This window comes from Aythya ferina, assembly GCF_964211825.1.
Source record: "Aythya ferina genome assembly, chromosome: 13".
NCBI lineage: Eukaryota > Metazoa > Chordata > Aves > Anseriformes > Anatidae > Aythya > Aythya ferina.
In genome coordinates, this window is record NC_140311.1 from 1,970,491 (window position 1) to 2,213,580 (window position 243,090).

The 243,090-nt window shown below is 42.8% G+C and overlaps 4 protein-coding genes and 2 long non-coding RNA genes across 22 annotated transcripts; 4 read left to right on the forward strand and 2 right to left on the reverse strand.

The window, feature by feature from the left end:
- Positions 1–8,845: 8,845 nt before the first annotated feature.
- SH3BGRL (SH3 domain binding glutamate rich protein like) lies at positions 8,846–32,967 on the forward strand. Its single transcript, XM_084534649.1, has 4 exons — positions 8,846–9,194; positions 23,893–24,078; positions 26,575–26,655; positions 30,130–32,967. The coding sequence occupies exons 1-4, from the start codon at positions 9,150–9,152 to the stop codon at positions 30,160–30,162; spliced, it is 345 nt and encodes a 114-aa protein (XP_084390775.1). The 5' UTR covers positions 8,846–9,149; the 3' UTR covers positions 30,163–32,967.
- Positions 22,413–23,875, reverse strand: LOC311443960. The gene is made up of 2 exons (XR_014697581.1): positions 23,034–23,875; positions 22,413–23,002 (listed from the first exon to the last, which is right to left on the reverse strand). It is a non-coding gene; the product is annotated as an uncharacterized lncRNA (long non-coding RNA).
- A 1,580-nt stretch (positions 32,968–34,547) lies between the features above and the next one.
- On the forward strand, positions 34,548–39,824 carry LOC311443962 (TLR adapter interacting with SLC15A4 on the lysosome-like). Of its 7 annotated transcripts, none has more exons than XM_084534656.1 (5): positions 35,206–35,420; positions 35,924–36,214; positions 37,145–37,363; positions 37,461–37,519; positions 37,788–39,824. In XM_084534656.1, the coding sequence occupies exon 5, from the start codon at positions 37,835–37,837 to the stop codon at positions 38,753–38,755; it is 921 nt and encodes a 306-aa protein (XP_084390782.1). In that variant the 5' UTR covers positions 35,206–35,420; positions 35,924–36,214; positions 37,145–37,363; positions 37,461–37,519; positions 37,788–37,834; the 3' UTR covers positions 38,756–39,824. The 7 variants fall into 7 exon arrangements, with proteins under 7 accessions (XP_084390779.1, XP_084390782.1, XP_084390783.1 ...); XM_084534657.1 differs by having other exon boundaries at positions 37,150–37,363; XM_084534653.1 differs by lacking the exons at positions 35,206–35,420; positions 37,145–37,363 and adding an exon at positions 34,548–34,723.
- An 11,599-nt stretch (positions 39,825–51,423) lies between these two features.
- Positions 51,424–76,429, forward strand: LOC311443963 (sodium/hydrogen exchanger 2-like). The gene is made up of 12 exons (XM_084534658.1): positions 51,424–51,789; positions 53,148–53,611; positions 53,846–54,096; positions 57,677–57,894; positions 60,999–61,195; positions 64,806–64,895; positions 66,636–66,706; positions 67,756–67,920; positions 68,194–68,308; positions 68,900–69,034; positions 72,748–72,814; positions 74,798–76,429. Exons 1-12 carry the CDS (start codon positions 51,456–51,458, stop codon positions 74,932–74,934), a joined length of 2,244 nt encoding a protein of 747 aa, XP_084390784.1. The 5' UTR covers positions 51,424–51,455; the 3' UTR covers positions 74,935–76,429.
- Positions 76,430–79,412: 2,983 nt separating this feature from the next.
- Positions 79,413–95,578, forward strand: LOC311443964 (transmembrane protein 182-like). Its single transcript, XM_084534659.1, has 6 exons — positions 79,413–79,666; positions 82,329–82,533; positions 84,128–84,245; positions 85,680–85,778; positions 87,889–88,026; positions 94,763–95,578. Exons 1-6 carry the CDS (start codon positions 79,428–79,430, stop codon positions 94,990–94,992), a joined length of 1,029 nt encoding a protein of 342 aa, XP_084390785.1. The 5' UTR covers positions 79,413–79,427; the 3' UTR covers positions 94,993–95,578.
- A 29,163-nt stretch (positions 95,579–124,741) lies between these two features.
- On the reverse strand, positions 124,742–239,405 carry LOC311443965. 11 transcript variants are annotated; one of them, XR_014697591.1, is made up of 6 exons: positions 239,138–239,405; positions 178,570–178,683; positions 167,041–167,146; positions 156,960–157,020; positions 156,625–156,737; positions 154,615–156,522 (listed from the first exon to the last, which is right to left on the reverse strand). It is a non-coding gene; the product is annotated as an uncharacterized lncRNA (long non-coding RNA). The 11 variants fall into 11 exon arrangements; XR_014697582.1 differs by lacking the exons at positions 154,615–156,522; positions 156,625–156,737; positions 156,960–157,020 and adding exons at positions 124,742–125,318; positions 148,436–148,511 and having other exon boundaries at positions 239,138–239,395; XR_014697586.1 differs by lacking the exons at positions 154,615–156,522; positions 156,625–156,737; positions 156,960–157,020 and adding exons at positions 124,742–125,318; positions 126,729–126,969 and having other exon boundaries at positions 239,138–239,384.
- Between the last annotated feature and the right edge of the window lie 3,685 nt (positions 239,406–243,090).

Genomic DNA, 243,090 nt, shown 5'->3' on the forward strand with positions numbered 1-243,090 from the left:
CCTTTATGTAACTGGAAAGAATAGGAAGTCACCTGTCAAATAAATGGGCCATGGCTGGCTGAATTCTCTTCCAAGTGGCAGCAGTAGCTGTGTGTTTAGCTGTGATCATCACCAAGCAGCAGGTAAGAGAAGCGCTGGCGTGCTCGGGCACGCACAGAGGACCTTGAGTCTGTGCTGGTCACCTTCCTCACAGCAGGCCGTGGTTCCACGGGCGTGAATGCAGCAGCAGAGATCTGAACCAGACAGGGAACAGGCTCCCTGGCATTAATCCCAGCACACAGCACGGAGCTTACGTTGGCTTTAAGACTGTGTAGTAGCTTTATGTTGGCTCTGGAAAGACAAAAAGGATTTGATAAGACACGTCAGAAAGCCATGCAGTGATGCAGCTAACCTGGCATACAGGTCGCCAGTACAGAGTCAGCCAGTTAAAGCCTTCTGACAAATTAGATCCAGGAGGGTAATTTCCTCTGGATCATTGACTTGTACCGTGTGACCCCTTTCTGGCATTTTTGCTACAACTGGTAGTTTTGATTCGGTGCAAAAAGACCTGAGCCTGAATTTATGTTACATCGCTGGCCTATGTCAAGAGTAAATCAAAGCAACAAACCAGAAATTAATCTGCTACTGCTTCCATGAGAAATCTTCATGCTACAGTTTGAATCCTGCAGAGCTATTTGAACCAGGCTGTTGACTCACAGAGGTAAAAACATTCCATCTGCAAACAGAAACATACCATGCCTGTGTCAAAACAAAACTACCCAGCACTGCCAGCGCCCTGAACAAGCAGGCAGCTGCCCACACTGAACTTCTAGAGCAGTACTCGAATGCTGACTAATTTTTAGAGTTTGTAATTTTGGGAAATTACAGACAACCGAAGTGCAAGAAAATAGTTTCGGACTGAAACTATCACAGCTCGGCCCAGTTTTTGCCCCTTGATCTTTGCAAAATCAGGCAACCCAACTTGATGCCAGCGTGGTGTGACTGCTGTTTGTTGCGTTTATTATTCAGTCGTCTTGGGGACCTACATCTCTCCAACATCCTCCAAGGTGCTGTTGACCAACTCGTGAAAGTTTTCAGGCTGTTTGCTGGCTCACAGGATCTCATGTACATTTCCCAGCTGTTGCCCAAGGCAGGAATTTCCTGCAGAGAGGAGCAGAGCCTCTTCCTGATACCAGAGGAGACCTCTAATACTTGACGAATGTTTTCCTAGGTCGTGTTTTTGCACTGATGCAGATTAAGATATTTCTGAACAGAGGCAAAATCCACCAGCATTGCTCCTGGTTGATTGATTTCCAGCCTTCCCCCAACAGGCAGTTAGATAGTTTGTCACTCCTTTGAGCTCACGCCATGTGAGTTTTGAATGCCAGGAGATTCATTCCCACCACGGGATCCCTGTATTCTTGCAGCTCTCATGGTCGTGCTGCTCAGACCTGAGGCATTTTATTCTGACTCCTTTGTGCAAAGACTTGCTTTTACCGAAGGTGCAGTGATTATGCCGTTGTGCAGCACCAGGAGCTCTGGAAGCAGAAAGGTGCAGGAGATGCGTTTGTGTGCTGATGGCACAGCAAGGCTGCCTTCATGGCCTGGCTGAAATCTGCCCTGACAGATTTTGTTACCCCAGAAGAGAGCGTGACACAGGCTCTGGACACAAACCTCTCAGCCTCCTCCATCTAATTATGAACAACCCCATCAGCAGGAATTCAGAGGCAGGGGAAATTAGGATTCTCTCTGTGCTCGCAGTTATGGCACATATGGCAAGGAGTTGACATTAATCCGTGCTCTTCTGTGGCAAAATACCACGGGACACATTTTCATGTTGCGTACCTGGCATCTCAAGTGTCTGCTGGCCTCACCGTATGTAACTTTTGGGATGAGTGGCTTATTGATCTACAGGAGATGTTTGTGCTTGGTTAATTTTATTGTTTGTCCTGGGTAATTTTATGGTTTGTCCTGGGTAAAAATTGACTTGTGTGTCAAATTCGATATTGATTGCAATGAAACATTTAGTGCTTGTTAATCTGGGAGTGCGAGGGTGTTAACTCTGTTGGTTGGTTAGAATTCCCATTGGTCTATTTGTTCACCTTTACTTCAGGGGAAACCCTTTGGCTTAGCTACAGCTTCCCGCCTAGTTCTCCACCGCAAGCACCAAAGCAAACACAGACTTTTATTAAACATAAACTACAGAGAGGAAGGAATCGCCATGCACTGCAGTCAGGTAAGCTGACTGTCAGCAGCAAGTTTGTCTCGTAGTTCTTTCATTCTTCCCATTTTGCTTCTTTAAAGGAAGGTGTAATTTGCAAAAAGCAGTCCAAACTGAGACTACTACTAAAAGGAAGCCAGAAAAAGCACAAAGCAAAAATGAGCAGCGTCACCAGCTGATCGGTTGCCAAAGTTGTCTTTTATTTGCCTTTTCCTCCGCAGTTCCCACTGGTGTACGCTGCTGGACAGGTCTGAGGCACGTGACACTTGCCATTGCAGTAACGATTCTCTCCAAAAATACGAAGGTGCACGTGAGAAGATGAAGGCAGCTTTGAAGAGTGGCAAGAATCACGTGGAATTATAAACCTCAAAACCTATTTCCTCAGCTAATACAAGAAAAAATGATTGTCAAGCTTGGTGATTTCTCAACAGATAAATAAGTGGAAATGTCTGCTACCCTTATAGCATGGGATCAACTCCACCACCAACCTTACCAGCTGTGATAAAGACCAGGGAGGCAGCAAGGGTGGGAAACACAGCTGTAGTGGGAAATTTCCCACGGCTGTATGTAGGCCACGTAGCTGTTATGTCTAAGTGTGAATGGTCAGACACCATTAATGACTTCTTCTAGAGCATCTGCTCAGAACAACCACAAAAGGAGAAGCAATGCTGGGTTTGGACAAGGACAGAGTACATACAGGACCTAAGTCATCATTCTCTGAAACAGTGACCGTTGCATACTCCAGGCGCCACTCTGACCGGAGTAACAAAAGCCGAAGAAGCCACCGTTGTTCTTTGTTTCAGAAAGGAGGGCATGGTAGAAGTGAGAAGGCTTCCTGGAAAAAAGCTAGAAGAGGTAGCTAAAAGAGTAAAAGGTTTTCACGCAACGTGGAGACCACTGAGAGACTTTGCATTGGAAGCTCTGACCAAATGCGTGTCGTTTGCCAACAAAGCACATAGAAGGATCAAACATGACTGAAAAAATGGGTAAAAAATGAAGCATGGCTAAAAGGCAGGACCTGAGAGGTTACTGGGAGCAAGAAGGGATCCCTCAGAAAGTTTTATTCCTGTTTTAATGAGGAAAATAGAAAAGATCATGAGTGAAATATAAAAATAGCTATGTAAAAACCTGGGTTTAACACACAACCTGCAAAAAGACTTGAAAAGCTTTACAGTTTCATCAGGTCTGTAGTCTGAGAAACATTGTCTAGAACCAATCTGCTATCAAGGTACACAAGGAATATATAGAAAAGACAAAACTGGAGCAGAAACCCCAAACGAGCTTTTTGCATCTGTGTTTATTGTGGAGGAGGCTGGGGAAGTTCCCAGACAGGAACTCACAAGCTTGTCTGAGGATCTGTCTCGCGCTGAAAGCATTGGTAAGGGTTAGAATAAATCGACAAAGTGAATAATAACAAACTAACCATTGCCAGATGGTTCCTGCAGCACACGCAGAAGTGTGCAAGCCCTCCTTTAAAACCACTTCCACAGACAGCCTTAGGAGGCGGCGAATGCTGCACAAGTGTTTATAAACAGGTCCTGGGGAGACTCAGCAACTGGGAGGGCTGTGGCCAAGTGAGCAGGGCGAAGGTTTTTAGAGCCACACCACCTTCAGCGCTTGTTTTTTACCACAAGCCTTTCCAGCAGCCATTTTTACACGCCCTGAACACACGGAGGGCGTTCAGGAGGGAAGGGGGAGGGTGTGAATGGACCCTTTGGCCAAAACAGACTCGATCCTAGGAAACTGCAAGCGCTCTGCAGCTGGGAATGTAAGGGCTGTCTCCAAGTCTGTAACAACGTAAGCCACTAGCATGGCAGGCATCGTGCAGTGATTTGAAGCTCCACTTCCTCTTCTTTCAGCTTGCTCTGAACTCACAGCAAGCAGGAACTGCAGGTTCCTCACTGGACAGGCGCAGTGAAGGGAGGATTTAGTGTTCAGAGTACAAAAACATGTTCTGGGCAGTCCATCCCTGAGTCAGGGACGGCCACCAGGCGAGGCTGTTGACAGACTTCTGGATTGTTTTTTTTGCCCTTCAGGGCAAGCTACGTCCTGTGAATGTCCATTTGGATAAACCAGCCTAAAACACCATCCAAAGAGTGCATATTCCTGTTACTCTGGCTGAAGTCTGGGTGGCTGTGGTATGTCCTTCCATGTGTTTCCCCGAAATACTTCAGAGTAACTAAGTGCACTTGAAGAAAACAGCCGGGGCTGGCCAGAGCTAGGGCTGCTGTGGCCATTTGGAGCTGGTGGGATGGTTTGGAGTCATGAGTACACGGAAAATGAGAGACAAAACTCTAAACAAAGCGTTTTGACTGGCCAGCCCCTCCCTGGACGAAGGTCAGCTGCGGGACAGGAGGTTTCAGGGGCACAAGCAGTGGGAATCCCCACCAGGCTGCTGCTGCTGGGCCCTGGCCCTGCTGCTGCACACAGTCGTGTCACAGCCTGTGCACGCAGCAGCACAGGCTGCTTTTTTTTTTTTTTTTTTTTCCATATATGAGATATAGCGTGCCAAAAATATCTGCCAGGGCTGTCAGCATTTGTCTTGGCTAAGGCTTGGCACACCTGAGCACAGCAGTTCTGGTTATGCCCACCCTGGCAGGCAGTGTGGTGTGAGGGGCACACACCTGTAGGGCGGTGGAAGAGCTGCTGCCGAGGGCCCCATGACATTTTAGGGCTCTGGAGGGCGATGTGTGATACCTGGGGCCAGCTTGGGGTCATCCAGACATCACCAAACATGATGCCAGCTCACCAAGCATGGTTGGGAGTCGCTCCAAAAGCGTGCTGCAGATCCCAATCTTGGCCCCAGCTCACAGGTCCCCAAAATGGAGGGCTCCCGGAGAGTGGCTCCGTGGGTGCTGAACCGTCAGAGCAATATAACGTTAATTAAAACATGGACTTTGCCTCTACAAACGCTGAACGATCAGGACCATGTAACGCGACTCAAAAAATGGCCCCTTCCCCTCCCTCAGCCCGGGGCAGCAGGGGGCGCGCTGCGGCAGCGAGCCGCCTCACGGGGCCCGGCCCCGGCCCGCTGCAGGGAGGGCCCGAGGGACCCGAAAAACAAGGAATCTTCCCCAAAAGAGAAGCAGGAGCAGCAGTAGCCCCCCCGGCACTACCCCAGTCCCTTCCAGCAGCGTGCTGGAGCGGGGGGTTTCCAGCCCCAGTAAATGAGGCACACGCTGGTTGTGCCAGAGGGGGACATTGCTCCTGCGGAGCTGAGGTGAAGTCAGGGGATGTCCTGTGAGTGAGTCACGGCTTGCCTTTGGCTCCATTTTTTGGCTGGCCTGGTTGTCTGCGATGGGAAATGAAGAGCAGATTGCTTAGTGCCTAGCCAGAGCGCTGAGCTGACGTTTCGGCCTGACTGACCCCACGTTCCTCCATTTCAGGAGTTCAGACAAACCGAGAGCATCTTCCCCAGCACTATTACAAGCAAAAGAAGAGCAGGAAAGCTGGCACGTTCTCAGGTTACTTGCCAAAGATTTGCAACTGAATTCTGGATTTATTTCCCTCCGTTGTTGCAAAGAAGCTGTGGAGCATTTGGAGCACACGTGCTTCCTGACCTTTTGCACCAGCGGGATTTTGCAGCTGATTACTGTAATATCTTTCATTGCCAGATTCTACTACATTTGTCTCTCTAAAGGCAGCTTACTTTGCCAACACTCAAAAGCTCCCATCCTTGTCTGCAGTTTAAGAAAAGAGTGAGGTCTTTGCCGTTACCTGCAACATTTTTATCCTAAATGCCCACATGTCTCCTGGATGGCCCATCCATTTGGGCATCCTGCCTTACAGCTGAGGCACTGGGGAGCAATTCCTCACGCTCCTGCTTCCCCCCATACAGCCAGAGGGCTGCCGCTCACTCAGTACAGCTGCTTCGTAATATATCAAGTAACCACAGCAAAACTCAACTGTTAAATCTCCCTTTAAGCAAAAGAGATGGGAATAAAAGATGTAACCTGACAAAATGGCCTTGTACAAACACATGCTACAGCAAATGAACAAAAGAATCGGGGAGACAACAATTACTGCTATTATATACATACTGTTTTGTTGGCTGCACAAGAACTGTAGGTTTTCCTCTTAGAGGCATAATATCAAATTTATCCATTTTGTTTGAGGTTTTAGTCTACCTTGAGAAGGATAATTAAACACTTCATAGCTGTTAGTGAAAACAAAAATAATACCATGGATTTTACGTGAGCAGCCTGGGAATAGAAAACATGGCACTTTTCTGCCAATAGAGTGGGAAATTTACTATTATGAGTCAAGAAAACGTAGTCGTTTCAATAATACCCAATTCATGTATTGCTCTTAATGTAATAAATCTTCTTTCATGAAGATAAAATGCCTTTTAAAGTGCACTGTTGAGAGCAATGGTTATGGCACGCTTTTCATAGGGAGAACAGACAGGGAACAGCTCACTCCTGAAGAATTTCAGCTCTGAGATGCTGAAGGGGTGTTGCGAGGAGGAGAGCTGGCCAGCAAGCAGGCGGTCAGCCTGCACAGTGACAGGTAAACACCGTGTTCAAATGAACGCGTCTATCCAGTTCTCCACCTGTGTTTATTTCATTCTGTCTGATAAGCTTCGGTTTCTGCCTCTGCTGCTCCTTGCTATTTATCAGATTACATCCTGACAGCGAGAATCGTGCTTCAGAGGAGATGGGAATTACCAGTGTACTTCTCAAACGGTCGTGAAGGGAGCTGTACAAACACATCTGAAGAAACATTCCTGGAAGAATTTTAATCTCCTGGACTTAGATCTATTTGTTTTTAGAAGCACACCAGTTATTTCTATTAAATTTTGAAATTTCCTGAACTGGGGAACTTTTATGGTGTACCATCATCCTAAATAAATATTTTGGCTCATTATGTTTTCAGAACATGCATAAATCTCATGAGACTCTCAAAGACTCAGATAAGCATCATAAGCAATACCAGAATTAGGGATGTCATTTTCAAAATAGCTCTCTTACTATTGAGAAATTAATAAAAGAAATATGGGCGATTTAATTCAATAGTCTTTTTAATTCAACGGTCTTTTTTTAGAAAATCATGTTGTATTACTTTGTTTGGAAAAAACACTTCAGAAATACCTTCCTCCTTTTTGCCAAGAGCACAAAACCACACGTTTATCTTAGCTGGTAGATGGTAACATTTCAGCTTGCTGTGTCTATTTTAAGTATTTTCCATTTTCTGTGATTTTGATATCAGAACATATAATAAAGCGTGTAAGGGAGTAGCTGGAGTACGTTTCTGCAGAGGTAAGTGGGAGACAGGTGCTGCATATAAATTTCCCTAAATAAAGTGTCACTATGGCTGTAATAATTAACAACTCTTTGAGGTCTCATCAAGCAGTCGTGATTAATAAAAATGATAAAATAGCATGCAGTGAAATTGCAGTACGTTATGGCTCCCAGCTTCCCAATGGGCCTTTTGCACAGCCCCGGTACCTTGCATTACCCAAGCAGTAATTCCTTTTCCACGGCACAGACAACTTAAAAAGAGCAGGCGAGAGATGGGAAGCAGAGGGGCCAGTACAGAAGCGCACAGACCCAAACGGGACTGGCGATAGCAGTCCTGATATGTGTTTCTTTGAGGATTTATTGAAGACGCACTACAGTAATTCTGGTAGAAAATTTGAATAGCACCAAATGCCCAAGCGGTCTGTATTTTGGCATGGGCCAATGTGTCACTTGGAGAGTGGCTCTCACAATGAAACATATTTAAAAGTTATTGTTGTTATTGTGCAGTAACACCTGCTCATCCCACATGTCTCTTCTCACCTCTCCAAGTGACAATCCCAGCGAGGCCGCATTTATCGGGCCCATCAGCAGGAAGCAATGTGGCTGCTCCAGCCCCGCCTGGGCACCAAGGTGCTGCCTAATTCATGTACACCAAGTGAGAGAAACACAAAGGCAGAATGAAAAGCATCTCCTGTAAGAACGATGGCAAAGGAGTGTTTCTAACATCGAGGTGGAGGCTCCTTAGGGGCCACCACCTAAAGCTGGAACTTAACCCGCTCCTTGATGTCTGAGCTGCCCCTGTCCTGCCCTCGCTTCTCTCCCCTCTCACTCCCCAAGATAAAGTCTCCACACCAGCAGCTTCCTGCCTCCTCTTCTTTTCCACAGCCTTATCTTTAGCTCCTGATTCCTTCCAGAGTTAGACCACATCAGATCTAAGCGTCTGCCTTTCCTTTTACAGCATACGGGTGCACAACCTGCTGCTGAAGGCCTTCCCTGCCCCTTGTGCTGTAGGGTGCTCTGGGAGCCCAATCTTTGTAGAATTGGCATATTTTTGCTTCTGACTCAACCGAAAATGGCCCTCAGGGGGCAGAGGCAGGAGCTTTGTCTGAGACCCCTCACGGTCTGTGAGGGTTTTGCTCGCCCTTTTGTGGGAGCTCTGAGGAGCCGCGCAGCACCCGGCGCACCGGGGTGCCCGCATCGCGCACACTTGGATTTCACCCCCCCTGAGGGAAGGGATCCCTGACGCAGATTTTCCTCGGAAACCGCCCATTTCAGCAGGGCTCGCTGCTTTTCGAGGCTGTGAGCCCCGGGGCCACCGCCCCTACGGCCGAGCCCAGCGCCTCAGCGCAGCCCCTTCCCTACCCGCCCTCCATCCCCTGCACGTCTCGCGTGGTTCGTCGGGAACTCGCCTCGCCCCTTTCTTTCTCTCTCTCTCCCCCCCCTTCCTTTTGCCTTTATTTATTTATTTTCTCATTTTTGAAACCATTCTCTCCCCCTCTCTTCCGGGCCGGCTGGCTGTGACTGCCGCGGCGTGTGGTGGGGCGAGGCGGGGCGAGGCGCAGCCTCCTCCCTCCCTTTCCCTGCCTCCCTCCCTCCCTCCCTGCCTCCCTCCCTCCCTCCCTGCCTGCTCTGCCCGGCTCGGCTCAGCTCAGCTCGGCTCGGTTCCACTCCTCACACACCCACCCGCCCTATCCCGGCTCCCCCCCAGCATGGTTATCAAGGTCTACATCGCCTCCTCCTCCGGCTCCACGGCGGTAAGGGGCTCGCCGGGAAACTTGCGGGGGCTGGGAGTGCGGGAGCCCCGGGGGGGAGCCGTGCTCGTGGCCCCCCGGGGGCTCCAGCTCCTCGTAGCGGCTGTAGGGCGGCAGCACGGATCCCCTATTGCCGTGCCCATGAAGTTGAGGGCCGGGTTGTGCCTCCCGGCTGGGTGCTGGGGGGCTGCTCCGCCGCCTGGCGGGGGATGAAGCGCAGCCGGGAGCCGGGCTGGGCACCGTGGGGCGGCAGCGGGCTCGGCCAGCGGGCTGTGTGTGGCCGTGTGTCCGTCCCCGTGTCTCTGTGTGTCCGTCCCCGTGTCCGTTTGTGTCCCCGTGTGTCCCCTCTCACAGCAAAGCCAACAAAAAAAAGTGCGGCTCTGCCCCCGGGGCCAGCCCCGGCTCAGCGGCAGCGCCCTGAAGATTGCCGGGTTTCTCAAGGAAAGATGCTTGGAGCCTAAAATCCAGGGGGTTGTCGCATTCAGCGCCAGTGTGGAAGACTTGCAGGATGCCCACGAATGCAATCAGAGATCGGAGACTTCTGCTGAGCCGCCGGCTTCATGGTGCTCGGCCGTGTCAGCGTGCTGGGGTGCGGGGACCCAGCTTCCAGAGGCCGGTGACATCCAGGAGGAGGAAAAAAAAAACATCTTTTACACTGAATTCTCCTTCCTCGGTTAGCACAGCTGCTGGTCTCCAGCCCTCAGCAGCAGAACCAGGCAGTGGTGAGCGGTGTGGCTGGGGGCTGGCGGGGGCAAACCCGCCTTGGGCTCTGCTGGGGGAGAGGAGCAGAAGCTCATCCCTTGGGCATCCCCACGCTGCTTCTCTCCCCCTGTCCTTTTTTGTGGCCTCGGTGCTGCTGCTGACATCGACACACTGATGCCGGAGTCAGAAAGCCGATGATTATCTGATGCCAGTCTTGAAAGTGTCCTGAAATCCTGAGTGACTCGCTCATGAGGGGGGGTCGAAAGGATTTCCGCTGGCTTGTTGCAAAATTATCAGCGAGAAGGAAAGAAGCAGTCATTAGCAAAGTGGAGATGTAATTCTGCCTTCCTAATACAGCTGTTAATAGGTTTCCAGTTGACAGGCTCTCTTGCTGTAGATTCTTATCGGTGACCCCTTAATGGCAGTTATTGATTTTGGGTTTGCGTAGCGACGCCAAGCTCCAGGGATACAGCCACTGATCTTGACTGCATTTACCTGGTTTTAAACAAGGCCTTTAATTATTTGCTAAGTGGTATCTGCGATGGCGTTTTGTCTGTGTGGATTGTGCGTGTCACGAGACGCGGTGCGAACATCCCCTTCCCTGCCTCTTAGGGTCCCTCGTGCATCCTTGCCGGTGGAATTTGGCTATTAGCATTGGCGTGGTCTGTTTGTATGAAATGTAAGCATAACAAACACGTAATCACCAGTTTTGTTACATATGTATGCCCAAGCCCAGGTCCAAAGCGAGTACAGTTGAAGTGGTGTCGTGGTAATGAGCAGGATTTGCACGTTCCCGGTTTACTCAGCACACCAAGGGTGTTTCTGTTGGCACGGCTCGAGCCTACCTCACCGGGTGGCTGTTTTCTTTCTGCTATAAGAATTTTAATTGATGCTTCAACTTAAAGCAGAACGGAGAGGCACCTCGCTGAAGGGAAAGGTTGAGCGTTCGCCTGCAAGGCGCTCTATGGGCATCAGTCATTTTCCTGTCCTTTAAAGAGGTGTCTCTCACTCCTGCTACGATGGCTTGGTACCACCAGCAGCACCTGAGGTGGGGTTACTTTGTTTTTTTGAAAGCTAAATTTGCTTGAGTAAAAGCAAACCAGCAATAAATATAAAGGCGCCTCCTTCCTAGAAAACGACTGCCTGGTTTCTGCAAGCTGCTGGAGCTTTGGTGGGGCTCTGGAAAGCGTTAGCTCCCACTGGAGGGGAAGGGCGCTGCGGCTGCTTCGCACCTTGCAGCCTCGGGCTGTGAGTCTTGGAGGGTGCCCAAATTTTGTGGTCTTCTATTGGCAAAGGAATACTTTGCTCTGCAGGATAATTTTCCATATCATATTTTATAAAGTGTTTCCCCGAGGCGCCGTTCTCCACAATGTTTATATTCGATAGCGTGTATCTGCGAGGAGGAATTGCTGTGGGATGTTGGTGTCTACGCAGAGGCACCTCAGAGTGCGTTTCAAGGGATTTCTGGTGAAGTACGCCTTGCTGTTAATTCCTCGGTGCCTGTGTTGTGCGGTGTCTCATCATGGGTGGTACTGTGCAAAGTGTGTCGGAGCTGCCCAGCTTCCAACACCAGGAGTTGGGAAGTACCCGGCCTTATCTCTGTTGTGCTGCGCTGGTTGCAAAGCCCAGTGTTTGCTTTTTGCTCGTGGCTTTTGCTTTATGCACCAGGTGGTGAAGGTAAAGGTGACTGTGTGTGATGTGGTTTGTTGCTCAGAGCCAGAGATAACCGAACGTACCGAGAGTTTATCGTTAAGGACTCGGGCAGGCTGTTATAACTGCAGTCCTGGTCCGGCCTGCTATTTGGATTTCACCCAGGAAATCAGAGCATCGTGGCTACAGCTCAGTTTGAAGGCTGAATTTGGAAGTCCTGAACCAGCAGATGCCCTTTTCCTTCGCTCTTGCTCAGGATGGACTTTGTGCCGGCGAGTCCCAGGCGGGAGTGAAGCAGCATGGGTGGCTGTAAGCACGGCGAGGAGCTGCAGGCACCAGCCACAGGAGCCCAGGGCCCTCCAGGAGGCTCTCCGAGGGACACACAGCCCAAGCGAGCAGCGTTCCTCAGTGCGAGGCGGTGCTGGAGGCCACGAACGTGAAATGGCAGCCGCAAATGCCACATTCAGGAGCGCCCAAGCGTTGACTCAAGCAGGCTGCGAGGCTGAATTTGGCTACGGGCTTCTGTTCAAATCCTTTAAGAGGCAAAAGGAGGAGAGGCCAGGGAGTAATCGCCTCTTCTGCTGCGGGAAGAAGAATGTGGGGACTGAAGAGGCTGAATTGCTCTAGTCTGTGATTTACCCCGTTGGCATTTAGGTACTGTGCTCTGTTTGGGGAGGACGTTGCTGCAGCTTCCCTGCGGCACCAGGAGAACTCGTGCGCGCCTTCCCGAAGGCAGCCAGACTGCTGCTTCTGTCCACCTCCTGCGGAAAGGAACCAGCTGCTTAAATTCTTCTCGGGCTCATTTGTTGCCAGCAACTGCACCATTTGAGAGCACGGGTGCCCTGGTGTGAGCTGCGGCAGCGTGCGGGAAGCCCCCTCCTGTTTGGATGCTGTGCAGCTCCGGATCCGGCCCCTGGCACATCTCAGGCTCCTGCTGGGTAGGGGTGGCTTAAAGAGAAGAGGAAGTCTGAGTTTATTTTTTCATTTGCAGAGTCAGGGATGGGAAGGTTTGGGGCTTGGTGTTTCTTTTGTGCTGTTTTATTGTTTGGGAAAGGGTCTGGGTCTCCTCCCCGCCCGCCAGGAAGCACAGAGGAAAGCAGCCTGTGCTCTGCCGTGCCAACGCGTGCTAGCCATGCCGCCTACTCTTCTTCTCTCCTCCCCAGAAGCACCTTCTGGTGGTGCCACGGATGTACAGCTGGTGCTTTGGGCTGGAACTGAGGCAGAACAGCTCAGAGGCAGAACAGCAGGGCTGTCTGTACCCACCTGCTCTCTCCCTGCTCGTCTTCAGCAGCTCGGGGCTTCACGAGGACTGGCGAGGCTGCTCCCTGCTTCTGCAGCAATCCCCCAAAAGTGACAAACGGAGCTGGCTCTGTGCAAGCAGCCTTGGGGATATCCTGTGATAAGCAGACTTCATCTCCCCCTCTCTCTGCTCAGAACAAGGCTTGTTCTGGATTTGAGCTCTCAGGGTAGGAGACACGATGCATGACACGAATCCAGCGAGACAGCCGGGGTGCCTTCCATCTGTCTGGTGGCCGTCCCTTTTTTTTTTTAATGTCATTGTTCCAAACTCTAGATAAGTCGAATGTTTTTCTTCAAATGCGGCATTCAAATCCCTAACTCAGCCAAAGATTAAATTGGTTGCAGTTGCTGCCAAAGTTGTAATGGATCGAAACACAAAACATCCTACCGTGCTTAACTGCAAGCGGTGCCTGGGATGACGCTCCGCAGCTGCGGCTGGAAGGGGTTTTGTGAAGACTGCCTGCCGGCGGTGTCTGCAGCCAGCACGGTGCTTGTCCCCAGGCAGGGTGGCAGGATTTGTCCCCCTGTGCTGCTGGAGAAGGAAGAGCTGGCCCGGGATGGAGGCTGAGCACCCTCAGCTTGCCCCGTTTGCCCCAGCCCCGGTGCCCGGCTCCCCCCAGGCGCGTCCGTGCTCAGCACTTCTGCAGCGTTTGCAGAGCTGAGCAAGGAAGTCCCCTTGTCTCGAGGCATTAAAGTTATGCTCAGAAGATTCCTACAGAACTGGCATGCGTGTAACGAGTAGAGGATGCCAAAACCAAGAGCCTCTGCAAGGCTATTATTACCGCTCGTTCCTCCCAGAAAAAGAGGGAGCAGGGAAAGAGACAAACGGAACCAGGCGCACATCGATAGGTATCAGCTGTTCAGGCTCAAGACAGCCCTAAAATAGTCCCTCTGTGATAGAGAGAAGGGCTGAGGATGACGGGCTTCCCGTCTTAGCAAGAGGGACGGGGGCTCTGCAGTTCGGAGCAGCCCCAGCTCCTGCCCTGATCACTGATCTGAAGGGGCTTTGTGTGCCCCACGGTGCTCCCACCCGCACAGCAAAGCTACATGTCTGTAAGCCCGGCTGTATTCGGTCTGGGATTCAATGTAAAGCACCTTTCTCATCAGATCCTTCATCAGACCCAAGAGAGTTTTAATTGTAACGCTGCTCTTGTTCGTTCCAGAGAAAGCCTCCGTCCAGGAGCGCGTCCTCTTCAGGGCAGCACGGCAGGAGGCTGCCAAGCCTGGATTTCAGAAGGTGGGCAGGGGACGTTCAGGCTGCCAGAAGAGAACATAAAGAAAGGGTCAACATCAAGCTGCAGCCCGAGGCAGAGCTGATGCTGTCTGAGTGCAGCCGAGGCAGCCTTTGGGTTCTGGCTTACAGCTTGGTGTTGGGCTTGGTTTTCCTTGTGAGAAGTGGGTGTGATTTCTTTCATTAGCTCTCGGAAGGCTGATTTTATTTGGGCTCCTTTTGCACATGTGAGTGCCGCCATGCCTTAAATTCTGAAGGCGCTCGAGCGTAACATTTGAAGTGTTACCTGCCAGGGGATTTGCTGTTTGAGGTGCTCTGGCGCCAGGGCAAAGAGAGGAGCCAACGGCAAACGAATTTCCAGAGAGAAACTCAGCCGCTGGGGGATAAGAGGGAAGGAGTTTTTTTTGGCTTACATGGTCGATCACACTCCTGTTAGATAAAGCAGATAACGATCAAGAATTTAGTCACAGGCAACCCGCAGAGAGATGAGAAAGGTGATGGAGGCACGGCGTGAGCAGCCTGCCGAAGGTGGCTCCGGTGGGAAGAACCAACCTGTGCAGGGCTTGAAGCTGGTTACAAAATCCCCTATCGGTGGTATAAACAGCAGGTGAAATGTTGGGAGTCCTTAGGACCAGGGAGAGCAAAGTTAAAACAGTAGCACTGCATGGATCTGTGGTGGGTCTGTGTCTTTGTTAGGCCAGGACAAGCAGTGAACAACACCAGAAAAGATGCTGGGGAGCATGAGGTGAGCACTGCATGAGAACAGCCAAATAAAGTGGAGTTCGGTAGTAGAGAGAGGGCTGAAAAGCACAAAAAAAAGATAAAAACCACGTCCGGTGGGGGAGAACGAAGAGGAAGTGGTTGCTGGTGACTCCTCGCAGCACAACAACGGGGGGAGAGCGGGGAGAAGCTGGGTGCCTCCTTTGGCAACGTGCAGCTCGGCAGAGAAACGCCGTGCCAGAGGGTGTTGTGTGTGGCAAAGATCGCCCAGGTTCAGGAAGCAGCGAGACAAATGAAGGGGGAAAATCTGCAAAGGGCTATTAGGGCTATTAAAGGGAATGACTACACCTCTGACTCAAAGCTGCGTGTTACTGAGGCTGGGAGAGGGTAACGTGGGGTAGTCGGCGTGCTCAGTCCCTTGCTGTGCTCTCCCCTGGAGCCTGTGGCTGGCGGAGGCAGGATGTTGGGGTGGACAAGAGCTGGATCTGACCCAGCAAAGCTGTTCAGCGCTCAGATGAAACTGGCTCTGCTCCCAAAATTATGTTAGCAGTGTGCGTTTAAAATATGTGAGGCTGTGTTGTCCGGGGAAAAAAATGTTTGACGGAGAAGAAACGTGTGTTTGTGTTTGGGATTTTTTGGTTTGCTTCCAGTTTGGTGTTTATTACAAATACCTGCAGTTCTAGCACTGTTAGCAGGCTTTGTAGCTGGAAGTTTCCTTCGAAATGTAAGCGGGCTGTGACTCTGCGTTGCATGCAGGCAGAGCGATGCGATTAGGATCTTACCTCTGCTTCGCAGACTCCGAGACGCTTTGAGAGGCTGCAGACATGGGAGGAACTTTTAACCGTATTTGTGCCCTGTATCTTAGAAACCAGGAAGAAAATAGCAGCGGTTTAATAATAATTCTCCCTTTGCTTTCCTTCTGAGCAGCTGCAGTTCAGCACAGGGCTGTCAGACGTGCCATAGGAAGCTGCTGGCTATGCAGTAGCAGGGGGTAGACACCGAAACCTCAACATTTGGGTGCTGAAAGACTTTGCACAGGGAAGCTTTGTTGTCAGGTCTTCTTTTTAACATCGGAATGAAATCCTCCATGGGCTCCGGGTCGGGGCTGAGGTGTTTGGTGGTTCCTAAATGTCATGGCTTTGCAGCACCAGCAGCAGATGCTGATACACCTCACGTTTAGGGCTAGACAGTAGGGCAGATTTATCAGAACCCCTCCAGCCGTAGGTCAAAAGGAATTGGCAAAGCCCAGGGTAAACAGCAACCGGGCAGCCCCCGGGGAAAACAAGAATGGTTTGCACTTAAAGCCACGTTTTTATGAGAGTTGTGGTTTCCAGGCAGGTTTAAACAGCGCGTCGGTGTGCACCTCGCAGGATGAACCTTTGGCAGTGGGAATGTCGCTGGGAGCTTTGCCACGGACTCCAGCAGGGCAAGGTTTTACCGGGGAAATCCTTAATGCTGCTTATGTGAGATCGCTGCTGTCTGCGTGGTGCGAGGCAGCTGGCAGAGAGGGCCAGGAACAGGTAACTCAGGAACTCAAAATACATCCCAAAGCTTTCTCAGGGGACACGGATGGAAGTGAAGTTGCCGTGAAGCTGATTTATGGGTAATAGATGCAGGATTTTTTTTCCCTTGGCAGGAAATACAGTATTTATAAGTAAAAAGGACGCACAAAATAAAAAGGGGCAGGTTTACAGTCTTGCTTGCTAGCGACCTGATAATCCTGGTTAGGAACTGCAATGCTTTGCCACCCCGCAGCGCAGATAAGCACGTCTCGTGGTTCTGCTGGCTCACTCCGCGAGACCTTTGGACCCGAGCAGTCTTTCTCTAAATTTGTTTCCTTTCACCGCATTAAAATGTGTCGGGAGGTGGCTGAAGGACTCTGCTTCTCCTGCAGGGGACCCAGGTTTGAGGTGCACACGCTGTGAGATGCTCGAAGGAGGTCCTGAAGGCTCTGCGGGGGATGCTCGCTGTAGGAATTGACACCTGCACCAACCGAGGAGCAGCTGGGTCTTTTGTGGGAGCAGGATTAGCAGCATGGAAGGTGCTAGGACAGCCATGGTGCTGCCAGCAGCCGAGCATGAGGCTGAGCCCGAGGAACACGAGGGGAATGCAGCTCGCCTGGCTGCTCGCCCAGGCCCGGAGAGATCCGTCCTCCAGCACGCAGCAGCTGGGGGCTCGGCCTTTCCGAAAATGAAACGCAGTTTGTGTTTGTCTCAGGGCTCGGTCGTGGTATGCGAACGCTAGATTGCAGGGAGGCAAGAGGAAGCCTGTGGTTTTTGAAAAACAAGAGAAGCAGGGTGATAAGAGAGACCCCAAAATGTTCCGGACATCGTGGGTGGCTGTGGGGTGGCCCCGGTTGTGGTGTGAGCAGCGCCGTGCCCTCCCCCTGGGGTGGGATGGATGGTGGCAGCTCCCTGTGGCTGTGGGTGGGAAGAGCTGAGGGAAGGACCTTAGTGTGGTGGAAAAATGTGCTGTTCCTGGAATTCCTCACTCCAGGATGTCTCCTGATGGGTGCCCCGCAGAGCAAAGCCCCAGTGCCAGCTTTCCAGGCCGAGGCAGCAGAGGTTGGGCAGCTGCTGCTCCTGGCAGGCAGCTCCTGGAAGCTTTCTGTTATAGGTGGCTATTTTTGATTAGACAAAAATGATCTTTATTGTCTTCAAAGAATTGATTTGGTTTAGTATTTGCATAGCAGTCATCCAAAAGACTTCTGCTGTGGGATGCCTCTGGTGTGTGAGTTCTCTGAGGGCAGAAAGTGATGCAGAAGCACCTTGGGTGTGGAGCAGGATCCCTGTTTTGTGCCGCATTTCTTCTTAAAGCCAGTTTTATTTAAAGGCAATGAACGCCTGGCAGTACAGAGTCAGTGAAACAGCAATTCGTGCTGTAAACCCTCAGTCTGGGCAGTTAATGTTTGTCATCTTCTGGGGAGTTTTTGGCTGCTCACGTGGTGCTCAGTGTGATGGCCTGGCTGGAGATCAGCCTTGTGCGTCCATGTTTAAAGCCTGCCTGCGAGGCTGGGCTGGGCTTTGTTTGGTCCTGATTGCAGGAACGGCCAGAAACGATCCCTCACCCAAATACCAAAGCAAACAAGTGATTTGGAGAAATAAAATTACTGCTGACAGCTCAGGGGTGGCAAAAGGCACACCCAAAGTCACCCCAGGAGTCTGTGGCAGAGGTGGCCTGCCCTGAAGGCCTTTATTGCTCCTCCGCCCTGCCAGACCTCCTCCTGCCTGAGGACGTGCCATGAGTGGGCTTCTGCCTCCTTCCTCCCCCTCTGCTTCTGCTTCTTTACCCCCCTGGAGCTGGGATGCTGTTTCCAGGGGCTCTTTGGGCCTTTGGGGCCTGCCAAATCCCACTTCTGCAGCAGGAAACGACGGCGCGTCATAACCACGGGGCTCCTAATGTGCTCCTGCCTCATTAATGGCCAGCCAGGTAATGGGGCCTGTGTTCCCGCAGCTTGAAGCTCGCTCGCTGTTGGGTTTGGAGCAGGCTCCCATCCGAAGCAGAACTCAGGCCTGTAGGGTAGGGGCAGGGTGATCCTCCCTCCACTCCAAACCCCACAGCTCCCATCCCCAGGGTGATCCCTGCACGGGCTACCTGGGGCTCCACAGCCTTGAACTAGGGAAAACTTCTTCAAAAAAGCAAAAGGCGTGAGAGAAATGTGTGCAAATCGTGGCACCATAAGCTATATTTGTGCGAATATTTGAATATTTTCAGATTTGTGGTGAAACCTCGCAGTAATATTTTGCATTACTTCTGCTCTTGGAGTGCTTCAGCAGGCTGCGGCTTCCCCAGAGAGGGATATTTGGCATCCTGGCTTCCACACTGCTTCCATTTGGCACTTTGCAGAACTCACAGAGGCCTCTAAAGCAAATGCTGGAGGGATGCTGCTTCTTTTTTTGGTGAGGAAACACAACCTGACTAAAGAGAGGGTTGGAGCCAGCACGTTGCACCCAGACTGCCCGCTGTTCTGTGAATTGAGACGGTGGGCTTGTGGTGAGCTGGACCCTCGGGCAAGACCACCCAGGAGCTGCTGCTGTGGTACGTGGGCTTTGGTGGTCCCAGGAATGTGAGAAAAGCAGCCACAACCACCTGGGGGGCAGTGAGTATGAGGCAGAGCTGAAGGAGCGCGCACGATGTCGCCCTGGTTTTCATTGGGGCCAAGAAATGAAGAAAAGCTTTGCTTCTGATTTTGGTGGCTCCAGCAGGAACAGAGCTGGGTTTTCATCTGATGGAGATCATTTCCATGCCCTGGAGCAAACCTGATGTTGATTAAAAGGGACTTTTGTAGATCATCTTCAGGTCTTGTTGGTGGTGAGGTGTTCGGTGTGTCGGCGATGCAGGAGCACCCCAAGAGCCCCTGGAGAAGCAGGTGTAAAGGGATGAATGGATTCTCACTCTACTCTCCCAGGTGCCTGGATATTATTTGTTCAGAGCAGAATTTGGCTCGAGATGTAATGCAGAATTAATCCTTCAGGTGCCTTCACAGAAAGTAAGCTTAAAACACATTAAAAAGTCATCAGGCCTTCATTAGGCCGCGCGGCTGCAGCTGCTTGCCAGGAGCTGCGAGGATATAAATAAGGAAACGCTCCTTGTCCTCGCGCTTGACTGATAGCAGAGGGATCTGCTTCTGGCCTCTGCAGGAGGAAAGCAGCCAAGCAGATCTCTGATGTGGGGCAGCCACTCGGTTCTGACACATTTAGGGAGTTTTGGTGCCTTTGCTTTTCCAGCCTGACCGCAGCAGAGCTCGGTGGCATCGGTCGTTGTGTGGCAGAGGACCGCGGCCTCTCCACTCGGAGCTTCTTGCTGGGGGATTTAGCAAAATTTCAGGCCTCGGGTTATTGAATGAGTGCACTTAAAGTGGCGTTATAATCTGTAAAAGAAGCTTGTAGTTTTGCTCTCGTGATTCGGCTTTTCCCTTTCTGTAATTTCCTACAGCTTCTGGAGCACGCTGCAGGCCGGTTTTGGGCAGAGCAAGTGCAGACAGAGCCCATCCGGACACGGCCTCATTTCTGGAGGAAAAAAAAAAAAAGAAGAAGCACGAGTACAGTATGAGCTTTTCCAGCCCCTTGTGTTTGGTTTGGGTCACATAAGTTCGTGGTGGTTTCAGTGTTTGTCCTCGTCGCTCCTTGCAGAGCAGCAGGCCAGCGCTGGAAGAGCCGCCGCCGGCCTTGCTGCGTGTCGCGCGTGGCTTAAAATAGGCAGACAAAGAAGTGGCGTGGGCTCTGCGATGATAATTGCCCAGACCTAAAAATAGGAGGATGTTCTACCCGGCAGGGGGAAGTGAGAGAGACACCCGCAGACGTCCTGCAGAGCTCTCATCAGGCCTTCGGTGCTGCGGGTGCCCTCCAGTTTTCCACCCCTTGGCCGCGGCTTGCAGCGATGGTGGCCACCAGAGCTGGCACCTCTGAAGTTTAAGGTGATCCAGGGCAAAAATCTGCTTTGTTTGTGTGAATGGAAGCAAGGAAGCTTGTGTATAAACACCTGCATCCTGAAATATTACAACAGAAACACAGAAAGCCCTAATGGAGCCCAAGAAGGAGCCTGCTCGGGGGTTTGCTGTGGTGTCCTGGCTGTGGGGTGTGAGCTTCCAGGGAAGCACAGCGGGATTCCCCAGCCTCAAAATGCTGCCGGGAGCTGCCCACAAGGTACCGGGAGCTGAAATCCCCGCTCTGCCTGCAGCTGATTTCCAAGCATCAGCTTCTGCCCCAGCAGCCTGCATGAGGAGAGCTGTTACCATCAGAAATGTTAAAAAAACAGCGCACAAAAAACAAAGAATGAACTTTTTTTTTTTTTTTTTAAATTCCAAGAAGCAACCATGAATAGCAGTCGTGTTACCGCAGGCACGTGAGGAGGGAGAAGCCGCTGCTGCTGCTGGACATATTTAGCCTGCTGTCTGCGCTGGGAATGGGCAGGGCGAAATAAAACTATGGGGAAGCTCTGGGAGGGGGCACCCGTTTGGTGTAAGGGATGAGTTGTACCTTTGCAAAAAAAAAAACCAAAAATGTGTTTTTTTCCTTGCATGGAAGTGAGGACCCGGGAATGCCCCGTGCCGTGTGCCAGAGCCGCTCACCGGCTGGAGGCAGCCGCAGAGCTGGGGCCACAGGCTCCGAGGGCTCCGGGGGCCAGAAATAGACTTCCAAAACACGACTCTGGGCCAACGGGGAATTTATTTATAAACTGAAGAAATAACAAGGCTTAAAAACAAAGCCCTGCTTGGCCAGCAGCGCAGACTAGGCTATTCTTTTCCCCGTCTGTGCCTACGTACACCAAACAAGAACTGTCTTCGAAGCCCTTTTCACCAACGCATTTAAACGCGGCTTTCCTGGCAGCGGGGCACCAGCAGCTCGCAGGACCCCGAGCATCACCCCCAGCCCTGCACAGCCGAGCTCCCTATGGGACCTGCTCCTATGGGACCTGCTCCGGGGAAAGTTTTGGCAATCCTGGCAGCTTTACATCATTTTCTTTTACTGCTGCAGGTGCTGGGATTGCTTTGGTCGAAGGATTTGTCCTGGCAGCACGTCGGTGTCTCACCCAGCGCTGTCAGAAGCCTGCTGGTCTGGGCAAGCTGCTGCGAGTGGAATCGCTTCCTTGGAAGTGACCCCAAAGAACAGGGCCAGGCTTTTACTATAGTTGGAAGTGTTTGCTAAAACAAACAAAGCCTTGGATGGCAAATCGATGCACGTGTAGGTGAGCCTTGGTGAGCGAATGCCAGATATTGGCACTCTTTTTTTTTAATTAGTAAAGATTTGAAGGAGAAAAACCATTTTGAGGCAGGAGTGCCACAGCGTTTTGTGGGAAGTGCTCTGCCCATTTTGGGGCTGAATTTCCATTTTTGATGGATACAATTTGTTGCCCAACATCACCCAGCTCTGCTCCTGACAGCTTTGATGTGGCTTTTATTGCGTTCGTGCTGTCATCCAGGGCTGCAGCTACCTCCTGGAACAGAGAATTAACTTCTGGTGTGGGTTGCAAGGAGGGACAATAGTTGTGCCCGATCCTAGCTACTTCTTTCATGGGGCTATTTTCTGCATGTTATCTGTTCAAAGGTTGATCTTTCATGGCTGTCTTGTAACTGGAAAGGAAGAGAATCTTGAAACGTGAGAATTTCTCTTAAAAACAACTCCTGGAACCATGAGCTTCCAGTCTGCTTGTGAAGGTTTTGAATGCAAAAGGTTCCAGGTTTGTGGCAGGAGTAATGCTCTGTGTGAGGAGCCAGGAGGATGGTGGCGCCCGTGAAACCTCCAGCTCATTTATTTCTTTGGCCAAAAGCCTGGGGTTTCAGACTAACGCTCCATGCGTACCGGCACCTTTCCTTTTCCTTCCAGGGCATTGCCACCACCACAGAGGGAGAATTACCTCCCTTGACCATAGGCAGATGGTGGAGCAGGAACCAAAATGCCACGTTTGCCTTCCAGACGGTGCCTTTTCTAGCAGAATAAGCACAAGTCCCTCTCCAGGAGCTGCTCACAGGCAAGCCAAGAGGGTTTCGCTGCCCCCGCTGCAGTCACGAAGCGGGGACCCCGTCGTGCTACCTGTCGCTGAGCAAACAGCTCTGGCAAGCCGGGAGGTTTTTTGCAAGTTAAAGAACTGAGACTAATGGGAGCTGGCTTCATCCGTAATTCACAGCTGGTGGGAAACGGTTAATTAAAGGGTAATTAGGTAGGGAGGAAGAAGCCTCCGTTTATTCCCGGGTGGGTCCGTGGCCTTGAGCGCTGGCTGCCGGAGTTTACAACTGCAGGGACCTTTCCCATACTCCAGTCCTACGGAATAGCTGCTGAAGGAAGTGCTGCCTCCTTTCTCTTTGACCTTTATAACACGACGGAGAAAAACTTTCCCCTCCTGCTCTGCCCCTTGTTGTTAAAGGCAAACGAGGAAGTCTCGTACCGCCGGGTGCGAGCGTGCTGAGAAACGCTCTGGTGCACAGCCTGTGACACGAGCGACCTCCTCGGGGCGAGATTAACCTGGCCCATTTATTTATTTTCAGCCCTGATAAAAAAAAAATTGCTAATGCACGGCAACGTTACCCCGTGGGATCCTTCTGCTGAGAGAAGCACACCGGGAGGAATCCATTGCCGTGGCTCCTGCACCAAGGGAGCTGGAGGGAGGCCCCGTTGTGCTGTGCTGTGATAGACACACAGGGATCTGTCTGTCCTGGTTGCTAACAGACCTCTCTGAAGGGAACAAATTTCCCATGAAGTCTCATTTTTCCCTTGTTTCTGGAAACAAGGGAAAAATGGGACTTCATGGATCTGGATGCGCACAGTTAGAATTTCCCTTACGGCACTAAAGTCGTGCAGAGGAAGAGCAGAGCGTAAGCAGAACGTCTCTGCCCCAGGAAGTTAATAACTCACGTTATGACAGTAATAAAAACCACCTTTCCTGTCCATGGCCAGCACAGTTTTTGTTTCACAGATCCCACTTCTGGCTGGGGTGCCGTGGGAGCATGCAGGGGATGAGCTGTGTGGGTCTGGGGTCTCACCCCAAAGCTCTCCTGCAGGCAGAGCTCGCCGGCTTCTTGTCCAGAGAACCAGGACCCAGAATTGCTTTGGGACCTGACTGCTGGTGAGACTCAGGGTGGTCTGTGTGGGTTTGGCTGTGCAGACCCTTAAAGCTCACAGCACTGCCCTCTGTACGGGGGCAGTGCCCCTACCCCAGTCCCTTCGATCCTATTGAAGACAAGTTAGGGGATTTCTTGTGAAGAAACCCACTCTGTGAGTCCTGCCGAAGATCAACCCTTCATTAGGGAAGGGGTTGTTCAATCACTCTGCATTCAGCACCCACACTGCTTGGCAAACTTCTTCAGATATACACAGAAAAGGGGCTTCTGCCTTCCCCGAGCCCCCAGCCCACCAGGCGGGATGGGCTGTGCCTTCACCACCTCCTTCAGGCCTATGCTGTCTATGTACGTCACCCACAGCCCCTCGGGTGGGGCTCTTTAGAAGATGTTTATATTTTTTGTGAGAATTTTCTTCCAGTTTTCATTTTTCAGCCTGTTTTGTACCCCCCCTGTTTCTGCACTGACCCCCAGAATTGCAAAACCACCGGCGCGGCGCGACTGATGTTGTTTCTCTCCCTCCCTCCCTCCCATCTTCCCGACAGATCAAAAAGCAGCAACAAGATGTTTTAGGGTTCTTGGAAGCCAACAAAATTGAATTTGAGGAAAAGGACATCGCCGCCAACGAGGAGAACCGCAAATGGATGCGGGAGAACGTCCCAGAAGACAGCCGGCCCGCCAGCGGCAACCCGCTGCCACCGCGGCTCTTCAACGACAGCCGCTACCTCGGGGTAAGGCTCGGATAAGTGTCACCTCCCCTCGGCCCCATCCTCGTGCTGCACTTTATTACCCTTTTTGCAGCACTTTATAGGAATCTGGCGGCGTTGCAGCAACCTGTAGCCAGCTCCGAGAGCCGCTCTGCCTGCACGGGGCTTTGCGTGGGGATTTCGGATCGCTCCGGTCCGCTGCTCATCTCGCAAAAGCTGTGCTGCTGCGAAGCGGTGCCTCCCATGGCAGAGATCAGTTTTCTGATCCTCGGGACGAGCCTTTGGGTTCTGCTGGCAGAACGAAGCCCGTTGCGGTCCGCTTGCTGCAGTGCTTTGAAAAGATTAAAAATCACGTCGCGAATCCCATTCCTGCCCGTAATTATTTTAATGCTTGATCAAAAGTATGCTGCCCTGCAGCACTTGTGTTCAGCAGGCCATGCTTGAATGATTATTAGATTAACTGTTAATTTTATTTTTAAAACTTGATATCTTCTGGAGGGAGCTCACAGCGGGCGTTGTTCTGGTGCTGTGGCTTTGTTTCTAAGTCGTTTCGAAGTCTGGTGCTGAGCTCCAGGTCTGTCATTCGGAATCTGCCAGCTCGGGACCTTTGCGAGGTGATGCTGAGGCCAGTGGCAGAAGTGATTTGTAATGCACTGCCATTTTCTGTGTGCTTGTAAGAAAAGGAGAACTTGAAATAGTTCCCACGGTGAGTTCATGTGCCTCTCGGCTTGCAAAATTGTACTGATGGCTTGGACGTGGACAGAGCTCAGCTTGGAGGGACAAACGTGGCGATTAATGGCCGTCTGCAACCGAAAACAGAGAAGGGGAGAGTCCCTGCCTTGTGTTTATTTCACCCCCCCAATTTTGGCAGGTGCCACTTCCAACTTTTGCAGTTTGGTGAACTGATGTAGCTGGGTTCAAGTTACCAGGTTTAGCTTTCCGAAAGGCGAAAGTTATTCTGAACCTGCTTACATCTTTATTTGCTTCTCCTCAAGCATGAACTTCCTTGTCTGTCCCATCGGATGCGGTGTCAGTGGCAGAGGTGGGAGCCAGCTGAGTGTTACTGGGCTGCGAGCTGGCACAAACCCTGCCCCTTCGGCACGGGCATTCCTTTCCTGCTGGGTGCTACAAAGCCGCCTGCTGAACTATGCACCGGCCAGATAAACACCCCCTTTGTCATCCAGCAGCCCCAGCATATAGCAAGCACTGCCCCCAGAGGGGCTTCGGGAGGATTTAGCACAGTCCCACGAGTTTCTATCAAACCACCACCCGAATGCTTGGTGTGCAAACGGAGCAGGACGTTGACATCCCTGATCTTTAGGCTCCAGCGCTCAGTTCTCTCGACTTCCCTCTGTTCTGGCTGCACCAGCCCCTTCTGAGAGGTGCCCCTGCCCCGAGCACGCCGCAGCTCCTGCAGCCCTTGCTGTTTCAGGCATGCGGAGCGCCCTGCCCTCAATGGCAGCTCCCTCCCAGACTTCAGCCCCTGACTGAGCCTGCTCCGAGCTGCAGCCTCCCCGGGGATCTCTCTGCCAGGACTCCTGCAGCAAAACATTCCCCAGCAGAGCTGCAGAAAGCCCGAGCTGCTGCTCCAGCTGTAAGGCAGCAAAGGGAAGACATAGGTCAGGTATGTGCTGAGTTTGGAAACTGGAGCTCGGGAAGTATGTGGTAACTCGGGCAGTAAGTCGACTTGCACAAACGTTTTGGGCTGATTTGGTCAGTATTTGGCAACTGCTGTTGCTGAGCCACGCTGGGGTTTTTGGCTCGCAATTTCCTCAGTTAGCAGGCAGCTAAGCCGTGCTGTTTGTAAACCACACACAACTGCATTCTCCCTCAAACACTAAGAAGTCAGAGAAGGGTACTCTTTATTCTTTCATTGTTTGCACCTTAATTTTCTTGGGAAGTGGCCGTGTGCATACGTAGAGCAGCCACATGCCTGTGTCAATCCAGTGCCAGACAGCGAGAGGCAGAGCCCTGCACCTTTTCATGGGGCTGACGCTGTACATCTTCAGCACGTGAGTAGGATGGTTTGACAACAAGCAGCCTGCCCTGATTTCGTTTGTTTGTGTAGGCTAATCATTCAGGGCAAAGTGTGACGAGGACAGGTATATTCTTAGTTTGCAGGTTTGAATTTAACTTTCAGGAGTCACTGTCCACGGCTGCACAGTCGCTGTTGGCAATGGGTGACAGCACCACGGTGCCTGGCATCGGTTTCTGATGGCAAGGAGCGGGCTCAGCCTGGTCCTGGAGGAGGGCAGACCACGGGTTGTTCTGGAGGCTGTCACCCTGGGAGAGGCTGAAGCACCTCACAGCAGCATCTTGTTGCTCCAGATCCCCAAATTCCCAGCTCGTTGCTTTTCAGACAGTCCAAACCCTACGGCACCAGTGATTTTGCATCAGGCCACGGGAAGCAGTTTGCTCAGTGCAGGTTGGGTACCACAACAAATTGTGCTCTGATTATTTCTCAAAATTAACACTCCTATCTTTTGTTTCCTCCCCCTGGCCCTCACCCCCATCACGCAGGATTACGAAGCCTTCTTCGAAGCTCGAGAGAATAACGCAGTATATGCGTTTTTAGGCTTGACTGCGCCACCTGGTTCAAAGGTAGGTCTGCTTCTGGCAGGATATTTCACATTTCTGTGGTTGTCCCAGTGGATCTCCCTGCTGGCCTGATACTCAGTCTCCAGAGACCAGCTTTTAGGCTTCCACATCACAGCAACAACACGCTGTTGTTGTGTGCTGGTTTGTTTGGAGGATGCTCTGTTCCCTGGAGGTATCTTCCTCCCCCTCCTTCTACCAGAAAAACTCCGTGTTCAGTACTGATGTTCTTTTGGTGTCCTCACTGTGGAGCCACCCTGCAATTTTCCAAGTTAATGGGAAAGCTTTCATCGCTTTAGAAAAAAAAAAGAGCTGGTTCGAGTTCTTCACCAGTATTAATTATCTGTTTTACCATTGGATTTTATTCTTTTTTAATTGCACAGTCCTGGAACAAGAGAAGAGTAGTTAATATTTCTACTGATGAATGCACAAGAAATTTGGATGAAAAGATATTGCCACGAAAAAACAAATTACTTCAATTCAGTGAAAAAAAAATATTCATGTGAAGCTTTGCTGAGACTTTTGTACTCGAAAATACCTTGAAACCAGAGTCACTGTTTTTGAAATAATCTGCTCTTACTTCAGAGTAATTTTTTCCTCCAGCTTGCTATCTGAAGCCTTGTTTTCCTTGCCAATTACAAAGTGGGCTGCTGCTCTGCGGAGGCAGTGGGCTGGAATTCTGCTTTTGATTTTGATTGGATAGGACAAGCCTGCTTTATATGTTTCACTTGAGGGCAGCAGGATCCTCCAGGTCACTTCGGTTTTCTTGTTCCGATGGATAAACACGCCGTTTCCTTTCAACTTTAGTCATGTAAGAGTTGAAGGTCACAGTGTGCACATCACTCAGAGACCTAATTTTAAAGGTGGATGATGATCAGTTAGTATTAAGCGTTAGAAGCTGCAGGTCAGACTGAAGCAGACAGTTTGGGGAGCCAAGCTAATTCTGGTGGTAACTCCACTAACGAGAGGTGCAGTGAGGAAATACTCTGCCTCGTATGGGGTTGCAGAGAGCAAACCCTGGGATATGCACCCCAGCTGCACACAGTGTGATAGTTGTTTAAATCCTGTTTAAATTTCTCAGAATATCTGCACAGTGTTGCACGAAAGAGAGAGCAGGATGGAGCCAAGGAGAGAGAAGGCAGCCCTGAGAGCACAGGGGGCAGGAAAGCCCTCATCTTTCCCCTCACATGCAAGGTCTGGGAAGGGCAGTGGTCCTGGAGAGCAGTTGGTGCCGTACCATAATGGGGTCATCTGTCTCTGTAACATTTATAAACATCAATTCTTTCCTGACCCGCTATGTGGGTGCTCTGGCAGGAACAGTCCGCTCGGTTTTTAGCTGCTCTGATTTGTCCTAAAGGAAAAAGAGGAGTTCTGAGGAGGAGGAGGAGCATGACCACAGATATTCTCTGCTGTGTTTTCACACTCCCTGCTGCAGCTCGGAGCCGGTGAGGGCAACCTTTACAGGAGCACCTTCGTGCCCAGCACATTCTGCAGTTGTGCTGGCTTTCGGTATCCATCCCACAGTTACATGATGCAAAAGGCAAATCAAGCGGATTGCCCGCTGCCAAGGAGGAGGAACTGATTTGTAGACGCTGCAGTTGGCATTTAGAGCAGAGCTGCGTGCCGCCGGGCTGTGCTGGTGCAGTTAACACCATCCTGCGTGTTGCTAGGGGAAGGGAGAGGAGCAGAGGACCAAGCTGTGTGCTCCTGCACGAGAGGATTGCCTTGGCAGCAAACTTCCACTAAAGGTCCTTTTCCATCAGTTCCCACTGATTTAGGAAGGTGATTGCGAATACAAAGTTCCAGCATTAAAGCTAAAGAAAATGAAGAGAAGGGCTCAAAAACGAGCATGGAAATGCCAATCACTATTTCTTGAGCCTGGGTGGTTTGTTCCTGGGAATGAGAGAAATGCCAGGAATCCTCCTCAGCTCAGCAGTGCCTGTTTTGAGGAGATTTATTTGGTCCTGCATTTTCTAAGCAAAAAAGGAAAAAAAGAGAAAGAGGCTAGGTGTCACTTCTCCACTGCTTATGACTGCTAATGGAGTTGTTAGGAAGCCAGCAGAACCATCCCCTCTTTGTTACCATTTCAAGAAGCACTTGTTTATTTTTTTTTTTCCCGGGCTTTGTTGTCCTCTCTTATCTCTCCTCCCCTATCACCTGCCTTTTCTGCCAGGAGCCGACAGGGTGCCCAGGCACGAGCAGCGAACAGATAACAGAGATAGGCCTGGGGCTTCCTGCCCTGCAGGCTGGGCTCACTGCCTGCCTCCCCTCTCCCAGCAGTCTTTCAGTCTCTCAGAAGTTCCCTTCTTAGTCCTCTCCCCCTTTTTTAAATGTTTTTGTTTTTCATACTGTCTCACGTTAATAATGCTGTTGTTAATCTGTTATCTTCTGTATTTCTGTGCAGTCACCAAAGCAAACAACTTCATTACGTAAAAGCTAAGTTTAGCAGATTTCCTTTAAAATAAACCACACTCTCCACCCTGAAGGGCCACAGCGAGAGCTCAGTGACTCCGTTCATCCTTCTGTAGGCCACGTTGCTGCTAACAGGTCATTAAATTAATCTCCAGTCAGAGGGATGCTTGTGGAAACCATATTCAGGAGAAGAAATTCCTTGTGCCTTTCTTCTGTGATGTTATTTTCCCATTTGTGTGACCACCTCATGAAAACCAAAGACTGAAAAATGCAGGCTGTTGTTTTTGAAGGATTGCTCTGAAATGTACTGAGAAGTGTTAGGGGCTTCTGGTGTCTGCTAAGCTGCTTCAGCTGCTCCTGGATCTCAGTGGCTTCAGAGGAGTGTTCTCATAGAGCTGAAGGGCACCAGCTCCGTACCAGGTCCCGAAAGAGCTGCGGGCTGGGAGCCTTGGGCACGAGGAGCAGGTGGCAAGCAGCAGCCCTTCCCAAGGAAGGCATCCCTGCTTATCAGCCCCCTGGAAGGCAAAAAGCTCAGTGGTTGCTTCTGATAGTTTGGTTGGGTTTAGTTAAAAATAAATAAATAATAAATTCTCTCTCTCCCTGTACCTCTTCTTCTTATTTTTTCCCAATGTGGAGACTCTTTTCTTATATATGTAATATTCTTGTCTATCCCTGGTTCTTCCAAAGGTCTTTGATCTCTAAATAGTTCTCGTGTCGTAACACGAAATGAGGCATACTCATTTTATCTGCTCTCCTGTTATAAACTCTCATGGTCAGAACTGGCCCTGGGCGTGTGTGCCAGGAGGCAGAGGGAATGTGAACAACCAGCACATTCTTGCAAGTCCTGCTGGAGCTAGGTCAGAATTGGAGGTAAAGCCAGTATGGTGTGGGACATGGTTTCTAATGTAATTGTAGCCAGTGGGGACTCTTTGAGTTGGGTTCCCTGCTGTTCTCTTCTTAATAATGTACTACTGCAACTTTCTTGTCATGTGCTGGTGCCTAACTCAGGTATGTGTAAGTTGCCATCCTTTACAAAGTACTAATTTATATATTTCTGTTCTGTTTCAGGAAGCTGAAGCGCTGGCAAAGCAGCAAGCATGAATTTCGACTGCCTTAAATGTTCTGTAAAGGGAATTTCCACAGCTTTTTATAAAATAGTAAAATTGTCTCTGCTTCAAGAAATATAGATGTGATTTCTAACATTTGATTGGTGCTTGCAGCATTCACCGTATATACTGCAAATCTGAACACGATATGAAAATGTGAACATAAAGGTAGAAAGCACGGGGTGTTATTACCGAGTTGTACACATAGGAAACTGAAGCAATTGGACACGAATGACTTTCACGTAGTTTAAATTGTCTTGGCAATTCGTCTATTTTGTGTAAACTCCAAAAAACTATTGTACTAACAACGCAGATGTGGTTATAGCTAGGGATCCAGCTATTTAAAATATGGAAAAAAAAAAAAAGCACCAGTATCACACCTGGTCAGATACCAACTTAGTGCCTGAGTTGCCTCAAAAACGTTACGGAAATACACCGTGATTTTCAGCCTCTTTAGATTCTGGTTTCGGATGAAATTGTAGGTGGTGTTGTGTAGTGTAACCATTGCAGTCACTTCTGCAAGTTATGTTTGTTCTTTTGTAGGATGGGTATTTAAGATTTGTATTGTAACACGCTGTACAGATGATAACAAAAAAAAAAAATGCCATGTATTTCTCATTTAAGTGATCCATGTGGGCTCTTTTGACAAAGAAAAAGGGATTTGGGCACTGGACAGCCTTTCCACTGGCAAGCTGATCAGGACAGGTAGCTGCCTGAGCACGCCTTCAGTGCGTGTCTGCGTGCAGGAGTCAGTGCACATCGAAGAAGTATGTCCTAATTCCCAGGCAATGTTGCAAATAAGCCAAAATGGCCAGAAATGGCATTTCCTTACCTGTGTAAGGGTGAACGCCTTTAATGTATTTCTCTACAAAAATACCAATTCACACTGCTTATAGTATTAGGCATCTTAATGCATGCTCAAGTAGTCAGTAGATGAAAATAGTATTTTTTCAAATCAGCAAAGTTAAATGGTTGAACAGCGAGAGCTATTGTAATTATCCAAGATTTTTTTTTTTAAGGTTTAACAACTTATTTCCATTGCTATTGCCATATCATGAGGCTATTACAGGAGCTGCGAACCTATTCAAGTGTCTTGTATTGGTGAATTTACCACGTGCAATATTAACCTGTCTGCCCTCCCAGTGCTCGCGAGGTAGCCTGGATTTCTTGGCCGCGTTCTGCGAAAACACAAATAATTACAAGTGCCCTAAAGGATAAGAAACAGGTTTTAAAAATGTGTGGGTAATTTAAAATGCATTATGCACCACATAATGTACTTATCCCCCAAACGCATCAAAATACAGTTAGAAAGGTAATTAGGCCTTGCTGTAATTAGAGGATCCTTCTAATTGCTCTGCGCACACACATTTTGGTTTTCTTTGCTTTACGAAGGAAGAGAAGCAGGTGGCACAGTTCAGCAGAAGGCTGCAGCGTATCGTGACAGCGCGGTTAATTGATGTTTATGCTGTGCGATGCACGCAGCGCTTCTTCAAGATGTTATGAAATGGTTCAAGGTTCATGGTTTTGAAGTCTGACATTAGGAGCAGGGTAAAAGTAAAAACCCGGGTTTACAAAGATGCTCTAAAGTGCAGTAATTAAATACTTCCTTCGCATTTCTTTGGGGCTTTTGTTCATTCAGGGAAAGTGCTCGTTTTGTCAACATCTGTTAAAACAGAGCTGCAGCTTTTTGCTCTGGTTGGAGCACAGCTCTGCTTCGAGAGGGTTCGTGAGGAAACTCCCACGGATGTCAGAGTGATCGGGATCGAGCGCAGAGCCAAGCTACTTAAAATCATATTTATTTCACATTTTATCTCTTCTGATTTGGGAGCCAGGGAGTTGGTTTGGAGCTTGTGCTGAAAAAAGCAAGCACGCCATCAAAATACACATGGATAGATTAATGTTGCCTTACCTTCAAGATTTACACACACAGTTGTGCTTTTTCTTTAACAGGCTTTATCGGTGATTACTGAACTTTTGTGAAAGTTATGTTTAAGATCTTGTGGAAGTTGGGTTGCTTTTAAGCCCCGTGTCTGATTTTTGTTGTTCACTGTGATTTCACCCTTTTAAACTGAGGTGATTTTTCTTTCTTAACACTGGTGTAATCTTTTTCTGTCTAAACCAGTGGTCAAGTTTTTGAGAAAGTAATTGAGATACTCTGTGAAATCTCGTGAAGAAAGTGGAATTTGACACACGAGTCACTTATCCACCCATGCTGATTTGCTGTGTTTCCTGTGAAAAGAAAGTTTTGTGAACTACAGGCATTATTTTGAAGGAGCTGTAACTGAAAGTCGCTGCCAAATCCTGTCAGCTCAGCGACCCAAAACATGCTGAACAAGGTCAGCCTCTGTTTCTGATGGTCAAGAAAACTGCCGAGTTAAGAAAGCAAAGTCACTTCCCTCGTCGGGTCCCCCATCCTCGCCATATGGTAGCGTTCAAACTGTATCAGCATTCCTAAGAGAGCTCTGTTGAGCAAGACTGAATTATTTCTTTGTCTGGGGAACAAGGCACCAACACAAACTGAAAAATACCTAAAATATTTCTCTGTTGTGGGGCTGTGTGTAAAACGTGCGTAAACTTTGATGCGGATACCTTGCTTGGATTTAGGAGTGCTAGGAATGTGTTGCCTACCTGCTATTTTTCTAGTTCATTTACCTGTCTTAGGTTAATGATGGGCGCAAGAACTGAATTTGTTCGTTTCTATTTTTTTTTCCTATGTAGATGGCCGGCAATGAGGATTTAACTTGTAATATTAACCATTCCTGTATCATTCCAATAAAATTGTTTTAAATGCTTTCTCACACTATTGACGTTTTGTCTTTTTTTTTGTTTGTTTGTTTGTTTCTTGTTTCGTTTGTGGTTTGAAGCAGTCCTGTGAGTTTAGAGAAGTGTAGTCCTCAAATGAAAATATTTGACTTCAAAGTAGGGGATCTACACAACAAACTGAAAGTTAAGCATCCACTGCTGCACGTTCAATCTGTTGGATCTCTCACCTCTTGCAGCTAATGGGTTTTAATTACTTGGGACACACCTACACAAAAGGAAGTCTTTGGAGGTTTGGAGGGTTTTAGGAGAGCACTGAATACACTTTAATTAAGCTGCTTTCCTCTTCTTTCCCTAAGGCAGTTACAAACTGAAAGCGGACAGGGCAAATCAGCTGCACCCCATGCCTGTAAAGCTTGCCAAACAGCTTCTTTTTTTTTTTTTTTTTTTTCTTTCCCCCAATGTGTAATTGATTAGCTTTATGCTGGTCAGAACAGAGGAACTGTTATTTTACATTTGTGTTGCCAGAGAGGGCAGTATAGGATGTATTTTTTAAACTAAAATTACTCATTTTTACCTTTTCTGTGGTCCCCACAGATCTAGCAATTGCATTATTTTAAGTGTTGCATGTTGAAGTGTTGTACCACCTGGAAGATAAAGACCTTCTGTCGAGCTGTAGAAGATGCCCTCTCAACCCCTAACCTGCATTAGGATTTGCCCAAATCCCAGCTTTCAATTCACGTGGAAAGGTGAATTGCTCTGAAGGAAACCAGTGACTTAATTCTTCCAGGAGTGGATTGTGAGCAAGCTGCTTGCTTGCCATTTATAGGATCATTTTTCTTCTAAAAGTACACCCAAGAGCTAAGTTATATTGATGGCTTTGATAGTGTCCACTGCTTGTCTGTACCACTTGCCCTTATTTTAAAAAATGCTTCGTAATGTAAGGTAGAGAAAAGGGCTTCTGCTGGCATTTCTCAATATAATGATTTCCATTTGTATATACACTTGTATATGCACTTGTATAACCGAGATAAATCTAATTTGCAAAGCTCAATAGAAGTCAGTTCCAACATTCTGTTTAGAAAACTAACTGCAAGGGTGCATTGTTTCCTTCACTTGCTGTTCCTGATTACAGCCATGCGCACTGTAATAAACTTTTCTACCAACTCGTGTGGGATTCTCTTTAATTCTCATTAAATATTTAGGCCACCTTAGGGGGAGGAATTAGCTGTGGGGGGCTGAGCACCGTGTAGCACTGAGTACCGAGCACCCTCGGTATTCCCTGTATACAAAATACATTTATTTAATACATGTAAGCTGCATTCGCGGAATATTAAGTGTGAATCCCAGTCCTTTATGCCCTAATTCCTTCCCTCGCCGGTCCGTCTGTCGAGGAGCTTGGGGACATCGCTCCGCCCGCCTCTGCCTCACGGCCAGGCCGGTACCTGCCTCAGGGCGGTGACGCGGCTGTGACAGACCCGGATGAAGCCCCGCCCAACCGCCACCACCCAACCAACCGCCAATCAGCGGGCGAGGCGAGCCCGCCCCGCCCTTCCCATTGGACGCGCCTCTTGGCGATCAGCTCTGAGGCCCGCCCCCTCTCCATGGCGGCGCGGGGGCCAGGGGCTGGGGAAAATGGCGGCCGATCCCCTTCCCTTCCCTTCCCTTCTTCCCTCTTGAAAAAAGGCGCGGTTGTTAAAACAAAGTACTGCTGGTTTCAATGGAAAACAAAAGACTTGAATCACCTGCACTTGGGAAAAATTAGCTTCTATTTCATATTTATGTGCACATAAAAGGCATGGTTGGAACTGAAATAAAGGACTTTGTTTACAGGCTGTGATCCTTATTGTTCATACAATATGATAATGTAATATAATTGCGTGTGATAATGCACAATGCTGTAATATATATTTTTTTCTTCCCATAAGTGAATGATACAGTTAAATTTCATTGTCCTTTATACATTTTAATTTAAGTGTAACCTTAGGATTCAGACACTTGTCTTGTTGCTGTTTCTTCCAACTGCAACCTGTATTCAGCTTCTGAAATAAATTTTATTCTGTCTCGTGCTGATTTCATGTCTGTAAATACAAGTTTTTTTTTTCTATTTTTCTTTATTTTCCTTTTTTTTTTTCTTAAGAAGACCTTAGCAATAAAGATACTCTTTTTTTTTTTTTTTTATATCAATGCATCTGCATCAATAGAACTGAGACAAAAGGTGACTTGTTTTTAACAACGTACACCTAACTTGCCTAACTTGATTTCTTTCTCTCCATCTTTCTGTTACTTTGCTGTTTTGTTGAAGCTGCTTCACAAAAAAAAAAAAACGTGACTGCAGCTGGCACTAATTACAAGCTCGGTGAAGGAGGCGAGGTTTAAACCACGCGGAATTGGAAGCAGCCAGTTTCCTGTGAGGCCTGATCCCCTCCAAGGCTGGGGGCAGGAATGCCCTGTGGAAGTCACAGCCAGGTCTATCATGCGAAAACTAGTTGTGTAAGATGATTAAAAAAAAAAAAGTCATTTAAAACAGCCTTTCAATATGAAACCACTTTTATATAAATTCACTGGGAATAAAAATAGTTTGCATTCTGCGCCCCTAAAAACAAAAGACTGCTGAAATGGAGGTGAAAATGAGGGAAGAGGAATAATTTGAAAGAGACTTCATTTGACATAGAGGTTTATAGTTACTACAAACCTTTCATTAATTCATTTCTAAGGCACATCCTTATTTTACTGACAAAACTTGTTGAATGATGGGTTACAATTAATATGTTGCTATAATGTTATCTTTACACTCTAGTTTTATTTTACATTTGGGTCTCACTCCTATCCCTACACTAGCAGTACCTATTTAAGAGCTTTTGTCTAAATAACTAAACTTGCATAGATGGAATTGTTTCTTGGAATCCAGTTTCAATTTCTGAACAGCCTGAGAAAGCACAGCCACCCTGATCATTTAATAATCTTGGTTGTTTTTAAACGATGTGTGTTGGCAGTTACCAGCTCATCAGCATTGCACCACGGTCACAAACATCGCAATTCATTTTTTAACATCCTCCGTTAGATTTGATGTCACTCCATTCTCAAGAACTGCACACTTTTTCCAGTGGGATCACTTCTGTTTTAAAAGGACAACAAAATGGGGAACTGAATCATGTGTGCTTCAGTTATTGCCCACACAGTCAGCAGTGAAGGAAGAGTATGTGAGAGTCTGTTCTCTTACAGCAGCTGAAGTAGGAGGCTTTGGGGCTATGTGATTATCTACCTTTCTTACCCTACTAGAATTGGTAAGTCTGGCTTTTTGTCCTTTTATTTTTTTATTCCTCACCCCCTTTTTGTGCCAGAACGGTGGCACCATTTACTTTATTTAAAAGAGAATGCGATTCTGCTGCAATTACCATATTTTAGCTTTTATATTAGCACTGTGAGCATTTTCAAAGCAATACAGCAAAATTTTCAGGCATGTAAGGATCTGGGTACCTGCATCCTGTTTTTCAGAAGTAAACGAGGCATGCAGTATTCCAAATACCATTGACATTCAGCGAGATTTAGACTGCAAAGTACCCTTATTTTTTTTGGAAAACAGCACTTAGTTTCCTAAGTCCCAGAAGTGCTGAAGAAAATGTTGCCCTGCTTTTTGCATATGTAAATGATTCGGTAGATAAAGTAAACAGTTATGCTAATGTAACCAGGAGAAGGCAGGGTGTGCTGCCGTTCTTGCCTACTTTGGTCTGACTTGCAGGCATTTCAAAATTCCAGCGTTATATTCAACTTCTGGGAAGGAGCAGTGCAATTGAAGCTAAAAAAGAGCCCTGAAAAAGGAAAAAGCAAATGCTTGTACTGTGGCAATGCATACATTTACAGAGGGAGTAGAAAACTTCCATCTATCAAGGAAATGGAGTTTTAGAATAGCTCTCTGGAAGGAGTACTGGGATTAAAAACAAACAAACAAAAAAAGACTTTACCTATCAAGTTCCACTGCAGAACAAATAAGTTAGAGTATGGTTTGGCTGCTGATAGCAAAGGAGTGGAGTTGCAGGGGATCTTTCTGGTTATGTATCAAATATCATGTTAAATTTGCAGAGGTTTAATTTGTGTGGAGAGCTATCTGGTGACTTGTGTGGCACCACTACTGGTGTAAATTGACAGCACTGTGAGAAGTAGTGAGCTTTAATTGCCTGTGATATAAATAGAGGTTTTGGTGTATTTCTTGAAAGTATAGGAAAGGGTGTGCCAGAAAGTCTTGTTCTTCAGGAGTTTTAGTATGTGCTCTTCAGTAAAACTGCCTCATCCCTTGCCTGCCTTCACTATTTCAAAACATGAGAGTGCCAGAGACGTGTGAAGGTGCTTGAAATATGAAGAAATTAAAAAGATATATGAAGCACAGAGGGATTTTCTTGTGTTCATCTTTCTTCATTCTTCCACAACAGGAGTGGGTATGATCTTTCCCTCAGTGAATTTAGGTCAGTCCGAGCTCTAAATGGAAATCAAGTGAAATCACTTTTTTTTTTTTTTTTTTTTAAATCCTTACAGAGTAGCAGCTCACGAGTATGAACCACCTCAACTAGCCACAAAGCAGAAGAGACACCTAGGTATGGAAATGTGATATTAGAGATGAAGAATCCTGTCAATGCCGCCTTGGTATCTTCAGAATGATTTTGTTGACCTGGGTATAGAGATTAAATTCGTATAAAAGCACACAGTTTGCTTTTTGCTAAAAACAAATATTCTGGAGAAAAAGCAAAATCACAGACTGTCTCTATGAAATATGCACTGTTCATTTTTTTTTTTTTTTTAATTGTTATACTTCTTTTTCCAAACACGCTTGAGGTCTTCTGCTCATCTTTCTTTCCCTCACAGGACTCCATGGAACTCTGGTGAGTAGCCTGCTGCTCACACTTGTCATCATGCTGGCAGAAGGCATCTTAACTAGTCTCGTGTATAAAGAAAGCTGTCATCAAGATAAGCCTCACAAGTCTCATGCAGCAAAACAGGATGAAGAGGGAAACTGGAGAGAGAAACTTGTAGACAACCCAAAAATTACAGGACTTGCTGATGGATGTGAGATGCAGGATAGGATCTCTGCTAAAAGCGACACGGAACACAAGAGAGATCCTCAGCAGAGACCCATACTAGGGTTTCCTGCAAGAGATCAGAAAACGCTTGTTAAAGGAACTGTATCACCAGCTTTACACATCCCCAGAAGAGAGCAATATAACGAACAGATGGATTTGTATAGATCCTGGTCATGCAACAGCATTTATCAAAACTATCCTGACTTACAGATTGGGGGAAACCGCGTGGGGGACCATACATGTGATTCAGGTTGTGTTTTGGACCACGTGTGTGACGAACTTCCTGATGGCCCTGTTATACTGTCCATAGACATTCCTCTTGGCGAGTCTCCTCTGTGTGAGCATCCTGACAAGTCAGGTAGTCAGTCCCTGCCTGGAGATGATGCTGGAGAAAGGAGCATAATGCTCTGCGAGGAGCCTCTTTCAAACTCCATGCTCAACAACTACATGGAAACCAAAGTGGCAGAGTTCTACAAACTGTTTTTTGAAGAAAACTTGACCAGGTGTGGCTCTGTAAGAAACCTCCTCACCTGCAGTTTGATAAGGAACAACCTGAATCAGATCAGCTTTCAGATATCCCAGGAGCAGAATATAGAAGCATCGAAAGCCAGAGAAGTGCTCTTACAGTCTATAGCTTTGTTTAGTTTGCACAATACTACCAACAGAAGTAGCTCGGAGTTCAGTACTCCAAACTTACAAATTTCAAACCCAGGATTTGTGAAAAAGAGCTGCAGGATGCAGTTTACATCATGACTGAACTGCTCAGCTGAAGAGGTGAATACAGTTCAGATATGAATATTTCACGCTAAGGATTAAATTGGGAAAGGAAGACATTTAGACACCACAGACTTTTTCAAATAAACATTTTAATGATTAAATCATACTTTGTCTATGGTACTCGTTAACATAGGAAGTAAAGGTCAGTTTTCTTTTTTCCAATGCAGAATTTGAAATGAATTCATCTCTAAAATGCTGCGACCCTATTTTTAAAAGGTCTATGTCCTTCTTCTAAGACTCTGGCTGTATGAGCAATTGTACTCGTGTTTCATTGGATTTACTCCTGCAAGAATAATCAATCAAGGCAGATTTGCTGGTAAAACTTTGATCTGAGACGGATGCACCCACCCAGTAAATCAAATGGTCTTTGTTGAACTTTGAATTAGGCTGTATAGTTGAAACCTAAATTTTGGACATTCAAGCTCAAATTTTGCTTCTGCAAAGCTTGATCACAGTGGCTAAGAAAATATTTCTTTGGTTTGAAAAACCTCGGTGGTAGACGGAGACATTGAGGACTCTGGATTCTTTTGGTTGTAGTATCAAGCACAGGAAGTGTATCAATCTGAAACAGCAATCAAGACACATTTTTATTGCATGTATATGTTTATACTGTATAGGTAGAGTATGTTACAATGAAAATCTAAGTGAAATAGTTGATCACAAATGTAAAAATATTTTCTATTAAAATGTTTTCCTTTTAAATATAGCCTTACCTCTATGATGAAATCCACTTAGCTTTCCACCACTGTATTATATGTTCAATTTGCATTTTCAGTGGGCAGACTCTGGCTTTATTTCCTTGAAAATGAAGCTCCTGCAGCCTCAGCAACCTAAGACTCTTGCAGCATTCCTGAAATGATAGTGCAAGCTTTCTTCATCTTCATTTGGAAATTTAAATGCAGATTTTGATACAGAAATTTCACTGCTTAACTTTCAAGCCTATTTTCTTCCTTTTTTATTACTTCTTGTCACTAAGTATTTCAACTGGAAATTAATCACTGTGTCGCCATTATAAAATGATAAATGAATTAGGCTATTAACTTGTCTGCGGAAATTTTCTTTTAATAAGGGAACCTCTTTACGTGCACAATGACTAAGTATGATTTTGCACATCTGCGTTTGCAATCCTGAAATCCAATTCCAAAATACACCAACAAACTACATTTATACAATTGTAAGCTTCGAAAAGGCACGCTGACGTGCTAGTTAAGTCACTTTACCCAGATCCTGATGCCACTCAGTGGACAGCTATGGGATGAGTTATAAAGCAGAGCTTCTCAGTGAAGCTTGCTATCAAACCGTGGATGTAAACCAAAACCTCCTCTGTCTTTGAGGCACACCTCTTAAACTCTGATGCATAGTATGCATTTTTTAAATCTTTGTCAGCCCTCCGAGAGAATGCAAAGGATCTATGATCTCTAGGTAATAATACATCAAATGCAAACATATTTATGCTTGTAAATCAAGGCCCTTGACATCTGATCAGTCCTTTGAAGACATCAAAGTTGTTTTTAATCCAGCATCTGCAGTTGTTGGGCTTCTTTAAAATCATCATAGAGTGCTGGAATTTATAACAAAAGTATCAGTAGGCTTGAAAGAACATCTCAGGACATTGAGAAGATTTGAATTCACAAGGGATTCACCTTGAAGCTCTTAATTCAACTAATTTAGCTCAAGTGCTTGCATTTACTGTAATAGAAACTGCGTGACGGGGCTTAGAGTTAAAATTGTACCTGTTTTGGCCTATACAAAGAAGGACATTTGCAGGGAAAAAAAATGTATTGGATTCTTAGTAAGCACTACCTAAATAAAGACTGCACTTTCGTGGCATGGGGCTTCTTTTGTAGGAGGAAGATGCAAATGCCACTCTGTGCAGTCATTGTATATGATGTCAAACAGTCTGCTAAATATAGCATGCTGTGTTATGGAAAGGGAACTGCAAAACTTTCATGTGTCTCGAGATTTTAACCCTTTCTGATGCCTTTCAGTCTGTTTTAGGATTGGTGGAACTTAATTGAAGTGTATGCCTTGGTGAATTTATGGGTGTAATATCTAATACACATTCAGATGGGAACACGTGGATTTAATAAGGTTTGTGCATTCAAATTTAAGACCAGACCTCAAAGCTGCAAAACGAAACACATGACTGTCAGCAGTCATGGCTGCTCAATCAGTGTCTGAATAAGACTAAGCATCAAGCCCGCCCGGGATCTGAGTGGCATGAATCCCCGTGGTTTTAAGGTGTTTCAACTCTGGAATTACAGGAAAATTGATGTTTTGCTTCTCTTGAACTGCCTTCAAAGCTGGACATTTGTTTCATTTGAAAATCCCATTCCTGCTCCTTGTTTCTCATCTTGAATGCCTATTTTTTTTAATTTTATTTTTAGTCTTTTATGTCACTTTTTCAGGCAGTTTTCAATGTGAGGTAGACTCTTCCACAGCAGTGTTGTGGCGGGGTGAATATTTTCACAGGTGTAAAGGAACAGAGAGACTGCTGTAGTTGGCTAACTGGCAAGATTGAGAACGGTTTGCTCCTGTGGGAAAAGTGATCTGGGTGACCAAAGTAAGATCCCTGCTCTCCTAATGAAAGTGACAGGTAAAGACAATTCCTACAGAGTATGCGGCAAATAATTAAATACAATCAGATTTATATGTGAAAAGATGTATGTTACCTTTCCTTGCCCGACTGAAAATTCTCATTGACCTTAGTTAATGCAAGAAGTATAAGTAATACTGAAACTAGTTCGTGTTTTCTTGCACGATGATAGGAAAGGATGCTCTGCTTTTATTGTGCACCACACTAATTCTGTGTGTCTCATTAATCACCTTCTCAGCACTCAGGATCAAGTCAAGTCCTTTGGAAGAGGCCAAATGTCTTCATTAAATTCTGAAGGAGTCCAGAACGGGCAGCACCCTAACTTGTTCCTCAGGAGAGGTGCAGGGAATAAGTTATCTGAAGGTGAGAGGAAAAATATTCAGAAGGGCATCAGTAACCAAAGGGTTTGCAATTAACCGTAGAAAAAATAGTGCTCTGTGGCATTTGTGCTGCCTTGGCCTAGCCTTTTATTTCCCCTGGGACGTATTTATAGTTCAAACCAACGTCTTGAAAGAAGTTAATTGCGCAAGGTTTTTACTCAGGAAATTTGGAAGTCAAGAGTTTAAAGCCAAGGTCCAGATTCTTTTTTTTTTTTTTTTTTTTTTTTTTTTTTTTTCTGTCCTTCTTCCCAGCCTTAGAGAGACAAGTTAGAGGAAATGTGTACTTCTCTCCTGCCAGCCCCAGAATCATAACCCCAGATCTTAAAGTTGGCTGCAGATCGATCGCCAAGGTTAATGCACACAGCAGGAGCTGCCGAGTGCTGGGACTGCTTCAGTGGGAGACACTGCGATGGACCCGCTTCTCCCATCATCACAAAGAGATGGAAGAGAAATGGAAATGAATATTCTGTATTTGGCAGAATCCAAGGTTGCCATGAAGCTGTGTCAGTCCCGTACCTTTTCAGGACTGTTTTCAGAACCTTTTCTTGAGTTGTTTTTCAATCTTACCTTTAATGTAAATGTTCGAATGAAAAGAAAACACAACAAGCAATGTTGTGAGAAAAACTTGTTATCTGTAGCCTTTACTATAGTTATAGGCTTAATTATAACCTGATGGGGGCAAGGAGCCTGTTATAATTCATGGCAGCAGCTACGCTGAAACTGGCCCCACTGTGGATGCAGAGGAATCGAGGTTATGTGTAGCATACATGACTTTATAACATATATGCTTTGGAGTTTTGTTTTCCTAATAGAAAAATATAAGATGGCTTGTTTTTTAAGACTCAAACACACAGTTTAGAGGAGGGAAAGGGAAAATGCATTTTCAGCTAATTTTTGTTAGCACAATAACACATTTTAGCATTACAAGTAAAGTTGTAGATAAATGCACATTGTTAATGTGCAGTACCAGGGACTATATTTTGTTATTGATGTTATGCAATTGTGGGCATGGAAAAGTATTCTCTATGTAGTTTTTGCTACTTGGATTTAGAAATTTAAATAACTTCTTAAAATTTACCTCTCACTGTAGGAAGAAAGATATCTGTGGTGTTCCTGCAGAATACATTTAGGAGCAAAATCTGGTAATTTCTAGAAGAATGAGACAAATACAGATTTATTCACTTAGGTACCATATTTAGTTCCATTTTATTTTCATTGATATGTTTCAATTCATGACATGCTTTGATATTTTTTTTTTTTTCGATTTTTTTATGTTTGAAAGATATCAAATCGCATTCTGGATTTAATTGAGGAAAACTCCATCAGCTGCACTGGAGCTGTGCCTGTTTTCACTAGCAGGAAAAATGAGTCAGTGAACTCAAATTACATAGGAAAATCACTTAAAAGGTGTGCTTTTCCAGATTGGTGAAGGACAGCAGATGTATTTTATTACAAATGAAAGCAGTGCCATGTTTTAGAGGTCACACATATGGGGCCAAATTCTGGCTGGCAGTTTTGTTTACACACATGCCAGAAAACCTGAAATTGAAGGCGAAATACTGGCAGGGAATTTTCTGCTCTTATTTCCAGTTCTCATTCTGCGTTCCCCCAGGGAAATGGTCATCAAGTCCTGGGACCAGGACCCCAAAGAAAGCTGTGTTCCTTGAGTTAAACCTACCCAATTACCTGAGACATACAGCTAGCGTGTCATTCCCCAGCCTGTTCTCTGCTGCCCGTGGTGGGAAATGAGCCCCTGCAGAAGGAGGATTATTTCCCAGAAGAGAGGATGCCCAGGTGAGCAGAGTAACGGTTTGGGTCAGTTCTCATATTCTGCAGATTAACACCTAGAAAGGTGGTAATCAAGTTTTCTCACCACTCGTTTCTACACAAATTTGCAATTCTGATCTATTTTTCACGGTGTTCTCATTTTACATATGGTTTTCCAAAATTTAGATAGTTGTTTATAATTATCTCATTTACTTTTTCTTTACCAGAAGAACCTCATCAGCTAATTCCTGCCTGTCTCCTTTGAGTTAATTTATTTGTGATAACCCCATCAATCTACCGGGTATATAAATCAACTGTGTAGCTCAGCAGCTGCTTGATAAATGAGTGCCCAGCTGCTGACACGCTGCCTCTGCTACATACAGGGTCCTGGCTTCCAGTGAGCTTTGAAGTGGCAAACAAAAGTGTTTAGTATTGACCTATGAATCCTAAAGGGTTGAAGACCATTCTCCTTGACACTCTCCCAGCTTCACAGTGTCCGGAAAGGATGGCAGATATTACCCCTGTGACACAAAAGCGAGGGTCTCTGCCCTTCACAACATAAGCCTGGTGCGAAAACCCCAGCAACAAGACTGGGGGAATACCTGATGCTGTTGGGGCAAGGCAAAGGTGCATTTTTGGATGTGCCGCTCCGAGCTGTGCAGAGCTCCGTGTGCTCCAGCAGTCAGCGGTGCTGGCGAGGTACCAAAGCTGCCTGGTGTGTTTGGTTTGGTCGTGTCGCTGCAGTTCAACTAACCACGGAGAAAGCTGCTGGCTTTAATTTCCCTCTGGTGTTTGCGTGGGCCTGGAAACACTAGCTCTGCTGTCAATGTGAGGTTTTATTAGCTGAAGCTGAAGTTTTCTACTTTATTTTTCTAATAGAAAACTGGTTGTATTGGTTATATTGATGATATTACGTATGCAAACATATTTGATGTCAGAGGATAAATGTCTCCATGCTTTGGAAATACACCCATGCAGCCTTGCTGCTGTGTAAGCTCTGACTTATTTTAGGGACCCTTGACGGTCCTCAAAAAATTTCTTGTTTTGTGCAATAATGTAATTTCTTAATATGCTGTGCTGCTAGTTTTTCCTCATTCCCCATCCGTATTGGCAACACACTTCTGCTTTTCATCACCAAATTTCTAATGCATGCTGTGATGCTGACCAGTTTATTTAATGGCTCTGCCTGTTGCTCAAACCTGTAAAATTGATGTTTCAATTGTTACTTAATACAAAAATTAACAGAGCTCTGGGCAGGCAGGCTGAGAGTATCAGAGGAAAGGTTTTATGTAATTATGTACTTATGTAATTATGTATTGTTAAATTTTGTCGGATTAAGGGTGTCCCTGTGGGTAAGCACATGATGCTATGTTCCCAAATGGGCGATTGATGAAGATACTGAGATACTACTACATAGATTATATATATATATATATATATATATATATATATATAATGTTTCTTTATTTGGCTTGCATGCATAGTTATAGAAGAGTAACCAATTCCTGCTTGTCTGGTGAGCAGTAAGGGAGACACAGGGCTGACAAATGGTTGCCTGACAATCTGCTGAGTCTTGGTAGGAGGAGTGTGTTCGTGGGCTTCTCGGGCAGATGCTCTCTGTTTTATTGTGTGCTTTGCTCACTGTCGTTCTTTGTTGGAATTGTTCGTTTATCCTGAAGTAACTTTTCTTTATGCAGAGACCCTGGATTCTGTCTCGTGTGGGAAGGGAAGAGTGAGAGAAAGCCTAGACTTGCCCACTCGCACCCTTTTTGTACGTGCGAGCTGCATATTACTGCTTTGTTTCAAATGAATAAAATTTGTAAACTTAATGGAACCGTGAACAGAACTGCAAACTAACTTCCAAAAAAATCTTGGCCTCAAGTTTTAAATGAACAGATTTTGTTCATTCTTATTCCTCTTTTGTGTTACTTGAATTAAAGAAAAATAACTCTTCTTGGAACGCAAAGTGAAAGCTGTAATGTTACATACGTAAAAGCTGTGCAAGTTGGGCAGGAAAATAACATCCCCGAGTATTTGCAGTGGTCGTGCTTGCTCAGAAAGGAAGCTGACACAACACCGTTTCCCTTTTCTAACCGTTCTCCACTCAAACTCAGCTATTAAACATAGTGCAGGTCATCGATCACAGGCATCACATTGAAAGCATTGAAACAGCCTTCAAACAGGTTTACTGAATGGTTTTGTGTAACAGATAGATCCTAGGAAGTAGCCATCTGCTGATGTTTATTCCCCCAAAGAAGCTACAGTGACATTTACTGTCCTAAGCTTTACTGCACCTCACACCACGGCTCTCTGCTGTAACCTCTTGTGCTAACTTCCACAGTTCATTTTCCTCTTTGGCTCTTCATTGTGTGGTTACCAAAATGTCATGGCTATGAACCACGACAACAGTGATTTTCAGTGTTGGGTTTGTCCAGACTTGTGTATTTTCCTACCCAATGACAACGATTACAGTATTAAAGCAGCAGTGATCTTCTGCTCTTCATTTTTTTTTTTTTTTTGCAAACATATCAAAGAAAACAAATGACCAGGTGAAATCACAGCTAGCTTTTGACTGGTTCAGGTGGACGTTTACCAGTCTCCAGTCTTATTAGACGTCAACTGGAGATTTTTTTGCACAAGTTTAAGAATTTCTCTCCAACTTGATCGTGTAAAAGATTACGAGCAATGAAAGTATTATTTAATGGGAGAAACGTCATACTGTCTCTTGGAAATGAATCTCATCTGCAATTGTGTGAATTCTGGATATGTCTCAGGGAATTAAAACTTTGTAATTTAAAGTAGAAAAATTGTTTTTAAGTAACTGGAAAGAATAAGTATTATTTATTTTATTGAGGCCCCAGGCTCAACAGTTACAAACTTCTCCAGTTATAATGATGAATAAAGATATTAAAGGCTCTTTGGTTTGCAAGTAATTTAAGCAATTTCTCAAAATACTTGACCTGTTATTGACAGAAGTGGAATCCAAACAGAAGTCGGTACCAAAACGATTAACGTGTACTCAGCATGCAATTACCCTGCAGGAATTGTTTCAGGCCACGTTAATTAGTCAGTAGCTAAACATGAGGCCACCTTGCAGTCAGCCTGCTGTGGGGAAAAGCAGCAGGGGCTGGGCAAGGATATTACATCCAAGTAGGTAAGTCCTTCTCATTTGGACCTTCCTAATATTGATGTGGGAGCAATTATTTGTTGGACTCTCTCCTTTTAGGCAAGGTAAAACTGTCAGTGATAAATCTGTGTTCATCAAGTCAGTTAAATGTTTAGGAATAAGCAACAAGTTTTACCTCTGGCATTGTGTACACTACAGCTTCCTAATCACGAGAGGGAGATCAGGTAAAGATCTGCATTCTTTCAATTTATTCTTCTTTACATTGAGCAAATTAAATATGTATTACAAATGAGTATTTTTGTTCAAATTCTCCTTAAAACCAGTTCTTTGAATGAAACCACTTGTTAAGTGCGTGCTCTTCCTTGAGTGCCGTGAGATTCAGCAGCACAACTCATCTGGATCCCTGCAACACAGTTAGTTTCCCAATAGCTTCGTGGCCTGTGGTACATCAAGGGGAAAAACAAAACAAAACAAAAAAAACAAACCACATGTTATGACTTTACATTTTGAGGGGGTTTATGCTTCTGCTTCTCAGAAAAGCTGCAAGTGTGATCCTTCCCAGCAAGGGAAGTGTGATGAGGGGTTTGGTCTTAATTTCAGTTTTGATTAAATCCTGTTAAACTGCTTGTCTGCTGTATGTATTTTCTGTGTTTGCTTGCAGGCTTGCATATGTATGAAAATATGTACTCTTCCCATCCCTGCTTCTTCAGGAAGAAGATCGGTATTTTATGCATAGTCTTCATTGCACATATTAAAATGCAATGGAAAATGCAGGCAATGAGGAGGAGAAGCTTTTTCTTTCCTTCTTTCATTCTTTCCTTCTTTAAAAATAAAATAAAATAAAATAAAAGACCTCGTGAAAATACGAGCAGTTTCTGTTCTGATGGTGGAAAAGATTTTGCACATTCATGAATTGGAATGACTTTCTTCAAACTTTAGACAGTGCACGTAAGCAAATGGCCATTTTTCTGACGTCTGACATAGTGTTTGCATATCAGGGTCAGTATCAGTAAGATTTCTGTAACATATTTGTATTATCTGTGAGCTGATCAGATGGAGCGTACAGGTAACTTTTTAGCAGCTTTACTGCGTGTGTGCCACAGCTTTGGTATTAGAGCTCCTCCGTTGGCCAGGCACCGTTCCTGCAGGAGCTGGGCTACCTGAGGTCAGTAACCACCACCAGTACTTATTAGTAAAATCTTTCTTCTTGCCACGGATCACAGGACTGCAGGTAGAACTACTGGGTAGAACTGCTGTGGCCACGGGTAGCCTTGTCCTGCAGTTTGTGCTCCTGTGGGATGCTGCAGGCTCAGATTTTCACCAGCATCCTACATGGAGAGGAAAGCACACGAAGGGAAAGAGTGTGTGTAAGCTCTCTTTCCAAGCAGACCTCACTCACTCAATTAAGAAAATTGCTTTGGAAGGAGAAAAAGCCCGGTTGTGTGTAGGGTAGCGTGCTGTACGCTATCAAAATAATTATTTAATGGAAGAAAAAAAAAGTCAGTCTTTGGTTTTGGGAAATGGGACTTCATTGTGGAAAAGTGAGAACGGTTCTCACTACAGAGACTACAAAAGAGTAATAACCGAGAGCTTTTAAAAGCAGGAATAATTCTACCAGGATTACCTGAACTACACCGAAGACTGGAAATTAGTGGAACTCCCGACGGTGGGAAATGCTGCAATACCCTTCGCACAGCGGTGAGGGGAAGGCGTCCAGTGAGGTCTGAGCCTGGCAAATTACTTAAGAAGATTATATTATGTGATCTGCTGTGCTGGGTGTTTCTGGGAGGCCCCAGTCCAACATAGGATTTTCCCTTGTTATTAACTATAAGCTATGGAACTTTAAGTACTTATAGTTAAGTAAATGCTTAAACGATTTCCTCATTTGAGACCCAAATAATATGGAAAGTCTTTGCAGTGCTATAGCTGAAAGGTATGTTACAAATTACTTTCCTTCCCCCCATCCCTGTAGGGCATGAGCATACTCAAAGTTCTCTTTTATAAATTTCAGTGGTAGATAATAAGAATTTCAGGAAGTGATGGAAATTGAGATTTAATTTACTTCATTTATTTCATTAAATGATTCATTCATATATATATATATATAAAAAAAAGGAGGCATAAGTTAGAGTATACTTAGAAGTAATTACAAGTCAGGAAGGTAAAAAAAAATCACATCTTTAATTTCACTCTCAAAGTAAATAAAAGAAAAATAAATTTGTTGCCACTGATTAAGGAGTATAATAGCAACAGCTACAAGAATTAATCTAACATGGTATTTTCATTACAGGATCCTGAATTCTGATCGCTGTTACCGTACTACACAGCATTATGTGTTCTTCTCATCATCCCATTCAGTTCATCAGGGAAGAGGTGCCGGTCGATAAATTTATGGGGATCCAAATCTAGCCCTGAAACCTAAAAATGTGGGAAAGCACAGTACATTAGAAAAAAATGAAAGCATGTCAATAAGCATATGATTAAATTGTATTCACATTAAAAAGTGGTTCAATAATATCAATAGCCATTACGAGAGGAACAACAAGGATGGTGTTCTCAGCGCTTTGGAAAAACATTTTGTTGTTTGTGTTTGGTTTATTCATAACATACATAATGAAAAGTGTAAGAATGCAAGGGAAGTAATGAGTTTATTTATACAGAACTTGAGGGTGAAATGATACAAAACATAAATATGAGGAGTTTTAAAGTGCCAGGAGCAAACTTGAAAGTTCTCTCTGTGATTAAATATGGTGTCCAAAATATTTGCTAAGAGCTGTTGGTTATTCCTGCATGGATCTGGGTATGGAAAGCAGTAGTTAGACTGAGAAGGACAACAGCTCTTTGAGGCAGATGTGTGAGTCTTCGAGGGAGGAAGGCCAGTTGCAGAGGGAGGCTCCATGGCTGCAGGAATGCAAATCCATTGCATGGAGCTGGTTGCAGGGATGCGACAGCAGCACAGAAAGGAACAGAGAGGAATACAAGTGAAACAGGCTCAATGAAACTCTGCAGAGAGCACTGGCACAGGCTCCTTTCCTATCTGTTGGATTTTATATCTTTTTCATAGAACCAGGGTGTGCTCTGCTCTGTTCAGACAGAGCTTTGGTGAGCAGTTAAGGTAAATACGTGTATGCACATGTGGTTTGTCACTTCACCCGTCATTTTCACTTCCTTCTTAACCTCCTAATCTATGAAGTTTTCCTTATCAGAAAAACAGAACATATTTTAATTTTATCCTTGCTGCGCTCTTCCTTAGATATGGTCCTAAGTTTGTAAATTTTTCTGGTTCCATTATCAAGCAGATAACGATTCCGCAAACAAAAACATTTTCCAGTAGCACAGCTCAATCCTGCAGGTCTTTTTCCTTCTAAGGTGCAAACACTTCATTTCTGGCTTAGAAAAAATGCAAGTGAATGTTAAGTTTCTTGCTTTTTACCTCAAAACAGAAAAAAAAATCAAACTGGATTGTCTGGGATGGGGCAGAAGAGGAGGCTGGCAAAATTCTTGAACAAATCTTCAGACTCCCAAGTTCAGCACCAAGCATTTCAGCAGAGAGAGGGAATACGATGGTGGGGCATGCGAGCCCAGGCTCAGAGCTGCTTCCATCACTCGGCTCTGACACCAGTGCCCTGTGCACTTTTCATTTTCCCTGCCTCAGTTTGTCAGTGTAAGAAAGTTTGTGTCTAGCACCACTTGGTTCTTGGGTTCTGGCTTTATTGCAGAAAAGTGGGTCACCAGCATGGTATTGGCAGCTCGATTTTGGTGTCATTCAGGCAGCTGCAGAGAAACAAAGAGGCCATCGATTAGTCTAGCAACAGCCTGGGGCCTCTGTGTTTTAATTACATCTGTTCTTTGGTCTGAATTCATGCCTGTTGGAACATCATTAACTTAAATGAAACTCCACAATAGAGGAATTTGACCCAATATATTTTTTTTTTTCTCTCTCTCTTTTTTTTTCCCCCCTCTGTGGTATTTGTACATCTAATTCTGTTCAAAATACATCTTTCCCACAGCAGGCATTCGGGTTTCTGTACAAGTTGGAGGTTGGGGTTGCAAAGAAGCGCTCAGACCAGGCCATCGTATGCCCCGTGGCACGGTCCCCAGCCGCTCCAGCTGAGAGGAGCCCGGCAGATTCTGCTGTTGGCTCTGTCTGTCCGTCTGTCCACCTTTTGCAAGCAACCTCACTCAGTTTTCAGTGCCATTTCCAAGCAGTGAAATAAAATATTTTTTCCTGTCTTCTTTTACCATAAGATGAAGCTTTAAGCAACTGTTAAAATTTATTCCTCTGTTCAGGGGGTCTTCTCCAGCCCAGCTTGCAGCTCTGTGTTCAGCACAGGAAAGCCAGTTGTGTTGCTTGATTTACCAAATGGGAACTGATTATCAGTTGCATCGCTACTTTGGGCACTGTGGGTAGCAGGCTAGGGATGAGAAGTCCCCAGTGAAATCCACTGTCCAGTGGGTCCCTTTCTGGACGGTGTTGTTTTATGTGGGACATTTTCTGCCAATGCTTGGCTGTTCTGCTGGTAGTTTTGGTTTTACTTTATTTTTTTCCTCCTCCAGGGTGGTTATCTGAGACACGGGGAGCCAAACCACGTCAGGGGTTAGCGCTACGACGCGACGCCCCTCAAACACACGCAGGAATGCATCTGGTACGCGAGGCATCCGGAGGGGGAGCCTTTGCCCGTGTGGGCACGTGGTATCGGGGGGTGCAATCCTCAGGGGGGCTCCCAGCGGGGCAGAAGGGTGGTGAGAGGCTGAGCCGTCACTCTTTTCCACAGCCACCCGCGCTGGCTGGCTCCGGCAGGACGCATGCAGCATCGAGAGCGGGAGCCAGCGGCCGGGAGCAGCAGTCTGTGGCCAAACCCACGCAGCGGGCGGCTTCAAGGGCAAATGGAGAGGCAGAGGCCAGGGTGCAGAGCTGCAGCTGCTGTCCTGGCCGGGCCCTTGCTCTCCTCCTTCCTGCAGGCCGCCCGGGTCAGAGCCCAGCAGGGCTCTCTAGCAGCGGAGAACGGGAGCTGGGCTGCCGAGGAAGCCCAGGGCAATGAATCCTCGGAGCACGCCTTCTTCTCTCTGGATTACCAACATGTCCAAGTCCCCTTTGAAATCACGCTCTGGATCATGCTTGCATCCTTGGCCAAAATAGGTAAGGCGTCTCGGGAGGGTGAGGAGCGGTGCCTCACCTGCTCTGCGGGGTGGCCTGGGGACAGCAGTGGGGCAGGGACGTGTCGGTCCTTCCTCAAATCCCCTCTGTGAGTAGGACCAGGAGGAAAAGGGACCAGCTGTGCTTCATCTCCAGAACTCAAAGCTGTCTGGGATGGGAGAGAAACAGGTGATCTTGGAGCCGGAGGTAACACGCCAAGTCCTAAGGAGGCACACCTTGTACATAAGACTTTTGCTGAGACCTAAGTTGTACAAATGTATCTATGTGCGTGGTGATAATCTGACTTGGAAGCAGCCACTGTGCCCTTCAGGGAACACTTTTAGCTGCTGTAATATTTCCATGAGCCAGATAAAGTCAAATGAAATGCATAAGGCAAGCAGACCTGCATTCATCTGCAGAACTTGCCATACGAAAGGGGAATTTATATACCCTTTATTCCCCCCCTCACACAGAAATTGTGATTGCTTCTGTGAAATTACCAGTATATAGGTTATTTTACCACCTTTTCCTTTTATTTTTTCCTCAGAAAGAAAATATCTCTGAGATTTGTTTAGATCAGAATTACTTTCAGATGGAAACGGTCTCTTCCTTTTGCTATTCTGCACATTATGTGATGAGGTTTCAATTCTGTCAATACATGTGAAGAAATAGCAATAATCACAGATATTTACTTATTTATTTATTTCTATTCTAGTTTGGTTTGTTTGATTTCTTTCTTTTAATATAAACCCACCTTGAGTATTTCTGGTGTTTGTCAGGATTTCTCTCTAACACTGGGTGTTGCACAAGGCTGGCCTGATTGGAAAAAAAAAATAATAATAATAATAAACCAATGTTACCATTAGATCTGTGCTAATTATTATGCGATGTGAAAACTGGTACTATTTATAATTTATGAGATTCCTTTTTTTGATCTTTTTGGATGTATGGGATCTGTATTGTGTTTAAAATTAGCAGTTACTATTTCTGTTCTTCGTGCTTAGTTGGCATGCTAGCTAGATTACATCATAAATTATCTCAGACTTTTTTTATGCAGATTTTTTTTTTAATGTTTATGTGTTACCAAAAATACATCTCTAATGTTATGCTATGTTGAACTGCAGTCTGAACCAATAATAAATTCAGAAAGTTTGGTATTTCCAGCGATCTTTCAGATTTCTGAGCCAGTTTCTGATTGGGCAATTTTACCGTAATTATGCACATTTATTGTTATGATTCCAAAGTGCAGCCTGCAGAAGGAGGGAAGTTAGGAAGCTTCCTCACCCCACTGAGGAGCTGGTGCTCTTTGGCCAGTTTGGCTGCTGAGATAATATGGAATTTTTCTCTTCATCCCCTTGCAGGCTTTCATCTCTACAGCAAGCTGCCTTCTGTCGTCCCAGAGAGCTGTTTACTGATATTTGTAGGACTCATCATGGGAGGCATCATCTACGGTTTAAATGACAAGTCGCCACCCGTTATGGACAGTGACATCTTCTTCCTCTACCTGCTGCCACCCATCGTCCTGGATGCAGGGTACTTCATGCCCAGCCGTCCCTTTTTTGAGAACATCGGCACCATCCTCCTGTACGCGGTGGTGGGGACGATATGGAACGTGTTTGGGATTGGCTTCTCGCTCTATGGCATCTGCCAAGTGAGGGCCTTCCACCTGCAGGACGTCTCCTTGCTCCATAACCTCCTGTTCGGCAGCCTGATCGCTGCGGTGGACCCGGTGGCAGTGCTGGCTGTGTTTGAGGAGATACACGTCAACGAAAAGCTGCATATTTTGGTCTTCGGCGAGTCGCTCCTGAATGATGCGGTGACCGTGGTAAGCCTTCCTCCACGAGGGGAAAAGGCTTCAACAACCTCTTCTAACAGAGCACACCTGGTCCTATTCTATGGCCTCAGGTTGTTGGGTGGTTGTTGGCACCCTTCAGTGCAGCAGAGCTGAGCACCTGGCTCGTGTCTGCAGGCAGAAATGCATGCGAGTGCTACAGCACCATCCTGTCGGGCTGCTGAATACTTTGCTAATGGATGTTTTTGTCTTTCCTTTCTCACCCAGGTGCTCTACAAGTTATTTCGCTCATTCTGTGAAATGCCAGCCATCAAGACTGTGGATGTTTTTGCTGGAGTTGGAAAATTCTTTGTGGTTGGGATTGGAGGAGTTTTAGTAGGTCTTACCTTCGGGATGACAGCCGCTTTTACCACGCGATTTACCAAGGACATCCGTGTAATTGAGCCGCTCTTTGTCTTCCTGTACAGTTATCTCTCCTATCTCACTGCGGAAATGTTTCACCTCTCTGGAATCGTGGCGTAAGTATGTCCTAGCACCTCGTTTTTCCGGGGAAGTTTTTTGGTTATACTTGCTGAAAAGCATCAGAAATTTTTAAAGTAAGTTTGCTTAGCTGGAAATCTGTCTGTGACAGCGAACAGAAAGTTCAGTTGGGCCTGTCCATCACCTCTCTGTCTCTAGTAATGTTTGAAATCCTCTGACCAATTTCAGCCAAATTTGGCAGAGATCAGGGTTTCCAAGGTGCTAAACCAAAACTGCTTGCAATTTATTATAGCACAGTCAGTTCCATACACTGATAATTGAACGCTGTGCTTACTGTCTCACTGTGAATTTCACCTGCAGAGCTGGTGCTGAGAAAAAATGGATCTACTAGTCCTAATGGTTGAAGAAATCTCACCTTGGAAAGCAGAGACAGATGAAAAATACAGCACAAGTGATTCAGTCCTGATACCTGTGGGCTGATATTTGTTGCATTTGGTTCTACTGCCTAAACTAAGTTAGCTGCTGCTGAGGATCACAACCAACCATTTAATATTTCCCTAAAGAGTATAAAGTGCACTTAGACTCCATTGATAGCTACGTTGTAAACAACTGTAAATCTGATGATAAGATTAAAAAAAAAAAAAAAAAGGCTAAAAAATAGAGACAGGAGTATCTGGGAGATCTATTTTAAAACCAATGATGCTCCTTTGGATTTAAACTATTCCTATACCTTGCAGATTTTGTTTCCTTGAATAGTTGATGTGAGCAATATTCTGGCATTACTGACAACAAGTCTAGCTCTGGGAATAGGTAAGAGAAAGCCTATTTATAGGAGCAAAAGACAGAACAGTGAAATAAATATAATGCTGCATAATCATCGTGGAGCAGAAAACATTCAATCCTAATGGTGTCTCCTCCTATCAATCACAATCTTCTGTACCCATTATGGAACCCATTTTCTATTCTTTTGAATAATGTATTGTTTCTAAAGCAAAGCAATTGCAAAGGCAGCCGATACCTGCACTACTGCTCTTATAATTGGCAAATTATAAATGCCTCTTTTATATATCTTGATTTTTAAACAATACATTCATTTCTGACCAGGGAATTCTGTATTATAAGAAACAGACTTTTCAAAGAAACCAAATGTTTCTTTGACAATAATTTGATTGCCAAAAATAATAAATTCTACATAGTCTAAAAAAAAAAAAAAAAAAAGAAAAGAAAAAGAAAAGTGAATGTAACCCAATCTGCTAAGCAGTTCTGCAAATGTTTTTTAGTTTGAAATATATATATTTTTTCTCCTCATCCTAGTGGCAGTGTCCACCTTTGAAGCTGTGAGAGAATAGGTCAAATTTCTTCTTTCTTTGTGAATCTAATCTGGACCCATATCTTTTTTTTTTTTCTTCCTTTTTTTTTTTTTTTTCCTCCATAAAACACTTTCAAAACACGGCTCTGGAAGTTGGTGGCCATAAATACTTGTTGGACTTCTTAGTTCCTAGTTGGAACTATTTTATTCGCTATTTATTGAGGCAGTTACTGGAACTGAAGAATTCTTTTATTTAACTTGTGCTTGAGGCAAAGTGGGTCAGTCTGAAATCAAAAAGACCGATTTCAGAATATTTTTAAGTATTGGTACATTTTCTTAATAGATGAAGGAACTTAAACACTAGTTGAAACAGGGATTTGAACGTTTTGTCAGGCTGCTGAGTAAAATGGGATCTTTTCCCCAGTAAAAACATCATGGCTTTTCTGAAGCTGACCTTTTGTATCCTGTGTCTTTACTGCAAGTCCTTTCCATCAACACCAGTGTTGTTCGTGGAAAAAAACAAATATTTCTTTCTCCTTTGAAAAATGTATCTTTTTTTTAATGGCAATGAGGAAAAACAAATAATTATTTTAAGATGAGTAAACAGAAATGTTTATGTGTTTGTTGTTTTCATTTGTTTGAATGCCAAGCCAAGGAATCAGTAACTCACAGTGGGTGGAAGTCCATCTTCATTTGAAAAAGTCTTTTTTTTTAATTGTAATGTCTTGTTTGTTTTTCCAACCAAATATCAGATAAGTGTTTTTCCATAATATTATCACTGATTTTCTTAGTGGTTTAAGTAGAGCAGAAATGAATGTAGCTGTTGTTCATTCCCTTTGTCTTGCTCCAATAATATATGCGGTTATGGCAGTGGTGCTGCATTAGTGATTCACCGATGAGCCAGAAGAAAGTGGCCCTTATTCTGCTCTTGTTAGCAGCCGTGCAAATTGGGAACAGCAACACGGTGGCCGGCTCTGTCTTCCTGAAATAAAGAGCTGTGGAGAAGGCAATCAGGGTCTGTGATTTCATGCAGGTTACAAAACCACAACCAGATGAAAACTTTCCTCATCAGCAAAGACGTGGAGACTTTGATTAGTTCATTTTGATACCTGAGCTGAAGCAGGACAGCAGTTACCATGAAATCCCCTGTGAAAGGAGGTTTCAGTCAGTAAAACTCTGTGGATGGCCTTCCAAACACCAGTAGAAATCAGATCTCAGAGATGTAAATCCATCTTGCCATTGTCGGTCCAACATTTGAAACAAAATGTTTCTGTCGGGGCTAAAATATAAAAAATGGAGCTTTGACTCTCTCAGCACTCAATTGTTCTGACCTTCCAAGACTGCTGGCCTGAATACGTATTGATTTGAAAAGCTGATGAATTAGGCTAACCACATGTACCCTGTAACTTGAAGAACCAATTAACCATGAAAAATTGCAAGGCAGAAGTTTTAATTGGTGGAGCACACTTCTGAAGTGACCTTGGCTATGAGATACACGAGGAAGTTGAATGTTCCCACTATAGCGACACTCTCTAATTTGCTCAGAAACACAGCAGTGCTCTTGGAAGCCGTTTCTTGGCTCATTGTGCAGCCTGATGAGTGTTCATTAAGATTTTTATTTTTACTGCTTGAGCATTTTGTTGGGTTTTGTTTGGATGGAGGGGATGGCTTCCTCGCTGTGCCTATAGAATGTGCATTGCAACTCTGGATGGGCTTGGAATTAGGCAGCGTGAGGTATGTCTTGTGCTTGAGTTTCTCCAGCTTTAGGCTATTTTTTTTCCCATGGGTGCAGGAGTGCAGCATTCGAGCTGCTCTGTGATTCTGAATCCTAGAAGAGTCTGCTGTAGTGACCAGACAGCAAACAAACTCAGAGGAGTCCTATTTACGCATTTCTCATACCAAGAAAAAACAGTTTCCCTTCCCCTCAGATGTCTTTTTCCCATCCAGGAGAAATAGCTCCTATGAATGAAACTCTTCGGCCCAGGTGGTGAGAGACTGGCACAGTCAGAGCGCTAAAGCTGTGTGGTGGTGGGAAGTGTTGGGTGTACTGAACTGGAAGTATTGCAGTGTGGCTATGATAAATGCAGATTGAGTTGTTTATCTGTTAAAAACCAGATTCAGGCAGTCTGGTCAACCCATCTAGTATCCTGCTGTCCTGGTGGTCTTGCTGACATCAGTGGGCTGATGTAGGAAGTGGATCACTACTGATGCAAACATCTGATGCTGGATAAGCCATTTTTATTTTTTTCTTAAATGTCAACGTGTCAGTTTTCTGCACTGATGAAGAAAAATTTGTTTCATTTTCTCAGCATCATTGCTTGCGCCATGGGCATGAAACGTTACGTGGAGGCCAACATCTCTCTGAAGTCCCACACCACAGTCAAGTACTTCATGAAGATGTGGAGCAGCGTTAGTGACACCCTCATCTTCATCTTTCTTGGAGTTTCCACCATTGGAGAAAATCATGAGTGGAACTGGCCATATATTTGCTTCACTGTCATTTTCTGTCTCATTTGGAGAGCACTAGGTATGGTGAAATCATGCTTTTTTTTGGTGGTTGTTTGAGTGAAACATATAATTCTGTGAAATGGGAGAGTGCTTCTGCTCCCAACATCATCCTCTGCTGTTTCCCTGTGTGTGTGGTTATTACAGATGTGAATCCAAGGACTGGAAAGGGCTGCCCCAGCTGATGTTTCTCCTCCTCTAGAAATGCTGTCTGGCTCAAAACCAAGCCATGCCCCTTACAGCAATTTCCTACCCTGTGCAACCACCACAGACAGCGCTGGTGCTAAATAGAAATTCTCATATCTAGTTTATTCATACATCTGTCCTAGACCCTTCTTTGATTACCACGATCTCCTCTTCCATTTCAGTGTGGCTTAGCCCCTTGGTATCTTCACAATAGGAGAAAGGGTGTAAGTGCAGAGCCTGGGATCAAAGAGCTGTGTAAAACCCTGGGGCCTCTGACTGCATATTCTGAATTGCAGGGATTTAAGGGATTTAATTCATAACAACTTCTGTGTACAGCAGTGTCCTTAAATGGAAAACTGTTGGAGCCATCAGACAGCTGTCCCTGGAGATGCTGTTCTGCTTTACATAGCTTATTTCTGCTTAGATAAGAGCTGGGACCTAAAATGGAGGTAATAGGAGAAAACGTGAGGATACTTGTGTAAATACAATTTTAGATGCCATGTTTAGGAATATAAGTAGCTATAGTGAGTTGTCATAACACCCATCCAGATTTTTTTTTTTTTTTTGGGTGGTGCTGGTGGTGATTACTTACAAGAACAAATCTGCATGTTGTGACATGGGAAGAAGATGCCAAGACCCAACACCTCAGTGCCTGCTTGTTCCTCTGTGGGAAAAACTGTTAGCAGGAAAATGATACTGTGAAACAGTTTTGGAGCTGGGCTTCAAAGCATTTAAACTGAGCTTTCCAAGGTGTGCTACAGACTCAGCAATTACCATTGTCCCTCTTTGGTTCTCTCCCCCTGCTCAACCAGGGTCAGCTAGAGCAGGATGCCCAGGACCGTGTCTCATCAGGTTTTTAATAGTAGATAGATAGCCAACAGATAATAGAAGGAAGAGTGTGGACATATCCACAGAAGGCAATACCACTTCACTGATAATTGTGGCTAAAGATATCTTCTTGAGATCAGTTACAGTGAAAACATGAGTCCTGGTGCCAGAGTACTCTGGGATCTCATTTTATAATGTAATGTAATGAAATATAATACCGTTTAATATTGTACAAATGTTTTTTTGAAAGGAAAAGATGATAGAGATGAACTCCATGACACCAATATGTTGCCATCTTCTTCCTTTTCTATCCTCATTTATGAATGTTTTTATATATTAACAATATCTGCAGATACAACAGAGCAAAAGAATTTTGGCAAAGAATTCGATATCTACAAAGCATTCAATGGGATTTATGTTTACAAACCACTGACTCAAGCAGAATGGCAATTTACTTGAACTCAAATTTGATAGACACTTCAAGAAATTGCTTAAATAGGATAAACCATGATTAGCAAGACACAGCAGAATGTGTTTTACTAGCTGTTAATACATGCCAAGGTTTGTTTTAATAACTGTGCACTGTAAATGCACTTGGAAATGTGCATACATTCAAATCTTTTATGATTTCTTTTTTTTTTAACTAGATGGCTTAGATGAAAAGAAGTTCTGAATTATTTTGATTTTTTTTTTTCTCATTGCACAATCATCCTGCATATCTGACCCTGAATGTGGGTCCCCACAGCAATGTTGTGCTCTGCGTGAGGGGCATCAGTGCATGGGGTGGGTGAGAGCTGGGCAGAAGTGGTTGGGGCTGGGCTTGAAGCACCTGCCTTGGAGGTGGTGGCCGAGGTGGGACCTGCTCAGCCCATCTGAGCTGCAGCAGATCTGGACGTGCTCATGGCGCAGGCCCAGACCCTACAGATTCCTCCCGCAGGAATCGGGTACTTTGGGGTTGACAGTACTGGGCTGAGGGTGTAAGTTGTGCTGTAGTCCCTCTGGATTTAGTTCAGAGCCTTTTGGTGCAGAGTAGAGCATTTGCTTGAGCTAGAAGCTGCAAAGCCCCTTGTAACCAAATCTCTCCCCAGGAGCTCTTTGGGCACCCATGCCATGGTGCTCTGGGTGCAGGAAGGTGCTGTGAGGCTCACTTCATTGAGCTCACTATTTCTGAACATCCACAGGTTTTTGTTTTCTTCTGCAATCATGTTGGTTATTTTTAGTTGAACATGTGTGGGAAGATGTTTGATTAGTACATTGTGCGTACGCTACTTTTGAAGTTTATTTCTTCAAGGATGCTTTACAAACACCCTCTAGAGGAGCAATAGTGATGTGGGTCCTGCTAATTCCTAGCAACAGGCAATGACAGTCTGTGTCACCAGTTCTCAAAATGGCTATTAATCTTCAGGAAATAAAATGTTTGTCATACCAGTTTGTATTAAGATCACGGCTTATAGATTTAAGGCCAGACTTTTTGTACCTTTATGAATCTGTTTGTGTATTTGCAAGCGACTTTGAATTACATCAATCGCTGTGTCACCTTACACAGTTTAAAATTGAACTGCATAAGTCTTTGAGAGAAAAATTTGTGAAGAAAGAACATTAATGCAGGCTTAATTTTTTTTTTGTATATGTATTTTTTATTTTCGTCAGTAAATGGTATGCTCTGGGCATCCGCAGTCATTGGGATAATACTAAAAATCCTTTGCAGAGTTCAGAGTCCTCCTGAAGGAAACTCCAGTTTTCCAGGTGGACTGTGATAAGCATGAGGCTGAGGGGGAAAAAGAAAATTTACTACAAGATGACCTGATTAAATTTTATAGTCCCCCAACCTGTCACCAGTCACTGGTATCTGTTGTATTCCCCCAAATCAAAAATGTCTGGGGCTGGAAGAAAAGCCCTTCTCCAGGGGCTTTGTGGAATTCTTGGGAATACACCCCCTTGGCCCTGGCCAAGTCCCAGCCATCAGTGTTTACCAGTTCAGTGATGTTCCACTGCAGAATATATCTTACAATTGTGAGTTTGAGATAATCAATATATTAGATATATTTATGAGATAGATATCTGTTTGCTCTTTTCGTTTGATGTGTTGCCGTCTTCTTTCCTGTTTTTCAGGGGTTCTTGTACTAACCTTCTTCGTGAACAAGTTTCATGTGAACACCGTCACCAGCAAAGACCAATTCATTATAGCGTATGGGGGTCTCCGCGGAGCCATTTGTTTCTCTTTGGTTTTCTTGCTTCCTGACTTTCACAGAAAGAAGCTCTTCATTGCAGCAACTACTGTTGTCATCCTCTTCACCGTGTTTGTACAGGTAAAAATGTTCAGTCCAAAGGAATGAGAGATTTCTTTGCAGATGTAGAGAATGAGCATGATATATATATATATATATTTTTTTTTTTTTTCAGATGAATAACCAGTACTAAGCTATTAGATCTGATGCACAAGCTAATGGATAATCTGTAGTTATTTTATGATGATTCAGCAGGAAGGGGATTGTGCTATCTCTTCCGCTGGAAAAAAAATTTGGGTGTGTTTCTTGTTATAAAAGCCAGGAAAATCGAAAGTAAATGAAGTCATAACACATATGATTTATTTGCCTCTCTCTCTCTCTCTTTTTTTTTTTTTTTTTTTAACTGAGCATTAAGCCTTGTTGCTTTCTGCTTTCTCTTTTGGCTATAGCAATTCTTCAGTCATATTGCAGAATCACAGCAGTGATTCTCGCACAGAAACCTTCCTCTTGCACCAACGTTTTTGCACAGCAGTTGCTGCTTTGGGTCCGCTGGATCTCGAAGAGGGAACAAGTTTTGCTAACGAGGGAACCTCATCTTGCTAACGGGGTCCCAACGGAGGTGTGCAGAAGTTCCTATCAAAACTCCTCTGTGCTGGGATTACCCTGTGAATGCATTTCTGCGGCTCTGCCAGCAGTGCTGTGGTGGCTTTGTTTGGCGGATCCCGTTGGGTCCCGGTGGAAGGCGGCGGGTGTTGTGCTCTCCTTGGGGCTGCGCTCGGCATCACCCTGACACCTGGCGGTGGCACAGCTCCGCAGGGCCTCCCGCTGGCCTGAGCCCAGGAGCAAGCCTCCAACTCCCAGGCTGCTGCAAGGGTTTCCCTGAAATAACTCCTTTCACTTCACCACTTAAATGCCGTCGTGTCCAAATGAGGATGCAGCGGAAAAAATTGGGGTCGTCTGGTCCCGAAGCGAGCGGGGTCAGGCATGTGATGCTGAGCAGGGTGCTGAGCGGGGCTGCCCTCCTGCCGCCCCCCTCACACCCCGAGCCCCTTCGCCTGCCCTGGAGCAGCTGCTGGGCCTGCAGGAGGTGTCGGGTCAGGGCGACAGCTGCCGAGCATTGCCCCGCCGCACCGAGCCCCTTCTGCTCGGCCCCCTGAGCATGGGTGTTGGGCTCCTGAGCGACGCAGAGGGGGTCGTGTTTGTGCTGGGGTTGTCTCAGGGCTTCCCCACGTCCTCCTAATCCACATCACGAGCCAAAAAAATCCTCACAAGTGTGACGTGCCCATGGGCTGGGAGCGGGGTGCCGCAGGGCAGCTGCACAGGGCCCGGCTCGCAGGGCTCCGCTGCGGGCTGAAAGGGGAGAGCAGGGGCCAGAGGGTAGGGGGAGCATGGTTAGGTGGAGGGTGACAAGTTTTAAGATGCAAATGTGGGTCAGAAATTGAAAAGATACGGTCACTAGGCACGTCCGCTCATGCAGAGACGCTCTTGAGCCTCAGACAAAGGTTGTTCTAAGGCAGCAGCTCCATTCTGCAGAGCCCTCGGAAAATCCTTCCCAGGACCGGGAAAGGGCCTTTGTGTAACCTCAAAGCTCGACTGGTGATGTCATCTCCGTGCTAAAGGGTGAGAGTTAAACAGGGTCCCCCGCAGGTTCGTGGCAGCGGGGCGACCCCTTGACCCGCAGCCATTCAGCAGGGGCACAGCCCCTGCTAAGGCAGGCTCAGCGCGGGCTCCAGGTACCCACAGTGTTGGGCCGCTGAGGCCACCACAAGAATAACAGGACGGGGGAGTAAACCTGCTCAAAAGCCGAGCCAGAAAGATATTGCTGCAGCCCAGCGTAGAAAACATAAGCAAAAAATACAGATGCAGGTATAATGGTGAACCACCAGAAAGGCGGATTTATAAATGAGTCCTGCAGCTTCAGAAGCCACTTCATTTTCTTGGACGTGCTGACCATGCTGTCTGAAAAGCCTTGTGCCGTGCAGACCAACAGCCAGCAGTAGGGCTTGTCCATACACGGGTCTGTCGGTGCTTTATATAGCCCAGGAAACATGGCTATTTTGGTCTTTCTAGCTCAGTTGCATGAGGTTCTTCCCACCACAGGCCTGGTTAATGATTTTGGGAAGGCTGACTGAGCAGTTGTCAGTTCCTCAGTGCTTCCAGGCAGGCCTGGATGTTCACCGCTTGGACCCGAAAGTCCTCCTAGGAGCTGTGGGCTCATCTGGAATGTCACAGGAGGCCTTCGTTGTTCTGCCTTTCAGCGTGGTTTAAAGATTAAATACTGTGTTCTCCATTTAAAGCTCACTCTCTCAGCCTATTGGCCTCTGACCTCTTTGGTGAAATTGTTAGCAAATATGATAACTGGGAAGTCTGTTTTTTTTTTTTTTTTTTTTCCCTTTTTTTTTTTTTTTTTTGCTGACCGTGCTTACTCATTAGCTACTGGATCACTGCTGATAGAAAAACTTTGTGTGAGCTGTGATAGAGCTGTCAGCATCGTGGGATGCACTCTAGGCGAATTACCCCCAGTGGGTGGAGGAGGTCACAGGGGACCTATGGGCATGTCATGGTCTGGTGGCTTGCAGTGACATGCGAGATTCCTGTAATTCTGCCAAGGCGAGGAAGGGCCAAAGGAATGCAGGTGTGTAGGTGTTTCTGAATCTGGGAGTCCTGGGCATAAATCTCTGAAATGCTACTTTAAGATGAATGCAAATGCAGCTAATTATCCACTGAAGGCAAGAGACCAAACTGCATAGCCTCTACTTAATTTTTTTAATATCTTTTGTTTCTGAATTTGTGAGTTTTATGTTATTTACTCTGAATAATTATGCATTTTTTATTGCTATTAGCTATTAAAATGACACATTAATTGTTTTTGCAATTAAAAATGTGTTCAACTCTCCTCTGTGCCAACATTTGTGACATTCAGAAGTCATAAACATCAACCACTCCATCATTTTTGCTGTAAACATGTCCTAGAAAAGTAATTTCGTATGGAAGCCAGACTAAGAAATGCATCACAGCAGCATTTTAGAAATTCTCTCACGAGGCTGAAAGGACATTAAGACTCTTCCATTGACCCTTCCCACCAGGTGGATACTTTGATTAGTAGACTTAGCCACTGGCTGACAGTCAAAGATCATTGGAGTAACGATCTGTGACATGTAATGCTCAGAAAGTTAGCAGACATCACCCCCTCCGGGCTGGGCAAACGCTGGTGGAGGCTGTGCGCTGTGAGGTACCCAGGGCTATCACCGTTTCTGGCTTTCCATCTGGAAGTCTGCAGGCTTGACCTTGAAATTACTGGTTGAGTCTTTGTGTCTTTGAGATGCCAGAGGCCAGATGAGGAGTGGGGAGCGTTTCCCCTCTCTGCCTACACATCCCAAAGCCTGCACACAAATTCCTGTTGATGAGCTACCTCTAGAGCTCCCTGCAAGCAAGCCAGCTGTGTGGCTTGCAGTTGGGGTAAGAGTTTCCAGTGTTGTCAAAGTATCACAGGTAGTATCCTGCCCGTAAAGCAGAGCAGAGGAGAGGTGCTAGCTCAAGCAGTGGGCCTTGGTCTGACAACCAAGTTATTCCTGCTGCAGTGGCTGGGGTAGCTGTGGTTCACGTCCATGCCTGTGAATTTGCTCCAAAAGAAGCAGAGCAAGCACTGTGTGAAGACAGCCTGATTTTTGGTTTTGTGGTTTTGCTGCAGGGGATGACCATCCGCCCTCTCGTTGACCTGTTGCATGTCAAGAGGAAAAGAGAGAGTGCTCCCACGGTGGGAGAGCAGATCCATATCCGGGTAAGTGAGGCGTCTGTCAGCACATGTCTAGGGCTTTCCTGCATGCTTTGCTGACAGCACGTGGTCCTTCTGAAATGCAGCTGCTGGGACTCTACAGCTCTGCACACTCCTGTTGATTTTACCTGAATCCTCTGCAGGTCAGTCCCTTTCCAGGTTTGAAGTCCTATGCAGCTTTCTAGCCATGGGTTGCTATTATTTGCATTGGAATAGCAAGCACTGACGGACTCGGTCAGGCATTGTACTAGGTGATGCACAAACTTGACAGGAAAAGATGATCACTTGCCAAAAACTTGTGCTCTAACCTTGTTCAGAAAAGGGGAAAGGAAAAATGAGATTTGGGTGCTTTCAGGGCTGAAATCTGAAGTCACCAAAGCCTAAAGGTGCAGTTTGGTTCACCTTGCTCTTGCCATCCAGGCATTGGCCTTTCTATTTACAGAGAGCTTCTGAATCTGGTTGTTTATGCCCAGTCACACTTCCATAAGCACGGCTCCTTTAGGAATGTTTTTGTCTTCTTTTTTTTTTGGGTAGCTAGAAGTAAAGATATTAGGTCTGAGGACATTTATAAAATGTTTGCCATCATCACAATTAGATTGTATTACAGGGCTTTGTCTGAGGTGAACAGAATAGTTCAATAGGCTGAAGAGGCTTTTCCTATAATGAACAGAGAATACTTTCTTCTTTTGTTAGTGACTGAATAGTAAATCTCTGAAAATGTGTTTATTTGGAAATGTGAGCAGAAAATGGCTATGTACCAATTAAGCTAAGCAGACAAGGTAACAATGCCGATAGTTGGAAAGCAGGCATGCAGGGAGCCAGAAGCAGCTTTTGTCCTCAAATTTCTCAGCCCAGACAGTCAGGGCCCCTTCCCACCAGCCTGCCCAGGAGCTACCATCCAGCGCTGGCAGGAGCCCTGGTGGGTGGGGGATTTGTCCATCACTCCTCCAACCGTACGGCTGCTGATAGCAAAGACTGTAAACCTGCCACAGCAGACAAGAGAACTGTTCTGCCTCTAACCCCACAAAAAAAAAAAAAAAAATCAATTTCTAAGAATTAGAGGTGAAGGAAGCTCTGGGAGCATTGGTACCCAAGTGAAGGGGCTTTGAGCAGTGGTGAACTCTTGCAGGTTACAGATGCCAGTAGGAGGGAGGACAATTTGAGAAGTTAGAGATTTAACTTCAAGGTGGAAAATCAGCCTGCTTGGGATTTTTAATATAATTAAAAATAAAATAATGTTTTTGTGTAAGGCATGATGTGGTCAATGATTTTATTTAGTGGGAAGTGCTTGGGAGAAGGCAGTGTTTGTTATTCAAGTGGAGCATTCATTTGTGTGTTATCTACATCTATATCCTGAAGACACTGTTCTCCTGAGACAAATTGTCCTCAAAACATGCGGCGTGAACATCTCCTGCTTATCAAGGCCCAATAGGCGGGACATGCCAGCCATTAGCCAACCTGTATGTATCATAAAGAACAGATCCATGTCCCTCAGCGATTAGTCTTTGCTTGCACAGGCCTGAAAGAAAGCAGCCAAATTACTCATTGTACTCCAGAACCAAGGGATACACGTGTAGGGCTGAATGGGGAATTGAGCCGACAGCCCCTCTTCTTGTTTGCCAGAACTGTGTACCTAGCTGAAACCGTCCCCCGTTTTGTCTGCTGGCTTTTGATGTTTGCTGACTGAGTTCATCACGTATGCAATACATGCAACCAGTGTACAGCAAAATCCTCTCTTCTGTTTAGTTCCTGGATCATTTGCTGGCTGGCATAGAAGATATATCTGGACACTGGGGACAGTATTACTGGAAAGACAAGTAAGGATTTGCCAAAATACAACTGGGTACATGCGTAGAAAAAAATGAGTCTGGTTCCCATTCCGTAAGCTTGCTCTGTGGGCAGCTGAGCCTCGTTCATCCTCGTGGCACAACACAGATGGAAGGGGGCAGCTTTTCCATCTGCAGCAAGGTGAGAGCAGGCTGTCAGGGCACCAGTGCTGAGCAGAGCAAAGCCTCTCCCCTTGCTTGCAGGTCACACGTTGTTCTTTGCCCTGAAAAGACTCCTGTCGGCCCAGTGCCTGCACTCTTAGCAGCACGGGTAGGAGCTTGCAGCACTTGGAGAGGCAGCTGCTTGTTGCAGGCTGACAAATTACAGACCATCTCTGCTGCTTTCTGTAGCAGTTTTCATTGAGTTCTGGTAGATTGTCCGCATAGGAGAAATTGTTATTATTTATAAAAATATGAATAGCTTAAAATATGCTAATAACAATCTACCTGGTTGAATTCCTGGCTGTGCAGACACACAGATGCAGCAAACTTCATGATGATACAGGTTCAGATCAAGGCAGCTGACAGGTATTTTCTTGGAAGTGCCAGTGCTTGGAAGTGCCACTAGAGGGTATGGGAAGCGCTGCTGCTGAGTGTACTGGCTCCTTGCACGTAGGTTTGTGTGCAGCTGACAGCAGCCAGACCATGTTTGATAACAGGTAGGTCTTTTCCAAACCTCATGCTGCATTTGAGCAGAAAGTGAGAGGAAACAGCTCAAGAGGGAATCTGGAAGTGTTTAAAACACTAAGTCCTGCCGTATCCCTTGGGGCTACTGCGTGTACTTATAGCACTTACTAGCCTTCATAATAAATTTGGCACTTTGGGGAGTTCTTACATTATTTGAAGATGTTTTAATATCTTAGCTCATGTACAGAAATAAATAGGGCCTGGCCTCTTGGGCCATTGGTTTCTGGAAAGCAGGTAATGAAATATAATAGAATATGGGGCAATCCATGAGCATGCTGGCTTGCTCAGAGGCATAGCAGTTCTGGGGAGTAGGGGGAACGAGACTAAGAATGTCTTGCTCTGTCCTCAAACAGGCTCGAGTATCTCAACAGCAAATACCTGCAGAAGATCCTGCTTCGAGAGTATGACCAGCCAAAATCCAGTATCGTGCTTCTCTACGAAAAGCTGGAGCGGAAGCATGCCATCGAGCTGGCAGAAGCCGGGCAGCTGGGTCACGCACCGTCTCACCCGTCCTTGCTGTAAGTGCTCCCTGGCCAGCTGCACGAGTCACAAAGTTTACAGTAAGGCCGTGCCCCTGCTTGGGAAAGCCAGCAGGCAGGATTTATCCTCCTCTTGCCGTATGCTGGCTCTCGGGGCAAGAATCAGGACTAAGAATTATCGAGGTTTCTCAAAAGAAGAAATCTTATTATTATTTTTTTTTTTTTCTTATGAGGGCTCTGACAGAGCTGCTGGGCTTTGGGGCTGCACTGCTGTGCATCTTCTGAAATAAGGTGCTCTGGGTTTCTTTGCAGCAACAGCGACAGGACTGTCATAACAGACAAAAAGTCAGAGGATGCCCTGAATCCGGATGTCCTGGAAAATATACAGGAGATATTGGCAAGGAACCTGTACCGAATAAGGAGAACGGTATAACTCTTCCCTCCATCTGTATTTTAGATGTCCAATAACAAAAGTTATCTCAGTTATCCGAACAGCCCGCGCAGATGTTATGAATATTTACATAATTACTAATGATGTGTCTTTGTGAGCAGAGAATAGTTGGCTGTATGAAGCCAGATCCAGTTTCCAAGTCAGTGGCACATTTCTGTTTGCAGCATGACAGCTCTTGAAAGGTTCACCCAGTCAGCCTATAATTTCATGAAGTATTTTAGGCATCAGTACCCAGCACCAAAAGCACGAAAGGAGGAGCATGGGGATCGTCAGGCAGCAGGTTAGCACATCCAGCTGCCTCAACAGCTTCTGGCTCCCTACAGGCTGGGAGTCCCCCGGAGGAGGGGTGTTTAAAGTAGATGTGGTACTTAGGACATGGTTTAGTGGGCAATATTGGTGGTAGGTTGAAATAGATGATCTTAGAGGTCTTTCCAACCTTAATGATTCTATGATTTTATGAAAGATGAACACCCACCCGCTGTTTGCACTTATTCCTGCATGGCCAGCCTCTGCTGGGTGCTGTTTCAGGGCATCCCATGCTCACAGGTGGTCTCTGGTGTGATGCAGGGCCCAGCGTACAGCAGGCACAGGCTGCCTGGAGAGACAGAGCCCACGGAGCAGGCCAAGGAGATCCTGATCCTGCAGCGCAGGAGCCTGCGGACAGACACGGCTGGAAGTGATGGGGCCAGCTCCAGGAGGGAGGTAAGAGAGAGCGAGGACTCCTGTGGCCGTGGGGCAATGCACGGGATGTTCTCTCCAGTGGGAACGGGGACAGCAGGTATCACAAGTGCTAGAAAGAGCACTCTTTCTTGCTGGAAATATTTCCTTTCCAAGAAAAATCCCATCTTTAAAAAATACCAAAAAGTTCATCTCAATCCTAAATTCAATTCCTGTGAGTAGGGAAAAAGAAACATACCAATTCCAGCTTGGAGCACCCATTGTCAGAGGTCCAGGTGTTCTGCAAACATTTGACACTCTTTGGTGTTTTTATTCCCCCCACAACTCTTTTGAAAGGACAGAAGCATTATTGTGAGCTTTTTTATTTATTTTGGAGGTGAGGTTTTTGTTTTTAAAAGCAGCTCTGGGTTCTGGGCAGATGTGAAGAAAGTAAAATAGAAGAAAGTGTGGCATGCTGGATTCCTGGGAGAACCATTTGCAGTCCAAATTCACTGGCACAGGTCCCTGTCAGTTCATGGAGAAACAAGGTAAATGCAATGTCTGTGAGTGGTGAGGGCTGCTCATGGTTTCTCTGCTGGTTTCTCTGGAAATTGGTGGAAGAAACTGGGCAAGGATTTCCCTGTGGAAAGACAGAATGGTCCACGAATGGCACACAAGGAGTAGACTCAGTCTCTGGCTTGCTCCATCCCTCTGCAACTCTTACTCTGGAGGAAGCACACCTAAGCCCCCTGTAACTTGCCCCCAGCTCCCCAGATCAGCAGCAGTAGCTGCTGAGCCATCCCTAAATTTCACTGACTTCTCCGGGACTCCATCACTAAGGAGAGCAGAATGACCTTTTAAAAAGAGGTACTTTATCTTTCTTTATTTAGATAGTAATTTTCCACGACAGCACAAGAACTCGGGGCTGCCGCAGGCTTTATTCCATTCTGATTTCTTTGTTCAAATGCCAGTCACTGAGGAGCCCACCGAGAGCTGCTGTACTGCACCAAATGCTGCTGCTTCTCAGCCCTTCATTCACAGAAAGGTGTTCCGGCTCTTGCAAACAACTTAAAAGATTTAATTTGATCATTTACATGCTGATTGGTACTTACAATTCAAAATAGATAGGGAAGAACATGGCATGTTCCTGTAGAACATTTGGTATAATTAAACTTCAAAAGAACAACATCAAACTCGCGCTGATTTTGAGCACGTTTCATTCTTTAAGGACATTTGATTGTTAACCCTTGTGCTCCTGCACTCCTGCCGTCTGCTGCTCCCAGCAGTAACACAGTGCATTTGGTGGGACATCCAGCACCTTTGGGAAGACTTTGTCCTGTTTCTCTGGATGCTTGCAACTGGCCTTTCACTGGCTGCTCCCCGGGACAATATGCAAGTGGATAGAAGCAAGACCGTCCCCCAAAGTGAAGGGAAAATATTCAGAGCCTCAGAATATCAACACGAAGTGGGGAGGTGTGTGAATGCCGCTGCTTCCCACTGCTGCAGAAGAGATTGCCACACTGGATTTTGCCAGCAGGACGAAGGAGCGCTATGATAACAAGTAAATTTTAGCCCATTAAAAGCAGCTAAGTATTTTACATTTTATATTGGAAAAAATTAAGCCACTCAGATTTAGTGTTTCATGCCAAGCTGATGAGCAAGTGGCACTTTCCTGTTTAAAATAGCTGTGAGTGCAAAATCTAGGTGTTTAGTGTTTGAGAGGCTCTCACTGTCTCATGCTCCATCTTTTGTAATCCCAGAGGGAAGGGTTTGGCCTTACAGGCTTTGAGTCAGCAAGAAAAAATACCCACCCTCACGCCACGCGTTTTTCTGTTCTGCATTTGACCACAAGATGGGAGCATTACAACTGTGTTTGCAAACCGACCTGGAAATCAGGAACCGAACTCCAAGCAAAGGGCCACTGCAAGCCTCCGGTGCTGGTGAAACGTGGGAGCCGTCTTTCCTTCCCAGCCTACACGAAATAAAAAGCTTTTGCGATGTGTTCAGTCAGTTACATGTCAGGAGCAGAGTGAATAATTAAAAAATGCCTTTGGCTCAATAGAAGCACTGCTTTTCCTGCTCGGTGGCTGTCAGCATGTTGGGCTTTTCCTCTTTTAGTGGAGTTGATTGGTCTTTTGCTATTAAATTATGAAGCTGTAGTAACTCAATTAGATTAATCTCATAGTTTATTAGATCCTGGTTTGTCTTCCTCCTGTACCAGTCATCAAAAAATAAGGTGTATAGGGAAGTGAATCCTTTCATAGGCCTGTGGCTCTGCCAGACCGTGGAGGAACCAGAGGAGAGGAGACATCCATCCTGTCTCATGCCCAGTTTTGGAGGGCTCACTAGCATCAGTGCTGGCTGCAGCCAGCTCAAATCCCCTCTGTTTGTAGCCTGGGTGGCTGCTGTGCTGTAGGCATCTGCCTTGCGGTTCCACAGGCGTGCGGGGTGGCCCTGGGCTGTGTTGGGAACCCCTGCCCACGAGGGTTTGCTCAGGGAATAATAGGTTAGGCAGGGACAAGAAAGCAGAAACACACAGCCCGTATCCCTGCTGGGCCACGGGCGCAGATCAGATGCTTTACACCAGGCACAAAAATGTTGGCAAGGCTAAGAGGTGACTTCAGATCTGAATCGCAGCCCAGAGGATTAACTCCAAGACTATCTATTTCCAGCAGAAAGTTCGCTTTCCTCTGCCTAAGGACAAAATTCCTCCTGAAGGCTACTGCTTCCTGTGGCTGTGCATCATGTTGGCTCTAAACGCTGTGTGTATTTTGGGCTTGCCTTGTTTTAGGCAAGGATCCAACACAAAGTACCCTGGCACTGTGGTTTCTGAGACCCAGGATAGCTTTTATTTACCATGGAGGACCCAGAAAATCCTTGCACCTGTAGCCAGGCAACTTCGCTCTCTTTTCTTCTGCCAAAACGCAAGTGCACTCCCCCAGAAAGAGCTTATTTGGAGCTGCCCGTGAGCCGTGTGCGTAAATGACATACTGCCTTTGGTAATTATGTCGGAGCCCTTTCATGGAGCATGCTCTGAGAAGCATTAAATGCCCCTGGGAATGGCTTTCCAGGGAGCCAGGCTGCTGCTGCGGAGCCTGGGAGGCATTGTTATTAAAATGGTCAATAAAACTGCACACAATGGATGGAGGGCATCGGGTCCCTCGTTAAGGGAGGGAGGAAAGCGAAAGGAAACAAAACAGAAAATCAGGTTGGGAGGTGTCCAGAGTTATTTGGCAGTCTGGCTTTCTGGACCTGGGTGCCAAATCACAGCTGCGTAAGAGACTTACTCCCTGTTTAGAGGAGGGTTGAATTTGGGCAGCATTATGCTCCCTGATTTTTTTCTGAAGGGTGGGGATCGGCAAGCTCGCTACCTGCCTCCTGGCTCTGCAGCCAGGGTGGGAAATGTCCCTGTCCTGGCCATGGGCAGGGACATTTCCCTGTCCTTGCCTGCAGCCCCCTTGCCCCAGGTCGGCTTTTTTCCGCTGGCACCTGCTGCATTGTGCTCCTGGAGAGCTCAGGCCTCTCCCACCAACCTGAACCACATCGGCGTCTGTAAATATTTCCCCTCAGCGATGCCTGCCATGTATTCGGTCTATTTTTAGAAATAGTTCTTTTTGTTTTTCTTGGCAAAAGGAAAACAAATGGAAACGGAGTCCTTGGGGATTGCAAATGGCTTGTTTATGAAGCATGAGTGTCATTAACAGACTTGCTAGCAATCTTCATAAATGCATTAAAGTACTTTTCTTCCTTAATCACAGAAGGAGGACTCCTCCCCGGCGCAGGACAGCCCCGACGTGCAGCCCAGGCTGTGCCGCTCCCTCACTGGTAAGCTGGGGGGGCCTGGAGGGCACCGAGCCCCCTTCCCCACCACGGGGGGACATTCAATAAGGTGGTGGGAAGGATGTTCAGGGGGTCTGTTCCATGTCGCCTGCATGGCTGGGATTTGTGAGGCAGCCCTTCCAGCCCTGGTGCCCCGTCCCAGCTCTCCAGGCGGGCACGTAGCGTGCTGGGCAGCCCAGGAGAGGAGCAGATACTCACTGGGGGCAGCCCATCCCACCTCACTGCTGGTGTGTGGAGCAGAGGGGATGCATCGCGTGCTGGGATGCGCTGCTGGCAGCAAAGGGGCTCCGGGCAGCGATGCTGGCATGATAGCAGTGGGATGTGAATCCCTGTCCAGATGTTTGGCCTCCTTGCTACTTGTGTGCTGCAAGGGATGGCTTCAATTTGCACGGAGATGTCCATGCATGTCCAGCCAGGCATGCATTTGACTCTGGTACCTTTCTTTGTATCCCACCAAGCACCAAGATATTTGACAGTACCTGCAGATCATTTTACCTGTGGTGAAGCTAATGCATAAACTAAAACCTTATAGAAGTGAATGGTATTCTGAAACATTAAGTTTGTGCAGAAGTGCCTTCCAAAAATTAAGATTTTTTTGTTTGGCTGGTTTTTGACTATTATTGAAGCGCACCATTACCAGCACTGTTTATTTTGAATATCTGTTACAGTGGCTTAAAATCTCAGGTGTTTTCATAAGAACAAGCTTCAGTTTTTAGATGATTGAAAGCTTAGTTTTCACACTTAAAAAAAGTGTTTAATACCAGTGAAGCCTTGCACAAAGTATAGCTGGTCAAAACTGTAAAATGCATCTTTCAAAATGCAGAGGATGGTTTCATTTTAGCTTGGAACCGCAAAGAGTTGTTCAGCCTCCAGCCATACTGGAGATGCAGCATGTAGGAAACCAAGCACTGAATTTTTACAGTACGTGGCAAATGCCTTTTAGCACAATTGCATCTGTAAAAGTGATGATTGAAAAGGTTCAGTGTTGATCCTGCAAGTAATACTGCCTCCAATACAGGCTGAGTTGGATTAAGAGGCTGGGTCTAGCATGAGCATCCAGAGAATTTCTTTATTATGTGTATTCTGGAAAAATATTTAAGTGAGAAAGTATTTTTGTTTCCTTTCACTATTTTTGTGTCCTTCCAAATCTGATGTTTTCTTTTAAAAATTAACAAAAAACTTACTAAGAAGAGAACTGTAGAATAGCTGGCACTTTATCTGTAGAAAGGCATCTTACAAGAACAGGTAAAAGGGATTCTGTGGTGTTCGTGTGTTCATAGCTTGGACGTCTGCTGTAGATGTAGCTATTTTAATTCACAGTTTATTATAAATGCTTAAACTGGGTTGTTCCTGAAGAAGAACATGAGTGTAGCCAGAGCAAAGTGACAGAAAGCAGCATTTCTGGGTTTTTCTTTTCTTTCCTTTCCTTTTTTTTTTTTTTTTTTTTTTTTTTAATGTTCTTTCTCATTAAGGCTGTGCTGCAGGGAAGATATGAGCACAGCGGCCCCCTACATACCTGGGCACTGGGTGAAGGGGCTGCAGCTCCTCTGTCGTGACTGTGTGCACCCAGGCAGTCTCTCCTGTGGCCTCCTGGAGTTGCAGGTGCTCCACCAGGACACCTGGGTGGTGCCACGGCTTCTCAAGAAGCTGCTCTAAGGTAGTCACTGAGGTGACTTCTTGTTCTGCAAAGTGGCTGGTGGGCACTGACAAAAGAATGGTTATATTGAACCAGACACATAACACATTTCAAAGTACAAAGTGGGTGAAAATCGCCTTTTTATTTTTTTTTTTCCATCCAGGCACTGATCTTTGTCTTCTGCTTTAAAATTGAAAAGTGATCTTTGCAGTGGAATAGCTCATCCCCAATGAGCCAGTGGTCATCTCAATAGCTCTTGCTATTGCTTCATTACTGCTGACCCACAAAGGAGAACATCTCTCATACCAGCCTGTGTTTTTCTCTTCTCGCAGTTGGGAATGCAGAAAAGGTTCAGGCCGTGATGCAGAACCGATCGCAGTCCGTGTGTGTCATCCCACCACCACAGCCTGGTGGCACCGCCTGGGGTGAGAAGGAAGAAGCAGAGAAAGAGCTAACTTTGGATATGTAAAAGCACAAGTGGTGCTGCTGGCTTCTCAGCATGGAAGGCTGTTTCATGGATGTCTACAATACAATCTGCTTTTTTTTTTTTTTTCCTGTAATGGAGGCCAGCAACATGATGGTAATGTAAATAAGATGCATATTGAAAAGGACAGCACAGAGTGGGCAAAAAAATCCTGAGTGATCGACATCAAAATGTGCTCTCATTGCACAGCACTGTACTTTTAAAGGGAACCAAGAAAAAGGGAAAAGATGCACAGACAAGCACCAGCAATGCAAGGTAATGCCTGAGAGGGGAGCTAAGAAAAATTAGTTTGCTCAGTCTGGGAAAATTGCTGAAACTGCCTGCAAGTAAAAGAAAAGATGTTTTAATAAGATGAGATATTGGGCCTTCTCATTAGTCAGCAGGGATAGAATAAACAGCAGGGAACATTTAGATTATATGTTAAGAGAAACTTTATAATTTCAAGGAGAGTTTTATTAGGCAATGGAGCATGCTACCAGGAAAGGCAGCAGAAACACCAAAAGACCTCTCCCACTTCTAAGGAACTGGCGGGTCCTGAAAATGAGCATTAACCCTGTGAATTCCGGGGTTAAATCGCGTTGTTGAATCAGGTGGTGTGTCTGATCCTGTGTCAGGATTTCTGCTGCCACTACTGAGACTGCAGCATTGGAGGAGGTTTGAGGCAGTCTCCTCACTAGTAAATAGAGAGGGGGCCCCCAGCCCCTCTGCTGTCAGGAAAGGCACAGTCCCATTTTGCAAGAGGTGAACTGCAAGGACAGCACCTGAGGATGAGATGCTCCATGCCTGGGTAATTTTGTCTGAAACTCCAGGTAAGTGTTCAAGCCTCTGAATTCTTGTCCTTAGCTGAACCCCAAGGGCTCAGTTCCAGTACTGCAAGCGTTGGCAGTTTTCTTTCTCTTCCCCTTCCTCTGCATTGAAGAATTCAAGAGCATCTAATTGGAACAAGTGGCCAAAGAGACTCTTTCTGAATTAAAAATAAAAGAAGTTATAGGAATTCGTGTACTTTCCTCCTTGATATTCTTGGACTTTAGGAGCCAATCTCCTGTGTGCAGAAATACTCCATTAGGAGATCGCTGCCCGGTACGCTGCAGCTTTCATTTTAAATTAAAGACACAAAATTGTATGTGTTTGCTTTACAAAGACACGTGGGTCTCAGTTATCATTTGGACAAGCTCCTTTACAATGTCCTGGAATAAGCTGATACACTTCAGTTTTACGTGAAGGCCACTCCTCGCTGCCCCAACACTGAAAATCAGACCTTGTAGCCTTATACTATTTTGTGCATGCAGGTGCATGTGTGTGCATATTTACTGATTTTAGTATAATTCTACTGACAACTTCAATGGTAGTTTTGGTTTGGTTTGTAGTTCAATCCATATTTTTATAGGAGTCATGCCTTTTCTACGCTTTAGTTAGAAAACTAATCCACACCATCCTTCAGCATGACGCAAATACAACATGTACTGCATTTCTATCTCAATTAAATACCTTGTGTTACGGGATCATCTCAGAGTCGTTACCTCCTTGTGTCCAACCCCCTGATGTCAGCAGTAGCTGGTGCCACTGGAGGGGTCTCTGAAGCTCCGTCTGTCGTCGGTCCAAGGGACGGTGATGCAGCACACCTGGCAGGCCCCATTTGAACAGCGAACTGCTCAGCCCTGCCCTATACCACCTGTGTTAAGTGATCGCAGGACAACCAGCAACAGTAAGGAAAAAATGGCCTGGTTATTGGCACAAGAAATTGCCTGCAAGGGAGAGGAACAAAGTACTGAACTCGAAGGTCCTTTTTTGTCTGTAGCTATAGAGCAAAACTGAAAAGAAACCAAGCGTCGATCCAAAGAGTTTTTAATCAAGTTTTTTTAATCAAAGGTAGAAACTTTGTGAATCTCTTGTCCAATTTTTATTTTTTGGCTTTTAAACTGTCTGTCTTTTCTCCAAAATAGCTGGACAAATGTCCGTACCATCTTTGCCTTGTACAGCATCCATCGTACTTCCAGGCATTGGGCACTTAATGATCTCTTTTCATTTGAGCTTCCCACCATATAAAACGAGTTCACTGCAACACTGTTATGGGTTTCCAGGGCTCTTATCCAATGGTAGCTGCTTTGGCAGGTGTGGATTTCTTTGTAATACTGTAGTAGGCAACAGAAAAGGTTGGAAAAGCAGGACTCTTCCAGAAAATGGGCTCTTTGCAGCACTGAAATTCTATGATGTGGAGAAAAAAAAACCAACAGTTTTCATCATTTTGTTTCCCCCAAAGATGTGAATATCTTGTCTCATTCAGATGAACCAAAGATGCCTGTTTCTGCTGGCGTGTTGGCCAAACATTCCCCAAGCAGCTGAAACACACTGCACCCATGGAAGGAGGCTGAGGACCAACCATCCCCATCACATCCCAGTCAGATGCCCCCTGGCCCTAAAACCTTTCCAGCTCCTGAGCTCTGTGCCTGGGGGCAGAGCAGAGTTCAGGGCCTGCTCCTGCCATGGTCCTGGCTTCAGCCAGCCCCGCGTGCCTTCATGCATGCACTGGCCTGATCCTGCGCAGATCCCAACCCTTTAATCCCTTTCAACCCTGCTTTGCGGTGCTGGGACCGTAAATACCTCTCTGCTGTATTAACAATTTGCTTGATCTGCAGAGAAGACAATATTCTGTGCAGTACATACTTTCCCAATGAGTCACTATGCCCCACATTTAACCTCCTAGATGCTACGATATTATTTTTTTTTAAAGTTTCTTTACAAAATATAATAGCACAGCTAAACCTTTCACGAAGCTTTTCCAGCTGCTTAGTGGCCAAGCCCTCTGACTAGTATGTATTTCAGCCTAGAATACATTTGATAATCTGTGCCAGTATCCAGTGTTGGTGGTCTTAAAATTCTACAACTGAGTGGAAAACTGTTAAATGCTCGGGCTTCGGAGCATGCCTAATTAATTCTTTGCAGGGTTTTATTCCTTTAAAAAGTGTTTAAAACATGGATTCGCTGTATCATTGAATATTGCATGCTTCCGTGGAAATAAATTGCATCAGTTTGATTCCTTTAGTGGTTCAGAGAGTTAGGGCTCTGCGCTTACTTTGGAAGTTTGCAGGAGCCTTTTGAAAGTTAAGGTTAAAACAGACAAAAGTTGCTGAAGATGCAGAGTAGCTCAATGGCAAAGTGAGAGCTGAAACTGGCATCAGGAAGGTCTGGGCGCACAGATCAAGGAGCCACATCCAGAAATCAGGCTGTAGATTTGCTTTGCACTCACAACTCCAGGAGGAATTTGTGCTCAATATGTGGGCTCTTTTTTTTTTTTTTTTTTTTTTTTTTGACTTGGCTCAGAAAATCACACCTGTGTTTATTTTATTTCATGACTGCTTAAGGTGATTATAATGGCTTAATCCTGGAGAGTGCTGGTGCTTCTCGGGAAGCAGGTGGGGCAAGCTGAGCTTTTTCCTCTCCTGCCATCAAGCACCACGGGTATCCAGCCTCTCCAGCAACACTACGGATCTTTCAACGTCCAGGCTTACGTGCTTCTTCCAAGAGAAATGTAGACGAGAGGGCTGAAAAAGAAGCATGAGGTGGAAGCAAACCACTGCTTATAATCTCAGTGCAGGATTAAAGGGGCCAATGCCAATGTAAGCCTCTATTCCTCCCCCTTTCTTCACAGCTCATACCAGGGGCTGCTCCTAGCACTACCAGTCCCGTTAATTCTCCAGGTGCCTGCTGGCTTGTGGTGGGTGGCACACGTGCCTCGGGCAGTAGCTGGATGTTGATGCTCCTGCTCCTCTGATGTTTGAGGAGATGCATCCTTTTCCCTGGAGCAGGTAATGGTGGCTGGCTCGCACACATGGTGATGCTTGGTTAGCCCATTTCCATGGCTGTGGTGCAGCATTTCTCCTCCAGAGACCCCAGGGCAAGCTAGGAAGGCTGGCCAGCATCGCTGTGGTTTTCCCAGCCATGCAAAGCGTGGCCAGACATTCATTCATTTTCCTCTGGTTTGGTTTTAAAATTGATTTCAAACTGGTTTGGTTTTAAAACTCACATTTTTTCTGATTAGTTCATCGGAAAATCCTGGCCCTTTCTAACTGCAGAGGAAAGGAGGGGGGCTGGAATGATTTATGGGTGGTTTTCTTGCCATTTCTTCTTTCTTTTCTCCCTTTCTCTTTCCTCATGTACATGTGTCCGGTCTATTAACAAGGCTGTCTTTTGCATTGTATACAATCTATATGAACAAAATGCTTCTACAAAAGGAAACCAAAAAAGCTAATTTAACCTTCAAAACCAGAATAGGCCTGAATCTTATAATTAATAAAGATGCTTTTTTTTTTTTTTTTTTCTGAAGAGTGAAGGCACTATTTTTTCTATTAGTCTAGTTTGTAAGACTAAAAAGTCTTGTGAAAAAGCATTCCTATTATAAGAATTTCAATTTTATCTTCTTTGTTCCTGCTCACTAGCTATAGGAAATGTCTTTGATATCAAGAGAAACTACTACAGACATGCACATGGGTGGTCATTGGTACAAAGCAGAGGGGATTTGCCTCCAAGGGCAGGAGGAGGAGGCAAGCACCTGCGCAGCCCCAGGGCAGGACCATGGTGCTCAGCATCATCGGCCAGCACTGCCCCAGATCAGAGCTGCCTCCAGAGCTTCTGCAGAGCAACCAGACCCTGGTGTGCAGAGATCATCTCCCCCAGCACTGGGGGAGCAGAGAGGCATGGGAAGCACCATAGAGATTTGGTAAGTCCTGGCCACAGTGTCTCCTTCTTCGGTCGCCCCTGCAGGGGTGAGGAGCCAGCAGCTCCTGGGCTGGTTGGACACAATGGGGTTGATGTCTAACAAAAAATAAAAATTGAGCTGAGCAGAAAGCAACGCTGTGAGAACAAAGCCCTCTTGGCACTGCACAGCACACAGGAATACAGGCAGGGGGCTGTGTTAGGGGTCTGTGACCAGTCTGGGTGTCCCCATCGCGTGCTCTGAAGCAGCTGCTCCATCCCCGTGCTCGTACCCCAGCTGTACCTGCCCATGCCCCAGGCAGGGTTTTGTTGTCCACCACGTCCAGGAGTTTTTCAGATCCCAGAGGTGAGGAGCACATGTATGTGGGGGAGTTGAGCAGGACGGGGAGCTTGCTGGAGGGGCGTTCTGACCTTGCAAACTCAGTTCCTATTCCACAGCCTAAGAATTTGGGAAATGTTTGGCTGGGCACAAAACGGCCCAGAAGGAGCCAAGGCTGGGCAGCAGCAACGCTCTGCCTCAGCCACGCAAGGTTTTGCTGCCAATGGGACTGAGAATTGCTAAGGACACCTTCCAAATGGCAAACAGCGCTAACTTGCAAATAGGCATTAGCATAAATGCAGCACTGCCAAATACAGCTGACTAAAAAGCACACACATAAATGTAGAAGTGTGCATTAATCCCTTTTTTTACATGCACAAGTGCCCACTTTGCATTTTAATTTTATGAGATTGCACTGCAAAATGTAAAAAAGTCCTCACTTCTGGTGTGCAAACCTTGCCTGCACTGAGCTCTTCAGGTGTTGCCAGAGCTTCCCCACCGGTCACGTCCAGCCTTGAGCTACAGACCTCAAGGATAGATGGCAACCAGTTCAACCAAAAACTCAATAGTTTGCTTGAAAAAAAAAAATGCTTAAGAAGGGCCAAGACATGCCATATAGTTTCACATCCCTGAAGATGGCCCTTGAACTGCAGTTCTCCCATCCATTTGAAGGCCACGCAATGACCCCTTTCCCTGCTGAGAACAGCATTCAGCCCTGCCCTGGGGATTTTTCCATTTCCAAAAAGCATTTTTCCATTTTAACAACCAACCAAGACATAAATCGAGTCTGTGAGGGGGCCTGTAGGTTGTCTCAGACCTGCTCACCCACCGTCTGCCCCACCGTGCCCAGCAGCAGCACCTTCTGCTTGTCTTGCACATCTGCCCTGGTAAGCCCATACCTGGCCCTCCCTTTCTTTCTTCGGTTGTCTTCTGGGCAGGGACCTCTTTTCTGGAGTCTATCGGCTGCCTTGTGTGCTCTCATGGTGAGGTTAAACAAAGAACGGCTCTTCCACTGGGACAGCGAGGAAGAGAGACCTGTGGCATTATTTAAGACTGGCCCAACCTGCAATATTTAAGAAAGAACAATGCAAAGGATGCAATCAGTTATTACAGTTTAAAGTCTATTGCGCTCATTGAAGAGCGAGCATATTCATCAGTCCATATGCACCAGCAGTTGGCTAGAAGTGTAGTCAACATTTTATCCAACTCTCTCCAGTTTCCCTAAGCGGTGGGCAGTTTCTCTGCTATACCCATATGTGCACAGCTAACTTTAACTATTGCATTGATTTGGAAATTAATTTGGCAATGCAAAATCTGTTAGGTCGAGGAAGTCAACATCTTCATTTATCCTCCTTTTAGACCAGGTCACGACTTAGGCTAAGGTTAGAAAATCAGAACCCAAATTTTCAGCGTAATTTAGATTTCCTCCGCCAGACTCCTGGCACGCCACACGAATATAGTTATTGCCCTCCAGAAATTACAATTTTCCTGGTCTGGCATCCTGTTCCTGGCAGTGATCTACAGCAGATGCTCCAGCAGAAGACAAAAACGTTAGGGACCAAATGGCAATGAAATTCCGTGCAGGATTGTCCTCGTTCCCCGTGAGACACTGCTTCCAGAGCGGGGCTGGGCAGAGGGAGGGGAACAAACACCACACAATGTCCATATCCCATGGCAGGAGAGAGATCCCCATGCTCCAAGCGTGTAGCAAGGCTCTTCAGCTATGCTGGCAGCTACACGTGAGCTAAATGCTCTGTGTCTAGCTGGATGCGGACCTGTCTGATGTAACTGTGTGTGCAGGGGACGATTGCACCACTCCCCAGAGCACCAAGAGGGGCACCAATATTTTAATGCCCTCGCTTTTAGCCCTGGGGTTATTTTGTGCGACAGCGGCATCAGCTTTTAGTTCAGAGGCAGGAGAGCACTTGGGTTCTGCGCTCTGGGGACACCCCTGAAGACACCTTGTGGTGAGGGCTTTGGGAACAGAGGAATGATAAAAATCTGCGGGCTCAGATCTGCTGCTGCAGCACACGGCCTCCCTGCTAAGTTCATGCACAAGCCGGGCTTAAGCTCTCCAGTTTCCTGGGTACTTCTGCATAACAAGTGCTCGTGACCTCTGGACGCTGCCTACCGTGTTGAAATGAACAGCCATGTGTTTATTTGGAAATCTTCCTGCTCTGCCTCAATAGCTATTTGTCATGTTTCTTTAATGCCACAGCTGTTTGGCTACGCCAGGTCATCTGCTTTTATTAGCCCCTTTCCCACCACCCCCTGAAACTCACACCGGCCACCAGAAGATCCGTATCTGTGTCCCAGAATAGCACGTCTCTCCGTCCTCTTCTTTCAGGGAACGGAAAACTGCAGCGTTTCCCTTTTTTCCCCCCAAATTCTGCTCCGCCATGAAGGCTGGCATCGCGGGGCTGGTCGCGGGCATCCTGGGCGGCACTGGCGTGCTGCTCTTCCTCATTGCCTTCGGGACGGATTACTGGCTGCTGGCTTCGGACACCTGCGGGATGGTCCCCGATGGAAACAGCACGCTCCAGCCCGGCGAGGTAAAGCCTGAAACCGTGTCTTACTGGGGAGGAGAAAAACTGATTCATTTAAATAATATGCTCTGAAAATGTTGAAAGGCGACAGAGCTACTTTCAATTCAGGCGCTGGCAGTTTTAGATGTGATAATATTTATGCTTATTTAAAGTGACCTGTTCATGTAAAAAGTCAGCCTGAGCTAACTTTAAAATTGTGACTGAAGTAAGAATGTCTAGGAAACATTAAAACGGCGCTTCTGTACTCTGACAGATACGGATGTTAGGGAATGAAAGGCGAAAATGTAAGAGCTTTACTTGTTGACAGCATTTGCCTCAAAAGACAAAAGATTTCTCCTGATATTTGCCATTGAAAGATTTCTACCCCTAGTTTGCTCATTTAAAACCAGTACATATTTTAAAGTGTAGAACTTGGCAATCATTTACATCTGAAGTGATATGACTGCCGTACAGACAGAAAACAACAGCGAGCATCAGGGGCAGCGCAGAGCAGACACGGATTCCTGCCCATCTAACACGAAGAGGCCTCTTTAGTGTAAAATTAAGATTTGTATAGGACTTTTGTTAGCAGGAAATGCAGTTTTGAGATGACAATGTTGAATGTTTCCTTTTTTTATGACAGGTGTTTTAGTGCTAAGTGCTGTTATCATATGTTCATGGATCCTTTTGAATGTGTGATTTTAGCCGTACTTGCTATTGTTTGGCTGCTCGAGGAAGTAACAGCCAGCCCGGTTCCCTCAGCCTTCCACTCTTCAAAAATATTTTTGTGCTGATCAATGCGTAGCTTCAATTAAAAAATGACAGGAAGGTCCTTGTTTTGTGCAGCCTTTTTGTTACTTCAAAGTTCAATCCAATTAGGTTTGATTTTTTTTCTGGTGTGGTGAGTCACGCTGGGTAAACATCATGATGCCAGCAAGAAATACTTCCTTTCATTTCACAATCCCGTAATCAAACGTAGGACACTGTTTGCTTGAGTCACGTTTCCAAATGACTTTCTCTAGTGAAAAAAAAATATCTGATAGAAGAAACTTCCAGCAGAAGATGCTGTCTTCTTTGTTTTAAGCAGTGTGATAGAGTCCCAAAGAAGACAGGGCCACGGCTGAAGGGGCCGAAGGAGTGCAGCTCTGGTTTTGCATGCATGGGAAAAGGCAACGTTAAATGTTTCAGATTTTTGTTCGTGCTGCTGTCTGTCTGAGCGGAGAGGCCAGGGATGGCACTGTGCACTGCCCAACCATCCCAGACCTGTGAGTTACGCTCCTGGCCACATGTTAGTTTGTCTGTCACTGAGGCTGGGTGACTGCAGAAGTGCCTGGAAGACACAGGCACTGCTCTTGTTCTTTCCTCTGAGCTAGTTGATTTCTATTTCAGACCCTGTTTTCATGATCTCTAGTTCAGGTACCAGTTGTGTAAATGGGCTGTGTTTTTACCTTACCTGCCCTTTCCCAAACTGGCAATGTGTTCCCTGACCCCTCAAAACCAACTCAAACAACAGCGAATCAAAGCCCCACCAAACAATGGAAGCAAACCATCCAGCTAAACACACACTTTCCACCTTTGCTGTGATCATCCCCACATCAGCTCAGGCTTTCGTTCCCTGCAGGCTGAAACGCTGACTGAGGCCAGGAAGGAGATCCTCACTTTCCACCACGAGGGCTTCTTCTGGCGGTGCTGGTTTTTCGGCGAGGGCCAGCCGGAGACCATCTGGACCTTCTGGTACAGTGAGTACTCACGGCCTGCCTCAGCGCCACTGCTCCGTGTTTGGTTTCATTCTTCATTTTCATCCCCTCTCTGTCAAGAGCTAACTTGGGTCACTTTTTCTAGGCTCTTTTATTGACTTGGATTTTGCTGTTGGAGGGCTGTTTGCAGTCATTTAGGAACCCCTTGGTGCCAACTAAAGTATCACCTATGAAGTCTTACGGGGTGGTGTCCACCACCAGCAAGCACAGCTCTCCCCATGCCCCTTAATGTCTGTGTCCAGCCCAGGCCTGCTGACGGTGCCTGTTGGGCCCATAATGCTGCTCTAAAATCCATGTTTTGGTCACCGTGTGCTGAGCAATTCCACCTCCACACATGCACACGTGGTCTCCTGGGTGCTCAGGGCCTCCCGCAGTGGGGTCCAGACCAAACCCTAGCCCACAGGCTGGTGTTCTTGGCCACACAAGACCTCTGTTTGAAGATCTTGCCTATTTTGCTTTTTAAGCTCCTGTTTTGCTTTTTAAGGTCGGTTCCCTCAATCAGGTTATTCCCTGGTGATTAGTTTCAGATGACTTTGCTGTCCCTCAGCCCCTGATCTCCGAATCCTGTAAAATCTTGTAGGAAGAGTTACTGCCACTGTTCACCAGAACAACGTGCGATTTTTCTCACAGAAATTTTTTGATATGAAAAAAAAAAAGCTGGCAAGAGGGAGTTTGCTATCTAATTACATTATACAGAAATACGTTATATAATATAATGTTACCTGCAGTAAAATGACTCTTCCTGATAACTGGCAAATTTGTATTACTTCTTTAGGTATTTATTATAATAGGATTGATCATGGCAAATTAATTTGCTGCTCTCGTGGATGTAATAATTAATTCAATAGGTATTCCATAGTCAATTTAGCATGAACTAATGTCCACCTATTATAAAGTGTTCCTTTGAGCTGGGGAACATATTTAAATAAGTGGCCAACCATTAATTAATTCATTTAACATTCATTCTATTACTGTTAATCACGATAAGCCTCAGTGGTATTAATATTGATGGGGCACGTCCGTTCTAATTGTGCTTTCCTCTCTTACCAACTGGAGGTCTCGTAAGGGGGCTTGCTCTAGCACCCAAACCCCTTCGCCCCTTCCAGGAGGGAAATAGCAAGAGGAATATTGACATTAATTTGAGTTGCTCCATCTTTTGTGATTTATGTCCACCCCAGACTGATGTTATGAAGATATGATGTCGTGGGGGCGGCAGTCTCAGATCCTGTTACATCTCCCTTCTCTCATCACTCTTCTGTTTTCTTCTGTCTAGCCACAATTTTGCATCTTTCTTTACTCCCCAGCCTTCTTGCGTGTTATGCGTGTTTTCCAGAACAGGGCATTGCCATCCAAATTATGGCATATGGTATAACTATGATTTTGCATAAAATCAAACCTTTTCTTGTTCTCTTGCAGCCAGCCAAGCACACCCCAAGCACTGCATGCACGGCTACCTGTTCCCAATGCCTGTCACTCTGGGACCTTTTCCCCATCCCTCCTACGACACGACTGCAGGTGGGTTCCCCCCTGCTCCCAGCAGCTCCTTGGCCCAGCAGCAGGGCTGGGAAGGACGGTGTGTGGGGTGTGCCGTAATGCTGTCCCCTCCTGCAGAGCTGCGGGTCCGAGCACAGCCAGGATTTTTGGGCAGCTCCTGACAAAGTGGCCTCGTGTGGCCCCGAGGCGTTCCCAGGGCCTGGCTCCCCAGGGGAGCTCCCGTGTTGATTCATTGCAAGACAAAATAAACAAACGCTGGAAAAATCAGTTAAAGACCAAATTGTCAAAAGATCCACGCAAGTGGCTGGCTTATTTTTAATACACCGAATACGACACAGTTGGAGAACTCTCCTTTCAACTGGTTCCCTTTTTATTTATGTTTCTCTGTATTTTCAGAGTTCTTTAATGAATCAGCTGCTGTTAGGAATTTTAATTTGCTAAATTGGTGGCAGCAGCTAGAATTAATTCCATGATCTTTTTTGAAATGAATTGATTTCTTTAAATAGTGTGCATCACTCTGCGTTGCCTCTGGGGATCCGGGGCAGGCATACTGCACAAACAAACATCTTGACCTTTTCCTTAGCCTTTAGCAGTACCTTTTTAATTTTTTTATTTATTTTTTTTATGAGGAATTAATTAAAAAAAAAAATATTTGTCAGTAGGAGCATGTGAAGGAGAGCAGCTAGTTTCTTTTGCTGTGCCGTGTCGGATCCCTGCCTCGGGGCACAAGCCTCGATGTAGAACGGATGCGATGCAAGCAGTGGTGAAAGGAGTAGCCCGGTGCAGGCTGTGTATGGCAAGCACGCAGGTTATCGCTGGCTTATTTTTTCTGCTTAGGAGAGAGTGGTATGACGTCCAGCTTCTGAATGATCTCAATGATAAACACACTGATTTTTCCATACTAAATAAAGGGCCATTGAGCCATCTGTCGCTGCCTGTCAGCCTGCACTCGGCAGCCCTCTGCAGCTGCCTCCCAAAATGCCTTTTGGGGACGGCCCTGGGATGGGCTCAGTGCCGAGGCTGCTGTGGCCCCGCTGCCGATTTGGCCTCAGTGCTGTCATCCCTGGGGAGGCGGGGATGTGTCGGCACAGAGATGGGGATATCGTGACATAGAGATGGGGATGTCTCAGTACCCATGTTTAGGACAGATGGAGCTGCACCAACCCCACTGCAAAGCATCTGGAAATCTGAGGGGAGCAGGCACTTCTGCCGTGCACATTTTATTTTATTTCCAACCAGTCTGCACTCAGATGCAAATTATGACAAAACAGGAGGCCGTCCAAGAAGAGGGTCCTCCAGCTATTACCTGCTCCAGAGATAATTTTGCCTTATCTGCATCCTCTTAGGCTCCCTGAGAGAAACGGGTGACGGGAGGTTAAACATTAAAATGAATTCTGTGGTTTTGGAGAGTTCAAGATACTTATCTCTCCCTAAGTGGCTCTCCTGACAAAATGGTTTAAAATGAGCAAAACGCATCTTCTCTGTATCATTTTTCTTTCAAGTGTGAGTCATTTCAGCATTGCCCATTTGCTCACACTCAGCTCAAATCTCTCTAACTCATACTTCTGAGAAACAAAAGGCAGTGAGAGGCAGTGGTCTGAGAGGACCAGATAAATTGGGGGAATTGGGAGCGGGTGTTGGAGAGCTTCTGGCAGAGGACGCTCAGCTTTGGCTCCTCATTTGTCCCATCCAAAGTGACAGGGACATGATGGATGCAAATTTGCTTGCCTCTGGCTGGCGTGGTTGTGTGAAGTCACAGCAAAAATCCCCAAATCCTGAGGACAAAAAGGCAGTTGCTCTCTTGCCCTGTTCTCTGGCTTGGAGTCAAGGAAGGCCACAGTGGGAAAATGACAAGCTCCTGTTTTCACTGCAGTCCTGCTCTGCAGTCAACAACAATTGACTTTATTTTAAATCAGGGTCCTGGCACCTTATGTAAGTGCAAGTTAAAACATCACATAGATATAATCAGATTCCATCTCTTCAAATTTTGCTATTTCCTTTCCTTTCTTGCCCAGCCCTTCCATCCCCACAGGTACATCTAAGGACTGTGTCCTATGCTCTCACAAGCTCTGTGACATGGTTTCCTTGCAAACCCCCTTCTCCTCTGACTCTCTTCCTTTTGGCTGTGCAGTGTACAGAGGCTTCTGGACAGCGTTCATCATGCTGGCTGTGGCTGGCGGCCTGGTGGGAGGCCTGCTGCTGGTGTGTGGTGTTCCCTTCGTCAGCGCCAGGTCCTACAAAGTCGGCGGTGGGTTCCTGCTGGCCTCGGGTAAGCTCTCAAGCAGCAGTAATCGGATACACGGGGCAGGAATGCAGCGGCTGTGGCCCACGGTGTGCAAGGGGATGGGGAGGCACCCAGGGGTAGGGTGGTGCTGGGGAGGGATGGGGGCTCTGATGGAAGCAGCACTGACTTGGAATAAATGATCTCTCCCTTCCTCATGTGGAAATAAATGTCTGTTCTTAGCCAAGCATTACAAAGAAGGTCCTTAGTCCTAAGGAGTCTTGGAATTGGGCAACATAGTTTTTCTTTTTCATCCTTCTGTGCAATCCAGAGAGCCTTTTATTTTAGTACAGCCTGTAGCTGCAACAACCCTGGGCACTGATTAGCCCTGCTCTGCTCCTGTCAGTCTTTCTTCATATAGTGTGAGTGGCTCCTGTCTTTGCTCTACATCTGGTAGAACTGGAAAGCCACCACGCAGGGACAGGCATACCCCGCGCCACAAAACTGGAGGGCTTGCTTTAATAAAATCTGAAAAGATAAAGCAGTGTCGCAGCAGAAAAATGAATTAAAAAGAGTCATTTATTCATTATTCCCACTACCATTACTAATTATTCCACTGAATTATCACTTGGGTTTTTTTCTTTTTCTGTATTTGAGAGGGAATAACTAGCTTAACTAGGAGAAGTACTTGATTTATAACTATGACTCAAACTTGGAAATAGAGCTTTTTTTTTTTGCAATGCAAGCAGTTAAAGCTTGGAGCTCTGGTAAGTCATGCCAAGTGAAGAACTCTATAATGAAGTCAGGCCTTTCTCTAAAATTAATTATGCTTAATTATGGACCCTGCACTAGGTCCTTCTTCCTCAAGCACTGCATCAATCAAACATAAGCTAGGGTCTATGCTCCATTTTGTGTGTGTAAGTGTGTGTACCTAAGCTTTTGGGGCCCCAAAACATTTATGAAACTATTTAACAGGAGAGGTCCCAAACTAACCCTGGACGAACTCCAACTAAACTCCTCCCAATCTTGTCATACCCTCCTATTATTACCTTTCGCTCTTTTTTCCCTGTTCTTTACCTCCTTACCCATTTCATAGGTCCTTTCCTAATCTTCATCTTCTCCAGATGTACTAATAATTAACCATGTGACAGCAGCTGAGCTGCTTGTTAAAATGGAGCTAGATGACATCTATCTATTTGTCTAAAAAATCTGGAAGGCACTAAATCAACATGGCCCTACCTGCCTCTGCTAATTCGCTCTGCATTTTGTCCAATTTTCCATTTGCCTCCAGGTCTTCAGATATTGAAATAAGGCCGGCAAGCCTGTGGGTATCTGCTTATCTCTCTCTTATATGATTTAATAAATGCTTGGTTGGGTTTAATTCTTTTTCCAAAGGTAAATTTTATGTGGTTTTACACATGTGAATTTCATTTGGGAATGCAAGATGTCTTGCTCTCAGACAGCTGTTGGGTACCAACACCTTCCACTGCATAGTGCTGGAGACTTGAGACTGGGGCCAAGCACCTGAATTCTCTCCGAGGGAGACACTGCCTACCTCAGTTAATGCCCTGGTTTGCCAAAACCCACAGCTTTTGGTGGAAAATGGGGGATGGTCACGTTCTGACACAGCCAGATAAATGTAATATCACAATGTAATATCACGGAGAGAAGGGTGTTGAGTAAAGTTGAATCACCATATTCCTTTTTTTTTTTTTTTTTTTTTAAATTGTTTTTAGACTTTATTTGTCTCCTTCTGGATTAAAAGGCCTGGACATAGAATTTGATGCTTTTAGAAAAGCTGATTATTTATCACCTAAACCTCTTGGTGTTAGACAGAGATGCTGTGGCTTAAATAGAAGTTTGTATCAGTTTCAACCTGAATAGCAATCATTATTAACTGTCATTAAAAGGAACCAGCTCAGCTGAAAGAGTCTTACTGTTACATTTTCAATCTAAACAAAAGAGGAATGAAATATTATTTCAACATTTTCAGCATAGTTCGCTTACAATTTCAGCTGATCGCTGTTTTTGGATCCTGAACTCAAACTTCTGGATCCTGCTTGATGCTGGCATCCCGATGGACACAGGATGCCTCCCTCAGGGGTTATTTTCTCGCCATCCCTTCTAAAGCTATTTTGTGTAACTGCTCTCAGTGGTAGGAGCAACGGATTTAACACAGCATCAACTCCCTCGCCGTGCCTTTCCTTCAGGTAGCAGGATGCGAGCAATGATGCAGGAGAAATTGCATATTGTCTTCTAATCATGGCCTGCAGGTCGGTGCTAATTAACCTCCCCTGCAGAAACAATCTGCCCTCGAGGAGGTGTGAAATCTGTGATGCACAGAGTGGGAACACACTCTGGCCCTGGGACAGCCAGACCAGCACCAAATCCATGGGGTGCTGACCCCTCGGGATGTCCCGTGGCCCAGCCCTGCCCTGTCCTCAGCCTCCCTCTGCCCAGGCAGCCTTTAAACCATCATGAATTGTTGTAAAGCAATGAGGCATTGGACACCAAAAGGCTCTAAACGTTCTGTAAGCTACCTGGACGTGGTCTGGGGCAACCTGCTCTAGGTGCTCCTGCTTGACCTGGAGTTGGACCCAGAGGTTCCTGCCCACCTCGGCCATTTGGGGACTCTATGAAAGCTGCTGCAACCTGTTCTGGTAACCTCTCCATCATCTCCAGGGTCTTAGTGTGCCCCTCCAGGCAGAAGGATGTCAACGGATTAAGGCGAAGATTTTTATTGTCCAGTTAAGTTCTTTGGGTCTTCTCTCCAAGAGGCCTTCTGCTTCCTGTGCTTTCAGAGGACAAACCTGACAGTCTGACAGTTTGGTGGTGATGTTTCTGAGAGGTTGTTCAGAAGACTGGAGCCATCCCCCTGGGTTCCTCTGCTGGACAACTCAGGAAATACAGCCAGGTCCCTCTGACATCCACAGCTACCTGCATTGGCACCTCGGTGAGCCTTTGTCCCTGCCAGCCTGCTCCCAGGAGTGCCTGAGATGCCCGAGCAAACAGCCAGTGTGTCGCTTTCCTGCCTTTTTTTTTTTCCTTCTCAAACTCAGCCTCAGTGCTTGCAGGGGAAAGGCAGACACTGTCTGCTGACTAATTTCCACTTGTTTCGATAGTCGGATGACAATATGATTAATTATCATCACGGTGTCACCGAGCCGGGTGAAGGCTGCATCGCACCTTCTGGAAGCTGTGTTGAAATTCCTGAGATGATTTCGCTCGTGCTCCTTCATTTCTATTTCCTTTGGGCATTTTAGCAGCCAAGCTTAGAAGTGAGAAAACACTTCATCCAGCCCTGGGGCTGCTCTGAACCTGCAGTGCTGCTGTGCGGTGTTCAGACTGGTATAGCAGCAGGTTTAAGTGAAGACAATGACACAAGATCAAGCTGTTGGCTTGCTCAGGACTGAGGAGGCTCTTCTGGAGGGAGGAATTGTCCTGCTGCATCCTACATGAGGTTAAACAACACAAACAGGAGTCATTACCAGCTATCCTTGCACTGGGCAGCACGAATACCTTGTTAAATGTGCACTAACTTCCTCCAGCCACTGTGCTCCCTATGCTGGTTCTTGAACATCCCGACCCATGTGGCACCATCACTGCCTGTACTGGAGGGATGCTGTGGCTGTGGGGCATCTCCACACATCTCCATTGGATTTTATGCCAAAATTCCTCCTCCCACATCATTTTGGCAAGTCTCAGGCTCTGCATGTATAGCAGAAGTTGACGGCTGGGGAAAGGCAGCTGAAGGTCACCCCTCCGTTCCCTTATTATGAGCATCCCGAAGAGGTGACCGGTGAGAAAGGCGAACGAGTCGCTGACGGTCAAAGTTCATTTTTCCTGTAATTAGCAGATTGCATGAAAGTTCAGGAGCTTCCACAGAATAAGAGTTAAAGATTGAGTTCACTCACCTGTCCCTACAATTAACAGCTATAAAGGTGTCACTGGGATAAAAAGTGAGAGAAAGTAGAAGGCAGACTCCAATTTACCCACAATTAAGGTGCAGGGAGTGCTGGGGGTTTGTGTGCTCATGGTTAGCCCCTGGATGGAGGAGATTTAACACCCCACTTCAATTTTCCTACAATTAGCCCCTCCCCAGAAGATGCCATTGACCTCATCAGCTTGGAGACTGAGTTCCAGGGTTAATTTTTTCTGTTCCTGCCTAATGAACAGTGCCAAAGAGGGATGCTGGGTTCACTTCTTGGCAGAGCAGTACAGAAAAAAGCTTTTTTTTTCAGCTTTCTGACCAAAGCCACAAGAATTCTGTCTCTGTATATTCAAAGCCACTTGGGGCCAGTGGGATATGAAGATGCCTTTCTGCTATGGCTGCACAAAGAGCATCCAGAAGGAGGTGGCTTTTGGTTTCCTTTTCTCGCCGTGGAGGCTGTGTCAATGTGTCCCAGGGACTCCTTGCCACCCCAATGTAATTATTTTAGGGAAGAAATTGCTTACTTCGCATTTTCTTGTCATTTTACTGGAGTGTGAAAGCGTTCTTAATTTAGGTGTGGAGGCTCTGGCCGTGCCATCACCTCCAGCACCTGTTCATCGATAAACACACTGCTCCTCCCGGGCTCCCCAGGAGCAGCACAGGGGCAGGTAGGTTTTGGTCTGCTTTCCCCAGTAAATGAGCCTCAGGCAACCTGAATTTTCCTGGGACAATTCAACTCAAAAACAAACAAACAAACAAACAAAAAAAACCCAAACAAACATACAGGAAAAAACCAACACTTTTTATTTAAAGAAAAATAGGAAAGCTCTGGAAAAAAACACCACTGTACCCATGTCCTCTGCCCCTCTGGGACTACTTTTATATTTGTGTCTCTTACGGTAGGTATTATAAGCTAATGAAATATAAATTGATCTTTAAAAGAGCACTTTTCAAGGTTCAGTTGCTATCTAATTAATTTAATTTTAAATTACATCAGTAATAAAGACTTAATTGCCTTCTTATCAATATATTGTATTTTGTAAAGAACATGCGACTATTTAAACATTCAATCATTTTCTTATAGAAGAATAATTGGTATTTTAAGCATACAACTATCATACTAAGTGTAAAATATTTATTTGTGCACGTAATTTCAAGTGGTATCACAATCTCAATGAACATGCAAATGTTACAGCAGCTGCTGTTTAACTCCTAGCCTGCCTTTCCAGCAACCATGCGGACTTGTCTGTGGAAGGGAGAACGGTCTGAGGCAGCACAACGTGGTGATGTGAAGTGTGTTCATACAGTTACACACATTTCTCATTATTAAGGTTCAATTCCCAGTCCCTGGGTGCAGAAGGCAGTTTAATAAACATGACAGCTTGGGATGGGTAGCTTCAACTTCTCTATAACACCTAGTGAGGACTGAGAAACATTTTGGACCCTAAACACGAGACTCATTCTAGGCTACAAGACGTGGAGCAGGGTTTTAAAGCAGCAAATGTGCTTATATCCCTTGTGAGCAGGAACACAGCTCAACGCTGCTGTGTGTCCTCCGAGCGAGGGCTCGGTAAGCTCCATTGCTAAGCAGATAGATCAATGTCAAGCCATACCCGCAGCCTGTGCCTAGCATGGAAGCTGGATTTTGTAGTGCATAAGCTGCCAGGAAGAATAATTAAATATACTGCAAGCTACCTTTGGTTTAAAATTTGCAAGGGGAGAAATGAAATCCAGCAGAAGCCAGAATGCATCAGCAGAACTGTGTGGTGACTTGTCCACTACAGTGATTCTGAACTGTTTGCTTCATTTCTACTATGAAAATACCATAATCTGTGATGTATGTCTTTCATATCTGTACACACGTGTGTGGGTATGTATATGGAACCATTTAAACGTAGTAAGCTTCTAGCTGTGAAGTGTCGAGACCAGATATTACTGAAGTAGCTTCAGCCTGTCATCACACTGCCACTATTTGGTGTTAATGTATGCTGACTTTTAAATGCACTGTATGTATTCTTTAAAGTGATGCAGTAAATATTGCTGGGACCATGCTAGGTTTTGTCATCTGTTTCGTGCAGAGACCTATGACTCTGAGTTATGGGGAAGGAGGTTCCTAGAGGGTCACCCAACACAAGAATCCACTTTATCCCACGTGGGTCTGGGAAGTGCCTGCACTCCAATTCAGACGATGCCACGCTCTCCCTGTGAAGGCTGCCCTCGTGAGGCCTTCTGTGTGGATGAGTACGGAAACACGAGATGCTCAGCCTGATGGACAGCTGCTAGTTGGGTCACAGGCACCTCACAAGACCTGGGAGGCCCCTTATAGCTCCAAGGATGATGGTGACTTTGAAGTCACAGCTCAAGTGTCCTCAGTCCTTCACCCTGGCTCTAAGGAGGGCGAATAAGGTCTCACATGCCAGTGTTGGGCCATAAAAGTTTATACAACCTCACAGTATGAGCTGTTTGATACTGTTATTTAGTAGTCCGGCTGAGGTTGATGTATCATGGCCACTTGGGTGTGAAAGGGGACTCCTGCAAGCTGGGCCAGCCCCCTGGGTGTCCATGGGGCTCTGTTTGTCCCTGTGTCGGGGCAGCAGCACTGAGTGCAGCATGTTCAGTGCCAGCAGGACCAGTCACCGTGGCTTTGTGTTTCTTGTGGAAAAGGGATCTGACATTGGAAGGCAGATTTTTCCTCTCTAAAGGAAAAACTCAACAAGTAATGGCATTCTGCACCATGGACCTTTAATGCAAAGGGTCTGCAAGAATAGATGGGAACCTGTTGCAGTCTTTCCTCGCTTTTCTGTATCTTATAGGCTGGTTGTAATCAGAGAATAACTTTGTCTCTCTTTCCAGGAGGCTTATTTCTCCTGCTCATTTTCCTCTTCGTGATGTGGAAGGAGTTTGTGGCTGATTTTCAGAAGTACATCCTCCTGGAGAGGAGTGAAATGTGCCTGGAGGAAACGCCTGTGCGCGTGTACTACGGCTGGTCCTTCATGTTCGCTGCCGCAGGGGTGCCCCTGGTGCTGCTCTCCGGACTCCTCTTCTTTCTTGTCGGCAGAGACATTATGAAATCCCTGGAGTAAGAAAATGGGTGATGCTGGGCAAGCCTCAGAGAAAACTGGTGATACCCCTTGTAATGAAATGTACACAAGTTTTGAGGACTCGGTCATTTTTGTAGCTCTAATTGTCGGAGTAGGTGCATGATTAAAGTCACTGGTGCGTGGAGGCAGGGGTGGAGCATTGAGCATGCAGATGCTCTCAGTCCTAAACCACTATTACGCTCTGGAGAAATGTAGACATATCCATGGACTGTGCAGCACTTTTAGGTCAGAGGAACAGCCTTGGCTGTGCTAGGCAGCTACCACGACCCATCCGTATTCAGCAGAGCCAGAGGTTTACGGTGTTCCCAGCATCCTTGTTTCTTGTAAGAGGTAATCGAATCTGGCTGTGAGGGTGTACGCTCTAATGTCTATTTCTGAAAAAGCAATTAAGGACGATTTTTTTTTTTTAGCTGGCTCTAATTGACATCAAAGGACAACCGTTTTAATGGAATGTCAGGAAACATGAGAAAGTTTTTCGTTAAAAGCCCTGATTCTGAAGATACAAATGTAACTGGGCCTAACCTAACTTGCAATAAGTGACTAAAGCAATTTCTTTGGCATCACAAAATGTATTAATTAGTCTTTCTTTACAGCACCATACTACTGTGCATTTAATATTTTCCTGGACATAGGGTTGTGGGGATTCACAATCCAAAAACTGAAAGATGGACTTGGGGGAAAGGGAATGGGAACAATAATACTATGATTTTTGTTTGTTTGTTATGGTAGAACCTGTCAGCCGGCTTAGAACAAGTCAGTTCCAAATATACATATACAATTTATATATATTAAAATTCTTGCAATTGCTCAAGTATACGTTGTCTGACAGGTTACAGTAGTCCCACTAAGAGTAATGCATGCTAATTCTATACAAAACCATCTAGGTAAGGAAGGTGAAGTCATTTATTCTGTGTATGTGGAGGTTTGTAGAGACACTCAAGGAATGTCAAAGATTTGATCTTGCTGTGTTTTTCAGGCTGGATCTTGCTGCTTTGAAGTAGTTTGTTGGGCCCTTGCTTGCTGAACTCATCTGCATAAATTTTAAATAAAACTTACTAGAAATATATGCTTTTCTCATGGATGTCATAGTTTGTGCTAAACATACATTTCCCAAGCTTAATGTCATACTATTGACTCAATATAGTTAATTAATAATGTAATGTAAATCTCTTCTAGAAAGCAGAGAAGATTGTTGGCAGTATAAAAATGTTTGTTAATGCTCTTCCTAAAATATTATTTGTGTCTGGCATTTCTTTCCTTTATGGAGCAAGTTCTAATTACTCTTTTACAAGATTCATGGCATACATAGAGTGAGAAATTGTAATTCCCACATGTAAAGCTCAGTTCTTTCATATGAATAACAGGCTTGGTCTACAGTTCTTAAGTAAAATTCACACTGATTTCCATTAATAGAAATGTTGTTTGAATAGAATTGCTATGTACAGGTAAAAATCATGCTTTATTTTATTTATTTATTTATTTATTTATTTTTCCCCAGTGAGTAGCTGTTTCATGACATTTACAAACACACAGGTATTGCATTGTTTTATTTGGCAAATTTAAACTTTTTTTTTTTTTTTTTTTTTTTTTTTTCCCCCATTATATCTCTTTGGATTATGCCTGTGCCCCATCAGTTCTTCAAGTGATAATTTCTCACTATAAATTCACTTTGAATAATTTTTGTCATTTAATTATCTATTCAGTGTAGAGATGAACACTTATGGTCACAAAGAATAAAAGTATATAATCCAGGAGCAGAAGAGGTCAAGATTTACAGTCACTTGCCTTTCACTGATCCCATAAAACAATCCAAGCATGCAGAAATGATGATCCCATAAGAGACACCAGGGCAGAAGTATGAGAATGCAGCAAGAAATCCATCAGACTTATTGATATCTGTGAAGCTGAGGATCCCTGAAGTTGTGAATATAGAAGTGAGTTTTATATTATAGAATGAAATATTTATTAACTTTCTCCATCTGTTCTTTAAAAAATTTAGTTTAATGTCATCAAGGCATTTATGGAATACATTTAGCTTAATCATGCATTCATGCCTTAGGGAGTAAACCATCCCTGGAGACTTGCTCCTTCTGGATCAGCTCTAGAACGAGCAATCGTTTAAAACTCTATCATTCTTTTCAAAAACATGACTTTGAATCATTCTTGAATGGATATATATATTTTTAAACTTTGGTATCGAGCATACTTTAATAATCATGGCAATAAGTATATAGAAAATGTGATTACGGACTAGTACAATTCAATTAATTACCACTTATATAAAAATGCAACATTTATAGTCAGCGCAAGTGTGAACCAAACATGTTATGTTGGTGGACTAAGGAGTCCAACTCCTTTGGCCTCCTGTGGCAATTATACCTTACGTGGATAAAATTTTGTATGAAAATCATTGTTTCTGAAAATATTAAAAAATAAGCTAATGGACTCAGTGGTAAGGTTTAAAAATGTGGAAACCAAGGACTCTTTCATCTGTTGAATGTGAAGAAGTCTGATGAAAGGATATTATAGAGTAGTGACAAGGACCTAATTCTGATCCAAGTTTTGTCATTATAAATCATGAGTAATTCCAGAGACTGCAGTAGACTCTTATCACTGTTAAACATCTGTAAGTCAGATCAGAACTGGGACTAATAAATACATTCAAAAATGCATAATTAAAACTGTGATTTCACATCACTGATGAATTTTAGTCAAGGATTTCTTCAAGGATGCTTTTCTCACATTAGCATTTGACGTTAGTAAGCAATGAATAATTCCATTTTTTCTTTCCAACATCTGGGACACTTCCTGCTTTATTTGCTACTTACTGAGCGCTCTGCAGGAAATATTAATGAATCTTGGGTGTTAAACTACAGGCCCTGTGGATCATGCTCGTGAGGCAATGATACATAGCAGACACTGTATGTCTTGAGATTAAGAGGCTTGATTTTGGTGAAGTAAGATATCAGGAGGTTTGTCAAATAGGTGGGAGATACGGAGCTTTGGGGAGGTTACCCAAGGATCAAGCCCCTGCAGCTTCTTTGTTCATATGTTCCTTCATATTAATTACTTCAAAGGGAGGCAAAAATTAACAATAAAACCTTTTCCCTTGGTCTGATCACCTCTTTTACTGGTGATTTGGCAAACTAGCACCTGGGATGCCCTAAGGCCTGGGGCAGTGCTGGGTGCTGGGCAGCAGCACCGAAGAGTGTTGAAGAGGAGATGGGCACACTGCTGTGCTCTGCTGCTTTCTCACAGCACTGGCAGACTGGTGCTTTAATTTAATTTTTCTTGGTAAATTTTGTGCTAAAACTCCACATTTAGAGGTATCTGCTAGCTCTTTAGAGCAACCTGCAGAGGAAATCCGGGTTTAGCAGCACAGGGAAGAGAGCTTCCAAAGGAGGAAAGAAATTTTCTTCTGTGCTGCTGTGAGGTGACCTTTGATATTCAGGGCTGATCATGGATGATGCCATGTTGCGTCCTTCCTTTCCCTCCCTGCCTTAGCCCAACAGCCAAGGTTGAGGTTTGTGGACACAGCAAGGCGTCTGGTGCTGAGCACATGCAGGATGAGACCAGCAGAGTCCCTTGACACCCATGCAGGAGGCTGAGGATGGACATTCATCATGCCTGTGGCCTACCTGTACATACTAACTTAGGCCAGGAGTTGGCTTTGCTCTGCAGTAATGATGGAGATGGAGGCCGTTAACTGAAAGGCAACCAGAATTAACTCCAGTTAAGTGTACAACCATCCTCTGGGATGGCTTGCTTTCACCCAGCAGGACTTACAAAACTTTTCTGTATATCCAGAAGAATCCAGCTTCTCTGGACAGGTGGTGTTTTCACCTTCATCCTGCTGAGTCAGCACGGTGTGGAGGGCCTCTTGTCTCTCGCCCCGAGCACATGCTGCCCGGGGATGCATTGATATGGCGCAGGTGGAAGAGGGCACAGATGGGGTACAGCAAATTAAGGCAGAAAAGAAATTAAAATAAACAAGAAAATATAAGCTAGCTCCATGCTTTGTGCACCGGGCTGTACATTACTGCAGGATTAAGTCGTATCAGCCGCAGTACATTTTACAAGAGTGCACAGCACCTCAATCCTATAATCAATAAGCTGTACATGCTGCAGCACAAAGAGCTCTTATCTGGAATACCACTTTGAATTTAGTGAATTTATTTAATCCGTGGTGCCTGCAGAGCATCTGTCCTGTCTTCTGGGTTAATTTATTTATTCTGGTGATCTATTTTTAGTCTTTCAAGTACTTGACATTTGAGAAGTAGATTTTTTTTTTTCCGACTTCCTGAAAAACATCTGACTTGAAAAAAAACCACCTTTATTTACAGAAATGTTTTTGTTTCCTCATTCACTCTCCACTCTTTCTCTTGGGACAGAGAGCCCTGTTACCAGTACTAATAACCATGCACTGAAGAGATTGGAGAAGGCTCCTTTTCACCCTGCTTGGCTAAGCCTGTCTTAATGCTGGCTATTCAGAGGATCTTCTCTCTTTATTCTCATCTCTTTCCTGTGAATTCTTCAAAAGAATTACCTAGTTTTGAGGTATTTTCAAGGTGCTGCTTTTAGTTTGGGAGTTTTAATGAGTGTATGCAATGTTCTTATCTTCTAGAGCTTGGTATTTCCAGGCATGAACCCTTGACAGAACCCAAAAGAACCAGTTGTTTAAGCAGTATGAGTACATAGATGTTTGCTATGAAACAGAAATAACAAATGAAAAAATATTCTACCACCACTGCTCTGATGGTGTAATAGTGATTATTATCAGAGCTGTAAAGAATGCACTCTAATTAACCCAAACGGTAGGTACTAAACATTTGGTTATGCGAGAGGAGATTGAAGTTTTATAAGCTTTAAGGTCTGCAAAGAAGAAAAAAAATCTTGCCTGACCTTGACTGACTAGATTAATGATGGCTTCATAAAAGCAAGGAAAAAAATAAAAATAAAAGAGCATAAAGGGCAACTGTGTGAAAAACACAGGGTTAATTATATTTTCCCTACCCATTTTCCAACATTTCCCTGTGTGGCTTGCACTGACAAAGCAACAAATGCTGAGAAAAAAGAACCACCCCCTGAAAAAGGCCATTACCCTGGCAAAATATATTACGTCTCCTCAGAAATATTTTTGCAGAGTCACAGAATGCAATTGTTTCTCCATTTCAGATGCTTTTAGAAATCTTTTGTATTTTTTCTGTGGTTTAAAAGCTGCTCTGTGGGAGAAGTCATTCATGAAACCACTTGGAAATGCTGCTCGGGTAGCATGCAATGAGCTGGCTGTTTGAGGATCTGAAGCTTAAACTTCCTCTGCTACAAGCTAGAATAATGGTGGAGCAAGGTGAATAAATGTGGCTCATTCTGAAACAGACATCAATTTTGAATCTCTCCCAGCCAAAAAAAAAAAGTATGGAAATGTATCAGTCTAGACAAATCAGCCACTGAATTTGTCCTAGTGATTGCTGAGGTGGATCCTTCTCTTACAGACCACAATACATCAGATCATACTGAGGTTCTGCATCTCAAACCACACACAGTGCTCCCAGAACCAAGGTCATTACCAAGTGAGCCCAGTAATTAGCTCCACAACCCAACCGTTAATCAAATTTATGGCATAGCTTTTGCATCACATCCCAGCAGCATTGTTTCCTCTAAGCTTTAAAAGGGTAAATCCCGATGATGGGAGAAATGTTTCAATCTCTCGCTCTTAGAAACAGTAAATTCATTCATAAAATGAACAGCGAAGAAGCAGTTTTCATGCTTTCATCTCCTCTGCAGCTGTCTGGCTTCACCTGCCTGATTTGGGGTAGGAAGAGCCATTCCTGGGACGACTCCCCATTTTTTTCCTGCAATTTTTTTCTGCAGGCCAATAACTCTTCCATGCCATTCCCTGTGCATTGTGAAAAATCTGTGTTATGCTAACACAAAGACACACTTTATACATTAAATATATATAAAATGACTGGCTTTCTCTGCAGAGAGCCTTGCCTGCACCACAACCACTTCAAAGGCTTCAAAGCAGAGGTGCCTGCAGCTAGGGCTGCAGCTGGGAGCAGAAGTGCTGGTTTCAGCTGACACCAGAGGTTTCAGGATCTTAGGGCATGAAGCATTTTTCATTCATTTAAAATTAATTTAATTGGGGGAAAAAAAAATGAAGGAGAAATTGGGGAGTGGGTGGTGGGCAGCTGCTCCAGCTTTTCCTGCTGGTGCCACTCCTCCCAGCTAATGCATTGGTTCTGCAGGCAAAAATAGACAGTTTTGCTCTTACACAAGATAAAAACTGCCTGCTGGATGGAAGATCCTTGTACATTGCAGGCAGGAGATGTGGGCTGTACTGTGGGTGCAAACGCAGTTTTATTCTGTGATGCAGCCAGAGCAGAGCTGCCCCCTCCTATCCCAAAGCAGCCCCTAAGAAGAGACAAGCCATTCAAGCTCAAAGCCATGACTTACATCAAAATATAGCCACTGATATAATAATAAGACACTTCAAAGTGTGCGAGGGCATGTGTGTGAGCATCGCAGGGTGCAGTCCCTGACTTGGCCCTGTGCTGCACCCCACGGTGCTGACTGCAGGGGACGAGGACCCGCAGTGCTGAGGTCCTGCTTCTCCTGGCCGCGCTGCCAGCCTTGTTATCTTCTGACTCCCCGTGTCCTCTGCAGGGCTGCGTGCTCTGCAGGCCAGGCCAAGCCCTTGTGTAGCATGAATCAGTGGAGCGACACGACCGCATCGATTTAATTGATTGTGAGCATCAGGCTCGGCCCAGCCTTGCCTCCGAGCTGGGCAACATTAACCAAAAGATAACAGCGCGTGCTTTCGTCGGAGGAAGACTAGAAAGATTTCTTCCACGGGGTTCTTAGGAGGTTTTTTCCTCCCTGCCAGGGTTTGGCAGCGAGAGTGCAGCTGTGAAGGTCCCACTGGAAAATCTGTACCTGCAGTGCTGCGTGGAGCTGCCGTGCTTCACACACGGTGGGTTTGCTCCTGCTGGCTGGGCTACAGCAGGATTCTTACACACAAAAATGCTATGGAAAGTCGTGGAGGGGTCTCCAGCCAAAGCAGTCGCTGAAAAACATCAGCAAAGACATAAAACAGGGAGCTGAGCTTGGGATGGAGCATTCAGGAGTGTCCTCAGCAAGAAGAGGGCTTGTGCCTTGCTTCCCTGCAATGTGGCTCTGACCTAAATTAAGGCAAAACTCAGGGCAAAAGCTGAATCACTCATTTAATTTAGCAGCGGAATCATAAGCCGAGCACTACAGTACCTGGTGAAGGGTGCAGTGATTTCTAATTATGGATTATACAGCTAATCAGCACCAATCAACATTTTATGATCTTGACTTAATATTTAATATAATGTTAATTATAATTGCCTTTGCCATAAACTGTGTCAAACAGTGGGCGTGCGCTCCCCTCCTGGTGTGCCCCACGGCACAGGGCGGGCATGGGGCTGGGACTGGTGCATTTGGGGGGGGAGGATGGCAGCTCCCCCAAACCTGGCAGCAGCACGAGTCCAGCACCCCGCTCCCTCTGCCATCAGTTGTGACGCTAATTAAGTGGCGATGAGGCTCAGCCTTATTAGAATGGAGTTTTTATCTCGCATAAGTACCTTCCAGCTACAAACAGGGGAAGTTCATTTAATTAAAAATAATTTTAGTGTAAGTTAATGTGAGCACAGTTCAATGACTCTGAAATATGTTTAATTTTTTTTTTCCTTTCAAATTGTAGCAAGAGGCTGCGGAAAAACCCAAATAATCTGGACAGTGCAGTCAGGCTGCTTCTGTGCATTTAGACCTCCCTTCCCCTCACCTCCACAGCTGCCTGATCAGATTCCCACCAAAAAAAAGCCAGGCATCACATCTGGGAGCTCTGTCATCACTTAACCTGAAATGTTTTGGTCAGTGAAAATCTATTTAAAGATTTTTTTTTTCTACATTGCTCTTTTTCATCCTTTTATGACCTGGAAAGATGTGGCACTCCTGCCATCCTGAGTGACCTTTTACATTGTGATTTTCAGCATCCCTCAGAGAGATGTATCAGGACGGGCACTGCTTGCTCAGAGCACATCCAAAATTTTGCAGCAAAGGGCCTTTAGGCAAAATACAGCACCAGAAATCCCCTCTGACTTTGAACCTTTCACCGTCCCACTGGATAAATCAGAAGCACTTCTGATTACAGCAGCAACAAGGAAAGCTGAGGAGGTATTTAAAGGTGCCTGTCCTTGGGCACTGGGACACTGTTATTAAAAGGCGGGGTTGATTCACTAGCATATTACTTCATCAAAGCTTTTAGTGTTTTTAAACTCATCCTCTTTCGATATGAAGCTCATCAGATATATAAAACTGGTCTGCAGGACTGAAATCCCATAGAAGCCACGCCACCACCCACGGACATTTTTGGTCTCATCGCAAAGAAAACTGATGTAGCTGAGCCAAACTCTCCTGTGTCCTTACGGCTCCTTCTCAGAGCACATGAGGAGATGCTCTCCAGGCTCTGACTAGGAAATAGGCTCTCCTCTCTACCAGAGAGCACCAGAAGGTACGTAAAAGGCATGCAACCTGTGCATCACAGAGCATGTGCACACCTCCATCCAGAAGTTTAGCCCAGTTCCTTGAGGCACCTTTCCCTGTACCTGTGCCATCATGCCTTTACAAGGGCTTTTTGCCAGCTTTACCTTGTGCCTGTCCATGAGGACATCACCAGGTCTTCAGCTCCACCATGCGAAGAGCACCAAAAATCCTCTTCATAGCCCTGAGAGACTCGAGGGTTTGCTAAATCTGGGGAAAAGCCCCATGAGCAGAATCACTGGGGCTGGTGACCGATGAGAAAAGAGGGATGCAGCAGCCTCAGCACTGGAGCTGGTCGGATGATGGCTGATCACAAGACAAACCCCAAAATGAGACCTGGCCATCTGTAGCAAACTCTTCAGTTATGGATTCATGCAGGCCATTTTCAACTTCTTTTTTTTATTGGCAGGTGTGTGTCTAAACTTTTTCCTAATGTGCTAGACAACTAATTGCTGTATCAGCTTCTCCTTCAAAAACAGACATGTTTTGTTTGTGTCAGTGTGAGTGCCGAGCCCAAACCTGTGATGAAGAGGAGAAGCCCTTCACCACTGGGAGGTTGCACCTGACCCTGCTCTGGCTGATTGGTGATGAACTTGAGCACTGGCCTCCTGATTTGGGCAAACAAAGCTTGAGCTAGGAGATGAGCTCCTTATAGCTAATAGCTAAGCCCATTGACTTTCAAATGCAATCTGCTTTCCTTTTTTAATATATATAACTCTATTGTGCTGCTTCCCTGTTTACTTTCTTACAGCCCCCATTAACTTAAGTTAATATTACCGTAAGGAAAATTAATTCCACCTCCCCACACATAGCAGCACCCCCCATCAGAGTAAATTGCTATCACTCACATGGTTATGTAAAGCAATTATACCCCCGGAATACCTCTGGTACCACTCCATCAGGGACTGATAGGTAAAGTCCTTTCATCCATTAAAGAACTTCTAACCTCTCCTTACATGTGCAGTTACATATGAAGTCCTGTTCCCAGAAAAGGTTAATTAAAGCCCATAATTCTGGTGTGAGCTGCGTGGCGGGGGTCAGGCAGGAATTTCTGCCATGCACAGCACTGCGCATCCTTAAAGGATTAACCCCCCAGGAGGGCGCAGAACTGGAGCTCTCATTTTGAAAGGGGGCGCTTATCAAGCCTCCTCCCTCTGCTTGGATGGCACAGACACAACCTACCCCAAGAAAGCCCTGCTCAAGCCCTGCGGTGACCTGCAGGGACAGCCGTCATGCCACATGTGGCTGGCACAGGCCCCTGTGCATGACAGCAGTGGCCAACAGGGTGTCACCAGCACCCTGCCAGCCCAGCAAGGAGCGATGCCCTCAGCTGGAGCCAGTCGTGGCATCTTCCAGGGGCTTCCCTACCTGCTGAAAACATGGCTGGTGAGCATCGTGAGCAAACAGCTGAGCGCCTCTCCTGAGCCAGCCTCCTTCGAGCAGCGCGACCCACGTGCGGAGGCTGTTCCAATGGGAAGGGTTTCACCTATTTATTTATTGACGCGGCGTGAGGGACGACGAGGGGCATGGCAACGAACAAGAGAGGGCTCAGCAGTATCTGCGCACCCAGGCGGGCACACACACAGGCATTCAGCGTGCAACGCCGAGCCAGAGGAGACCACCAGCCCTAAAGCTGCGTGTGTGCGGTGTCTGGGGCGGCTGGTGGCGAAGGGAATGTGCAGCGCCTGCGATAAGCGCGGCCGTGCAGTATGCCATCAGTGCTACCTAAAAGCAAATGAAACTGGCATAAATAATTGTGCTGTAGAAAGCCTTTCTGTTGCACCTTGCCTATCACTGACAATTTACATATCTTAGGAAAACCTTTGTCAGCTTCTGTCATTTCTGCACTATTATGTGCCTTTCTGGATAATTACCAGTTAATGTGAAAAAGCAGATGGAAAAAACCTTGAAATTTCTGATAGAGAATCCTCAAACCTCTCCCCTTATCTGTGCACAGCAGCTTCCTGATTTCAAAAGAAGTTTGAAAACCTTTGTTAAAAATGTCCCTGATTCCCAGTTTGAATGAACCAAATGACATTCAGCTAAAATTATTCAGCTTTTTCCACAATTAAATTCCATTATCGTGAACTGCCAAAGTAAAATGGAAGGTCTCTTAACTAATGTGGCGGTTGTTTGCTTGTATTTTTCCTGGTGCGTATTGTATAAAGCTGTGTGAAGTAGACGGAGGATAAACAATAACTGTAATTTTGCATCAATGAGTGGGGCATTTTTAGACCCTTCATTATGGGAATGCGCTGGGCTTGGTGCATTTTGTCTCGTCCTTTTTCCTTTTTTTTTTTTTTTGTTAATTCCTTTTCCTGAAAAACCCCACTGAGACTGATTGGATATTGCACCAAACTTAAGGAGCTGTGAGTGGTGACGGTTTGGTTTTCAGTCCTGTAAATGATTTCTTTATGCCGTCTCTGCATACCATGAGAGCCAGGCGCTGGGCAGGCGCACACGCTTCTCCTCTCCCTGCGGCAACGAGGCAGCGCACAGGGGAAATAATTTCATTTAAAAAGTAGTGTTCTCGTTGGCAGGGGAATTGTCCTCATGGTTTCTCCATTGGCTTTTCACATTCTTCTCAATGGAAGGCTGTGCTGAAAGTCTTTACAGCCTTTTTGTAAATCAGAGCTACATGTTGGGTGATCTGAGCAAAACCTGGTCTCAAAACAGGCTCCAGTTTGCCCGTACCTCTTTGCTGCTCACTGCACGCTGAAGCTGTAGGAGCACATATCCCACATATGATATAAAACTATTTCCTTCGGGTAGCACAGAGAATGGAAGTAAAGTGGTGCCAGTCAGGCCTGCTGCACTGGGAGATAAAATAACCTGGTATCACGATGCTGGACCAGAGGGCTTCGTAGGCAAAGGCCATATAGCAGTCTGACCGTCCTGCTGGTTTGTGCTGGTGGTGGCTTCTCCTCCTGGCTGGCATTTAGCATCTTCATCCCCATGGAATGACATTTCAGATACTGATTAAAATCATTGTCTTTTATGGCGAGGAAAATTTTTTCTTCAAAGTAAAAAAAAGATTAAAAAAAAATGCTGTTGCAAACAGCGATGAAAAGCAGATGAATAAAAACAACCAAAAAAGGTTTTAATTCCATTATTTTAAATTAGCTCTTTAATTTGATTTAAGTCATTTGCACTTGTTGCCTGTTTTACATCTCTTATTGTCCAGCATTTTATTTCACACATCTAACAGTATTAAATCAAACTGTTTTCTAGTCTTTGCCTTCTTTTGAAGCCTCTTGAAAGTCTAAAGAAGACTTTAAAAAACAGATATTAAAAGCAAACTTTCATCTCCCTGCAGGTTATTTGTAATCAGACCTTTCTCATCGAGGGCTCATTTCATATGTGTTTGAAATCGGGGAATTACAAAAAACACCAGTCCGTCTTGTTCAAAAAATTGGCCAGGTTTGGTGCCTTGAAACTTCAGCATCAGCCTTGAGGTGACCACGGTGCCTTGGTTCTCTTGGCTGTCTAAGCAATTCTGTGCTGTTTTGTGCTGCAGGCTCCTGCAGCTTGGCTCTGCACGGCTGGAGGTTGTGCTGAGGACTGGGCAATAAAATAACCCATCATTAAAGGGACAATATTGCTCCCACCCCCGCAACCACCAACCACAGCTCCATGGCTGAGTTACTTTCTCATCACTTTTTTTTTTTTTTTTTTCAAAACTGAACTTCAAGTTTGTCCTGGATGCCTCCATACCCCTTTCCCACTACTTTAGCCAGCCACGTTACACCAGCAGACATTTTTGCTCTGTGGCAACCAGGCCACAGCTCTATGTGAAGGTGGCTGGGCCTGACTTGTACATGTGCAGCAGCAGCTGGCCTGGAATTACTCTTTTTTTTTTAACCTTGAGAGGTAAGTGAGTTAGAGGGGAAAGAAGCAAATGTATTTAGTCTGTTCAGAAGGAAAGCCTTTTCTTTTTATGCTCAGCTGTTCCTCGCAAACTATACATCTGGACTTTTACACCTGAAGCTGAGAGCTCAGAGATACCTGATAACCATTTTGCACACATCAAAATGAAAATGCACAGTAGTAGAAAGGAAGATTTTTTTTATTTTTTTTTTTTAATGAATGTGGGAGTGTTAAGCAGGGCTCAGAATACTCTGCCTGTGGGAGAGATGGCAAGTTTCCTTTTATAACTGAGAACTTGCTGAAAGAAAGTTTGCCATTGAATATGGCTGATGGCTCCCATCTGAATAACACACACGGGGATTTACCTTAATCACAATTGATAATAGGGGTTTTGCTCTTGATCAGAACAGGAACCTGACCTTTGAGAAGGGGCTGCAGCAAGCCTCCAAGCTTAAATAACATCAGTGAGCATCTCAGAGAGCACTGGGTGACTCTCAGAAGAGCCTCCACACATGTAGAGACCTCCACCACCAGAGGTCCTCTGCCTGGCTGTGTTAAACAGACATTATCATCTAAGGTGCAATTAAAACAGCAGCTTTGATGAGGTTGATTGGCTTCTTCGGTGTAATTTGTATAAATTTTTGCTCCCAGATGGGATTCCCTTTGCCAGGACTCATTTACAGACCTCACCAACACAGCCTGTGCCATTCGCATCGCTTCCCCTCACATGCAGGAAATTGCGTTTGTCTATGCACTTAGGACACCATCAAATATACATGTATTCAGTAGCTCAAACAGCTAATGAGATTCTCAAAAAGACTACATTAAACAGAAAACAAAGAAACAAACCAATGCCTTATCGCAATTTTCCTTTTGACTTAGGGATGACGTAAACACAGGGTTGGCTTCAAGAGTTTTGGAGTCCCAGCATAAACTGAGGCTGCTCTCCTTCCTTGGAAACCATCACCAGCTTAAAGACATTTGTGTAGGTTGTCCTGCACTGCATGCCAGGACATTACCACTATTATTAGGACTGATTTTGATTGTACTAAGTGATGTGGATGGGAGTGCTGATGGTAGCATTTGCAGAAAGCAGGCCGCCTTCTGTATCATCAGATTTTACCAAAATGCCCACAATGATATTTAAATACTTCAGGTTTTTACTACCCTGATAAATCAGTATTGGAAGGTAAAATGAGGTAAAACCACTTACAGACTGCCCCTGGACAAGCATGGCAAAATCCTAAGCTTAAAATACAAAAAATCTTCCTTGCCAGATCTGCATCGGAGTTCGCATTTGCAAGCACATTGAAAATGAGAAAGTTTCCAGTGAGGTTTTAGCATGTTACTGTTTGAAATGATGTGGCACTGGGTCTGATAATCCATCAGGAAAGCTCTGGCACATTGTATACATGGCTGTGCTGCCCCGCTTGCACCTAGCTTCAAAGCCAGGGTGGATCTGGAGAAGGCCAGGCACAAAGTTTCACGTTGGCACTTGCATCCAAAAACTCATCTTTTTCCCCAAGGTTAAACTTTTTTCCCCAAGACACAGCAGGTGCTTTTCCCCCCTCGTGTCCCTCTCGGGAGGAGGTGTCCCATGCAGAGAGACGTCCCCTGGTGTGTGGACATCCCACCGCAAGGCTCCCGCACAAAGGAGAAGCCTTTCAAAGTGAGGATGTCCTTATCTCAAAGGCAGCATTCCCTCTCTGATCTCCCCTCTGCGGGGATGAATCAGGCCGGCTGCGCTCCTGAACACCTCCCCAAGCAGCACCGTGCTGGAAAGGCCTGATAGATGCAAGGCTTCTCTCTGGCAAGAGCCAAACCGGGTATTTTACGCCACAGGAAGAAACCCTCACACGCACACCTCCAGACACCGTAATTCTCCCAGACCACGCAATTGATTTTTTTTAGGATTTGATTTTTTTCCATGACATGAGGAACAGCTTAGCAACGCCAGAAACCATCCCGCTGCTGCAAAGGAAGCTGTGTGGTGTCTCAGTGGGTTCCCCAAAGCTAATTCCACCAGAAGCAAAGCATAGATATTACCTTCTCCCAAGACAACCCCAGTCCTTCTGTTTCATTACTTCTCCACCTATAAAAGGACCCCGATTCAAACTGTGGCCTGTTGTTTGATGAACCAGGAATCCATACTTCCTGTAATTTTCCTTCCTTCATCCTCTTTCCCCGTGTTTATATGTCATATTCAGTAAAGTCTCTCTTTTATTGAACATCTGTTTGGTACATAGCAAGCTTATTCAAACTCGGCAGGAAAGCACCTTTACTCCAAAATAAATTAAAACAATGTATGTGCCTCTGGCCAATAGATCATTGGATGGGAGTCATGAATGTACGTTTGTGGATATTTGATGGGAAGTTTATCATTTAAATGATGAAAATACAGTACTTCAACATATGGATCATTCAGAGCTACTCTGTTTCCTTTCCAGTTGAAGAATCATTGTGCATTTAGAGGAATTGGATAAAATTAAGAATTTAAACTGGGCTGCTAGTAAAAGCTGGTATCGAAGAGGAGAAATGTAAAATCAAGATGCAGGGATGCAGTCTGACTTTAAGATGTTTGTGGAGGCCCACAGTGGATTGAAGTGGCTTAATTTTAGGTGGCACAAACAATGAGCAAAGTCATGGAATAAATGAGTAAAGAGGGAATTAGAAAGAGAATTAAAGAATTAAAATAGAAATTGAACTACAGACAGCCCCTCTGCAAGGTACACCAGAGGTCACTTAAACTTGGGATCTTAAGATTTCATGTCCTCCCTGCTGTTTTTTTTTTTTTTTTTTTTTTTTTTTTTTTTGTGTGTGATTACCAAGAATAATCCAACTGACCTTTTTGGTGATATGGAGCAGACCATTGTCACAGCTCTAAAATGATTTTTCCCCCTTTTCACACATCAGCTCTGCTAATTTCCACCACAAGAGATGTTCTCTGCTCTAGAGAGGTCGGGGGGAGTGCTGGCAGGGCAGTCCTTTCACTGTTCTCCAGAGCAGATCCCAATTCCTGAAGCAATTCAGCAACAGAAAACTAAGCACAGTTATCAGGGAATAAATACAAGTATGCTAAAGTCAAAAAAGTCATTCAGAGTAATGAAGGAATTCAAGATCACACTTCCATTTGACTTCCTGCTATTAAGACATCGTGAAGTACTTGACAGCATGAAAGAAACCTGCCACTTGATATCTGACCAGTTCACGTCAGTGTCAGCGTCGTGATATTGAAACATAAAACATGGCCACTTAATCGACAATATGAGTTTTAAAGCAGACATATCCCGCAGATAGTCTCTGGCCTGAATTTTCTGCTGCATGCATTTACAGACATCAAGTTCAGCCTGCTTGAAACTACTCAATAAAATGTATTCCCTTCTCAGAATTAGTTCCCAACAATTTCTCACAAATATCCTGTAATGTGAGATTTATGAACTACATTTTGCTGCTACATTTAAAGCATAAATTATTACCTTGTGTTCTTTTAGTGAACTTAGTCCATTAAGGAAGCAAGTTCATTGCAGAGTATGTCTAGTAAGGATAAATATATACTTATATATGTAAGTATAAATTAAATTGCTACCATGGAAAGAGAAGTAATGGTACAATGGGTTCATAAAATCACACATCTGTGTCACGAACAGCGCTGCTAATGACAGAAAACAATATCAGAGACAAAAGTGGAAAATACATGTTGTGTTGCATTTCCCTCTTAATGTGCTATAATTTCCAAAAGGCAGTATGTCAAGTAAGGTTATTTTTTGCTACACAAGCACACGGGGCCAGTGGCCCTCTGTGGTTTCCCATCCCTGTGAGCACTGGCGCAGGACCCCAGCCCAGCAGGATGGGAAGGCAGGAGGGGATGTTCCAGCACCGCCGTCTTGCTGGAAAAAATCCCATCGTATTATTGTAGTGAAACAAGAGTTTTTACTGGCAAACTAACGCAATTTCAGGCCACGTTTCATTAACGCTCCACTGTAAATTTGTGTTTGTCTCCAGAACACAGCTCTGTCGCAGCTGGCACCATGGAAAGCTGCCTCGCTGGCATGGCTTTCCAGTCGGATTTATTGTCAGAGGCAAAAGCTGCACCAGCCTTTCAAAGAGGACCTTGTCTGGTAGACATCTCCGCTGTAATCACTTGCCTGAGAGCAATCACACCTCTGTGGGGCAGACACTTAACAATCTATTATATCATAATTAAGTTTGGCCATGTTTACACTGCTTGATGATGATGCATAAAGATTAATTTACCTCTCCATCCCAGTTGCAAGAATATACTGCCATAGCACCCCATTAAAAATGGAAAGAGCAATAAAGTCTCCAATTATTTTATATTGCCTTAAGTCTATCAGAATTCATCATTTTATGAACCGTTACTTTAATTTATTGGTTTATCATCTATTGATGTAGTAGCAATTATCACGAGTCATTCTATATATGTTTTTAAATATGATGATAGCATCTTCTATAAGCCAGGATAACACCTTATTTACAGTTTGTCAATTTAAGGAGGCTACAGAAAGCTGAAGAATTGCTTTTGACTTCTAAAAAATGCAAAGACAACTAGAATTGGGTTCCTCTGGCCCTCATTGGAGCTCAATATTAGAGAAATCTGAGCTCTTTAAAGTGATCCTTAATGAAAAGAATTGCAATTAGAACAAAGACAGAAATGAGAATATACTGGTTATTCTTTATAATGTGATTTTCTTTTTTTCCTTTTTTCTTTTTCTTTTTTTTTTTTTTTTTTTCTTTTTTCTCTTAAATATTGATTAGAGATCTGAATATTAATTAAAAATCTTGTTTCTGATTCAATTCTGATTGGAACTGCTGGGGAACAAAACAAGTTCACCTTGACATAATTACAATGCTGAGATCTTATTTACATCTGAGTTTGCTGAGAAATCAAAGAAACTGTTCCTGGCAAAGGCAGTCTCTTCCTTTCCCATCCTTGGAGTTTTGAGGGTTTTAAGCTCTCTTTGCTTAAGGGAAATCTCTGCAGGATCTAGCAGGGCTTAGCCTGGGAGACCCAGGAGCCAGAGACAGATGGAGGCTGTGGTCCTTTTTCACTGCCCCACCTGGAGTAGGTTTTCCCCTTTAAGTATAGACATCTAAAGGTGCCCAAGGAACCACTGCTCTCCCAAAATACCTCATGTTGAAGGGGTACTGCCTTGTCCAGTGCTGTTGTCCCATGTAACTAAGCAATAGCAATGAATGCAATGAATGTACCAGGAGCTGCAGGTAACACAGCTGTGCTAAACCTTCAGAGGGTTTAAACCTCCCATCTTCAGCAGAAAGGACAAAATCCTTAGAGAAAGGAACACGATCAGCTCATATATTTTAATCCTCACTGGTCTTTCCCCTCCTGCTCTCATCTCCCATGTGACAGCACTTGTGCTTTCTCCTCCTGTGATTTTGTAAACATTGTTCACTCGGGTAGCTCAGAGAAACGGTCTGAAAATTGTCACTTCTGAGGCCTCAAGTTGTTCTGCCATAAAGCTGACATTTACTCCACACCATTTTGTGCGTTTTCTGAGGGAGACAGCTTGCCAGCCTCATCCCACTTCTAAAAAATCTGATTAGCAATTGTGCTGAGTGTCATAATGGTGATTGGCAAAGTGTCGAAGAAAGGAGAAAAATACACCCTTCACAATGCGAGCTGATTATGAGGCAACATTTACACCACGCACCCAAACTTCATTATCCAGCCACCATCGCTCCTCGCGCACCAGTCCGAGTTCAAGAACTCCTATAACTAGAGTTTGGGAAACTGCGACGGATTGTATTGAAATATGATTAAGCCTCATAAAGATGTAGAGGTTGTTTCCAAGTGCATGTTCTCTTCCTTGACTGGAGACCTGGGTGAGAGGAGCCCATCTCCTTGGCTTTAGCAGCACAAAGCCAATGGTCACTATGCCAGCATCAGCATAACTGCACGGACAGTTTTCTTCCATTTGTCACCATTTACCTTGTGCTTATACACACAATTCGCCTGCTGGAAAAGGTAGAAGGAAGCTTAAGGTTTGGTGCCCCTCTAAAGATGAAGCAATGATGGTGACCTGCCCAGGACTGGTGGGGCAGAGGAGGACAGACAAAGCTGGAAGAGCCTTCGTTCCAGCTCTCACGGGAAGAGCCAGAATGAAAGAAAATAGGGCTTGAAGTCAAGGCAAGCATTTCCATGGGCTTCAGGATATATCATTTTTATATCCTAATATAAAACACAGCAGAGTATGCACACAGGCTGTTTTACTTATATTTAGGGCCTGCTCTCTACAACTGCCCCTTTTGGGCCATGGGATGCCAAGAAGGAGATTTCAGAGCGGGTCAGGTTATTTAAGAAAACCTCCTAAACAACAGCCCAAGTTTCCACACATGCTGCCCTCAGTGGTTTATGGGGTCATAAGCAGCAGTACATGGGCAATAAACTTTTTGGCCGTTTGTCACAGGTGTTACAGGCTGATGCCAGTGAGAGCTTGGGTGGCTCAGGCATCCCAGCAGGGACACCAACCAGGGCCAGCACGGGTAGCACCCAGCACTTCACCACAAGCCAGAAACACTAAAAGATGCCATTTTTCCAGCCCATGCTTCCTTCCCCACAACTGTAGAAGCTTGACCACCCATCATGTGCCAGAAGGCACCCAGAGTCTCAGGAATGTGGGCTGGGAACTTGCCCAGTCCTGCAGCTCCTATAGCATCACTGGATAAATACCGATGGCCCCATCCAAGCATCTCTCTGCTTGTACCCTTTGGCAAGACGCAGGCGAGGGTTCAGCAGCACTTCCCTCTCCGTGATTACGGTTGGGACTTTCTGTCATATAATGAGCAGGGCGATGGAGGAAACATAAAATGCCATCCATGGTGTGCGCAGTGGTGTAATAAATCCAAGGTGAAATAGTAAATCTCCAAGGAGTTACAGGAACCCAGACAGATACCCTGGTGGAGGTGCATTTATTGCGCAGTGCTACAAGGTTTTTCTCTTATCTCCAATTTTATAGATCTGTGCAGCTGCAGCAGTCCTTGGATAGGGCACATATTTGAAAATACTATAAATTTCACCGCCTGTTTATTTCAGATTCATTGGCGCTCTCTGTCTTTACTATCTCCTGGTATTTTATGCCTCAGTACTTGAAGAAAAAATGCTTTGTTTGCACTAGATCTAATATGAAAACTCTCTCTGACATTTAAACTTTAGTATCAGTTTGCCTACAGTGTTAATATCGCTGAAACTGCTTATATGGATTAAATTGCCTACAGTATATAATGCCAAAATATGAACATAGCACATTTACAGATTCAAGCCCTTGAAAGAATTATTACCATTAAAATATTTAAGGTCACCTTTACAAATGCAATAAATCAGAAGGATGTCAAACAGAGAGCATTTAAAGCTCCCTGACTGGAATAGCCCACTGGGAAAACCGTGCTGTGATTCATTGTCACACGGAGAGCAGGGTTTGGGGACCAGGCTTGTGGGGTGGGGTGTCTGCTTGGCATGGGGCAACACGGGGGGCTCTGGTCTGGGCTGTCCCCAACATGAGGCATGACCACCCTGTGAGGAGTCCCTTCCCATGAAGGCACAACACGGGGACGTGCTTTTGAGACAAGAAGCAGCAGCTGAAGACATGGCCCTTAGGCTAAGCTATCAAAGGAGGACATCTAAGCTACAAAAGGAGGCACAGACCAGCTCCCAAACGGCACAGTAAGGTCTCCTGACCCCTGCAATGCATCAGCTCTCATTTTCGGACAAAAACCTAAAGAAGAGAGATCCATAGAGCTTAAGTCTGCCAACTCAGTGGGTGAAATAGCAACACATTCTACCCCACTGTCCTCTGTCCTTTTGCATTAGCGCTTGGAAAAATGGTCTGTAAACACGACCAGCTGGAAAAACTGTTTGGAGTTCCCTGGTTTTCCTCCCTTGACGTCTCCATATCATATTTTCTTGGCTTGTAAGCAAAACAATCTTTTTCCAAGTGTAACTTTGCAGACTCAACCTGGCACTTGAAAAGAAAGCACTGCTGTGTTCCCTGAGGCTTGGGCACCATCACCAAGAAGAGGCATGCTGCAAGCCAAGCTCCAAATCCTGCTGCTCTTGCACAAACCCTGCCTGGTTACACCGAAGGTCTTGCAGGAGGAACGAGCAGCAAAACCTCATTTTTGTCATTAAAGTCAGCCACTGCGGCTCAGTATGCCCTCAGGAGGCAGAACTGATGAGTAAGAAGATGCCATTTTCATGCAGTCCCTTTTCTGCACAGAACAGCCTATTCATGCTACGGGCCCAGTTCTGCAAAAATCCTTATTGAGGTCAACACAATTTACTGATAATTGAAGTCAGTAGAAAGTTTTGCTTCAGTGAGAACTGGCAAATCAAATCTATCAGCCAATTCTTTAAAAAAAATCACCCTTTATTATGCTTTCATCTTAAATATTAGGATTCAGCAAATTTCCTGAGAACAACCACTGTGTAAAACTTTAATCTTTTGAGAATGGATTGTGACTGTAATTGCAAAAACCAACAGCCTCCTCCTGCACCACATTCCCTGCCTCTGAATGTCAGCATTTACTAGCCCATTATATATGGGGGATAAATTTACATTTGGTTATTACTCGTACTTTATTTGTTTCCAGGTGACTGTTTTTAATGTTTAGCACAACACTCATATCTAGAGCAGCCCATCATAATTTACGGCATGGGGAGACAGAGTAAGGCTCATCATCATTTTCTAAGGCAGACCAATGTGCTTAAAGATACGACTTTTTAGAAAAAAATCCACACAAGCAATTAAATGTAATAATTGATCTATTTCTCATCTATAAAAAACTAGCCAAGATGAATTGGTGGGACGTATCTCAGAGCTTTCTAAAGCAACAGCCAGTGCTTACTTAACCAGCTCTGCAGGCATGGTGTTTTAGGAGGACTTAGATATAGACGCACAAAAAAAAAAAAAAAGAAAAAAAAAAAAAGCTGCAAGACTTTTTGAAGTGGCCTGATAGCTTAAATTCATAATTTCTTGCTTATGCTGGTTGGCAGTTTCATTATGCATTCAGCAGAGTGCAGCAGTCCGCATCGCTGACTGTCCTGGCGTTCCTGCTCCACTTGACAGGCGATTCCTTTCTTCTTCCTGCTGCTGATAAAGTCTGTAATGGGGGCAATTAAACTAACAGTGCTTATTAAGGACAGGCACTCCTCTTAGTAGGTATTTCCAAGCCACCTTGCTACTGCAGCTCCAAGAGCAGAGGTGCTGGAGACTGTCAACATGTTCCTCTTTCATTTTATGCTGCAATGCTTAGGGGGATTTTCCTCCATAATTGCCAGAAAGTATTCTTAAAATTCATATTTTTGTTTGGAAGGGGGAACGGGCAACCCTCCTTCACTGCACCGTGGATTTGTCTCCAATGCCATGTGCCTGTTCTCATCTCTGCAGGATGCCACAAACGTCTGGTGGCCCCTTCCCTATGGTCCCATCTCCTTCCCTTCCTGACAAACTTTCCAAGGCTCCTGCAGGCTTGTCCCCTTCTCTGACACCTTTGTGAAGGTAACCTGCCTTATGCTCTCAAACCTAGGGACTTCATTTTGCCACATTGACTCTATTCTGCATCTTCAAGGAGACTGTCTGATTTTCTCGAGTGCTGTGCACATCCCATTCCCACTGACTGAGCAGAAACTCAAGCTGCACCTGGGGTAATTGGGCAACAATATTTGTGCTCCCCTTTCTGGTTTTCTCACAGAAACAGACAGAATTCCCTCAGCGAGGATTTCCTAGAGAACACTGTAAACCTCTAAGAAACTTTGCAGTCAGAGGCCAGCAACGAGCAGCTCCTGAGTTTGAGCAGATGCTTTGCAACATGAACAGAAGCAGTCTGAGCGAGCCTTTGTGTCTCTGGACTTTCGACTGCTCTACCCGTTAGATTTAACAGTTGGCTAACACATTTGATAATCGAGTGTGTTAATATTTTGCAAGAGTGACTGACAAGCAGATTGTTGTCAAATCACAGATCCATCAGGCTGAGGATATTGAAGTTGACAGAGCCCAATAATTTGCAGCTTTCTCCTTCAGCTTCTCATAATTTACGTTCCAGCCACTGAAGGGAAACCTACAACCAAAGAAAATTGATGGACTCATCATCCCGACATGACACTCCTGAAACTTCAGATTGCTTTTGTATACACATGTTGCAATGAGGAATGATCAATGGGAGCTTGTAAACTCCTCACTTACAGGAACCCTTCTAGAGCTGGGGATGCTGCACCTAGGCTGTTCCTTTCCATACCTCACATTAACTGGGTGGTGCACTGAGAACCATCTCCATTTAATATTATTTTCTTTAACCTGGTGACCAAATGATATTGCAACTACCGAGTATAGGCTATTAGGTCATATTTCCCCGGGTTCTTGGTCTCAAGTGGTGGTATTTTGATTAGTACAAGTCATTGTGGTTCAGTCCATCCGTTGTTAGTTGTATGGTCTTATCATATGGAACAACTCAGATGCTATTACTCAGGTCTGTGTTTGTGTTTCTTGCTAAAGTCATGGTATGACAAATTGTTTGGAAGTTTCTGTTGCCCATCATGAACATCAGCCATATATACGTGGAAGCTGGTTCCTGTCAAATGCCATACCTAATACCTGTTAACATGGAAATAAAACCTTAAAAAAAAAAAAAAAAAGTCATCCTTTCCTTCCTAAGAAAATCAAGAGTTGAAAACTTGCAGGTATACAATGTGGTTCCTGGGACATAGCAACAGATTAGCAAAGGCAGGACAGGGCAAGGGATGATGATTCCCCACTGAGGAAAGATAAATTTTAAAGGCATTATGTGCATGCTGGATTTTTCATCATTGTTGCCCACAGATTTATCTAATAGGTAGAAACCTACTTCAAATTCCAAAGTGAAATTTTGTTTTGACACCGGCAAAGAAATCAAAGTCTATGGAAATGCAGTCAGGCTCCACTGGAAGCTGCTGCCTGGAGCTAACACCAGGCAGCTCAGGTGCAGGGCAGGGTGACTGGACTTGCTGTGGTTCCAGAAACATCCTCAGAACCTAAAGAAAAATACTATCGAAAAATATTTTCCTAGGAAAGGAAGTCCAGAGAGAGGCAGAAAAATCACTCATTCACTTCAACAGTATAATAAAGGCTTTAACTTGCTTGCCAGCGCTCATCTTGGCAAAGCATTTTAGTATAGGTATAACTGTGCACCCCTTGACTTTAGTAGGACTGCATGCATGTTAAAATAACCCCAGGCTCAAACACCTCACTGAATTGAGATTTAATATGTATTTGGGTTTGTTCACACTGCTTGGGGCTTGTATCAGGATTTGCTGTATTCGTGCTCATCATATAGAACAGATTTACCTGTTGAAATGGGATATTTTACTTTTGCCCTATATTAACTGCACTATGCACAGTAAACAGCTCTCACTGTGGTAAAATTATTATTAATTTCTTGGGACTTTTTACTTCTAGTCAAGCCAATGTAGGAAAGAAAGCCCAGCCAATGGAAGAGAAAAAGGAATCTTGCTATTCAAACACATAAATTAGCAGAAGTAGCCAAATAAAAAACCATTTCTATGAAAAGACAGAATCACTCCCTGTCTGACAGTATAGCCCTGAGTCAGATTGGCACCATACGATGTGAAAACAAAAGGAGGAGTCTTGAAAAGATGTGAATGTGCTGGGAAATAATAGCTCCTTAACCCTTGTTTCTCAGAGCACTTCCCGTTTTACTGCAATGATTTACACCAACAGCTGAACTGAATCTGGCTGACTCAAACTCACAGTGCTGCACATTAAAACTATATTTGTAATGAACACTACCCCGCATTTTTTGCAGTACTTCAAAGGGAATTATATATATATATATATTTAATTTTAAGAGAGTAACTGAGGTGAACCTTCTTCAAAAACACGTTAAGCTTCAAATCAAATACTGCACTTCTAAGAAATCCATTAACCGTTCACATCTAAAACTCATCCTTCAACACTTCACACTATAATGCACATTGTTGTCAAATTTTGTCTTATTTACCCCCTGCTAATAGCTGGGCTAAATTCCAAGAAACTTAAGACAATTGTGGAGAGATGCAGATCTAACATTTTTCAAGTTGACAGCCAATGGTTCTGAGCATTTAATTCCCGAGACGGAAGAATCTCCAAATCCTACTTTTGTAATTCACCCAGGAAAATACATCAGAGCCAAACTGTGTCTGCGCAGCCTAACTAAAAATGTTATTGTTTGATCCAAATTGTATCTTTCTTGGCAGATTTGTAGGGATTGATCCTGGCTGACACTGGTATTTTAATATGAAGCTGAGAACTCAAGAGTTCTTGATAAATTAGCATCTGGATCATAACCGTAGGCATTCTGTCCTCAGCAGTATATCTTAGGTAAAGGTTCATTTAATTTAGCCCTTGTTAAAATTTAAACAGCTATGCCAAATTCCACCAGACTTGGCATGTATGACATGACTAATGACTCTGCTAAACTTTGAGTCAAAAGCTTCAATTTTGAAATGCATCATCTTTATGTATTTGCCCCTGAGCAGCAGCAGCTCACAGTAAAAAATAAAATAAAATAAAATAATTCCATTTACTCATGTTTGAAATTTAAGCAGCTAAAAACAACTCTAGAAGTTTTACAATATTTATGCGTGAATTCGATAAGTGGTTTATGCTCAAAGCAGAAAGCACAAAGGGTCAAGGGTACAGGCAGTACCGGAGATCTTCTTCCTCCATTTTAAAGGGCAGCAACATTGCGAGAGCCTCAGAGCATTCCTCCGGGTACTCTGTGCAGTGAAAGTGCTTGCCCTGGGGTTGAGCTTCACATGGTGTGGCTGAGGGCAGGTTTGCCCAAACCTCACGCCTTCCTTCTGCCTGTTTTCCTATCCCGGTTCAATATGATTTAAACAGAATTATCCATCTTTCTTCCAAAGCCTGATCAGATGCACAAGTACCTAACCACTGCAGAAAACACCACCCCACTATCTGCCTCTTGGTACCTTAGCTTATATTTACATAATACTGACTTCATATTCACTTGCAAATTTTCTTATGTATAAGCCTCCAGGCTCTGTTTAAGTCCCAGATTTTTTAAAAATTATTATTACTATTAATTTATTTATTTTTATGTGGGGGGACACTGCTAACATGTGGCCTTCTCTGCTCCTCTATACAACAAACCATCAGCAGCCTGTCTTCATGGGACCCACAAGGACATCCAGAAGTCACCTAGGCTGATGGCAGGGCCAGCCAGAGCAGGCTGATGAGGAACTCTCCCACCTCTCCCAGCCCAGCGCTGGGAGGCCGACAGTTGCCTCCGACCATCCCATACTGCCCAGCTCCAGCTGGTAAATTTTCAAAAAAGCAATTTCACGCATTCATCCAAACTGCATGCACGCATGGGAAAAGCTACTGGATTATTCTTTAAATCCTTCTGTAGAGTTTTCCTTTCTTGGAGCGCCTACAGAGAAATTTGGCACAGGCCAGATTTATGATGCGCAGTCAATTAATATTTTCCACTGTGTTTCCTTGTAGTGCTCTAATTGCAACCCTGTATTTCATCTCATATTAAAATCTGCTTTCATGCAGCGGGCTGTCCCAGGCCATACCCAGAGCATCCACACAAATTAAAAAATAACTAACTGCACAATTTTGCAAGGGAGTCAGCTGCTGACATAGGTTTTACTTGAAATCCTGCCTTCCTGGGATACCTCATATCAGCAGTTAGAGATTTTGATTGGCATTTTCCTTATTTCAATATCATGAGCTGTATTAATTTTGCATGCTCTACTCCTTGTACAATTCAGTATCCAGAGAGATTGGACAGGCTTTTTCTGTGTTTATGCAGGTCCATGGTTGTCTGAAACATCTGTGCAGTGCTGTCATCACGGCTGCAAACACAAAGGTACAGCATCTCCTCGAGGAGCAAGAAATGCTGACTTCCATTCCTTATCCACAGCAAAAATAAAAGATTTTGAAAATTTACCTAGATTAGGGAAAGATTTTAGAATGAATGTTTCAGGAGCCGGAGAATGAAGCAAATATTCTGCTTTGACCAGAGACAAATACTCATAATGAAATCAATCCTTTGGTTTGGAGGGAGAAAGAGGAGAAAAAGAGGATAAATCTGTCTGAGCGCAGAATATGGCCCATCATGTTTATCTTGGAGAAACTTGCCCTTATCCCTGGCCTTTGCTGGAAGCCCTGCCTTCAACAGCTACTGACACTTGCTAACTGCACAGCTTGGAAATGGGTGCACAAGATTTAACATTTTGTTGAAAACCTGCCAGCTGGATGCCTAGCCTATCTCTGATACTTCTTTAATTTGATGAACAATAAATATTTACTGTCATGTGAAATTTTAAATGTTTTTTTTGAATAGTGCTTTTGAACAGGAGCTCTACTGTATGGCAAGAGGACTCCATAAACGGCTTCATTTTCTAACTTCAAAGTTTCTTGGATATGTTCTAAATATAAGATAAAGTGCATTTAGGCCAAAAGGTTTGAAAGGTGATCCCTGATCTTAATAAAGCTCCCCATCATCAGTTAATAAAAATACTTGGCAAGGTATTCGGTATCTCTGCCTGTTCCTTTCCAGATAACCGCCTTTACGGGGCTGATGCAGATCATTGTAAAAATCCTAGGGAATTTGGTGCTGTTTTACTGCAAATTTGTGTATGAGGTATGATAGAAAGGGGTGAGAGCTTCAACCAGTGCAAATCAGCTTCATTCCATTAAAGTCAGAGTTTGTAATCTGCTCCTGGGTTTGGGGGGTTTATCAAATAAGCTCTTCATTTCCTTGAGAAATGCCAGGACTTCAGATCCAAATAAAAATAAATCTGGTTTCTGCTGAAAGCCAACATTTGTCAAAATCACTCTTAAAACTCAGTGTTGCAAGGTGCAAAGGTATTTAAGTACCAACAGCTATGCCTTGCCTTATACCATACCACAGAAATTATAAGCAATCCAATTGACATTGATACCTTGATTTAACCAAATATACTCCTGAAAAGGAGGTTATATGCACAGTTCAGCTGTAGGTATGTTGTGATAAAATCAAGAAAATTAACTTCTTTATAAACATCTCCTTTAAAATCTGTAATAAACCAAACCGTACTGAAGAGTTCTCTGTGGTCTTCAGCAAGTCATGAACTTTGAAATATTTCCTGCTATTATAGACAGGCTACCCCTCCTCATCTCCTAGCACTCTATTCTCACAGCAGAATTACCATTAAATGAAGCTTGAAGATGAATCGTAGAGAAAAGGTCAAATTTCACTTCCTGGAGATTTTGGGAACTTATATATTTTTTACTGTTGGGTTAAATGATTGAGATTTTATACAGGTGGTTTCTGAGCAGCATTTATGGATCTCTGAAAGGTCACAGGACTCACGGCTTTCTGGGTGTGTAGACTGTTTGCAAAATAATTGCCAGTTTGAAGAAAGTATAGAGCTCCTGACCAAGAGACCCAGGTTGTGGGTGACGATGGTTACATACGGTTGTAGGACACCATCAGCAGAGCTGGACCTCATGGGACAAATAACCACAGGGCCAGAGCTCCAGCTTTGCTTCTCGCTCCCCTCCCTTCCATGGGAGATTTTGTGTGTCTCTGTCGGGCACTCTAGGGTTTCTCCTCCCAGTGACAGCATCCAGAGTGTGGAAACACTTCTGAATCCAAATTTCTAGCTCCTATTACCATGTCCAAAGGCTTGGAATATCTCATCTAATTAAATGTACTGAATACTCGCTATGTATCTAGTGCAGAAACAACATGACAACAGTTCATTATCTAGGATGAGAACAACGCAATCACCTTGGATCAAATCTGTTGTCCAAACTCATAAAAGCTGCAAACCCGTGGCTTGATCCCAGGTGGGTGAGCATGGCTTTGGTACTCAATCACGTTGTTCGCACACTGTGGCATCAGGCTCAGTCTGCTCTGGGCACAGAGACATCAACAACTCCCTGGCAGGAGAATAATAAATATCAGGCACTTTCAAATGTTATCTGTAAGCCAAAGGAGAGAAAGGAGATAGCTGACCACTGGCTTGTTATGTCAGCATGTCACACGCAGCAGTGTCTCTGCAGGATACAGCCCTGCTGGTGACAAACGGCTTTGCTGTTAAACGCCAGCTGAACATCTGGTCCACAACACCTACGGTTTAGATTTCTCTATATCCTTGCATGCTGGCCATTTAACACCCCTTTGGGGTTTTCCTGTAGTTTTTCTCCCCCTCGTGTTCAATCAGCTGGATTGAACACATGTAAATAACTTTAAAATCCACACTCAGATTAGTGGACATCGCTTGCATGTATATACAGATACACGTCTGCACAGGCAGATAACATGTAAGTGTGTGTGTGTGTGCTGGAGACAAAAGACACTTGCAAAATACATGTAGAGTTCAATGCTCTCTTGCACAAAAAAGAAATTTCCTGAAACAACACATTGAAATACCCTTACAGATGTTTCTCTGCATTACCAAAAAGAAAAAAAAAAAAGAAAAAGAAAAAACCACCCTGTCCCCTGAGCTAAAATGAAAATTGATTTTGAAAAAAGCTGAAGGATATGAGTGGATCATCATAATTGGATCAACATGCTCCAAAAGCTTCAGGCTACTTCGACTTCATTTCTTAGCTGACAGCTTTCTTTTGGAATTCTTCAAACCAAACACAAATGGTTTGATTGCAATATGTGAAACATTTGACCATCATATCCTTGACAGTCAGTCCGCTGCAGGGGAGATTTGATAACTGTTGTCAAATTCATAGCAGCCAGTCTAATCCAAAGAACCAACAAAAAACACAGGAGCTGCTTCAACAAAAACAGAGCCTACATTAATGTAAAATGACACCACTTACAGGGAAAATATAGAAAAAGGCTGCATTGGGTCTTTTCCAAACAGCATCGCAACCGCATGAACATATCTTATTGGTTCTTAATTGCTAAATACAAATGAGAGATGTTAAAAATCCACTTGGTTTTCCATTCAACAATCACACGAAGAACCTAAGCAGTGACAACAGCAAGTCAGTCAAGCTGAGGTTTCTGAGGGAGGTTTCTGAGTCACACACCAGCCCTCACATCCTGTCCCAAACTACTGGGTTGGGAAGTGAAAGGATTGGGTGAGATGAGAGGACCAAACCTCCGAAGCCACCTCTGATGCTGCACCCTCATAAAGACTCTCGCCAGGTGTTCACTGTGGCAACCAGTGAATTTCCACAGCTTGATACAACATTTAGTATTAAATGGATGGGAAAGAAATGTGAAAACCACATAAAAAGTAATAGAAAAATGTCTATTGGTATCTCTTCTGTTTATTTCTATGACACGCAAAAATGAACACCGCAGCATTAATAGGCAGAAAAGAATTGAATGCTATCATGGATAAATTAATTACTAGATGACAATATTATATTAAATATCTAGTAAGAGGAGTTTTAATAAGTACATGCTTTCTGAAGTTGAAGCTTCGAGATCTTTATCAAAATTTTATGGAGGATTTAATTCATAGTCCTGAAAACTGCTTTTTAGGAGAAAATATATTTGAGCCTTGCTGTAGATACGGAGCATTAGAAAGAACTGCTACTCAGGAGCTTGTTCTTTGGCAAGTAAAATTTAATTTTGAAAACAAAAAATGTCTTTCTGAAAACATGTCTCATGATATCTGTCTCAATCTGTATCAGAGCCAGGTATAGGGAAAGCATAACTATTAAACAAATGTATCATCCTCAGCAATTGAAACCTCCTATGTGTGATCTCCTCTTGTCTTTGGTAATACCCACAATAAACATATTTAGTCCAGAGTTTTCTCTTCCATGAGCATCACTCAGCAGCAGCAGAATGATTTTTTTTCATATTCTTTTATCTGCTTCTCTCTGAAAAGTCAAGAAGAAAAAGGGATAAAGTTTAATGATTGTTCACAGTTCCATGTCCCACAAAATTAGAGAAACATCTGGAAGTTATTTTGCTTCAGAACGATTTTTAACTGACTAAATGATCTCGTCTGTGGTGCTGCATAGGCTTAGCAAGGATGAGAATAAGCAGCAGTGTGCCCTCCTACCTGAAACACACCACGAATCAGATTCCAGAGAGGTTTCTAGCTCCCTAAATCCTCTGGATTTTTTCCTTCATTTAGGAACAACATTCATTAAACAGCTATAAAACTAAATTAAGAGAAAGCAGTAATGTCTGATTAGAGCCAAGAAAAAAAATAAAAATCAGTAGCTCAGCATGAGCAACTAAGAAATAGAAAAATATTCCAGACACTTCCAAAAGAGGAGCTTTAACATAAAAATCTTAGCTCATGGGAAAAGAGGTGTTATCTGAGCTCTAGTTTGGTTTGAACAAGTGGGATTAATAAATGTGCATTCTTTAATTCCTTCTCTCGCTCTGACTGGCAAGCATTTTTCATTTCTAGTAGTAGTGCTGTCTGGTTTAGTGGTGCAGCAGTGCCTCGCGTGCCTCTCTGAATCCCACTCTGCCTGCATGGCACAGGGAAGGAGGGGATGCCTTTCTCCTTGGCATTTTGCAGGTACTCGTGGAGGGATGGCCTGTGGGACCCAGCCTGCTGGACGGGCTCCTCTCCAGTGCCACCAGCAGCATACACGCCAGGGGACTCAACACCATCTCTGGACTCCTGCCAACTGAACACTGGGACTATCAAACATAAATACAATTTAATTTTGACATTGCTTCAAAATTCCAGCCAAGAATACCACCTAGGATGAAGGATGGTAAGACAACTTGCAAAGCAAAAAATAAACTTTTTTGGGAGGAATGCCTGTGCTTTATTTAGAAGGGTCTAAGCTAAAAAATGTTCAGGATGCTGTCACATTAATTTGGGGACTGCAATGCTAAGCATTTGGGGATAGGAGCATGATGCAGTTGCTTTTAATGTGATAATACTGAGAAATAATTTTATTTGAGGAGTAAAAATATTTACAGGAAGAGATGAATTTTTCCTTCTACCACCGAGCCACAAGGCTGGAAAGCTGTGCATGCAGATCCAAGCCTAGTATTTTTATAATCTCTCTCCATCTGCTTTACGGGACATATTTTCCCTCCTTTCCATTGCTAGCAAGATCATCTTCCCTCTTTGTCCAATTCCTTTACTCTTTGCTCAAGTTACCATGGAACCAAAACACCGCTTACTGGCTCATCTGCATGTGTTTGAAATCTATTTGATGGCCATTACAGGAGACATGTTTTCAGGTGCAATAAGGTGGGAACTTCTGCTTGGACATGGAGGGACAATAGATTTACTCCGCTGCAGAGTTTATTCTTACCAGATGGAACTGGAAGGGATGATGTTGTGTTTCTGCTCTGGAAAGGAACTTTCTCCCTAAGCAAATGTGATGGCTGTGTGAAAAGCCCCGATTCAGACCATGTGCAGAACATATTGCTGTGCCACCTGAAAGCTGTTAGTGTTGGAGAGCATGTTGTTGTAGATGACTTCAGGGAGCAGATGTAGCACATGACCGGGACTGACTGTGGAACATGCATCATGCCTGGGACACACTCCCTGCCCTGCAAAAAAGTGCATTGATTTCACAGTCAGCAGAGAGCAAAAGGGCACCTGGAGAAAGCCTGAAACTTTAGAGCAAAGAGAACAAACGAAAAGCAGAGAAGGCTTTTTGCTGAAGTCGCAGAGAAAAGCACAGTATGTCAGTGAGCTTGGCTTGCCAGTGATGGTGAAACCTATTTCAACCACAAAATGTTGGCGGGCTCAGCCCATGGCATGCTTTGGCTGGTGGAGGAGGAAGCTGACCTGCATTCCAAAGCTGGACTATATTTCCTACTACAGAGTAAATAATGCAACATACGTGTGTGTTTGTTGGAGGTAACAGAAGAGCAGATCAAAGCATGCCATTCTGTGATGGTTTCACCTATGTTGGGTGGTGTTCACCTGGTTTTCAGAAAATGTCATGGCCTCCAGTGCAGTGTGAGATTCCCTGCAGCTGGAGCAGCCTGAGCTGTGTAGGGTGGCAGCAGGGACTACTGCTGGGACGTGAACACCTCCATCGAATGAGTCTGCAAAGCGGTAAGTCCCAGTGCCCAACTTAGGGCTACTCTGTCAACAACGGCACAGATTGATCATTATTTACCCTGAACAATATACCACTTGCATTCTGAAGAAAATTAATTATTTCAGTGATAAATTCTGTTACAGAATTAATGGTGCTAAATCCTAGATATCAGACTTTAAGAATCCACAATTAAAAAAGCTGTGAGATGTCTGTATTTTGGTGGCTTAACTAAAATAGGTAGTTGTCTATATTTCTCCTAACCTCAGGTAGTTTTGCTCCTGCTCAAAATGTAAAACTGTTTTGTTGCTTAGGGAAATACACAACAAAAAACGATGATTATCCTAGTTTGGTTATATGGCTATGATAAAAATTAATTGGTCACCCCAAATTAGTATTCAATGCAAGTAACACTCAGTATGAAAAAAGGCTGGTAAAACATCTACCAAAAATGTACATTTGCAAATCTTATTCTAGAAAGACAATTCACAGCACCGAGTTTGCTAAAATATTATTAAGGTACATGATGGAGATGGATATGAGGTCAGGTATCACGGGAGCCTGAGCAAACACCAAGTGAAAAATTTACAAAAGGACTCCAGGCATGAATTCACTGCTTTTCTTTTTTGCTAAAACTCTTAGCACCGACACAAAATGAGCTTTGGATCATGATGATATTTCACATGTGGAATTCCAGATGAACATATGACATGGATTCCTTTTCCTCCCTTCTGTTCTCCAACCCTCAGGAGGAATTTGGTCTCCACAGCTCCCTCACTCAATATATATAAAAAAATCCAGACGTTATGATAAAATGAGAGAAATAAATGCCAATAAAATAAATGTTAATATACCTGCTTAATATACCTATTTCATTCATTTATAACTAAAACAGTATTTAAATTTTATATAAAATATCCACATTTTAGGATATCCTTAACTAGAAGAGAAATGATTTCTCATGAGAAAAGCCTCCTCAAAGATTGATATTTTGTTCAGTGCCTCAAATGTAGACAATAAAAATATCTTTATAGAACACAGGCAAAGAACCAAAAGCAGACATCATTTGGGGGTAGGAAGAAGAGAAAAAAATCCAGAGTTTGGTCAAAGTCTACATTAGTCATGCAGCCCTTAGGGGAAATTATCACCCTAGATATCAATGATAGCTCCCTCCTATTAAGAGAGCACATTAAAACTGTTCTGTACACATAGTAGGAACATTCTATGAACTAAAATAACAAACAGAGTTTTGAAGCCAAAGAGATACAAGATCTCCAGAGAAAGCCATGGTGGTTCCAGAGGAATTCATGCCTTACAGAAAGACACAGACACCACACGTGGGACTACCACGTGGTAAGAAGTAGTTCAGATTTATAAAAGAAGAGCTCTCAGCTACGAGAGGCACAGAGAAATTATTTACTGAAAGTCATCCCAGTGAAAAATGATGGACTGCTGTATATTAGCATCAAGTAGATATTATAATCTAGGATTACTCATTATGGAGTGTGAACAAAACCAAAGACACAGAAAATAATGATGGGACAATCCCAGCTGAGTCTCTTGAAAAGGAAAAAAAAAAAAAAAAAAAAGCTAGATCCCACTAAAAATTTAAAATAAATAAATAAATAAGATATATCTGAAATGTTCAGGTACACTAATAACAACATTTAAAGACAGAAAAGACACCAGCTGTGCTACATCTCTGAGAGCTGACTCTTTCCTGGGACTGACTGGTACAGTTTCAGCACCCACTATGGGAGTCTCCTTCCCAATCTGTAAATGCTGGTGTTCTTCATTAAAGCCAGAGGAAGTTAGAAACAACAGATTTCAGAGGAAAAAGCCTCTAACTCATGGACTCCATCTCTATTTCCACTTTGTTAAACTGAGCAACTCCATAGTCTTCTTTGTGCCTATGGCTCTCACTTTTCCATGCTGCACCCACCTCTCTCCATCCCCTCTCAGTGTTACCAGGAGCATTCAAACAGGCAAACATCAGGGCTTAATTTCACTGTGTGCATAAAGGAAAAAGAACTTGGGGATGTTAAAACAGTTAAAACAGCAGAAGCTAAGGCACCTGCCTCTGACAGCTAGGAAGCGTGGAAAAGCTGGAAGCCTCGACCCAAGTGGGAATAGTTGTAAAAGTTGATGCATCTGAATAGATTTGCCTATAGGAGCAACCATGAATAAATTGGCCAGAATTCAAATGCATGCCAGTCCGCACAAGCCTAACCCCTCGCCACTAACACGAGACCCTCTGGCTCAATTTCAGACCTTTGCAATGAATTTTGTGCTGTATTTTAAAGCAATTTTTTATTCAGTTGCACACACAGTGGATAGCAATGACCCCTCTGTGCTCTGAGAGCATCCTGCTGCTGCTGCACATCATCAAAACTAGCTGAGTCCTTCAACAAAGGAACATTACTTTGACTACTTGAGATAGGTTCACACATGTCTTCAGCACCCTGCAGGCTGTGCAGAGTTTCTAGGCTTCTCCAGGAGTCCAGCAGTGGCCCATGAAAGAGGTCCAGTTTCCAAACTTCTGCAACCTCACCCTGCACCACAGGGGAAATCTCACCCTCTCAAAGCATCATTTCTGCAGAGGGAAAAGACATTTCCCCCCCCCCCACCCCCATTTCAACAAGTACTAACCAGCTCTATTCATTTGATCCTTACTCAAACCTCATTCACTGGCTTTCTGTAAGACAATTCTTGCTGCAAATGCTTTTATTTCAAATAATAGTACCAAAATACAGCCCATTGTCACCCTTCAATAGGAACTTTCAGCTGCTCAACAACATGAGTTTTATTTATTAACCTTCCACAATTAAAACTTCTGCATGTTTGTGGCAACATATCTGGTGTTATAATTACTCTTTTAGGGTGTTTAAGAAAGATCACCCAGAGCCTGATCTTATTTATAAATATATCCATTTTAAAATTAATATAGGAAAACATTATTTACTGAGTATTTAATGGAGTAAAACCCATATTTGTATATGAAACCAGTGTAATTTTGCCATGTCACCAGGCTAGCTAACGAGGAAGAATTGCCTCCTGGTCCCCGTCTCCTCAGCACACCAGGGTGACTGTCCCCTCGTGGCCATCAGGGCCCAGAACAAGGCAGTCAGTTGGCTTCCCCAGGTTCCTCCATAGTATGCTACCACATCACACAGCAGCATATCAATTAGCAAGCATACAGAGGAGACAAAGACCTATGAAGAAGGCTTCAGATCTCTTGTGAGATCTAGCTTCATTGAATGATATACAGGGATAAGAGGCATATCATTTGGCAATTGCAAGTTGTTGATGGAAAGATATTTCTTAGATGCTGAGAAAAGCTAAAGTGAGAACGAAGCTCAGAATCGTGTAAATGGGGAACATGGAGAGTTTCTTGTCATACATTTTGGCTTTCCCCACTGCCACCCTCCCTATACAGGGAATGTTATAGGATGAGAAGATCCATGCTGCCTGTAAAGATGCAGACACACACACACACGATACATATAGTTTTACAGATGCAGTCTCTTGGTACCTATTTTACTAAGAATATTCAAGTCCATTTTAACCCAAATTAAGAATTCCCTAGCCAGATCAGCACCAAAAAGCAGAAGCAAATGCAACTTAATGACACGATTTGAAAGGTCATTTGCCAAAGTAAGGCCCCATTGAACTGAGAGTGCAGAGTAAATGAGAAAGAATTAGGCCCAGAGAAAACTATTGCTATAGCAACAAAATAATTTATGAGTGTGTGTATAACAAAGCCAGAGCCACAGAAACACGACGGGAAGAGGCTTGTACCCACTTTAATAACATCACGCTTCCCTTTGCAGTAACTAACACACAGAAAGGAAGGAGCGCACTCTCATTTTAGGATTTTGTTTTTAGACTGGCTTTATCAACACTGCTTGGCAGTCCCCAGTCACCGAGGGACATTGCACACCCTGGTAGGGAAGGTGCAGCATAATTAACAGATGTAATCCCGTGCTAATGGGCATCTCCCCCCGACTGAACCCGGGGGCTGCCGAAGTTTGTGCTGGCAATCCACAGACAGCTCTGTCCCCACCTGTGTGCAGAAAGGTGAGCGATAGTGTGGCTGCACGGCCATCAATCTCGGCCATTGGTGGCCTCCCACAGCTGTGTGCAGCCACTTTTGTGTGTGTTGTGCTAATTGGAAGGCACAGCGCTGGCCTGGCATCCTAGCCAAACAGCTCTGCCAGCCCTTCAGCAGCGCACAGAAAAACCTTTCTGCGTTCTCCTTCGAAAGATCAGTTTAAAAGTTAGAAAAATTTATTAACATCACCATTTATCCTTTAAGGCTATAAAAATATGCCAGTGAACTCCCCCCCAAAAGGCTTAACGTATTGCCAAAGCACTAATTTTATTCTTCATTATTCCCCCAAACCTGCATTTGAAACTGAGGCTTCTGATCTACAGAGAGCTGTTGTTTAATGTATTTCTGTATGTAGATCCTGGACAGAAACCATTTTTCTTGCCTCTCAGGTGGCTCATATAGTGAGATTTATGTCCATTATGCATAAATTCCTTGCAAGATTGCAGTAGCATAATCAGCAGAAAATCTGAGAAATCATCACCAGAGACGTTTGGGCTCAGGCCACCTTCTTCAAGCCTCAGGAGCTTTGATCCAGAGATGTTAGTGGCTCACTGTGGCCCTCCTCTGCACCTGGAGAGGCCCCAAGCCCCCCGCATTGCCTGGTTGGGGTTCCACCACCCACCTCCCTCGTGCAACACCAGCATCATTCTCTCTGTCTTATATTTATCACCTCTTATTTACACATCCCTGAATTTTCTCTCGTTTTGGCTGCAAAATGCTCTGCTTCCTGGTGTGGGTCTGCTGGGGCAGCAGCTGGGTGGGCCCTGGTGGGATTGCCCCAGCACCTGCAGCACCCCAAGCTGCCCAGCTGTCCCCAGGTCTCTGCTCTCATGGGAGTGTTTCCTAATTATTAGGTAGGGGTGGCATCTACCTGGAGTATCCTGGCTTCATAGCATCAGTGAAGTTATCCCGCAGGACCCAGAGGTTCACAAGCATTACCTGAGCTGCATGCAAAGGTCTTTGCTATGCAAGTTGGGTGTCCAGGAGCTGTTCTTGATTTACATTGCAGATGATGAAAAAATAATTGTACCCAAATTGGTTTTGGCTTTTTCAAAAATTAGTTAGATTATTTATCAGCAACACCGCCACTATATCTTTACAGAGATCCTTAGTTTTGCTGACTGAACAACCACAATTTAAAAAAAAAAAAAAAAAAAAAGATGAATTACTTTCAGGCAATGGGAAATCATCTCGATGTAAATAACAGTAGGGGCAAACAGTACTCTGTTACTTGTCAAGGAGCAGCTGCAGAGGCCCACAAAGCAATCCTCAAGAGGAATGAGATGAGCTGCACCTCACTTCAGAACGAGGCACCTACAGAGACGAGCTTGTACCCAGCTAGCGAATGTGTTCCTCCAGGAGATGACTCACCCCACTGCTCAGCTGGCTGCTGAGGAAGCCTCACAACAACTTCTAAGTGATTAAAGCAGGTGAAAGGAATCTGTGTCCTAATCAAAAGCAAGGTCTTTGAGGACTATACTTGGTTTCTTCAAGTAATTCAAATTTCATGGGGTGGCTTTCCATTTCTGCAATTCCCAGTTGCATCTCTAGGAAGGCTGCCCCTTCTATTTTGATTAGATTTACTGATATATAAATATTTGACCTCTCCTCTTTGCAGTTTCATATCAGTACTGGGTCAGTGGTGACAATGAACAATCGCCACTGCTGCTTGGCTACTTGATGGAGGAAAATCCCCAGCACCTAGAAAATACAAACTACCCAGAAAGTCCACAAGTGTCAAATTAAATTGCAAATCCAAAAATCATTCTGATGAATTCTATTTAACTACTGTATCATATCAATTAGATGCTTCTGGTTTTCCGTTTCAATAATATATCAAAATAAATCCCTGAGGTTCTGCCCTGTTTTCTTCTTCTCTCTCTGGTTTGACCACATCCTCTCCCCTGTCCCAGTGCTCGGAGGGCAGCAGTGACCAGCAGAGCCCCCAGCAGCACCCTCCAGGAGAGCTCCTCTCTCCAGCAGACCACCTCCAACATACCCAAAGATGCTTCAGAGGCCTTCGGTGCAGGAGCAGGATCACCTCCTCTCAGGCTGGGGACACCACAAGGAGCAAAGAGGAGACCGCTTGGACCTTAACCCACCAGCAAAACCATCCACCCACAGCTCAGCCTCTGCGTAGCCCAGATACGAGGCAGGAATTTCATTTCTGCCAGAAAACTCGATTAACATAAAACTTCTAAACCGCTTTTTCCATGGGCACACTCTTCGTATTACATTACAGTTTCTACAAGCTTAAACACCTTTTTTTTCTCTGACATCGGATCGCTGCCAAAATTCGACACGCAATGCTTTTTAAAGCCTCCGATGTTAGTGGAAGGTGGGGTTTATCCTCTTTAGGAGCCCCTAGAGGGAGACATGACCCATATTTTAGGAGGAGGCAGGCAGCAGCAACCTGCTCCGGAGATGGGGCTGGAGTTGGAGTGGCTGAGCAGACCAGCCACAGGGAGAGTCACCCACTATGGCCACATAGTCTAAAACTTGGCTCTTTTTAGCTAGGTGCATGGTTGTCCCCTTTATCTCACGATGGCAATGATACCTTAATTAGAAGAAAAACGATTTTAAAAACGGTGGAGAAAGATCGGGACTGGTTACCAGCACATTTGCATGGACAATAAAATAGCACCAATTCATGAAGATAAACTACATGGAAGATTAGTCTGAACTGCCAATTTCTTAAAATGTTTCTCATTTCTTGGTTATGGCTATTTTTGCAAATTTCCCTTTCAGAAATCACATTTCTTTCAAATCAGATCATTGCCCTAGGGTTGTTGACCTTTATTTCGCCCATCTGGAAAACAAATGAAGCAGGAAGGATAACAATATGAGATACTAATCAGAAGTGCTGTTTGTTTTTTTGGAAGCTTGATTTCCAACTTATGCATTTCCCCCTAAAGGCACTGCCAGCAGTACGCTGGATAACCCCTCTGAAAGGAAAACCAGCAGCTTGGCCAAAAGCCTTTTTCTGGCATCTTATCAGTGGTGGAAAAAAAAATAAAATAAATCCAAATGAATAGTAAAACCAAATGCAGCTGCAGGTAAGCAGCAGGTAAGATACCTCAACATTGCCAGTAGAGCCCCGTCCTTCCAGATTTGACCTAAGAAGTTCTCATGGAGGGCTATCAAGATTACAGGCAAGGATAAAACAAACCATCGCTGTTAGCTTTGGTAAAAGAGATGCAACCCAAGATTATTTGTGAATGGAGTGATGAAAATAAATATGCATGGAGAGAGGAGGGGTTCATTAAGCTGTTTGAGCCAGAAAGAAGAGAGCCCAAACACCAAAGCAGGGAGATCAGCTTTTCCTACCAAGCAACACCAGCTCCCAAGGTGCGGGTGCAGCTGAGCAGCTCATTTTGTTAGATTTGAAGAGGAATTTGTTAATTTGGAGGATCTGAGTCCCATAGTTCTAACTCATGATTTTATGAGTTCATTCAAGCTGGAAATAAACCAGATTTGGGGAATGATAGCAAGACTTTAAATTTTTTATTATTAGAAATCTGTGGGTAGGGAAATCAATAGTTTTAGGCAGCTCTGTTAAGAAGGGAATAACATGTTTTAGTGTTCATTAAACGCTATTCTCTTCTCAATAATCTCATTGTTTTTCTTACCCCCACATCTCACGCAGCTATTGGATTAGCCTTAAAACAGGTCTTTGTGGAAAAGCCTCGCACACAGCTATACTGAGGGGATGTCTCACCCCTCCTGGGGCAGCCCCCAGCAGCCCCCTGTGGCAGCCAGCTCTGGTTTATCCTAAAAGGATTTGGAGGGATCAGCACTTGGCTGGACCACTTGCTAACTCGGGCAGAGCACAGGGGAGCTGTGGCTCAGGAGCTCCGGTGGGGATATCCACCAAATTAAACACGCGCTGCGCACGGCTGCAGCAGCAAACGGCAGAGGCATTAGGTATGCAGCTCCTGTGCCTGCACACAACCTTGAATATCAGAATCTTCTTTGATGATAAATAGTATAAATGGTGGCTAGGACACTGAACTACCATGGGATCGTTAGCATACCCCTGTACAAGCCACTGAAGATGAGCAGAAGGGATATTGGTGCAGAGTCTCCTCTGAAGGACAGACTGCTCATATCCCATAATAGTAGATTCCATTTAAAAATAGCAAATGATAGTCAGAGGAATAATAAAACCTAGAAAATCATACCAAAACCCAGCAATACATCAAAGCCATTTTAATAGCTCTTAATACAGTCACTGACACAGCTACTGTACTTGCGAGGCTGGATGATGGAACAGGCAGAGGTTTCGGGTTTTACATTCATTTCATCCTAAAAGTTTCTGTTGCTTCTTGCATGTAAATTATAGATAATGATTGTGCTGACAAGAGGTTGCACTTAGCTGACTCTGCTATGAGGTAAAATTGGAAGAAAATACCTGGCTAAAAGAACTTTCCTTTTCCTTTGGAGGAAAAAAAAAATAATTAAAAAAATGAGAAGTTAATTGCATAGGGCTTCTTATAATTCTTGGTTGGCTACTGAACCAGTGCCATAACTCAGGGCTTCTGGATACTAAGAGAGGAAACGTTATTTGATGTAGTAGGGACAATCCCGTGCTTATCAAATCATCTTGCTTGCCTGTAAAGCTAAGCTCCAATTTATGATGTTTTATGAAGCCACAGATTGAGCTAAGGCTATAAAAATTGGGACTTAATATTCAGGAATAAAAATGCATAGAGTACCACTGAAGTGACATTTTTTAAAGGACTTGCATCCTCCGTGCATTAAATATAACCAGAGAGCGTGACAATAATGGCATGCTGTCCACTGGAGAAAACCTAAGACAAACAGCACAGGTTTGTGATTTCTGAAACATTGGGACTTTTTGCTGGGCATGTATTAAAGCAGAACGATAGGCCATATAATAGAACAATGGCTAATAAAGCACTTGTGCATCATATAGCCCTTAGCAAGTTTATTTGTATTTTTAAGCATTCTCCCTTGGAGGAAGCAGAGAAGCCTCTCAGAGCACATCTGCCTGCCAGACTGATTTTGTTGTTGTTGTTGTTCAAGTGACCACATGTACAGAAAGAAAATTAAAATTTACATGAAGCTGTCTGGAAAACAGTCCTTTCATTTGCCCACCTGAAGAAAAGGGTGAGATTCCTTTTTCCTGTGCTCAAGAAAAGGAAAGTAAAAGAGGAGGAAATTTTTCTAATCCATTTCTGCACTCTCCTGAAGCATCACTGCATCCGACACTTTCCCACCACCTTCCCTCACTGCTCCTTTATTATAGTCATTAGGAGAAGACACCCATCTACTTAAATTATATCTTTAAGGCCCTGATGGAGCAAAGCACATAAATACCTGTTTAATGTTAGACCTCTATTGAGCAAAACATTTAAGCATTCACCTAACTTCCAGAGGTGTTCATATGACTTAACGGCTGCTGAAATTATCGCTGTGGAGAAATGGGGTTATTTACATGCTTAATGTTAAGTGCACTACTGATGTAATCTTCTGAAACAAGGTTGAAAATCCTTAGGAAAAAATAACTAAGACAGCAATTACACAAGAATTGTTTAAAGCATCACTTGATTTTTACTTTGAGATTTTGGGATCTAATTAAGAAGCAGGACTGATGTGTTCAAATCTGTCCTGCTGGCTACCCACGGGATTTGAGTGCTAACTTGCTTAAGCTCGTTTGAACAGTCCAGCCTTGATCATTAAAGGGATGTGCTAATGGCAGATGTGGGCACCATGCCGTCCTAAGGAATCAAATGACTTAGAGAAGTGCAATACCTGAAGTCACTTTTAATATGATTTAAAGATATAAACTTGTTCGCTCTCTTAAAATGTCTTAAGGATATGCACAGATATCCTCTCTAGGAGCTGCCTGTGCCAGGAAGAAGTTGCTCCCCCAGCTGCTCATTAAAACCCTCTTGCTGGAGGTTTTGAACTGATCTGTTGGAAAAGCAGTTCAAATGAGCACTTTAATTCTCTCCAGGCAATAAATAAATAAATAAATCAGCCGGGATAGCTGGGACCAGAAATTCAAACAGTTCGAGCCAAGCTGGCTGGAAGGGGCTAGGAGCAGAGTGCACAGGCAGCAGGAAGGTGGTGGCAGCCAGCCCTGGAGGGCATTGCCTCTCACAGGCACTGATGCTGTGCACCCATTCCTATTTCACGAGTCAATCATTTGCATGCTTAAACTGAAATTATTTACTGCAACATAGGCCCAGAAAGAATTATTTTCAATATTTTTTTTTTTCTTAGATTATTACAACAGAAACTGCACAAGACAGAGGGAACAGAGCACATGGCTTGAGAGAGAGACTCCTTTAGTCCAGCTCCTCTGCCCATGGTTCATTATGTGACCACAAACAGAGGTGACTGAACAGGTATCATGAGCACAATTCGCGTATTATTTTTGTCCTCCTACACTTCTAAATTTGTGGCACAGCCTTGCACTCAATATTTACAGCCTGTGGTCTCCTTCACACTCTCTCCATGTACTTCTCTGGATCTGACAGGGCTAGTAAAAAAAAAAGAAAAAAAAACAAACAAACAACAAAAAACTAATCCATGCTGAGGCAGAAAAACAACTCACTAAAACACCATCTAAAACAGGAGGTTTGAACTCATCGAAACTCTATTATATGCTTGAGTAACTCCTGGAACAATAGAAAGCTATGCATGATTATGTAGGCAAGTAGAAATATGCAAAGCAGATGTTGTCCTTACTGCCACACGTCAAAATCTCATCACTGGCCTGGAGAGCATTTTCTCTGTGATTGTCTGAGGTGGTCACGCCAGGATACGATGGTAATGGTGCATCTTTAATCCAGGTACTCCAGCTTATTAGGTGTTCGATGTGACTAAACGTACACTTGGTAGAAAGCAAAATTATCAAAGATTGAGTGTCATTGCAGAAAGAGAAACTAAAGCTCCAGGGCTAACTCCAATATGCAGAGTAAGTGAAATATTTAAGAAGGGAAAATGGGCTGTTGGCATTAGCATGATGTAGTCAAAGGGCAGCTTATCTCATTTCCATTGGAGATGGTTTGCTCTAGATCACCTGGAGCCTAATCATAAAATAGGCATTTTTACTCTGTTTCATTGCCATTTGTTTGTTTGTTTTGTTCCTCTTCAGTCTACTACAGTAATGAGAAGACTCTAGAGAAGGTTTCCAATAACAAGTCTCCATCGTTTGTTATTTTGAGCAGATTTTCAGCCTGGGTAAACTAGCATAGCATTACTAGGTATTAGTGCAAAAGCACAAGTTGATAGCAGCTCTGGGCCTTAGCTTAGATAAGAAATCTCAGCAGTGCGTGCTAAATGTGTGTCCATGTGATAGACCTGGAACAAGGGTCGCTTGTGCAACCTCAGCTGGCGTCAGTGAATTCAGCAAGTAGCAACACTTCACCACGAGACTGAAATTCTTACATAACAGATGAAATAATATTAAAATAAATAAATAAATAAATAAAAGCTTGGGAAAGAAATGTAAAACACAAGAAGTCAGAGTCCTAAGTGATGGTAACTGAAGAGGCATTTAGGGCCACATGTGCAAATTTAGAAAGAAATTTTACCATTAAAGAAGGTAAATTCTGGAAGTAGCTCCTCTGTTTTCCTGGTTTCCCCCCCCCTTGTATGAGACCAGAGGGATACAAGCTCCAGACAGGGAATGTTTGAGTAGAGCTGGAACAGAGGCAGAAAGAGTGGAAGAGCTTTGGTTTTAAAACGTGGTGTCTCAAGTCTGCTGTTTTCAAAAAAGCCTTGTACCTTACACTTTTCAGTTTTCTACCATGCACACTGGATTTTCAGCCTTGATAATTTCATCAAAGTTGTAATCATTAGTATTTTTCTTAAAGTCTCAGCTCTCCTGAGACGGTGTTATTTATATGATATTCATTAATCTCAGCTCTCTTGCTTTTAAAAAGTTACGGTCCTCAGGTTTTCAGAGCAAAGCTCTAAAATATTGGCTTTTAAGGACAAAGAAAAGAAGGCAAGTAACTTGCCTTTTCTTTTTAAGTCAAAATCCTAATCCAGGGGAGTAAACCCACGTGTAAATGGGTAAAGGAAAATCCATCAGTAGCAATGATGTCCCTAAATTCCCAATTTTCATGGATATAGTGGGAAAACTCACAATACTTTTGATAGTTCAGTATATATATGTTTCACACAGTTAAACCTGCAAATCACACAGATACCTGCCCAGACTCACCAGCTGTGGTTGCAGCCCTCCAGAGGAAAATCCAGCATCCACAACTAGCAAAGAGCACAGACCCTGCATGGGCTCTTCCACCCTGCAGCTCAGGCACAGCTCCTGCCATTCTTCTCTTAGACAGAAAGCCCATATCAGGGACGAAGTCCTGGGGTGGTTTTGTTTTTAATCACTCTCTTGTCTTTTAATTCAACTAAGGAATGAAGTGCAACTGCTCACAAATACACCCGTCACCTAGTTACACAAATGCCTGCCTGCAACTGCTCAATAAACCAGAAAAGCACTACCTTCATTCAGGTAGTCCATCATTTCAGCAACCCAAAGAGTTTATAGAGACGATTGTCAAAGACCCCATCATTTTGTAGTTAGTATAATTAATAAGGTGTGCACAAAATCTAGAAGTGTTTTAACACATGTTTGCAGTTGAATTGCATTATTGTTATGTTATAATAAAAGAGAGCCACATGTTAACTGAACACCAGGGACCCAACTCATGCAACTGTTAAACATCAATAGGGAAATCAGAAGGGAAAATATCAAGTTTCCTTTAAAATCATTTCTGTTTTCGGGAGCTGTGACTTTTATTTAGTAGATTTTGTGAAAAAGCCTCTGTTTATAAAAATTATTGGGTAGTGTTGGCTGTCAGAAAACATAAACAGGCAATTAGTGCAATAAGTAGAACGATACAATGAACTCCTCCTGGCAGTTCCCTATCTGGAGCCAGGCAGGGCCCTGATTCGATGAGCAGTTAGGCATGTGCTTAAGTCCACACCATCATCCTGGGAGCCTCCCGGGACTACACACACGCACACATTAAAGTGCATGCAAGAGCTTTGTGAATGCTCAGAAATATCTTAAGGAAATGGGATTGCAGGAACGGTCAGTGATTTTATTGCGATGTGGTACCACCTAAAATCCACTCTGAAAAGCCTCCTGGAAGCATAAAAAGGTTCTGCAGGCAGATTGGATTAATTTTAACGAATTTAGCCCATTTGGTGGCCTAAGAGAATACATTTCTCTATCTTCCTGCCCTCCACCTGAATTCTGCACTGCCTTTTCCTACACAGTTTTGGTGGTTGAGATATCTGGCTCTGCCTACGACGTAAATGGAGCATCAGCCTTTGCAGGGAACATGGGTTTATGGACTGTGGAAATATATGAAGGACAAAACAACCCTCACAAGAGAGATGCAATTAATTGCACAATGTCATCCAGTTATCTGCATTTCTTCCACTCTATAAAAACCAACAGACCTGATTTCTTGCATGGAAGCCTGACCATCAGCCTGTTCCAAAACTGCTCTCATTAGCTTTGCTCCAGAGCTGGACATCTTCAGTCCTTAAAGTTACTCTGATGAGCATGAAGGCAGCAAAAAACTGCTAAAATTTGGTGTAATGCTTATGCACATTTTGGGTATTGAGAACACCTGGATGGGACCAACACACGTGGTACTCCATGCAGCTGCCCCATCACTGCTCCCAAGGCACAGTTCTCCTGAGCTTCTTCTCTGAAGGGGGGCTATTCTGGGAGGCATGTGGTAGGGGTATTGAAATGAAGCTTGGGGGATGGATTATTCTGAAATGGCTCTGGTCTTAGGAGGTGCTCACAATAGGGAAAAAATCTGGAGGAAGCTCCTCATCTGTAGGTGAAAAAATTGGCATAATTATCAGAGGAATAAACGCCGTCAAGAGGGATGTCCTTCCTTCCTCCCTCACAAAATAATGCATAATTATATAGACCTTCTGGCAGGTTCACCAAAGCAGGGGAGTCATTCCTCCTGGCACCTGTGTGTGCCAACATACGCCTCAGATTTCATTCGAGTTGAAGGGAAGCACTGACAATTGGATACGACCATAAGAGGGGAAATATTACTACACTATTGTCAGACTCCTTGCTTCAGTGACTCCTTACCGACTCGAAGCACCAAGCCATCTTCTCAAGTCTATTTGATCAGAAAGCTACAGCTCCTGGGGAGGGGGATCCAGAAGCAGGGCTGCGCACGACCCCCGTTAGCTGGGCTGACTCTTGCCACTTTGCTCCTTCCCATCCCTCTGTTTTGTACATACTAGAAGTTGACCTAACTGGTTCATCCCGATTCTAATTGGAGCCTTTATGTTAAATGCAAAAGTACTTATAACCTACACTTAAAAAGGATGTGAGTCATGCAATGAGGCACAACACTTAAACCCTGCTCATCTATAATATATATTCCTATGTACAGAAAGCATGGACAGTGTCAAATGAAACACGCAATTAGTCCCCCTCTAACAGTGAGCAGTTCAAACTGTAACATCATGCCAACCGTGATTAAGAGTGATACAGCACATCATCATTGTCAACACTATTCAGCCAATGTAAACCTTAGTTAGAAATGTACTTGTCAGAGAAAAATGCGCCTTTGATTTCTATTACACTTTCCCCAGTAATTGCTGTCATCAGTGGCAGGTTATTATTACAGTTGAATAGAGTTTCAGTAATTACTTTTGCACAGATTCTAACAGCTTTTAGATTGAATGATATTCTGACAGTTTGAATACTCTTGACAACAATTACCTTTTTCCTGGTTAACACTGATTCAGGAAAATTAAAAATTAAATCTGTTCAGAGGAAACACTTATGTATGGCACTAGTAAGTGGGTTGATACAAAAATGTGTAAATTACAGAATGACTTAGAATAAAAAGTTCTTTTGCTCTTCCTCTTATGCTTTAAAAAAATCAGCACTTAGTGTACATGCAGTACATGCTGGTTAGATTACCAGTAAATGATGTGAAATAATTTAAAGCACTTCTAAATCCACTTCCTACTGATCAGCTTGAAATGAAGAAAACACTATTATGGGGGAAGGCTTGTTGCTCCCACCCTAATTTTTGTCTTTGGTAACAGTCAGATAACGGCTTGGGGCTTTCAAACCATTATTCTTAATTTCATATCACCAGGTTATTTAAAAAGAAGCAAACTGTCTTATAGTGGTAGCCTAGAGAAAGCCAGCATGTTTGTTATTTCTGAAAAATTTATCTAATATTACAGGGGTCATAACTCAAATGGCTTGATTAAAAAAAAAAAGTCGCATGCACACAGAGCTCTCCAATTTAATTTCCCTCTTTGACAGGATAACTGGCCTTGTGGATAAGGGAGACATAGTAGATGCGATACATCTTGTTATTAGTAAGCTTTCTGATACTGTTTCACATGACGTCCTTATAATAAAACTAAGAAAATATGGTCTAGAACTAGATAAAATTACCATAAGGTGAGTGAACAATGGGCTGAGAAACTGCTCTCAAACAGCAGTTATCAATGGTTCACTGTCAAATCAGGAGGAAATTTCAGGTGAGATTCCTCAGGGATCTGTCCTTGCTCCAGCTGTGTTCAATATTTTCATAATGACTCAGTTAAAGGGAAAGAGATTACATTTATAAAATTTGCAATGTTGAGGAGCTAGGATGGTGGGAACCCTTGGGAGGTCTGGATCAAAATCCAGGAAGATATTAACAGTTTGGAGTGATGGTCTGAAATTAAGATGAAATTCAATAAAGCCAAGAGTAAAGTGTTACACTTATAGAGGAGAAATCAAATGCAAATGGGAAATAGCTAGTAAGGGAGCTGTATTACAGACAAGAATTTCAAAGTTATAGTTGCCTACGAGCTCAGCATCAAACAAAGGAATTAAACTGTTCCAAAAAGGTAATTTCAGGGACTTATTAACAAGAGCATCAATACAGTGAGGTCTCAGCTGTAATAATGTGTCCAGTCTTGAGCTTATACTTAAAAAAAAAAATAAAAATCTTAAAAGTCCAATGGAGAACAACAAGAATGGTCAGGGCTGAAGCATGACTCATGGGAATAGGATGATGCACTTTAGTTTAATAAAGAGAAAATTAGGGGGAGAGATAATTAACAGCCTTGCAGTTGGTGAAAGTCTACTGTTGCAATCATGCTGATTAACTGTGTTTGATGTCTTCTATAAGAAAAGTCAGAGACCGAGTTTATTTTTGGCAAAGAGAGTTAGTACATTTGTTCTAAGGTTTGAAGACAATTTCCACAGCATGCGGACACACAGAAGAACATGGGCAAGCTTCTCTCCCTCTAGATGGAAGGCAGGCAGGCTTGGCACAGAAAGACCAAAAAAAAAGACCACAGTCACTGATACCTCAAACTTATCCAGCTACCACACTGGATAAAACATGCATAAAAAGCCAGAAACAATTCCAACATGCATTCAGAAAAAGCAGGTATGGGCATAGAGAGCAATGAGACCCATCTGAAAAGTCACGGATCTTTTCAGGTTTCTTTTCAGATTTTATTTCCCATTGAATTCCTATGTTTTCTATCCCCAAATCATGTTTTGAATATTTCTACTGCAATGAGGGCTAAAGGCTTCCATATTAGAGAGTGCCAAGGTTCTGCAATGTCACTTTCTATGATAAAAACTTAAAAACAAAAACAATATTCTGTAAGACTTATGATCGGATCATCACGGGTGGTGACACTGAACCAAGTGGAGAATATTTATTGTTTGTTACCTGAGTTTTATCAGCTAGATCAAAAAGGGTATGACTAATACATGACTGAAGAAAAAGAGTTATAGTACCACAAAACACAGTGCTCCACCTCTCCTTCCCTGGTGCGACCTGTGCAGGAAGACAGCTTTCAGATAGAGTTGGAAAGAAACTCCTTGGTTTCTGGTCAACAGGCATCATTTAGTCTCACTGAAATGGGACCAAAATCGGCAAGGAACAGATGATGCCTTAACTCCTCCTCCATACCCATCCCAGTCAAAGTGCATGGGGACATGGTGCAAGGCACCGTGCAGATGTGCTGTGCTACGTATGGAGTCTGTCACAAAGCTGCGACTGAGCCTCTAGCCTTCAATGCCACCACCTAATTCCGATCTACATGTGTATTAAAATACCATTGTCTTTTTTCTCCTCATTAGAATTATAGATTTAGTTTATTGTTATGCTTTCCATACAGTCTTCTCTTTTTATTAGCATTGTACAATCTGTACAAAAGCAAAATTTAGTCCTTTCAGGGAGCTGAAAGGAAGCAATCTTTTACATGACAAATCCAACATTATCATATGTAAACCTCATTTACTATGTAATGTCTTCCTGTTTCCAGTTCATTAATTGAATGAAACCTATTTTCACATTCTAGTAGGCAGCAGTGTTCTCCAAGTAACATAAATGGCGCTTTTAGGTTGAGGAAAAAAATGAAAAGATGTAATGCTAGAAAATATTTCACACAATGATTGGTTGAAAAACCTAATGATTTCTGGGATGTTTTGAGAAGTAGAGTGAAAATATATATACAAAAAAAAATAGTGGCTGGTGTTCAAAGTTAATAAAAATATTTTTATCCAATTAGCAACTACAAAGTAACCACTGAACTTTTCACGACGGGAGTAATCTCACTTCAGTAAATGCTATCGAATTGCTCAGCATCAACAGAAGAAGTGGGCTGTGTCTCAAGGCAGAGCCCACCCTATACATGGGGGGGACCCCCTGCCATGCATCAGGGCTACAGAAGATTCCAAATGACCAACAGGAGATATCCAAGACTTCATTTCTGGACAAAAACTGTGAATTGAACACAATGCGTGCTGCAGATTGTTGAGGTGTAAATGCATTAATACAAAGTTACTGCTTTAAGATATCTGGAGCAGTGCCACATAGGAATTATCAGGAGAGATCGACCAGGAAATACAAGGTAGAATATCTTCTCAGCTGGAAACCAGGATCTCAGCATCCCAAAGCAGACAGATGAGCAGCGGGTAGGGGACCTTCCAGCTCGATGGTGACAGCAAGGTGTCGGGATGATGCACCACCGAGACACATGATCGCAGGCCTAGGAACATCCCCTTCTACAGGCAGGGAAGGATTAGTGCTCTGCCCATGAGTGAACCACTCCCAGCAGCAGTAGGCAATGGTCCCACTTTTCAGCTCGCACCATTTTTAGAAGGTTTCAGGCTCTGGGACCACAGTTTCATTTGCATAATGCAAACATGCCAAACAAAACTGATATTAGAATGAGAAAAATTGGCAATTTAAAATTGCCTACTACATCCCTTTTCTTTTTGACCTCAATCCAAAGCCTTTATAAGCCAAAGAAAAGACAAGCTCATAATTAGTGAATATGACCAGTTAATGGGTCTAGTCTAAATGAGCTTTTAAATAAAACAATAAGCAAGCCTGGGAAAAAGCAACTTACTGGACTATCCGAGGCCAATTTTTTTCAAGCACAGGTCATGTTATTTTAAAATCAATTCCTTTTAGCAATTATTTCATCAGGACTTTGTCATTCCAGAGGGAATGGACCAAAACCTCTTAGTGCCAAATAATTTAATCTTAGTGCATCTAAAACCATATATTCTTCAGATGAAACCAATTCATAATATGGGTGGATTTCTTATTTTTGTTAGCAGGAATATTCCATGAGTTTGTGAACAAATTATATGTAGGAAAAAAGAAAGAGTTCAATTACAAAGCTTTTTTTTTTTTTTTTTTTTTTTAAATCCACATAAGCATAACGTTGTAGAACAGCTTGTTTAGGAAAATAAAATTACAGCTGACTAGAAGGAGAGCAAAACAGAAATAGACAAGTCCAAAATGGTTATGAATAGCCAAATTTGTCAACATGCTAGCAATTATTAGAACAGACAACATGAAAACCTGTAAAAAACTCCCAAGTAGCAGTAACTCCTCAACCCCTTCTTGGTATCTCACAGCCTCAACTGAGTTTAAACCGGGTGCAATCCAATACCATCATAAAGATTCTGGGTGCCGGTCACATTAGCATTACTGTTTCTAATACCCCTGAAAGGTTGTCCCCCCTCCCACTCCCCCAATTAAAAATAGAAGTTGCTGTTTTTCTGTTAAAAGTCGCCTGCTCTTTCCCCCATTTCAGCAACAACATTGGGGTCTTCAAGATACAACTTTCTCTGCAGAGCCACACTTGCGCATGAAAGAACTAAATTTTGATAGTTACTGGGAACAGAAATATTTTCTAAAAGTAACTACTTGGCCTTAGAGTAAAAAACCAACAAAACAAACAAACAACACAACATGTTGTTAGATATTGCTGAGCACACAAAACATCTCCACCTTTCCTAGCCCTCAGACAAGGACCAGCAGAGCCCCATTGCCCCACACTCACCCAAACCACACTCAGCCCAGCCTGCTACCCCTTGGATCCGTTCCTGCTGCTCCCCAGCAGGAGATGTTTCCCTCTCCCCATTCCCACAGCTGATTGCAGCTGAAACAAATGAGACTCTCCCAAGTGTTGGCCATGAGATCAAATAAACAAGTTGCATTTCAAGATGAATCAGCAATAAACACCAAGTGTGACAATAACCACTAGTTATCTCCCAAGACCCCTCAGTTACAAAATCATCACCTGGCCTCTATGGCACAGACTAAGTGAAGGCAACGTGTGTGCTGATCATTTTGTGTCAGCATCTAGTTCTGCATTAACAGCTTTCCGTCCCTATTCAAGCATCTTTGTTAGGAGTAGGTCTTTGCTCTTTTAGACCCTGATCCAAAGCCTTTCAAAGCAATTGAAAAGTCCCCCATTGATGGGAAGGGTGTGTGCCCTCGCTAATTGTTCCTTTCACATTAGAGTGAAAACAAATTCTTCAGCTTTCATTTTAAATCCATGAAGCTCAGTCCCTTGATATGCTAGACCCTTATTTTAAGTATGCTGATGAGGAGAGGAGGACAAAGCCCAGGACAGAGGGCTGTGGGTAGGCTGAGAGGATGTATGCTATACATGCCACGTGGTAAGGCTTGGTACATGGAAAGGTTTGTATTTTTTTATCCAGAAAGGCTCCAAATGTTGCAGGGTTCAGAAGTTCCCAGTCTCCTCTACATTTAAAACATCTGTTGGGTTCCAGCAGACCTGAGCACAGAAAGCCACCCTGATGCTCCCCATTATCTTCCCAGGAATCATTTGTTTCTCCCTGGGAAGCTCTTTCAGTTTGCTCATCTCCCAGGTTGAGGTGTCGTCTCTATTTGAGACAGAGTAGTGGATGGAGGAGAGTGAAAGGTGTAGAAAGTGTGCGAGCTTCAGCTGGGGTATCTCAGTGGCAAAAAAAGGTATTGAGAAATCACAAGATGCTTTGTCAAGACCAAGAAACATGGCTGATGAAGGGAATTTCACAAATATCTTAAACACAAAACAATTAAATGAATGTCATTTTTTAAAGGAAGTTAAGTTTTAACTATATATGTTTCTCTGCAGCCTCACAATGTTGTCTCCTGGGATGGCAGACCTGGAAAAAGCTCATGAGAGAGAATAGCTAAAGGCTGTCTTTAAAATGACTGATGTCTTTGCCCTAGGAAGGAGATGAACAGGCTGGAACTAACAGATTTTTCCATCTATAGATTGAAAATAAAAAATGTAATGATAGAAATAAATACAGATCTATAAGAGTAGGGAAAGCAGCAGTACCACGTGCCTGCTTCTGTAGGAAGGCAGGAGTGAGCATGCTTGGCTAGAGGAACCCCCAACCCAAGCAATCACACGTGCGTTCAAGGATGGCAGACCACTCTGGATAGACCATCCATCACCCATGACATGAGTACTGCTACTTTGGCAAAAGAAGGAGGTCTCAGAGAGAGATAAATATATAAAGTGTAACAATAACCCATAAACATACCTTTTAAAAAACGCCTTCTTACAATGAAATCATTTTTCTTCCCTCCACAAAGAGGGATTTCACCCTGGAGTTGTTTCTAAAAGATAGTGAAACATAACAGATGAATGCTGCCTTGCATAAGGAACACACACATGCATTTAAATCACTTATATTTTACTTTTTTATGATGCAATTGTGAATTGTGTTATTTTGCATTTGTAATTAGAGGTTGAAACAGATGGTAAAGGCTTGGTTTAAAGTGATGTACTGGAGTACACAGCTCTGTGTATCAGGTCTGCTGCTCCACTGAGTGCCGAGCATGGAAACCCTACCAGGAGCTGGTCAAATAGGAAAATGTTTGCTGCACTTCAAAGCATGCTGAAGAGTACCACAACAGACTCTCTAGAAGGTCAATAAGCATTTGTAAAATTCTATTATTGTTTTTGCATAAAAGTACTCTTACAGCATTCTTGTTACCATGCTCTAATTTTTGCAGTTGGGGTATTTATATTGCAAGAGATCTAACTCTGTATAATTAATATAAAGGGAAGAGAAAAAATATAAAGATGGCTTATGCAGGTTTGAAAATTCCATTGTTCACTCTTTCGGAGGCCAAGGATGTAGAGAAGAAGTTGACACAGAGACTGAAGTGCACAGGGGTCTCACACAAGCTTCAGGTTTTACTGAAGTCAATAAAATTGCACCAGCACAGAACCCAGTGCAGGCCTGCTGCAGGAGGAATAAAAAGCTATTATTTTCTGAAGACTCTTTTTTATGAAACTATTTGGTGATTTCTGACCATTTTAGTGTGCTGGCATCCCTGTCACTGAGGATCTGCTGCAGGTTATTTGATAGAGTAACCTTTCCAAAGGTTTGACAAGGCATCCGACAGCATCCTATTGCAGGAACATATCAAACCTGGTCCAAAGCCCCATAAAGTCAACAGAATGACCCCAAATTTACTTTTTCTATTTTACTTTCTCTTTTACTATTTGATTCTTAAATTTCTGTCACATTACCCAATTACCCAATTGTTCAGAAGAAGCATTACTCAGGGCAGTGCCAAGACCAAATGCGGTACTTTCTTAAAATACAGTAGCATTGTTAAGGAACAACAACAACAACAACAACAAAGACATGAAAATAAAAGAAGAAGCCTGAGTATCACATGAAGAAACAGACCTATATTTCATATGTGTGTCAGATTTTGCTCTGAAGAGGTTTGTTTTATACAGCTCAGTTAAACCTAGCTGGCATCAAGCAGGGGATCAATAGCAGCACAAACAGGGTGTCTCTGCTTGTTTTTTTGCAAACTTGTGAAGCAGTCTCCAGATTACAAGAAGACAGACTAAGGTCAGAAACAATGCAGCATCATACTGTTATACACTGACAGCAGAAGCAGCATAACTGCAGAACTTGTCAATAATTTGTATTCCACAGAACACCACTTAAGGAGCTAGAAATGCTTCAAACATCAAGAAATGTGAATTCACATCACTGCTATGAGACAGAAAATGTAATCTGTCCTTTGAGGAACCTCAAAATGCTGTCCTGTGAGCGCTGAAAACTGAGCATCAAAGATGGAAACAACCCCAGTAGCCTGATTTTCTAGCATATGGGCAGCCACAATGTGCTCTGGCACTCAACACTTTTTAAATAAGGTGAGCTAGATCCAGATTTGTGTCTGCTTCAGTGGAATCTGAATTACATTAAAACAAATACCAAAACAACCAAAAAGCTTCATTTTGGTGCTACAATTCTTGGTCACCAGAGCTGCACAAGGTGGGTGAGGTCTGAAAGCTGCTCTGGTACAGAAGCTTGTTGGTCATGCCAAGCCACCAGGTGACTCAGAACGGAGTTTGCTGTTTCCAGTGCAGAACATTCATGGTCCTGGGGAGACTTCTGCCATCACTGCCAACACTGTGATATGGTTCAAACAGCAGAAATGGGAATGGTACAAGGCTCTGGGTGTACCCCTGAAGCCTCTGAGTTCAGCACGAGTGCAGCTTGTCCAAATCTCTCCTAGCATCCCACCATCATTTAATGGAGATCCATTTTTCTCTCATTTAAAGTACGTATTTTTATTTATATATTTATTAAAAGGGTTGGTTGTAGGACAAAGATTATTTATTTAAAAATGACACAGTATTTAGTCGGTCTCTCAAACCAGAGCACATACATAACCAGGAAAGCACAAACTCCTAAACTACTAAGTGGTCATCTTGGTCCTGCTTTCCTGACAAGGCCAGCATGTGTTTTTTACCAGAATTGTAACAACAGGACACTAAGTCAGCAATCCTTCCAATCCCAAACAGGAAAATCTCTCCAGAAATACCCACTTGCATTATTTAGTTAACCAGATGAGACCTCATAATAACGAGCTCCTTTAAGCTTTATCCTTTTGCTACTTTAATCTGATCACAAGATTTTACAGTGAAATACTGATGAGGATGCACAAATCTCTTCTGAAACCAAGCCATCTATTATCCATGTAGGGCTAAATGTTAGCTAGCACATGTGTATTCTTTTAAACTTGAATATTCAGATTCTGTGAGTGCCCACAAAGAACAATGATAAAGATCCTTTTCTGCTTAAAAGAGGATGTAAGGGGTTTCTCTGACTGTACTACGGTCTTTGTGTTCAGAAGTCCTTCTAACAAATGCAACCTATGCCTACTCTAAGGGGTTAAAGTCTCTTTAAATCTTCCAAAACTGACTTTTTCTAAGTTAAATCTTCAAAAATCTCAGTCAGGTTTTAAAAAATTCTTTTCTTGTATAGATATTGATAGTTCTTAAAACTGACCGTTTAAAGGATGCTATGAGGCCAATGTTTGAGGCTTTTACAAGCAGAGCTTAGAGGCTCTGACTCACATCTGAAGGCTGATTTAAGTTAACCTTCACTGAGATTTTCTTCCCCACTCCCCTTTAATGTGTGACTTGGTCTGCCTGTGCACTTTGTTTTGCTATAGAATGTGCTAATGTTTGGTGAATGTAAGAGGGCATTTAAGTACACTTGTTGCACTTCCAAAACATCTTATAATATTCAGTTAGCAAATGTATGCAGGGGATTTCTGCCTGCTTCACCTCCTCCTCCTTCTTGCTGAGCAGCCACAGCCTAGGACAGCATGAAGGGCCACATGCTGCTGACACTGGAAATAAAAGTGCTTACACACTCCTTGTAAAAACATATACAAATACAAAATGGCTTTTACTCTGCTAACAGGTCTCCCAGGTTCAGGTCATATTTTGCTACCATAACTAATAATCAGTGGGACTGATCAAATACTAAAATGTAACTCCCTGCAATAAAGCACCGGCTGCCCCTCTGACAAATGAACACAATGATTAAAAATCAAAGCAAAACAAACCTAAACTGAAGAGATAAAAATGATGGTCAAGTGGAAGGAAATAAGAGTGAGGAAATTAAGAGCCAAGAACCAAAGTGAGCTGGAAAGGGTACCCCCTTGGCATCTCGAGGAGCATCCTCAAATCCCCTTAAATGTTGATATTGATTGCAGACCTTCCCCTAACTGTCACAATACAACCATGTGTTTTCACATGCATTCTCTTTTGGGTGACAAAACTTTGACAATTTTAGTTAGAGAGAGAGAGAAGAGAAAGGAAATGCAATTTTCAAGAGGAAAAATGGATTCACCTGATCTTCAGCTGGAGGTTCTGATTCATTTTCATTCTACCTGACCTGATTAGCCCAATTCTAATAAAGAGCTAGTGAAGAGAGACTCATCATGAGCACTAACTCCTTTCTGAAAAGGCAATGGGATTCTGAAAAGAAGCATAGCTAGAAATATACACTTGTCTGATTATTTGTTTGCAAATCTTAATGCATCCCCTTCCCAAATCCATTCATGCACCATGCACAACACTTTGCAAGAGAGCTTCTACTCACTGTATTTAGTGAAATTTGAATGCACAGCTAATCACTGACATGTTATCAATATTGATGGGTAAGTTGTGTATTGACTAAAAAGAAACACCCCTTCGATCCAGCATAGATGTGGCTGCAGGAGGGCTACTGGCGCTAGAGACCTGCTGGTGCCTGGGAGCAGGGGCTCATCTCAGCAGCTCCCACAGCATTTACATGAGATAACTCGCTGACTGAGTCACCAAATCTACTAGCTGGCCTTGTGATCTCACGTGGGAATCGGGTTTGGAGGAGAATGACACGGTGTGGATTATTCTGTTTACAGAACCTCTTTGCACCCCAAGTATGGTTTCAATTTTCCCTTTGAAATTTAGATCAAACAATGCTGTCAGCATCAATTCCTTTCTCCCAAATGCCGTATGTATTCCACACTCTGCAGACAGCTCACGGGCTGTGGTTTTTGATAGCACTGTGGCAGAAATACTGCTTTGCTTTAAGCATTAGGCTTATATGACATCGACTCAGTACATAAATACCGTATCTTAGTAGTACAAAATCTATATTGAATAATCAGATTGATAACTAAATAGCACTAAGCTATCTATGAAATGGAAATTAACACTATCTTGCCTTTTATAATTTATATTAATCTACTCTGCACTGGCATATGCACTTTTCCCCTTTGTGCACGAGTGGCTCTCATCCAGAACCAGGGGACGTGACTGAGAGCTCCTTTTGACCAGTACCTACGGAACACACAGCACATTTCTGAGAAGTGTACTGGGCAGCTATAGCCTTTAGTAAAAGATAGAGATGGGTAAAAGTTATCAGAAAGGATATAAGACCTCCTGCAATGAGATGATATTGCTAATTTCTCTGTTTTTTCAATTTCTGGTCTTTATAGACTGGAAAACCATGATGTAATCCTCTGATGCAGACAAATACCCTCTATTAAATAGATTATGATCATCAAGTCTCTTTTGCTTGAATTTCTAAAGCTTCACTGCACACCAACTCGAAGGCCTGGTCTGATAAGTGATGAGTCCTTTCAAGAACTATTTTTTTTTCAAAGTTACAGGGCTTGTGAAACTTATAATTCCTGTGGTGTTTTTTTTTTTTTCATTCTTTCTTTTTTTTTTTTTTTCTTTTCTTGGAGCAACATCTTTAAAGACATGCTGATTTCTCAGCACTGTTCAGAAACAAGTCTCAAGTGATTTGCCACTTTTGAGTACAGAGATTGTTATTTAAATTGAGCAAATATTTTGAAAAAAAAAAAAAAAGTATACAAAAAATACTTATTAGGAAAACAACACAGAATCTCAGTAGAAACATTCAACCAATTCACCTGACTTGGGAGCCATGCTTTTAGACCCCTGAGCACAAGCAATATACTGAATTTTTAACATAATGCCAAATGCAAAACCCATCAATGAAAAAAATGAGGTTTTAAACTTTCTAGAATAGGTTTGGAATAAATGCCAAATCAAACGACCACTAAGAGCACAGTCCCAAAGCCAAAGTCATTACCACTCAGATTGCTACAGGTACGTTTTTTTTGTTGTTGTTTTTTTGACATACTATATTGAGTCCAGTAGGCTATGGAAATACGTAGGTTATTCTCACTTATACAGGTAGGTATTTAGAAAAACAGACCTATTTACATAGTAGGTGGGCATGTACACGGGAAACATTTGATAGATGAATGCACAGATAAATTTCACTGGTTTGCTGATACAACTGCTATCTGCTATGCATAGAAAATTACTTCAGTGTGGGTAATGTATATTTGACTTCACCTTTTGCATATTGATCACTCCCTGAGTTACAAATACTTAACCATGTGTGTATGTAATGTGAATAACTTCATTTCGAACTTGCATGTCTTAAGCCATATGTTCATTGATATCTGAGCATAAATATACTGGAATTTACTATCTCATACTGCAGATCAATAAATCCTGCAGTATTTCAGAGGTGCTGAACATATATTACATTGGGTAGCTTTGGAGATCCATATTTTCTGATATAATTATTTACATATTGTGCCCAAGACCAAGAGATAACCTTAAGCTTTGATAATATTAACACTTGCAAATATTCATCACTACAGTATCACTCTCATACTCCATAATTGGTTAACATATGTCTACATTTTGTATATGTTTATGTAGTACTTTATATGGAAATGTTTCATTACTGCCCACAGCAACATGTGGCATTTCTTCAAGAACATTTCAGCACCTTCTAACATGGTTTCTTCAAATATCTTTCTAATTGTGAGGATTTCATTCTACAAATGTTATCAGTGCTCAAGCAGATTAATTTTCTTAACAGTTTAATATGCATGCTCTAGGCATTTCTACAAAATGTAAAATATACAGTACAGAATTAATATAAATAAACTACTAATAGACTATTATAGAACAGACTTAAAGCCACATGGTTGGAGATGACTACATTTTAAAACCTAAGTCGTCTTATTGTGGCATCATTTCATGAATTATACTTTTTTCATGAAAATTTTTGTTCAGATTATAAGGCAATATTGCAATTAATTATTGCTTTACTACTTATTAGTTATTTACTTATCTGTTATTTACTACTTATTAGTTATTATGTTCTGAGTTACCAAAGCAGACAGTTAAGGTGTGGAGTGTGCTTAAGGTAGAAAGTTTTATCATAATACTAGACTTTCTGAGTCTCAGTCAATTGCACTCAATTTTTGCCAGTTTCTGTCTGATCAGATGTTCTCTAAGAGAGCACAGAACCCAGTCAGGTGGGGAGCCAGGTACCAGGCAGGTACAGATGCAGAGAAGAAAGCGAGGGCTTGCTGATGCAAAGGCTCCTGAGCCAGCTCACTGCCAGCTCACCATGGCCACATGCAAAGAGACTTACACTACTGACTTCCACTGATGCTTTAGTAATATTGCATTCAGATACCACTTCAGCCTTCTAAAAACATGGGATCAGAAGCCAGTTGGAATGAACAGTTTTAAGACCAAACAGACTTCCCTCTGGCAAATTCAGAGAAGGCCTGGAGTAGCTTTTAAAGAGGTAAAAGCAGGTGAGACAAATCCAAGCCTTGAGCTTCATCTGATATCTGGCTGGAGACATTGTGAATCTCATCAGATCACTGTCTGATTGTATCCTTCCCACATCCTATTCGCCTCCAATCTGGGACTAAATAATCTGGTCTGACAGCAGGGAGACACGGGGTTCACAGGAGAGCAGCTCTGGTCTGTGCTTTACAGCAGAGGTGCAGGAGATGTGGGCACTACCACCCTTGATGTACACAGGTTCCATCATTTGCTGACTTTTACGTGGATGATGTGAGGTTTAATCATAAGGACCTTCAGGAAGGCTAAAAGAAAAGCCTGGCAGAAGAGCACAGCAGCCTCCTACCAGCTCCAGAGTTGTACTGCCCAGCTCAGCCCTTCCCTGTTACACCACCTACTCCTGCCCTAAAGGCAGTCATCCCAACACTTGGAAAAACTGCACAGAAATGTCCTCCTTGAATAAGGATATAGTACACTGTGATCCTGCTGGTGGAAACAAGCAGATTTCTTTCTTCAGGGTCCATGGGATTTTTGTGGAGCTGGAAGAAATATGATTTCCCTGCTGCAAGGTTTGGTGCGGTTCCTGTTGGAGAGATGAGTCATTGTTTCTTTCACATATATCATCTGAGTACCTATAACTGTCTCTCATCTGAATGTTAATTGTATCCAACAGAAAGATTTTAAATGAATACTCTGTCAATAACACTGTTATTAATGTTACTTGATAGGCATGGTTAGAATATTTTGCAAGATCCGAGTCTAATATTTCCCGCAGAATCTTCTCCGTGTGTTGTGTTATTGTGACTACTTTGGATCAAAACCTGCTTGTGATGCCTTGTTGGTTTTTTTACTCGTCTTTAAGAGTTCCCATGTTGCTCACTTTGGATGAACTGTAGTTACTGTATGTGTAACAGTAGTCCACACCTATTTGAACCACTCGCCTAAGTGTCCAGCTGTTACGTTTCTATTTGGAACTGTTCAGCAGTGCATTATATTGCATTCGCCCCGTGCAGCTGGTGTCGTAAGGCCTGATGGTAGAAGGGGCTACAGTGCTAGGTTTGGTGCAGCCATCTGAAGTTTTTGCTTTATGCCAAGACTACCTCTGTCTTTCTAAACGAATACGACATGAATCATTTGGCAGCGATTCCCTGGTATTGGCTGCTCACCTACCTGAAACAAAGGGAGGCAAAAAGAAGAGCCCATGTGTTTGACTAGAAAATAGGCAGAACAGCTTTTCTGCGATGCCCCATGTGTATAACTGATTCAATTTACCAACTGAAAGGAACAGCAGCAATGTGCCAGCCACCAAAGCGGTGTGCCAGAAACACCTAAGCAACAGGTGGTGGGAGCCTTGCCTTTGATGGAGCTGGGCTTGCTGGGGGTGCCTGAAAATATTGGGAAAGTTTAAAGCACACACAGCCTACTTTGTTTGGAAAGGGCAAATAACCTACCCAAAGGCTGAAAGCCTCCCTTCCCCGTCGCCCCGCCCCCATCTCCTTTTTCTCTTCCCCCACTGTTTCTTCAGTCCTTTTGTTTCTTTTCCTGCAGACATCTGTCCTCTGCCTGGCCTGCTGCTCCGAGCAGCTAAAGTACATATATACCACTACCTTACGTGCAGCACGCTTTGATAGGCCACAGTGAGATACCAAAGCTGAAATAAACACATAGCTGGGAAGAAAAAAAAAAAAAGAAAAAAAAAAAAAGAAAAAAAAAAAAAGTTAAATCCCTACTTCAAAACCTGTTTTGTGTTTTCTTATTTCTTAAAGTTATTTTTAAGTGTTTAAACCAGACCAATTATAGTCAGAAACTACTTCACTTAATCCATCCCTTTATCTCCTGGGAAAAATCACCAAAGCAATTCTCAAAATGTTTAAATCCCACAGTGTGCATAAAAGCAGCAAGTAAATCTGCTCCTTCCCAGGCAAACCTTAAGGATTTTACTGACATCTTTAATTAAACTAGCAAATAGGTCGGTTTCTCTTGTATTCTGACCAATACACTGTCAACAAGGAAGAAAAAAAAAATGAAAGGAAGGATTTGTACTGAAAAATAGCACCAGAAACATTTGTATAATCATGATCATGGACTGGAACGGGAATGTAATCAGGAATTATTAAACATTATCAACTACTTCCTGGCAACATATTGCTCGGATAATGCTCCTGTAACTACAGTAAAGTTAGTTATGAAATAATTAAACCTGGAATTTGGAAATAGAACAAACTCCCCTCCTTACCCCCAACGCATGAAGCTGTGCAAAAGAGTTGTGTTGAGATCTGTGAATTTATAAGGGAAGATATAATTCCAAAAGGGAGAATTGTGCAATTGTTATTAGATCAGTAATAAGCACAGATGGCAGCAAAGGAAGCATTCTCCAACCCATCCTACCATTTCTACCCTGCAGCACTTGCAAAGGAGAAAGCAATACAAAAGTAGAGAACAACAGAACTGGGAATTTAATGTTTTTCAAATATAGAAGTGTATGCCTACATCCTCATATGTTGTTCATTGCCAGTAATATTACTGGGAAATTTAACACTTTATTATATAAGATCACTGCAAAAGTTATACCCAGTGTCACTGGGCAACTTGTCCCCATCTCCTGTAGATATCATCCCATCATCCCCTCCTTTTTTTTTCTTCTCTTTTATACCTGCATGAGAAAACTGATGTTCCCAGGGATGAAAAGGTTTTCATTGCATGAAAAAGCATGATCCAAAAATTCTGCTCCCAGCTCCGTGGAAGAAGGATTTATGATGCTCAACTAGCAGAGATAGCAATTAGCTAGAATACTCAAGAGCAGAGAGCTTGACAATCTGATGAGTTATTCTTTTGAACTGGGGCAGCAACTCATGCATAAATTTTCTTGTAAACAATTATTACAGGAATGCACTGTAAACACAATTAATCATCTCAAGGTGTTATCTCTAGGTATTTTCCCCACAGATTATGTGCCACTTGCTCAATAAATCAAATTTTAACATAAAGACATCAATAGCTGGTATTATTAATATTCCCATTCAACGAAACATGGTTGGGTAGAAGCTAACAAGCTTTGATTACATTTTGAAAACACAGAAAATATTACATAAAGTAGGAAAAAGGAGATGTGAATTGTGAAACTTTGAATGAAAATAGGATTAAAGAGGAGGCATATGAATCAGAACATTGGCTCAGATAAAATAGGAGTACTTTGTAATTTAAAATGCATTTTCACTGATATGAATTGGAAATAGTATAGTACATCTTGTTAATAGGAATATTAAGTTTTACATCATCTTAGATAGGTTCTTCTTACAAAACAGTATTTACAAGAGCCTTGCAATAATAGGCTGCCTAATGTTTCCATAAGATTTCTTCTTATGATATATACCAAACACATTTTCATCTATTGTTCATAATTATCAGCTGGGGATTTGAGTAGCGGGCAAAAGGAACAAAAGCATCTAACTCCGTTTCATCTCTTGCAGCGCACAGCGCATTGAACAACGTGCACTCCAGATTTATTTGAAAATCACCCCTTCAGAAGCCAAGCTCTGAGATCCCTTTGGAGATCCTCATATGGACTTTGGCAGGAGTTGAGAGAAAAAGTGGTTCAGAAGAGTAGGTCTACCAGGGCCAGGGGGAGTCAGAGAGGGCAGGGGGACAAGAAAGGAGGTGGTGTAGGAGCAGAGGAGAGGAGAGGAGGAACAGGAGGTCAGAGAGTGCTGAGGAGCATCTCTCCGGTCTGTCAGCTTTGAAGCAGTTTGCAACACAGGGAACATGCACGAGGCACAAAAAAGAAACCAGAGGGAGTCGCAAAAGCTGCACATAAGGATTCCCCCTCCAGGAGAAGGGAGGGGAACAGTGCAGAGGAGTTGCCTAGATGGTCTGAAAGGCATCAGAGGAACAGGGGGAAAGCACCAAATTCTGCGATTTCTGCTCAGTTACTCCCAATAATGTTCCAGAGAACATCATTATTCCTATGTGCAAATGGAAGAAATGTTTTCTTAAATATCTGCTGCTCTGCTCAATGTCTTATACAGCTGGTGACACAAATACATGTCAGCCTCATGAAACAGGTGACACTGGGAAAAAGTGGCCATGGGCTTCGGGTTTTCCACAGGTTCAACTGAGTTTTGAGTAAACCTTATGGGAAGGCTGCAGGTGACGGCTGGAAACAGATCCCCAGGGACAGAAGACCAGAGTTCATGCCCCCAGCCTCATCTTCATGCGTGAAACCAAAGACAGCATGGAAAGAGACACCAGAATGCACATCTTCTGAAGTCCCTCTGTTGAAGTCCTTTGTTGGTGTTGAGGCATCAGTGGCTCTGCAGCAAGCAGGCTTGTTCAGCAGCAGGGAGCCAGCTCAGTAGGCAGTCAGGGTAGGGATTCTCCTTTTCCAGACACTTTTCAGACACTAAGCCATTGTAGGCTTTCCTCCAGTCTCTGTATATTTTGAATCAAGGCCACAGGAGATAAATGCAGATGTTTCAAAACCTTTTCATAGCATTCTGCTGTATTTCATAGAGTTAGTTCATGTAGTTCAGTGGTGTCCAGCCATTTGTTCATGTGTCTCTCTGGAAATCAACCACCTTCAAGATTTTAGCAAGTTTTTCCACTGCTACTTTTCTTCAGGACCTGGCCATTTTATGAACGTGACATGAAGTATTAATTTCTCCATTCATTACCAGAAGGATGGTGTAGAATGGCCAACAGACAAATCATGTTATGGCAAGGTATTGACCAAATGACCCCAGAGGTTTTTAATATGATACATTTCAACAACAGTAGGAATACTGAAGGTATTGCATTGCTGAAAGATTCATTATTTGATAAGGATAGCAAAATAACACTGCTTGATAATTATCTAAAAGAACAGGAAGCCGTATTTTTTCTGGGATGCTGCCAACTTTTATTATTATTATTTGTGTGTATTATGGGCTGTATTACATAGCCCATAAGATAATATGAGGCATGTAATGCTACTGCTTGCAAATGCAACCAAAAATCTATTGAATGCATACACAGATTTGTTCACACACAGAAAAGGGACCTATCTGGAGACATTTGTCCCTTTACTTTGATGGCAGTTCTCACATGGCAAACTCTATCTAACCTGACACCCATAAACGTAAGGGAGACAGCTGAGAGAGTCCATAAAACATGAACAAAAGGAAGCAAAATATACTTCATGAGCTACCTCAATTCACCTTAATAAGTTCCCATCACGGCACTATCTGGCATTACGAATGTTCTGCGCACCCATCAGCACGGAGCAGTTGAGATGAGTTTTCTGCTTATCAATGGCTTCTTTTTCTTCTCGTGTCTGGCAAATTTCTAATAGTGGATGATTTCCTGTATGCATATCCCATTTATGGTTTGTAGCACTGTATTATGATGAATTTACACTATCAATGAACATTGCTGAAGGGCCTCATTAGCTTGTGCAGGCGGTGAATTTGTATTTTTCAAAATGCCACTCTTTCTCTAAAGAAATCTCGCTGACAGTGGCAGTCAAGTACTTGACTGGTTAATAAGGCAGCTCAAAGGAAACAGCTTCACTTCACTGCTAGTTTTTGTCCTTGTTTAATTTCTCCTCCTTTCTCGACAGGTTTTGAGGATGTGTGAAGATAATGTATTTCGTCTTTAAATCTCCCAGTCCCGCTGACTACGATGATATAAACAAAAGCAGAAACACAGAAAATTATAGAGATACGCTTAAAACAGACCCAGCAATAAAAACCTGGGGTTCTAGCTGAGATTCGACTCAGGCAGCTCTCTGCTTGGCATAATTAGGAAGTTTCTTCAAATCCTGCTAAATCCCAGTTCCGCTTTTCTATGCCTGCAAAGTGAACAAGATAATCATGCCCATAATGCAGGGCCTCAAAACCTGAAGGCATCAGCACCCAGCCCTGCAGACAGACTGCAACCTGCAAACAGTTCAAAAGAAATCTTGTCAGACTAGCTGCGACATATGGAGCCACAACGAGAATATTTCCAGATATAGGAAATACCAAGCATTCTGTAAACAGAGTCGTTTGGAGTATTTTTTGCAGAGATATTTTTACGACTGGTAAGTTGCAAGAATCTGTTCACAATATCTGAGCTCTCGGTTACCACCTGTGTTTTTCTCAGCGGAACGTGGTTAACATACAGGCTTCCAAGAGAAAAAAAAAAAAAAAAAAAAAGAAAAGAAAATATATCCCACATTGTGTCTTCCAGTATCTCCTGAAAGCTCCTTGGAAGCTGCAGAAGCTATATGGAAATCTTGTTCTTTGAATGTGACAATATTTGGCTATTGAAGACCTTCCAACGTGCCCAAAAATTGATGAAAGCGTTTGCAGGAGGGATGTTCCTGGGGCTAGGACCGCACTGCAGCATCAGTAGGAGATTTTGGCACCAAGGACCACGGATCATGGCCGGAGCAGCCCAGGGGTGAGCATCCTTCCTGCAGGGCCTGGACGGCTGCGGTACCACTGCAGCCTGTGCCGGGATGGCAGGAGGAAGATCAAAATTGACATGCTGCATATTTTGTGTATGGCTGGTAGGGCTGGAGCAGGGCAAAAAGACTGCAGGAGTCAGGCCTGAAACTGCAGCATAGATGTACTCAATGTCACGTATACCATATGGACGGCAGCAACTACAAACAATGAGGTCAAGCCTGGGAAACTGCAGCAACAGGCAAGACAAAAAGTATTTTCATTCAGTCCTAAAACCAAATCTTAACATGAAGTCAGTATTTTCACTGCCTCTACCTTAAACATATATGGACACATATATAACAAATATGTCTCTACATCCACACATTCTCATATATATGTAGGTGAAATAAATCTGTAAAACATGAGAAATGACATCCACAAAGGTACATTTTTAGTAACATAGAAGAGAAATGATTGACAGAACAAAGCATATGGAAACGAAGAAGAATCTAACCCACATTTAGATCTAAGAAAAAAATATTTGCCTGAAGGGAAAATATTAATTAGTTTGTCTACATGCAAGATAAAAGTCTGGAAGACATATCCATCAAAAGGCAGCAGAATAAACAGCAAAATGGAAATTATTTGTAAATTGACAGTAAACTTGGCAAACATTGAGGGGGTAAACAAGTTATTTGGCATGCAAAGCACTCAGAAATCACAGCCTCTGTCAGGAGGCATCTGTGCATATATTCACTTATTTGACAGAAATTAACATTTTGCAGAAATCTTTGTTGCATGCTAAAGATTTCTTCACCCTCCTTAATTATTTTAATTGCTGCTTCAAAATGTTCCATATAAACATGAAAAAAAGACATTAAAATCCACCAAGTCCAGTTCCCCATTATCAATAACACACAGAAACTCTGTACAGGAGTTCAACACGAAACCCAGAGAGACATAAAATATTGACAGAAAAGAGCCATATTTGTTTTTCTTGGTTGAAATTTAAGAAATATGTGAAAGCATTCTCCATGTCTTTTCAGTATTATGCAGGGCTTTGAACACAAAACACTGTTTTACCAACGAATGCAATTAACCCTACTGCTTAGAGGCCCAGGGTTATGGAAAACAGTATTTTCCCTCTATTTTGCCCAGCCATTAGAAAAACCTAATGTACACTAGCCGCTTCTGTGCCACATCACCATAACACAGGAGGAAAGTGGACTCTGTGACCATACCACAACGAGCTCTGATGACTGGCTTTTATTCAGGAGCAACCCAAAGCACTCCCCACTCTAGCTCTTCCTTTTCTCACACATGGGGAGGCTGCACAACCTCATGTTCACAGGTTTTTCCTGGTGAATGGGTGACGCTGGAGACACCACCAGCCTAGCGAGCAGCCTGGCTGTTCGAGGAAAGGATGGATAATGTGAAGGTGACGTGCTCGGAGGAGTCCTGGCACTACCCTTGTGTCAGCCAAGCCACAGGAAGCACCTAAAAAGCATCCAGACACAGGAGAAAAGGCCACCACAACCACATCACCCTGATTTTCCTTAGGGCAGAAGATCCCGAATGGAGGCTGTGCTGTAGGAGGGGGATTGGAGCCAAGCCCTGCCTATCTTCTGCAACAAGAGCAGCCTCTGTGCACACTTCTGTGGACACATGGGGCTCACCACGTCTGGTCTGGTGGCAAGGCAAGGAGCATTACCTTTTTCTGTGCTGTACGTGGCTGGATAAAACACTGATACCCCAAATTACAAGAGACCCCAGAAGGATGGCAGTGATACTTCAGCCTTCTTTACAGCCACGAGTTTATGCAAGTTACATTACAAAGCCAATGTGGAAATGGGCTTTAAAAATAGAATCTGAACAACATTGTCCACAAAATTTAGACTCACACACAGCACCTGACCCTCACCCCATATAAATCCACACAGTTCAGGCAACCGTTTGATAGCAGATGAAGATCTCACCCTGTGCACTCACAAACCATTCCTCACTGTCAGGCAGGAGCCATAACACATACCCACCAGCAGTCTGTAAAAATGAAGTAGTCCAAAGACAAACCATAACTAGGTTTCCCAGGCTGGCTCTGGACGCACTAGCTCTTTCTCCCTGTGCTGCTAACTTTGACGTGGGCATGCCAGCCCAGTTTGATTAGAACCGAAATAGCAGGAAGACCTCATTCAAATAAATCCAAGAGCTGAGGGAAATCTCATGTGAGCCCAGATTAAAACGCAACAAAAATCAAAGTGCTAAACTTAGCTGAATCTGGGACAATTTGTTCTTTTCATTAACTTGAAAAACAAGTCAAATACTCTTTTTCCTCCAGCAATCCATTTCCAGGTCAGTTTCTGAAGCCAAAATGTCTTGTTTTCTGCATTATTTTTACATATCATAGCATGTAAGTAATTTGATAGGTTGTCAGGCTGGATGTCTGCTATTCAAGTCATTCCCAGCTATGTGAAGGCTATGGTTTATGCAAATTTAATGACAGCAAAACCTTGGAAAAGTTTCAAAAATGCCAAGGCAACTTTTGATATCTATTTGTAATATTCAGTAAAGAATTTGGAAGTGCAAATTTATTTATTTTTTTAATTTTTTTTTTAGGAAAAACATCCAGAAATACCACATAATAAAGTAAAACCAACAGGAAATAATGAAACAAAAACTATTTGTACTTCTGTGACACCTTTATAAATACCAAGTTGTAATAAGTTTCCACATAGCCTCAGCTTTGTGTATGACAAATTTCTGCCTGTTCAGTGATTTTGACAGATGTAAGTTTATAACAGCGCTTTCTGAGGTTCTTAGTAGGTGTTATAAGGAGCCCTGTGCATGCATAAAACATGTCCATAGGTGCAGGAGTCTCTATAGGACTCCTGTGAAGTGTATATGGCAGTAAATACTTGCTGCTGATACTCCTTCCTCAAAACCCATGTGAAAGGTTCTTCCATTTCATCCCAGAGCACCCTTTCTTGGCTCCCAGACCATAAGCCACTGCCTCTTTCAAAACAAATCCAGACAGTTTTCTTACCTTCAGGCAAAGGCTTGCATCATAGACTAGAAATATCCCTGGCAAGCTCCTATGAAGTTCGATTTCTAACAGCCTTCAACTCCCCTGGGAGCTGAGCAAAGTGGGAGAAATTCCCTGTGGTGATTTCATCATCATCATCATCATCATCATCATCATCATCATCATCATCATCATAAATTTGTTAGGAAACAGAGTTTTTGAAAGAGCTAAAAACAGCCAAAGGACTATCCACAACCAAGCCCAGTCCACCAGGTGTGATGTCCATTAAACATAGGTCCCAACACCGCCAGGTTCCCAGCAGCAGCCCACTGCCTTCTAGAAAGGCTCCTTGCTGGATCATGTTTCTAAACACCCTTAGGCTTTTCATCTCTTGCAGGCCTACATCTGCTTTTAGCTATGTGTCATTCTCTCCTCTAAGTCCCAGGATTCACCCAGCAGCCACTCCAGCTTGGCAGGAGGCTGATGGAGGACCTTTCCTGGGGATGTGGCTGTGCTCACCTCGGACCAGCCATCTTCTGCTGCTGCTAGAGCAGTGCGGCCACGCAGTAGCACACCTCTCCTAACAGCATCACTAATGCTGTTAGTAACAGCCCATAGCAGATCTGCATCTTCTACAGCCACATGAAAGACCAAATCTTGAAAACAGCAAGAATTTGTAAGCGCTGCCTCTTCCACTGACCTTATGGGGCGTTGTATCAACCACGTCAACACCTGCTGGCTGATGGGCAGGGGCCTTGTAGATTTGAATGGCAAGGTTTCACAACACCGCAAAGCAAAGCCTAGAGATGTCAACAGGCTTATGAATTATTTAAGCACTTTTCACTAATAAGTTTTGATACACAGGTGTAATGAAAGCTACATGTGGTTTTGCCACATTTGAAAGAAAAAGGATTTAAAGCATTCTCCAGACTTTCCAATGTGTACTCAGGAAAGATTATGAAAGAAATCTGAATAATTAGAGGAAGAAAAAAAAATAAAAGTGGGCTGGGGGGAAGAAATAGGCAAGAATATATTTCACGCAACAAATTTTGCCTCAAATGTTTGCTAACACTGAGTTTCTCCCCAGGACTCAGACTAGTTCTTCCCCAGCACTACACAGCCAGGAATCTATGCACCTGATTCCAACAGTGTCAGAGAAGAAAATGAACTTTTATCATCTCATGCAAGATTAGCAGTTACTACTTTTTCAGGAAATTCAGGGATGATAGCTCTTTGCCCCATATGTTTAGCTCTAGGAACTGTATAGCCTTCCTGTTAATCCAAGCAGTATTTCCTATTTCAACGCATGTTGAAAGCAGAAAAGCTTGCACATTGAAAGGAGTTCAGGCTAAGAAAAAAGTGGTGCAAAGTAAGAGGAGTAATATAGTTAAATCCAATACTATGAGTCATAAAACTCATTCCTTCTAAATCTTTGTTTAAGCTAAAAGCTGTGGACATGCTCTTCTTTCTGAGATGGCCCAAAGATACAAGGAGGTAAGGTTTGCAGGGAGCGGCTGTGTCTTTTATCAGCCCAAGCAGTGTAAGTGGGAAGAGACGGACAAGCTTGCAGGCACACAAGGGCACACATGCTCTAAATAATTTATAAGTCTGTTGACAACTCCAAGTCGTGCCATGTGTTATTTTGATACCTCACTGTTCAAATCTATAAAGCTAGTATCTGTCAACTATCAAGCTCTTGTGTGCCCCAAAGCTTGTTCATTTTTTCCATCTGTATCAGTCAGCCTAATAAAAGATCTTAGCTCACCCTAGAAAATTTGCCTCTCAGAAACGGTGTGGGCTTCCTAACACCACCTGCCCATGGACCCATTTACACCTCGGCTTGTTTACTCCACCGGTCTGAGTCGCAGAGAACATCCACTGCCACGGGGCTGCTGTAAACTGCTAGCTATATAAAAGATGTGAACGCTCTCAGATACATATAATTACTTAAAAGAGATTATGGTCCTCTCTTCTAACAAAAATACCTTAAATTCATACAGGGAATCTTTATGTTGTTATTTATCATTCAAACATGGAAAAGGAAAATATTTGGAGAGACAAAAATCCCTCAAAGATACCACAGTTCTATTGTATCTTTAGTTTTCAGACAGCCACTCACATTGTTTCTCCTCAGTCAGCTCAACAGACTAATTCTATTTAATCCTTTTCTTTTTATATGTAAAATGATACAGTTTAATGCTCCGCCGTTTAATATCTGTGAAGTTTTATCTTTATTTGTTTGGAAAATTTGAGTCAGATACTCACCTACTGTAATTTCCAAAGAACAAACAAATGAAAAAGGGCAGTCCATTTTCATGCAAATCCAGCCAGCTGTTTAGCTCAGGCTGCCCTTGCGTTCTGATGTGAGGATCTGCATAAAAACCAAAGTGGAGATATGATAAAATATAAAAGGCTGACAATAACATGCAAATCGAAATCAGTCATTGGAAAACTGTGGACTCATTGTCATCAAAAGAATTAGGTGGCAGAACAAAACAAAAGAGCCCTACTGATAAAAGTAACTATGGCTTGATGGCTTTAAAATCTACAGATTTCTTATACCACAAAGAAAATTGAAATTAAACACCTCTCTAGACTGTCTGCTTTTAATCTTTTCCTTCTGAGCTGCTTCCTGACATACTCTCTGTTAACTTTTTATCAAAGGTCATTTATAATCATATTTCAGAGATAAAATAAAAATAAAAAATGCATTTATTTTCTAAGTTTTAATCAAGTGCCCAGAAAAAAATGATATGAAAATAAGCTGCTGAACACTAAGCGATGTCATCCAGAGAAACTCAAATAATTAGAGGGAATATTGATGGCCTCTTACATTACCAAGCCAAGAACTGAATTTTGGGGCTTAATTTTGCTACCATTTAGACTTATAGTTAAACCTACTAAGAGTAAAAAAAGCCATGAGTGTTCAGTAGTTTTGTGGCTGTACAAAACAGCAGGAAATCCCCAAATTCTGTCCCTCAAGAAGGTGATGAAGGTGACAGAGCATCTCATGCAACGATAAGCAAAGCGTCATTTCACTATTAGCTACATAAAAATAGCTGCAAATTTCACAATTAGCTATATGTAAGAATTTAGGACGATGAGGGCCTACTTCATGAGATTATTGGAAAAAATATCCAACAAAGTATTTAAACAGGCCTAAACCTTTCTTACTAAACCCTTTCCTTCCTTACATTAAACAAAATGGATTTCAAGTGAAAAACAACTTTTCCTTCCAAGAATAAAAACAGTTTCCCCACAATTCTAAAACGTGTCCATACCAAGACCACCTTAGGTAAAGACATTAAGGAGTTTCCATCTGAGATTGAACAGGAAATAAATTTTCCTTTTACTTGTTTGTCTGAATTCAAATCCAATCCCTTTGGATCGGAACCAGGTTCCTTGCCACAGTAAACCAGTCCCTTCTTTTTTTCTGCATTTTCCCCATTCCTTTGCCCTTTGACGCATGCCCCAGCCAAGCCGAAGGCTCCTGGTCATCACTGGCTGCTGCAGCAAAGCTGATCCGAGCAAAGCACCTTGCCCTCCAGCCTGCATTGAGGGCACATACTGGAAGTCTCAACCTCTCCTTTAATGTTGATGTACGCATGTATTAAGAAGTAAGCTAAAAGATTGTTAATACTGCATACTGTCACACTCAAAAGCCGGGAAGTGCTAGAATTAAGGGTCCCTGGGCAACTTGAATTTGGCCCTTTCCTGTCCTCACTATGATATAGGTGTTAATTACAGGATCACAGGCAGTCTGTTTTTTTTTGTTGTTGTTGCTGTTATTTGTTATATTCTAATAATCAGAATATAAGAACTATTTGTACAAGTAGCAAAGACTGGTGAATTTTAAAAAGCTATGATGGAAGCATCAGAGAAAAATCCACAAAGAGAATCCTGAAGTTTGGGTGGAAATTGGGAAATACCAACCCAGGCAACAGATGACAAGTTAGAAGAGAGCACTTGCTGGAGGATGAGGAGGAAACATTTGTATGTAGCCAAAACTAGAAAGTCATCAGCCTGTAGGACCACACAACTTTCAGTTAGCAAAACCAGGACCTCTGGACTTTCTTCATCTTCTTTACCTTAGTTTAAAGCACACTGTGTAGCAGTAGAAAGCTTTGTACATCACCCATCACTATAGGAAACACACAATTTGACAGAGCTTTTGCAAAAACTCAGCAAGCAGAAAACAATATTCCCTCCCATGCATTCCATACTGTGCCTGAATCAGCTGAGGGCAGAAGAACAAGCCCTCCTTCCTCATCATCACCGCCACCGTGGCAGGGAGCAGCCCCACGGGGTGGTGGCACCCGGCTGCTTTGGGAGCAGCCGCGCTGTCTGGGTGCTGCGCCCGCAGCACGGCCACGTGTAACCGCTCCGTGCAGATGGACTCAGCAAGTGCAAACAGATTTTTAACATGCGCATAAACTAGGCCACAGGAGGATTTTTTGACAAGAGGGGGAAAAAAAAAAAAAAAAAAGGTGCCGCAGTAACTACCTGCTCCAAAGCTTGGAAAAACGAGAACTGCTCAGAAAAATGATCCGAATTTTTAAGAAGGTGAAATAACACACTTTCCCACAATCACTTTACCAAAAAAAAAAAATCATTTTAGCAGAAATTTCTTAAAAAATGCTTAACAGCTGGCACAGAAAATATCACCTCTGACAGCTGAAGTCTGTGCAGCAGGGAGCTAGCGGCACAGTGCCGGGCAGCTGCCACCACTCCGAGCCCGCAGCCGTCACGGAGGAGGTGGGTTGGTATCAGGGAGGTGGGCGCAGGGAGATTTTGGAAGGTGAGTGGTTCTTTGAGATGGACTGTGAGTACTTTGATCCCATCATTTGGCAGGAAGGACTGCTATCAGAACTACCCCGCCATGGGTTTCCCAATAGGGGATGAAGAAGGGTGACTATGGTGCACAAGAAAGCAAAGCCCTCGTGCACGCAGTGGGTGGGCTCAGGGAGATGAGGAGCCCATGAAACCTCAGTGAGAGGCAGAAAAGGTGCAGGAAAGATAAAGGATCAAGGCACAATATTTTGGAGATGCCAGTCACGTTAGAGGAAAGCATGCATCTTCTGTTGTGAAGATCCTGGAGGACCAACCATCACCTATATGACCCACCTCCATCTCCTCTTCTCTGGCTGCCTGTATGGCAGTGCTGTAAACTCAGAACTTGCAGTGATGATGAGATGGGGACGATCACACTACACACCTGTCTTGGCAATGCAGCCCTTTTACAAAGGGATTTAGTTTACAAAACCCAAGGTTATCTGAAAGCAGTGAGCCAGTCACTTGCTTTTCCATTTTCCATTTAAAAAAAGGAAATTCCCATCCCACTGCTTGGTCCCAGCAAAGAGGGCTTTAAATAGCAAGTGGGTGTGGGTACCAGTAACATCACAAAATCTCAGCCCCGAAGTTGTGCACAGTGAAAACCAGCTCTCATGCTTTTAGCCAAACCATGCAAGGCTTCAAAAATTGCTCCAGTAAGCACTGGTAGCGTCTGTGACATGGGATGTGATGCAGAAGCATCTCGAGGACTCAAGCAGCCCGGCGATCCTTTGTGCCAGGTACTGCACGGAAATATTTTGACAGACAGCTGCAGCAAGGGCGTACACAACGTGCTCAGCGCTGCAAATACGTCATTTAGCAACGAGTACATTTTTCTTGTCATTTAACACAATATGAAAGTTTTGTGTCAGGTTTCATCCCCCAGATGCGTTCCTAATATTGTCATCGATAGCAGCAGTGTCACCATTATACCATTTTAATAGAAAAAAACATTCAGCTCCCATTTTGAACTTTTTAATCTTTCCCTATGTGCCAGGAAGTAGAATAACTAAAGCTTATCTATTTATGCATGTGCCTAAATCTTCAATGCATATATAAATTTAAATCTCATTACACTATAACATACTGCTTTAAAAATATGGATACACTTTAAGAGTCTGCTACACATTTTTATCAAATAGGGGGACTTAATTTTTATTTTTCTCCCACATAAAGCCAGCAAAATCCTGCATGTTAATACTTCAAGAAAATAAACTTGTGTAAAGATTTGCCTATCCAAAGTACAGTATAATTTAAATTTAAATCCCTCAGAAACCCAAAGCACTGTGTTTATAATATGAGAACAGCGGGCAGTCATGCCCTTGACTGGAGGGCATGTCATCTAGTCCTCTCCTTCTCTGCAAAACCATCAGGCTGGCAGTAGTGACAGATGAACAGCTTACCATTAATTTCTCCTCTTTCATGCCTTCAATCCAAATGGTGCATATTCTCCACAGGGAGGCATCAAGGTCTTTGCCTTTATTTCTCTTGCATACTCACACTGACTTATAAATCAAGTGCAGATAAGAAGAGAGGGCAAATATCAATCTTTTTTTTCCTGGCCAGTGCCCACTGGCACACTACTGAGCTTTGACTGAAAGGTTCTTCAAATCTTTATGTGATTCATAGGCAAGGGAGTGCTCTGCGAGGACAAAACAACAAAGGAAATCGGAGAGAGAGGATTTGTATATCTTGGCTTATAAATTAGAAGTCTTCTCTCTGCAATGTTTAAATGTGGGTTTCAAAAAAATGGGAATCTAAGTTGTTATTACATTATTGAAAAAAAAAAATCTTTGTGGAATCTAAACCAGGAAGCGCTTCTTCGCGTGCAGCCACCGGAGCAGCTCTAAGCAGGATGTTGTATTTTCCCATATTAGTATTTCTTTTGGGGGGCATCTCTCTTCTTTGATATTGAAGCAATTCAGATCTTCAGAAAAGACTGACATTTACTATCACTGCCGAATTAATGATTAGCTTTTGTCTCTGAAACAAAAATAAGAAATCTTATTTCAATTTAAAATACAAAAGGCCAGATCTGCATCCTGTACAAACCAGCGTAGCTGTACAGGCTCAGATGCAGCTCTGCTGACTGACAGGAGATGAAAAATTGTCCCACGATGTTTTTTAAGTATGGTGGAGAGAAGTTCATTCATTTATTAACTGGTTTTTCTCTGAAACTGCTGCTGAATCTTTCGAAGTCTAAAGAAAAAAGGAGTTTTTAAACCAAGTTTCCCCAACTGCAGTGATTTGGGGGGTTCATGAGAGACTTACAAACTGAATCCATAACCAAGCTGACAGTGCAATGAGGGGACATGGCTCTTCCTTCATCTCTTGCTCTCTTTTTATTTTTAAAGTGCATTAATAGAAGAATTTTCTATTCAGTTACAGCAAATTGATCTTGCATTTAAAACATATATTAAATCATTGCTGTGAGTGATGCAACATTATTACATGTCAGGAAAAAAATCTATATTATGATAGTTGTTGACAAATGATAATATTATTTTCCGGCTAAGCATGAGGTGTTAATGCTGCTAAATGGCTGCAAATGTTGACGTTAAAGGCTGCCTGCTGGCCATTTCCAGGTGACATATCTGGGGATTCGGGGCTATTTCATTTTCCAGCCTTTTTTAAGGCTTCAGGCCCCATCCATAAATTACAGCTGATGACAAAAGTGGAAGCTAACAGTGGCAAAATTAGGCCCACAGGCAAAATAATTATATATACAGCCTTTAGCAGTGAGGGAGAAAGCCATCAATCAGCCCCCAATTATTCACTAGTTAATCAGCTCTGCCCTTCCTTTATTGAAGGGTTACAGTGTAATTAAGTTGGCAGCATCCTTTTAATTCATCAAACATACAACACATGGCGGTGTTTGCTGCAATCAGGGGACAGCACCTTTGTATGCCTGACCCCTGGCACTGCTGCAGGAGACGAGGGAAACTTCAGAGGTAAGAGAGACTATTTATGCGGGAGCACAGCGCACCAAGCCACCGCGGGGCTTGGGCAGGGCGTTCAATAGCATCGCTGCGTTTCAGTGCCGTGCAGGCAGCAGAAACACACGCATCCACGCCTACATCAACTCAGCGGTGGGGAGACCCCTCCAAAAAACTTGGCTGGCCGCAGTGAGCGGGGTTATTCCTGTATCACTCAGAGTGGGTGGCTCCGGAGCGCTGCAGCGGTGAAGATGCCCTGGATCCCAGTAAAGCCTCCCCGATAACGGGGCAGCAGCAGATAGCCAAGCATCACTTGGGGTCCCTGCTTTGGTAATGCACCTCTGAAAGCATTCTGAATGCTCCCAGGCCAGCAAAGCAGATGCGAAAAACGAAGTTTTAATCTGTGAATGCATACAACAGCTATAGCTTCCATATCTGACTCACTTGTATTTCTATATAAACTTAAGTAATGCTGTATGTTCTTCATGTCTCTTTTCTCCCCATATTTACCTGCTCATAAATCTGTTTTCCTGCCACATATGCCTCCTGCTCACTGCATCCTTAGAGATGCAGAATGTCCTAAGTGTCCTTGCTACCTTCCAGATCAGATACCAAATTATTTATTCATAAACAAGCTCTGTGTTTCTAACCTCCTTGTAATAATGAAGTGTTATACAATCATTGGCTACACTGCATGATATGGGCAAACAAAACCAAAAACCTCAACATCTGAATGCACCGGGAATCTCAATGTTCAGAAGCGCTGGCTTTTTTGACAAAAATATTTATTCCTCTGAAGTGAAAAAGCATTACCCTGGTGGACACCTTTTAATGGTTATTTTACCTCATACAGGCTGACTGAAGACATTTGCAAGTTTCTCACAATTTACCAAAATCCCTCTTCTAAAGATGCAGAAATTGGTATTTTACTTTATTCTGGCTATGCTGTTTTGTTTCACTGGGGGGTGGCAGCACAGAATCATGTCTCTGTCCAGAAATCTCTAAGGTGTCAGTCAGCAGTTTCCAACTGAGATTTGCCATGAGTCTAAAGGAACATGGACCTTTCCTGGCTCTTTAAATCCAATCTCATTGTCATAATTTTATCAGTTTCCATGCTGAAAGGGTAACAAACAACCAGGGAGCCCAATGCTGATGGAGCTACTGGGGGACACCAAGAGCACAAACTCAGCCAGGCCTGGCCCTTCCCCTGTCAGCAGCCCCTCTATTCTTTGCCCCACTCATTTGTGCATTATCTGGAGTTTAAAGACTTATGATGGTGGGCCACATAAAACACAGATGTCCTGTGTGCTATTCTCTCTCAGCAATTTTACCCCATCAAATGCCCTACAGCATGCCGAATTTGCAAGGTTCATTCTCCAGAGTTTGGAGCTCAGATGAAGAGGGAAGACTGAACGTGAGAACATTGACTCTCCTGGCTAGGAGCTGTCACCATCTTTGTTAGTCGTATGAGTTCCCTCAAAGCTAAGGGAACCTGATTTTCTGAAGTTACTTTGGCTCTTTGACCATTAAATACCCATTTGGATGCTGCTGAGCTTTGTTGGCCAGATCCCATGGAGGGAGACCTCTTGCCAGCTGCCACTAGCAGAGCTCCTTGCCATCGTCTGTCCTCCTACCCATGCTGGAAAATTAACTGAATCGAGCCACTGGGTGTCAAAGTGAGCTACAGAAGAATCTGTCCCCTCAAAGAAATTTTCATAAAGCAAAATTCATATTCTTGCTAACAAAACACTTGTCAACAGTAAATTAGTGTTTATTTATTTGTTGAATGCACACAGCTTTTTACTTTTTTTTTTTTTTCATTACAGAATCTTGGGCTAAACAATTTAGATCCTGCATTATCTCAATGTCAATAAGTATCATTTTTTTTCCTAAAGAAAAAGCATGCCATATTGCAGACAACCTAAAGTCATAACTCAAGACAACACAATCATGTCATAATATAATTTTATACAATGAGATTGTATCTGTTGTTATTGAGGGTCATTGAATTCCGTCTGTCAGTGTTATTTTATTGAATAGGTTCAAGTAATAGTTTGTGCTGATTATCAGAAAGTATGTTTAAAAACTGTCACTGTGTTTATATCCTTCAGGGTTGCATTTAAATTATGTAGATAAACAGGATCAAGCAGTGTGTACCGCAATGAAGTACAGTCCTTGATAGAAATTTCAGAATAAAATTTATGTGAAAATTTCTGGTAGAACTTTGTACACACTGACTCTGTTTTATATGGAAAAGGTTGAATACATAAAGCGCACGTGGATTTTTTTGACATAAGCATAGAGTATAACACTTATGTAATATATTCACAGCTGACAAACAATGACCAAAAAGGAAAATCTTCATTATCCATTATGAAAAGTTATACCCAAGCAAGAAGTAATTTTTAAAGGTGACTTAATTCAAATTTTAAAAATATTCAGAACTTATTCAAACCTATCACAATAACATGGGCAAGGAAAAGATTTTTCTAAACAAAATTTGTATTACGGTAAACTGCCATCTGCAATTTTTAATCATGCAATAAAATATTTCTTAACAGTGATTATGTATGTAAACCACATCATATTTTTTCCTAACTACCTAATTTTTCTATTTTAATATACAATTTAAAATTCATTGCATCTTGGTTAATTAAATAAATTATCCATTTGGAAAAAAGACAATTCAGTGTGCCTACTGGAGCTGAACACAACAGTGCAAGTTGCAATTGTATATTTTAATTTGAATAATGTTTTGTTTTCATATATTTTCTATTAAGAGTATTTTAGTCATGTTTCCATGAATGTGTTCACTTTTTCACATGCAATTTTTAAGTAACAAGATAATGAACACTAAGGAAATACAGATTATGTTGGAATTTGTTCTCTTAGCTATTTGGCTTAGATAATATAGTAAAGTATAACCAGAAAAAGCACTAGCACTCCCACTAGGTTTCCAGTGAAGATACTGCACTCTGGTTAAGCACGTGATTTTTCTGTTGATGGTGAGATAGACAGGACAGTGCCAAATTCTAATGAACACAGTGGCAATCTATCTGCTATTTTATAGCGATAGCTGTTTCCTTAAGAATAACACAAAGTTACGTATTACATAGCTCAGAGAATTAAATATATATATATATGTATACAAACACACACACCAAAAAAAAAAAAAAGAAAATTCAGTCATCTTCAGCTTTTACATAATCTCGCTTATGGTACACAATCAGTTTCTGTCTGGATATTCACATTTACTTACAGAGAACATCAAATGATTTCAAGGGCACCTACTAATAGTTCCCAAGATGACTTTGAATCTAAACACATTTTCTGTAGTAGATACATGGAGGGTAGGCTGGAATTAGAGGGCAAAATGCCTTGAAGCAGTCTGGTTATACTCACACAACTCCTCTTTCTCCTCCCCCAAGAAAATACAGCTTAAATGTAAGCTACCCATTAATATTATGGGAAAGAGATTATTTGGAATACTTACAGAAACAGAGCAACCATAGTGAGCGTTACCAATATTTATATAACCGATCAATCTGGAAATTGGAAATTTGCATTAACTACTGAACAGTCACAAAGTGAGTATGAACATGCATATTTTTTCATGGTCCAAAAAAATGACATTATTCCTGACTTTCTAAGCATGCAAGTTGAAATAACATGAGAAAAATAAAAATTCCCCACAGACAGTTGCAAAAGAGGAAAAATAGATGTAGGCACGTATGCAAATTTTTTATATATCCATATATATATGCATATATATTTATTTATTTTTTGCTTTGGTTAGCACATTTTCCCTTTGGTGAGAGGTGGTCCTCAAAGAATGCGGACATTTTCACACAGCAACACTGCCTACCTGTCAATCCTTGACAAAAATATATCTCATTCACATGGCCTTTTTCCAAAAGTAGAACCCAATAAATTAGTTTATTAAAAGGATAAGAGTTACAAAACCTGTACAGCAGAGAATCAAAGGGACTCATCCTACCAATCAATGCATCCCTACATGAAAATACCTGAGAATACACAATACATCCACACCTGAGAATAATAGGCATGAGCTCAACAGTGCGGAGGCAAAAAATTTTGCGTTCCCTTCCTACAAACTTAGAGGATATTAAAAAATAGCAACCTTATTACATATATAAGTTGGCTGCATGGCTCTTAAGAGAGGATTTTTCCTTGCATTCACACAGCAAGGATTTGTGTTTAAGCCTAATACATTAGACTCATTTGTTTTGTTGAGTCTAGCTAACGGGATGAAGACAAAGTGACTTCCAGGCAGGAAACCTTGTTAATCAAAACCAATTTGGGCTGCTTGTACATGTTGTTCTGACTTTCTGCATAGGAACTTCCATTTTTCACCAGAAATGTACATGTATACAACTAAAAAATTACCACGGGCTATGTTTCATTTTTTGGACAGCTACTCATAGACCGAGTACAGTAGTATTTTTATCTGAGATATCACCTATACATACACATTTTTTCCTCCCTAAAACAATCCCCTATATTTTGTGAAAGGCTTTTCTACTAGAGAAGTTATTTCCAGGATGTAGTTACAAAAGGATTTTTTTTTTTTAATATATTTTGCAGAAATTCATGTAACTTTGCTCACTTGCTGAAAGCCAGGTTTCATCCTGGAGAGAAGAAAAAGAAAAAAGAGAAGAAAAACTAAACACCTAAAACCATGATTCAAGCAGAAAAATTTTGCATGTTGTGGATGTTTGTGGTACCTCAGTGATTGGTAACTTGAATGTTTTAATGCATTGCCTTGGAGTGGAGGACTTTGCCACAACTGAGGCAGCCACTGGAATGCAGTAAGTGGCCAATAAATATTAACATCGTGATTTCTTTGGAAATGTCAGAATTTATGCAAACTATTATGATTATATGCCACAATAAAAGACACTCAGGAAGAAGCTGTTAGTATTAAAACACAGGCAACAATAACCACCAAAACAGTCTCATGTTTGCAAGTGAGAAGTAAATATAAATTTACCAGGAAAAATTTGTTACCAGTAAAAGCAGGAAGATGTTAAAGGCAGTATCTTGAATTTGCATAAAATACATAAATAAATGAATTCTTCACAGAATCCTTTTTTATTCTGATTAATAAATCTTCTCTTACCACTATAGGCCAAGCAAAGCCATTAGGAAAAGAGCCATATTTCCCCCTTTACCTGTTTACACAGTCCCCTGGCTTTGCTCTTGTGGCGTATTTACATTTAATTACGAGGCCAGAGTTAACACCTTACCACTGTATCTCTTCTACTGCTAACACTTCACTTATGTTTAAACTGCACGTTTTTCCTGGACTGACGAACGTATTAACGTATTGATATTACGGCTGGTATTCTTGAGCAGAATATTAAATGCTGACATCCCCGAAGCCCTGTTGTACTTGCTGCTGCCTAGCTGGGCTCATGCAGCACACTTTTTATCGTGTTAGATAAGCACACTGGTTGTGCTTACTCCTGAATGCACGCAGCACATCAGGCACCTCCAATACCCCTGCCCCTTGCATGCCCTAACTCCTTGTCGTCCCCACTCTTGGGAAGAGCAGAGCTTGTGCCGAGGCAGGCCAGTGTACAGCGAGTCAATCTCTCAAAGTCTCCCCATGTCCTCTTTTCTTTGCAAGTTCAGTCAAAGCAGCTGCCAGATTGCCCGTGTTCACCCAGACACACGTGAAAGTCTCTGGTTTAGTCTCAGGGTGTAGATCTTGATCTGTTTAGCCTTCCTCAACATTGGGTTAAAATCTCCAAGCAAAACTAAAGATCTGCTTGAGGAGGGAGTAAAATAAATCAACAAAGTTTTGCACGGTTTCAAATGAATTATTAAATCACTTTCTGGAGTCCGCAGAAAGAAACCCAAAACTGCCCTTGGGATTTCAAACTCCAGTGAACTTGCTTAGTGCTCTGCATCCCTAACGAGTCCTGTAATCAGACCAAGTGGCTTCTTTGTGGACATTTTTTTTTTCCACCACTCTAGTAAACACATCTCTTTTTATTCCACTTACTTTTGTTTGCACGGTCCGTGTATTTCTTTATCTGCGTTTTGAACTGCTGTTCAACTCCCCTCAGCATTTCTGAAGAAAGTCTGAACCTCAGTAACTCGGTACTCCCGAGGCAACCTGCAATAACAACCAGCGCAGGATTGTAAAGGATACTTGGTCAGGAAAGGGATTTCATTTCTAGTGGGCAATTGCAAACAACAAGGGAAAAATTATTATTTTTAAATTAAAATAAATACCTTAATGGTGTACTATTAAAATAATGTACCCAGCTTACACAGCCCCAAAAAAGAGGCTGCTATCAGATTTTCCCTCTTTAGGGATACACTCTTGTTACTAGCATGGGAACATTAATCACACAGACTGCCTGTTTGGGTTGCACTCAAAAAGCAGTCCCTTTATCCTCACAAATCCCCTGCCCAGTGCTGGAGGCACCTCTTCATCACGTGCCAAAGCTGCCAAGAGCAGAGCCAGGTTAGTGGGGCAGTCTGTTGGGGCAGAGAGGCTGTGGCAGAGCCACAGTTCACACACCTGCACTGTTCTCATTTAACAGGTGGGCCCGTGGGTACAAAACAAAATAAATAACCAACACCGTAAGCAGCAGTGCTGTCCTTTATTCTGCAGGCCACATTACTTATATACACTAAATAAGGCAACAAGAAAATAATGGCATGCAATAGAGTTAAAAGTGAATGCCTTTCTCCTTTTGCTGTCTATTAGTTAACAAAATGACATTATAGAGATGCTTTATGTTTCTATCGAAAGGGGAGACCATCTATCAAAGCTCATTTTAGCTATTGTCACTGCCATCAGACTTGTTCTCTTCTGCCACAAGTTGGAACAGGACTATCAGGGAGAGACGACTGATACAGGCAAATGATTTTGCATCGTTTGAGATACATACAGAAATATAATCATACCCAAGGTCAAACATTAGAAAAAGGTTGGGCATTTGGGGCAATGAAAGCAATGCTGTCAGATATTGAAATCTCAGCAGGAGATTCAGCTCCATTAAAACTGAATACACAATTACTTTCAGCTTGCTACTTTCCATGCATGTATAACTAGTTTGTTCATCTTGCTGCCCCTGTGTTAGGCAGAAAAGGTAAGATCGGAATATTTTGAGGATGGGTCTGATACTCCTTTCACCAGACTTTACAGAAGTGATAAAATGACTATATAACAGATATGCAACTGGTGAATAACTCGGACAATTAGCCTGGCTGGAAGAAACCTGACAGTTACAGGTAACTGGCTCTGCCCAGGTACCTTCGAGTTCCTGCAAGTGTCTGGCTGACTTTCTGCGAGAGGCCTTCCAGAGGATGCTCCTCTGGTGGCCAAAAAAGAAGTGCTTGGCATTCCCGCTAAGCAGCACCATTGGAGTAGCATGAGTATAGACCAGGAAACTAATGAAAGATCATTTAAAAAATTAATTTTAGGTGGATATTAAAATGGCAAAGGAGAAAGATGACAGGAAGGACTTGTCTTAGATGGACTCTGCCCTGGGCTGGAGGCAACACCGCAGGAGCAGCAGAGCCTGCCACCAGCACAGGGAGAGGGCGTTTGGAGAGCATAGACATGTTGCTGGACTTGCTGCTGTCTTCAAACTCAGATCTTTTCAAAAGCTACACTAGATAACCACAAATAGGTATGAGATAAAGTTTATGTACTCTTGACTATTTGTGCTACACTCTTTCAGTGCATCCCTGATGATGCACATCAGATCTTAAAGAACCCTAACAGCCTTAAACAAGAAGTATTTGTGGGAAAAAAAAAAAAAAAAATCCTTGTAGGGAATGTGCCCTCCCAGTCTGGGCTTTCTATCTATCAGCCCTCTGAGTTCCACTCCAGCATTTCAAGCTCCTGGATCAGTGACAGCCAAGTATTCGTGTTCTCAGGATCAGGCTCACGAGATAACCCTTTATTTATTTCTGAGATTTCTACCCCCGAACTCAAAATGCAAATTAACAATTAAATTTCCAAATCTTAAAGAAAATATATTAAGATTATAAGATTATTAAAATATAAGATTTGTGGCAGTTGTCCATGTACTTCATGCCATCAGTTCCTGATTCACCATTTATGAGTATCCACATAACATACAATTCCATGTAGATCACATTTAAAATAATGTGTTTTCACACCTTAGTATGCACAATAATACTCACAAAATTCCTGATTTACACACACATACAAAAAAATCGAGAAACAATTATTAATAGTGCATATGGATAGACATTGAAGGGTTTTATTATTTATTAAAATTATAATAAAGGGCATTTTTCATTATGTGCCCCTCACTTATTCCAATACAATAAACAGTAAGAAAGTCACTTACATTTACAAAACAAACAAACAAACGAACCTTTGAATTTGGGATAAATGGGAAACACTACCTCCTTCCACAGATTTCTAACCATGGTAACTTTTGTTTCCTCTCAGCTATGGGGGGGGCATCTGGACCCATGTACACTGCAGCTCAGTCTTAGCACTGACCAATATGTAACATGTCACTTTTCATTCACTTTTAAGTTCCCCAACCACTTCACATGCATTCTTCTGCTCATATGTAACCTAAACCATAGGCAGCAACAAAAAAAGATGGTATAAGGTTTTTAAAATGACCCATGTAATCCTTTTCTTGTTTTCCTCTTCAAATAACACATTCTCCCTAGCCAACATCTCTCACTTGATATACTTGCAGCAAAAATTACAATACCTGTAGGCATGCAGCATGCCACATACTGAAGCTAAAGATGCACCTATGGCAGCACTGACAGTCCGGTGATGTTTTCTAATGCATTTGGTCTAATGCAAGACACTTTGCCTCCCTGCAAACCTTGTATTTTACATTATTGACCACCCTCCTCCTCTCCAACATGGTGCCTAAACAGCCCAGACCTGAGCCATTATGCATGCCTTGTGCTTTAAAAAGTAAAATAAAATGAAAAAAAAAAAAGATACCTGTGGTTAACAACATCTTTTCCACCAAACATCACCTTCCCCAGGTGGGAATTTGCATCGTTCTGCCTGGCACTAAGGATTTACGGCTGAGCTTCCCCTGCAGTCCACCGCAAAGCGCCCTTCTCACAGTGCCCCAGTGTTTATTTCTGCAGCAACTCATCACAAGACATTAATACAATAATAACGTGTAGCTCGACTTCCCTGAAAGCAAAAATATATTTTTGAGAAGCATCTCACACTAGAAGAAGCCAGCTCATCCCTATGACCCAGCAGCAGCATGATCGATACCTGTGCACATTCACCTTTCTTAACTCCAGGCACTCTCTCCAGCCATGGCTCCCGACCCAGCCCATCCCTTTGTTTGTGAACCTCCTGAACCAAAACAAGACAGCAGGTTATTTAATTCTTCTGGCTGGCCAAAGCTCTCTGATTCACAGCAGTTATTCCCTATCCTCTTCCCCAGGGATTCCAGGGGCTCAAGCTGTGTGCATAAATGTGTGCACACATATATGTGTTTGTGTGTGTGTGTGAAGGAGAGAGATCACCTAAAGCATTGGTAGAGCAGTCTTTTTTTAATTTTAATTTTATTTTCTTACTGCTCCACATGTCCATGGTGTCTAACACATCTCAATGGGCTTTGAAGTTTCCATGCTTTCAAGGTCTCACATCTGTCACGCTATCAGTACCCTGCCACAGATGAAAAGAATATAATTATGGATTTAGTGTAATCATTGATTTCTGGGCTCCAAACCATTCAAAGAAAGGTCACAAGTCCACATGGCTGCCCCTTAGGAAAAGGATTTGCATCTGACTATTTTATTTAGCTGAAGACACTCCCAATTAAACGTGGAGACTCTTCTCCTCTGGCTCTGCACCTGAGGCAACTTTAAGAAGACGGATCGATCCTGTGCCAACTGTGCCTTTTTTGCACCAACCTGACACTGCTCCCACCTGTTAGAGGTGGCAGCGGCTGCAAGTTTTTTTGCTAACCAGCCCCTTCCTCCCCTTGCTGCACAGCAGCTCCCTTTGGAGGGCTGCCATCGGCGCCGTGGAGGACGTGCAGCCGAGGAAATGCACTTTTGGGAAAGTGGCAGAGCGCCAGCAGATTGTGCCTGAAGCAGGGGAGCTGCTGTCAACCCTTCAGACATTTAACTTACCACAGTTCTCGGAGATCCGCAGTGCAGATGTAAAGACATCATTTTGCCCACAGTGTTTGGATTAGCAGTAAATCTACTAATCCAACACAATATCCAAGGGGGCATGGCTAGATCTATGGGTTCATAAATTCACACCACTCCTTTTATTATTCTGGGCCCCAGATGGTTTCGAATGGGCATGGGCATAATGAGATCTTGGAAGACATTATTATATTCTTAGGTCAAAATTCTCAGTCCAATCTCTTTTATCAGGCTCAGAGCCTTTGTGTCCCTGAAGTGCTAATACTTTATGCTGATTGACTATGCAGGCTTCGCTGGGAGATCACATTATTTTTGATACAATTATTATTATTATTGACAGCAAAAACTCCACACACAAAAAAAATATTGTCATTTTATATTACTTATGGTGTCACACTGCCTGGAAAATACAATGCCTGAGACCTTCATTAGAGTTATATTTTTATAACGAAACAGATGAGAAGGGAGAAAAAAGGGCAGGATAAAAGTATTATTTTAGTAACGGGAAGACAAAGTATGAGCTTGATCATAAAGACTAGCAAGCTTTATAAATGCATCTTTGAACTGAGGATTTTTTTTTTTTATTTTATTAAATAAATGGTTCTTTTGAACCTGGCAGTTGTAAGGAAGTGAAACAGAACAAACTTTGAAAAGTGTGCTTGTCTGAGTCTCCTTACACCATATCTGGCTGAGAATACAGGTGGCCAAGCACAGAAAGTTCCTGCCAATTTCTAAAGTTACACTTTTATCCACTAAACAAGCATCCTGATCCGGGTTACCAAACAGGGCACTCAACGGGAGCCTCAAAGCGCACATATTAAATATCACTTATTCCACAGCCTGGGCCATCCAGCTTAGTAAAGCTTGATCTAATACTGTTTCACCCTTTTCCTGTGCTCACTGGATTTTGGGTAATGGACCTTCCCAGGAGACTACTCGCAGAAAGTATCTTCTTGTGGAGTAGTTGATGCACATGCTTCTATTTTAAAAAGCACATGTTCAGCACATTTTGCTTTTGTGAAATGGAATATGGTTTAAGTTTGTTTCAATAAAAAAGGGGATTCTGCTGGAAGGACTTATGTCAAAGTGCAAAAGGTTTTGTACACAACGAATAGATTTTTTTTTCTCTTGAGGTCCAACGAGGAGACTCTAAAATGAAATCTTTCTGCCACAAGCAGTTGCTGTTTTACACACAGAGAATCTACGAGACAGCTTGTTATGAATTCTCCATCTTCGTATTTATTTTGGATTAGACTGATTTAATCTAAGAGTCACATCAAGAAAGCCAGACCCTGCCTTTAATGAGAAACTTAATATGTATTCACAGTAAACACTTTAAATGTCAAAGTTTAATGGACAGTATTCAAAGGCCATTATTATAGTAACTATGCTTTTATATCAGCATGGCTGATGAGGAGTAATTCTTTTAAATGCACTCTTCAAAGAAATCAATATAAACATTAAATAAGAATAAAAAATCCCCACAGTGTGGCTTAACACAGAGGAAGGAAAGTAACAAAACCCCACAGAACCAAGTACAAAATCAAGACTTGGCAATGACTATCAATATGAAAAAGAAGTGTGAATGAATTGTCTGCGATTAGGTAAATCCCTTTGAGGCTGATTTTCATACCAAAAGGCAAGAAGGCAACCAGCCTCTTTCCTTGCCTCTATTTGCACCCTGGTTCTGCAAGCACCCAGCTCATTATAGCCCACACTGGTGTACGTGCAGGACACCTGAAGCTGATTTAAAGATGTTTCTTCCACCTGTACAGCCAGGGGGGAGCCCAAGCCTCCAGCCTTGTTTCTCTCCATTCATCTGCCTGCCTCAGGATGGTTCGTCCCACTCCTAATTCTGCCCATCAGAACCATAGAAAACATATTTGTTTTCTACAGTATTTAAGGAACAGTGGGTCCACAAAGATCCTTACACATACTCCAGCATGATTATTGTTGGCTCAAACAGAAGCTGGGAAACCTGTGGTGTGCCCGAGGGAAGATCTGTCTGGATCTGGAAGGAATTGCTTGCTTTGAGCAGTTCATACATTGGTCACAAAATTGAAGGCTGCGATGGTGCTATACGTATAAAAAGAGGAAAGCCTGCTCAGGCATACTGAATTTTTATTTGCAGACATGTCTACCAATTTATAGATAAACTTATTTAATTGCATTTACAATCAGTTGAAACATTTCATTTATATGAAACGATGTAGAAGCAAAAAGCTACCGTTTGCTCATTCCCTGCACAGAGCAACTTTTCCTTTGGCTGCAGTGCTGAACTTTAAAAGGAAATTATAATCATTACGTTCATGCATACTCAGAAAGGCACCAAAATAATTTCTTTTCAAACAGATTCAGAGAGATCAAAGCCCATAGTTTATGTGGGTTCAGCCTGAGTAACGCACTAACATGATGCCATGCTATTTTATCTGGGCACACAGAAACCGCAGAAATGTGGAAAATAAGAAAATTGCGTTATACAACTGCTACAGAGTAGAGTATGGATTCACTTGAGGAAAATGAGTCATTAATGCCTATTTATTTAATTTGCCAGCTAACCTTTGTGTATTTGCTATTTCATTTCAGTTACAGCTCTGCTCCTGTCTCAGTTGCCTGTGATTAATAAGGGAGAATGCATTGCAGAAATCCTGCAACCACGGGATTTCCAGAATTATCTTCAAACTATTCTTAGAGAACAGCAAACAGTGCAAATGTTAATTGGTGCTGACTTATTTTGCTCTGTAGTACGCATCTCTCTCGTTTTGGTGCCAGCTGATAATAACAGGATATAGCTCTTTGGCAATGAATAGTGACAGCAGCAGAGTGGCATATACACAGGACCTGCTTCTCTGCTAACTAATTCCACTGCAACTCAAATCTGTCTCTATTGAAGGCAACAGAGTTTACACTGATGCAAAGTGTGTTTTACCTAGGAACAGATGAGGTCCATACACTGCACATATAAATGAAGAAAGTGTCAGCTCTAAAAGTCTGCTATTGATACCCACCAACGAGAGCAGCCACTTAAGGGGATGCAGCATTGATTATCTGTCAGGTATGTACTCAGCCTCTTGGATGAAATTTTTCAGATAACAGCAGAAATGAACAGGCCTTTCAGATTAAGCATGCTGACTAGTTAAAAATACATAAAATAAAATAAAATAAAATAAAATAAAATAAAATAAAATAAAATAAAATAAAATAAAATAAAATAAAATAAAATAAAATAAAATATTTTTTTTTATTATTATTTTTTTTTTAGTGAGGCACATTTTTGCCTTGAATCTTCCTATGAAGACTGCAGCCAAAGGCCAACAATACTCAGAAGCAACCAGGATTGGCCTCCTAAAGTGTATTGCCATTCTCTTTGTCCTTTTGAAAGAACTATGTGGCTACTACTCTGAAATAAATTTAAAAGCATGAATTGCTCAAAATTGAAAAATTTGTGAAATCCACAAAAATGGCAAAAACAGAAAAAATCCATTTTAGCATCTGGATCCAAATAAAGAGTATAGTTGATGAAACAGAGTGTGCAAATATAACAACAAGATATGCAATACAATCTGCACCATTAAATACTACATTTAAAACGTGCAAGCAACAACCCTCCAAGTAACTATAAAGTATTTGTTAATAGTTGTCTTCTGAAATTTCAAAGTGAGGTTTTTTGAGCTGGCTACGTTTGTCCTGATTTGCTTCTAAAATAATCCAAAAGTTCTCATGCTTCACTTCCCTTCAGCTGTTCTCCCAGCAAAAACTAGCTACTCTTTGGACATGTCGGTGCCACAGGAACACATCAGAAGCCCAGATATGTCTTACATTGACACCTTGTGCATGGGATGTCCAAATGTGGTGTCCTTTGAGTCAAAAGTGGGAAGGGGAAGGTCAGCCCCTTCCCTTGCAGTCACTTGTTGGGTTCTTTTGAATGGGATTGGTGCTGAGGATCAGCCACCCAGCTTAAAGGTGTCACATTATGGTGAGTTCAGATGCATGCCTACCGTGCCTGATTTCGGAGTTGGAAATGAAAGTAAAAGGAATCTGTTTTTCCTGGGTTTAATATGCTGGGTCACGTCCTTTATTCAGTTTTAGATCACACAGATCACAGAATTCTCTCCCTCTCCCAAACTTTGAATCACTTTCTCACATGAGATATTGTTAAAATTACTTTCTGGCCTCTTTTCAAATGGCAGTTGCTGAATGATATATACTGAATACTAAATAAAGAGAACTTTAAATATGCCTGTTCTCCCTGCGTGCACCATTCAGCTTTGGAAAGTGCTAGTTCTACACATTCAGAAGGTAAAAAGTCCTTCTAATTGGTAAGTGAGTATACAAATTTGACGATATTGTAACCTTTGAAAAGCTGGTGATGTGAAAGGAAGGAACTTTGCTGGGTGCTCCTGACACTACGAAAGGAAAGTGTCACACAAACAGAAGGTGTGAGAACGGGTAGCACGAGGAAGCAGCTCATTTCTGTTTGTAGCATCTATTGTTACGTGGTATGAGAAATGGAAGAGAATCTATCAACCCAAATGTCATGATCATGAAAGTTAACTGATGCGGCTTGAAGAAAAGCAAGAGTAAGCTGTGAAATATGCCTAGCACACCACCCAAAAGGGGAGTACTGGAAAACAGAAAATAAATCTGCTTTATTTTCCAACAAAGCAGGTGAGTAAAGACAATTTATAATTTAGGTCAGTTTGACTTTGGCTTTTCTCATGAGGCTGCCCATTGTCTCTCTGCTCATGGCATTGAAGATAGGGAACAACAACATGCCTGTTTTTTTTTTGTTTTGTTTTGTTTTGTTTTGTTTTTTTGTTTTGTTTTGTTTTTTTTAGGATGCCACCAGAGACAACTGGAAACCCGAGGGACAGGAAACCCTACACTTTTAATGATTCCGTATTTTGTTTGTTCTTGTTTCAGTCACAAACTGCTCATGCAAGAAAAAAGAAAAGGAAGAAATGAGAATCCACAAGTAGCTCAAAAACACTTCAGCCTTACCAACTAAAAATAATCTCTCTTTTTTTTCAGCAAAACCTGAAGGTTTGAGATGCTGCAATGCACAGAGGACTATCCTCTTTCACAGGACACAACTACCCTGGAGTTCCTGTCACAGTACTTTGTTCAGCCCCAGGAACGCTTCCTCTGGTCAAACTTGCCCCAGAACCTCAGGCTGCCATTCCTTCAAATCCATCTGCATTACCAAAACTGTGGCAAAATCCAATTCTGATGCCATCAGGCTAACTGCTAGTGTTTGCCAGGAAGAGATCAAGAGGATAAGACACTATTTAATGCATGTTGCAATAGGAAAATATGCAGTGCATGGGATATACAGGGTATTGGTACACAGCTGATGCGGGTAGCAAAACTCTTCTGTGTTACACGACAATTTAGGCACTTCACCATTTTCGTGGGTCCAAGTTTTGAAATCCATTTCATTTACTGCTACAAGACAAAATAATCGGGTACCTACATCCTATTGTCAAAATCAAGTTCGCATATTGGACATCTAGGATTTGCTCAGAGTGCTTCATTTCTGGGCAGTTCAGCTGGTATTTATTTTCTGCTTTGTCTCCAAAAAATGAGTACTACAACTTTAAAGTGACAAGAACCCACAGCTGTCCCCTGAAACCAAAGACCTAATCATTGAGACACAGCAATTCATGTGTCTTAATCTATTACTGACATATACATATCTATCTGACTTGTAAAATTTACTGGGTGGCTAAATTTGATTCATTTGTTTATAAAGAAGGTAATTTTGTCTGGAAAGTTTACTACAAGTGCATCATTGCTTTGGAAGTATTTTTATTTCTTTTTTCTTTCTTTCTTTCTTTTTTTTTTTTTTTACTTGCTAAAAGACTAAGCATTATCTACTAATAACATGAAGATGCAGAAAAGAAAAGGTCAATTTAATTGGAACTACTATTTCCTGGGGTTTAAAAGGAAAATGTTGAAGCTAAGATGACATTGACAAATTGCTACTATTTATTTAAATTGTGTAATGCAATCTACCAGTAGTTCTATAATCTGCATGTTTGAAGCAGTTGACCCATCCAACTAATGCAAACAAATTAGCCTCCCGGGTACTAGCTATATCCTATAAGCCATTAAATATTGTAATCTAACATCATTTAATACACAAACTCTCTTAGTTAAAGTGTTATAGTGAATATGTGTTATAAAAATTACAATACGTGGGGTCTAAGCACAGTGGAGGCCAGGTCACTAAATTTGTCTTTTCTGTCATTCAGCCCAAATGCACGTAGTGGCAACGCAGCTTGGATTTCACCGCACCTCCCAAGCGCAGCGAGGCTCTAGCCAACAGATATCTTCATTGCCTCATGATTAATTTCCTCCAAAGTCCAACACGGGTTTAAACATTTTAGTTCAGCAGCTCCTACCACTAATAAATTTCACGAATTCCATTCCGAAGTACAGTGAAATTGTTTGCCTACTAAATATTTCTAAGAAAATTAGAGTTCTCATATGCCCATTATACACAGGCTAGAAACAATACCGTATTTCTGACTGATTAGCAGAAATGCCTAATCCAGAGACACCGTGATTCATCCCAATAAACTCAGCTGAAAGAAATGGAGCTATTTGCCTGAGTAAAATATGAACAAAATCTGGTGTAATTAATAAAGCAATGATTCCCACAGGAACCCACTTCTGAGGTTTTGTGAACAGGCAAAACTGCCTGTTTTCCATGATGATAAATAAACCAATAGGAACATATATAATTATTACTTTATCACAGTGCCTGTGAGGTCTGTTCTGGAACCGAGCCATGAGTCATGTAATGTCCAGCTCATGTTCAGCTCGTTGCAGGAGCAGGATCTGAGATGAAAACTGCTCCTTCTTTGCCATGATTTCACTCGCCCTTGGATCAGTCCTTAAAAGATCAGCTAGTCAATAGAGCTTCATAAAGGCAAGGAGATTGATTTAATCATTGCAGGCTACCTTTAGCTATCAGAAAAGTAATAGTCGTATAACCAAAGGAAAGTCAATAGGTTATAAATCACTGACAGGCTATAAAGTCATTACAGGAGCTTATGGGACTGAATGACACAATTAATTGCCTAAGAAAAATCTCCTGGTTGCAGTAAATAAAGTATATTTTTAGCATACTGATACAAGGAGAGTAATCCTTTACATTAACTCTTCTGGAAGATAACTAAGCAACAGCAACAAAAATAGCACCACAAAACTGAATTCCCCTAAAATTTCCAAACAATGTGGAAGAAGATTTTTTTAAACTGTTGCTAAACTTCCTTATAATCTATGTACTAGGCAGGAAAAAAAAAAAAAAAAAAAAAGGCCTTAAAAAGTTATGATTTTTATAAGAACCAAGCTGAATCTCCGTTTTTCACAAAGGAAAGAATAGATGGCATCAACATGCCTACAGAAAGTGCAAAAAACAAGGAGAGAAACAGAGATTCTGCAGGAATTTGGGGAATCTTGTTGCTGGGGTTCAGGTATTAGCAGTTTTATGTGCCTCATTACAGCATGTTGGGAAAACCACAAAGAGCTACCCAAAGAAATTTCCAACAGTGAGAAATGGCTGACCAAAAGGCTCTGACTCGAACTGGATGACCTTCCTGGTAGCTTCTTGAACAACCTCACCATATCATATATAGAAAATAATGTGTTTTCATTTTAAATACCCTTGATGAGTAAATTGCAAATCCAAAGAGATCTGAACAAACCCGATCATGAGACCATAATCTCTGCCTTCTGCTGCAGGAACCAATTTTAGCCATCATAGGTGGCTGTTTTTCCACTACAAAAATTATAATGTATTTTCCTTTTCTCTGAGGAGTAATTAAGTGACTCATGGATGAGATCTAGAAAATCGATACTTGTCAGAGGTAAAAACAATGATCAGTGGAACAGGCAAGTTTACCGTAGCACTGTGATTTTAGTCTTTTTTATATACTTTGCCAAGTTTGGAATTGTTCTGGATCTTAACAATCAGCTTATTGTCAGCTGCTAAATATTAATTTCTGCTGCTTAAAAGATCTTTTAAGCTGAAATCACATTGCAAGGTGGTGTGAAAGGTAAGTCATTCAGCCTTTTGTGAATTCTAAAGCACGTGCTTTTTAATGCAACCACTACTGGCTAGTGTTGCATTTTCCTTTTCTATAGTGTATGATAATGCCTCATGCTTGCTGTAAACATAACGTTACCTCGAGAAACCCTGCTTACTTTGCAGGTTAGTTCAACTTAAAGTTAGGATTTACAGAGAAACATTTACAGAGAAACAAATCCGCATTAACATGAATGATAACATATGAGGTATTTTAAATGAATAGTAATTAAAATTTAGTAGAATGATAATACGGTAATTAAATATCAATTGTTTGCGCAGGACCACTTATTGAGTTTAATAAGTATGTAAAAGATATTAATCTAGTTGTCATGCAATTACCTCATTGAGGGGGAGTGGGAATATGTGCGTGTGTGTGTGTGGGAAGAACTACTCATGAAATGCAAAATTCAGTTTAAAATCTGCATTAAGGTTATGACAGAACTGGGGAAAAAAATCTAGAGAACTTGCTCATCTCAAGCTACAGGATCTTTGAGTAGATAAAGCAAGGTGAAAAAAGAAGTGTCCAGTGGAAAGAGAGGCTAAACACAACAAACCGTTGCAAATGCAGCACTCTAAAACACCAAAATTTTAAAGACTATGGGCATTTATTATAAGACCTTCATGTAACCAGCTATCACTTACCATTCCTACAAATGTCATTTAACACTTTAAAGAATCGTTTGCAGTTTTGCTAGCCATGGGCTACCACTGCATTAAGGGTCTGATGCATGAGAAGAAAATCTTTGGGCAGTTCCATGGGATTTACATTCATGTAGTTTTCTGCAAGGTTATCATGACAACTGTATGTGTACTCATCAACTCCACCTACCCATAAATACAAACGGACACTCTTTGTCCATGTATCATAGCATCATCCCACCTGCCAGATATGAAAATAGGAGACGGGATGCTCCCTGCATTTTTCTTATAAATTATCCATCCTTTCTGTAACAACTTTGGAAGCAGTGCCAAATTTTTGTAGCTGAGAGCAGTGATAAAATATTAACTGTAACATACATATTTTTTCACAGCCCTGCTCAGAAAAAAAGCCACATTTTTATGTTCTCCTGTTTACGTAGGCATTAGAAGCACAGAAAGGAGGCAGGAAACTTGAGCTACCTTCCCAACTAGCCAAAGGGGATGGAGATCACCTGCATTATTCCCAGCAGGACTTTTACAAGCCTGTTTGCAAAAACTCAGTGAAAAGGAGATCCCTCGCTTTCCTAGCAGGGCTGTCTTAATGTTTAACTAGCCTTTTTATCCAAAATCCTTGCTGCAAACTAAGCTAATTTCTTCTTTTCCTAAGCCCAACAGGGAGAAAGAGATATTGACTTTTCTACCGAACAAACCCAGCTCATTGAGCCCTGTCTCCGACCTGCTGTTTCTGAATCTTTCATCGGTTTTGGTCCTCCTCAGAGCTCTGATTTCTGCACAACATCCTTACAGAAGAGTGTTTAAAAATGGATGCTGCTGAGCCCACAGCAGTGCCAAATCCTGCCCTGCCCCCAGGCTTCAGAAATAGCAGAGGCATCTCGGAAAACGTTTTGAGCACAAAGAGAAAGGCATGAGAGGAACAGCTTCAAAATAAATTACAGGGGACGGTGCCTTCCGCGGTGGTTTTCCATTACCTCCCAGCTCTGCTTTTGGATGATCCCTGCTTTAGGAGCAGCAGGGAGCGAATGGGGAGCAAAGAAGTGTTTTCTTCTTTCAGAAAAACTATTGGACAACCAGAAGCAAAAGAAAAGATGAGCAAAGTCTGGACAAGGATCTGGAGAAGCACTGTACACAAAATAAAACCAAGACAGCTGAAAAAAGGCAGCAGCTCAGGTGCAAAGGCACAGTAACTCTGCGTTGCTCCTGAGCAAGCTCTCCCCGACTGTCCCCACGGCCAGACTTCAGCACGTGCGCCTTCTGTGCCTCCTTAATTAATTAAAAGGAGAGAATAATTAATGTAGCAACTCTTAATCTGGTTTAGGTCATCAGAGACAAGGTGGGAGCCGGTGCACCTGAAATCAGCTCTTTTGTGCTGCTCTGGTGGTGCAAAGCTGCTGCAGCCCTCCAAAGGGGTAAAGTCGAACAGCTACGGAGACTGCAGGACCCACAGTCCAACCCACAGCAACAACAGAGGTGGAAACCTTTCTAGCACATAAATTGCTCTCTCTAAATATTAGCAGCTTCTGCAGTATCGTAGGCTCCACTACGTTGATGGGTCGCATCATTTTTACAGATCACACCACCAAATATTGGAAAGACTTCCCATGCCATATGTGCATTCTTATCCTCTTTCAAAATGATCAGTTGTTGAGAGAAAAAATACAGAGTTGGGTTGGGGAAAGAAAAAGCAATATGCATTGAAGCTCAAAAGCAGGCTTGCGTTTGAAGTGTCACTTTTCGTTTTTATCACCATTTTATCACCACTAAGGGAAAGTGCTCTGCAGCATACAGAGCACTGCCTTATTCAATAACATGTTAGAAGCAGTCTTTTTAGCGTGGAGATAGAAACAAACAAGGGGAAAGGTAGAGGCAGATGATTAAATGGACTGAAAATCCAGGTTGACACAGTAGTACCAATTGAACAAAACTGGGGTCAAGGGAACGGTACAAGAGCACGAACGAGAGTTTAAATTATCCAGCTTAAATTCCCACTTTTTATAACACACCAGTGGTTTATGTCATTGTATTGCCTTGCTTCCAGAGGACACGTCTGTATTCTACAGATCATAGAAACATTCCCAACTACAAATCTGCAGACAAGCATTTCCAAGGTTGCACAGGAACACAGGGTTATTATACAGCAGTGCAAGCAGGCTCAATCAGCACCAGCACCGAGCCCGAGGCCGTACAAAAGCATCTTGTTGACTCAGACCATTTGGCCAACTCTCTGAAACAATTTCTTGGGAGATGTTATGCTCTAATATCTCCAAACCTACTTTTTTTTTTTTTTTTTACTTCATTTGAAGATCACTGACCTGGTGCATGAAAATATTTTCTCTCCATAGGATGCAGACCTCTTCCCTTCCTGTGACTTTCAAACCAGCACCACTTTGAAGGATTACTGTACATCTTTTCCCACTCTCGAGAGCACCAAGTTCCTTACCCAGGCAGACCCCCTGATGCTTTCAAAATACAAATAAACACTCTACACATTAAAATTCTCAATTGCCATTTATACCTGTGTGTGTTTTACAGATTTCCAGCCCCCTAGAAGTATTCCTTTTTGCCAACCTCTACAAGCAACAGTTTTTGGCTTAAAACAAACAAAAAAATGATTTTTATCACATGGCTTTAATTCTGTTCTTTAATTTTGTAAGCTTGGCCATTTTGATAAGACACAAAACCCAGCTTTTTGCTTTGGGTAGGTACAGAAACAGGGAAGAAGCTGCTTCTGAACATCTTTACACTGAAATCAGCCAGGATTGAGAGAAGATATTACAGACTGTCAACAGACAAACATTTCTAGGTTTGGTGCAGAATGGCAGAAAATTGAGCTTCTGAGAGGTCTGACATATGCTTAGTTGCAATACTGCAACTTGAAAAGGCTTTTAAGTCATTGCATACACATTTAGGACTCTAATAAGAGAGAGCTGGATGGGTCAAAGCTTTGCTGGATGGATGCTGCGTATGGGACATCTCCAACCCCTGTTATGTGGTCAGAATGGGAGAGGGGAAGGGCTCCACAGTTTGAAGTATTGTGCAGTGCTCTGAAGCAGGAGAGCAACTGAGTTACTGGATGGTGTATGATGTCCTAAGATATTCCCTCTTTGCTCCAGTCCCTTTAAAAGCCACAGAGGACAAAAAAGGCAGGCTCCCACCAACCTTCAGTGGGAGCTAGATGTACACATGAATACCTTTAGAAAATACAGGTGAAATCCTCCACTGATATCAAGTTTGATTTAATATTTCATTATGATGGGAAAAGTAATGACACAGTACTATAACAAGCTATTTTGGTCGTGTTATATAGACTTGTTGAAAAAGAAAGCAAAATGCAACCCCATGTGTCATCAGATGCAAATAGTTACACCAAGAATACTTCTTTAGTTTTAAAAAATAGTTTTTTTCACATCACAAAGCAATCTTCCTCTTTGCCTCAAATGAAGTTGGTGACAAGCATAATTAAATGACCCCAAATCCCCCACAGACTGTGTGCACTGGTATAAATTCTGAGCCCACTGAGTACAGGTTGAAAACTTTATCTTTTTACATATAAGTATCTTTATGACTCAGTAAACATGGGTGAAATAAATTATACAAAAGACTGGTGCTAAAAATACTCTGCTGCAGAGATTGCATTTTCAAATGAGTGTTTTTCTGAGGAGATATTACCTCATTCAGATATTTTTCTTGGTCCGAACCTCATCAATCATTGTAATATTTTTTTCTCCCCACTTTGATACTGTTTAGCATGGTAAAACGTTAGGCCATTGATGAAATAACATTAAGGGATGAAATGAGAGACACCTCCATTAAGAACCCGTGAAGTAATTCACAGAGGAGAAGAGGAAAAAATTCTGCAGGTGGCTGGTTCAGAAAGGACGAGCAAATCCTTCCTCACCCAAGACTGCAGTGATCCGTAACAAATGCCTTTTTCCCATCAAGCTGCACCTCCAGCAGAGTGCCCAGGCTGCTGGAAGTGCTGCTGTCACAGCGGTCGGATGGGAGGACGTACCGTCTGGTGGCCAGGCACTGCTCACAAAGCTCCAGCATCGACACAAGGAGCAGGGCAGGGACCTTGAGCCACTTCAGAGCAAGATGTAGGGAAGGTTATGGGGATGGGCCACTTAACCCAAAGGTACCTTTACAAGAACAGACTGTCTTTTAACCTTAAGCCTTTTAAGCTTTTGTGTAATACCCACTGGAGGACTAAACCACCTGTGTGCAACAGCACTTACATGGCTGCTGCACAGAGGAGAAGCAGGGCTCTCCCTGCTCCTTCAGTGAGTGTTGGGCAACAACCATTACCAGTGGAAATATAACCCTCTTCATGCCTCTGTGTGCCAAACCTGACAGAGAAGGCCCATGTTTTTGGTTGCAGCTGTGCTTAGACATTCAGAGCAGAAAATACAGTACCCTCTTCATTTAACTACGTGTATTGTCATTTCCATGATGCTGAACATATCCCTGGATATGTGAATCCAGCTCACGACTTGCATTATTGCTCTAACAACTCAATTCCAAAGTGAAGCAGTGACATTAACTACGAGGAAAAGTACTGATGTATATATATATTTTTTTCTTTTGAAACCAAGTACTCGAGCATGTGACCTCAGAGCCCTGTCATTACTCAAACTGACCTTAGTTAAAACCAGGTAAGTCATGCACCTTGTCACAATGATAAAAACGGGATGGAAAGGTAGGACTCTGCTAGACTGGCTATTTTGGTGGCATAGATTTAGGCATGCCGTAAAATCAAGGACAAAAGAGGAACTGTAAAGAGGCGAATTCCAAGGTTACAAAGATTTTCAGTAGCATTGAAAGCAAAGCACTTGAACCCAATCACTGTTCTAGCACATCTGAAGGAACAGGACCACCGGTAACTCACCCAAGCTATCAGAACAGAAGACCAGCTGGAAAAACATTGCCTCTCAAGTCATCACATTAAAATAATAATAATAATAAAATAAAAAATCTTAGAAACAAACAAATAAACTTCCAGGAAACCAAACTGAAGACTGCGGTCATTTTCTATTACAGTGCCTGTTCCTCCATAAGTCTCTGCCCACACAACTGCTTGTATTATTGTCAGGGTGCTCTAAAACAGTCATAACAGCTTCCTGGTGGATCATAACAAAAACAAGGTTCTTAGAAATAAAGTTTGAGTACTTGCAGTGTTTCCTGGTTGGAGTAGGCTAATCTATGTTTTATTCACATTTACAAAATATATATCAGATACTCCAAAAATTAAAAGAGGGTCTGATCCTGACTCATTAAGAGCAGAGCCTGAAGCAGCAGATGGACTGTGGCTACAGTACTTCAATATATTCATTATTTAGGCCATTAATTTCCTTTTCACCAAAAACATCTGGCATCTGATGCTCAGGGGGAAAAACAACACGAATCAAAATCAGTGTTAACTACAGGTTCATCTTCTGGGTACAGGTTACATTCACAGAAAAGCAGAAAAAAGGACAGAAATTTTATTTACTGTTAAAGAGGATGGAATGAGATACACTGATATATATAACATGCATCAAGCTATTTTGTAAGGGAAGCTCAGTGGATATGGTTTTCTAACTGTTCCTTGTAAAACCCATAGGAAGAGTTCTTTTTCTTTCCTCCAGTGTGTGGTGAGGGCAGAGCTGTCCAAGTACCCAGTGCTCTGGGGAACCCCAGCATGGGCTCAGAGCATCACCAGTCCCCAGCGGTCTCTTCCCCAAAAGACTGCAGCCCCGAAAAGGATTTCCAAACGCTCCCGCTTCTCTCACACTGTTCTCCACAAAGCCAAATGTGTTTCTCGTTAAAGTAGCACTGCCTGCTCAAATGTAGGCTTTTAAAAACAAACGTTTACAAAGATTACTGCTAAAAGGACAGTAGCAGGAAACGGTATTTCACACATCAGGGAAGACAAATCCCACCTAATGAGACAGTGAGGTATGGCATAATAGCCTTGAAATTATACATATTTTCCTAGTAACTAATCTCTAATGAAATGCTATTAGAAGACAGTACACCTGGCTATCTTCAGGCTCTGACACAAGGTCTGTCTAAGTAACTAGCTTATGGAAGTGAACCATCCCATGTAAAAAGAAATTAAAGTTTTAGTTGTTTAAAGCAGTCCCACAGAGAAACTGTTAACCCAGAAAGAATAATTCAGTGGAACTACAGAACTGGAGAAAGGCCCCTCTCCTCCTTTCCTCCAGCTCTTCCTCTCCTTCCATCACCCAACTTCCCAAAATCACGTATCAAGGTTTTCTGCCCTCTCATCTGAAGAAGAGCTTCCTGTAGAGTACGTTGGTTTTTTACTTCCCAAATGAAAGTCTGAATTTCAGAGCCAACATGTGTGTTTCCTGCATGTTTTAGTAGCTCATTAGACAGACAAGTCACTGAACAGAGCTTACACTTCAAACCACAAGCTCAGTGAAGGGGACTTGGCGAGTCTGAAGACACAAATTCATTTATAAACCATCTTCTATGGACCCACAAGGCGTGGAGATGAAGGCTCACAATGCTTTGACAAAAAAGCAACCATTTCTTTAGACTCCCTTCCCCTTTTTAACTTTTTACATTACTGTTTATTAAATAACAGAAAACATTCCAGATGAGAAGAACTGTACTTTCAACCTATCATTTTAGAACAAATTGTCCTCTTTCCATGTCTGCAAACTTTCGAACGGGAACGTAAAAAGTTTCTCAAGTGTTTGTCATTACAGCTGAGTTTAATTTTAAGCTGTTCACAAAATGAGGTAACCTCACCAGCCTGCAAAATAAAGTACTATTGCTGTAACAAGGTAGATTTTGCTCCAACAAGATTTCAAGGGTTAGATTTTTCTCTGTATAAGAAAATACTACAGTAAACCCAAAGCCACAGTCCAGCTAAAAATTGCCCCACATTGATGCTAGCCTGAACCAGAACAGACTGTGTTAGTTTCCTACCTGGACGTATTTTACTTTTAAGTAAATTGCAATTCAATTGTTAGTGACAAATTGAAAGAACGTGAAGTGGATGATGATGTGCTTCTGACAGAATGCAGAAGAGAGAAGGGAGGACTTTTAGAGCACATTATTTCTGCAGTAGTAGCCTTGAAAATCTCAGATTTGTAACACAAGAACTGCCAGCTAGGTTACTCCTCACCAGAAACCTGACGTAATCAGAATTCAGCTTAATTAGGATGAAGACAACTCTCCAACAATTTACTGTACGGCAATAAAATAGTCAACAATGCTGCACTAATCAAACTGTGAGGCAGCTCTCATTAGATGGCTATCTCTGCATGAATAATGCTCTATTACATGTTTAGGTTTAATTAAATGTAATACATAAAATTTTCTTGTAATGAATATAGGTATCCATATGCCTCTACTATACTTGACTTCAATAATTCATCCATTTTTCTCACATCCGCTCACATGGACAATTTATCATGTTGTCAGCTTACTAACAGAAGTCATTTGGGGGAAAAGTTTCTGATGATAACTCCAAGGCTGCCTAGGATTATACTGCTGACACCTTAGATACTCACTGCTTCTGTAAACTTGCATCAAATGCAACAGTTCTGAGTGGATAACTGCATTAAGGAAAACAAAGGACATCCTGACATGATGGGAGGATTTTAGGAAGATTTATCCTTGGATTCCTTGACTTCCTATATCATTAAGATCTCACTGCCTGACCAAAATCTTAACACTTTTTTTTCACCTCTCTCCCCCAAAAATGTTTTGTTCCTTTTATTTATTTTGGGGGGAACAGCCCGTGCCAATGAATGCCACACATTTTCAGTCTCCGGGCATTGGGAGACAGCTGTGCATGGGGTTGGATTATCACCTGCAGACAGACAGAGGGACTCTGCTGCTCTCAAACGTGAGGTTGGAAACTTGAGCTTGAACTCTCCAAAAGAGCGCTTTTCCTTTTGGCAGAAGTGCCCTGTTGATGTGGGTTTTTTTTTGTTTGTTTGTTTGTTTTAACCTAAATTCCTGTATTCATTGTATTTTGTAAACTGCCTCCCTGCTTTTTCCACAAGCCCAGCTGCAGACAGGTCTGACCTGCGTAGCTCTCACCCCTACCTGCCTGCTGCAAAACAAGAACTGCACTTCCTATACTCCTCCTCCATGTGCCGGCATTTGCAGTCCTGTTTTCTCTCAGTAAATAGATTACATCCAATATTTATAAAAAGATTAAGCTAATCTGACATTTAATTAATGGAAACAGCAATGTTTGACTTTTTATTTTAATAAGTGGCACTCTTTGTTCCCACAGAAATCATTACTAGAGCTATGAAAGAAAGAAAGAAAGAAAGAAAGAAAGAAAGAAAGAAAGAAAGAAAGAAAGAAAGAAAGAAAGAAAGAAAGAAAGAAAGGGAAAGAAAAGAACCAGAAAGATTTAACAAAAGGTTCCGTTAAATTAGAGAGCAATAAACAAACACAGCCAATTTATGCATCAGAGTCATTAAATGTGTATCCTCTCCAACACTTTCTTCACAGATAGCACTTAGGTCTGCTACAATTGATCTGCGGGGAGCAGTTACCTTAATTATAAAATGAAACACCTCTGCTAATGCAGTCTCGGAGCCTTGTTAGTTTACACCCCAGACATGTGGCTCCGAATGGGCTCCAAATGCTAATGCCAGGAAAGGCGAGCATTGTCAGCCTCCGATGCGCCGTGCTTGGCAGGCCATGACTGCGCCCTCCATGAGGCACCCCTGCTTCTTTCTCCCTCTTGCCCTTGGGGTGGAGATAAAATGCAAGAAGTCTTTGGTCCGGCTCAGCGTGCACTTCTGAATAGTTCATTCATGGGCAGCCATTTGTACGAGAAGTCTTTTTATCTGATTATCTGCCCTCATTGTTAGGGCTTGTGCCTAGATGTGATGAGCCTTGCAGGAAAAATTAAAGAAGATGTAAACAGTAAATGCAGACATTTTGCAACATAGCTAAAAATAAATTGCACTACAGGCAATTATGCAAGTTTTACTGGATACATTAAAAAGACATTAAATGCACAGCTGTTTTAAGTGTCTTTTAAGCTGATAAATTAACTGTCTAATAAATTGTAAGATTTGTCAGCTAATAATGCTATTTTATCTGCTTTAACATATGCCTTCCTAGTTCATGAAGCATTATTGTAAGTGCCAAAAGGAGATAATGTGCATTTTACAGTGTTATGTCTTAAGTGGAATGGATCATTGGCCATGAAGAAGTGTGTTAATAAATCTCCTAGGCTTTGTTAATTGCACTCAATGAAGTGTCACTGTTAAAACACAAAAGATGTGATAGAGAAAGCTGAACATAATGTCTTTCAGTTTTACAATTAACAGTTCACTAGGCAAATCGACCAAAAAGACCATAATTTGTTGAAGCCTTATTAACTTACATTTTCCTAGTCAAGGTCATAATTGTGAATGGCTTAAAGCTATCTTTTAATGCTCATCAAGAGGAGTAACCTTGCTGGAGAGAATGAACTTTGCAGCCTCTCCGTAGCACTCAGCACCCGCTTTGCAGGTAGAAGACAAACAAAGCTGAACTTCCTCATGCTGCAGTCTCCCCAGTCACTCAGTACCAGTAAACACCGCTCCAAAGGAGGGGAGCGGGACTTTCAACACCATCCTTTCTCTACAGTAAATAACAAACTGCAAAAAACTGAAACAAATTTTTGGATGAGCTGTGCCGCCTACTGCAGCTAGCACAGTACAGATAGAGGACCATGGTGTTTAACTGGAAGAATTATTCATAAAGACTTGAGGGTTTGGTTTCATTCACTCTCGCCTGGAAACTGAACTCTAAGCAGAAAACATATATAATCCATCAGATTTAGCAAACAACTATCAAAACCAGATACAATCACTAAGTACTCATCCCAAAGAATATCTATTTCCATATTTTTTTATTAAATATTGATTATCAACCATACTAACACTTCAAAACAGCTCATCAGATTGGCACCACTGTGCTTTGTGGCAAAAATATTTCCACTTAAGACCATTTTGTGATAATGCAAAATATTTTCTTCAGCAGGATAATCAGAGTAAATATCAATAATGTTGAACATGAATACAGATACACAACTGTCATCTCACTAATCCTCATGAAGTAATGAGAATAATGACCACATGTTACTTTAAGTCAGTAATTTCTTCCTAAAAAAGCCTCGAAGTGCAGAATACAATGATTTCACGAAATTGTCATATATTTAAATCTCAGACTACAAATGCTATTGCTTGCCATTAATATGACTGCTACATCGTGCTGTACTACTTTAAATAAGCTCAGCACTGGCTGTTTGATTTGCCTGATAACAATTGTAATACTCTTCTGTGCCACATATGAGATGTTAGAATACATACATAATGCATATTAATAAATCATTCTGCAAGTATTAAAAATAATAAAATGCACCCAGCTTTGCCCTTGTGAGGTTATGGGATGCCACCCTGACCAACACAGTCCATCAGAGTGCCTTTCATAAAGTCTGGCAGAGCACTGACTGGACAGAGGATGCTCCCGATACAAGGACAGCCCTCGCCTATAGGTGCAGAAAGAAGGCAGAAGGCTATTGAACAAACAACAGCATTCAATAACACCTGCCATCAATGAGGAGACAGTGCAGTTTGAGATAACTCTGAAAGAATGCACACGGCACAAGCCTTACAGAAAAAAGTTACTATGAAAAAATGAAAAGAAAACTTCCTTTCCCTGTTAGAGACAAGGTTGTTTAAGCAATCAGCAGTGTTCAGGTGAATGCTGCAGAATAGCTACAGAAAAAGAATATTTCCAACTTATACCTGTGAACACGCACCCTAGAAACCTCTCCGAAGGGATGAACTCATCCAACCAGAAAAGGAAAAATGAATACGTCATTCATGACTAAGCAAAGCAAACCATGATTCACATTCTGTAGATGAAATACTTAAAAGAAAAAAATTATCATCAATAATTTTGCATGGTGCATACATTTTCTAGTAATTGACAGTGCAATAATCAGACTAACAGTTAGTTGAAAAGAGTATCTGGTATAAATATATACGTGCATGTGTGTGCGTGCATATGTAGAGTGAAGTGTAAAGCTATATGTATATACATATAAACATGCATTTCAAGAGCACTATTACCCAATAGCTGACAAAAGCAATTTCAAGAGATCATATTGAAACCACTGACACCAAGATAACACAAAATAGCTGAAACATTGTGTTTTCTAAACAAAAAGATTCATGTTTGTACAGGAACAGTTCAGCTTCACAAAGAGTAAAAGCTGAAGAGAGCCATCCTGCGAAGCAGGGAAAACTTTACCACCTTCTGTGCTGCACCCTTAGAGCTGCCTCACTTTCTTCTTCATGTGTTCAAGACCCGTTCAAGCTCAGGGATGCACGCAGCCCTGTGGAAGCAATCTGCAAAACGTGAAGTCCAGGCTAAATCTTGCTGCAAGGGTTCCTGCCCTGTAATCTTGCATTTGTTCCAGCAGGAACAGTCAGTGAGCTGCTGTCCTACCAACTAGGTGCAGGTAACTCCCACAGCTCTTAGAAATCGCTTCCTTGTGATTTAAAAACAAAACAAAACAAAACAAACAGTTTATATCATCTGTACATTACACGGGCATATACCTATCATACAGAGCCCAAAGAAATGCAAGCTCTCCTCAGTCTGAGACTTCAAACTCTTTGTTTTAAACAATCTACTTAGACTGCAAAAGCAGATTCAGATATCTTCAGAGTGAAATTGAGTCCCCTTTTGAGATAATGTGTGTATAATTTCTGATGATTCAATTCAACGAAGAAGAGTCTATTGCTATTCATAGACTGTTAGCATGACCCCAGATGAACACAGCTGGTTTTTGCCTTGGTAAACTGAGACCCCCTTAAACCTCAAATACAAACTGAAGCACTGAGTATTACAATTGAAGTTCTCAGCCCCCTGTATTGATCCAAGCCCCAAAAATGGGCTTTCAAAAGACATACAGCATGAGTTTTGTGGAACTCAGCTAACCAGTCTGCTAGCAAATGTGTAATAATTCAATCCCTGACTCCTAAATATTTATCTTGAGAGTGTGATTTCCTGGGATGACAATAAATGACTATTCTTTAGGTCAAAAGAAGATCACATGACTAGAACTATTTTCTGGACCAGTAGCACAGTACAGTAAAAAAGATGCTGGAAACTACATTTAAGTGCAAACATCGCTGAGAGTGCTTGGGAAGGAGGCTGGCTCCAGCCCTCAGAGACGTTTGTGCAAGAGCGTACAAAGCGAGCTTCAAGGTGTTCTCCTTGCCTTTTTTATTTTTTCTTTAAGTTGGCTTCAAAAGTTCTTAAGTAGTTCTCAAATCACCTTGGATTTAATTTCTCTAAGCCACATTTAAAGAGAATTACCATCTGTCACAGTTGGTTAATCAGAATCAGTGTACTACAACTCATTCAGTTTTTTATTAAAGAAAATAACCCTTCAGTTACTAGATTCTCTGGGAGCTTTCCAGTGAAGACACAAACCATGCTTCTCCTTCACGAATTACTGATGTCACTCACAAAAGTTAACTAACCTATAAACAAGCACACGGATGCGGGTTTATGCAAGTTGCTACTGCTGTTTCTCGTCAATTTTATTTCCATATGCCTATACCCGTGGTTTGGTTTTTATTTACTTGGTCTCTTGCAAAGCTTAGAAAACTTCAACATAAGATTCAGGTAAATGCTCCCCTCCCCCCAGTAAAGACAGAGCGTAGCCACCATAAAAATATTCAGATTGTAAAACAAAATGCTTTGCTAGCGTCGGTTTAGGAACAAAACACTCAAGCAAAATCACTAAAAAGAAAATAAAAATTGCACGCTCCCAGATTAGCACACACGAATCCAGAGAAACCTGAGCGTTGACTTAACCAAGCATGGCTAAACCTGGAACACTAGCAAGAAAAGAGATTGCAATTTTCTCGAAACTGTGAACAAAAGGTCTGAATGCCGGCAAAAAGCAATGAATCCTCCTCATTCACCGAAACCAACTAAGTGGTAACAAATTGTGAGTTTCCAGTTGGAGACAATTGGCCAGGAATAATTATGCAAGATGCTAAAGGCTGATTTAACTCTTTCTTCCACCCATTTTGCAGGGCATCAGAAGGGAGAGCTATAATAAGCGTTGCATGCTGGGACCTACGCCACATTACAACCAATTTACTTTCTCACAGAGAAGTTCATCCTGCTGAGAGAGCAGGTTTCCATAGATAAAAGATGGGATCTCAAAACAAATTAAGGCTATGTGAAGCATGCCTGCATTTTACTGTAGTAAATTCTGCAGAGCTTGCCTGTTGGCAGGGGTAAGCTGCTATGACTTCAGCAGATACCAATCTGAGATATATTAAATAAATGAAAAAGCTGAAGTTCCTTAACCAAACTCAGTATATTGGAAGTAACAATAGTGGATGTAGCCTTTTCTTCCTCTAACGTTTCAATCCTTCATTATTTAATAACAACTTCGGGGACAATTTAGTTGGTAGGGAGAAGAATGGATAAAAAAAGTGCTATTTTCCTTTGACATGACAAAGGATGTTTCTAAAATCTTTTGTTACAGATCATTATATTAGAGCAGCGGGGGGTATTCTACAAGTGTTTTGAGATACTGTTGGATTTCACATTTAAAACACTGCGTTATCAGTTTCTAATAAACATTTACCAGGGAGAACAGATAACAAGAATTTTTTTAAAGGACTGTATTTTCTGAGTCATTTTGTTTGCGAGAGGATTGTTTTGCATGCATCTGTTTGAAAGCACTTTTTGTTTTGATCCATCCTTCTCAGCCGTGCAGATAGGAACAAATGCTGAAATTATTTGCAAATGAGAATCATCATCTCCACACACAGCGACCGTAGAGCAGGCAGAAAAGAAATTGCTAATCCTGACAGAAATTGCTCAACACAGGCATGTAATTAAATTTCTCACTGAAAGGAAAAAAAAAAAAAAAAAGAAAGAAAGAAATACTGTTTGAAACATGAGGTACCTGAGATTAAAATTTTGTCCGAAAGCTACATGAAGTCAGACCTCTAAACTATTTTCTGTTTAGTGGCATTGGAATGGATTTAGGACTGCAGGTTTCTAAAGAACTTGCTTTATTTTTTCTTTCTCTCCCAGAAGAGTGGTCACTGCCCTCACTGTAACTCAGGCATGTGCTTCTCTCTCAGCCATGGCCAGCTCCACTCACCCAGAGCATCTTGGCAAAGTTTTTGCAAGACGGGCACAAACATCCCAGGCCTGTGCCACAAAAGCACAGAGATGTGGTCCACAAAAAGATAATTTTATCACCTTTAGGCTTACCACTGTGCGCTGCCCATCACAGAAGCACCCAGCTAGGAGGATTTTAAAATATTCTATAAATCAGTCATCAGTGCTTCATTACACCGAGTTATTTACCAGTAGCATACAGCAAAGGTTAAAATGCTGTAGATACCAAAACAGAAATGTCTCAAATAATAAGCTAAAATGCCTGGATGGGCAAAACTTGGTTAGAGCATCACCCTACAGCTCCTACCTGTACACCTAAAAGCCCACTTCTTCCACACCATGCCTCTGGAAACATTACTTTCTTATCACCCTGCAGCACATCAGAAGGTTTTATTCACACCTTCAATTCACGGTGGTGATTTATTAGGAGAAGTGCTGAAATGCACTTGCCAAGGGAGGATGGTGAGTACTCTTTTCCCTGATTATGGCCCATTCTTTAACAGCCCAGGAAACATTTTCCTCATTCCTTTAATACACGTTTGAAGGATAAACAACCCAAAGGAGGGAAATCAGTCAGACTGAAAAAAAAAGGCTGTGCAGGTTTCCGTCAGATTAAATATATATTTTGGTAGCAAATAAAACAGACTGCAAGAATCACCCAAAGAAGAATGCACATATTTGGGGGAGATTTGGCTATTAGTCTGCTCGTGATGCAGGGCAAGTAACGTCTCAGCAGCCTCCTCACTATGCTCCACAATACATATTTGCACTTTCTACATGGTTATAAATAAAAGAAGGAATTTGCTATTATTTTAGGTAAAATAGAGTGGAATAAATTGTTGATATTGATACAGTCTCATGGTAGCTTCGCCTGTAAGGTCTTTTTTCAGAGCACCGCTGTGAGATTTGGGAGCGCTGCTTTTGCAGGTGTGTGCATGGGGAAGTGAAGTCCAGCTGCCCCCAGGGAGGTGTCTGTGGATGCAGGATGAGATGGAAAGTGTTGGAGATGGGCAAATGTTCTTGCAACTCTGGGGATGCCGTGCTGGGGGGCCAGAGCTAAGGGAAAGGCAGGCTGTAGTCCCCTTTCTCTTTCCCAAGCTACAGACCAAGCATTTACACACACACACACAAAAAAAAAAAAAAAAAAAAAAAAAAAAAAAAAGCTTCAACACAGCATTCACCAAAATTGCCCAGGAATTTTATTTATTAATAGACATTTGAATCAGTACAGCAAGTTCTCAACCAATCTTTTTATTGAACCTAACCACTCCTGAATGCCTCCTGCAGAATTCATACCCTCCACTCTCCATGCATCTCGCCACAAAACCAAATCTGCTTCAAGAAGGCTGCCCCAGCTGGACCAGCAGATCTACCCTGTCAGCCTCTTCTGAGTTTGCATCTAGGTCTAACATCTTTTGAAGGCAATAGCATTTTGATCTAGGAGGTAAAGGACTGCAGATATTAGCATCATCTTTTCTTTTACGCTAATTAAAAATAATAACCAAGTGGAACCTTCATGCAGGCTGTTTAAAAAACAGTGGTGGGGGTTTCACGTGGGATTTCTGATGCCTTGTTCACTCCATCAAAGGCAGAAGATTTCTGGTACAACTCCAGGAGCAAGGATCCGTGCCAAATCATCTGCTTAATTGCAACCTCTACAAGAACTTTACATTCTCGGAGCGCAAAAGCATTTTATAACATTACAAAGCCTTACCTACTTAAAGCAGCTCGCATAATCCTGGCAAACTGGGCTCAAACCCTCCATCACCCTCCATGAGCAGCAGCAGCGTGCTTAAAAATAAGAGCTCAGGTGTAAACAACAGCTTAACCTGCAGGCCTGTTCGATTGGTCTGTTTGCCTCACTCGCCCAAGATAAATCCCCTAAATAGACCATTTCAGAGGGTTAACCTCACTCCTGTTACCTTCTGAGGGAATTTCAGCCCCAAAGTGTTTATAAGCTTAAAAAACAGAAGGCAAACAAGCCTAACATTCAGAACAGAGCTTGTAGCAGGCAGTGGGATTTACCACGGGTATTAAGAAGATTGTGGTGCACACATGCTAACACCACAGCATGCAGCAGCCCCGCTATTCCCATCACAGCTACATCGGCCATCACAGAACGAGCACGCTGCTTCTGGAAACCACACCCCCGTTTGTTCCCTTTTCAGTGGCCATTTTGCAAGAATCGCAACTTTCCAAACACAGAGATGGGTCTCTTCTGTGCTAGGCTGACATCTCGGTGTCAGAGACAAAGCCTCTCTCCCCAAATGGTGGCAGGGCGCCAGCTGGAGCCCTGGGCCCGACAACATATTTCTGCAGATTATGCAAAACTGGCAACATTTAGCTTTAGAGGAACATCACAGCTGCTCTCCATACCCTGTCAACCCCAATCTTGAACTTGCAACAGGTTTCATTTAGTAAGAGCGTAACATGCTCCAAAAGTGGTGTTTTGTAGGCACGCGGCACACAAGCACTGTGGAGATGAAGGTTGAACAGCAACCCTCTGAGGACAGCCCCAGCTCTACCAGCCAACAGAGATATCACAGGCTTCCAGGGAAGCAGCCAGCACAGAAAACTAATTTTTATCTGCACCAGATTTGCTTCTTGATGAATTATACAAAAAATATGAGAATAAATATCAGACAAGTTTATTTCATTCACATGTGTGCAAAAGGATTGCCTAAGACACAGATGTCTCCTGCTTCCAGCAGAGGCTGAAGTCGAGAAGTCCTTTGACCACCTATTAGTGGGGAAGCCTATTAACAGGCAGAGACACTTAATAATGCACATTTGAAAGGACATTTTAAAGTTAAAACAGGAGGGAGTATTACATCTGGTAGTGCACCAATGCATTATGATGTTCCAGTCCTCCACGGCCTATAGTCTTTGCTTTGTGGCCCATTTTGGATGTGCATGCCTTGGCACAGTATTTTTGTCCATCAGTGAGATGCTAATCTTCTTATTAACATATTACTCCTAATAACAGAAGATAATGATGTTTCTAACATATCTAAATGTCCATACAAGAAAAATGTGAAAAACTTGAATATTGAGCCCATGAATAAAATTAAACATGACGTCTTTTATTGCATTACAGATGAAATGGCAGTGATACTGAATGTTTAGGTGTGTTTGAAGGCACCAGGATCCCATCATAACAACTAGCATTGAAAATCTCAATGTATATCCAAACACTCCTTAAAATAAAAAAGCAAACTGTTTCTCATCCAGCTGAACCTGTTTCCTATTTTAACTTTGACCCTGTATAAAGCCTGCAGACCCTCCCAGACAAAGAATGATGATAGTCCCCACACAATACTGACAGAAAAAATTCATTTAAAAAGTGGAGATATAATTCAGGTGGTAGGCTCAGTTTGTTAAATCACCACATTATGAATTTATGTAAACAGACACACAGGCCCCAGGAGGTGCAGCAAGCAAAAATGTGTTTTCCTGACAAAAAGTGTAACCTCCTGATTTGTCTTTCCTTAAATATTTCAGCTCCAATGCAATCTATGGCACCCACATAGCCCAGGTAGCATAGATAGGCACAGAGTCCATATTGCAAAACATGTTATACAAAGTTGTCCAAGGCATAACTTTAATTAACCTGCTTTATAATTTTGGTTGTTCACACTGGAGAAACTTAACAAGCAGATGAGCCGTTACCACACATCCACAGCTGTATGGTACCTTAGCGTAGCTACGTGTCCTGACATTATTTACGCAAACCTAAACCTAGAGTTGTCACTGCGCTAACAAAACCAGTGCCAGCCCCTGCTGCCATCCTGCGTGCTCATCCTGCATGCCCAGGCTCCAGGCCCATTTTTTTGTTTTTGTCCATTCGTGTCACTTTTAGACTCCTGAATAAGCTGTGATTAGGTCCTGGGTTTATGGCATATTATACAACATGTGCACAACTATGTCACGAGGGATATGAGTGAAGGAAGAGATGGCACAGGGTGGCTAAGATTACTGGACCACAGCAAACCTCCATTGATCTTTTCTCCTTTTTTCTTTTCTTTCTACCAAGAAAAAAAAAAGCCATTGAAAGACTGGAAAGTGTTGAAGGACTAAAGCTTTGTGGTAGAACTTCTTCCAGCAAACTCCAGAACAAGGACAATCGCAGCTTCCCCTATTTTACAGCTCTAGATAAGTCAAGAAAAACCTACAGCCCCTTAGAATGATTAAAGTGATGATTAAATATACTATAAAGTGTAGTTTGTTTTGTGGTTGATTGTTCATGCCCATACAATAGCTAATGATTGCTCAAGTAACAGCTGATGGATGTGCCTGAAGTCAGGACAAACACAACTCACCAGGAACGAGCTCTGCTAACACAACGCAGGCCAAAGCTGGTGCAGAATCTGTGAAGAGGAACCCCACATCCTTTTGAAGATACCTTTTAATTACTGTTGGGGTTTGATCATGCTATTAATAACAAGACTAGGATGAGTTTGGTGATACAAAGAAATGGAGCTGTATCCATCCATGCATTTCAGCTGTGTTTTGTTGAACAACAGGTGCATCAAAACCCATTCAACAGAGTCAGCATTCGCTTTAAATGCCAGAAATGTAATAGTGAAGTTAAACTCCTGTGGCTCTTCAAAGGTGTTCAGACCAAGCAGACATCGTGGATGTGAAAGGAAGCAATACGCTGGGGGGGGGGCTGAGCAAAGATTGGGTTTCACTTGCAAATTTGCAGGATTATTGATGTCCTCATCTTCGTGTACTTAAGGCAGAAGGTTGCCAACAATGGTATTTGATGGGCAAGGGAAATAATGAATTTTCCATCACAGACAGACATTATTCCTTGGATCTAATCTTCACCGATATTGGTAAAGAATTTTCATAGCCTCTTCATCTACTCATACTGAAGTCAGTTTTAAAATAATACAGAAAGATTTATTTTTATTAGAAGCTGCAAGGCAGGTTGTCAGCTCCAGTTTGCCTAGCGCTTGGGCAGTGATGGACACCCAGGAAAGGTGGAGCTTGGAGCCAAACCTCGGCAACCATATTCCACGCAGATGATGTCAAATACCTCCTACGAGGCAAAGAAACATGCAAGGCTGGAAGTCCTGCACTAAATAAACTTGTCACCTCAACAACAGCGAGCACAAAGCACTAACATGGCTGCTGCACACATACACAGTGCAGCGTGGAGGAAGTCTCAGTGCAATCACTTTCAAAACGCTGCATAGAGCTGATAGCAAGTGGATTTTCTGATATTTCAGGAAACCGAGAGCCCCTGCAAGAGAACAGGAAGGGTTAATGCTTGTTTCTGCTCAGATGTGTTACAAAAGCATTCGAAGGGACTGTTGCATGAAAGGAATGGAGGTGGTCTTTTTTTTTTTTTTTTTTTATTGAGAGCTGTTAAAACTAAAAATTCCCATATACTCTCACTTCCCTTTAGAGGTCTGCTGGGGTTGGCTTATTCCTCTGCTTTGATATGCAAATGGGCAGCTTGCTTTCCTGCGGGGGACACTGGAAGGCGTCCAAGGAACACAGAGGAGATGTCCTGTCAGGAGAGCAGCCCGGCTGCCTCCACTGCTCCTCGGGCAGCGCTGAGAGCCAAGTTTGTGTTTTGGCTTAAAAATAAAATACCTTTGTTAATAGTTTTTCCTTCCAATATAAATGTTTATATATTTACCCTGCTAGTCATCTCTGCTGGCCAATAGCAGGAAAACAACAGTTTAGCTGTTCCTTTTCGGGCGGTGTGTTACTAAACTTATATTCCTCTTTTGAAGATACTATTTATGCTGCTCTTGGTTTATTTCAGAGAATATTGGTTATTTAAGTAGCATTTAAACCGTTCAAGTGCAATGAAGAGCTATGTTTTTAAGAGGTGATGAGTTTATTTCTGCTGGGTAGTTCTCATTAATTGTGTATCTGGCCCATTTTGTGGGGAAGATACAAAGAACATTTTATTTTTCATTTCCTTGTCCCTTTCAGTTCCACTCTTCTTTCTTTTTTTTTTTTCCCTGCCTTTTCTTTTCACTGACATAATGGAGTACCCATAAAAAAAGATTAAATGGTACCATAAAGTTTTATTAATGCCTTACATCATTGATATCTTCTCTGTATTGATAGTTCCACTTCCATTATTGCTACTTAGGCATTTAATTAGTGATTCATACAGTATGTTGTAAACTACAGTATTAGCGTTAACCATCTATATAAAAGCCCCCATTATGTAAAAACTCTTCCCAATATTGTAATTGGAGTATAGTTATCCACTTTAACTGACTTGAATTAGATTATTATAGATTAATTTATAAAAAGTTACTTGTAAAGGACATCGAAGATCATGGAATATTAAGAGTGGAACTTCATTACAATAAAATCGACTTCAAGTACAATGCCACTGTCTGAATTTTATATAAATCCATTACGATCTTCTTGTAATATGAAAAATAACTGTTTTATCTGGCAATTCAGTGATACTTAAGGATGGAAAGACAGACTTTAAAAAAGGAAGCGTGTGGAATTAAAGGGAGGATGCACACTGAAATCCTGCATCAAGTAGCAGAGAGAAACTTTGCTCTTTGCAGAGGAAACTTGGGTAATAACATAAAGTATAACAGATGTCCAATATGCAAGAAGTGCATAGAAAGCCATATTATTTGGAGGATGAAAGCTAAATACTACAATCACTTGAGGTTAATATGAACTTCAAATAAAAAGGAGTTATTCCATTTTTTACCACAGTAATCAAGAATAGAGCTTAGACCAGCTCCTCAAAAAAAGTTGTTCAAAATTTTATCTGCTTTCTCTCTCCTGTAATCACCTACATTATTCCTCATGACTCATGGAATGGCACATCCTGGAGCACAACTTTGCCGACCTGGCAAAGTTGCATCAAGCAAAGGCAACGCTGAGCTTTGGCCACAGTTTGGCCCCCATACCATGACAGAAGTTGTAAAGCTGCTGTGGATGTGCTCTTCCCACATGTACACCCAACCTGCCATTGTGCTACTTCTAGGGACCACCAGGCTGCAGCAGCTCTTCCTACACCCCAGCTCCTTACTCTGCTGTCCCTGCCAGAGCCAGGAGAGCAGGAGGTGAGCAGCTACCCATCTGCTTTTTGCTGCTGAGGGATCCTTCTTAGCAAGGACTTTCTCAAAAAATCAGCTCTACTGGCTTCAGAGGGGCATGACACCATCAAGCACAGGTAAAGGATTTCAGTGGAATTTTGTGGCTGCATTTAGCTGTGATCAGTCCAGGCTTCAGGATCTGCAGAGTTGTTTTCCCTCACCAGTTTGGTCTTTTTCAGATTTTTTTTTCCTGACCAATAACACATACAATAACATTCTCTGTTGTTTCCCAAGATAATTTTTATGTGGTCGATTTGACTGATTGCTCAACACCTCCAAGTTTCTGCCTGTCTTTCAAAGCAAGAGAGCCCTTTCTGCATTTCAGATTCAGGGATAACAGACAAAATGCCATAGACTGCAGTGTTTGGGCAGGGTTAACAATATTGCACTTGCCAGCAGTCCACTTGCAGGGCCCTGGATATCCTCACTGCATTTCATCTGGGAGGCAGGAGCTCCAGGAATCATTTCACGGAGTTAATCAAACAGCCTATCCAGCTCTACTACCACCTGTCGAGTACTATTTCACAGGCAGTGTCACTGGGAATAGTACAATAACAGCAAGGCTAATGATGTTTAGAAACGGTGCAGAGCTGGAAAATACCAGAGGTAGAGGGTGATGAACTGCTCACTCCATGGGCAAGCTCTAGAGAGCTTCATGTGGAGGCACAGGCAGCACTGACCTACACATCTGCACACATGCTCCCCAGCTGCTCTTTGACACACGTTATTCCTGTTGCTCATCTGTTGGGCATCTCTCATCTTTCTCAGATTTTTCACATGTACACCTTCTGCTTCCTTTGGGATTTTTGTACTCTTATCCACAATTTGCTTCAGACTTTTTAAATTCCCTCTGAAGAGTCCAGCTCATTGGATCATTGGAATTAAATCCTCTACATTTTCTATACTTTCTGATCACCACCCCTGCATACCCAGCATGACGCTGCGGGTCAGTATGAAATGTGATTCACTGTATAAATTTGCCCAAATGTGCCAAGCAAGGCCTTTCCATCCTACCTCAGCTCTCTTACTGATTACCCATTTCATACTCGGTCAGGACTATAGTTTTTACCTGTTTTAGTGCATCTCAGAAGATTAATACATAAAGAATGCTCAGTGATGACTCCATTCCCTGGCAGAGAGAAACCTTTCACTCTAAGGCTAAGTCTGTCCTGTGGGACCCAACTTCACTGGAGCCACTTCAGGATGGTGGGTCATGGACAAATGCAACAAAAAGAGACCAAAAAATAAAAACACTCAGCATTTTAGAGTCATAATACTAGATACATTTCTTCTTCAACATCTGACATAGCTCAGAAACCAAAATTTTATTTTTACGAAACCAGTCTCAAATTCTTTCACATTCCCAGCTCCCTTTTTGCTCTGCATTTCCTTTTCCCTTTGACTATTTTGAAACCATATACTTTAGAAAAAACAAATCTGACTGTAGTACAGAGAATACAACCTAGCTCTGCCCGTACCAGTTCCACAATCTCTCTCTGGCCATAAATTTTGTGGGAGAGCAATAGAATGCAAAACACATTAGCAGTAATGCTCTGAAATCCCTGTGCTACGGGGTAAAAAGGAAACAACAGTACATTTACAATTTTGGGCCAGCAAAGTACCAGCACTATTCATTGATCTCATTAAAGACCAATCTACATTCAGGGAAGAATAAGACTGATGAGATTTTAGACTCCTTAAGCACAAAAAAGTTGCCAACTACATGCATGTTTAAACAGCCCAAATACAGGCACAAGAGTTTCCTCTGCTCCTTTAGCCTAACGTTAATAATTACTCCACAATGCAACCATAGCCTGCTTTCATTGAAAGAATTGGATATGAAGCTGCTCTGCCACTTCAAAATTACCAGTGCTTATCCCAGGCCACCCACTGCCCTCGCCCCCCTTTGGAAAATGATTTTGTTTCTCCATTCTCAAGTTTCCATACCTGAGAAGTGGAAATGAGAATACTTGCACATTTTTGAAGAGCAGAAATGTAAAACACTCCATTGGTGCAAGGTATTACTGTGTTGATGATGATGAAATAAGCTTTCATACATTGCTAAATTATTCAAGAACATCTACTATGGTTTCACCTCTGGCAATCCCAGAATGCATCTCATTGCCATTACTCTGCAGGGAACAGCGGTGTTGAGTAAATGACTATGAAACTCATATATTAACCTCACTTGGTGGCTGGAATATTCATTTCTTCTTGAGTCACTTTGAGCAAGAAAAGAAAATCTTCACTCTTAGAAATCATCTTTAGCTGACACATTAAGGAGCAGAGCAGAACAAATAATTTCTAGTGAATAATGTGATGAATTTATTTTTCTTTTCTCTGTCCCCAAGCAGACTGGGATTTCCTCAAATGTATTTGTTATTCAAATGTATTCAACAACTATCCTTCCCTGTGTTTTTCTTCTGTTTACTGTGCCTGAATGCACAAAATACCCTTCTTTCCTTTGGCTTTTGGTTGTGGAGTTTGAATTTTTTTTTTTTTTTTGAGGTAGGAGGCTAGGTATTGCTTTCATTACTCATCCAAATGTATTTAAGGGATGAGAAAACATCAGATTTGCAATGTCTTTATGAAAGAAACAGTCATGATGTACGATGGATATGCGTGCCTATGCCAAACGTGCTGCCCAGACCTAGCTGCGGGATCAGCCAAGTCATTTTTCATGATTGTGTAGTGCCCTCGATAGCTGGCATAGAGAGGAGCAGGTGAGACACCACACTCAGTAAACACGCTGTCCTTTAGCTGTTACTCCAGCATAATCCAACAGGCAGCATTTCAGCTGAGCCCCGCAACTCCAACCACCAAGCACAGACACCGCGACAGAAGGAAAGGAACTGCCGAGCATTTTTTTTGCTGTTTGGACAGCCTCGTGATGTGTTAAAAGATGTCTTGTCAAGGATATTTTCAGTTTTCTCATTTTCTTCATTCCAAGCTACAGGGTTGGCACATTGTGGAGCCATCCTCATCTATCAGCAAAAACACAGCCTTGGCTGTTGTCCTTAATTCTGCTGCAAACCTGGCACAGGCTGTTTCCTTTATCCTTCCCCTAACTTTTCCTCGACAAAAGGTGGATTGCAACACTCAGAGATCTTTTCACCACTACCCTGTCACAGGTATTACAGTCATTGCTAAATACAGACTTTGCTAAAGGAAAGAATTCCACACAGTGAGAGCCCAGAGATTTATTTCTCAAGTTCAGTGAGTAGATCAAAGACCTTGTATACTCATGCTAAAAAAAAAAAAAAAAAAAGCCTGAGCACGCACTGCACACCTCAGCCTACTTTGTACCACCCAACTTTTCCCATGGTGGTTTCTCTCTGTACCGAGAGATATCTGCAGTAGTGCTGTGCTTTTTTACTGTGGGTCTGCTGCTGAGGAGAAAGGCTATACAAAGAGAAATAAAATAGCTAATCAATAAACTGGGATTGCAGGCAATCTGCGATAGACTAGCAGGCATCCCCACTCACTACCAGAAAATTGCCCACTATCAGATTAATAAGCAAAGAGTAACCAGAGAAAAAAAAAAATCATATATTTGATTAAAAAAAAAAATCCAATTTTTATGGGAAATAAAATCGTACATTGAAGAATCAATACATACCTACAGTTTAATTCAAAATAAGGCAGACAAATTTCAACACAAACTTAGAGGTCACTTTGTATAAAAAGCTGCTCCTGCTTTTAATTAAATTAGTAGAGCAGCTCCAGAGCCAGCCCTGCCCCACCGGTAAGTGCTCGCAGCACCCTTCAGCCTCCACCCCAGGGCCAGGCAGTGTCTGCCCCCCAGCAAAGGAGGCTCTCCTGCTTGGAGACTGACGCAGAGAGATTTCAATAATTTAACTGCAATAACAAAGTGGTATTTCAGGTAGCCACTGGCCCGCTCTGAATGCCTTCAAGCCCCAGTCTTCCTTCTCCAGCACTGCATGAAAGGCCCAAAGCCTACACAAGGCCTTGCGGCCTCTGCAGCAGGAGCCAGGTCTGGGGTTGTGAAAGCAGGCATTTTATAAAAGCTATTTATGCCAGTGTTTTGCCTTTCTAACCCTCCTTTCCTTTTGTTTCTTTAACTTATATGCCATCGGTCAAGTTTACCCACATGAGTTTTTGGCTTTGATCAGCCCATTTGTACCAGAGAAGCCATCCACAAATATCCAGGGGTCAGAAAAAGGATTATGGCTGTTGTGCCACCGAAGCCTCAGTGCCCATCCACAATGTGCATCCGATAGCCATGTGAATAGCCTTATGAAACAGTTTTTTACATTAAATTTCCAAAAACATTTTTCCTATCAAAATAAACAGCAACTTAAAGCGAAGCCTCTCCACCTTTCTTCCCAGCCTCCCATCTGAAAGCCCAGGGAGTGGGAAGGAAATGTTGCGTTCAGTGAGATCTTTCTGTTTCCCCTTGCCTCCAAGTTCATAAAAGAAGAATATTGTTTCATATTCTTCCAAATCTGCACTCCATTCCCCCAATCTCACCTTACCTTCTCTTCCTCCCTTTTCCTGATGACTATTTTCTTTCTTCCTCACTGTTTTTCTTTCTTCTCGTCTTCTCCTAGCTCTGCTCCTCTTGTTTCACCATCTGGTTCTGTTCTCCTTATCAGCTCCTTTCCCTCTGCTGCAAACCCTCATTTTCCCCTGCTTACACCTTCCCCTTCTTTGTTTCTCCTTGCCTTTCCACTCGCTCCCTTCCTGTCCTATTTCCCTCATGGGTTTTAAAGCGAAACACAGGCAGGGCCAGCACTCCCTTCCTGCCTGCCACAAATCCAGCATTTCATGAGTTCTCACTTCTGCTGGTGGCTCGACAACTTTCCAGCTTGCTGTTCGATCAGACTGGAGTAGCACAGAGACAAATGCACAACCGAAAAACCATCAGCTCCAGCCAGAAAATTATCCTAGAAGACGAAAGTCGCAGATCACACTTTTTTTTTTTTTCAGTTGTTATTGTGTTGTGTGTTGTTTTTTTTTTGTTTTTTTTTTTTTTTTTAATTTTATTTTAGGACTTGCTTTTTTCCCCCTTTAATTTCTTCGCCATTTTCTGTCCCTCTAAGATTTGAGTTAGACTTTAATATACAGTTTTAAAAAGTCTTATGAACCTTTATGCATATTCAATGCTGAAGCAACAAGTAACTAAATTGGTATCCTTTTTGTGCTATTATCATGTGAATCTGTTCCTGAATGCTAACAAGCAGGTCTTTATATACTCCGTCCACTTGATAATAGACTAATAATCTTATCATGATGTTTTCTTGAACTTGAACTACGTGTACAAAGTTAAGAATGAAAATATGGGAAATGACTAAATTATATAACGTTGCAGAGATATTGCAAGGAATTTCTTATATTTTGCAGCGAAATATTGCCAATTATTGTAGCTGTCAATTTAACAATAGGCTTATTCACTATGGTGTTTGATTAATGTGAAATTATTCAGTTGGCTACCTTGTAGTTGGCCTATTTTTGTGTCCAATTAGTATGCTAATAATGGTAATTATGTTCTATACTGCATGTCTCATCACCTAGAGGGTTTTTAAAATGATAAAATAATGAGAATAAACAAGCTGATGCTGACATTCACTGGGCCATTCTAATTACTTACTGAGAGCACACTAGGGAATCAACACTCAACCAAAGAAAATGATTCTTGCTTACTTTGTTAAAACTACTCTTTTCAAAGAGCATTAATAGTTTGCTGCTGTTTTCTTTATTACAAGGGACCACACTATTTTCCCTTTTATTTGCCCTGTTAATATACAGTACCAGGAAAAAAAAAAAAAGATAATCAAATTATGTTTGACTGAAGCGATAACTGTTTGCAGGAGGTGTCAGAAAAACAAATAACTGTAATTGCCGAATTATACACCTTTGTAATGGCTACCATTTATTTCTTCGCTGTGCGATAAACATACCATCACCTTTCCCACCAAGACAACATGGCATTTGTTCAGTGTGGTGGTGTCGCCACGTGATGGAAAACTGCCAGCAGCGTGCAGTAGGGTGGGCTCCCCCTGCCAGCGCTGCCAAACCCATGGCCCCCGTCAGCCTGCAGTGCAGGGGCTGGTCCTCCCTGTCCATCAGCCTCCTCCTGCACTTACAGAGCTGGCGGGTTTGGCTTTCTGAGTGTTGGATGTTTGCAAAGATTAGCCCCTACAAAACCTATTTTCTGATGAAAGCTTTTGTAATGTGTATGAGGCATTATCATAATCAATAAATAATAGCATATCCACTTGTTTATACTAGCAGCCTGTTTTAAAACATTGTCTGGCATCTGTGTGTAAACATGCACACTCTAGAAATATATACACAGGCTTTAAAAAGCCACGTATTTCTAAGTCTTCCCTTGTTCAGCAGTAACAGTGTGTCTACTCGCTGGCTGGCTGAGAAAAGTTCACTGAGGACGGAGCTCACGAGAGACATCTGTTGCAGTAACATTGGAATAAAGAGTCAAGATTTTCCAGTTTCAGCACAAAGAAAAAAAGTTCAAAACAAAGGGTAAAACTGAGCAGAGCATCCAGGAATTTTAAATCCTTAGTATAGCAATTCAGGACTTATGCACAGCTTAAATTTTTTATAGAACAAAAAGTTGGGTGACAAATAACATAATAAAGAAAAAATATTTTAAAAATTACTCTCAAAGATAAACAAGGCTGTACAAAAACTGAGGATAGAGGAATGCAAGGAAGTTGCACACCTGATGCAGACAGACAGACACCAGTTTAACATTTATGCCCTTAACCCTCAGCAAATTAACTGGGTATAAAAAGTTGGCTGCTGAAATACCTCTATGGTTTGGAATCCAGTCTGCCTTAGGAAACCCATTTAAAACTGTGAGCTGTGATTAAAAAGATTGTTTGAACATAAATCCCTACTAAGACAATATAAAGAAAGAGATAATATAAACAATATCGTATATTTATACTGATGCTAATATTTTACTACACATACTAGTAAGCTTTAAGACAATCGATCATAAACCGAGCTGAGGGTGATGGTTGTAAACACTGTTTGCCAATACGGAGCAGGGGCTGTTTTTAATAAAGGATGTAATACGTGACATGTTAACAGGGAGTCATTTGTGCGCCGTATATTGGTTACTCCTTTCCTGTCATTTTGAATTATGTCTCAATATATCTTACTTGCTAAAGCAACTGTAACTACTGGCGAACAAAAAGTTACTATGATCTGGGAAAAAATAATAAAAAATAATTGAGATATGGTATTCCAAAATATATTTTCTTTGCACAATACCAAATACATACAACTTAGAAATGTAGTTGCAGTACTAAACAGAAAATCTTTGTATGTGTTTTTTCTCCTTCTTCACCTCCTCTCACCCTGGCAGGAAAATTATACCCTTGTCTCATCTAATAGGAGCTTAAATTATTTTGGTGAATAATCTCTGATATTTGTTTTCCACCCCACAGTACTTGTGTGCATGCAGAAAGGCTGCATGCAGCCAGATGCATGTTAGAAGATTTGCAGAAACATTTTGCACATTTTGCTGTTGGAAATGGATTCTGCAGCCTTCTAACAGCTATGTGAAATCTTCCTGACAATTACTAATTATTTTGGACATTATTTTTATTTCAGAATAACAAGCCAATGAAGGAAAAACTCTGCAAATTTTTTTGAACTCAGTAGTTATTTGTGCCTCTCATCCATTAGAGGCATTACTAGCAGTATTTATGCCACAACTGCTAAAGAATTATCACTTTAATCAATTCTTGAGAGAGAGAAATTCAGAGCGACAGCTTCACTCTGAAGTGTGCTGGAAGCGCTTAGTGCAGTTTAAGAGACTCACCAATGCCTAAGATAAATGCTGCAGCTGAGGTAGCAAATATATTCCATACTCTGAAACTGTTTTTAAAAGCAAGACTGAATGAGCAGGGAGCTAATTTTAAAGGAAAAGCTAGTAGCCCAGGAGCCAATAATTAACTACTGCACAAAGGTAATCCAGATCAACTCATCTGTAAATCCTGTAACTTTTAGTAAGAGTGCAGGTTGTTTTTTGTTTGTTTGTTTTAAATAAACTACAAATTATGCCAAGCTGCACATACCTTCTACTTCATAACTTCAGCAATTAATCTTTCACAGTAAATTTCAGGGCAATATCTTTGATTTAGTGCGTAACTTAATGCAATATATATCACTAGCTTTGTGAGCTTTGGCCAAATTAATCACCCATCAGGAAGCACAAAAAGGTGCATTCAAGTAATAATAAATATGAATATGAGTATTAGTATACATGCTAACATATACATGTATTTATATTATTTATACAAACATTCATACAGGATTTACATCTGAGGTAGGGAGGGAAGAGTGAAAGAACCAAATCCTGCTCCAAACTTGTTAAAGCTTCCAGATTTAACTGAAAAGGTGCACTATTATTGATTTTTAGGTATCCTGTACTACACACCTTCATATGTCATTGAAAGTCACAGCATGAGAAAGCTGATTACTTCTATAGATACAGTTAGGTTGGAGTCTGATAAAAACCTGCAGAAAATGTGAATTTAGGAGCTCTGATTCTTCAGATCTTAGCAACTACAAATGCGAAAATTGATTTGCAGAGTCCCGACTGACATCGGCTGCTGCTGTAAATTGTGAGATTTCTAACGTTAGGTGGCAAAAACAGTTGATATTTCTCACAGCTGCATTACTGATCACTATTTGTTGATTTTTATTTTTTTTTTTCTAGAGGAAAACTGCTTGTTTTGTCTTGTACCAGGAGAGTTAGGAAAAATATTTTCCTCTTGCTGTTTTCTGAGCACTGTTCTGCCTGATGAATTATCCAGGAGGCATATTCTCCATTTGTTACCCAAGGGTAAGGTGTTTTGTTTGTTTTGGTTTTTGTTTGTTGTGTTTGTTGGTTTTGTTGTTCTAGTTCAGTGTGAGGGCTTTTGTTTTTTAAGATTTGCATTGCTACTATCTGCTGAACTTTTAGTACCTTTTTTTTTTTTTTTTTTAGTACATTTGCAACTAAGATGAGCACCTACACACCCTCCTAAAAGTTCGCTCACTGTAAACAATTTCCCCCAAGTAAAAAATAGGCAGATTCCAGGAAAAAAAAAAAAAAAAGGAAAAAAGTTCAGGAAGCTACATAGATCTGGACAGACTTTTCTAGCAGGTCAGTCAGCAGCTGATTGCGTTAAACAATGAAACGATTCAACTAATGCTTACCAGGATAACATATGCACAGCTAGCTCCAAGATTAGGGAAGCCTGACTTATACAAACAGTCACCTGGTCAAGTCCCATTGCCATGCATTTGGAAGTCAATTTTCTCTAGGACAACTATATTGGGTTAAATTAAGATTTCTTGCTCTTAGTGAACACCTCTGTTGGAGACGGGGCATAGCTTCCAAATTTAACATCCTCTCAACCTCCCTAAATTGAATGGAGGTATTACAAGAGATGCTTTCTACGTAGCAAGTAGGGGACAGTTTTCTTTGGATTTTCTGCTCACGCTCTGCACATATAGAGACCAAAATCAAAGGCAGGCGAGATAAGCCTTTTTTTTTTTTTTTTTTTTTTTTTAATCAGAGTTTGAATAAAGCAGGACAATGAAGTAGAGAAGTGATGTGACCTTCATCCCCTTTAACCACTGTCCCACACTGCAAGCACTCAATCACGCAGCCATTTATATTTTATGTGATTGTTAAGGCTGGCCTCTCATGTATTTTTGCACTCTAACATCTGATTTCCCAGCACATGACATCAGCAAGAAGTGGAATAGATAAGTATCTTCCACCAAAACATAGTTCAGCGACCTAAATTACATATTCAGCAGTGGGAACATTGCAAGCCCTAAATCTCACAATCGTCTCTCTGGGATCAAAGACTGCTTCTGCTACAGCAGCACTTTTTGGATAAAGAGCGATTCCTTCCTGAGCTCAGACTCGCTCCTCCACTTCCCAAGATCAGCCATAGCAGCATAGTCAAAAATGCAGCCCAGAAACAAATAAATTATACAGAAGCCATCAGTTAAAGTAGATTACAAGCCACCTTTGGATGTTTCTTTGTGCAAGAGTAATGCAAACAACAGGACAGTATATTTCTTCTCTGAGCAGCTGTTTTTAGAATGGTAATTAAATCATAAATATACTTTTCTATGTGTATTTAGAATACACTTTTGCAAACTGCAGGGCAAATGTATATTCATTCCTGATTTGTCTGCACCTATACTGCTCACTTCCAGAAGCGCAGCATATTATTACAGTTAATCACTTCATTATTAGCTAGCATTGGGGTTTTCTCCTTTCAAGTCTGAAGAGGTAGTACATTAGGAGTAACAGTTTTCAATAGACGTGAAAGCCTTAAGCTGCCAGCTTCCATTGGCATCTCTTTGATATTCAGCTACCACCCTTATCCAATGGGATTTCCTTTAAACAGCTTGGACTGGATGCCTCACCACTTCTCCAACGAGCCAGTGATGCAAAGGGGCTGGATGGGGTGTGGTTCATCCCCAGAAGAGCCAGGTCTGCCACCAGGCTTGGCCATGCAGCTCCATTCCCCATGCCCCAGGTCAGCAAAACAAGCGAAGGGATGTGGGTCCCTCCCAGACCGCTATCCTGTGATAGAGCCCCAGACAGCTTTTTTTCTTCTGCACACGCACGATACGCACAGTTACAGACCCCCAGTTAATCCCCTGCCTCTCCTTGGCTTGAGCCAAACACCTTTGCATTTACAGCTGTGGAAAGGCCCTCCAAAAGATCAGCAGTGACACTGGCAGAGTTGGAGGCACTTTTTCCATTTTCATCACATCAGCATAAGCAATGATGGAAGGAGTTAAAAGCCAAGTCAACACATCTGAATGCTGGGAGATCGACTATTTGACATGGCACACAGGCTCAGGACAAAAACTTGACAAGGAAACTAGATAGAGAGCAGTAATTCTTTTTATTTTATTTTATTGAAGTCTTATTTTTAAGACCTTTCTGTTTCCTTGCATGTTTCATTTTGTTTTTACCTTGTAAGGAAATGTTTCCTTTACTGGGAAGTCTCCCATACTTCTGCTTAGCTACAAAACCCAAATACCTTTTTTCCCTCCCTCCCCCTAATTGGTGGTAATTAATTACATAGTTAAAACACAACTGCCATTCCTTTGCTGGAAACAATCAGCAATTTCTCCTACCCAGCGCTACTCATATGCATTACTTCAGTGCCAAAAGCTCAGAGCTACTCTTGGCTGGGCAGCCGCCTGCTCGGGGAAGCGCCGGTCCCTGCAGCACACCGCGCTTCCCTGCCAAAGCAACCAGGGCCAGGGAGGGAGGACCCAGGCGCTCAGAGCCTGGGCCTGCACATGCCACTGGAAATAGAAAATAAAGTGTTGCAGCCATTAGTGAGTTGTCATTAATTGTTCTCCTGGTGAATGAATGAATGAGCATCTTTGAGGGAAGAATTCCCATCTTCTCCCAGTAATAATTATTTCTGCCTGCCTGACACGACATCTCAAACCAAGAAATTCATGCGCAGGGAGACAAATCCCTGTTTTATTTTGAGTCTTGTTTAGTTCTGTATGGCACTTGAAGTACGTGCCGTGGAAGTGGGTTAGATGAGATCTGCCAACGGTTTTATTCCCTGGCAATTGTGTCTCACACAGGCCTCCTAGCACACCATAAGCACTCGGATAAAGCCTTTTCTCCATAATGAGAAAAAGCTTCACAGAACTGACTGCCCTCAGACCCCACAGAGGCTCCCTGTCCAATCTAAAGCAACCTTAAACAGAAGGAGAGATTGTGCAGCAATACAAAAGCAAAACAAAATTTCTCAGAGACAGCAATTTAACCTCAGAATGGGGAGGAGTAAAGAAAATAGATACTGCCAACAAGGTGCCCCAGTGTATCTCCTATTTTTAGGTGTGGACTTACAAGGGGTTCTGTTCAGGCAGGACCCCTCATTGAGGATTTCAGCACTGCTGGACACACACCTGGGCTTTTCATGAGGATGTCCAGTTTATTCTCCCTTCCCTCCATGGAAGAACTACAACCAAGGACAAATTTCCCCAATCCCCTCCACTTTAATATAGGAGATACCTGTATCTCCAGACTTAGAAGCAAGATAAAGACCTTGCTTGGATTGGGAGAAACCTTATCCTAAAGATTTGGCCTTATTTAATTGCACTCTGTGCCCCAGCAGATTAGCATTGGATTGTATCTGATGCAGAATGGTTGCAACAAAAACCATAATCAAATCTCTACCAAAACTCACGTTTTGTCTTTCTACAGCTGCGTGTAGATCACTCTTGGATCCCTCAGGAATGCTGCTCTGCACCCTCCACACCATATGCAGTATATATGGTGCACATGATGACCATTTGGGAGTCACACAGCTATTTCCATCACCCACATTTTCACTCTTGCTCTCTGGTCCCAGGAGATATCCCTGCCAGTTCAAAAGCTGCTGCTGCCTTAGTAAATTCTACGCTCTCACAGCTGGCCGAGGCAGCACACACATCTGAAGGATGCATGTGTACAGCTATATTGAATATTGATCTATGCATACTCCACTGATAATAAACCCCATCCTATGCAGTTGAAAAATCCAAACCATACACCCTTTCCACGCAGGCTCAAGGACAGGGAGGCCTGGCTGCCTCTACTTACATGAAATCTCTTCCTGGACATCCTGAAGGAGTTAAACAGGGTACAATACATGATCTGCTCAGAGGCAAAGAACAATTCAGGACATCTTTAAAAGCTATAATAGGAACTGTTGTGTGTTGTGCTATGTATCCCCAAAGTTTAAAGTGGGTGTGCAAATTAAACATTAAAAAAAAAAAAATCACCAAGAACGCTTTGAGTACTTAATGAAGAAAAAGAATACTTAGAAGTCAGAAGTTATATGAGAAACTACCAGAAAGAAATATCAAATGTTTTGACTTGCACATTTCTGAAGAGACCACCATAAGCATATGCTGATGCTCTGGGAGCCTAAAGGAAGCGAGTCTTTTATTTCAGTTATGCCTCTATAGTTCAGAAGTTCCTGCATAACTATCCCTTCCCAATTGTCATTTCTTCGCCCTCCGAAACAGTACAAATAAATGAAAAGAACAGGATTGACCAACTTCAGTCTCTTATCAAAGGGTAATGGATGTGGTGCCTTAGGTGTCACTTTGATGCTATTTTTCATCAAAAATAGTAAATTATGCAAAAAACTGTAAACGCGCTTGTTACTGCAGGGGGTTTTATACCTGAAAAGGTTGAAGATCCTGAAGTCTTGAGAGCTCTTGCAAGTAAATTAAGACATTTGTTTCCATACTGACAAACTCCAAGCATATAATTTACATACTTTACTAGTAAAAAGAAAAAAGTATTTTCTTTTCTGTCCCTGCTGCAATATGAAGTATTTTGTTTCATTTTGACCCCTTGAACCTTAATACCGCTTGCACATCTACAAAAATACAAAGAAGGACCCCAGGAATGAGGCTAGCTAGAAAAAACATGAGTTTTCTTGAATTACTTCTCTTTTTCTTTGGGTCTCTCACAGGAAATACCCGAGAACACACCAAATATATCCATGCAAAAGGGACTCTTGTTGACTTGCATTTCAAATTCATGCATTACCAACACAACCCAATTACTACTGAATTATCATTCGGTTGCCAATAAATTAGTTGAAACTTCCATTTCCCAAATCCACTACATCCAATTCCTTTCAAGAAATAACAGACCACATAACATCCACTTTCTTACAACAGCAGAGATTGGCTGGCAGCTCCCAAGAAACCAGGCTCCTGGTCAGAATAGATTTCCCCAGGAAATACAAAAATAAAATTACAAAAAATATTTCAAGTAACTATATAAAACGACAAAAAAAAAAAAAAAGTACACTGAAATAAGAACATAATGATTGTAGTTCAATAAACTTATAAAAATGAATACAGCAGAATATATGAGCAAACCCAATAACCAGTTCTTGATCTCATCACATATCCAGAAAATAGAACCCAAATTATTTCTATGAGATTTAATCTGTCTCAAACTACTGCTCTGAAATAGACTATCACTACACTTTCCTTTCCCACACATGATGATCAGACATATTGAAAATATGCATTATGTACATGAACTTAAATAACATACGAAGAGAAAAAAGGAGCAGAAAAAAACAAGAGACTTTGATGTTTAGCATTCAGCTGCAGTGAGCGATGGCTGATAGAGCAAGGAACTAGACATCCAGTTCTGTTTCATTAATATTAAACTTGTTCTACTAGGAAAAAAAAACACGCAACATGAAAACCCTTCATTTTAATTAGCTCTGATGGCACTGCAAAAGGTTTAAACTCCAACAATGCTTTGGTCCCTCATCCTTTGTGGTCCAGATCCTACGAGTCCAGAATAGTTCAGCAGAGCAGCCAGGGAAGAGGAACTGAGGACTTCCCCAGGCACCCCATCAGCCTGCACATTCTTATGTTCTTGGACAGCTCTGGGTATGAGGAATTTTATATTCTGTGTTTCAGAATTGTTATATTCGTGCATTTCCTCAGTGCTTTTAACACGCAGACCCTGCTGAAAGAGCCCATTCCCTTGGAAACTGGGATGCCCTTTGCACATACCAGCAGTGCTCCCCAGCCCAGCTGCCCAGCAACATCTCAATGCCTTCATCTCTACTTCTTGGCATTTTGCCTTTTGGTCAGCCAGAGGATGGGAGAAACCATGAACTTGGCACAGCCACAGAGTCTGACATTTTTTGAAGCAGAACATTAAAAACAACCTTACAGGGAGCAGAATCAGTTCTGGTGAGAATAAGAAACTAACTACAGAGTAACACCCTCTTGCCTTTTCTGAGAAACTATAAAAACAAGAAGAAAAAAAACAAATGCTGGGAAGAGCATACAGAAAAACAGGATGCCTAATTCTTCCATTAAACCACCGTGCTTAGGTTCAGGTCAGCCTCCCATGGCAGTACACGATGATGGAACAAGTTGACCTTCTCTGGCATAGACATGATTTCTCAAGCAAATTAACCTTTTTCTCACCTACAGACAGAACAACAAAAACAAAACAAACAGCCCATAAATCAACCAGTAAACCTGTTATTTTAGAAAAGACAGAGTAGTGAAGTAAATTCTTCCAATATGCCCTTACATCATTCATACAGACAGAAAAACAATTACAAAGCAAATCAGATCCTTTCTTTAATTGATTGCACTCAGAAGTTCTTTGCTCAAGAAGAGAAGATGCCAAAAATAAAAAAACAAGAGTCAACATGTATTTCAATTCTGGGCATCAGTGAAAACGCAACTGTCTCTGGATATTGCTTTTCTTCCCAGCAGTCTGCACTATATGAAAAATATTAAAGCCTTCTCTGTTAATTCTTTCAAAAATTAAATTTCCAAATACTGAGCCTTAGACTATTATATATACATAAGAGATCATTAAAATAGAGCAAAACCATAGGTATTTAGGGGAGGGGAAGCTTTTTTTTTTTTTTTTAAAGCATGTTCTTATAGCAAAGAGAGGAAGACATGCAAACTATGCTTCTCCATGCCAGGAGAAGAATCTAGAGCCACATCAGAGCTCCGCATTTCAGGTCAGAAATGCACTCTGGCTGTTGGAAAGAGCAGAGCAAAGCCCTCTTGCCCCCTCCACCATCAGCCCTAGCCACATCTCTGTAGGCAGCTCTGAGTTTCAGCAGCAACAGAGGAGATGTCTCTCTGCAACAACAGCTCTAAAACCCAGAAGAACATGGGCTAACTGAAGCAGAATCCATCTAAAGCCATGGGAATCCTATTTTGTCCATGTTAAGCACAAAAAGCACAGCCAGCCATGTTGTACTTGTTCAGTTTGCGTTGCATTAATTCAAAGTTTTTGCCCCAGACCTCAGCCCGGTGAGCTCAGGTCCATCTTCATGCACAGTCATCCTCACTAAACAGGTGCCAGTCACTATCCCAGCATCTCAGCCCAGACACCACTGATAAATACCCTCACACACTAACAAAAAAAGAGCTTATGGTGCTTGCATGAACCAGCAAGGGAAATTAGAGGGTGAGAAGGAAGCTGAAGTCAGATTTCCTTAGCATTTCAGTATGAAAAGTTTTAGCAGAGTTGTATCCACGATTAAAAGAGTTTCTCTGTGAAAAGGCTCAGTCCCACACATCTGTGCATTAGGGGCTACAGAAGCATAGTTCTAGCCCCGAGAAAAACTGCTTTGAATAATCATCTCTTGCCCATAGTCCTTCACTACAATTCAAAATAAAGTCTCCTACCATGACCTGCCCTCTCTCTTCCCATGATTTGCTCTAGAACTTGTTTCCACTTATTTAATCTCCCTTCTAGGCACAGCTCCTGTGCCCTTGCTCAGAGAGCACTGCATACAGGGATGCAGAGTGCCTCCCCAGTTTTACTCACAGGCTACCTTGGATTGTTTTTTATCTTCTAATCAAAAAAATGCAGTGAGCTGGGTCAAAAATCCTACAGAATGTGCTGGCACAATGTAGTCTAATGAAAAGTTCAGCCAAATAAGAAATATATTTATCACGAGGTAACTGATTTCAGATCACAGCATACCGTGGCTAAGGGTACTTCTGAACCCATGGCTAAACAACACCCAGCCATAAGCCACCAGCAAGTGCCAATTCTACTCCAGAAAGTTTATCATTATATTAGCCATGGCAGAAATGCTTTTAAAAAAATAAACCAAAAGACTATTAAGTGAAAGTCTACTGCACTAAAAGCTTTACTGCTCAATAAAACTAATGATAAATTAAAGCTGGCCATGTAAATAAACAAGATGTGGGTTGATCTGATTTTGCACTTTGCTGAAAGTGATGTTTAGTCAATTCAAAGTCTACAGAAATATTTATTGTGAGAACTAATATTTACAATTAGAGCTTTCTCCCCCCAAACAGATACTCTTTTGTGAAGAATACTTTTTCAACCTGAGCTGAAAGCATGCGTTCTGATCATGAGTTTTCACTTGAGATGAAATGCTGAAGTGAAGAAGGGTTAAGAAAGTTGTCTTAATTCTGCACAAGAAATCTTTAGTCTTTGGTCTGCTACCTTTCTGTGGAGAAAGGCAGTATGAGACATGTTCAGGTTGCACTTTATTAAAAACATACTAATATACATCATTTGCTTTACTTGAAAATGTTTCTTGAAAGCACAATGGATTTCAATTTTATTTTCCAAAATACATGTACTCAGAATTTACTATAAATTAATGTAATTATTCAGTAGAGGAAAACATTACATGAAAACAAACTTCATAAGCCATGACATTAACAAGGTCACTTAAAGTCTATATATTATTAGATGTGTTAATTACATACAGTAACACAAGGACTAGATAAAAGCTATAGAAGAACAGGAAAAATACATTCAGAAAGTTTTAACACTGATACAATTTCATATGCATTAGTAATTGGCTACAGAGAGGTACATTTAATGGTAATAACTGACGATTTCCAGGAAGTAATTCTTATGCCTGGAAAACCAGGATTCGCTTGAGGTGTTTCAAGTCCTCTGTTGACCACCAAGTAGACCCCATGCTTATCAAAGGTGGCTTTTGAAGGAAATTGATGGAAAAGTCAAGACCGCAGGTGCACAACAGCCACTCTCCCTTTCTTCAGGGACCCGCCTCCTTTCCCACTTGCTGCACATACCACTGCATTTTTCTCCAGGCACAGCTACACATTATGGGCACAGGAAATCCTCTTCTCCACTCCTTGCTCTACCACCCACATCTGGGCAGTTTATTTCTCCTGCTGGTGTGACTCCCCCCAAGGCTGTCCCCCTGCATTGTGACATCTGCCCATCATTCTGTGATGGATGCTGCCCTGGGTGACCTCAATCCCATCCCACACAGGTGCCTTTCAGCAGACTTGTTAGGGACACTACCATGGCCAGGGCATCTCTCCTCACCTCAGGGGGGTATTTCTGACAGACCACATCCATGCATGGGCAGTCCTGAAGTCACTCTGCAGAAGACCTCTCACTAGAGAAGCTGAAGTCATATGCAGAAGACAGCTCTCAGGTCTCTAGTATATACATCTGTTCCCTCCTGTGTTGAGGAAAAGCTGAACTCTACACTGATTCTTCTGTAGATCATCCCTCATTGAACACCTTCAACAATGCAGCACCTCAGGAAACTCACTATTTAGTGAGTCCCATGAGTCACAGATCAGTGAGAACCTCCCTAGCATTCCTGCTGCTTCATTCCTCCATGCCTGGCAAGGAGGAGCAAGTGCTGCACCTGATCTGCTCCCACCCCCATTTTTCCATTGAATTTGTGGATGCTGGGGAAAAAATACTTCCTTACTGTGCAGTCTTACAGTTGGCCTGGCTGAAAGTATAATTTTCCATCATAAGCAGCTTGAAAAAAGTGATGGCTCTTTGTCAGGAGTAATTCTTAAGCAAGGCTTCTGTGACACGGCTGGTGGTGCAGGTGTGGGGAAGAATCAGGACCGCAGTCTTTAAGGAATTCACTAGGATTAATATTCAACTAAAAGTTAAAAAGGTAGATTACATTTTAGCAGAGTAAAGTTTAGAGACTCAGTAAGTGCAGGTGGAAATTCAATACAAGCCAGGGAGAGAAAGGACACAGGAAATAGGTGTTCGAAGAAATTAATGTATGCCCAAGGGTTACGCGCAACACCTCACAGTAATTGCACAAGGAATGTTCAAGTTGTTTTTTTGTATTTTATTTTTAAAGCCAGTGTGAAGGAACAGAAGTGTAAAAGTAATCAACAATGGGGGAAAGAGGCAGACACGAGTTATAAAACATCAAATACTGAACACGGTTGGAACAATTGCATAATGAAGTTGAAAGCATAAAAAGTGATAAGAAAAGCAACAGAAGCAAATGAAAGGAATCCTTAAGGGGAGGTAAGATAAAATTAGAACAGCTTTTGGGTACAGTGCAGAAGGAAGGGGCTGGAAGAGCAGACCAGGTATCTGCCAGAGCTAAGTAAGAGCAAGATACTATGCAAAGGAAAGACCACATTAAGACCGACTTATTGCTTTATGTTTTGGGAAGTGCCTAAAATTTAAGCTTCCTCACAGGAGAAGACAGTGCAGAAGAGGCACCATATTTTCTGTACTGCTGTTAATTAATATCCTAAGGAACCATGCAGGCAGCATGATGGCTGCTGGGCAGATGCCTTCAATGAGCTCATCTGCTCCTGGGTAAATACATCAGACAAACATCCTTCTGCCAAGGTCTCCCAACCTCCGTGTGCTCAGGCAGCCGTAACCATCCAGTGGGCACAAACAGGGCTGCTGGAACCAGGGCATCCTACGCCAAGGCAGAAGTTGTCCTCAGAAAGCCCTAACACAGAACAGGCTCCAAAGCAACATCCACTGGAGATATTGTGGGTTAGCCCCCTCAGAAGGTTGTAACCAGACTGCCCTGCCAGCCTGTGGTGGCACTGGGAGTCAGGCACTCCCTGGTGGTTTTTCTTAAGCACTGGAATCCCTTAACCACAGGTCAGCTCTCACAGGAAGGCCAAGCACTTGCTGTCAGATAGAACTCTAAAATTCAAAAGAACCACAAAGAAAAGGATTAAACACTTCAAAAATCTATTCCCAAGCCTTGGATCTCCAAATCATTAACTTGATTAGAAAGGTATGCATGATCCTAACAACAAGAAACAGTTGACATTTTATGCTAACATTACTAAAGTTCCTCTGACAGAAGAGCTCAAAACCCAAGGACCAACACAGATGATATTATAGGTCTTATTTCCCACATCCCAGGGGACAACATGCACTTAATTACCTGCAGTACGGACACTGGCCATGTTTTTTTCCTTTGGACCTTCCAATTTGAAGCACTCTGCTGCCAGAGCCCACGTGGAAGCTCACTGAGAAAGCAGGCAAGCTCACACACATGCTGCCCCAGCCCAGCAAGGGACACCTCTGCTTCTGCCCCACAAAGGTAATCCCATCATCTGGTGCCTACATTCAGCTGCACCCCAACCACAGCAGAGTTTTACCTTGTTTTCTTTCCAATAACTGTTCTGGAAACATGCTAGCCAGTGCCAGGCTTTACCTGGAGGGACAGATGCTCAGCAAGCTCCAGTGGTTACTCCCAGGTACAATACCTGCTCTGCTGCTTCTCCAGCACAAAACAGCTTGGACACAGCAGCTGTTCACAGTATGGTTGTAACAAAACTTTTTCAATCTCTGCCCATAACATAAGAAACATTCACCACACAAGCTTGCTGCTAGGCATGTAGGACAAACTAGCATTTGTTTACTAAATTGCCTGAGTTACACTTTAACCTTGGACTTTTAAAAAAAAAAAAAAAAAAAAAAACATCCTCATTTTGGTATGTCTCAGCTTTACAAGTATTTCAAGAGTATTTCAGTAGCTAAGAAGAACCTTAAAGTGGTGACAGATCTCCTACCACACTAATCTTACTGAAGTTGGAAAGACTGCAGATATTTTATCATATATACAGCTTGCTTTTTATTTTTCATAAATGCCTCATTTGACAGCTCTGTAACTACCCTCCTGCCGCCACTAGAGGGAGAAGCCTATTCCTGGGATCTCATTGCTCCTAGGCTATTTTTGGAATAGATTCAGAAATATTTGTTATATGGAAAAACGTTTGTCCCTGTGTGATAAGCATGGATAACACAATAGAGAGCCTCTAAAAATAGAGTGGAATAAATATTTCACCCCCTTCCCTCAAATAAACTCAAATTACAATCCTCAAACCTTGCAAATTTAAACACTGCTGCAATTGTTCCTCTTTGCTGGTGATACAAATCCTGCTACTGTGTTTACTCCCATTGCATCCAGGGCAGGGAAGGCAAAACAGGAAGGAAGAGTACTGGGTTTCTATCAGTATAGGAACAAAGGGTGTTTTCTAGTGGGTTAAACTAATACTGATTTTAATAAAATCTACTAGCTGTATGGAAAATTGGAAATCCATTCTGGACTGAATAATCCTAAAGTAACATTAAATAAACCAAAAATTCTGAAATTCTGGATTTGCATACTCCATTTTCTCATTCTAACACAACTGAAAGACATTGATGAATACTTCTTATATTTATTATACTCAAACTAGTAACAGATGAATCTGTTAAGTATTTATAGCGGTGACAAAGTCATTCCACTGGTATAGAAATTTTCTTCATAAAACGCTTTCAACCACTGGTACTAAAGCTGCATCCAGTGAAAACCACCCTCCCCTACCCATGCAGTCTCAGCCTTGCTGAGTAACCATTGAATGAGTTTTCAAATATGAGCAGCAGTGAGTAACCAGACCTGGCTTCATGATACAGAACAAGCGAGTCTTAGATGAAAAAGAGCCACTTTCCCAGGCAGAAGGCAGTTTGCAGACTCAAGCCATGACCACATTCATGGCTTGAGTCTGCAAACTCAAGGAGGAACAGCACCACTGACCATTAAGTTCATGCAGAATGAAGCTTGGAGTACCTTAGACATAGCTGAACTGCAGGTGCAAACTACCACATTGCTAGAGAAAAAGATCTTATCCTAAAACGTTCCCCCACCATTCAGCCTACAGCCTGCCTCTCCTCACCATGTGAGGGAATAGGTAAGCCTTGTTATTCTAACTGCCATACAAATTATCAAAAAAGTGAGAGCTGAACAAGTTAACCAAATACTTCCAGCTGTAAAGGCTAGAACTGAAGCATGGAGGGGGGAAGCACATCCCATTCCCCCCCAGCATCAGCTGCACACCTGGGGAGCAAAAGCATCAAGTAAAACAAGCTTTTCTTCTCCCACTGCTTTACTTGGTGTTTTTTCAGAGCAGCTGCAATACCTCCCTCACTGGATGTGAGGTCACTTTAGCACTGTTTCTGTAAAGAGGCTGGAAGATAAAATTGTTGTTAGAAGTTTTAGCTCATGACCCATCATGTCTACAGTATTTTTGTTGTTTTCATCGCTGTGAGGATGGTGTTTGATTTCTGGATTTAAAAGCTGCAGTTATCTTTGTTCCAGCCAAGTGATTTTCTTCTCCTGCAATGATTTCATATCAGAAAGCTTAAGACAACATTCCAGATTCTCCCCTTTTGTGTTGATGTGCATATATACAAGCACATATATTATATGAAAGTTTACTGTGGAATGTCTTTTCTGAAAGGATTTCCACCACCCTTACAAAGTCACAGCATATGAAGCACTTATGCCACTCAAACATTTCCTTTAAATGCAAAGTTTTGTCAAAATCTGCTCTGAACCAGCTCCACAATATGTGCTTCATATAACCCTGAATTGCAGGTTAGGCTACATTTTAAGTATGAAATATTAAGTGAGATCATAACAGCTAAATCACCGCGTTGTCACTCCAACACTAACCCAGGTTGGCAGAGCTCACGCTCAGTGATGTCACCAGCTCTACCTTGCTGCAGTTGTGAGCAGAGCCCGGCTCGCATAAATTAGTTTCCATCAGTGCAAAGTATTAACATCTTATTTTTAGCTTGGATCACACTTCAGATTATCAGTTGCTTCTTCATGTTTTAAAAATTAATATCAGCGAGTTAAGTGGCAGGTTAAAACATGCTTCAGAGGGAAACAGCAGAAGCATGGCCAGCACAGGGGAAGACGAAGGGATGAAGACAAAGCACCATCCACCTTGCAGGTCAGAAAGACTACCAAAGCCTCACCCTGAAATAGCAAGGACAGGTGTAGGATAGATTTCACCACCCTTCCACACATTAAACACAGTCCTACTTCACATCAGCTCCCACTGAAATAAATAACTCAAGATCTATGCAACATAAATAACAGCAGAGCAGTTTAAAAAAAATCTGTCTTCTAAAAATAGCTTTCTTTGGCTAAATTGTTCCTTTACGGCTTTCCTTGGGAAAGCAGTGATGAACAGAATACTGATTGTGTATCACTAACAGAAACTGCATCAATAGCATCATTGGGAAACATTTCTCCCATACCCTCCTGCTTTTTGGAAGGGGAGGTGGTTTCTGTCTCCATTTGCAAGGCTGAGGCAGTGACTGCCCCCTCCATGCTCCTCTTCATCCACTCAGGTCTCAAAGTCTCTTCTAAATGACATGCACCTCTGCTCAAAGTGCTGCTCTCAGGCTCGCTGAGCTTTGTAGCTCCATGGGAAACCCAGCACATCCCCAGCACTTGCTGTGGTCTTGCAGGGAAGTGCTGATAGGACCCAGAGATAGCCATAAGGACCCAGCTAACCAGTCATGTATGGTCCTTCACTGGGTCCTCTCTCAGCTGAGAATTGTCACAAATGCAGTGCTTACATCACAACCAGGACTGTGCTGAGGAACAGCCATCCTCATCATGCTCTGTCTCCACAGCAAGGCTGTGTGGATGAAGGGAAGCTCTCCTGACGCTATCAGAGTCAGCCACAACCACAATGAGTGCACACAAATAGGATCTACACCACTGTTTTGAGACCTTTCCATGGTTTGCCCCTAAAGGAGATACTTGGAAGTCAGTTTACATCTTAAAAAGACTATTTGAAATCTGATTCAAAACGTATTTGAAAGGAGACAATGCTGTCCTCTCCTGCCATGGAGGATTACTATGCTATTGGGACTTTGGACAGGTGCTGCAAGGTCATGGAAGGCTTACCTTTCTGTGCAATGTCCTGAACTCGTCTGGAGAAAGAGCTTGGACAACCAGAAATCATTGCAGCATGGGACAATAGGTTGTTCTGAATTCCCTGAAGCATACTGATAAGAAAAAAAAAAGCATCTGCACTTGTGGTGCTTGAGCTATATAGGACATTAGAGGGGAATGACAGGAGTCAAACGCTGTGCTAAGCATACGCTTATAGCCAAATAAATGGACAAAAGGTCAAATCAAAGACTATCCACATTCTAGGTTTATTTCAGGACCCCTTCTTCTATCACTGCTAGGGGAGCCACAGCCCTTTCAGAAACAAGCTGTTCCTGCTATTGCTGGCTTTGGACAAAAAGCATACTGCTGCTAACCTCTTACATAAAGTGAACAGACAAACAGCTGAATTGCTGACCCCTAATGGCCTTTTCCCTAGGATTTGTGGGTTTGCACAAAGAAGCCAACATTTTACATGCAGTCCTTGATGGAGTTTGGAATTGTGCAGCAAGACTGTTTGGAGTACACACTCTTAACCCAATTGTTTGTGTACAATGTTCCTCCACACTGATGCCAAACACTGTAGGTCTCAGGGTTATTTTTTAAGCTGCTTGGTCATAGACAAGTTTGAAACCCTGCCTATACCTCTACTGCCATCAACACTGTTACAAGTACAAGCAGCAGACCGGGAAGCCCCTCTGTGATGATCCTTCCTCCTTTTTTCAGCTGAGCACTTGAGCCCCGCAGATCTGAGCACCCCTGTTATTACATGCTTGTCTATGAGTGTGCAAATTTGCTGAATGTTTCTTGCATTTGCCCAGTCAGAAATACACATCAGCTTTATTCTATTAGTGGGAGGTGTTTAGCAAGATAAGTCAGCTCAGCCTGAGCTTTGAATAATTCTCTTCATCATTACTTACAAATTGATTAAGTGATTACTTTTATATATATATATATATATATATATATATATATATATATGTACTTCTGTTAATTGGAAACAGAACTAAAAAGATAGGTAAGTAAGTACCATTTTCCTTTATGAATGGAGCCCACTTGCATAACATGTCTGCCTGTAGAAAAGCAGCACATTCACACTGAAGCGCAGGCTAAGCTGAGTTACTCTGCTGCAGCAAACCTCCTCTCCTCCAACCCCACCAGCTCCAGGAGCCTGGCCCCACAAGATCCGTTCAGGCTACTCGGAGATGATGGTGGAAGCACACACTGCAGCAGAATGTTTCACAAGCCATGAGAAACCTGTTCCAACATGGTGAATTTTTTTCAAGCATCTCTAACTCATCAAGCCTCGCACCTCAGAGCATATGACTGTGCAAGCAATCCAGTAGTCACACTGGTATATTTACACAAACATGAAACAAGCTAAGGATGAAAGCACGAAGCACTACAATGCTCCAATTCAACAATAACAAAACAGCATTCAGGCATAACAGCAGGCACAAAAATCACCATTGTACGTTTGGTTTCCAATCGTTCTGGCTCTGAGCTACTAAGAACAGCAGCACGTGTTATTCTGTACTCTCCAACCACACTAAATCCCACCTTTGCATTTTTGTTTTAAATCAGAGACATACTAATTGTTGTGAATGCACAAAGTATTACCTGGGATAACACTTCAAATGCAAATTAAGGGCTCTGTAAAATTATTGTAACACAAGAGTACCATGGTTTATTAACAGCAGATTTGCAAGGTTAATTTTCAATTATGTATTTCTTATTAGTTTCCTAGCTGTCTTGCTATTATTAAATTTAAAGAGGAAGATACTTTCAATGTGTCCAGCTTCTGTGGCATTATTACTGATAATTATTCCTATTTTCCAATTTGTGTTACTCTCATGTCTTGCAAAATTTGTAATTAATGAGCAAATAATTATAGCAGCACTTACTAGAGCTGCTTTAGTTAAAGCTGTGTCAGCTTTTGCATTAGGATCCCCATTTTTCAAGGGTTTATAACTCAAGCATAAAAATTCACTCTGGGCAGAGTCTTGTCATAAGAGCTGTCTGCTGAGCATGATTTTTTGTTTTTAAATGTTTCTAAGCAGCATTATCTGGCTCCTTTGAATACACACACTCTAAAGAAAAAAACCTTAAACTTCCAAGGCCATGAAGTTTATGGCTCTCCATTTTTCTATGATCTAATGTCTCTGAAACAAAGATATAACATTTTAAGGTGACCAAAACCAGGTTTTAAACACCTGATGGTCATTAGCCTCACAAAATAGAGAGCTTGACATTCAGGGATGTTTATGCTGATCCCAACCAGCTAAGCATTCATGCACATACTCAATTAAAGCACATGAGTGGCCCTTAGGAGTCAACAGGGCTGTCCATGCTCTCAGAGATGCACATGCATTCACCACCCTGATTCAGCAAAAACAAAGCATTGCTTTTGATGAAAGTTTTAGGCTATTCCTATTCACTGCAAGCCATTGCCCCCACACTTTGGAAAACTGAGCATCACAGGGTTCAGTTCTTAAGACTCTGAGAGCCCAGTGTCCCTTAAATCCCTCACGGTTTGCTATCCACAGGAAACTGAAAGCACCCATTCATCACTGCCTGGCTTTCTGCACACCTCCTCCTGCAAAGTCTTGGAGCAATCACCCAGCTCCTGGGCTCTGGGAAGCTACTTTTGGAGCAGTTTGACTTGAATGCCAGCTTTAATTAAAGCAACATCACACTGTAATTCAACAAACAGGGAATATCAGTAAGTCAGCAGTGCACGCATATCAGAATTATTTAAACTCCAAAGAGCAGCGTGGATTAAAATGCTTCCATCAGGAAGAATAAAATAGTTACTATGAAATGTAGCCAAAGACAAGACAAAAACAGAATGATGAGACTTAGCTGTACCAGCAACAGCAGGTCATGGAAAGCAGCATTGGTCCTCTTGCAACTTCAGACAAGTTAGCTCTTAATCTTCCTCAACAAAACAGCAGCCTGTGCCCTCAGAGCACTTTTTATTCACTTCCTTTAACCAGTGTCAGCTGAGGATGCTCACACCCTTGTTCTGTATAATTATCTGCTCATGGGTGAGTTATTTGCTGCTGAGGGGAGCTCATTGCTTACTCCATGGGGCAGCTTTGCAGTGGGGTGCTGGGGCAGCACTGGGCAGGAGCTCTTCTTCTTCCCCAGGTGTGCAGGGAAGCCTTTGGCTACGCTGACCAAGGGGATGTGGCTACCCATTCTCCTTGGGGTCCTTCTTATGACTGTTCTTTATAAGCCCATGCAACCATTAGGATATCCACCAGTAATTTGCTGATATCTTTATTTCTGTAAAGCACGCATGCAAAGCACGGCCCAACTATGATATTTTTATTCTATAATAAAATCTTGCCCTATGAGCCAACTGTTCCTCCTATTAAGTGCCTGTCTATCTTTTAGGTAAATATTTTCTCTTCCTGACCTAGTGTCATGAGCTTCCCCAGTTAAGATTAGTTTGCTAAATCTAGTCGGAGGAATCTATATGCGCCGATATTCCCTAGTTGCTGATGGCCTCACATTTTGACTGTAACCATGGTGCTGCTGGATTTATCATGGCTGCATGGCACAATGTGTATCTCATTATTCTTTCCTGGCAGCTTTGTATAGCTTTTATTTAGCTGTAAAAATAATTTACATTTCTTGAGCATCTGAATTAAAGATAAAATAGAACTATGACATCGAGGGCTGGAGATTTTATGCAAATTTATTTATAAAAATAAATCACATTTAGAATACAAAATTACACAAATGTCTTCTACAAATCACCCATCTCTTTAAAAAAGTTAAATCTTTCTTTTTTTAAGAACGATGCCTTAACACATTATCTATAGAGTTGCGATGTGAACGGAATTGCAGTAGAAAATCCGAAGTGAAATTCAGGTAGCCTGAGCTACAGCAGTTATGTGACATGGAATTTTTTTTGCTTCTGCATCACTGACCTGAAATTGCTGCAGGTCACCAGTCCGTGGCACCCTCCATCAGCTGCTCCCGGCCTGGGATGAAATTCTGGCTCCACTAAAGTCAGTTGCAAGCTCTGGGTTGACTTTACCGGGGCCATGATGTTCAGCTACAGGAGGTGAACAGCAACACCACGTGTCCATCTCACAGTGACCACATACGCGTGTCACAAACACAGCCCAAGTGCATGGACTGTTTGGCACCTGCTCTGAAAGCCACATTATTCAAATGTTCTGAAATAATATCTCTGGGAACTTACACCTAATTCAATACACCCAAATATCAGAAATCTGGGTATTTTTAATTGTCTTTTGGGATTTTGGAAGGGTATAGAATTTATTTTAATAGTGTGGTACAAGTGATGGCTGTTTTCCTTTCTATGAAGCTACTGTAAGCATGGAATTGAACAGTAGCTATTTTGATATCATAATGGTCATAAATTTTGAATACAAATATTTCTTCATTAAATTTCTTTTAATGTTTATCTTTTGGCACCTTCTTTCTGCTCTAGGCTCAGGCCTTCCCTTTTAACCCCTTCTGGTGCTTCGTTACTTTAACATTTCTCCTCTCACACAAGATCTCTGCTTTATATTCATGAAAAAAACACACAATATTTGTTTTCTTGACTTTCCAATGAAAGAATCAATATGTAGTGTAAGCTTTGATCAACACTTTTATTATGAGATCTCTTTTACATGGTGGCAGCAGTATCCAAACCGTATCAGAAATCTCTACGCTTCTATCCCTCTGCCACGCTGAATTCTTCACTGAATTCTTCACTCCCCATTCCACTTCATGCAAAAAAAAAAAAAAAAAAAAAAAAGGGAGGAGAATTGTTTCCTAAAGAAAAACAAAGGTATACAAATATTAACTGGCAGTAGACATACAACAAATCCCATACATTTCCATTATACAAAGGTGCTCCTGCAAAGATGGGACGGCCCCATTGTCAGCACAGGGCTGGTGGCAGGCACATCACTACCTTCACCCCCATCTAGGAGCAGGCACCAAGGCATGGCTGCTGATTTGGTGACCCTGCTCTCCTGTGCCTGTCACAGTGCAGACACTTACAGGAGTGTCCTCGCAGGGAACAAACGCTGCACGCAGTGGCTCTGCTGAAGGCTGAGTGCTGCAGGCAATGCCGCGCTCCTCCTTTAGCTCTCCTTCCACGTGGAGGCCAAATACAGCTCTCGAATCAAAAACAACACAGAAAATGACTTCCCCTTTAGTGAGAAAGCGGCTCTGCAGGGTGTTCACTATGCTGAACCTGTGTAATCCACACCACCCAAATTTCTGAGCCTCTGCCCATCATGGTAGCTATAAAAGCATCTGCACTGTATTTTGATTTTGTATTTGATTTGTATTTTGACTTGCAGAGCACTTGCAGACAAAGTCAGCTGTCCTCTCAGAAATACTAGAATGGTTATTTAAGCATTTCATGCTAACTGTCTAACTGTTGTACAGCTGGACTTTCCCAATTGTTATGTACCCGTGGGAAGTCCAGCTGTCTCACGAGGAGTTTGGATGCTGTGCTCCCCAGCAGAAGACCCACGGGGTCTTCTCACAGTTAGAGGGAGATGTTGGTTCCACTGTAATTTATAAGGACTTAGTAAGACTGAATATCTCAGCTCACCCCATGACTGTTATTACACATGCTATTCTTATAGAGGCATCTTTACTGGCTTGTAAAAAACGATACCTCAGCGGCACAGTCAGTGATAGATTTGGGAGCACAAGGAATACAGGCTCAGGTAGATTTTTCCTCTCAAATTATGACAAACATCACATATTTTAAAACTGTTGTTTTGAGCTTCACCTTCTGAGAAAACATACAGAACTGCACAGGGAAGAAATCCCAACTTCACAGTAGAAAAGATTCACAAAATAACCCTCTGGAATTTAGGAGGTTGGAAACTTTCTGTGGGTGTTTTTAACAGCCCCATGAAATGCTTTAAAGGAAACATAATTCTCTGTTAAGTCCCATGGAGCAACACAAACCACAAGTAGAATGGGTATTCCTTCCAATATATCCTGCTGGAAGAACACTGAGGGGAACTTCTCATTCTCTACATTTCGTTTATCACCTGCACAGTACCTTTCCTAGTCGGTTCTTGTTTCATCAGTAAATGCAGAAGTACTGGGGGTAGAATTTAGTTGTTCTCCCCAACAGCCCGTTGATCTTGACATTGGCAGGGCAGCATGGTTGGTGCAAAGGGCAGGAGGGCGATGGCTCTTGATGTTCATCTTCACACCCTGGCTGGAGATGGACCAACTGAACTCATCAGGGCATCCAGACCATGGAGAAAAAAAAATGAAGAAAAAAAAAATGGGGGGAAGAAAAGGAAGATGTATGAATTAGAAATGTCATAATTAAGAAGAGCCAAGTTAACTGGAGACTAGTTTAACGAATACAGAGTAGTTTTACATCTCAGGAGGGAGTAATACTGCGACAACCTCAGATAGGGCCTGAGGCCCCAGCCAGCACGGAGTTTATGCGCTCAACTCCCACTGCAGACAATTGGATTTAAGCACATGTTTAAGTACAGGGCTGAGCAGGGACGGTTTGCGAGATCTCTATAAAAGCCCAACCTTCCATTCTCCCAAACCATATGGGTTTGACTTCCCATATGGAGTGACAAAATAAAAATATATTCTAAAAATAGCTTTCAAAAATGCACTGGCTGAAGGCTGCTTCCTGTGCTACAATTTGATTAGCCTTGTGTTTTATTTCTTCAGCAGTGATTTCAATTTATCTCTGATTTGGAGCATGAAAAGCTGCTTTTATAGTTGTAAGCAGAGGAGAAAAAGGCATCCGGAAAGCAAATATAGAGAGCTCTTCTGGCTTTATAGGAGCCGCAGGAACA

Bases quoted from the DNA above. Each gene is read 5' to 3' on its own strand.
- SH3BGRL (XM_084534649.1), top strand. From the start codon at position 9,150: ATGGTTATCAAGGTCTACATCGCCTCCTCCTCCGGCTCCACGGCG. The intron at 9,195-23,892 runs GTAAGGGGCTCG...TCTTCCCGACAG, and splicing joins CCTCCTCCGGCTCCACGGCG to ATCAAAAAGCAGCAACAAGA. The intron at 24,079-26,574 runs GTAAGGCTCGGA...CCCATCACGCAG, and splicing joins ACGACAGCCGCTACCTCGGG to GATTACGAAGCCTTCTTCGA.
- LOC311443962 (XM_084534653.1), top strand. From the start codon at position 37,835: ATGCTGGCAGAAGGCATCTTAACTAGTCTCGTGTATAAAGAAAGCTGT.
- LOC311443963 (XM_084534658.1), top strand. From the start codon at position 51,456: ATGCAGCATCGAGAGCGGGAGCCAGCGGCCGGGAGCAGCAGTCTGTGG. The intron at 51,790-53,147 runs GTAAGGCGTCTC...ATCCCCTTGCAG, and splicing joins TGCATCCTTGGCCAAAATAG to GCTTTCATCTCTACAGCAAG. The intron at 54,097-57,676 runs GTAAGTATGTCC...TCATTTTCTCAG, and splicing joins CACCTCTCTGGAATCGTGGC to CATCATTGCTTGCGCCATGG.
- LOC311443964 (XM_084534659.1), top strand. From the start codon at position 79,428: ATGCACATGGGTGGTCATTGGTACAAAGCAGAGGGGATTTGCCTCCAA. The intron at 79,667-82,328 runs GTAAGTCCTGGC...CTCTTCTTTCAG, and splicing joins GGAAGCACCATAGAGATTTG to GGAACGGAAAACTGCAGCGT. The intron at 82,534-84,127 runs GTAAAGCCTGAA...CGTTCCCTGCAG, and splicing joins GCACGCTCCAGCCCGGCGAG to GCTGAAACGCTGACTGAGGC.